The sequence below is a fragment of the Phyllopteryx taeniolatus genome, chromosome 6, assembly GCF_024500385.1.
Source record: "Phyllopteryx taeniolatus isolate TA_2022b chromosome 6, UOR_Ptae_1.2, whole genome shotgun sequence".
Lineage (NCBI taxonomy): Eukaryota > Metazoa > Chordata > Actinopteri > Syngnathiformes > Syngnathidae > Phyllopteryx > Phyllopteryx taeniolatus.
The window spans coordinates 10,680,141-10,928,927 of record NC_084507.1 but is presented as its reverse complement, the minus strand read 5'-3'; the positions used below and the strand labels follow the sequence as shown (position 1 = coordinate 10,928,927).

Here is a 248,787-nt window from a genome sequence, read left to right as displayed (position 1 = left end):
TTTATAAAGGCGGTGAGTCAGTAGGATATGATTAAGAAGGGCCTGACGCATCACGCAGCTGCTTTTTATCTGGAATAAGCAGTTTTTTAAACAAACGATTGTGGTGTTACTTTGGCAACAACCATGACCACCTCTTTAAAATAACATTTAATGTGCTTTATTGATTTATTTTTTTCATGCTCATTCTTTGGAAATGTTGCTGTTGAGAATTTCCGTTATATTGAGCAATGCATATAAATGCATACTTATTGCAGTGTAAAGCAATTTACTCAACTCAAGGCAAATGCTTGTGCGTGTGTACATGTTTGTCAGGGGTGGTAAAAGTACTCTCTCTGTACTTAATTAGAAATACAGATACTTTAAAGAACATAAAAGAAATACTGGTTCAACTTCTTTATTTAGCACATCTGCCTCATAGTTCTCATAGTTCAAATCCGGCCTCGCCTGTGTAGAGTTTACATGTTCACCCAGTGCCCGCGTTGGTTTTCTCCGGGTACTCTGGTTTCCTCCCACATCCCAAAAAACATGCATGGTAGGTTAATTGAAGACTCAAAATTGTCCGTAGGTATGAATATGAGTGGGAATGGTTGTTTGTTTATATGTGCACTGCGATTGGCTGGCGACCAGTTCAGGGTGTACCTCTCTCGCCCGAAGTTAACCGGGAAAGGCTCCAGCACGTCCGTGACCCTAGTGAGGATTAGCGGTACGGAAAATGAAAGAATGAATGAACTTCTTTATTTAAATTAATGTATAGATAGAAATGTACTCAGATAAAGGTCGGAGTAGAAAAGAGGGAGTACAATTTAAAAATACAGCAGTCTAAAAAAATCTACAGCAACAAAAGTATTTATACTTTGTTACCTCCCACCACAAATTTTAATGGTTCCAGGTTTTAGTGATGTAAAAAACAAAATGACACCAATTTAAATCATTTTTTAAAATTCCACTGTTGTGAACTGAAACTAACTGAATTTGTTCCATAACCTTTGCTCCTGTATCCACTGCATTGGACATGTCTGTAACTTTATGGGGGGGGGGGGGGGGGGGGGGGGAATCACATTTTTGGAAAAAAAAGTTGAACATTTTTGTCATGTCTTGAGAAGAATTCAAAACACTTTCATAATTCATGCATCAGAGGGTTCAATAACATTTTAACATTTTAAACTGTCATACATAAGTATAAAAAATAAGTTAGCCACTGTATGATCAAATTAATATCAAGTAAAACTACTCACTCTTTGAAAAGACAACACAGACACATGATGGAGAGGAAACGGGAAGGTGTTTACAGTGTGATACTGTCACCTAGTGGCGTTTTATAGGTATTGATTAATCGAGTGTATTTATGTTCGCATCTGCTTGACCCTAGCATGAAGTGATTTGACAATGCGCGACGTTCTGGTCAACAAATTGTGGAACACTGTTCAGAGCTACTCTCGTTTGTCGCTTTCCAACATTGCAAGTGGGAGGGATCGTGCAGAAGTCACGCTTAGTTTTTCCCCAGTGGAATCCGGGAGGCCACAGTAACCCTGGCCTCACGATAAGAAGGAATTTAAAGGCCTCCAAGAAGATGCCTTGAATGAGGTTATACACAGTAGGTATATTGTACAAAGTCTTCACACCTCTGTTCAAAAGTCAGGATTTTGTGATAAAAATTGACTGAGATAAATCATTCCAAAACTTTTCTCAACATTAAAGTGTTGTTAAGATGTACAACTCAGCTGGAAAAAAAGGAAATCTTTTCACGGGTGTAAGTAAAAATAAACAACTGAAATAATGTGATTGCACAAGTGTGCACACCCTCATAGAATTGGGATGTGGCTGTGTTCTGAATTAACCATTCACATTCATACACCCGCCACCATTTAAAGTGCCTCTGATTAACCCCAAATAAAGTTCAGATGTTCTAGAGGCTTGTACTAACACTGACTGCTATTTTGAACTGTGCATAATACCTTTCACGCGGCACGGTGACCGACTGGTTAGAGCGTCTGCCTTCTGAGGTCTGAGGTTCAATCCCCGGCCCCGCCTGTGTGGAGTTTGCATGTTCTCCCCGTGCCTGTGTAGGTTTTCTCCTGGCACTCCGGTTTCCTCCCACATCCCAAAGACATGCGTGGTAGGTTAACTGACGACTCTAAATTGCCCGTCGGTGTGAATGAAAGTGCGAATGGTTGTTTGTTTGTATGTACCCTGCGATTGGCTGGCAACCAGTTCAGGGTGTACCCCACCTCCTGCCCGATGATAGCTGGGATAGGCTCCAGCACTCCCACGACCCTTGTGAGTATAAGCGGCTCAGAAAATGGATGGATGGATGGATGGATGGATAATACCTTTCACCTTGACTAAGGCCCTAGTTCCAGCTGAAGAAAAACACTGCTTCCACCATAATGCCTCACTGTAGGTATGGTGTTCAAAGGGTGGTGAGCAGTGTTGTGTTTACGCCCAACATATCTTTTGGAACTATGCCCTAAAAGTTTAAACTTCAGCACATTTCCCCCCAGGCGTTTTGGGAGATTTCAAGTGTGTGGGTGTGTGTGTTTAAATGTGGTTGAGCTTGGATGTTTATATTTGTAAGATCTTGCCATCCCACCCGGTAACCCAGACATATGAAGAAGACAGATTCTTGACACATGCACTCAACAGCCAGTTCCTGCAGCTACTTCAATGTTGTTGTCGGTTTCTTGGCAGCCTCCCTGACCAGGTTTCTTCTCGTCTTTTTAACAATTTTGAAGGGATCTCCAATTCTTGCTAATGTCATTTTTTGGCAAATTTTTTCTCCACTTGATAATGACTGAACAATGAGATACCTGTGATGTTGTGGAAGCTCTCTGTTGACCATGGCTTCTGCTGTAAGATGTGACTTCAAAAATGTCAAGAAAATGACTAAAAGAACATGTGAACTTTATGTGGGGTTAATCGGAGACACTTAAAATGGTAAATGGACTGCACTTATATAGCGTTTTATATACACCAGCACTGCCCAAAGCGCTTTACAAAGCCTCACATTCAACCACTCACACACACACCATTATACACCAATGAGCAAATGCTGCCATGCAACAATGGAAGTAGAAATGGTGGAAGGTGTGTGCTGACTGCCATTTAAAATGAACCACATTATCTTGTTTTTATCTCCCCTCTCTAAAATAAAAGAATGTTGTTGTTTTTTTCAATTGAGTGGTACAGGTTGTAGATTCAAGATGTTAATTTCTTCATGCACAGTAAAAACACAACGGTGGCACTGAGGAATAAAATTTGTACTTTGCTAGTCTCCCTCCACTTACAAAAAGAATGTAAAAGATTGTTTTTAATCGAAGAAAACATTTAATGTAAGGGAAGTTAAATACGGTGGCCGACTGGTTAGAGCGTCAGTCTCACAGTTCTGAGGACCTGGGTTCAATCCCCGGCCCCGCCTGTGTGGAGTTTGCATGTTCTCCCCGTGCCTGCGTGGGTTTTCTCCGGACACTCCGGTTTCCTCCCACATCCCAAAAACATGCATTAATTGGAGACTCTAAATTGCCCGTAGGCATGACTATGAGTGCGAATGGTTGTTTGTTTCTATGTGTTGATGACATGGATATAATAAACGTCCTGTGACGTGGAAGAGACTCATCTTGGTAATGATACACACTTATGTTTCGAAAATAAGGATGAGTCACAGTTTAACAGTTCACAACACTTTCTCAAGACAATTCTACTGTCATATGTGGTGAGGTCTTGGCCTGCATCAAGACTGAGGAAGCATGTGGTGTTTGAAGGATACAGTCAAAAAGTGGGTGCCTTGCATTGGGAGAAATGGAAAAACAAAACTATGGTTTTAAATATCACCACAGTAACCTTTACATCTGTCATACTTTTTACTCTATTTCCTTCATTTCTCTCACATGACTACCAAGTCATATCTAGCTATGCTTCAAAATGATATAAATCTTCACTTTAGACAAAGGAACAAGTATTTCCTCTATTTTGACTTGAATATTACATAGTGCTTTGCTGTATTGCTACAGTGCAGTATAGTATTACTATCCATCCATCCATTATCTGAGCCGCTTCTCCTCACTAGGGTCGCGGGCATGCTGGAGCCTATCCCAGCTGTCATCGGGCAGGAGGCAGGGTACACCCTGAACTGGTTGCCAGCCAATCGCAGGGCACATAGAAACAAACAACCATTCGCACTCACAGTCATGCCTACGGGCAATTTAGAGTCTCCAATTAATGCATAGTATTACTATTCATGATTTATATTAGCAACTTGCCATGGAAGAACTGGAGTGTAATTTGGAGTCAAATATTTGCAGAAAATAAATAGCATAGACATTGTTAGATTATATATTAGCAACTACGGTACTTCCCATTTTCATACTGCATTTTGATATCTTTGGCAACCATTTGGCGCAGTTTAGTAACGAGTTAGTTTTCTAATTAGAAAACTCAGATTTTTAGACCAAACTATTTTTAATAAATGTGTTTTATTATCAACTGTTATTTATTATTATTATTATTATTATTATTAATGCAGCCTTATGGGGGGCACAAGCCAGTGCGAACTGTAGGCTGGTCCCAAGCCCGGATAAATGCAGAGGGTTGCGTCAGGAAGGGCATCTGGCTTAAAACTTTGCCAAACAAATAAGAGCGTTCATCCAAAGAATTCCATACCGGATCGGTCGTGGCCCGGGTTAACAACGTCCGCCACCGGCGCCATCAACCTGCAGGGCTGATTTTCAGCTAATTCAGCTATTGCGGGTAGAAGTCGAAGAAGCGGTGGAAAGCGGGTTCTTCGGCAGAAAGAGAAGAGGAAAGCACAGAGCCTAGAACTGAATGTGGGGACTTTGAATGTTGGAACTATGACAGGAAAATCTCAGTAGTTGGTTGACATGATGATTAGGAAGAGGTTGATATATTGTGTGTCCAGGAGACCAGGTGGAAAGGCAGTAAGGTTAGAAGTTTAGGGGCAGGGTTTAAATTATTTTACCATGGTCTAGATGGGAAGAGAAATGGAGTTGGGGTTATTTTAAAAGAAGAGTTGGCTAAGAATGTCTTGGAGGTGAAAAGAGTATCAGATCGAGAGATGAGGCTGAAACTTGTATAATGTATATGTGTAATGTGATTAGTGGCTATGCCCCACAGGTAGGATGTGACCTCGAGGTGAAAGAGAAATTCTGGAAGCAGCTAGACGAAGTAGTTCTGAGCATCCCAGACAGAGAGAGAGTCGTGATTGGTGCAGATTGTAATGGGCATGTTGGTGAAGGAAATAGGGGTGATGAAGAAGTGATGGGTAAGTACGGCATCCAGGAAAGGAACTTGGAGGGACAGATGGTGGTAGACTTTGCAAAAAAGAAAAAAGGATGCAAATGGCTGTAGTGAACACTTTTTTCCAGAAGAGGCAGGAACATAGGGTGACCTACAAGAGCGGCGGTAGAAGCACGCAGGTGGATTACATTTTGTGCAGACGATGTAATCTGAAGGAGGTTACCGACTGTAAGGTTGTGGTAGGGGAGAGTGTGCCTAGACAGCATAGGATGGCGGTGTGTAAGACGACTCTGGTGGTGGGGAGGAAAATTAGGAAGACAAAGGCAGAGCAGAGAACCATGTGGTGGAAGCTGAGACAGGACGAGTGTTGTGTAGATTTTTGGAAAGAGGTGAGACAGGCTCTCGGTGGACAGGAGGAGCTTCCAGAAGACTGGACCACTGCAGTCAAGGTGATCAGAGAGGCAGGCAGGGGAGTACTGGGTGTATCTTCTGGCAGGAAAGGAGAGAACGAGACTTGATGGTGGAAAAATATTATACATCAGCAACAGTGAGTTGCAGGTCGGTTTGGTGTTCAATTATGTTTTGATTATTTAATCAAAGCCTGTCCGCACATCAATTTTTTTTAGACAAAATGATAGATCAGAAACAGCTACAAAATATGTCTTATATTACATTATATGAGACAGTGGCCTAGTTGGATAATACTTGAAAACTCATTACAGGGAGTGACAAGCTAATTAGTTGTTGTCAATGGGAGTAAATAATTGAGTAGGAAGGAATCATGAGCAACATGCAGTGATGTTGCTCGGAGATAACAACTTAGTCAACTTAGTCGGAGTCAGTTTACATACCAGCAGCCATGTAAAATCTGATCACTCTCGATGAGTCATGTTCAAAAACTTCTTCCCTCCCACCGTGACCGTCTCTCTCGCTCTCGCTCTAACCCCCCCCCCCCCAAAAAAATAAAAAACATGCATAAAAGGACTCATCGGTGCTGGACGGGTTCAGATACGGACTCCACTGAGACGTCTGTGGAAGCTCACAGCGGGTCTGAGTGCGCGTGTTGCCCCTACTGAGTGAGCCTCCAGGCCGGCTTGTGCTCTCGCTGCTCCCGCTTGACTTGACCACCCCAGGCAAGACGAACTGGCGACCATGGGCTCGTCTTGGCTTGTGTTTCACGCCGCTGTTGGGTCTCTGTTGGTTCTGTTAGGGTCGGCGAACCATGGTAAGTGAATACGAACTTGCTGCGCTGTCTTTTAACTACTTGTTGTTGTGGAGTGTGTGGTCATATTTTCTTCCTGGATGATGACCAGCCTCCATTTTGGTTAGCCATTGGAGCCTTTCTGTGTACATTCAAGAGTTACAGTATTATACTTGTACACGAACCATATTTTTATTAATTTATTTTATCGTATTTATTTTACGGTAAACAGTTATATTATCATTTCTATCTGTGTAGTTTATTGAGTTTAACATATGGAAAGCAGATTTAGTAAAAACAAAAACAGCAACTAAACACTTACTATACTGCACGATGAGCCAGTGCTTCCCAACCTTTTCTAAGCACATATAATTTACATTAGGAAAAAAAAAATATATATCACATGGCACACCACCAAACAAAAATGTTACAAAAAATGGATGCAAAGGTTCATTGCCCCCTAGTGAATGACCATTTAATTGTTGTGCCTATCACTATACGTCATTGCCATAGATAGATGAACAAAGATACATTCTTATACTTTTTTGAGCGTCAGCCATTCGCAAAATCACCTGTATGCAGATTATTTTTTTGAGATGAGATGTGGGGGGGGTAGCCTATCCTGTGATATTCGCAGAAAAATCGCCTTTTCACCGTTTTTGTGCTCAGACCAAAGCTGTGCTTATTGCTGTACTTATTGCTTCGGTGCCATCTTGTGGCACCTTTAAGGACCAATGTTGAAGTGAGGGGCAGCACTTCATTTAGTTAGGCCATAGCTTTGCCTTAGTCGAATAGAAAAAAAAGTGCGATGCCACCATCTTGTGGCATCTATCTACAATTAGAAACCTTTTTGTGTGGGCATCTATAACTCGCAGATTTTCGCTATTCCCATTGAAATGAATAAAAATTCCATTAATCAGTTCCAGCCCCCTCCAAAAACATCACTCTTTTTTTGTCACAGTTTTAATAATGAAAATTAACATTTGTTTGTATGACACATAAAGTATAGTCACTGATGGTGTAGTGGTACACTTGCCTGACTTTGGTACAGGTAGCGTGGGTTCAGTTCCCACTCAGTGACAGTGTGAATGTGAGTGCGAATGGTTGTCCGTGTCTATATGTGCCCTGTGACTGACTGGCGATCAGTTCAGGGTGTAGTCCGCCTTTCGCCCGAAGTCAGCTGGGATAGGCTCCAGCGTCCTGTGACCCTAATAAATTAATTACAACAACAACAACAAAATTCAGCGCAATTATAATGGCCATCAATTATCAACAAATTTTCACGGGTGTCCACTGTATATTGATATTTTGGGAGTAAATTATTCAAATTTTTAGTTTATAATTTAAATGAAAATAGTATTGGTGGCTGAGTGATTTAAACATCTGCCTAACAGTTTTCCAACATGTTGTTAGGAGATTTTGTTGCGGTCCAATGAAGCCAATGTTGAACATTTTGGATATAATTCCAAAAGGTATTTTTGACACAAACACATGCTTTTGGGGCTGATTTTCTTCAGCTGGAACTGGGGCCTGAGACAAGGTGGAGGGAATTAGGAATAGTTCTAATTAGAACAGTCAGTGCACAAAACCTTCAGGCTTTGTCAGAAAAACCCTACTGGAACAACTTCACTTAATCAGAGGAGAGGTACTTGAAATGGTGTGTGTACTGACTCCCATTTAACACAATGAATGTGATTGGTTCTGTTGGTTAATTCTGCATCTGTAGTTGTAAGAATGTGTGCACACTTCAGCAGTGGCATTATCTCAGTTGTTCTTTTTAACTACCCCAATTTTATTTTATTTTTTTCCCAAATGAGCTGTACAGGTTATAATGTAGGTCACATTCATGGTGGAAAACGTTTTTCAATGCTTTTTCTTATTTTTTTACATCACAAAAAGGTGGTATTTGAAAAGGGGTGTGTATTGTTATCGTTAATGATAAAATATCATCGTCATGAAAAGTCAGCACTCTCTAATAGGATTTTTAAACACCATTTACTTTATAATCAACAATGTTGAAATCTGAATTGTCATACAGTATGTGTTTTGTAGTTAAATATTTCCCTGCCGTCTGGCCTGTTCTCATATTTTAACTACAAAACAAAACATTACCGTTGCATAACTGTCTAACTTTTTGCTCTCTCATGTGCATGCTCTCTTTTTGTCCTTCCAATTTTCCAGATAAGCACAACATGGAGCAGCGCGAAATCACCTTTGACTTTGGCGATGTCATGCATTGTGAGTTGCGTCGGTGTGTTTTTTACATGAGCGTGCGGAATCTTTGCCAGGGACAATTAGGTGACGCCTGGGACTTCTGACGAGCCAACACTTACGGTTAAGAATATTTTGGGACTTTTCAATTGATGAAGACACTTTTATTGCAAAATTAGGTTTTTTTAGACTGCGTGGTGGCACAGTGCTTACCATGTCTGCCCATCTGTATTCTCATTAGCATTCTGCTTTCATGAAGAATGACAAGTCTTTAGGATTAGGATTGTATTTAAACTCAAAAAGCAAAAACATGAAATATGGGTAATTTTCATATACTGTAATTTGATCAATAACAGTAAAGACAGCCCACTGAATTCCCTTTTGAAAATCTATTCTGCTGATATGAGTACTTCAATTATTATTGGCAGTTCTCCACCAAAAGGTCATAATTCTTTCTAAGAAGAAAAATTAGGCTATAGTAATATTTTTAAAACTTTCAATGCCAAAATGTCTTTACCGTTAGGTGTCTGAAATCAAGTTCCATGATTTGCAACATGTTTTCTGAAGATGCTAATTACATTTTTGGATATATGGGATTTTTCTCCTATTGCTTAATAAGCCTTTGCCATGAGAGTTAACACAAATGCAGCTTAGTGTTTTCACAGTTCCTTTTTTTGGTTCTTCTACAAAGTGTCCTTCTTTGTCAATCAAGCTGTTTTGACCATTAATACCACTGGAGAGAGCCTCATTATGTTGTTGCAATACACCAGAGGGATCTGTGAGGTGAAGTACCATGATGAGGCAGCCATTTTGCATTCACACAATAGCAGACAGCAAAATAAAAGGTTTAATAATTTCTGAGATATGAATGAATGTATAAAAATTTGTGACAGTGTTGGAAATATTTCATGTCTTTACCGTTACTATGGGTTTAATGGGTTTAAGGAATACTGTAGTTACGATAATTTTTGCACTTGCATCCGCAAAGTTTGAAGGGCAACATAAGTAAATTGTGCAACTTCCATGATTTTTATTAAGCCTTTTATGTCTCACGATTATGCCCTTTTGTCTTGACCGTTATAAAAAGAAGTGTATATCAATGGGCCCCACCAATTGCTCTGTAAGTAAGGGTTGCCTTTACTATGAAGGCCTAAATTTTTAAATCATCAATAACTTTTTGAAAATTGGACTTTAAGCTTAGGAGACATTTACCCATATAAAACCAAGGTGGCATAAAAAAATTTGCTAAATCAGATTTGTAATTTTTTTTTAACGTCTTTACCGTTGTTGGTCAAATTATATGAAAAAGACCTATATACTCCTAGCTGCAATTTTATCTAGGTATATACCAAAGTTTAATGGGTTCGTTTGTCTTCCAGTGATGCAATCACCGGAATCACAAGTGATGCAGCAAGAGGCAGATTTGTCAGATTTGGTTGATACAAAAGGTACTGTTTTTTATTTTCACTCTTATTGTCGCCTTTATTTGTCTTTGGGTCCAGTACATATCACGCTATCCAATAAAGAGCATGAAACTGCATATTTTTATCCATCCATCCATCCATTTACTGAGTCGCTTATCCTCACAAGGGTCGCGGGAGTGCTGGAGCCTATCCCAGCTATCATTGGGCAGGAGGCGCCCTGACACCCTGAACTGGTTGCCAGCCAATTGCATGGGCACATATAATAAGCAAACAATCATTTGCACTCAGATTCACACCTACGGGCAATTTAGAGTCCTCAATTAACCTACCATGCATGTTTTTGGGATGCCGGAGGAAACCGGAGTGCCCGGAGAAAACCCACGCAGGCACAGGGAGAACATGCAAACTCCACACAGGCGGGGCCGGGGATTTATATTTTTATTTATATATATATATGGATAGATAGATAGATAGGTAGGTAGATATATGTGTGTGTGTGTGTGTGTGTGTGTATATATATATATTTATATATATATATATATATAAAGAAAGGAAATGAAATCACAAAATTGGACAGTTTCTAGTTTATGCATGTGTCACTGATTACATATTATTTCCTTCATAGAGTTTGCCATGCAAGAAAAATTGGACACCCCAAGAGGGAGAGGTAGGGTATTGCTATACCTGTTTATCGATTTAAAAATTTAAATAGATTTTTTAAATTATTAAAAAAAATAATAATAATGCCTTTCTTTTTGCAGGATCCAGACCAGCATCTTTTTCACCGAGAGGACGTATGTGTCTATTTTCTTCTTCACATTTTCAATTACAGTGGAACGTCTAAGGTCCTACAGAATCTGCTTCAGAACACTGGTCACTATCTGATTTCTTTGTTTTTTTTTCTAAATTACCACAGGAAAAAATGGAACGAATCTGTTCCTGGGTAAAACTGTGGCCTTCATAAAAACTTCAACAGTACAAGCAATGTAACATTTTTACATCGCTAACTGTCATTCAAGTGAAAAAAATCACCTGTGATATTAAAATAATAAAACACCCAATATGAACTTCTTTACTAAAAATCCTTAAAAATAATAGTTTATTTATAACATAATAGTTTAATTTGTAAATTGATTTATTGTAAATATTAAAACATATACAGTAAGTAAAATAGACAATTTAAGTAAATTTAACTTAAGACATTTTTCAATTGGTAGCTAATGAAATTAATTATAAATAATAACATTAAAAATGCACTTCAAAGAGAGCAGGGATTGATCACCACACACACATAAAACTTGTATGCTGCAAGACATGGATTTTGTATTTGTCTTGGTTTTTACCCGTCTTTGCATAAACTATATATAAACATACATCCATCCAGTTTCTGTACCGCTCATCCTCACGAGGGTCGCGGGCGTGCTGGCGCCTATCCCAGCTGACTCTGGGCGAGAGGCGGGGTACACCCTGAACTGGTTGCCAGCCAATCGCAGGAAACATACTGTATAAAGAAACAACCATTCACTCCTACGGACAATTTAGAGTCTTCAATTAACCTACCATGCATGTTTTTGGAATGTGGGAGCAAACCGGAGTACTCGAAGAAAACCCACAGAGACATGGTGGGAATATGCAAACTCCACACAGGGAAGACTCAGAACTGTGAGGCAGTCGTACATCGTGTCGCCTATTGAATTCCCTCTTAGAAAAATTCAACATAAGGACAGTCTTCTGGCTAATTTCACAAGTTGAAGGCAGTCCCGCCTGGATGCAGCAGCCAATCATATTGCAGTGGGGTGTGTCCTGCCTAGAACTCCAGTGGGATTCATAATAACGCTTCATGGAGACTCCTCTCTTAGCTCATCAGTACGGCATTAATGTTAGTCGTGCTATGCAGAGGATAAAATATTTAAAAAATTAAGATTAAAAAATATGACTGATTACTCCTATATTGTCTGTCTACATACAATATGTGCTGCATCATTTGTGATCACTCTGTTGTTTAAAGGGTTAAAGCAACATAATATAGATCAGGGATGGGCAACTTAAATGATGGCGAGGGCCACCATTTTTTGTCCGCACGACCAGGGGGCCACATGGGACTGGGATTTTCTTTGGTTGAGTTTTCTCTTACCGTAGCTTTTTGCCATTGTGTCACTACTCTCTCTTCCTGCTGATTTTCATCATGGCGTCACCACTCTTCTCTGATGGAGAAGATCTGGCGCTATTGTAAACGATGTCTGCTTTCCAGTGGTGAATGGTATTATATATATATGTATGTACATATATATACGTACACACACAGCGGCTGAAATATGTATTTAACACATCACCATTTTTCTCATTAAATATATTTGCAATGGTGCTATTGACATGAAAATTTCAACAGATGTTGGGAACAACCCAAGTAATCCATACATACAAAGAAAGTAGAACAATTAAGATCAGGAATTAAATTGCGTGTAATAATGTGAAATGACACAAGGAAAAAATATTGAACACGCCAACTGGCATTTATTTAATACTTTGTAAAAAACAACCTTTGTTTGCAATGACAGCTTCAAGACGCCTCCTTTATGGAGAAACGAGTCGCATGCATTGCTCTGGTGTTATTTTGGCCCATTCGTCCACACGAGCAGTCTTCAAATCTTGAGGGTCCTGTGGAAAACTTACTTTCTGAGCTTATTTGTTCTACTTTCTTTGACTGTATGGATTACTTGGATTGTTCCCAACATCTGGTGATATTTTCAGGAAGATAGCACCTTTGGAATTATATTTAGTGAAAAAAATGGTGACGTGTTAAATACTTATTTCAGCCCCTGTAAATACACAAAGTGTAATTCACTTTGTTTTGTATTTAGTTTGACAGTAAATTTCATTTGGGAGTGGCATTAAATAGCTTGATGCATCTTTTTTGATGAATTGCCCGAAGATAGCTGGGATAGGCTCCAGCATGCCCGCGACGCTAGTGAGAATAAGTGGTACAGAAAATGGATGGATGGACGTTCACTATTTGCCAAACTGCTTTATATTGTAAAGTGTATTGAGTTGCGTTCACTACCACCATACAGCGCTCGTATCGCAAGTCTACGCTCACAACTCAAAGCAAAAAATCAGGAACGATCATTTGTATCTTGAAAAACTCGTAACTCATGTCACTCATATCTCAAGGTACAACTGTATATTACTTTTATTTATTTTTTTAACCTCATCTATGAATGACAGGCCCATTTTTGTTCCCTTCTAAAAATCAAATGAGGCCCTTGAGCACAAAAGTTAGCCTAGCCCCAATCTAAAGTCACAGGTCACCTTATGATTCCTTTCTTCACTTAAAGGTCGTCCAAGTGCTGGATCCCGGTCTGAGATTCCCATGCTGGACTATCCCGTTCAGTTCCCGCTCGGGCAACCCACATCCGACAATCTCCAAGCCGTTTGTCTCCACGGAGACCTTCGCCCTCGCTACCCCGACTCCTACTTCCCCAACTCAGGGTTTGGCCAACTGCGACGGAGGGCGAGCGCCGTCAATAATGCCGAGTCATGGTTTAGCGCATGCTGCGCAGGAAATCAGACGTGGGGGAAGGAGGCGACTCTTTGCTGCGCCATGCAGGCGGTGAGTTTTTAGTCCTGTCTTTTTTTATGATCAACAATTCAAGACAATTCATTGGAATGAAAATACCAGATATCTTATTTCCACAGTTACTTCCGTAGGGTATTTATGAACTCATCTGCAGATTGAGGGCGTTGTAGGCCTTTATTCGTTGTACCTTGATTTACGAGTGACCCGACTTACCTGTTTTCAAGATACAAGCTGTCGCTTGGCTGATTTTTTAAACTAAGTCAAGTCACTCGTAATTTGAAGTACCACTGGACAACATTAACACTTTTTTGGTACACTTGGCTCCCATCATTCTGGTTACCTGTATATTAGGGCAAACCTAAATGATGCCACAGTACTGTAGATCATGCTTTCAGGCTTCTTTTGGCATATTTTAAACCCCAAAAAAGAAAGAGCATTCTTTACATTGTTGGCTTAATGAAACTCGCATGTTTTCAATAAAATTGAACGGCTATGTGCTGATAAGCCTATTCTCCACCACCCAGGCAGACAGGCCTCGGCATGCCCACTATAGTGAGGCAGCCAGGGGGGAAACAATTTTGCTCTCACACACTACTGCTTTTAGTTAAACGCTATTGCAAAATGCGTGGCTGCCTCTATTTGCCCAGCATGTGACCTCAGCTATGCACACATCCTGACTTTCAATTATGTTTTTTACACGACCTCTGCTGCCTAGTGGGAGCTGTCAGTGGAAAATTTCTGCAAGGAGGATTCATCCGTCAAGGATCGACTTTATCACTGCTGCAGAAAGACGGGCAGCCAGAGACTCAACTGCTTCCAAAAGGACTCTCCCAATCCACGCTACGAGCCATCCGAGGCAATACCGGTGGTCCCGCTTCCCGCTACAGTCGAATTCAGCTTTGACAAAAACACTTGTTACAGGTATGGAGGTAGGATAATCAGCATAAGTAATGATTATCATGTTGTCAGTCGGGGCATCAACCTATCATTGTATTGAAAACCTTCCCAAATTCAACATTTTAATGCCACAAAGTTATTGAAGTGCATCATAAGACTTTTTGATGATACAATATACCGTAATTTCTCGTGTATAACGCGAACCCATGTATAATACGCACGCCCAAAGTTGACCTCAGAATTGTGGGAAACCCTTCTCCCTACAGTATGTATAATGCATTTTTACAATGCATGATTTTGCTTCTACCCAAATGATCAAAACATGAAGTATTATCTGTATTTTGTTAGGTTTTTCAAATAATTCTTCTGAAGTTAAGCACTTGAACACATAATAATTTATTGTTATTTACTTGCTCTTATTTTGACTGATTCACAGTCCTACTTTTATTTAGTAAATGAGAAAACACACAGTTGTGCTGATTACCCAGGGAAAATTTTTAAGATGGGTACAATTTTTTAAAGAAAACATGAAGGCCCAGGCGAAACACATTTAATTTTATTTTAATGGGATTCAAATTAAACTCTCAAGCATTTCAGAAAATCATTATCATCAAACAAAACATAACCATAAATAAATTAATTATGGTTGTTGTTCACTCATATTAAAAATATATATATTTCAGAAATTCTGCCAGGATATGTAAACTTATGGGCACAACTGTACATATTATGCAGTCATACATACCCCTGTCATATTGGAATGAAAGTGTAGGCTACACCTTCCTCATAATCTCTTGGTGGCGTTGGCATATTGGAATGGAGTGGAATGATACTGTACAGCTTTTTCATAACTTCTAGATGGCGGCATACATTTATGAAATGGGAAAGTTTTTTTTTTCCATTTTCCCCTATACCTATGTATAATGCACACCATTGACTTTTGACATTTTTTTGGGGGGGGGGATGCACATTAAACACAAGAAATTACGGTAATCAAAACTGGACCTTGTTATCTATTACAAAGGCAGACAGTTTGATACAGCTCTTGAACTGTATGTGGTCAGAGGTGTGCAATCATGAGGCTACTGAGTGTACATGTTATGTTGTGTCCCAGCCAGCTTTAAATAGCTTTCGATATGGGTCATTTTCATATTATTTGATCAATAATGTGTGGATCACACTACAAGACAAATTTGGTCTTTCACGATTGCACTATGTCAGCCTACTGCCATAAAATCTTCTCGGTCAGACAGTGGCAACACTACACAACATGTATTCCGATACCACTGCATCCCGTAGTTTACGTTCACTGGGCTTTATTCAAATTAAACACTGTCGGAGAGGTGGAACCAGAAAACGTGTCACGAGTCAATGCGATGGGATACACTCGCTACCAATGAGGAAAAACAAGGTGGTCGTCACCGGTGCTCAGGAGAGGATGTTCATTCAAGGATTGCTTGAGGTATGTTCACATACTTTTAATACAATACGGCTCGCAAGCAGGCAACAAAACATTATGTAGCCTAGCAAGCTAGTGCTAGCACTAACGGGTGTACGTTACGTTACGTAACGTATGCCGGCGTTCTGTCGAATCATGCGCTAAAGCTTCGGTAAACATTGTTTTGTACACGTGAATAAGTGTCAGAAGTATTGCGTGTCTTTACCGTTACTATGATTGTATAAAGACAAGTGTGTAATGGGTTTATTGAGTTGTTAGGATCATTTTATGCACTTGTATCTGCAGAGTTTGAAGGGCAACACATGTAATATGTGCAACACACAGCATTTTTAGGAAACTGTTTATGTCTTTTACTGTTATGCAAGAAGTGGATTTCTATGGGCCACCACCATTTGCTCTGTCAATAAGGATTGCCTTTACTATGAATGCTTAAAATTTTAAAGCATCAACAGCTTTTTTTAAATAGATTTTAAATGTGACTTTTTCATCATGGGAGACATTTAACCATATAAAACCAAGAAAAATTGCTGAAGTACATTTATTTATTTATTTATTTATTTTTTTTAAACAAGTGTCTTTACACTGTAAAAAATAACCTATAGAATTTACCCAATACATTTACGGTAACAATTTGCCACAACTTTAATTGGGTAAATTTAAAACACATATTTTGGGTAAAGAATGCCTTAATTCAATAGCTATAAAATAATTTTAGAACTTGGATAAGGTTTACCACACATTTGTGATTACATTCCAACCACAGTGGCAGAGTTTTTTTTTCCCCCCAAATTGTCAACAGTCAATAGTGCGCATCATACACAAGTATAGGGGCAAATGGAAAAAAACTTTAACATTTTAGAAATGCATGCCGCCATCTAGTGGTTATGAAAAAGGTGTACACGTTCATTCCAAAATGCCATCGCCACCTAGTGGTTATAAAAAAGGTGTAGCCTCCACTTTCCTTGCAATATGACAAGGGTACGATTGACTGCATATAGGGACATTTGTGCTCATAAGTTTGCATACCCTGGCAGAATTTGTGAAGTATTGTTTTTTTTTTTTTAAATATGACTGAACAACAACCATCATTAATTTTTCTAGGGTTATGTTTTGTTTATTTATAATGCTTTTCTGAAATGCTTGACCGTTTAATTTGAATCCCATTAAAATAAAAATAAATGTGGTTCACTTGGGCCTTCCTGTTTTCATTAAATAATTGTACCCATCTTAAAAATTCTGCCTGGGTAATCAAACATATGAGCACAACTGTGTGTTTTCTAATTTACTAAATAAAAGTAGGGCTGTGAATTTCAAAATAAGAGCAAATAAATTTAAACAAGTATTACGTGTTCAAATAAAGTGCTTAACTTCATAATTGTTCTTTAAAAAAAATACAAACAATATCTCATGTTTTGATCATATGGGTAGAACCAAAATCATGTATTGTAAAAATGCATTATACATAGGTAGAAGGGTTTTCGAGAATTTCAAGGGCAACCTTTGGTGCACATTATACATGAGAAATTACAGTAAGTCTGCCTATTTTGGGAGCGTCAAGTATTTCATAGCGAGTGCAGCATCAAAATACTTAACTGGCTAACCAGTGAGATGGCTACACTCACACAACTTTGTCATTTTCCCTTTACATTTTAAATACTGCTGACAGCATGGCTGAGAAATCACAGTTTTTATTTACATTTTATTACATTTACATTTACCCATCTCCAAAATAGTTTTTTACAGTGTAGAATTATTTATCAAATTTTATGAAAATGACCCATATATAGAAATACATTTTATTAATCCTGGGACGGAAATTGACTGCCTTTATGAGCTCTGAGTAAGTCTGCACATGTACAGTATTTTTAGTGTATCCAGGACACAACAGTAAATGTTTGGGTATGACCTGTACTCAACAGGACATCAGTGACTCAGCTGAATGTCAGCGAAAGCAGACAACAGTCTGGTTCCCAGAAAAGTGAAATCAACTTCCCGCCCGGTCGACCCAGCGCAGATAACGTGGAATCACTGTGTCGCAACCAGAAGCAGCGCCCCCTGTACAGCGTCAAGTGCCTGCCAAGCAGCGGCTACGAGCTCCTGGCTCATCAGGCCAAGATCATTAATCGTATGGAGAAGGGATTCAAACAGTGCTGCAAGAAGAACCAGGATGTGCTTGTGTGTGCTGAGCAAAAGGTAGAGGATCAGACTTTTTTTTTCTACATTTTCTACCGCTTCTCATGTTCAGAGTCAGTGCTCGACTGGAGTTTAGTCAGCAGTCAGTCACAGGCCACATATAGATAAACAATTCACACTCACATTTACACTTATAGACAATTTAGAATCCATTAAAATAACATGGATGTTTTGGGACTGTTAGAAAAAAGTAAAATAAAAGATAACGGTGGTGGTGGGGCTCGAAGGCGAGCGCCTGGTGGCCGGGCCTGCACCCATGGGGTCCGGCCGGGCACAGCCCGAAAGGGTAACGTGGGTCCCCCTTCCCATGGGCTCACCACCTGTGGGAGGGGCCATAGGGGTCGGGTGCAGTGTGAACCGGGCGGTGGCCGAAGGCGGGGACCTTGGCGATCCGATCCCCGGCTACAGAAGCTGGCTCTAGGGACGTGGAATGTCACCTCTCTGGCAGGGAAGGAGCCCGAGTTGGTGTGTGAGGTCGAGAAGTTCCGACTCGATATAGTCGGACTCGCCTCCACACACACCTGGGGCTCTGGTACCAGTCCTCTCGAGAGGGGTTGGACTCTCTTCCACTCTGGAGTTGCCCATGGTGAGAGGTGCCGAGCAGGTGTGGGTATACTTATTGCCCCCCGGCTCGGCGCCTGTACGTTGGGGTTCACCCCGGTGGACGAGAGGGTAGCCTCCCTCCGCCTTCGGGTGGGGGGACGGGTCCTGACTGTTGTTTGTGCCTATGCACCAAACAGCAGTTCAGAGTACCCACCCTTTTTGGAGTCCTTGGAGGGGGTGCTGGAGAGCGCTCCCGCTGGGGACTCCATTGTTCTGTTGGGGGACTTCAATGCTCACGTGGGCAATGACAGTGAGACCTGGAAGGGCGCGATTGGGAGGAACGGCCCCCCCGATCAGAACCCGAGCGGTGTTCTGTTATTGGACTTCTGTGCTCGTCACGGATTGTCCATAACGAACACCATGTTCAAGCATAAGGGTGTCCACACGTGCACTTGGCACCAGGACACCCTAGGTCGCAGTTCGATGATCGACTTTGTGGTCGTGTCATCGGACTTGCGGCCGCATGTCTTGGACACTCGGGTGAAGAGAGGGGCGGAGCTGTCAACTGATCACCACCTGGTGGTGAGTTGGCTCCGATGGTGGGGGAAGATGCCGGTCCGACGTGGCAGGCCCAAACGTATTGTGAGGGTCTGCTGGGAACGTCTGGCAGAATCCCCTGTCAGAAGGAGTTTCAACTCCCACCTCCGACAGAACTTTGCTCATGTTCCGGGGGAGGCGGGGGACATCGAGTCCGAGTGGACCATGTTCCGCGCCTCCATTGCTGAGGCGGCCGACCGGAGCTGTGGCCGTAAGGTGGTCGGTGCCTGTCGTGGCGGCAATCCGCGAACCCGTTGGTGGACACCAACGGTGAGGGATGCCGTCAAGCTGAAGAAGGAGTCCTATCGGGCCTTTTTGGCCTGTGGGACTCCTGAGGCAGCTGATGGGTACCGGCTGGCCAAGCGGAATGCAGCTCTGGTGGTCGCTGAAGCAAAAACCCGGGCATGGGAGGAGTTCGGTGAGGCCATGGAGAAAGACTTCCGGACGGCTTCGAGGAAATTCTGGTCCACCATCCGACGTCTCAGGAGAGGAAAGCAGTGCACCACCAACACTGTGTATAGTGGGGATGGGGCGCTGCTGACCTCGACTCGGGACGTTGTGAGTCGGTGGGGAGAATACTTCGAAGACCTCCTCAATTCCACTGACACGCCTTCCCATGGGGAAGCAGAGTGTGGGTTCTCTGAGGCGGGCTCTCCTATCTCTGGGTTTGAGGTCACAGAGGTAGTTAAAAAGCTCCTCGGTGGCAGGGCCCCGGGGGTGGATGAGATTCGCCCGGAGTTCCTAAAGGCTCTGGATGTTGTGGGGCTGTCCTGGTTGACACGCCTCTGCAACATCGCGTGGACATCGGGGACAGTGCCTCTGGATTGGCAGACTGGGGTGGTGGTTCCCCTTTTTAAGAAGGGGGACCGGAGGGTGTGTTCCAACTACAGGGGGATCACACTGCTCAGCCTCCCTGGTAAGGTCTATTCAGGGGTGCTGGAGAGGAGGGTCCGTCGGGAAGTCGAATCTCAGATTCAGGAGGAGCAGTGTGGTTTTCGTCCTGGCCGTGGAACAGTGGACCAGCTCTACACCCTCGGCAGGGTCCTCGAGGGTGCATGGGAGTTCGCCCAACCAGTCTACATGTGTTTTGTGGACTTGGAGAAGGCGTTCGACCGTGTCCCTCGGGGAGTCCTGTGGAGAGTGCTTCGGGAGTATGGGGTACCGAACCCCCTGATACGGGCTGTTCGGTCCCTGTACGACCGGAGTCAGAGTTTGGTCTGCATATCCGGCAGTAAGTCTAACTCGTTCCCAGTGAGGGTTGGACTCCGCCAAGGCTGCCCTTTGTCGCCGATTCTGTTCATAACTTTTATGGACAGAATTTCTAGGCGCAGCCGAGGCGTAGAGGGGGTCCGGTTTGGTGGCCTCAGTATTGCATCTCTGCTTTTTGCAGATGATGTGGTTCTGTTGGCTTCATCAAGCCGTGACCTCCAACTCTCATTGGAGCAGTTCGCAGCCGAGTGTGAAGCGGCTGGGATGAGAATCAGCACCTCCAAATCTGAGACCATGGTCCTCAGTCGGGAAAGGGTGGCATGCCATCTCCAGGTCGGGGATGAGATCCTGCCCCAAGTGGAGGAATTCAAGTATCTTGGGGTCTTGTTCACGAGTGAGGGAAGAATGGAACGGGAGATCGACAGGCGGATCGGTGCAGCGTCTGCAGTGATGCGGACTTTGTATCGGTCCGTTGTGGTAAAGAAAGAGCTAAGCCGAAAGGCGAAGCTCTCAATTTACCGGTCGATCTTCGTTCCTACCCTCACCTATGGTCATGAGCTGTGGGTCGTGACCGAAAGAACAAGATCCCGGATACAAGCGGCCGAAATGAGTTTCCTCCGCAGGGTGTCCGGGCTCTCCCTTAGAGATAGGGTGAGAAGCTCGGTCATCCGGGAGGATCTCAGAGTAGAGCCGCTACTCCTCCGCATTGAGAGGAGCCAGATGAGGTGGCTGGGGCATCTGATTCGGATGCCTCCCGGACGCCTCCCTGGTGAGGTGTTCCGGGCATGTCCCACCGGGAGGAGACCCCGGGGACGACCCAGGACGCGCTGGAGAGACTACATCCTTCGGCTGGCCTGGGAACGCCTCGGGATCCCCCCGGAAGAGCTGGATGAAGTGGCTGGGGAGAGGGTAGTCTGGGCGTCCCTGCTGAAGCTACTGCCCCCGCGACCCGACCCGGATAAGCGGTAGAGAATGGATGGATGGATGGATAAAAGATAACGTTATTTTTTTAAGATAAGCTGTCTTCTTCCCCCCCTTTTATAGTCCTTGTCTGCTTACGTATTTGTGTGTGTAATGTTTTTTTTTTTAATTGCATTTCATTAATAAGATAAAATGTATTTTATTATCTAATATATTCAGTCTCTTTTACACCCCTAATTATACTCATGGTCTGCTTATGTGTTTCAGTGGCGTGATGCGCTCAGGAGGTTTTGCTCCAGTAAGAAGGGCGGCAAGGTTGACTACGAGTGTTGTTTGGGCAGCACGGCCAGCGATGGGCTCGGCTGTTTCCAAGCCAAGTCTCCTGACCCGCATTACAACATGACGTCCCAGGAAGAACTGTCTCCTAAAATCTGTCAATCTCGCAAGATCATCAAGAAAGTGTAAGTCCATGTGTGCTTGTTTGAATGCTTTCTTGTATAGTCTCTACATGTCATGCACCATAAGTGGATCTCTGACTTCCAAAATACAGTGTGTTTTTTGTTTTTCAATTCAAACATAGTGAAACCTCTAAAATCTAATTTGGATTTTGACCAAAATCTAGTATCAAACTATTAATTAGTTTTTTTTAAGACTTAATATTAATAGTTGTTAACTTATTTTTACACTTATTTGACAATACAGAATGAAAATATAGATGTGTGAGGCATATCTGCAACGAGACACGCTTTTATATTATGCGTTCGGCATTAAAATTAAGACTAAGAGTGGCGTTGTTTTTACTTTTTTAATATTAGCTTTGGTTAACTTTTTTTTTAAATTCCTTGACAGTTAAGAATGTAAAAAACAATAGATGTGTGAGGCACATCTGAGTTACAATTCACTTTGCATTACAAGTTCTTTATTTGTAATTAAAGTTAGGACAGACCTCCGTGGGTTTTCTCCGGGCACTCCGGTTTCCTCCCACATCCCAAAAACATGCATGGTAGGTTAATTGAAGTCTCTAAATTGCCCCTAGGTGTGAAAGTGAGTGAAAATGGTTGTTTGTTTATGTGTGCCCTGCGATTGGCTGGCAACCAGTTCTGGGTGTACCCCGCCTCCTAACCAAAGATAGCTGGGAGAGGCTCCAGCACGTGAGGATCCTTGCCGCTTATCCTTGTGAGGATAAGCGGCTTGGAAAATGGATGAATATAATAGTGGTTAATTTATATTTACACTAGTATGAAAAGTAGGGCTGGGCAGTGAGGCCTGAAAATAAACTGTGATTTTGTAAAAAAAAAAAAAAAAAAAAAAACTCTCTGTACAAATATAGATTTTAAAAAAATGTAAATCTTCCTGACAAATAATCTATAATTAATCGATAAAACTGATGAATCACTGAGCCCGAATGAAAAGTAAGGTTGCATAAAATATTGCCTGTACAGTTAATAAAAATTGAATGACAGTTAGACTATTTTTATTTCATTTATTTTAAAATTGTTTTGAAATCTGAACAAGTAGAAGCGTAACTGGGCTCGGAATAGACTGGTGTGACCTTTGAGGTTCCACTGTAAATTAATGCTGTATACAATCTTAGCAAGTAACAGCATCACTGTGTTTTCACTCCCTTTTAGGTTGCCTGATGGCTTCCACGCCAAGAACATTTTGAACGAATGCTGTGCCATGACACCACAAGACCACACCACTTGCTTTGTGCAAAAGGTGAGTTGTTGGCTGATACATTGAAACCCTGTTTATTGCGGGCAATATGTTGTAGACCCACCCGCAATAGGTGAAAGTACATCATACAAAAAGTTTGTTTAAATAGTTTTACCCCAACACATGGTTTAAACACATTTAATCGACAGTATTATAAACACACCTTTAAAATATTCATTAGTTCCTCTTCTCATCCTCTCCTCGCACAGTTCTCCAAATAAGAGGTAAAGCATGCTTGCTTCAAGCTGTTTATTTGTCACTCTTAGTTTAAATTTACTGTAAAACTGACACATAAAACAAAAGAATTCAACATTGTCTATTTAAAAACCATAATGTTCAACCAAAACATTAGTTCTTAATTATGCTGCATCTCTTCCAGTAGACCTCAATGCTGCACAGCATGTTGTGGCACAACGTGGTAGTGCAATGACGCACAACTCTAAATTTGGACTTGCTGAGTGTATACTGCAAAAACCCATTTAAAAAAATCACTTAAAATCCTCAATATAGCAGGGGAACACTGTATTACTTCATAGATTTAAAAAAAATATTATTAATTTAGGAGCCTCCACATTTTCAAATTGCAATGGTATTTTCACACGTATATTTATATATAGGTTGAGGAAACATCTGTCAGAATGTGTACGTCAAAGAAGACATCCCCTCCAGTCGCCCGCCGCTGTTGCCGCATGGCTCCTCTGGAGCAGCCCAAGTGCGTCACTAACTTTGTCATGGATGCCATCACCAAGGCAACCAAGGTCTCCAACCAGAAGAAAAAGAAAAGATGCCCCCTTTAAAAATCCACCCTGATGGATGACACGCTTCCAGCAGCTGTGACATGAGATCACTGAACACAAGAGTACTCGTCTTGCACAAATGCCACTTTTTAACATGTGGACCAAATTTGTGCCTCATCTACTGCCAGTATTATTTGTATCTTTACATCTAAGATCATGAGAATCATCTCTTTCGTGAGTGCCTTCCTAAAGACATATTTTTAAATTGTTGAATGCTTACTTTATAAATCAGTGTTAACTGTGTGTGTCACTGTACCACTATTTTTTTTAAAGGCTGCTCTTTAAATATTTTGATTATATGCATTTTGTTGTTGTTTTTTAAAGCCGCAAGATATATTTTCTTCTGTTTGGGTGGATTTCTTGTAAAGCTCATATCCAAAACATTTCTAATAAAGTTTTTTTTTTCCTAAATTGACTTTGTCTTCTGCTATCTGATTCTGTTTCACTACAGTTATCAAACAAGATTTGATGTCTTTTTTTTTTTTTTTTTTTTAATTTGAAAGGGGACAATGCAATTTCATAAAACACATGAAGTACACATGGTTAAAAAAGCCAGAATTAGCCAGAAGGCTAGTTTTCATCTGTAGTCCCCTGGCCATGATGTAAAAAAGCAGTAAAATACATCTACAAGACAATATAATACAGGATACATAATCAAACTATACTATTAAGAGAGAATAAAACCACAAATTTTTTGGTCATAACAAAAAAACAGCATAACATACTTGTCTTTTAGTGTTGGCAGCTATAGGTGTTAACTAGCCACATTTTCAGTTTTTTTGTGAAGGCCTTGTATGTTGTAAGCAGTTTAACCTCCTCAGGTACTGAGTTCCACTCACCAGCGCTCCTCACTGACCAGGCTGACTTACTGAAAGTGCTCCTGCGCAGAGGAATGAGACAGTCACCTCTGACAGAGCCTCGAGTGACACGCTCAGAGCTGTTTCTTTGGCTGATGAACTCAGCCAGAGGAGCTGGGGCCAAATCATGCAGTACTTTATAAATCAAATTTAAATCTGCAAATATGTGAAGACTGTCCCAGTTTAAAAGACTGTATTTTTTTTAAATTGCACAGTGATGATAGTGCCTTGGTTTTTTTAGCCATCACTTTAATTACTTGTTTGTACAAAACTTCCAATGTTTGTTTTGCATTCTGACCAGCCTGGGACCAACTGGTTATGCAATAGTTAAAGTGACTAAGAATCATTGAATGCAATTAAATTTTTGCGGCTTCAGTTGACATTTGATTTCGAATTGCACGAAAATTTGCGAGGTTTAATTTGATATTTTTGCTCATTTCAACACAACAACATGTGAAAAGTCATACTAATTAAATAAGTGAAATGAGGCAACAAGTAAAACAGTCTCAGCATCGTCCAAGATGAAACCATTCACAGAAGTAGAAATACAGGTATGATGCAATGCACACTGTTTAAAAAAGGAAAACAAATACAAAATGTGTTGGAAAGGAAGACAAGTGAAAGAAAGAAAGTGTTAATTTTGTCAAAAAGTATGGAATATTCATCTGATGAAAATCTGTTGTTTCGGTCAATCTGAAACCTTACAGTTTTACGTATATTTTTTTCTATTGCTTGTATCCATACATCTTATGTTGTGCAATCAGTTTTGTAACATTTTATGGATTGATCCAAAGGATTTAGTCACTTTTTGAGAAATTCCACAAGTAAAACGTTTCATCTCGAAATAGAATTAACTAAATAATAAAATCCAAGAGTTTTTAAAATTAAAGTGTAGCACAGCAAAAAAAAATGACACGTCAAGAAACATCATAATACGAAATTAATAACAAAATTAAAAAATGAAAACATGCATGGCCAGCACGGTAAGGTAGTGGTTGGCACGTCTATCTCACAGTCTAGGGCAGGGGTGGGCAAACCTTTTGGCTCATGGGCCAAATAGGCTTTTAAAATTTGATAGGCGGGCCAAGCCAGGACCAGATGCTTACATATCGAACATAAACAAAAAAAGGCAATGTAGTGTTAATACTTATTTACTTTTAATACTGGGAACAGTGTTGTTGATCACCTTTTTTTGCCAGTGTATCAAAGTCCGGTGTTAGTTTTGTTGCAGCAATTCTCAGAACAGATCTGAGGTGTTCATCACTCAGCTGGGATCTGTAGGATGCTTTGTTAGTGTTCATCACACTAAAGGTCTGTTCAAACATATACTGTATGTAGAGCCAAACATCACCAGCAGCATCTGTGCCATCTTCCGGATTTTTGGAAATCTGTCTGCGCTTAATGCATAAAACCCATCCAGTTTAAGTTGAGCTTCTCTTTTAAGACAGTATCACGTTGGAGATGAATCAGTTCCAACTGCAGCTCCTGTGACGCTTGTTCAGGGCCTTGTAAGGGGACATGACACCAGCTGAAGTTTGTCAATTTTTTCCAAAATCAGAGAACCGACGGCAGAATTTTCCATGCAGGTTATCTCCTGTATTTTTTCACGTCAAGGGGCCTCTTTCATCGTAGCCACTGTGGGGAAATGAACAAATGACTTGTCTGACATTTGCTTTGAGAATAAAGCTAGCTTTGTTTTGAAGGCTCTAATTGTTTTATACATTTCATGCCAAAACTGGTCTTTCCCTTGTAGCTTCACGTTTAGCTCATTCGTGTGTGTCAATATGTCCACGGCAAAAGCTAAATCAAAAAGTCAATCTGTCACTCGGCTCTGGAAAATGGTCAGCTTTCTCAAGTAGCGCCAAAAATGAGAATCTCCTGTTTGACCTCCTACACTCCATGGCACACTTTCCACAAACACTTTCCTGCGTTGATTGGTTGTTAGCATAATTGGTTGTTAGCATAATTAGCATGCTTGGTAGAAAAGTGACGGTTGATGTTATATACCTTTAAAACCGCAAAAAAAAAAAACGCACTCACTGTCGAATTTTCTTTTCTTTGACCCACTCATGGTTGAAGATGGATGCAGAGCAGTAGCAGAGTATAAAAGGAACAGCCAAAGTCAAGTCAATGTATCACTGTGCCTACTGCGCCACCTAGTAGAACCACTGGCCATTACAGGACAAGGTAAAATGAATGTAGTCATGATTTTGATATGATTTGGGCGATTCTGTACCAATCTTTGGCGGGCCGGGTTGAAATGAATAACGGGCCTGATGTGGCCCATGGGCCGTAGTTTCAAATTTGAGGGGTTCAGGGTCTGACTCTTGTCTCGGGTCCTCCTGTTTGGAGTTTGCATGTTCGCCTTTTGCTTGCTTGCATGGCTTTCCTCCAGGCTTCATTCCACATTCCAAACACATCCATGTTAGGTTCTCGAAGACTAAATCAGGAGTGTCAAACTCAGTTTTGTCGCAGGCCACAACGTAGTTATGTTCAGCATTGTACCTGAACGAGTTCAATGAACCAAAATTCATAAACTAGTTCATATTTTGGACGAGCGTGACCTAAACGTAGTTAATTTCTGCCTGATGAACGTTATTGCGTATGCGCTCATTCTGTTGTCTGTGAACTGTTTTCAAATGAAAGTTAATTTTCATTCAAGAATGCCAGGTTTATTTCAGGGACTTCCAGAACAAAACCCGTCTGAACACACTATATACGAGCCTTCATATGTCGGGAGTTCAACGGGGGTCACCGGGGCCCCGCCTCTGGAGCCAGGCCTGGAGGTGGGGCTCGAAGGCAAGCGCCTGGTGCCAAGGCCTGCACCCTTGTTCAACTATTCAGTTTATTTTGAAAGGGGGATTTGGTAACAAAAATGCTCTAAATACCTCAACATTATTAAAAGTGAAGACAATTTTCAATTTGGGTATTTTAGCACAACCAGTTCAGGGTGTACCCCGCCTCCTGCCAGATGACAGCTGGGATAGGCTCCAGCACGCCCGCGACCCTAGTGAGGAGAAGCGGCTCAGAAAATGGATGGATGGATGGTATTTTAGCAAAAAAACAGGAAGTCGGCGCACACGATTTGCTTTTGCAGGCCACATAAAATGATGTGGCGGGCCGGAACTGGCCCCCGGGCCGTGAGTTTGACGGCAGTTCTCTTAATCGTTCATAGGTTTGAATGTGATTGCGAATGCTTCATTGTTTACATGTCTCACATTCACACCTATGAACATGTTTATTCTTCAATTAACCTAACATGCACGTTTTGGGGATGTGGCAAGGAGCTGGAATACCCGCCGAAAACTTCAGCAAGCGCGGGAGGAACATGAAAACTCTGAATAGGAAGGCCGGAGCCGAGATTCGAACCCACAGCAGTCTAGACTGTAAGGCAGACCTGTCCCATTACACTTAATGGAAAACGTATTCTTCAATGAACCAGACATGACTGGCGACTAGTTTGAAACGAGCTTGGAATCCCGGACCTCAGAGCTGTGACCCGGCCGTGGTAACCACTAGGTCGCCGGTGGTGCCGCACCTGTTGTAAAGTTCTTCCGCAACTTCCGCAATGGTGGCGCTGTGGTGCCGAAGAAGACCGTTAAACCCGCAGTGTGCTGGGCTGGCTGCGATGCGAAGGGAGCACAGTGGAACTAACAAACGAACCATAATGGCGACTGCTGGTGGAACAGCAGATCCGGGATCAACAGCCCCGACAGGTATGTAGCCAGCACTCGTTTTTTACTCCGTTGATCGTAAATCACTCTACAAAGCCACCGGGGTGCCATTTCGTAGAGACGAGGGAGGAACAGTTGGGGATGCGGTGCCTGTGAATTCGGCAAGCCCCGGGAGGCTAGGCTGCTAAGCTAGCACCGAGCCGACCATATAAATGAACCGCCTCTTAGTTCGTTAGCTGTCTTATTGTAGTCAGTAAGTTGGCTATGGCGAAGCTCAGTTGCACCAAAGAAGTCTGTTTATTCACTCTCGTCATATTATGCTAATAGGCTAGAACACTGTGGTCCGGTTGTCGTTTTTGGTTGTCAAACCCGTCATTTCTTTAGTGATGTAACGTCAAGAAAGCTGAATGCAAGGAGTGCATACATTCATTGGACTTGTTTGCTCTCATGTCGTTACTTGAAGTCAAATATGATGTGTTTGTGTTCCAAATAAGCAAATAACGGTAAGCTGCTACGTTGCCATGTCACCCTTCCTACTCCTCATCGTCTTTCTGCTGTTTCATGACAAACTAAAATTAAACATTTGTCTTATTCCACGCGAGCCCTCCATGTCTTTACTTCTACACTTTCAGCCTTCAATTTGTGTTTTCTTAATATTTGAATGTTCACTTCACTGTCGTGCAATTGTATTCAAGCAGGCTTTGGTTGTTTTTCCTGCCTTCTGTGTTTTATTGATTGTTTTTTTTCCCTCCCCCCTTCGCTTATAAAAAAAGCACATGACAATGACATTGTATGACATTATTTAAGAATTTCCCTTTTGGTGTTTTCCCCTTCATGGACAAGCTTTACAGTGGTGCTCATGATTTACACGTTTAATTTGGTCCTTGACCATGATCATAACTCAATTTACCCGTTTCCCAAATCTAGTTTTTCCTTTGAAATTAATTGAAATGCCATTCATTCGTTCCAGACCCCCCCCCCCCCAAAAAAAAACAACAACATTTTTGTTACACGTTTGTAGTAAAGCAAATAGTACTGTTTTATTCGAAAGGTTGTAAAAAGAAGGTAAAGTAATTACTGTAGTATTGTTGTGTTTGGTGCTTTCATTTAAAGCAGTTGCCTAGTGAGTGATGTCAGGAGCTGGAGTTGGGTTGCTGGGTGTTTGTTCAGTGTGAGCATCTGGGTGTGAGTTGTGGCCAACAGCAGGTCATTGCGAAAAGTTTCATTCTGTATTTGTGTATTTGACTGCTTGTCCCGTGCAATAAGCAGCTGACAGTACATTTGCCGACTTTGGCTCTCCTTGCCCACATCCAAGGGCATGCATTACAGTAACTTAATTGCTCCATATATTTATTTTTCACTTCCTCGAGTTGTTGGACCTCGAGCAGCAATGTATCCAAAGCTTGCTCATTCCTCAAATTCTGGCTCACAACACAAAGCAAAAAAAAATAAATAATAAAATAAAATAACAACCAAGCGGTGGCTCTTTACTCAAAAAACTAAGTTGCGGCACTCAGAAGTCAAGGTACCACTGTATTTCTCTTGATACCAAACAAGCTTTTTTTTTTGCTCAGCATTATCTGGCATCAATTTCCAAAGAAGTAAGAGAAATACATGTATTTTCCTAAAATAAGTGCTTCCTCTTAAAAAGAAAAGTCCCTTTTTTCAAAATATGCATGTAAATACGATCCTTAATTAATTAACATTTGAAATGTTTCTCCATTTTACGTCATAAAATTAGCCGTCAAACATGGCTCAGAGGGTCCCTATATTTGTTGTCAGCTCTCAGACTTCTCATGTGGAGTTGTACAGGTGAGGCAAGGGGACATCTCCAAAGTATTTGCATACCTCGGGTCAAGAGTTTACAGCATGTTGATAAATCACTGCTTTAGCAACGTATAAATGAGCAGCATGTCTTTGGCAATGCTCAGCATGATTGATTCCGCGATTGCTCATGTCGTCTGTTTCTTGGCAAGGATTACAGTCACTAGTCACGTTTTTGAAAAATAGTCCCCAGATAGATTGGAAAAGTTGCTAAATATAGCTGCCAAATCGCTAAGTTGGCAACACTGACTACTTTTGTAAGCTAGCTGTTCACAGCCGTTTTGTCAGTGTAAGCAGTGGCAAAAAGTTTTGATCTACTACAAAAAAGTGAATTAATCAATAAAATGGTCTCATCTCTTTCCTTTTACATGTTAAGTAAAAACATTTTTTCTTTTTGTGTTCAATTAGGTGTCACGCTAAGCTGTTTGAGTAGCCCCCCCCCCCCCTTTGTGTTCTATTTATGTTGTATTGAAGCATGTAGTAATATGAGGAATTAATGCCAGTCATTTTTTAAATGGCAACAGTACACACTGGTTGCCAGTGGGAAGTTAAAACGCTTTCTAACGTTTTACATATTTACAAATATTTACATATTTACGTTCCTGGAACCCCTCATACAGGGTGGGAAATCGTTTTCCTTGCAAGGACTTCCAGTGTTTGTATAGCCTCCAGAGGAAACAATCGATTAAAATTTTATCAGAATTTGTGGGTCAAATGTTGTTGGACTTTTTATGAGAGTTCTTCTGAAGCGTCGTTAGTGTTTAAATTGCACGGTGGGCCGGATCATGTTGTCTCACTCATGTTAATCCATTCAGAAATGTGGCACTTATTCATTTTCTCATGCGCACTGGACTATTTCATCTCTGTATAGAGCACAAATAGTCGCAGACTGTAATGATAGCTTTACCAGCATGCTGCCAAATCACATCAGCCCAGTTTCCAAATCAAGACAAGACCATTTATACTTATTCTCTCATAGGCTGCAAATGTGAGGGGAAAGTGCATGGCCTATATTGCCATGTAAAAGCTGCAGGCTCTATGCGTTAAACTGCCAGGGATTGTTTCATATAGTGAGTAACAGATGGTTCATCTATTGTCAACGGTCCTAATTGGGTTAGTCTGCTTTTTTACACCAAGTCTGCAGCACCATGTGTGGCATTAGCTTGTTGTACACACTCCAAACTTTAAAAACAAGTTACAACAAATTTAAATATTGGTTTCCAAGTTGTTGTAATTTCTAAAGAATTTGTAAGGAATAATCCAAAGTGGGGCGGCACGGTAGACGACTGGTTAGAGCGTCTGCCTCACAGTTCTGAGGACCCGGGTTCCATCCCCGGCCCCGCCTGTGTGGAGTTTGCATGTTCTCCCCGTGCCGGCGTGGGTTTTCTCCGGGCACTCCGGTTTCCTCCCACATCCCAAAAACATGCATTAATTGGAGACTCTAAATTGCCCGTAGGTGTGAATGTGAGTGCGCATGTTTGTTTGTTTGTATGTGCCCTGCGATTGGCTGGCAACCAGTTCAGGGTGTACCCCGCCTCCTGCCCGATGACAGCTGGGATAGGCTCCAGCACGCCCGCGACCCTAGTGAGGAGAAGCTGCTCAGAAGATGGATGGATGGATAATCCAAAGTGAATTCATCGGTTCCAGGCTCACTGTCTTTTGAAATCATCAAATCTGTATTACCTGTACAGACAGTGTTATAAATGTCATTTTAACATTCCTACCTGACATACTAGTATAAACACAAGTTGACTACTGTGAAATATAACCAAAATGAAGTAAAACTACTCACCTGACAGACATGGGAATACCGTCACCTAATGGTATTTTCTATATATTGATGGAGTTAACTTGTATGTCTGTTAGTGGGCAGCATATGAACAGTATACAAGTTAGCCTCTTAGCATAATTGCCAAAGTCATTTTTAAGGCTAACGATTTCTGATTCACCCGTTATCACCACACATTCCCTCTTTACCATTACTGGTGCCCGACTGTGGTTGCATTGTTAAAAAAAAAAAAGCAAAGAAATTGTGAAGTAAATCTTGGCTTAGAGCCGATGCCTCGTGCAATTTGCTGATGGTTTGAACTTCTAAGTTTTATTTAACTTTTGAGGCTTTTTCCAGACAATTTTGCTTGAATTTCAAGCTGTACCCAATTTTGAGGTTTACAATTTTGTCCGTTTCACTGCATTCTGCTTTTAATGTCTTTAAAGAATTTATACAAATGAATGGCAAAAATATCAATCACAGTTTCTTTTAGCCCTTGATGTTGTTATCAAATATTTGTTTTGAAGCCATGTCCTGCTTTCCAGATGTTAGGACTCATTTCTGGAGGAGAGCGCTGCAGCGAGGTACTGGCATGGGCTTGTTTCTGGATGTGTGAAAAGAAACTGCACTGCGAGTGATGCTCTTATACTTAATAAAAGGGTTAGCAAAATGATTCTTGTTGTTTACCAGTGGAATAAACCGCAGTGTGGCTATGCCAATAGCAAGCAGATGACTCTGCCTTATTAACAACCTCTGGGTTTGGACTACCCTCTCTGTCTGTGAATGCATCCTGGAGTGTTCCTACAGGTGTACAATGCTCTCAGCATCCTTTTGCATGCATTGACCTGCGGCACTGTTGCGTTGAAGTAGCTGTTGCCACTGGTTACAGGCAAGAGGTGCTCTCAGGGTGGGCGAGAAAGTACTGTAGTATTCAAGGCAACAATTATGTAAGAAAATCACGTTTAAAACTATTTCTCTGAATTCCTAATTCACTTTGCGGTGTCCAGCCAACAAAGACATCTTCATATGTCTGTTTGGTTCAAATAGTACAAAAATAAGTTGGTTGTGGATGAAAATAGCGGTTAGCCTCGTTAGCTTCAGCTTTTCCAATTGCTGCTAGTATGAAAATATTCATACCAGCGGGATTGCTGGCGAAGAACGAGAGTAGCACCGGGCGGTAAAACTCGATCTCCGTCGCCAAAATTTTACGTCCAATAATGTGCGGGCAACAACAAGTGTGTGATACAAGAACTTTATTCATATCACAACACACATCATCACAACACTTGTCAGTTTACGACACTGTGTCATAACACTTGTCGCAGTAATATGCTACCACCGTGTGGAAATATTTTACCTAAAATGAGACTGGTAGCATGCTCACTTGATAAATGTGCAAGTTTATCCTCAGAAACAATAAAAGCAGTGGCTGTTCTAGAGTGGGGCCAGGGTGGCCAGTGCCCCCCTTAAACGGTCCTGTAGTTCAGCTTTCACAGCAGGATGGCAATGCCGATCATCTGGGGGCTGAATCTAAAAAGTGTAGCACAATGTGCGTATTTGCATGTAATTTTGCATTAAACAAACAAACGAAAAAAACTACTATGTACCTAACAGTACAGTGACCAAACCCCCCAAAAAACAGTGTTTCCATACGTGGGACGACGCTTTCCTACAAAAATCCACCAAAATTTGCTTTGGAGCAGAAGCAGACGGCATCATACACTGCAGAATTTTTTTATCCGCAAAACAGTCCTCCCCTGTGGGGGATGTGCACAAGTATTGTGGACCAATTAAAAATGGCTGCGCCCATAAACACATGGGGTAAACATTTGTGGATTTTTTTTTTTTCCTTTCAAGTAAATGAGGCGTGGCAGCAGTTGCAGCTCTCGTCAGAATAAAGTAGCGTGTTGTTCTTTGGTTGTGATTCGAATACAAAAATTCAAGATTCGGCGTCTATTTTTTATGTATTTATTTATTTTTCTTCCCCCCCTCCCCCACTCGCGAGTTGACTCGACCCACAACAGACTCGTTCGCAACTCTCGTTTAACAGAATTTTCAGGAAATTTTCACTTTTCATATGGAAAAGTGACTGTGTTGTTTGTATACCAAAATTCAAGTGTAAAATAATTTTAAAACCCAATAAATCTTACGTTACTGTCTTTTTCTGAAAATGTGTTTGTGAGCAAGCCGTTCTTCACTTCCTCCATTAGGTAACAGTGGGACTAATTTACAGAATAATCACCTCACGAGTTTCTCTGCTAGTGGCTTGGGAGCTAGGCTGGCTGAAGTTTCAGGGCAAAAGAGCCTCTTTTAAGCAGTGGCCGAAGCACTATAACACAAAAGTTAAAACTGTTATAAATTCTGAAAAAGTGCTTATTTTTCCTTTAACCCTGTAGTTTACTATTGGTCAAAATGGTAGCATGGGAAAGGGTGGTGCTCCTCCTCCTGTGTGTTACTAATGATGTCTGCTTGTTTTAGTCAATGTCATTGGATTAATAACAGATTAATGTTTGTATGATCGGTTAGAAAAAAAAAAGGCTTTTCACAGTTCTTGCTGATAGTACAGACTTCCAATGTGCAGTAGAAGCTGTGTTTTGTTAATGAAGGTGGTAATTGCAGAAAGCACCTTAGGGAGATGCTGAATCTGGAGCAACCAGCTCAGGGGAGAAGTAGTTCCAGTTTGCACCGAGCTGCTGGTATCAGAAGCAGTCGTTGGTAAATGTGGACACATTTAGGTCTGGACTCATCATTGACCTCATTTGTCATCAACAGCATCCGGTGCTGGAAATAGCTCATTAACCAGCAGATGCTTAACCGATTTTCCCGAACACAGGACAAAATGAAACTGTGTTGCTCATGTTGTGAATCCAAGTTTGATTTGTCTTTTAGGGACCAGTGGGATCTTCAAAGGAGGCCCTTCAGAGGTAAGGATACACCCTGGACAGAACACCTGTCAATCTGTGTTGACACGTTGAGGCAGAAAACCATTCTTACTGAAAGGCTATTGAGATTCCTAACTAAAACGCCTAAAACACACACACACACACATTTTGTTGGTTCTATATATTGTATTTATATATATATATATGTGTGTGTGTATAATCCATCCATCCATTTTCTGTACTGCTTAATGTGCGTGTGTTTTTTTTAATTTATTTATTTTTACATTTGACAGAAAATTATTGCGCCCTGCTACTAGTACCATACACTCTTTTTACAGCTGTGAAATCTGATCCATGGTGAATGTGTATTGGTCATTGGAAAAAGCAAAAGTATTTCTTGATAGCTAGTATAGGAACACATGAAGAGATTACCGTTGGCATTTTGTTCTCGTTCATGCGTTCACCCAAATGTCTTTTGTAACTCCTCAATCCTCAGATAACCATTAGTCCAGAGCCATTCTCAATCATGTCAAGAATCCAATTGTTTGTCCAATTTACTGTTGTAAATTAACATGTAAATATGTAACTATATGACTTTGCTGTCTGCAGCTAGGTCGATATTGCAAATGAGAATCTGTTTTCAATTGCATTACCAGGATAGTTAAAGGTTAAAATAATAATAAATGAAATACAAATGAACTATTTTATGAAAGTTGACTGAATTTTTTTAGAAACATTTATTGATTTTTGTTATAACAAATCACTTCCCAGTGCATTTTGAATAGTATAGTGACTATACATTTCTGTAATTTGACAAAACTGTGGTTTGATCATCACAAAAAAATCAATTCACTGAGACTCGTAGCTTGCCTTTGTAGAATTTTCATTTGAGTCACGGGCTCTTGTGAAAAAGCGCTGCTATGCTATCAAAAAAGCTTCCAGTGGCTTCAGTTTATTTGGCGCGTTCGTTCGCCGTTAGCTTGTCGTAGTTAGCATGTTTCGTCTGGTAGTGCCTCTTAATATTAAATTCTTTGAAAAGAGCCAGTCTCTTGGCAAATCAGGCAGACACAGTTGTTTCGTATGTCAGTAAAAAAATCCACTCCTCCTGGACTCGGCGGTCCTCGTTGTCAACTTTCCTCTTTTTAGTTTCAATTGCCATTTTAGAAATGGGCTAAAAACATACCACAGGGGTAAAAGTTCACACAGGGGTCACGCGACGAGAGTGCAGCCACAGGTCTACTGCCACCCTCTGGGGAAATATAAAATGGCTGTTTTTTGTATGTGTGTATTGTTTACTGTGGTAAACTGTGCTGGCAGGCCACATATTATTGATTTTATAACATGATGCTTCGGGCCAGAGGAAATTTGGACATGGGCCGGAGTTGGCCCGCGGGCCGGACTTTGGGCATGCCTGGTTTAGTTGTCCACAAAGCTATTATTCTGTAATATGGGCGTGGCATACGGTTCACTCAAGTATAACACTTTTTGCTCAACTCAAATTCATTTATAGAGCAGCCGCAGCCGAAACAAAGTGCTGTACTTGAATAAAATCTAACATTATATAAAAACAATAAATATATCAGTAAAAATGTTAAAATAAAAAGACACTAAAACAAGAGTTCAAGAGCGTCTCATGCTGTGTTGAAAGGCAAAGGATAAAAATGGGTTTTAAGGTGGGTTTTTAGAACAAAAGCTTGTCATTAGTGAAATTTCACCATCCAGCTGTATGTTTTTCCTAACCGTTTGGCCACACATTTTCCTTAAATGTAACTGTAACACAAGGCATTTGTCTCTCTTTTGTCTGAACTCTAGGGGCACTATGTAAAAGGAGTATAGTGGAACCTCACTATTCGCAGGGGATAGGGACAAAGCCAACTGCAAAACTACTCATTGCTGCTCATTATAATTGCATTAGGGGGAAAAAAAAAAATAAAAAATGTTTTACCCCCAAATCTCAGGGGCTTGCGGAAGCGGAAAACAATTCCGCGAATAGGTGAATCCGTGGACGCCAAACTGCGAATATGGGGGGGCGGTCACTGTACGTTGCTACGAGACAAAGAAGAATTACCACCATTGCTCGTGTATAATGCGCTCCCATGTATAATACGCACCTCCAAAGTTGACCTCAAAATTCTGGAAAACCCTTCTACCTATGTAGAATGTATAATGATTTTGCTTCTACCCATATGATCAAAGCATGAAGTATTCTCTGTATTTTGTTAGTTTTTTTCAAATAATTATTCTGAAGTTAAACACTTATTTGAACACGTAATCCTTTTTTTTTTTTTAATGTACTTGCTCTTATTTTGAAATTAACAGCCCTAGTTTTATTTAGTAAATTGGAAAACACACAGTTGTGCTCATATGTTTGATTACCCAGGCAGAATTTGTAAGATGGGTACAATTCTTGAAAGAAAACATGAAGGACCAGGCAAAACACATTTAATTTTAATGGGATTCAAATTAAATGGTCAGCATTTCAGAAAAGGATTATCATTAAACAAAACATAACCATAAAGAAATTAATGATCGTTGTTGTTCAGTCAGTCATATTTATATAAAAAAATAAAAAAAAACTATTTCAGAAATTCTGCCAGGGTATGTAAACTTATGAGCACAGCTGTACATATATGCAGTCATATGTACCCCTGTCATATTGGAATGAAAGTGTAGGCTACACTTTTTTTTATAACCACTAGGTGGCGGTGGTATTTTGGAATGAAAGTGTACAACTTTCTCATAACCACTAGATGACAGCATACATTTATAAAATGTGAACGGTTTTTTTACATTTGTCCCTATACCTATGTATAATGCGCACTATTGACTTCTGTTTTTTTTGGGGGTGGGATGTGCATTATACATGAGAAATTACGGTAAGTTATTCATTTAAAAATAGGGTTGTCATTGGTTGTTTTAATTTGTACTGGTGTCAGACTTAGATTCTCAAATGTTGTTTGGTCACATAGCTGAAAAAGGTAACCACAAATTTTGTTTTGCAATAAATGTTATATTAATACCTCTGTGACATAGCCAATCATTACAGCGCGTTGTCATCCTTGTAAAGGCATCCCATGTATTAATCTATTAGGTTGTATGTGTGGTACACAGTAGACTGACTTCAAGCAAAAGCTTACACACATCCAGCTTGCACCATCGCTCATTTGAAAGCCCTCTTCTCCTCTGTTCAGATGCCTGGCTCATCAGGCACCACTCAAATTATGAAGAAGACCATCGGCCACCGGGGAGTTGAGACCACCACCGGAGAGACCACCTACAAAAAGGTTAGAGCTGGGTTTTTAATGGGGTCAGTGACACCGGTTGACTGACACCAGCAGCAGCATTATTTGTTCCACTTTGCTAACAAGTTTCTTCCTCTCACTTGCGCAGACGACTTCCTCTGCCCTCAAAGGTGCCATTCAGTTGGGCATCACTCACACGGTGGGCAGCTTGAGTCAGAAGGCTGAGAGGGATGTGCTCATGCAGGATTTTGTGGTTGTAGAAAGTATCTTTTTCCCCAGGTTGGTAGCACATAGGAAGTTTTACTGTATATAATATTCTTTTAAGTGGAGTCTCACTTCACCTTTGTTTGTTTCTTTCATTCCAGTGAAGGCAGTAACCTGACGCCAGCTCATCACTACAGCGACTTCCGTTTTAAGACATACGCTCCCATCGCCTTCCGTTACTTCAGAGAACTGTTTGGCATTCGGCCAGATGACTACCTGGTTAGTACTTGAAGCAGTTCACAAAATATTCAGAAAAACAGATGTTGCAGTATCCCTCTCCAAACTCCTTTTAAATTAGTAGTACTAAACATAATTGAGGAGTCTCTTAATATCTTTTGATCCAATCTTAGCGGACTGCTCTTTTTATTCAAGTATTCTCTGTGTAACGAGCCACTGATTGAGCTCTCCAACCCTGGAGCCAGCGGATCCCTCTTCTATGTCTCCAGTGATGACGAGTTCATCATTAAAACTGTTCAGCACAAAGAGGCAGAGTTTCTCCAGAAGCTGCTTCCTGGATACTTCATGGTAACATGAACAAGACCCCACACACACCCCGCCCCCATTAAAATGTTATTCTGGGCTTTAATTCTTACTCATTATTTCACCTAACTTGTTTTTCCGTCTAGAACATAAACCAAAACAAGCGCACACTGCTCCCCAAGTTCTACGGACTCTACTGCGTCCAGGCAGGGGGCAAGAATATTCGCATAGTTGTAATGAACAATCTTCTACCCCGGATCATCCCCATGCACCTCAAATATGACATGAAAGGATCCACTTACAAGAGACGGGCGTCGCCTAAGGAGAGAGAGAAGGCTGTTCCCACGAACAAAGACCTTGACTTCATCCAGGATTTGCCCGATGGCCTGCAGCTGGAAGCAGATAACTACAATGCTCTCAGCAAGACAATACAGAGGGACTGTCTGGTGAGTCAGAGAGGGGTGTCCTTTGGCTTTTATTTATGGATGAAGCATTGAAAATTCTCTGCCTGTGTGGAAGTGCATTCGTATATTTCCTAAAATGTTCAACAGCAGCAAACACCATCAAATATTTCCTCACCTGGTCGCTTGGAGATGTTGCTTACCAAACTGCTTTACCAGCAATTTATTAGGAATGTGGCATTTAAAAAAGCATGGATCTTGATGTTTTTGAGAATTTTCCTCAACAACAAAAAAAATCATACAGTGAACATCCGCCTATTTCCGGTTCGCTGTTTGCAAATTCATATTTGTTTGCACCGTAAATTTCAACTTTACAAATGCTATGTCAGCTCTATGGGCTTTGTATGTATATCAGTAAGACTAAGCGGCAGGTTACGTTTTCCTTTAATAATTTACATATTTTCATGACATTTTATATTGAACTCCTATGTTCTCTAAAGTAGAAGGCTTATCACTCAAGCTCTCAAGAGAGAACTTGTTCTTGGCCAAAATTACTTACTACTCATTCGCTTAAATTGAGGGATGCTACCGTTCAAAGTATGGAAGTGCCTGGAGGCATCTCATACAGTATGTTGTATTAACAACTAATACATTGTAGAAGAGGAATAGAAATGATGAACAGTATAAGTATTAGAATTATATGCTGAATCACCGTGACTTTGCCTGTTGCAGTCTTTCTAGTTTGATGCATGAAAAACGATACACATCAACCCACTCGTGATCACCTCTTTGTAGCTGCCTTGCTGAGAATGTCAAATGCCAAGAGGGTTTGCATTTGCTTTTTTGCTCACAAAATAAAGCATCGGGTCAAAAGTCTTTAAAGGATGTGGTTTCTTGTGCCAGGTACACTTTTAGCTTTGGTATTTAAAATTGTGTGATTTAAAAGTCTGTGACTCTTCTTATACATTTATTGAAGAGCCTGATTTCACAATACAGTAATCCCCTGAAATTCACTGGGTTAGGGACTGAGCCTGGCTGCGAGTAGCTAAAAAATAAGAAATAATCAAGTGAATCATTGCCTATATTAATAGTTGAAACTGTAAATACCACAATATATAATTTCAAACTCATCATACAACATTAACCTTAAAAATAGATCGTTTACAGATTTGATTTTTTAAAAATGCACATGTACACGTGTACATGCACGTGACTCTTTCGCTTACGCTAACAACCCAGGCTAAACTTGGCTCCCTTCCGATGTACAAAGCTTGTCTCTTTGTCATAATGTATCTCTTCAACATAATTCCTTGACACCGATGTACTTTTTTCCTATAAGGTAGACCTTTGGTGCTATTTTCTAGCGTCTTTCAGAAGAGGATAAAAATAATTCAATAGTAGTTTTTGTACAATACTTATGTACAAAAAGTATTGAACTGCAATCAGTAAAAAAAAACAAGTTTGCATTGTACTCGCCTCTCTTTATATTGTTGTGGCAGAACATGCTCATTTGATGAAAAGGGAGGGAAGTGCTGCAGTGGGATTTTGCACACACATAAACACGCACACACAAGCCATCTCATGTTACTGGAAAGTACTCCAGTGTGTCATATAAAGTAGTGTTTATCTTTTTATATAATTCCTGACTTTAAAATGCAGACCATTTCACGTTTGTATGTGTTAAAAAGCTCTTGCAGAGTTTCAAGATCATGGATTACAGTCTGCTGATGGGCATTCACAACATGGACCAGGCCAATCGGGAGCGGGAACGGGCCGGGGGCTATTCTGTGGACAGCGGGGGGTCGGAGGGAGCGGTTACGCCGGATCAACGGCGGCCTCAAGCCCAGAAAAGTCTTTACTGTACAGCCATGGAGTCCATCCAGGGGGAGGCTCGGGGGAAGGGCGCTTTGGATTCTGAAGACCAGTGAGTTTAATTGCTAAACCCTAAAATGTCGTTAATGTTTGGTTGGTAATTTGAAACCTCTGGATCATCCCTCATATTTTGGCTTTGCAGCATGGGAGGCATTCCAGCTCGTAATGGAAAAGGAGAGCGGTTACTCATCTACATCGGCATCATAGACATCCTCCAATCTTACAGGTTTCTGACTCAAGAGAAAATCGCTCATTGTGCTATTTTTATGCTGTTTGTGTAACATTATCTTCATCCTACCTTTTTAGATTTGTGAAAAGGTTGGAGCACTCCTGGAAGGCACTGGTGCATGATGGGGTAAGAACCAGCACAACAGGAATAAAATTAGATGAAGAAATGTTGTCTGCAATGTTTAATCAAAGAACAGGAATAATTCCATTACCAAAAAAAGTTTGAGCGAAATCTATGCCTTAGAGTCACAGTGATCATTTTTCCACACGGACTAATGTTCCTGCAGACACACGCACCACCTCGTGTATGAATTGGTTGCCTCGATGGCGCCAAGCAAAGTGGAAAGAGACTGAGAATGTCCAAAGATTGGGATCATTTCACTCTTAAAAAAAGAAGCGCAATGTGTCTTTTGCAAAGCAGAACTACCTAACGTACCACAACAGCACGTGTAAGATCGCCAACACAAGGTATAAATTGTAGATAATTTTATATAGCTTTCCACTGCAATTTAGAATGTACTGTAATACCCTTAACATATGGGAAGAGATTTGTCACAAAATTATTTACACAAATATATCCATGATTTACATGTTTTTCAGATTCACAAATATATCCGCGATTTACATGTTTTGTTAATATTCAATTCTGCTTGAGAATTGTTGGTGCATTTGTGGATCAGTGGGCACGTGCATTTATTTTTGAGACAAACGTAACACCGCTTTCAAGATATTCATACACACACAAGTTGATAATATTCACATGTGTGGGAAGGCCCGTCCCTTCATCGCTAGGTGGTAGTGTTGTTGTCTCCGTTGATAACTTGACTGCAAGTCATTTTTATTGGACTCCAACAGTCTATGGTCCGAGCCTGCTGAAATCCCCGGTAAACTGACTGTGGCTGAACATGCTGGACACCCGGCAGCTCCGTCATTAGTAAGTAAAATGAAAAGAAAAGATACAAAAATCAGCTTATGATTAGTGTTTAAATAATAACTGTGGCTATCTCTCAATCATATATTTTATAGTCCATGTTCTCAACAGAGACAGCAACACTGCCGCCTAGCGGATCGAAGGACCGGCCTTCCCACACGTGTGAATATGCTAAACTTGGGTGCGTGAGAGAATATCTTGAAAACTGTGTTACGTTGGTCTAAAAAATAAATGTGCGCCCTCTGATCCACAAACGCACTGTCAACAATTCACAAGCAGAATTATCCATCCATTTTCTGAGCCGTTTATCCTCACAAGGGTCGCGGGCGCGCCGGAGCCTATCCCAGCTATCATCGGGCAGGAGGCGGGGTACACCCTGAACTGGTTGCCAGCCAATCGCGGAGCACATACAAACAAACAACCATTCACGCACACATTCACACCTACGGGCAATTTAGAGTTGTCAATTAACCTACCATGCATGTTTTTGGGATGTGGGAGGAAACCGGAGTGCCCGGAGAAAACCCACGCAGGCACAGGGAGAACATGCAAACTCCACACAGGTGGGGCCGGGGTTTGAACCCCGGGCCCCAGAACTGTGAGGCAGACGTTCTAATCAGTCGCCCACCGTGCCCCTACCCACAAGCAGTCAAAGATAAACACAGCTGAAACTTTATTTTATCGGAAACTAAATAAACACGTACTAAGCACAATTAGCAACAGCCGTAACTGACGTCCAGGGACTCAACCCGCAGATTGTCTAAACTGACAACAACCTAACAACAGCAAACTACTCTTTCACTTGCTGGCGCACACGTCACTCACTAGTCCAGGCTCAGGCCTTTTAAAGTCATACACACTCAAAGTCACAGATGATATAGTGTGTAACATGAGGATGGTGACTCCAAGTGGACAACAATGTCCGATTAATCGATGGGATAATCGGTAGAATAATGGATCTAAAAATATTCGATAGCTGCAGCTCTAGTTAGATCCTGCACAGCAGGAATAAAACAGCATGAAGAAATTGTTAATGTTTCTGTTCCATTGTAGGACACCGTTTCAGTTCACAGACCTGGCTTTTACGCAGAGCGCTTCCAGCAGTTCATGTGTAACACCGTGTTCAGGAAAATTCCTCGTAAGTGCACTTCTGTGTTTTGTTTTTAACGTTACTTACAAAGAGGGATATATTGGTGCTTTATTAGCACAGGAAATGCTGGGCTATTCAATAGTACATCCTCTGTCCTCTGTAGTAAAGCCTTCCCCATCTAAGAAGAGCCGTGGTGGAGGTCAAGCGGGGCTTAGGAGGGCTCCCACTCTGGGAGCTCCCACCCCACTCTTACACGCAATGGGGCAGTCAGCTATGGACCCCAGACTTGTTTACCATCCCCATTTTAAAAGCACAGAGTCAGAAACCGACAATGGTAAGAACGGAAGCGACCAGAGACATGGTCAAGTTGGCATTTGCAGCAATTCCGTTCCCTAATTTAGATTTTGCTTTTAGTAGTTCAGCCAGGCAGACCGGATCTGGTTCCCAGGACCCCGCCACTGCATGACATCCCGGCTGACTGCGAGGCCAATCTGTCTACCTCGTCTGTAGGCAGCCTAGAACTTGCTTCCTCTCCTCCCCTAAGGTAAAAACATCACCAAAGTAATTCTTTTTAATCCTCCTAGTCCCGTGATTCCCAACCATTGTGCTAATGTGCAGCGATTGATTGTCAGGTGTGCCGTGGGAAACAAGTCATGTAAATTTGTTCATCTATCTATCTATGCCAGCGCCATATAGTGGCAGCTGAACAACTAAATGCTCTTCCACTAGATGGTAGAAGTTACAAGTAAGGTGTGTGTTCCTGTTGCCGTTCAAGCAACAATTATAAATTGATTTCAGTATATTTTTGTTTCATGGTTATCTGTAACATTTTTGTAATGTAAAATATGTGCCTTGGTTTAAAATTTGGGAAAGACTGTCGTAGTCTACTGTCAATCTGTGGTTTCAATAACATCTGCTCTGACATGTAGGTCTGTCGGGGTGGAGGTGCACAAATCAGCTCACACGGACTACGACCAGGGTGCTTTTCACAGGTAGCGTCACACAAAAAGCAACCTTTAACATGCACTTTTTTTTCTCCACGTGGTTTATTAGGTTTGATTGTTTATTTTCCAGCTTCGAGGTTGAGGGCAGTGCAGATCATTCTGGCCACCTGTCTGGAAGTGAAGATGTAGTTTCGCTATCTGACATCATTCCTGAGACCAACATCAATTTCGTATGTCTGACTACTAGCATCCTAAAACCCAGAGATTATACAGGATGTTCCAAAAAATTTGAATCATTTCGTAGCGTGATGTGAAAGCCAGTTCTCACTCAAATGGTCTTGAATTTGTGACGCTTCGTTAACTCGGTCATAACATCTACATATGTTTCGATATGTGTTAGAATTTCGATTAACGCACTACGATGCACCTCTGCATTTTGTGGTTTGGCATTCACCTATTCTGTTTTGTTTTTTTTTGGGGGGGGGGGGGGGCTATCCTTCTTTATTTGCTATTAAACTCGCTTATTGTTGCTTTTGTGCTCAGGCCAAAGTCATGTCTAATAGAAAAATACTGCTGTGGCAAACTAGTGCCAAGGAACTGTTCATGAGACGAGAGGGGCTTGATAAAGTCAGGCCATAGCCTTTTTAATAGAAAAGAGAGCTTGGCTGCCATTTGTGGTATCGAGGTTAGTACAAAGCTTTTTGGTGGACATCAAGTACTCTTGAATTTTTGCTGTTCACAACAGGGCTCAGTTCCTATCCCCCACGAATAGCGGGGGAATACCATATTCATAGAAGTTAGGGTTATTCGGCTTTCAGGGGAAACCTGTAAAGTTTACAGCAAATTTTAGATTCATCCTAAAATTTCACACCAAAGCCCTATACCCTTAACTTTTTGTTGGAATAGTGTATATTATTTGTTGACATAAATCCTATTTAAATTTGTTTACCTAGGACATGCAGTTATTCAAATATTCATAATTAAAAAATTTGGAACACCCTGTACTGTATATGACTCGTAACCTGAAGCACTTCAGCTACATTTTCTCATGTTGATTTTGATTTTGTTTTATCCTCCCAGTAAGCAAACAGATTAAGTGCCATTGAAAGAGGAGACATGCCTGGAGAATGCGAGGTGGGCAGAGTGATGGATAAATGAAAGCCACCCATCCAAGTTGGAACCCCTTCACGTGTTTCCCCAGCACTCCCATTTTATACAGACAGAAGGGACGCTGGTGGAAGCAGCCTGGTGGAGGTTGTCACGACGAGAAAACGCAGAGATGCGTGCCACATGCTTGTGTGTTCGTGCGTGTTGTCTTTCCCAGCCATCAACACTGTCACACAATGTCCCAAATCACCAGGAATATGGGTTATGACCACAATTATTTCTTTATATGGATGATTTAGAATTTATTTTCCCTTGTCTGAGGATCATGAGTGTAGTGAAAGGGTGATTAGTCACTTTTCGAAGCATTGAGTGGAGTGTGTGTGTGTGTGTGGGCACAGACGGGAGCAGTACACTGAAGCAAGTCGGAGTGGGATCATAGTTGTCACTCCTTTATTTTAGTCTTCCTTCCCCACCTTTCATAGAATGTGTCTTATTAACATGGAAGAATGCGCTGAACGCACAACCCCCCCCCCCCAATATGACCATATGTGCTAAATGTTTGTATCAGAATGGATGAGGATAAGCGGTAAAGAAAATGGATGGATGGTTGAAGAGAAGAGCAGTTGGCAGCCACAAGGTGAAGTATCAAGCCTTCATGCCTTCCCCCACGATCCATTTTTGTCCTCTCGTCCAACGTGATGCTGAACTGACTTTTTCTTTTAACAGTGAAACACAAAATTGCCTTATCACTACAGCGGAAACCATCCCGCTACTATGTACGTGTCTTTGTCGGCAGACAATTTGTCTGTGTTTTGAAAAGTATTTTCATGCCAATAACACAATCCTCTTTTGTACCGTATCTGGGCCACACTGGGAAAAAATGAGATAAAGATGTTAGTCATAATTTTAGTGACTGAATGTCAAAGTCATCCAGGTAAAACTCTAGTTGAATCGAAGCAACCGGACTCTTGGTTCCGAGAAAAGTCCAGTTGCCGCACTGATTTAAAGACTGAATGTCAAATATTCCTTGCGGACCTGAATGCAACACACTGAGACCAGCAGCCACTGTCTTTTCTCTAGAAACCTACTATAGATCATCAGATGGTATTGTTAAATAGTAGTTAAAAACATTTCCTTGACAAAATCCTCTTGAGGCAAATACCAACTTTTTTTTGCAATATGCTTTATTCATGAATCATTTTAGTTGCAAATTTATCATATTTTTTAAATATAATTATAAAATTGCAACTTTATTCTTGATTGCAACTTTTCTCTTCAAAATAGAAAAAGTCGCAATCTTATGAGAAAAAATTACTTAAAATTGAAACTTGTAAAAATACATTAATTCTTGTGACAATGTTTTTCCTCGTAATTGTTTATCATTAAGATTGCAACTTATCAAAATGGAGAAGTCACAGTCTTATAAGGAAAAAAACTAACTGAATAGTTTTGTTTCTTGTAAAATTGTTTATCCCCAAATTCCAACCTAATTCTCAAGAAATTACTGTTTTAAAATAACTTTTTTTCCCCTAATAAAATAAAATCTTTTTTCTTCAGATTCTTTTCTCGTAAAATTCCATTTTTTTCATGTAAGACAACTTTATTCTCACAGTGTTATTTTCATTGGCAGTGTGGCCCTAATACTCCCTTGTACTGTTTGGTTATTAAGTGTTTAAAAGGATCATAATGTCAAGATTTAGTCGAACATTTTGGTAAATTGGATTTTTATTTGAAATTGTTTTCCGAAGAGCTGCCATGTTGCAATGTGTATAAAGTCGGCTGATTTGTGTAGGCCGGCTTTGCAAATTGCCAACACTGGTCAACTGAGAGCTGTATTGTTATTTGGAATGTGTCCTCAAGATGCCAGAAAATCACACACTCTGATTCCTTCTGTGCAGTGTTTCCCAACATTTATTGAGCCAAGAAACATTAAACAAAAATGTCACAAAAAGTATATATACTGAAATAATGATCTTGTATGAGTGGGAACAGTTGGCTACACAGGTTAATTGTACCTTCTGCCATCTAGTGGAAGAATATTTAATTGTGCGGCTTGTCACAAAATGGTAACCCCCCACAATTCTCGCTGTGAATAGTAAAACAAAAACGTATATGCTACCCCCAAAAATGCTTAAAATTGCTTAAAGTCTAAACTTTAAACACACCACAAATGTATGAGCCCAAAGACAATTTAGAATAATTTCAAACTCATGTTTACAGATATGGTTTAAAAAGAAAAATGCCCCGAAAGTGTGAGGATGCTGCTGTGTATGTTGCTGTTTCAAAAGCCGTAACAATGGCAGTTGTCAAACAATATCCAAATCCCCGTCGTTTGTTAGCATGAGCTTTTTACTAGCCACTCAACAGAGCAGTACCATGCAGCAATGACACACTGTAACTTCTGCTAACAATCCAGTCTAGACTTGGCTCCTCAACATACAAAGATCTTAGAACTGTCGCGATGCATCACTTCAACATTCATTCGTTACTTCTTTGACACCAATTACTGCTTTCCTATTGGACGGGGATTTGGTGGCATCCTAGGGCGTTTCACCAAGTGCAAACGAAACGAGTATCGTTTTTCAGCAAATAGATTCCATAGGGGGAAAAAGGCAAATAGGAGAGGATTCACTGTACATCGCTGGCATAGATGGCTAAGGATACATTATTTATGTGAATAAATTATCATTTTGGTCCAATTAAGTGAAATTGGATAGTTCCCCATGGCTCAGTGGTTGGTAATCGCTGCTTTACACCTACGCTCATACAACAAATGAATGATAAATGTCTGTTGATCATTTTCTGCTGGTTACAGAAATGACAACCTGCCTAAATCCACTCCTGGACCAATATTATTATTAACCTGGTGTGTAAATTTTTTTTGTATTGTACTGTGTGTAGTATTCATAAATCAGCTTTTGCTTTTATTTTGTTTTTTGTCGCTTTTTTTTTTTTAACCCCCGTCCTGACTTCTTAGACGGGTGAAATTTCTCATCCAGTCACTATTACCAAGTGACTTGAGCAAGATGTCATCTCATCTACTCTAATATAGCTACATGGTCTCTGCAGCAGAGAGGCGAAAGGGCTGATGAATACGGACTTGGGGGGGGGGGGTTCAGTTCAAAGTGTGTTTTCTAAGCCCGTCAGTGCACCAAAGAGAGGAACGGAACAGATGGTTGACTTTAGGAAAAGTTCAAGATCCACTTGTGTTTATGGTAATAACACTGGTTTGACCTGTGTTGAAGGATCTATTTTGAAACTGGAATTTTTTGTTTTGCTAAATAGTGTCATGTCTGATAAGCTATATCTGACATTTAGCCAGTCACTTGTTTTTCAAGTTTGTTTAGTGACTGGAGATATATAGTGTTTCATCACCACATTCCTGTGACATTCAAATGTAATGTACTGCGTTTGTGGTAGCGTGTAGATCAGTCTTAATAGTTTTGGTCTAGTCGAGGTCTTTGTGGTGTTGAAGCAGAAATGGAAAATGTCCATTTAAATTGCAAGCTTGTGCTTTGTTTCGTTGTATTCTGACGGGTGGTGCAGTGTAATGGCTGGATGCAATCACTCTCTGCATGACACTGCTGCACAAGTGAAATATCTTCCTCTGGTGCTTCAGTATGGCGACACTACATTTTGATCAGCTTGAATGCCGTATGAACCACAATCTGCCACTGCTCACTATACAGAGAAGTATATTTATTTGAAGACTTGGCTGGAAATAAAAGAAATAGCGTGATTGTACTATCCAGAAGGATTTCAAAACTATTGTATATGAAGAGGGAGTATGTGACTTCAACTTTTATATGTCAGATTGTGATACGTTAAATACAATTCTGTTCTCTCCATAACAGATCTGGGCTGTTAATCTCCCATGCTTTTTTTTTTTCTACATGAATGTTTCATATGAGCCAATAATGCTGGTTGTCCGATATGCTTCAATGACTATATTTCTACAAAATGTGTGTACAAAAATATGGTGTATAATGTACATAGAAGTCACTGAAATGCCTTCTCATGCAATATGTGCTGCCTGTTCCTCCCGCCATGTTTCAGTTAGGTGGTGGTGACGTTTTCATGCATTCAAAGGATTAAACAAGTTTTGTAAATCTTTTTTGGTCCCCCTTAAGTGTCAATTTCATGTCAGAGATTTTTTTTTTATACTACCGCCAAAGCCATAAAATTATTGGAGTGACTTTGTCCTGTCTGTTGATGCTGTTTATACAGAATATATACATGGGAAAAGATCATTGCATTGCTTAAAAACAGGTGGCTGCGATCCTTAAAAATAAAACTTAAAACGTAAAATTTTTTACTTGTGCGATGCGTTTTAATAGAATCATTAAGTTTTTCTATATTTAGGTGCAATGTTAATGTTCATACTGTACAAAATGTTACAGTGATTTACAAAAATAAACTAAGCTTATTTAATGTTTGACCAGCTATTGGTGAGCTAAACTGAAGTGAGATGTAGTTAATGCACAATATCTATTTTGAGTCCCAACCCTTGCCTGTTGCCATTCTCCAGATTTGATCAAATACAAAAATTGCACACAATTTTTGAAAAAAAAATAAATTGATTTTCAAATGTAAACAGGTAATCAGCCTTAACAAAAGGTTTTTAAAGTCTTAATTTGGACCTTTGCAAAAGAAAATTCCCTCATACCCAATCTCCATGAGTGAAATACACCAATTGAAATCATTTATTGATCACAAAGTAGAGTAAGAACGATCAGTAGAAACCAGGATCTTTTATGCATTCTGAGTCAATACTGTGAAAAATGCGATCACAATTTGCTTTCATCAGGACACATCAACACATATGACTCATGCAGGAGTGGATCGCCTCCTGTATGCACGCCCTACAAGGCCTGGGCATGCTCCCGATGAGTCCATGCACGGTGTCCTGCATTGGGGGATCTCGTGGGCAGCGGTAAAAGATGTTAACTAAGTTGTTTAGTGTTCATTTTATTGAGCGAGGCCGTATTTTTTAATCATCTGGTTTTCGTTAGAGCAGTGATTCTCAAACTGGGGTTCACAAGCCTTAGCTTTGCGCCAATTAAAAATTCTGATATAATTGTGACATACAGTGGATCTAAAAAGTCTACACACCCCATTCAAATGCCAGGATTTTGGGATATTTAAAAAATTAGACTAAGATAAATCATTTTAAAAATAATAATAATAATCAACCTTTAAGGTGACCTATAACCTGTTCACCTCAATTTAAAAACATTACATATTTAGAAAGGGGAAGTAAAACAACTGAGATGATGTGGTTGCACAAGTGTGCACACTCTCTTATAACTGGGGATGGCTGTGTTCAGAATTAACCAATCACATTCAATGTTAAATGGGTGTCAGCACACAACTGCCACGATTTAAAGTGTCTTCGATTAACGCCAAATAAAACTTTATTATATATATATATTTATATTATATATTTAGTTGAGGTTTGAGAACCACTGCTTTAGCCCTAGGGGGATGCGATTATTGCCTGCTTCTACATGACTTCATCTTCCACCAAAATGTTGCCAGTGATTTCAAAGTCGAGGGCTTTCCAGTTGAACACATTCCCAGGGTTGAAGTTTGAGTCCTCCTCATAGCGTTGGATCTCATTAGGCGAGAGGACGTAGTCCCACATGTGAAGTCGAGAGATCATGCCGATGAAGGACTGAGCGGCGTCAAAGCCTCCCCCATAAGTGTCCTGCTCTTGGCCCAGGATGGTGATGGGCTTGCCACTGATGGGCTGCCCCGAGTGGATAAATCTCTTGATGGTGGGTTTGCCGTCCACCCACACTTGGGCGATGCCGTTTACAGAGTTCCAGGTGGAGCACAGGGTGTGCCAGGAGTTGGGAGGAAAAGACAGAGACAGGAAGTGCGTGCCGCTGTTCCGTGCCTGTATACTGATCACGTCCTCCGTGTTCAACTTGAAGAGCACAAATTCATTGCTGGTGGCTGGCGTGGCCAGAGAGAAGAGAACATAGTTCCTGGTGAGATCTGTGAGGAATCTGACCAGACATGATCAGGGTCAAGGTGAGCGGTGGTGGGAAGCAATTTGGAACAATTCAATATAATAAATGTTGTATTTTTAGAAATATTAAGATCAACATTGACAACAGTCCCACCTCCACTTTAAATTCCTCTGTCACACCTACAGCACAGCTCACCACTGTTCTGCTGCCCTCATACATGTCCTGTATTATTCTAACATGCTTCTCTGCCAATCCAGACTTCCGCATGCAGTACCACAGTTCCTCTCTGGGTACTCAGTCGTAGCCTTTCTCTAGATCTACAAAGACACAATGTAGCTCATTTGACCTTCTCTGTACTTCTCTGTCAACACCCTCAGGGCAAATAATGTGTCTGTGGTATTCTTTCTAGGCATGAAACCATACTGTTGCTCACAAATCCTCACTTTTGTCCTTTGTCTAGCCTCCACTACTCTTTCCCATAACTTCATTGGTTGACTCATCAACTTTATTCCTTTATAGTTCCCACAGCTCTGCACATCACCCTTGTTCTTAAAAATGGGCACCAACACACTTTTCCTCCATTCCTCAGGCATCTTCTCACCCGCTAGAATTCTGTTGAACAAGCTGGTCAAAAACTCCACAGCCAGCTCTTCGAGATGCTTCCACACCTCCACAGGAATGTCATCAGGACCAACTGCCTTTCCATTTTTCACCCTCTGTAATGCCTTTCTAACTTCCCCCTGACTAATCATTGCTAGTTCCTGGTCCGCCACACTTGCCTCTTCTACTCTTCCTTGTATCTCATTTTCCTCATACATCAAGTCGTTAAAGTATTCTTTCCATCTATCCAGAACACTACTGGCACCAGTCAACACATATCAATCGCTATCCTAATCACCCTAACCTGCTGCAGATCCTTCCCATTTCTATCCCTCTGTCTGGCCAACCTATATAGATCTTTTTCTCCTTCTTTAGTGTCCAACCAGACATACATGTCATCATATGTTTCTTGTTTGGCCTTTGCCACCTCTACCTTTTCCCTAAGTCGCATCTCAATGTATTCCTTTTTTTTAAACATGTATTTCTACTTAAGAACAGAATGCAAGTATTTGCCACCTCTGGATGTCAGGAATCAAACTACTGAATGAAAGCAAGCCAAGGGCTGCAGGTGATATCCTGATTACCTGAGACAGACTGTCACTGCACTGAATGATGTTTTAGGGGTCATCAGTTTGACGTGATCTTTGGAAGTCTCCCTTGGGAAGACAAAGACTTTGCCAGAAAGATCTGCACACACATCAAGAAAGATCAAGACATGACAACAGCGGAGTTAGAAAGACAACACACCGCTCAAAGGTGAGTTTCATGCATCCTTTGTTTAAACCAGTGCTTCTCAATTGTTTTCTGTTACGACCCCCCCAGGAAGAAGTAAAGAATTTGCGACCCACACCCACAGCCCCCTCAAGTACACCTCTATATAACATTGTATATAAAGGATAATCTAATCTAATCCTTATAACCATTGAAGTACAAAAGAAAGAGATATAGACTGCCAACTATTGCAGTAGATGTGCAATTACACTTTATTCTAGTACGGCAAATCATGTTCTTCAGGGTCTCCCATGCCTCCCCGGCATCGCAACGCGACCCCCCCACTATTTTAGAAGCACTGGTTTAAACGGAGGTTCTCAACCTGTACTGCTCTAATGAAACCATGGTCTAACACAGGTGACTGTGCCATAGAATCTAAACTAAAATGTCATTTATCTTTTTTGACAGCTATTACAGGCATTTTTTCCACAAAATCCCTACAGATTAAATTGAATACTTGTATATTATACTAAATATCTGTATTTTGTTGTCACTATTTTCTGTGACTTCTGATTTCTAAATCAATTAGTTAAAAATTTATAATTACAATGAAATGCAGAGGCAGTTGTCAATGCATCATAATATGAAGTGATTATACATTTCAATGATTCAGTCTTAGCCCTCTGAGGGAAACAATGTGGCCACATGTCAGAAAAATATACCTTTGTGCTTATAAAATGTATTATGTATTAATTATAACCTCATCTTTTGTTTTTGTGTGAAGATAAGAAATCAGACTTTGGTCCTCTCTCTCTCTCTCTCTCTCTTTCTGATAATGTATTATCACTTGGTTGTGAAAGCAAGATGACTGGTTGGGTGGTGCCAGTTGCATTAGGCAAGTGATAACAGCCTGTTCATGTGTGTATAACCTTACCAAAGGAGAACCAGGCAGATACTAGCCATCAGGTTATATTTTAGCAGCTTCCTTGTATTCAAGTTTGTATTAACTTGCATCTCATTATTGTCAAAGTGCTAAGTCAACTGAAGGGTTAATATTTTCCCTTGACACCCACAATGAAAATGAACCCCTAAATTTGGTGCAAACTCAATACTGCCAATTGCATAAGCCACTGTATGAGCAACAGTCGTTAAACCCCACTTTTTCTCTTCAGTGCTTAACACACTTTTTCCTGCGACGCCCGCAGGCTCCTACCTCTGGTTTCTGCGCAACATGATGCAAGCATCACCATGACAACCAAGAGTTTCTCCATCTAAAGTACAAAGAAAGTCACTATTGCATCACTGTCCTATGCAACTAAAGACACGAAATGTGTTGATGAATATTTCCACATATTGTCGTCACATAGAAAACATACATCCTGAGTAACAGTATTTAAAGTCAGCAAACCTAAGCTCCGTGGTGGAGGTAACATGTCTTACCTTGTCTTGACTGTGTGGCAGCTTCGAGAAGACACATGCACTTCCTTTAATCAGTCCTTAAATGTGACTTGGTTGTTAAAGCAATGAAGGATTTTGTACTCCTGGACTCTTGCGTAAACAAAAGGGGATTGTTTTTTCGGGTTCAATTATGCAACATACTGGCCTCAGCTCATGCACCTGAGTGTCAGGTCTGTCTCAGCACCCCCTAGTGTCAGGTCTGTCTCAGCACCCCCTAGTGTGTGTATGTGTGTTGCATTGGAGTTAACAGCTGTATCCCATCTCCAATTACATCTTTTTCAATTCCCAACCTGACTTGTTTTTGATCTTTTGCCAGCCTGGTGCTTTGTCCACGCTCCCTGCAAGCCTACTCACTCCCAGCACCCTGTCAACCCGGACTCAGCTCTCGAATCCTTTCCCGTGTCGAGTGTGGGGAGTAGCTGGAACCAGTATTGTTTTTGCTTTTGTGTTTTTCGTTCGTCTTTGGAGACATTACACGACTCACTTACACAAGGGGGGACTTGCTAACCATCAAGGAGGCTACTCCGGACTTTCTTTCACAAATCCTCTCACTTTTTTGCCTGAGTTACTCACCGGAGCAGCGACCACGGTCTTTGGCACATGGAGGCGAAGGCGACGCCACAGAGGGAAGCGAGCCGGCATCCAAGTGAAACTTGCGAATCTACGCTCCCTACCCAATAAAATGGACGAGCTTCATCTTCTGATAACGACCGGTAAAGACTTTGGACGTTCCGCCGCCATGTGCTTTACGGAGACTTGGGTTTGTGAGGCTGTACCCGATGACGGCGTCATGCTTCCCGGCTTCCATCTTCACCGGGCAGACCGCGACATGGAATCATCGGGGAAAACAAAAGGCGGCGGGAACTGCTTCTATATCAATGAAAAACTGTGTACGGACGTCACAGAGCTCAGCACACTGCAGCACACATTTAGAGTGGCTGTCTTTGAACTGTAAGCCATTCTACTCGCCTCGTGAGTTCGCATCATTCATTCTCGCTGGTGTCTACATTCCGCCTCAAGCTAACACGAACACCGCACTGCTAATGCTCGCCGAACAAGTAAACAAAATTGAAAAAAAAAACACCCGGACTCACCCCTCATTAATCTCGGGGACTTTAACAAAGCTAAACTCTGCTTAATTCACTTGATACCGACATACAGGCAAGAACTTAAATGCGTGAAGCCTACAGTGAAAAAGTGGACCAATGAAGCAAAGATAGAACTTCAAAGTTGTTTAGACTCCACAGACTGGAGTGTCTTTGAAAATTCAGCTGGCAGCATGGATGAATATACGGACACTGTCACATCCTATATCAGTTTCTGTGAAGATGTATGTGTACCAACAAAGTCCTTTCGCACATTCAATAACAACAAGCCGTGGTTCACTGCCAAACGTAAGCAACTTCGCCAAGCTAAGGAAGGCGCATATCAGGGCGGGGACAGGGCCCTGTATAATCGAGCTAGAAACCAGCTGACTAAAGAAATTAACATTGCAAAGAGAAACTATGCAGCAAAGTCGGAAAAACAGTTTAGCGCTAAAGACTCTAAATCAGTTTGGCATGCATTCCAATCGCTTACCAATTACAAGCGACGATCCCCCCAAGCTGAGAACAATAGCACACTAGCCAACGACTTGAACACCTACTGCAGATTTGAAAAGGACACTTTCACACCCCACACCCACCCAGCCGCACCACCGACCACAATCACACCTCTGACTTCTGCGTTAACCATCCACGAACAGGATGTGAGACGCATCGTCAAACAGCAAAAGATTAACAAAGCGGCAGGCCCAGACCATGTGCCCCCATCCTGCCTCAAAGTCTGCGCGGACCAGCTCGCTCCAGTCTTCACACAGATCTTCAATAGATCTCTGGAACTGTGCAAGTACCATCCTGTTTCAAACGCTCCACCATCATTCCAGTCCCCAAGAAACCTATAATCTTGGGTCTAAATGACTACAGGCCTGTCGCCTTGACATCTGTGGTCATGAAGTCCTTTGAATGTGGAGCCTATCCCAGCGATCTTTGGGCGAGAGGCGGGGTACACCCTGAACTAGTCGCAGGGCACATATAAACAAACTATCATTCGCACTCTCATCCACACCTACGGGCAATTTAGAGTCTTCAATTAACCTACCATGCATGGTTTTGGGATGTGGGAGGAAACTGGAGTACCCGAAAAAACTCCACACAGGCGAGGCCGGATCTAAACCTGGGTCCTCAGAACTGTGAGACAGATATGTTCGTCCACTGTGCCGCCAGAAAGTCATGTTTTAAGTGAATTTAAAAAATTAAACTTTATTCTCGTAAGATTACAACAACTTTATTCTGACAAAATACATATTTGCTCTTGCGATTTTTTTCTTGAAAAGTGACTAATCTCATAATTACAACAAAATTTGAGAACCACTGCTTTAGCCCTATGGGGATGTGATTATTGCCTGCTTCTACATGACTTCATCTTCCACCAAAATGTTGCCAGTGATTTCAAAGTCGAGGGCTCTCCAGTTGAACACGTTTCCAGGGGTGAAGTTTGAGTCCTCCTCATAGCGTTGGATCTCGTTCGGCGAAATGACGTAGTCCCACATGTGAAGTCGAGAGATCATGCCGATGAAGGACTGAGTGGCATCAAAGCCTCCCCCGTAGGTGTCCTGCTCTTGGCCCAGGATGGTGATGGGTTTGCCACTGATGCGCTGCCCCGAGTGGACAAATCTCTTGACGGTCGGTTTGCCATCTACCCACAGTTGGGCGACACCATTCTCAGAGTTCCAGGTAGAGCACATGGTGTGCCAGGAGTTGGGAGGAAAAGACAGAGACAGGAAGTCTGTGCCGCCGTCCCGAGCGTGAAATCTCATGACGTCGTCCGTGTTTATCTTGAAGAGAACCAAGTCATTGCTGATGGCTGGCGTGGCCAGAGAGAAGAGGCCATAGTTCCTGGTGAGATCTGTGAGGAATCTGACCAGACATGATCAGGGTCACGGTGAGCGGTGGTGGGAAGCAATTTGGAACAATTCGATATAAGAAATGTCTATATTAAGAGATGGGCTGATAATGTATTTGTAGATAATCATTCAATGAAAATGGTCAATTAAAATTGTTTTTGTTTAAGTTATGCCTTGTGAATTCTTTCTTTGAAGCAAAACCAGAGGGTGCTAGTTCTTGTATATTCGGGTTTCATTCCAATAATTTAGAAAAAGGAGTGGTTTGATGTCACTACAAAAATGGTTTGTGGCGAATGTGTTATCTTGTATCAGTCTAAAAGCCATCAGATTCAGAAATTCTCCATCTAAATCTGATAAGACAAAACCAGTATTTCTTTCCGTTGTTATTATTAGCTAATTTAACATTTATAACTCATTTCAGAACATTAGCTAAACTGAGTGCCGCCAACGCTAGCTTTCTCTTAAACATGCAATGTGATTTTTTTTTTTTACCTTCTCAGTACAAGCACTATGCAAGTTAATAAAAAAAAAGAAATTATTTTGTGTGTAGAGAAGTTTTTTTCCCCCACCTCTTTGCCAAGTCAGCAAGGCGGGTAAAGATTTGTATCAGTTCTTCTCTCCCAGTCTTTTTTGTCATACAAGTAACTGTATTTTCTATGCAAGTACAGAGTGTGAGCATTTTTGCCACCTCTGGAGGTGAGGAATCAAACTTGTGAATGAAAGCAAGGCAAGCGAAGCTGGTGATATCATGATTACCTGAGACAGACTGTCACTGCACTGAATGATGTTTTGGGGGTCATCAGTTTCACGTGATCTTTGGAAGTCTCCCTCGGGAAGACAAAGACTTTGCCAGAAAGATCTGCACACACATCAAGAAGGATCAAGAGCCGGGTACTCCGGTTTCCTCCCACATCCCCAAAACATGCATTGTAGGTTAATTGAAGACGAAGAAGAATCACCTTTTTATTGTCATGAACATGCATACATGCACACAAAATTTGTTCTCTGCATTTTACCCATCACAGTGAACACATACACGTTAGTGGAACACACTGGAGCAGGGGGCAGCATTTCGTGGTATCAGTGTCTTCCCCACGGACACCACAGCCGTGAGTCCGGGGGATGTTGGCGGATGGTCCAGTCGGGGTCTTGAACTTAGGTCCCCCACGGTGGCAGGCGATGATCTTAACCATTGGCTGAAGACTCTAAATTGCCCGTAGGTGTGACTGTGAGTGCGAATGGTTGTCTGTTTATATGTGCCCTGCGACTGGCTGGCGACCCGTTCAGGGTGTAGCCCACCTCTTGCCCAAAGTCAGCTGGGATAGGCGCCAGCACGCCCGCGACCCTCATGAGGATAAGCGTTATCAGGTTTGGTGGCGCCAGCTGCATTTGGCAGATGACAACTGATTGCTTACTGTATATGACCTCACCTCTAAGAGCCTTCAGGTTATATTTGAACTGCCTCCTTGCATGAAAGTTTGTATTCAATTGTATCTCTCATTATTGTCAAAGCACAAAGTCTACGAAAGGGTTAACATTTTCCCTTGACACCCGCAATGAAAATGTTTGACAGCCCTAAGGTATAATTGGTGCAAACTCAATACTGCCCATTGCACCCACCACTGTATGATGAACAGTGTTTAAACCCCACATTTTCTCTTGAGCGCTGAGCACACTTTGTCCTGTGACGCACGCAGATTCCTACCTCTGGTTTCTGCGCAACATGATGCAATCAACATCAGGGGAACCAAGAGTTTCTCCATCTAAAATACAAAGAAAGTCAGTTTTTCATCACTGTCCTACGTAATTAAAGGCATGAAATGTGGTGATGATTTCCACATATTGTCATCACATAGAAAACATATCGTGAGTTACAGTGTTTAAAGTCAGCAAACATAAGCTCCCCTGTGGAGGTAACATGTCTTACCTTGTCTCGCCTGAGTGGCAGCTTTGAGTAGACACATCAGCCTTTAAATCTCACTTGGTTATTGACACAATGAAGGATTTTGTACTTCTGGACTTGAGTAAACAAAAGGGGTTTTATTCTTTCTTTTTTTTTTTTTTAATTGTGCAACATGATGGCCTCAGTTCACCTGTGACCTTGATGAGGACAAGTGCTGCAGAAAATGAATGATTCACCATTAGCTGCGCACTATAGTCAAAACACTAAATGGGAAAATCCCTTTTTTTTGGTGGGTCTTTTCGTGTTAATTTCATGCAAACAGACAAAAGAGATAGAACGATGTTTGTGAATACTCAACTTGGCGAATTTGTACAATTTCCTATTGGTTTTATGTAGTTAAAACAGACCTTTTTGTCCCCAATTCCAACGACGTTGGGACGTTGTGTTAAACAAAAACCGAATACAATGATTTGCAAATCATGTTCAACCTATATTTAATTGAATACACTACAAAGACAAGACATTTAATGTTCAAACTGATAAACTTTATTGTTTTTAGCAAATAATCATTAACTTGGAATTTTATGGCTGCAACACGTTCCAAAAAAGCTGGGACAGGTGGCAAAAAAGAGTGAGAAAGTTGAGGAATGCTCATCAAACACCTGTTTGGAATATCCCACAGGTGAACAGGCTAATTGGGAACAGGTGGGTGCCATGTTTGGGTATAAAAGGAGCTTCCCTGAATTGCTCAGTAATTCACAAGCAAAGATGGGGCGAGGTTCACCTCTATGTGAACAAGTGCGTGAGAAAATAGTCGAACGGTTTAAGGACAATATTCCTCAATGTACAATTTGGGGATTTCATCATCTATGGTCCATAATATCATCAAAAGGTTCAGAGAATCTGGAGAAATCATTGCATGTAAGCAGCAAGGCCCAAAACCAACATTGAATGCCCATGACCTTCGATCCCTCAGGCATCAAAAACCGACATCAATGTGTAAAGGATATCACCACTTGGGCTCAGGAACATGTCAGAAAACCAATGTCAATCAATACAGTTCGCCCCTACATCCTTAAGTGCAACTTGAAACTCTACTATGCAAAGCAAAAGCCATTTATCAACAACACCCAGAAATGCCGCCGGCTTCTCTGGGCCCGAGCTCATCTAAGATGGACTGATGCAAAGTGGAAAAGTGTTCTGTGGTCCGACGAGTCAGCATTTCAAATTGTGGACATCGTGTCCTCCAGGCCAAAGAGGAAAAGAACCATCCGGACTGTTATGGACGCAAAGTTCAAAAGCCAGCATCTGCGATGGTATGGTGCTGTGTTAGCGCCAGTGGCATGGGTAACTTACACATCTGTGAAGGCCCCATTAATGCTGAAAGGTACATACAGGTTTTGGATAAACACATGCTGCCATCCAAGTAATATCTTTTTCATGGACACCCCTGGGGCCTCATGTACAAAAAGTGCGTACGCACAAAAACGTGGTGTCCGTTCTTTTTCACGGCAAAGTTCAGACGTATCAAGAGTGACATGACTGTGGAAATGTGCGGTGCCTCACGCCTACTGCATGGCTGGCGTACGCACGTCTCTGCAGCTTTTGGTGCTTTGGCGACACTTAGAGGTGATGCCTGTAAACTGTTCTCATAAATCTACACACCAGAGACACATGAATAATTAGCACTGATGAACAATTCATGCCCGGCAACATTTGATTTCAACAATGCAATTGACGCAAGGACTGAGAATTCATTTGTTAACCAGTTTATTTAATGAACCATTGATATTTGTGAGGACACCTATTAATTGATCGAGGCGATCATTTATGCTGCCTATTGCCCTCACAAACTCTTTGTGACTCCAGCACATGCACTGAAAAAAAGTCCTTTGAATTTACTTCATTTGAACATGTGCATCAGTTGCACATGATTAAAATGTGTTTAAATCGATATGATTTTTTTGTCAGTGTGCGTGTCCTCTCCTGTGTATTAAAATAATAAATTGAGTAATCGAAAAGGAGTCAAAGTTTTTGATATCCTCTTTGATATGCTGATGTGCTTCTATTTGAATTCAAAAGATTTATTACATGCATGAACCTTTCTCTCACAGGGCTGAGTGTAGGTTACTGTACGAACACATTTGTTATGAGTTCTAAAAATACATGGTATTAACCTTGTGGGGTGATCATAGTCAGCCACGTCCTCCCATCACCCCTGAGAGAGCAGCGTCACCCATGATCGCAGCGATTCTCTCCTCGAACGGGGTGAGGCCATCTGCCCCGGTTCTTCCGCCTTTTTTTGGCCACACATTGGCGGTGGGCAGCTCTCTTCCACTTCATTGAGCAACTACACATTCAGAAAAAATATTTTTCTTCATTAGCTTGCTCATTTTCCTTTTTTTCTGATCATGCAGAGATCGGCATCTTCGGTGCAGGGTTCATTTAAATATGATTTGCATATTCAAATATGGGCGTGGACAGGGAGGAGTCGGCTACTCCAACAGGTGCGCTCAAACCACGTTCTGCACGTGTTACAACAGTGTGGCTGCGTAGTAAAAGAGTACGGGTCCTAGACTGGCTTGCCTGCAGTCCAGACCTGTCTCCCATTGAAAATGTGTGGCGCATTATGTAGCGTAAAATACGACAACGGAGACCCCAGAATGTTGAACAGCTGGAGCTGTACATCAAGCAAGAATGGGAAAGAATTCCACCTAGAAAGCTTCAGCAATTAGTGTCCTCAGTTCCCAAACGTTTATTGAATGTTGTTCAAAGAAAAGGTGATGTAACACAGTGGTATACATGACCCTGTCCCAGCTTTTTGGGAATGTGTTGCAGCCATAAAATTCTAAGTTAATGATTATTTGCTAAAAACAAAGTATCAGTTCAAACATTAACTATCTTGTCTTTGTAGTGTATTCAATTAAATATAGGTTGAATATGATTTGCAAATCATTGTATTCTGTTTTTATTTATGTTTAACAACAATGCAGCCCTATGGGGGTCACAAGCCAGTGTAAACTGTAGGCCGGTCCCAAGTCCGGATAAATGCAGAGGGTTGTGTCAGGAAGGGCATCTGGCTTAAAACTTTGCCAAACAAATATGAGCGTTCATCCAAAGAATTCCATACCGGATCGGTCGTGGCCCGGGTTAACAACGTCCGCCACCGGCGCCCTGCAGGTTGACGGCGCCAGTTACAAGGAAAAAGGTTAGCTAAGAAGAAGTGGGACAGAGGACCGAGGAGAGGCGAAAGGAATACATTGAGATGCGACATAGGGCAAAGGTAGAGGTGGCAAAGGCCAAACAAGAGGCATATGATGACATGTATGCCAGGTTGGACACTAAAGAAGGAGAAAAGGATATATACAGGTTGGCCAGACAGAGGGATAGAGATGGGAAGGATGTGCAGCAGGTTAGGGTGATTAAGGATAATTTTGTGCTGGCGTGCTACATTCGCTCACATCTTGTGCATCTACTGAGGGCTAAGCCCCCTCTATCCATAACACCTAGTTACTGTCTGAACCTGGTCAAGAGCCAGCCATAGACAGTCAAATCACAATAAACATGATCATATTCAAATGCATGACAATAAAAATAATGTACTTCACCAATAATAGTGCTGCATGAAGATGTGAAATGTAAATCTGCATTATTAACACTGTGATTGTCATTCAATACGATACATTTATGTCATGTTTGGGTTCGTGTTGGTTGTGTGAAAGGAAAAAGGCAGGTGTATTTCTGAATCTGTTAGTGAGCACTTCTCCTTTGCCGAGATAATCCATCCGCCTTACAGGTGTGGCATCAAGATGCTGATTAGACAGCATGATTGCACGTGGTGCCTTAGGCTGCTCACAATAAAAGGCCACTCTTAAATGTGAAGTTTTTCAGTATTGTGCATGTTTTCTCCCATTATACACAGTTTATAAATTTTTGGACAAGTGAGCAATTTCATGTCATAGTCTTAGTTTCTAAAGAGTCATTCAGTGGCTTACTGCACTCCAATGAAGCTAATTAATTGCTTAAATTTTATTTTAACTGGAGATATCCTCTGCTGAGCATGAAGAATGACATTTAAATTTATGACTGTAGAATGACTTGCGGTAAGGAAAATGGATGGAATAAAAATAGATTTTTCATAATGACAAGAACTTATGTCAGTTAAACACTGCAGTAAAAGCAGCAAAAAACAAACCCCAAAAAAAACATTTGGACTGGATGTGAACAAAATGGTCACAAACAAAATGGTTGGTAAAATCAAACGAGACCTGAATGTAAAAAAATATTACAGAATGCTGAGGTCACCTCATTAAGTAGTATCACGGAGGGAACTCCAAACTTATTACGTTTTTGGATTTGAGGATGATGTTTTTGATAAAATCAGAAAAAAAAGACAAACTCAAAGACTGGAGGCTTGAAACTAGCAATTATAAGCTAACTTGAGAGGCTGCAAGTCATATTTAATGTGGCAGTTCTGCCTGTAAACTAATGCTAAACTAAATGGACTAAATTTTATAAAGTGAAAACCTAAAAAGTCTACTCAGTTAATGTCTCATTCACACACACGTGCACTCAGGGAAACAGATGTAATGAAAATATAAGTTACATACTGTACATTGGTAGCTGTAAACACTCATGCAAACAAAGAAAAAGTATTCTGTGTATATATATATATATATATATATATTTTTTTTTATTTATTTCATACTCCAAGTTGTTTAACATTTAAAGGTATAAAAGTGCTTTTTTTATATGATCAGTGCAAAAACTATGTTGTGACTAAGCAAGATTTTATGACTTATGACTTAATGACTTGACTGGCCACAGTAACTCAAGACTTGCTTGAAACTTGGTTAAAATTTGAGGAGACTTGCTGTCCTTACGACTTGCACAGCCCAAAACTTGTCATTTAGCTCAGTGTACCGTTACGTTGAGAACTTCCAAGCAAATAGCCTCAACGTGGCATGCTAATCAGTATATAACCAGTTGTACCTCTTTAGCTTCAGGAGTTCACAGCATGAAGGGGTCTCAACTGTTATAGATCATTTGTTCGTGGCTATACACATACGCAGTCATTTAAATTTGCATAATCCCCGCTTTTGTTGTATTTACATCTGGCACGCTAAAATCTTTCCTGCTTTTAATAGTCAATTAAAAATGCTTTTCTTTTTACCACATATGGAAAATGCACTGGATTCCTAATGTTGGACGTTCTCTTTCCAGATTGTCTCAATTGTAATTCGTTTAATCTTTTGTTGAGTTTTATGACACGTTTTGGCTTTTGTTAGTTTTCTGAAATGTTTCCCAATTTGTTGTTTTGCACTTCCAGGTCACCATATCTTTCAGTTCAAATTGCCTAAAGTATGTTGTTTTAAGCTTTACATCAGCATTAACTTGAATAATAAACTGATAAGGTAGTTGTACAAGTGTGCACACCCTCTTCCTGAATAACTGTTCAGAATTAAGCATTCACATTCAAACTCATGTTAAATGGGAGTCTGTGCACTACTGCCACCATTTAAAGTGCATCTGACTAACCCGAAATAAAGTTCAGGTATTCAAACAGGCTGCTTTTGCTGCAGAACCAATTGCCCTCCAGGGACAAATTAAGTTGAAAGTTAAAGACATGACATTAAAGTCCAAGTTTAATGAGGAAAGAAATTTTGTATTTTCAAAAACCTCACAAGATTGCAACAATCATGACAATACATTTTCATTCTTGTGACCATTTTAATATCAATGCAATTCCCCCCCCCCTCTCAATCACAACATTTTACTTGTCAAAAACAGGCAACTAAATCTTATAGCATTTAGTGTTAGTTATGCTTAATTGGTGTCAGGATTATGAGGAGGTCTTTGGACCCAAACTGCTTTAGAGGATGTCAATAAGACAATTATTGCCTGCTTCTACTTGACCTCATCTTCCACCAAAATGTTGCCAGTGATTTCAAAGTCGAGGGCTCTCCAGTTGAATACGTTTCCAGGGGTGAAGTTTGAGTCCTCCTCATAGCGTTGGATCTCATTACGTGAGAGGACGTAGTCCCACATGTGAAGTCGAGAAATCATGCCGATGAAGGACTGAGCGGCGTCAAAGCCTCCCCCGTAAGTGTCCTGCTCTTGGCCCAGGATGGCGATGGGATTGCCACTAATTGGCTGTCCTGAGTGGATAAATCTCTTTATGGTGGGTTTGCCGTCCACCCACAGCTGGCCGATGCCGTTTACAGAGTTCCAAGTGGAGCACAAGGTGTGCCAGGAGTTGGGAGGAAAAGACAGAGACAGGAAGTCTGTGGCGCCGTTCCGCACGTGAACCCTCATGACGTCCGTCTTTACCTTGAAGATGACAAAGTCATTTTTGAACGCTGGTGTGGCCAGAGAGAAGAGGCCATAGTTCCTGCTGAGATCTGTGAGGAATCTGATCAGACATGCCAGAGGTGAGCACATATACTATCCCCCCCCCCCCAAAGTATCAGAATTAAAGCAAGCCAAGAGCCACTGGTGATACCCTGGTTACCTGAGACAGACAGTCACTGCACTGAACGATGATTTGGGTGTCATCAATCTCACATGATCTTTGGAAGTCTCTCTCGGGAAGACAAATATTTTGCCAGAAAGATCTGCGCACACACACACACACACACACACACACACCAAGGAGGACTCAAACAAGACTTCATTACAGTGGAGTTAGAACGCCAACATCGTTCCAAGTGTGAATATCCATGGTTTATAGCAGAGGTACTCAGATCACAGACTAGCACGGGTCCACACAAAAATGCCTCATTTCAAAAAGTGCATGAGGATTGTGGCGCACAAAAACATGCTAACCCAACTACCGTAATTTCTTGTATAACACGCAACCCCACAGTGGACCTAAAAAAATCTGGAAAACCCTTCTATGTATCCTATATTTTTACAATGCATGATTTTGCTTCTACCCATGAGCAAGATGAAGTATCCATTTATTGTATTTTGTTCTGATAGTCACACTGAAACTGGCATCTAAAAAAGGTGTTTCTGGAATATTTAGAACCGTTCATAGGTCCCTCCATTTTCACAAATCCGAAAGGCTGCCCAAGTCATTCGTCACTGTGGCTATGGTGGTGTTCTGGTGACAGGCAGTGTTATTTTCAGCACCAGCCTTTTCTTGCATCAAAAGTCAGGTTTCCCAAAACCACATTAATACAATTCCAAGTTATCCTGTTATCCTCTAATGAAACGAAAGCATGGTCTAAAACAGGCCCAGGTGCTAGATACAGACAACCACCATTTTTTTTTGTGTGGCCCATATAAAGAGTCTACTTCATGTAGCTTGCCAAAAAGATTTGTTATTTTCTGTCTGGCAGAAAATCTGAACTTCGTACCAAACCCCTTAAATCAGTAGTTCCCAAAGTGTAGTATGAGTACATCTAGTGGTACACAGGATCCCTGCATTGGTACCCAAAAGAATCACCAAATTAAAATGTTCAAACTGTGCACAATCTTTATTTGCATTTTTTCCAGAACAGTTTTCCAAACATTACTACATTTAAATTTAATAAATTTTTATTTTCCTATATTTAAGCGCAGTATTAATGTTCAAACTGAACTGTGCATAATGTTACAGATTCAGACAACTTTACTGATCCCGGTATAGACAATTTGTTTACAGCTTCCAGTATTAAATATACTTTTTAGGACTAAAACCACTGCTTCTTTCTTGAAAACTTGGGCCTTCTCAACAACAATTTTAATGTTGATCATTGGTGGTACTTGGAGAGAGAAGTATTTTTGACATGGTACTTGATGGAAATAGTTTGAGACCCACTGCCTTAAATTAATAGCATTATACTTTTATTTGGTCATCACGTCTGATTTAAAATTGAATGTTAAAAATACACAGTTACAATGAAATGCAAGGGCAATTGTGGATTTGTAATGATTATTTTCAGTTATAATGGCCCACTGATGTAAACCATAGGTGCAACGTGGCCTACAATGAAAAGATGTGACATCCATGCTCTAAAAAGGTACGTTTGTTGCACCATTGTATGTACTAAAACCTTGTTTAAACACCCCCATCTTGACCTCTTGGCACCCCCCCCCCAAAAAAAAAAAAATCACAGGTTCCTACCTCTGGTATGCGCGCAACATGATGAAAGCATCACCATGAAAACCAAGAGTTTCTCCATCTGAAATAGAAAAGTAATTATTGCATCACTGTGCCACTCAATTAAAATGCAGGAAATGTTTTCAACGTCATATTTACTGGATTGAATCTTACAATTTGAGTAAAATGAGTTTCATTCTAAAAATGCAGAGGAACATTTTTGTTTCAGGTCTTCTGCCAAATTACACTATCAATTTTTGGACAAGGTAGCAATTTTACGTAATATTTGTAAATTCCTGAAATTGTGGCTGTTGCACTCAAATGGAACAAATAATTATGCAATTTTGATTCAGTGGATAGAGTCCTACCCACTTTAAAAATAAGTGGTACAGGTACTGAGAAATTCTCAGTACGATCTCAACGAGAATACATTAGAAAATGTTGCATTGTGCTAAGAACATGGCATTTGAAGGTGTTAAATAAAAATGGATATTTTATACTAACGACAAGAACTGATGTCAGTTAAACACTATGCAGTAAACTTATACAAACAAAACTAATTGTAAAAATTACAGACTGTGAACAAAAATGTCCACAAAGAAGTTGAAAGGGTAGTAAAATCAAACAATGCCTGAGCATTGAGGGGGGGGGGGAAGAAAAAGTAAAAATTACTGGTGGAGATTACAAAAAAAACCAACTATAAATAATACTGCCCATAATAAACCAGGAACAAAGTGAAGATAAACACAGATGGCAACTCACCAGCATAGACATAAATGAACATTTAACAACAGTTAGAGTGGTGGAATGAAAAATAGGGGAATAAATACAGACCGATGAGACAATGAGGCACACCTGGAGCGAGCTGATTGGCTGACACAAGGGGAGCTGGGCTAATGAGAACAGGTGGAGACAAAGACATGAGCAGACGGGCAGGTCACAGGAAACAAACCAAAAAGAAGTCACACGCAGGATGTTGAAATGGTCTGGACCATCTGTTGAACCAGTGGTGTCCAAACTTGTTCCTCCGAGGACCACACCCAGAAAAATGGAAGGATGCACCTCCCACTTTGATATTCTTCCATCTTAATTTATTACATACCCTAAAACCAATCCATCAAGCGTTCATATTTGGTTTTATACAGTTTATATTATACTTATTTTCAATAACTTCTACACCACAGCTTTCTGTTATCGCTGATAAATAGATCCACATTCAGAACGAAAATAACAGTAATCGGTATGGAAAGCAGCGGCACGGTGGACGACTGGTTAGAGCGTCAGCCTCACAGTTCTGAGGACCAGGGTTCAATCCCCGGCCCCGCCTGTGTGGAGTTTGCATGTTCTCCCCGTGCCTGCGTGGGTTTTCTCCGGGCACTCCGGTTTCCTCCCACATCCCAAAAACATGCATTAATTGGACACTCCAAAATTGCCCGTAGGTGTGACTGTGACTGTGAGTGCGAGTGGTTGTTTGTTTCTATGTGCCCTGCGATTGGCTGGCAACCAGTTCAGGTGTACCCCGCCGCCTGCCTGATGACAGCTGGGATAGGCTCCAGCACGCCTGCGACCCTAGTGAGGAGAAGCAGCTCAGAAAATGGATGGATGGATGTATGGAAAGCTGGCCATTTTTAAAGCAGCGTTTACTTGAGGAGGCTTAATGCAATATGTTAAAAAAAAGTGGAGCAAACCATTTTTGGTTCTGAAACTCAATTATCTTTATTTACCATTATGGAGAGAAATGTTCGTTCCTGTTTTAGTTTGAGTTAGTTTTAGTTTTCTTAGCATCTTTACATGCCTAGAAAAAGCTCCATATACAACCAATTTATTGTCATTATTAGTAGTCGACATAGTTGTCAGGAGTGTTACACACATGGAGTATGGACGTGTAAATAATAACTTTAAGACCAATTAACTGAAATTGTACGCTAATGTGATCCTATATTAGTATAATGGAACATGATTTAAGGAGGAAAACGCAGGTTTGCCTCAAAAACTTCATTACCCATCATGCACTATGATGACGTAGCAAACAAGAGACTTCAAGATGGTGCTCGAAAGCACTATGGTCTGGTAAGGATGGCAAAACACGTTTACAATTAACGTCCAATGCAAATTTATGCAACCTGGGAAAAACATTTTGACATTTTGTTAAACTCAATTTGCTGTCATTTACATGCTAAATGTGTTTGCTTTGGGTAAATACGGTATTTTCGACTTTTCCTGAGTCACTCCCGACGCTACCGGAGCGCATAGCAAGCAACAAAGATTTTTTTCGTTTTTTGTTTTTGTTTTTATTTTTGTTGTGTCTCACTAACTGCATTTTATACAGTCACGAATAACAAACATGAACGTATTTATTTAAGATACCCGTGGAACATTTTCCGGAGCTATTTGTTGGCCCACGATTGATAAAAATGGCTATAATAATATGTTAGCATTAGCTATGGGGTTTATGATAAGATAGTGTCATTGTAAAAACCGCTTATTTTTTGCGTATCAATCTTCTTTCTATTAACTGTAAACAACACCTTTTTAATACTCAGCCAAGAGATAAATTATATAATTTAATAGTATTGTATGGTACGTATCTATCACATTATATTTAATTCAGCCCTGGTGGAAAATAAATAAATTCCAAATAAAAAAATATAAAATAAAATAAAATACCATCAACCCCCGCCTATAAATATATTCACCTATTCCCCTTTTCCCCCCCTTTGAAACGTATCTTCAACTATTTGCTGAAAAAAAATCACCTCTTATTTGTGTTTTTTGTGAGTGTTCTGTAACACTGAGATGGCGTCAAAGCCCTGGCTAATAGCGGAGTAGTAATTGATGTCAAAGGAGTGCTACAGCTTAACTAAGAAACTAACATATTTGGATGTTTGGGACGGAGCTAAGTGTAGCCTGGGTGGTAAGTGGTAATTACGGAGGGTCTTTGTTGCATGTTCATGTGTACTTCTGGTAAAAAAATCAAAATCAAATAAGGCATTTATTTGTAATGGTAATGTTGTGAGATGAGTTTTACATGCTATTAAAATGTTCTTGTATTGTACTTGGTCTTTACATTACTATTAATATTGTCTATTCTAAACCTTTTTAGGGAGGGATGTTTTTTGCGGCGGCACGGTGAACGACTGGTTAGCGCATCTGTCTCACAGTTCTGAGGACCGGGGTTCAAATCCCAGCCCCGCCTGTGTGGAGTTTGCATGTTCTCCCCGTGCCTGTGTGGGTTTTCTCCGGGTACTCCGGTTTCCTCCCACATCCCCAAAACATGTGTGGTAAGTTGATTGAAGACTCTAAATTGCCCGTAGGTGTGAATGTTAGTGCGAATGGTTATTTGTTTCTGTGTGCCCTGCGATTGGCTGGCGACCAGTTCAGGGTGTACCCCGCCTCTCGCCCAAAGATAGCTGGAATGAGCTCCAGCACGCCCTCGACCCTGGTGAGGATAAGTGGTGCAGAAAATGGATGGATGTTTTTTGCTACCCGTGGCAGGGTTCAGTCACTATCCTTAGGGGTTTGCTGTAATTTGGTAGTTCAGCCTGTGAAGCTGTTACCATGTATCATGCTTGCTTGCATGGGTTTTCTCTGGCTACTTTGGCTTCCTCCTACATTCCAAAATCATGCATATTAGGATCATTGAAGACTATCTATTGTCCAGCGGTGTAAGTTTGAATAGTTTTTTTTTGGACTCTGTTTTATGATTGGCTGGTGACCAGTCCCTGCATCTCTCGCTCAAAGTCAGCTGGGATAGGCTCCAGCTCACCCTCGACCCTAATCAGGACATAGAAAATGGAAGGATAGATAGCCTGTGACATAAAACAAATTAATCAAAATAGTTTTTGTTTAGCTTTGATTCAATGAAAAAAGAAGTACATCGGCTTATATTGTGAATGCTGGCATGTTTCCTGATTTCAGTGGCCCTTTTTTTGTTCACTTGCAGTGTGGACAACAGTGAGTACATGCGCAATGGAGATTTTCTGCCCACCAGGCTGCAGGCTCAGCAGGATGCAGTTAATATCGTTTGTCACTCCAAGACTCGCAGCAACCCCGAAAACAACGTGGGCCTCATCACCATGGCAAAGTGAGCAGCACTTCTCATGGAATTAGTCTGCTTGTTATCCAGAAACGATGACAAATGTTTGTTTGTGTCCTGCACAGCAACTGTGAAGTGCTGACCACACTGACTCCAGACACGGGGAGGATATTATCAAAGCTGCATGCTGTGCAGCCTCGTGGAAACATCAGCTTCTGTACCGGCATCAGGGTAGCGCATGTGAGCACAGCCTGTTCATTCGGCGTTGTGTGTTATTGTTCCATGCAGTTGTTCCCGTCCTTGTATATTTGTTGTCGTATGATTTAACGATGTCACAATGGTTTATTGTGTGGCATTTGGTTGTACAAATGGTTCAGGAAGTGGCAAGAGGTTTTTTTTGGGCTTTCCAAGTGAAAAAGGAATATGTGGACGGGGAATGTCAATCAACAGGTGAAGAAACAGGGTCAGCTATGGGTGCATAGCAAGCATTCCAAATTCTGTGCTGATCACTTCGAACCGGCGTGTTTTGAGAAAGACTTAGCAGAAAGCATTGGATACAGAGGTAGAGGCTGAAACCAGCTGCGGTGCCAACTATTTTTCCTACGGTCATCAGGACCTCAACCAACCAGCAAGAAAACAAAATTTCGCAGCCGCCACGGTGCCGCGGCGCAGACAAGCGGTGAGGATTTCCTTGTATATACCTACGACTCTATTATGGTTATTATGCACTGGGGAATCGGGGAAAAAAGACGCACGGACGCACGCAGTACTTTTCAGTACTTTTGTCTGTACTTTTGCCTATATGACAAGCCAACAGACACGGCAAAGACTTTATGTGCGGCGTGTTATAATGCTACTCGAGCGAGGGTCACACAAAATATCGGAATACTATATAGTATGTAAAAGCTTGTGCCGTGTCACTGAAGCATATATGAATATATAATATGTATAGTCATGCTAAAAAATATTGGCACCCCTGGGGTGCCATTATTTCAAGCCATGACTGTATAAAAAGACATGCTTTTGACATACCGTCACATCAAGCCTGTGGGCACTCTCGTTCTGTTGTACAGCTGCTACTTGGTTGCTCGTCGTCGTCACTGTTCCGGCCTCCTGATCGGCTCAAATGTGTACGGTTTGACGATGCCAGTTCAGTTGGGTGCTCCTGTACGTCGAAATCCTCCTCCTCATATTCCAACATGTTGCTCGCCATTGCATATAGAGTGTAGCGTGCTGTTTGTCTATTCAAACGTCACTTCTGGTAGCCCTTGCAGTGGATAGAGTAACCACACCGCGGTGTCTTGAACTTCGGGTATGTTCAGGGAGGGCTCAATATGCGTCGTAAAAACCTCATTTTTAGCTAAACTATGGTTGAAAACTTTCTGGAAGTTACGTGCATGTATTACTTAACATATGCAAATATGAATTTTAACTGACCTCATAACATCTTTGTAATCTGACCTTTATTATCCTGGAGGATGCATTTGGGATTAGCCTTTGAAGTTGCTAATAGTGAAAAATGAAGTGAAACACAATGATCGTAGTCAATTCTTTTCCAGAATGAGAGTGCTTAAAGAGGAGGATGCCATTCATGTGGCACAGCTTGAAGCAGGCATCAGGTGCAAGTAGAGATGGGCCTGGCTCAAATTGGAGGCCAAAACAAAAAAGCAAAGAAATGAGACAAATTTGTGTTTGTATATATGTGTACGTATTTTTTATTTTATTTTTTTAAATCTGTGGCCCTTGTGTCCTTAATGTTAGTGCTGTTCCTGTCATATCATGCGTGACGCAAACATATTGAAATGGTCAGTTGATGGTCCCCCCCACTTGTTTGTGGTCTTAATGTGTATTTAATTCTTGTGTTTGCAGTTGGCATTGAAGCACAGACAGGGCAAAAACCACAAGATGCGTATCATTGCATTCGTTGGTAGCCCAGTGGAGGACAACGAGAAAGAGGTGAGCTGTCTTCTTCTGCATTTTCTTTTCTTCACTGACTCCACAAACAAAGATGTTAAGGAGTTATACTGAGCAGCTCATATTGTGCAACACAAATTAACAGGATGATGGATGGGTTTTGGTTAGCAACGCACCGAAATGAGAATTTTTTTACCAAAACTGGGGAGCCCAAGGCCGAAAACTGAAAGCCGAAACGTCAAAGGAAATTAACAATCGAACTTAATTTGTAAGAGGTTTTCACTCAAAAATGCAACACAAAGTGCTTTATATTAATTAAAATATACAAATAAATCAAATCAATAAATACCTCAGTAAACATGTGAAATATGAATTAAAATCATCCACGCATTCCTGAGTTCCAGACTTTTTTTAAATTTTTTTATTTTATTTTATTTTTTTGCAGAGAGGCCTGAAATCAGGTCATTGTAATTTCTCGAGCTTATCTACGTTACTAGAAAAGATCTCCGCCTTCCCTTTCCGCTCCTAACCCAGTGCTGTCAACATAACAAACGTGTGCTCTTACAAGTTGGGTCTTCTACATGGAGGCAACCAATCAGAGGGAAGGGGGTGGCGGTCTTAGCCAAATGTGGACATAGCTGATACCAAACTGGGTCAAACAGAAGTAGCTATCAGAGGGGCCTTTTCTGGACATTTGTATGACAAAAAAACCAAGGTGTCCATGTTAGTGAGTCACTCTGTGGAGGTCTAAATAGCCAAAATACAGGACAAATGTGACAAATGGAAATTATTTTTTGACACACTGTTCAGTCCCCACGATCCCTTTTATCCGATATCCGTTCTATCAGGGTCCATTTTATCACTGTATTCTATGTATTGTGTTTTTTTGACTTTTCATAAATTCCTTACTTAAATTAACGTAACAGCAGTATAACTTTAACTTAATATCAGCATACATGGGGGTTTGGATTAAGGGAAAAAAGCGATTTGGGATTTAAATATAAAACGTTTATTTGTTAACAAATGAGCAGAACTTGTCCTTTGGTGACAATGTAGTTGTTTTTCAGAACATGCACTGCTTTACATAAAATACAACTAAATACTTTTGTTGGAACTTTTTCAAAATTATTTTAATGAAGAACTTACAGTATGAGTCCTGTGGCAGTAGGACGTGAAGTGGGAAGCTGAGCTGACGCCGTCTTATTATAATGGTGGACTTGAGCGTTAACAATTGAATATATATCCTTATTTGTTTCACAAAGATCATTTACATAAATTTAAAAGTGTGATTGTGGACAAAGGAGTCAACAGAGTTAAGTTACGCTTGGGGGTGGGGGGGACTCGCCATGCTCGGCAATGCAGCTTTAGTTTGCTTCCTTCCTGTTATAGTCTTTTCACGGCATAATCCTAAACTCAAAAGTTCCTGATGACTGTACGTAGACTTTTCCCAAAATGGAGTGGCGCTTCCGAGCAAAAGTACACACAAATACAAACTAAAACAGCACCGAGTATGCTGTGACGAAATGCCATTACGCTGGCCGGAGCAGCATCACTGATGTGAGGAAGGATCGACCCTGTGTGGAATGTCGACGATGCTCATACCAGAAGATTGAGTCTCAAAATTAAATGTTGATACTTTTGATACGTCGGTCATTTGAGGGACTGTATTTTTAGTATATTATCAGAAAGGAAATTGGTGGTATGGATCATTGACAGACACACAAGAGGAGCACATTGGGGCACAATTTCCACACAGCAAAAGCCAAAATTACATATTTGCGGCAGCCAAAATTTATTTGTGGCGCCCCGCTTCAAATAAATCTATGTGGGAAACCCTGTCTAGGTACCGGTATATGTTTATACAATGTTAAAGAATTTTCCTTATACCAAAGTTTAATGTGCTCTATCAACGTTTGACATTTTTTGGGGGGGGGGGGGAAATGTGCATTATACATGAGAAATTACAGTAGGTACAATTAAAGTCCTCCTCTTAAATAAACACCTTATCTCTAATAAAGGCCAGGTACTTACTTGTTGTAGAGGAATGCCCTCCTCCACTACTCTATGTAAAGAAATACAGCAATCCCGACCTGATCGTGTTCCGTTTTCCATAATGTCCAAGTAAGTAACTATTGTAGTTGATTTCTTTTATTATTATTATTTTTTTTTCCTCCTAGCTGGTCAAAATGGCAAAACGTCTGAAGAAAGAAAAAGTTAATGTGGATATCATCAACTTTGGAGAAGAGGTATTTACAATCACTTTGACACGCACACACAACTGTGTATTGTGCCCCACACGCTCACTATAATTCTGTCTCACAGGAGATGAACACAGAGAAGCTGACGGCCTTTATCAACACGTTGAACGGGAAAGAGGGCAGCGGCTCCCATCTGGTCACAGTGCCTCCCGGCCCCAGTCTGGCTGACGCTCTGCTCTCCTCGCCCATCCTCGCCGGGGAAGGAGGTGCCGTGTTGGGTCTGGGCGCCAGTGACTTTGAGTTTGGAGTGGATCCCAGTGCAGACCCAGAGCTGGCACTGGTAAGAGAGAAGCAGAAAGGGGCCACAGTATTTCACTTGGACTTTTATATGACTTGTGGGGAGATTTTATATCTTTGAATCTATTTTAAGATATTTTACTTTAATGTAAAGTATGACAATTTGAGAGGTCCCATTGACTTGATTTGAATTATTTTCCTCCATCATTGTGGTCTCGCTAGGCTCTGAGGGTTTCGATGGAGGAGCAAAGACAGCGACAAGAGGATGAAGCCCGCAGAGCAGCTGTTGCGTCCGCTGCTGAAGCTGGCATTCCCTCCCCCGTTGACGGTAAAATACAAAACCAAAAAATAAATAGGTTGGGAGGGGGACTCGAGTCAGACTTAAGTCACGAATTTTAGGACTTGTTTGGCTAAAACTTATGAAAGTCTCGACTTGACCTGGTATTCGTGAGACTCAATTTACTCTACATGTCTTAACTAGTTTTGCCTGTTTAGTGTGCCATTTGTTTTATTTTTTGGGGGGAAAAAAGATTTTTTGTCGTCGAGAGGACATCAGCAGAGAGCTCCAAAGATGATTACGTTTGATTCAAGAATTATGTTTTTGATTCAAATTGGGGAAAAAAAGATTGGCACTGTTGGGGGAGGTGGGACCGGAAAACGTGTCACCCCTACCGGATGTACAGTGGGGCAAAAAAGTATTTAGTCAGCCACCAATTGTGCAAGTTCTCCCTCTTAAAAAAATGAGAGAGGCCAGTAATTTTCGTCATAGGTTTACCTCACCTATGAGAGACAAAATGAGTGGGGAAAAAAATCCAGAAAATCACAGTATGGTTTTTAAAGAATGTATTAGCAAATTATGGTGGAAAATAAGTATTTGGTCAATAACAAAAGTTCATCTCAATAATTTGTTATGGACCCCTTTTTTGGCAATGGCAGAGGTCAAACCGTTTCTGTAAGTGTTCAAGGTTTTCACACACTGCTAGTATTTTGGCCCATTCCTCCATGCACAGATCCTCTCGAGCAGTAATGCTTTGGGGCTGTCGCTGGGCAACACAGACTTTCAACTTCTTCCAAAGATTTTCCATGGGGTTGAGATCTGGAGACTGGCTAGGCTTAGGTTCACATACTTTTAATACCGCTCGCAAGCAGGCAACATAACGTTATGTAGCTAGCTAGTTCTCGTTTGTACGAAAACATGCCAGCGTTCTGTCGAATCATGCTCTAAAGCTTTGGTAAACATTGTTTTGTGCGCTTAAATGAATGTTGACAATGGCGAGCAAGGGAGGCAATCCGCTTCTCCCCTAATGTCAGCTGTGACAAACTGATTATTTTTCTTTTCTTTTTTTTCTTTTTGTTGTAGAGTCCGATGATGCCCTGTTGAAGATGTCTGTTCCAAGTACAGACTCGGCCACGCCCGCGTTGCCAGATTTCAGCCGCATGACAGAAGATGAACAAATCGCCTATGCTCTGCAGATGTCCATGCAAGGATCAGGAGCAGGTGAACACTTTCACATCTTCATTAGAGATAATTTTCGCTTGAGTGTCACAAACTCCTCACATACAGTGGAACCTCCAAAGTTTGTAACACTGGTCAACCTTGCATTTTTTGAGATATAACAAAAATTCTCATTGAGGTCAATTATAATTGAAATGAATTGTTCCACAGCCAGCAAGGTGGTGTCATGGTTACCAAATCTAGCTCACAGTTGAGAGGTTTGAATCCTCCCAGGAGTCTGTATATGTCCTCTGGCGATTCTGTCTTGAGGAGTTTTGAAAAAAAATTCCAGGCAAGCAGAGTCACCTATTTCAGTAGATTTTCTCACGTTCGTCTCTTAATACTCGCAAAAATTCAAAGAAAAATGTAAAACACAGCAGACCTGATCCCTTGTGTGAAAATATGCTGTCAAAATGCATTGATAGATTAGTGTCTTACTTTTAAGGTATATTTTATTTTTTCCAAAAATGTGGAGTGCAACTGGAATGTAATGCTTTATATATTTATTTTTGTGAAGTATGAGTGAAAGTGTGACCGCTAACCTAAGTAATAAGATAAAATGCTGTCAATATTATTACATTGTATTTATTTATTGTTCTGAATAGAGTGCATATTACTTCACATGGCTGGGAAGGCCAAAAATTAAGTGTCCTTAGGTCCCTTGAAAGACTCTTTATAAGTTTTTATTATAATTATGATTATTATTACATTAGAGAAACACAACATTTCTCTTCTGCTGTAGAGTTTGGTGCTGAAGACATGGACACCGGTGCTGACATGGACTCTGGAGAGACAAAGGTAAACATTGACATTTTTTGTTTTTTCAAACAATGTTGGCCTGCATTTTGTTTGAACGTGTGTCTTCTATGTGATGTGCGTTCAGGATGAAGAAGACTATGACGTGATGCAGGATCCAGAGTTCCTTCAGAGCGTCCTTGAGAACCTTCCCGGCGTCGACCCCAACAACGAGGCAATTCGGAACGCAATGGGCTCCCTTGCATCACAGAGTGGCCCTAAACCTGACTCCAAGAAGGACGAGGAGAAAAAGAAATGATCAACTCTTAGCTGTAGATCAAGGGGAGGAGTTTAGGATGGAGTCAATTAACAATAACACCCTGATCATGTTGGGCTTTTGTTTGATCTTTTTTATGCCGCTGTCTCTACTTCTCACCTTAATGTTCATTAATCTTTCCCTCTTTTTCTCGATGCCAAAAATTTGTTTACATTTGAATATTTTGAGAATATATCTACTTGATTACAGTCCTGATTAAATTTACACAATCCTAAATGGCACATTGTATGATTTGTGGCGTTTTTTTGTGATTTGTACAAATATTAAATATGGAAGGGGTGAAGATGCCCCTTTAATTTGCTGCTTGGAGATGTCTCAACTGTTTTACACTCAAAGCCAGATCTCATTGGAATAAGAATGAACAATAACATTTAAATGCATTTGGCCATTTCCACCTGGTCTATTTTTTAATCAACTTGTTGAAATGTAAATTATGGCAGGAATTGATTTTCCCAAGTGGGTTACCTCACATAGCGTCAGCTTTTCGACTGACAATTCAAACATTCAAACCACAGTGATTGAGAAGATGGCAAGTCAATCAGAGAAGAGCCCCTTTGAGAATTTGATACTTCCCGCACAAACCTGCAAGAAGAAAATGTATCCAAGCCATTTAGACTGTTTCCTCAATTGATCTGCCTTGGTTTTTTTCTTTCTAGTGGTTCCATTGCATGTTTCAGCTTTTGCCACATGGAAAAACATTTGTCATGGTGTATTGTCATATTTTTGTGGAATGTAACAACACAAGCCAGGGAGCTTGGAGGTGAGTACATGTATTTTTTCCCTGAGGAGGCAAAATATGATACTTGTAAAAGTAGAAGTAATCATTCAACTCCTAAAGTATTTCTTTAATGTGCAGAAGTAATCATTAATGATTTTTATTTATTTATTTTTCCTATCAGAAGTTGTGTACATTACCCGTTTTTATAACGAGGCGCAGCATAAGAAAAAAAACGCACAAAAATATTAATTTGCATAGTGCTTGTGCTAAGAAGGGGGGCTTCTTTATTCTGACAGGATAAGCATAGAGCTGACAACAAGTCCGGTAATGGCAAAACAAAAATACAAAATAAATAAAGCAAAAATACCTGAAAAATCAAATTACATTAATGAAATATAAGTTATTTTCCAAGGCAGTTATTATTTATTAAATAAAAAATTCGTTAAGCAGAAAATATGACTGAACACGACTTGTCACTAACTTGTGCACTTGCGCAAAACGTGTAGTTCCGGAATTACCGTCGCGGAAGCGGAACGTGGTGACGTATTATTTGCGCGTCCGAGAGGAAAGTCAGGATTCAGCTACGCTCACTAGTAGGTAATTCCAGTTAAAAACGTAAATACGTGAATGATCTACTTAACCAGTACCACCTGTAACATACATTAAACACAACACATTGGCACATTAGCAGAGTGTCTCGCTTATAAAGCACTTTTCGACTTTGACGCTAGCATGGCCAGCTAGCCGTGGCATGCTAAAGTTGAGCTGTTAGCCAAAGGAACCACTTGTTGAATCATCACTGGGAAAATTAACTATCTATAGTAAGCTAAGTTGAAAAATGCTGGGGTTTTTTTGTTTTGTTTTTTTATTCTAAACCTGACAAATGTAAGTTTACATTTGCTATTCGACCGCAACCAGGCACAACTAAATATTGTCGCCTTCTTTAGAGTTTACTGGATGCCTACTCACATACTGGTCCGTATTGACATTTGACCGGAAGAATAATATCCTAAATGTCATTTTTTCACGCTGAAATTTGATGGCTTTTCCGAAAGTGACCCAAAATACACTAAAATGAAAATATAAAAAAAAAATCTTTTTATACAAGCGCTTGAAAGTTTCTGTACACTGAGGCTGATGCGGGTCAGATTTGACACGACCTAAATCGATTCACCGGTGTGTGTTAAATCAGGGAAAGTTCTGTTAAATTTTGAGAATGTGAAACTATACGCTGATACGGTGTTAAAGAGGGAGCTTGAATCAGCCCAAAGAATTGTCTGTGATTCCACCACATTTGCAGTTTCTTGCAGAAACATACACCTGTTGGTCTTTGAAGGGTAATGTGGAATATCAAAACAGTGAAAGAGTAAAACAGCATAAGAATGTTCATACATACTAAAAATGAGGAACAGAAGTCATACAGAGGTCAGAGGGTGGCTTGACACAGGTGTGAGATCTGCACCTGCAAAAACAAGTACTTGCAATGTAGCATATAAAGTACACGTTGCCCTTTTCTCTGAAACATTGAATACACATTAATCATTTATTTGTTAATGTCAGGCAGACTTAATACATTTTGAAAAGATTTGAAGTTCAGAATTACATTTAGACAATCATGATGAGGATACATATTCTTGACATATGGTGTATATGGAAAATGAACATGATACAGCAAAGCTCCTTTACAAATGACTTTTGCCTAACTCTTGTTTTGCCTGGACAGATTTGATCAGCACACGGGCAATGGGGGACGTGAAGACCCCAGACTTTGATGATTTGCTGGCAGCGTTTGATATTCCTGACATTGATGCCATCCAGTCGAGTCCAGAAGAGGACGAGGTGTCTGCTAATGAAATAAAAAGTTCATCTTCCTTCCCAGGCTCACCCACCTCACACACTGAGCCTCCTGCTGTCAGTGTTATAGTGATGAACACTGTGCGGCCCTGTGAAGATGATGATGATGATGATGGAGGAGAAAAAGGCAATCCCACAAACACTCTTTTAGACTCACATGTCAAGATGGATGACACCACGTCTGCTGCCCATATTGCCAATGGGTTTAATGGGTCTGGTACTAATGACCAGCAAGGATCCAGTACAGCACCGTGGCAACAGTTGAACGATGACGATGAAGGGAGTCCGATGGAGGTTGGATCGGTCAGGAATGTGATTGAAAATGTGATCTGTTTGAAGCCCCATTCGCAACTGGATTCCACTCAATTATCCATTAATTCCTCTCCGCAGTCTGGCTTCCCTCAGAAGGAGGAACCACACCTTCCTCGTGCGCCATCTTCTCCTTTACCACACAACGGGGGTGTTTGCAAAAAGAATGCCACGCACTTGGATGAGGATGACTCGGAACCAGACTTGGGAAGCCCGCTGGTGATCCATGAAAGTCCAGAATCCGTCATGCCGTCGCCTCCAAAGTTGACACACAGCATAAGACGTCAACCTGAGCTATGCATCTCCCCTGAGGCCACCTTGTGCACTCTTCCACATTCTTCTAGCAGCGCCTCTCTTGAGGCGTTGACTGAGCAGGAGGGGAAGCCCATTTCCCTTTCTGCTCTCCAGCTGCCGGGCCCACAGAACTGTCACTTGGCGCCCGTGCAAGAGGAGAAATACCCAGAGCATGTGATCGATGAGCGGGACTCCCCTGAGAGTCCACCGCCCAGTGAGATGGGGCTTGCGTTTCCCAAGACAAGTCCTGAGTCAGGCAAGGAGAATATGGACAGTGCGCCACGCCAAAATGACACACCGAATGATAGTGGAAAGACTAAAGGAGATGGTCAAACTGTAAACGAGACATCATCTTCTAACACTGTGTCTGCAAAAACACCTCCAACCAACTTGTTGCCCCTCAAGGTTAAAATCAAAGTGCCCGCAGGGAGTTTAACCAAGACAACACTTAAAAGAGGTCCAAGAGCAAATTCTAAAGGTGCGAAATCTTCCCCACAGGCTCACAATACAAGATCAAAGAGGGGGGGCTCCTACCAGTCTCTTGCAGGGCTTCCAGAAATGACACTCAAAGAAAAACGCTCGGTGGGCATCAAACCTAAAGCCTCCCCCACAGTCGTCAGCATCGCCAAAACCACATCTCTTCCTTCCATGACGGCCTCAACGACCAGACCTGGTGGTGTCAACCTGCGCTGCCTAGGTCACAAGACTCTCCAGAGTTCACCTCAGGGCAGCAGCCGACCCGCCTCCATAGTCAACAGCGGCGGGGCCATCATATCCAAAAGCCAGACCAACTTGGTGGCAAGCTTCAACAAGATTCTCACCAATAAGAACCTGCTGCCCAGCTATAAACCTGACCTGAGCTCACCGCCTCCTGCTGAGTGGGGCCTTCCTCTGCCTGCTCAGGTAGGCTTGGTTTCAACAAGGGGTAAATTAAAAAAAAAAAAAATCCTGATAAAAGAAATCTGTTAAAATTTTAAATTTGATCTTTTAAAAATTGAATCAGATTTTTTTACATTAAAAATATCTTATTTTAATTAATTACATTTTAATTAAAATGTATTTTAAAATGGATCTCTTATGGAATTGTTCCATGTGTTCTATACAAGTAAAAATATAAGCGATACACGGGTATTGGAAGGGTGAATGAGGAAAAGGGTAGGTATTTTTAATAGGTACTATTATATGGAACGGGTACCATTTTTAGTGGGTATTATGATCAGGAATGGGTACAGTTATCAAGTTGGAGATATACTGTATTATCACGTGTATTTGAATATTTGTAATGGGTATTAACAAGTGGAGCGGGTTAGGATTTGTAGTATTATTAGAATGGAACGAAGGAAGGTTAGTTAATCTTTATTTTCATTTGAAACGCGATTACCTGGCATTGCCTAGTCCGGGCCATACCACTATATGATGACTCAGCTCACCTTAACTTGATTTATGCAGCACTTCAAGAAACAACCACAGCTGAAACAAAGTGCTGTACACAAATAAAAATAAAACGTAAGATATAAAACAATTAAACATGAAACATTTAAAAACAGTAAAACAAAGAGTCTCTTGTCCAGTTAAATCCAAAGAATGAACATGGGTTTTAGGATGATTTTTAAAAATGGACAGTGAGGGGGTTTGTTTAATGCGCGTAGGGAGATCGATCCAAAGCGTGGAAGCAGCAACAGAATAAGCTCTATCCCCTCTGAGCTTCCGCTTAGACCTCAGTTCTTCCAGAAGCAGCTGGTCAGCTGATCTGAGGCATCAGGTGAGAGTGTAGGGATAGAGCAACTTAGAGAGGTAAGGCAGGGTGACATCATTTAAGAGATTTAAAAACAAATAAAAGAACCTTGAAATGGATTCTAAAATGCCAAGGCAGCCAGTGGAGGGGGGGCAGAATCAGAATGAAATCCCCTCCAAAAGTACTGGAACAGCAACGTCAATTCGTTTGTTTTTGTTGTGGTTTCAGATCAAAAGATGAATATGAGAAAAAAGTTCAGAATTCCAGCTTTTTTTCATGGTATTTACATCTCGATGTGTTAAACAGCTCAGAAGAGAGCACCTTTTGTTTGAAGCCACCCACTTTTCAAGTGAGAATAAATATTAGAACATGTGACTGATGGGTGTTTCTAGTTGCTCAGGTGTTGCCTTTTAGATTGATTGCTTAAACATTAGATAGTGCTTGTTTTTGGCTTTGGGTTTCACCTGTGAAAACTGCATTTGCTGTTGACCAACATGAAGAGCAGAGAGCTGTCTATGGGAGAATAGCAAACCATTTTGAAGCTAAGAGAAGAGGGAAAATTTATCAGAGCTATTGCACAAACATTGGGCAAATACAATACAACAATTTGGAATGTCCTGAAAGAGAAATAAACTACTGGTGTACTGAGCAACAGGCATCGAGCAAGTCGGCCAAGGGTATCAGCAGTAGTTAATGACAGAAACATTGTGAGAGCTGTGAAGAAACACCCCAAGACAACAGCTGGTGACATAAGTTCCAACCTCCACAAGGCAGGGGTGAAGGTATCACAATCCACTGTTTGAAGAAGACTTCTAGAGAAAAAATATACAAGCCATACAACAAGATACAAACCACTCATCAGCAAAAAAAATCGGAAGGCCAGGTTGGATTTTGCAAAGAAGTACAGAGATGAGCCACAAAAATTTTGGAACAAGGTTTTATGGACTGATGAGACAAAGATTAACCTCTAACAAAGTGACAGAAAGGCCAAAGTCTGGAGAAAGAAAGGATCTACTTATGAGCCAAAACACACAAGCTCGTCTGTGAAGCATGGTGGAGGTAATGTCATGGCTTGGGCTTGCATGACTGCTTCTGGAACGGGCTCGCTATTCTTTATTGATGATGTAACTCAAGATGGTAGCAGCAGAATGAATTCTGAAGACTACAAAACCATTTTGTCTGCAATTTACAGAAAAATGCATCCAAACTAATCGGGAGAAGCTTCATCATGCAACAAGACAATGGCGCAAAACCCACTGCCAACCCAACAAAGGACTTCATCAGGAGGAAAAGTGAAAGTTCTTAGACTGTCCAAGTCAATCACTGGACTTTAACCCAATAGAGCATGGATTTTACCTCCTGAAGAGGAGACTGAAGGGAGAAACCCCCAGAAACAAACCAAACCAAGAGCCAGACCAACTTGAAAGAGGCTGCAGTAAAGGCTTGGAAAAGCATTTCAGGTGAAGAATGCAACAGTCTGGTGAAGTCAATGCGTCGCAGGCTTGATGCAGTTATTGCAAGTAAGGGTTATGCCACCAAATATTAAATGTTATTCACTTTGTTAATTTAATTATGTCTGTTCCAATACGTTTGCTCACTTGAACAGTGGGTGGCTTCAAACAAAAGGTGCTCTGTTCTGAGTTGTTTAACATCCATCCATCCATTTTCTGAGCCGCTTCTCCTCACTAGGGTCGCGGGCGTGCTGGAGTCTATCCCAGCTATCATCGGGCAGGAGGTGGGGTACACCCTGAACCGGTTGCCAGCCAATTGCAGGGCACATACAAACAAACAACCATTCGCATTCACATCTACGGACAATTTAGAGTCTCCAATTCATGCATGTTTTTGGGATGTGGGAGGAAACCGGAGTGCCCGGAGAAAATCCACGCAGGCACAGGGAGAACATGCAAACTCCACACAGACGGAGCGGGGATTGAACCCCGCTCCTCAAAACTGTGAGGCTGACGCTCAAACCAGTCGGCCACCGTGGCTGCCGCCAGTTGTTTAACACCAAGATGTAAATACCACGAAATAAAAGCTGGAATTCTGAACTTTTGTCTCATATTAATCTTTTGATCTGAAACGCAAATGTCTTCAGTATACAACAAAAACAAAGGAATTGACCTTGCTGTTACAATACTTTTTGGAGGGGACTGTACGTGCTCCCTTGTACGTGCTCCAGGTGAGCAGCAGCATTTTGAGTACTAATGCAATTATTGTAAATTAGTACTTGAAAATACATTTTAAATAGAAGATTTCTCTTAATATTTGTTAAAGGGAATGGAAAATGTTTGATTGGGCTTGATTTAAATCATGATCAGTTGTAATCATGATTTCAATCAAACAACCCTGGTGACCACGAGGCCACTGGCCAGCTTTAAACCTATAATGTTTAACACTGGATCATGTTTTTACTGGCCGAACATAAACCCCATACAAGAAGTCACATGTCTGTGACCTTTTTGCAGGGTTACCGGTGTTTGGAGTGCGGAGACGCCTTTGCCCTGGAGCAGAGTCTGGCCCGCCACTACGATCGGCGGTCGCTGCGCATCGAGGTGACGTGCAACCACTGCGCCAAGAGGCTTGCCTTCTACAACAAATGCAGCCTGCTATTACATGCCCGGGAGCACAAGGAGCGAGGCCTGATCATGCAGTGCTCGCACCTGGTCATGAAACCAGTGCCGTTGGAGCAGATGATAAGCCAGAATGAACTCAATGGTCAGTGGTGACAATTTCTGTACTGCTGTTGGTTTTCTGAACATGCTTGCTTTTTGATGCTATGCTGGAACCTCTGAATTCAAATGCCCCTAAGACCGAACAATTCAGAAAAATACATATGTAAAGTAATATTTAAAAAACATGGACCTTGGAAACAATGAATTCACTTTATATTATTTCCAATGGGAATAGCTAAAGTTTATGCATGCCGACCAGCGTTTTAGAACAGGTTATGTGTGAAATGAGTGGTTGCTTCCATTACATGAACTGTCATCATCTGTTTTAGGACAATCCACACTCCAAGCCAAAGCGCAGCCACATCAAGCGACCCCTAACAAGAAAACAGACGCAGTGCAGCACATCGGTAATAAATGTCCAGAATGTCAAACTCAGTTCAGCAGCAAAAAGGAGGTGGTCCAGCATTTCCAAGAAATCAAACAGGCTGAAAGCACAGTGAGTCGTACGTGTAAATTTTTTTTCCTCTTGAAATGTACACACAAGCTTTGACTCAGTTATTCTTCTGCTGCTTCTTCTTGCTTCTCTTCCTCCTCCTCGTCCTCTTCCTTTTCTCCAGCCATGCATGGAATGCTCCCCTCCTATGCTGCTGCCCAATGCCTGCAGTGCGGCGGCTCATCAGCGCATCCATCAAGGCAGCCTGCCCTGTGTCTGCCCCGAGTGTGGCGGCACGGCGAAGCAGGCACTCTTTCAAGCACATCTGGATCACGCTTGTTTGCACTTTTCACGACGCATTGGGTACAGGTATGTTATCAGTCGACCTTGGCTGTTCAGTTAGTTGTCTTTGGTGAATACAGTAAAGCTCAATGAAAAATATGAGTAATTAATGTCCTCCCCCCCCCAAAAAAACTAAACATTTATAATTGCATGTGTTCATAGTTTAAACTGCAAATATATCACAAACTATGATCCCAAAACACTAATATCATTACAAAGGCATCTTATAACATTACTCTAAACATAAATGGCTTGCAGATGATCTGATTTTGACGTTTTTTGTAAGTTTTTCACACATTGTTGCTGGTGTTTTGGCCCATTCCTCCATGCAGATCTCCTCTAGAGCAGTGATGTTTTGAGGCTGTCTCTGGGCAACAAAGACTTTCAACTCCCTCCAAAGATTTTCTCTGGTGTTGAGATCTGGGGACAGGCTCGGCCACTCCAGGACCTTGAAATGCTTCTTATGAAGCCATTCCTTCATTGCCCAGGCGGTGTGTTTGGGATCATTAGCATGTTGAAAGACCCAGCCACGTTTCATCTTCAATGCCCTTGCTGATGGAAAGAGGTTTTCACTCAAACTTTCACAATACATGGCCCCATTCATTCTTTCCTTTACATGGATCAGTCATCCTCGTCCTTTTGCAGAAAATCCCCAAAAGCATGATGTTTCCACCCCCATGCTTCACAGTAGATATTGTGTTCTTTGGATGCTACTCAGCATTCTTTCTCCTCCAAACACGACAAGTTGAGTTTTTACCAAAAAGTTCTATTTTGGTTTCATCTGACCATATGACATTCTCCACATCCTCTTCTGGATCATCCAAATGCTCTCTAGCAAACTTCAGACGGGCCTGGACATGTACTGGCTTAAGCAGGGGGAGACGTCTGGCACTGCAGGATTTGAGTCCCTGGCAGTGTACTGTGTTACTGATGGTAGCCTTTGTTACTTTGGTCCCAACTCTCTGCAGGTCATTCACTTGGTCCCCCCATGTGGTTCTGGGATTTTTGCTCACCGTTCTTGTGATCATTTTGACCCCACGGGGTGAGATTTTGCGTGGAGCCCCAGATTGAGGGAGATTATCAGTGGTCTTGTATGTTTTCCATTTTCTAATAATTGCTCCCACAGTTGATTTCTTCACACCAAGCTGCTGACCTATTGCAGATTCAGTCTTCCCAGCCTTGTGCAGGTCTACGATTTTGTTTCTGGTGTCCTTTGACAGCTCTTTGGCCTTGGCCATAGTGGAGTTTGGAGTGTGACTGTTTGAGGTTGTGGACAGGTGTCTTTTATATTGATAACGAGTTCAAACAGGTGACATTAATACAGGTAATGAGTGGAGGACAGAGGAGCCTTTTAAAGAAGAAGTTACAGGTCTGTGAGAGCCAGAAATCTTGCTTGTTTGTAGGTGACCAAATACTTATTTTCCACCATAATTTGCTAATATTTATTTTTTAAATCAATGTGATTTTCTGGATTCCCCCCCCCCCCCTCATTTTGTCTCTCATAAGTGAGGTATACCTATGATGAAAAATACAGGCCTCATATTTTTAAGTAGGAGAACTTGCCCAATTGGTGGCAGACTAAATACTTTTTTTGCCCCACTGTACATGCGGCGCAGCTAAAATAGGCACCTCTTTTTTCCCACAGAAGAGAAAATGGGTTGTGCCACTAGTTGTCTCTATTTTACATAAATGTCAGATCCTTCATCCATCCATTTCTGTATGATTGCGAGGGAGCTTGAGCCTATCATAGATCACTTTGGGTGAGAGTGGGGGTACATCCTGGATTGGTCTCTGGTCATCTATGTGAGGTGCAGTTATAGTTTTTGTCCACTTGGGCTCCCATCCTCACGCTCTGTACTTTAGTATCTGTGACTAAAAGTGTGTGGCTTTAAAAGGCAGGGCCTGGCCTGATGAGTGACATGGGACTCTGAATGAGAGTATAGAGTTGGCGGTTGTGAGGTCAGGGTAGCGGCTGGCTGTAACCTGGCTAACGGGCGGGCACCAGGTAGCCCCCCAAGGACAGCATGAGTAGCCTCCGGCCTGTTCTAAAATAGCTCACTAGTAATGGGACATGGTGATTTTCTAGGAATGTTGTACAAGAGATCATTTGAAAATGTAGACACTGGCTGAGATCTGTAAAAATAAAGTGTAGCATATTGATATTTATCTCTTCTAATTATTGTGAAAATTATCATTAACATGATCACTGTCTTCACATAAATTAATATCGTTAATTAATAGGTAACATAATGATAACATGTTATTAAAATTATTTGAGATTTGTTAATTCAAATTTGTTATTTCAGAAGTGTGTATCAAGCTGGTAGCCCTTCGCATTAATCACAACCCAAGAAGTACCTCTCAGTTTCGAAAAGGTTGGTGACCCCTGCGTTAGCCAGTCTGTGCGGTCAGTCCCTGGGTGTCAATTGTGGCCGTACAGTTAGTGTATGAATGTGTGTGAATGTGCTAATCAGCTGGCAGCCTGGATGAATATACGGACACTGTTACATCCTATATCAGTTTCTGTGAAGATGTGTGTGTACCAACAAAATCATTTCGCACATTCAACAACAACAACACTGTGGTTCACTGCTAAACTTAAGCAGCTTCGCCAAGCTAAGGAGGACGCATATCAGAGCGGGGACATGGCCCTGTATAATCGAGCTAGAAACCAGAATAAAGAAATGAACATTGCGAAGAGGAACTATGCAGCAAAGTTGGAAAAACAGTTTAGCGGAAACGACTCTAAATCAGTCTGGCATGCATTCCAATCGCTGACTAATTACAAGCGACGATCCCCCCTAGCTGAGAACAATAGCACACTAGCCAACGACTTGAATACCTTCTACTGCAGATTTGAAAAGGCCAGTCTTCACTCAGATCTTCAATAGATCTCTGGAACTGTGCGAAGTTCCCTCCTGTTTCAAACGCTCCACCATCATTCCAGTCCCCAAGAAACCTGCAATCTCGGGTCTGAATGACTACAGGCCTGTCGCTTTGACATCTGTGGTCATGAAGTCCTTTGAACGTCTCGTGCTGGACCACCTCAAGAGTATCACAGGTCCCCTGCTGGACCCCCTGCAGTTTGCCTACCAAGCGAACAGGTCTGCGGATGATGCAGTCAACATGGGACTGCACTTCATCTTAGAACACCTCGACAGTGCAGGGACCTACGCGAGGATCCTGTTCGTGGACTTCAGCTCAGCGTTCAACACCATCATGCCTGAACTCCTTTCATCCAAGCTTCTCCAGCTCAGCGTCTCACCTGCCATCTGCCAGTGGATTTACAGCTTTCTGACGGGCAGGACACAGCAGGTCAGGCTGTCAAACTCCTGAAGTTTGCAGATGACACCACTGTCATCGGCCTCATCAAGGATGGTGACGAGTCTGCATATCGACAGGAAGCGGAGCGGCTGGAGCTGTGGTGCGGCCGACACAACCTGGAGCTGAACACGCTCAAGACTGTAGAGATGATCGTGGACTTCAGGAGGCATCCTTCGCCACAGCTACCCCTCACGTTGTCCAGCTGCCTTGTGTCAACCGTCGAGACCTTCAAGTTCCTGGGAATTACAGTCTCTCAGGACCTGAAGTGGGCGACCAACATCAACTCCGTCCTCAAAAAGGCCCAGCAGAGGATGTACTTCCTGTGGCTTCTGAGAAAGCACGGCCTGCCACCGGAGCTGCTGAGACAGTTCTACACAGCGGTCATCAAATCAGTCCTGTGTTCTTCCATCACAGTCTGGTTTGGTGCTGCTACAAAAAAGGACAAACTCCGACTGCAACGGACAATCAAAACTGCTGAAAGGATTGTCGGTACCCCCCTAACCACCATTGAGGACTTGCACGCTGCCAGAACTCAGACAAGGGCGTGCAAAATCCTCTTGGACCCTCCTCACCCCGGTCACCAGCTCTTCCAGCTCCTTCCCTCAGGTTGGCGCTACCGATCAATGCAAACTAGAACTAGTAGACATTCCAACAGCTTCTTCCCTCTTGCGATCAACTTCTTAAACACCTGACCTACAATTCCATTACAACATGCTGGCAATATTTTGACTTGAGTTCGTTGTCACATTTCTGTGGGGCCAGTTATGTATTACTCGTGCACTCACTGTAGTTGTCTCGCCATGCTGCACTATTTGCATATACTGGCCACTCATGCCAGAGTAGCATCTGCTCCATTTGCACACTGATTGAGGAGTATCTGTAACATTTGCACAACCAACATTGTCCCAGATTATCGCACTACTCGTCACTTTAAACCGCATACACTCCTTGAAGTCTCAGCCCCCTTTGCACAATGGTCATTGCACCGGACTATTGCAATATTCGTCTTTCGAACTGCTCTAAGTGCTAGAGGACTCTGCATCTTTTTGCACAATTGTCAAAAAAATAATAATAATGTACCGGCATTACCAGATAACTAGCAACCCTTTACTGCTCAGTGACTGTTTTTTTTTTTTTGTCAATGTCTTTCTGTCTCCAAAGTGTTCTGTAAATTGACTGTCTGTTGTCGTACTAGAGCGCCTCCAACTACCGGATACAAATTCCTTGTGTGTTTTTTGGACATACTTGGCAAATAAAGATGATTCTGATTCTGATTACATGTTTATTTTGTTTCCATTTGGTCAATAAAGTGACAGCTGTGTCTATTCTTGACCACCTGTCTGGCATTACAATACGTTCTACTACAATACGTACTACTGGTGGTAGCCTATATTAAATTAGCTAGCAATGTTTACGTTACCCCGTGTGGGAAATCGTAGACGTGCTCACAGGGCTGGGCGATATGTCTGGACAATTTATCACAATATAAGTATTTCATATGTAGCGGCACGGTGAGTAACTGGTTAGCACGTCTGCCTCACAGTTCTGAGGCCCGGGGTTCAAATCCTGGCCCCGGCTGTGTTGTGTTTGCATGTTCTCCCCGTGCCTGCGTGAGTTTTCTCTGGGCACTCCGGTTTCCTCCCACATCCCCAAAACATGCATAGTAGGTTAATTGAAGACTCTAATTGCACGTAGGTGTGAATGTGAGTGTGAAGGGTTGTTTGTTTATATTTGCCCTGCGATTGGCTGGCGACCAGTTCCCCGCCTCCCGCCCGAAGATAGCTGGGAAAGGCTCCAGCTCGCCTGCGACCCTAGTGAGGATAAACGGTAAAGAAAATGGATGGATGGAAGTATTTCATATCATTCGATATTGATAATAATTGATAGATTCTCCTCCCCCCCTTCTGTTCAGAATAAAGAGCTGAAGAAAAAAGGGTGATTTTAGATCATTTTATTTTAAAATGTAATCCTTAAGCTTTAAAAAGATGTCAACAAAACTGTTATCTCAGATTTTTAAAAAATTAAAACATTTTAAAAAATAATAATAATTGATTTGGTATTTCTAGACCAGTCCGGTTCTGGGGGACACTAGATCAGCCCAGGACTCCACCAAGTTGAGTGTCCCCCTGAACTGGGCTTGTCTTGTATTACCATATGGGTTATATTTAATCATTTTTTAAAATCAGGTAAATTCATCGTTGAATACACAGATTTCAGAGAACTTTTATTTTGAAATACAACACCAGATCTGTATGGCCCTTCTTTTGGTGTAGACCTGGGGCGGTCTTGTGTGCCCCAGAACTGGACTGGTTTTGGAATTGGAATTGGAAAAGAGATTATTTTAAATATATATATATATATATTTTTTTTTCAATCATATATGCAGATTTCAAATAAACTTTATTTTTTAAATGCAACTTTATATTCCAATTCCTGGGACAGGATACTTTATTCCAGAAGTTACTGTTAGGCTTTTATTTTGAACAGCGTGTGGATGGCATGTTACCGTAATGCGTACTATGAACAATCGTTGTGGCGCCTGTCTTGACAATCAGATGTAGATGCCTTTTCTTTTCGCGCTGTCACACTCGTTTTTCTTTTTTGCTATTTCAGTGCATGGTGTTCTTTTTTGTTTTTTAGGACATGATGGCGAAACATTAAATCGCTACTGTGTTACAAAACAGCGAGTGAGGCACATAATGGAGAGGGTGTACAGGAAGGTGTTTTACTGAACGATATATTATATATCTAGCTGTGAAGAGGAGGGAGGAATTGTATTTTATTTTATCTGCCATTATAGTTTGCCCTTGATTGTGATGCAAACTTCTATTGAGTGCTTTTGTTTTTGTCGGTGCAGATGCTCCAGTTGCCTGGTGGTGTTTGGAGGGCTAAACTCGGTGAAGGGTCACATCCAACAGGCCCACTGTGATATTTTCCACAAGTGCCCCACCTGTCCCATGGCATTCAAATCTGCGCCCAGTGTACAAAGTCACATCAGCACGCAGCATCCCGCGTTAACTGAGGGCCAGGCCATGTACGGCGTAGGCCACAGGTTACACGTTCACGTATACAGAGTGCCCTCTAACAACACAACTTTTTAAATTTCTCACAGGTTGATCTACAAATGTGTGATGTGTGATACAGTTTTCACTCACAAGTCCTTGCTTTACGTCCACTTTGAGACACACTTAACCAATCAAAAGGTTCATGTTTATAAATGTCCAGAGTGCACCAAGATGTTTCATCAGAGAAGTGTACTAATGGAACATTTCAAGGTATGCTGATGCTTCTTGTTCTAGTTATTAGTCACTTGTCCAAGCCAGATTCGCTTTTAAACTGTATTTATTTTGTCTTATTCTTCAGAGCCACAATTCATCCAAGCAAGAGTTAGCCTCCACCCCAGCTGCTGCTTCTTTGTGTCCTAAGCCTGTAGTCAAACAAGAGAGTTCAGATGGGGAAGACGGCATGGAGGAAGTTAATGCAGATACGACGATCGCCACCACAGGGTGGAAGTGCGTTCACTGCCACGAATGCTTCACTGACGCTGAAGAGTTTGTCAGCCATATGGCTAAACAACATGGCAAGGTCATGCAGCTAACATGATTTATTTATTTTTTTAGTCTGATCCAGTCACACAGCAGGTATTTTCATTTCGCCGTGTGTGTGTGCTTTTAGGTCTTGAAGAGCTTTCCTTGCAACAAATGTGAGAGCTCCTTCTCCTCCACGTCCAGTCTGAGACGCCATGTCCGCGACAAACACAAAGACATGAGTCGCTTCCGCTGCCAGTGAGTGACGCACTGCTGCTACACTTTATACAAGCTATCGTCTACACCAGGACCTCCCTGGGTGTAAAAAAAATAAATAATAATAATAATAATAATTTGACATTATTTAAATTGAGTATAAATGTAATTAGATGCACCATTTTCAGTATTCGTTTGTCGCTTCCTCTTCCATATATTGTTGTATGGGTTATGATAGCATTTTCTATTGATGTGGCGCATAGGAAAGTAATTTATGTAGTTGATGATATTTTTTCATTGCACTCACATTAGTCAATACATTCAACATTGCTTGTGCTTGAAGGTTCTGTACAGGCAGCAAGAAAACATTCAGCAGCAGAGCGATGTTAGACAAACACATCCAGCTTCGACACAGCACCGAAGCCATGAGCCAGGAGGTAAGCCAGTTCTCTTACCACAACGTTGAGTATGATGATAAAATGTGATTCTTTAATGTTCATATTTGATTTACTTTGTCAGAGAATTATTAATTGAAAAATGTTTCATTGGGGTTATAGTTTGGAGTGGTGTAAAACAGCACGTTTTGCCCTCATGCTGCCAAATAGTACAGCTCAGTGACCGAGTAGTTAGCATATCTGCCCCACAACTCTGAGGTTGTCGGTTTGAATCTCAGCTCTGACCTTCCTGTGTGAAGTTTTCATTTTCTTCCTATGCTTTCGTGGGGTTTCTCCGCCTACTCCAGCTTCCTTCCAAATTCCAAAATTGTGAATTTTTAGGTCTATTGAAGACTAAGTCCATTGATGTGAACATGAGTGTGAATGGTTGTTTGTTTATACTTTATCTGACCTGCGATTGGTTGGTGACCAGTCCAAGGTCTATGCTGCCTCCCGTTCGAAGTCCGCCTGGACATGCTCCAGCACACCTGTGACTAGGGTTGGGCATCGTTTGAATTTGAGCGGCTCCGGTTCCGATTCCGGTTCCTTATTTCGATTCCAGTTCCAAACGATTTTTGATTTCGATTCTCTCAGGTGGCTGGGTAAAAAAAGTTTGCATGGTTTAAATAATGGGTGTCAAAATTATGAACATCCATTTTCTTAGCAGCATAGACTAAAATGAACATTTGACTCTGGGTTCTTTATAACCAGTATCGATATCAAACCTATGAACTAAAAGGCCATGTGTGTGGAACTAACCCAATTTACTTAATATTCGTTAATTAATGTTTCAGCTAAAATTTAAATATAGCATTGTTAAAATAGTTATTAGAGGCTGTTTCATCAGGTCAAATGGTTTATATGTGCATGTTTTAACTTGACTTCCTGTTTTAAGCTTGTAGCCTTTTATTTTGAAGGGTACACACCAGAACTCAGCATTTTGGCATGAAAAGTGACTTCACACGGCACCAGTGATTTAAAAAAATTTTTTTACTTTAATGGATGGAACCAAATGCTATAAAAACCCTGATTCCGATGAGGCACAAGCTTAGTGTTTGTGATACTGTGAGACAACGTTTCTGAGAATTTTGTCCCAATTCATTGTGATGTAAAGTTGCTACAGTGAAGTTTTAGCCCAATGTTAAGCTTTTTTTTTCCTGTCATCGGCGCTTACGTTGGTTTGAAGACAAAAATGAACGCTAAAAACCATCAGTGCAAAAGTGCAACCAAGCGTTTACCTTGTTAGCTGTCTCAATGTTGGCATAGACGTGTGTTATTGTTTCACTCACCCAAGTGACTGACTGAGAGTTGACTACACTGAAGCTCTGCGCGATGTAGGCTCGGAGTGGGATAAAGAATGTCAGATGCTACACATCGTGAAAGCCTCTTTTGCACAATATAATCTTATTCCAAGTGTTTCACTGAGGCAACTGGTCATTAATTTTAACAAAGTCAAGATACACTTTTGTTCGCCGCCCCCGCCATTGGGCACGAGCACCTCTTCGTGAGCGTTCTTCTTCGTTGGTTTTCGCCACTTCAGGGTCAGTGGACTGTAGGCATCGAAACTAGGAACTGAACTTTTTAAATCTGAACGATTCCGGGAGAACCAGAACATTAGTTCCAATCGGTTTTCGATTCTGGGTGCCCTACCCTACATATACCTAATTTCACTGTGAAATAACTTTCTAACTTTTGCTATACCTATGTATCAATGTGTCAATCAAAACTTTGCATTATTATCTGTGCATCTTCTTTGAAGCAGTTGTACCTAATAAGTTGGCCAGTGAGTGTGTTTCCATCGTTTTTGCAGGTAGGCACAGATGAGGCTGACAGCGCGTCGGAACACGACGGCGCTGTGCTGACTCATCGTAGACGCCGAGCGGCCGGCAAGCCGGAGCACGACGAAGAGTCCACTCCCGTGAAAAGGTTACGGTCATCCTCTGCAGTTGCCCCCTACTGTCCCCCCGAGTCCGGTTTCCGCTGCGCCCCCTGCGGCTTCACCACGGAAGATCAGGCAACGTTTCAGACGCACATCAGCCAGCATCGAGTGGCGGCGGAAGGCGGCGGGCAGCAGTGCACTCAGTGCGGCGCCTGCTTCACTTCAACCAACTCGCTGGCACGCCACCGCTTTATCACCCACAAGGTCCGAGATGGTTTCACTGACCAACACCAAGCCCAGAGCGTGGGTGCAGCGTCATCTCCTGTTAACAGCAAGAAGCCAGATGATAATTTTCTCAGATGTCCTGCATCGCCCACCTCTCAAACTCACGGCAAGGAAGACGACGACGCGTTGAACTGTAAAGTGTGCGGCAAACACTTTGACAAGGCCACGGACCTGAACACGCACTTCAGAACTCATGGAATGGCTTTTATCAATGCAAGAAACACGGGAAAACCAACCTAGGATGTGAGTAGACTGTCACAAGGTGCCTTATTATCATCTTGAGGATTTATGGCTCAGCACATCGATGGCCGAATCGCGAAACGTCCTATCTGAAATCTGATCTGATGCAGATAGTCGGTGTTGTCCTCCAAAATTTTCCCAGCAAACCTGATTGGAGGTTTAGGTCAGGTGAATTTTCTGTCACAGCATAGAGCAGGATTTTCTTGCAGACAGACGGAAGGTTTTGCCTTTTGGCCATCGACATGCAGTTTAACCAAATTTTGCACAAATAGTTTTCGTGATCATCGTCATCGTGCAAGATGATTCTCATAAGCCTTAGCCTTCTATTTGTGACACTTTGGATATCAAATACAGTGGTACCTCCAACGTTAAACACAACGCATTCTATGAAGCAGGTCGACTTCGAAGTTGTTTTCATTTTTAAACAAATTTCAACATAAGAAATAATACAGGGGGTCCTGGGTTTTCTATGGCAATGACGTAACCCAAGTTTGTACGTAAGGCACAGCGTAAAGTCATAATTACAGAAAATATTTTTATGAAAAGCACTTCCTGAGTGTAAATACAAAACACTCAAATGAAAAACATTAAGTATGGTGTTAACTGAGAGTGACGATTTATTCTTATGCAAGAATGAAGGTCTGCCGAGACTGTAAACCTCTGACCCCAGTAATTTGTTACGTGGTCAAACTGATAACATCATAAAACCTTATTTAACTCTACTCGCAATGTTTTAATCAACATTTCTACCCGGTAACCACTGTATAATATAAGTGAAATAAAGTACAACTCCCGAGAGTATGGCGTACCGAACCCCCTTATACGGGCTGTTCGTTCCCTGTATGACGAGTGTCAGAGTTTGGTCGGCATTGCCGGCATTAAGTCGGATTCGTTTCCGGTGAGGGTTGGACTCCGCCAAGGCTGCTCTTTGTCACATATTCTGTTCATAACTTTTATGGACAGAATGTCTAGGCCCAGCCGAGGCGTAGAGGGGGTCCGGTTTGGTGGCCACAGTATTGTGTTTCTGTTGGCTTCATCAAGCCGTGATCTCCAGCTCTTAGTGGAGCAGTTTGCAGCCGAGTGTGAAGCGGTTGGGATGAAAATCAGCACCCTCCATATCTGAGACTATTGTCGTGAGTCGGAAAAGGGTGGAGTGCCCTCTCCAAGTCGGGGATGAGATTCTGTTCCAAGTGGAGGAGTATCTTGGGGTCTTGTTCATGAGTAAGGGAAGAATGAAACGTGAGATCGACAGGCGGATCGGTGCAGCGTCTGCAGTGATGCGGACTTTGTATCCGTCCATTGTAGTGAAGAAGGGGCTAAGCCGAAAGGCTATTTACCGGTCGATCTACATTCCTACCCTCACCTATGGTCACGAGCTGTGGGTCGTGACCGAAAGAACATGATCCCAGATACAAGCGGCCGAAATGAGTTTCCTCCTCAGGGTGTCTGGGCTCTCCCTTAGAGAGAGGTGAGAAGCTCAGATATCCGGGAGGGGCTCAGACTAGAGCCGCTGCTCCTCCACATTGAGGAGCCAGATGAGGTGGCTCGGGCATCTGATTAGGATGCCTCCTGGACGGCTCCCTGGTGAGGAGACCCCGGGGACGACCCAGGACACGCGGGAGAGACTATGTCTCCCGGCTGGCCTGGGAACGCCTCGGGGGCCCCACGGAGGAGCTGGATGAAGTGGCTGGGGAGAGAGAAGTCTGGGCTTCCCTGCTAAAGCTGCTGCCCCCGCGACCCGACCTTGGATAAGCGCAAGAAAATAGATGGATGGATAAAGTCGAAACAGTCACCGTTTTACGATGCCTGACAAACACCCAATGAAGAGGGAACAGAAAACAGTTTATATGCAAGCTCCTCTATCAATTTCTTGTTCTCTTGTTAATGGTGGCGGCACAAAAAACATTACTTCGGCTGCTCAGTGTACTGAAGTCGCTCATATTTGTAGATGTCTCATATGTTTTCACACATAATGGAGGTTTAAATTTTAGGTTGAAATCAAAACTTTGGGGTGTTGCACTTTGGGGGTTCCTGTGCAATGCTACCTTCTGTTTGACAGCATGAAACAAAAATGCAGTTTAGTCCTTAATGCAGGGAATTATTGTACAGTGAACCCCCCACTAGCGGCCACCTTCGAAGTCTACGCATTGTTGTGTTCCCTCTGGTGCTGTGAATGGAGTAATTTGACTGATAGCGAGTTGCGTGTATGAGCGGTGGGAGCAAGGGGTTCCCTGTCTGTGGACTCATCTTTGCACTTCTAACGAGACCGGAATATTTATAACATGGTGGATAATTAACTGATCCTGGTTATACAGAGAAAACAAACATGATTTGGTCTACTAGTCTTTCAGTTTCAAGCCTTTATCATCTAGAACTAAACCTCCAACATGGCCGACAAAAGCCCACACATCACATGATCCGTATTTTGACTGGATAACGGAGGATAGGCGATAAAGCGAATGTCGAAACTGCGACTATGTGGGGCATCGTTATACACGAGGGAATGTGTAGCTGCTATGCGTTACACACACACACACACACCAATCCCCTCAAGAAATCTCAGAAAAACACGGTGTATTCAGTTTCAAACAAATTGTACCGTGATTCATGACAAAGATAATAATTATTGGAATAATTCATACCTGAATGTCGAATTGTATGTTACAGTTGAGCACAGTTGCTTAAGAGTACCCTTTTTCATATAAAAGGCTTCATGTTTTACTTAATGAGCGAGAAAATACCTAAATGTTGTTCTCTGCCAGTGCCAGATAGTGCAGGTAGATTTATTTAAAGCGGATCCTCCAAAGTTCATCAGTTTGTTTGTCACCATCCTGAAACATTTTAATTTTAATTAAAATTTGAACATTCTTAATGTTCATACACGTTAAAATTAAGTGAATCAACTGTAGAAAACTAAACTCTAATTGCTCACTCATTTATTGTGTGTGTGTGCGGTGTGAATTAGGAATTGACATTAAAACATTTTTCATTGTCACAGTGTAAAAATACATTAAAAACGTTGACATGTGGCGTATGTGTGACTGTGTTCCTGGGAAGTGAGTCTCTTTACATGAGCTTGGACCACCTTAAGGAAAAACTGACTTTGCAATGTACTGTACATGCCATTCTGTCTTTATTATTTGTCAAACTCATTGTGTTGTACTGAGCAGCCAGGACAATGACGCATCACAGAAAAGCCAAAGAAAAAGATACAAATTGTACTTTGGAGGTTCCACTGTTGTTAGAAAGTAGCCTGCCGAACTCCTCTGTTTATCTTCAATGGAAAGTAAAACTGAAACAAACATCTGAAAAAATGGATCCTCTCAGCAAGTTCACTAGGTCAGTGTTTGCCAACCTTTATTGAGCCAAAGCGCACATTCTACGTTTTTAGAAAAATCTCACAGCACACCAAACAAGTGTCACAAAAAGTATATACAGTGGGTACGGAAAGTATTCAGACCCCCTTAAATTTGTCACTCTGTTATATTGCAGCCATTTGCTAAAATCATTTAAGTTCATTTTTTTCCACATTAGTGTACACAAAGCACCCCATATTGACAGGAAAAAAACAGAATTGTTGACATTTTTGCAGATTTATTGAAAAGGAAAAACTGAAATATCACACAGCCATAAGTATTCAGACCCTTTGCTCACTATTTAGTAGAAGCACCCTTTTGAGCGAATACAACCATGAGTCTTTTTGGGAATGATGCAACAAGTTTTTCACACCTGGATTTGGGGATCATCTGCCATTCCTCCTTTCTGATCCTCTCCAGTTCTGCCAGGTTGGATGGTGAACGTTGGTGGGCAGCCATTTTCAGGTCTTTCCAGAGATGCTCAATTGGGTTTAAGTCAGGGCTCTGGCTGGGCCATTCGAAAACAGTCACGGAGTTGTTCTGAAGCCACTCCTTTGGTATTTTAGCTGTGTGCTTAGGGTCATTGTCTTTTTTGGAGGTGAACCTTCGGCCCAGTCTGAGATTCTGAGCACTCTGGAGAAGGTTTTTATCCAGGATATCCCTGTACTTGGTCGCATTCATCTTTTCTTCAAATGCAAGCAGTCTCCCTGTCCCTGCAGCTGAAAAACACACCCACTGCATGGTCCTGCTGCCGCCATGCTTCACTGTTGGGACTGTATTGGATACGTGATGAGCAGTGCCTGGTTTTCTCCACACATGCCACTTAGAATTAAGATCAACAATTTCTATCTTGGTCTCATCAGACCAGAGAATCTTATTTCTCACCATCTTGGAGTCCTTCAGGTGTGTTTTGTTTAGCAAACTCCATGCGAGCTTTCATGTGTCTTGCACTGAGGAGAGGCTTCCGTCTGGCCACTCTGCCATAAAGCCCCGACTGGTGGAGTGCTGCAGTGATGGTTGACTTTCTAGCACTTTCTTGCATCTCCCGACTGCATCTCTGGAGCTCAGTCATGGTGATCTTTGGGTTCTTCTTTACCTCTCTCACAAAGGCTCTTGTCCCCCGATTGCTCAGTTTTGCCAGACAGCCAGCTCTAGGAAAGGTTCTGATCGTCCCAAACGTCTTCCATTTCAGGATTATGGAGGCCACTGTGCTCTTAGGAACCTTAAGTGCAGCAGAATTTTTTTTGTAACCTTGGCCAGATCTGTGCCTTGCCACAATTCTGTCTTTGACCTCATGATTCTCATTTGCTCTGACAAGCACTGTGAGCTGTAAGGTTTTATATAGACAGGGGTGTGGTTTTCCTAATCAAGTCCAATCAGTATAATCAAACACAGCTGGACTCCAATGACGGTGTAGAACCATCTCAAGGATGATCAGAAGAAATGGCCTGCACCCGAGTTAAATATGAGTGTCAGAGCAAAGGGTCTTAATACTTATGGCTTTGTGATATTTCAGTTTTTCTTTTTTAATAAATCAGCATACATTTCAACAATTAAAATTGTTTTCTGTCGATAAGGGGTGCTATGTTTACATTAATGAGGGAAAAAAAAAACCATAAATGATTTTAACAAATGGCTGCAATAGAACAAAGATTGAAAAATTTAAGGGGGTCTGAAAACTTTCTGTACCCACTGTATACTCTGAACATACACTGAAATATTGATCTCGTCTCAATTCATTCACAAATGCAATTTTTTGCCTGTCATTATACATTGCTAGCATCGATAGATGAACGAAGTTACATTATTTGTAGTAAATGAGTAATAATTTGCAGACCAATTAAGTGAAATTGGATAGTTTCCCATGACATACATAGGAGTCACTGCACCTTTGTGTCAGTTTAACATTCAGTTGATTCCAAACTGCTTTGAACAGTCAGTTATCACTTTTAGTGTTCAGTGCATCTCAAAACCTTCCCAAGTGATAATGTGACTTGTATTGTGAATTATGTTTAAAATGTTTGCTAATGAGTGTTGGTTTAAAATAGCTGTGTGTTTGTATCTTTCAAACTGCAAGTGATTGTAATCAGTTGCCAGGTGGCCTTCAGTAAAACTTATTTTTATATGTTTGTGTCCAAAAGGTTCTTTAAGGCGCTATGTTATTGTAATTGTTAGTGTAGCTTCTGATTATATTCTCAGGTGAGCATGCAATACTTTAGCAATGTTTTAATCAACATGCTCAAATGTTTGTGGAGCTATAGAAATAAAAATGTGGTACATTGTTACGTGATTAATTTGTCATTTTTATTTCTGTCCTTCAAAGTTACACTACAGATCAAAAAGTTTGGGGTCACCCAGACAATATTATTTTCCATGAAAACACACTGTTGTCGATTTACACTACCGTTCTAAATTTGGGGGGTTACTTACGAGTGTCCTTATTTTGGAAAGAAAAGCAGTTTTGTTTCTGTAATCACATTTTAAAACAAACATAACATTGAGTTAAAATATAAAATGTGAAAAATGTATTCTGTGTGTGTGTGTGTGTGTGTGTATAATTTTAAAAAGTGCTTTTCTTTGAAAATAGGGACATTTCTAAGTGAGCTCCTGAATCAGAGGGACATAAAGAGTTTATGTGAATGACCACCACACAGGTAAGGCACGTTAGTTTCATTCGTGAATTTAATTGTTTTTGTTGTGAAAGAGCGAATTAGCTGCAGAGCACTGAACTGACTCAGCTAATGATGTAAAAGCACTATTTAGAGAGCCACAAGTGTTGAACAATTTTGTGTTCAACCAACATTTTCTAGAAAAACATGCCTCATGTTTTGCTTTGTCTTTGTCTTTCTACAAACATAGTGTACATGCAATTTCAGCTATTCCTATTAAATACTATAGTCCATACTATGTCCTCTTTCAAGGTTCCGTAGACCTCCATAGAATTGACTCTCTAACATGGACTTAGTATAAATGTGTCAATTTTCATTTCAAAAAGCATGCTTGGATTATTTTAATTCATATTTCACAGTTTACTGAGGCACCATAGATGGTAAAATGGAGTGCACTTATATATAGCTACGGCGGCCTGGGAGTGCAAAACAATAAAACAAATTGTGAAACACTTAAACATTTCAGAAAACACAAAAACAAAAGCAGAAACACTTTTACAAAAAGACGAAACAAATTACAATTGTGGAAACCTGGAAAGGGAGGGGCCCATTTCACAGACGTTCTTAGAAATCCCGCGGCCTTTCTCGACAAGACCCGCCCCGCTTCAACATGATTGGCTCCTGCATTGCGGGTAGGGTACACAGATGGAACGTGATGTCCATCCCAAATAGCGATTGGATATACGGACGCACTGAACACTGAGCCTGAACAGGCGTTTAATGCTGTGTATACCATATATTGTACTTGATCACATTTCTTAAAACATAAAAAGATAGATTAAGAGTTAAGGAAGAAGCAGGTTGCTAAAGAGAGAGGATGCTGGCGACAATGAAAGGAAAAGTGTGGATATTAGCAAGGAAGCTGCCGGATCCATTCATTTTGAACGTACCGAGTCAGGGATCTACACACTCGTCCACGTGTTCAACAAACCGATGCTCATCTCTGAAGCACTCTTCAAACTTGTGGAACAACTTCCTCTCCAGGCCGGGTCTCATCCTGATCGCCCTCACCGCAGATTACAAGTCGGCCGAGCGGAACGTGTCACAAATCTAAATGTGAGGAAAAACGATGCACGTTAAAGACATTATTTTGCCCTTGACTTTCGACTGGTGTTAACTCCCTCACCTTGTCTTGGTTGAAAGAATCCACACTGTCATTTGCCCTGTGTGGTGGTCCATCATCTCCAGGTTCATCCATTTCGAATCAGCAGTGAAACACCTCATAGACACCGTAAGACACTGTCCCAGCTTTTTTGGAACGTGTTGCAGCCATAAAATTCTAAGTTAATGATTATTTGCTAAAAACAATAAAGTTGATCAGTTTGAACATTAAATATCTTGTCTTTGTCGTGTATTCAATTAAATATATGTTGAACATGATTTGCAAATCATTGTATTCTGTTTTTATTTCTGTTTAACACAATGTCCCAACTCATAGAGACAATATAACATACCAAATACTTGAAAAAGTTGGTTTGGCAAAATATGGCACCTTTTAAAAACAAAAAAAACAAAAGTTAATACAAACTAATATAAAGCCAAATAATTTCTCCTAGCCATTAACTTTACAGGCAATGTCTTGATTGACGTCTTAACATTCTTAAATGTTAAACAAGGATAGTGAAACATTTACGACAAAAATAAATGAAACAAAAATAAAATACTCACATTTTGAAGGCACCTGACAGACAAATAACAGCGAGGGAAAGCTTTGTTACTCATTTGTGTTCCAGTTTCAGATGGTCAGAAAAGATGAAAAATAGAGATAAAAATCAAATGACATTGAGCCGGACTCCTATGAGATTTGCTGACATCGCAAGTAATAATGGTCTAAACTCCAGAGAAAGAACCAAACTAATCTTTATGGTAGCTTAAAACAACAATAAAAGAGGAACAAAGATCAACAGGTTGGACAGCCTTTATTATTTTTTCCCACCTGTTATTTTTGAAATAACCTACACTAGATCCTGAACAAGAATGACATATTCAATGGCATACAATGTAAGATTATAAAGCAGAATCGTCTCATACAAACATGGAAGCAACGCTCCAGTGACACTGTGTTTGAAATACAATACAGGGAAGACATTATGTTTTGGTGTACAATAATAGCGTTTGTGCTTCATGGAGTGCGACAGTCCGTTACAACAAAAGATGCTTCCTAAATGAGTAAACAACTGTGACAAACATCCTCTTCCTGTCAGCCTTTTAGGAGTCCATATTGATGGTCTCCATTTTGGCGTTAATAACGGCGTGAAGGTCGGGGTTGGTGAAATGATCTGAAAGACACCATTCAACAGATTTATTAGGAATAGATCGGGACATTCTTTCTATCAGAGGCTATTGCAGTCCTCTGAGAGTCACTACATATATCCTGCATAAAAATAATAATAATAATAATGTGATTACAATTGAATATATTATATATTATGAGCATTTGTTTGTGTAACTCACCAGCAGCAAATGCGCGAATGTGAGTGGGCCTTTTAAGAAGCACGTCTCTACAAGACAAACAAACACAAGCTGGCTATTGGCAGATAGATAGCATTGGTTCACTCCAATCATCCAATCATATCGTCACTGTCGGCCAGAAACATTGTATGTGCAAATATGGTCAAGTCCGTAGTTTTTCCCACAACTTGATACGAATGGTTATAATCCATGTCACTCGGTTTGATATTTTTTACAAATTTGAAATCTAAAGTGTTGAAAATAGCTCGAGAGCAAATCTATTCATCTCTCTCGGAACTGCAGTTGTCCGAGAAATAATAAAGGATGGATTTAAAGCGATGCTTACTGTATTTAATAGGCGCAAATCGAAAGAAAGTGATGGAACCTGAGAAAATCTTCAACCATGACCTCCACTTCGGGATGCGCCATCAGATACTTCTCGTTGTCGATCCTCGTCTGGATCTGCCACCAAAGAAGGCGTTTCATGAAGGCGTATTCGCCTCTCGTTCGTTTCCCTCGAGTCTTACTTTGAACTGGCGCAGTTTCTCCCGCTGTTCGGCGTTCAGGACGGCGACGTCCAGTTTGCCCAAAGCGCTTTGTGTTGACATCGGTGCTGTGCGAACACGCTCCAAAACAGCGGCGACCGTCTGCTCCTGACGCGCACAACAGTTGCTATAGAAACGCTCGCTTGCCGTTACGCCTTGTATCCCGCAGAGGGCGCCAACAACACCGAAGAGATCTCCGTAGGCGTCACATAGCCGCATGTGGCTATGACGACGCCGATCTCCAATGAGAGGAAAATGACAGTGACGATAATGATGCCGAGTAGCACGTCGGCTTCATCCGGGTTTCTCCGGATCTTCTGGCTCCCTTCCAAATCCCCCAAAACATGCAAGTTGTGTGAACGGTTGCGTGTCAAACGTGTGTCCGAAGTCGCTACGGGTAATATACATACATCGTTTTTCATTTTCTGCAAATAAATGCTCAAAATTACAATATATGCATTTGGGATTTAGGTTGTCAGTGGTTTGTACAAGAAAACAAAAATGTTCATTTACCTCAAACATATACTGTACATACAAATACCAAAATCAGAGAAACTGTTCATTTTGCAGTGGTCTTATTTTTGCTGTATATTTTGGTCACCTAATTTAGCAACTGCAAAAATCTGTACCAAACACTACTGTATTGTTAAATCAAAAGCTCACCGTTTGTACTATAAGTGTTTGTACAAATTAATAACAACCAAATCAAAATTCCATAATAAAAATAAAGCTTTATCCTTGCATTTTCACTTTGCATGAATTCCATCAATCAGTGATATTTTACAGACTATTGCAAAAATATTTGACAAACGTGTAAATGTGTGGTACTGCATGAGATACAGTATTTACAGAGCACATAGTACAAAGTCTATCCACTGTACAATCCAGCAGTACATACATGTATTAAAAACAGAGTAGCTTAAAGGCTGTGTAACTGCAGCAAGTAAGAAGTCTAAAAGGACAATTGGCCAAAATTGTTCATTTTTCTCGCTCTGTGCTTCTTTTGTGTGCTGTATACAAACCTGAAAAAGAAGCACGGACTGAGAGAAGTGAACGATATTGCAGCAGAATAGTTGTGGGGCAACATTGTGACATAAGCAGTTGGCCAATTGGAACTGATTCACGGGCATCAGTCTCATTTCTTTATTGTCACACCTCATATACAAGCTTTTCCTGGCATTTTTATAAACATTCTGAATACATTTGATGTTCTCATTCTCTCTGCATGAGGAAATAGTTCGTATTGTTGAAGCGAATGGCTTCACTTTGCTCCGTCTCCATGATTTTCCTCTGCGTCCTCTTCCACGGTGGGTTCTTCCTTGGGACATGGGGGGTTAAAGGTCACCAGGGCTCGACCTTCTGGTCCAATTGTGGCGGGCGGTTTGTAGTGCCGCCGAAAACGCAGACTGTGCAATTTGGTCAGGAATTTTTCTTTGTGTCTAAAATGGAACAAGTGGGTAAAATTACAAAGCTGGACAGCCACTCATTTGTCCAGTGAAGTACGGTGAATATGGCGGTTCATCTTTCACGTCCCTGCTATATCGCAGATTTTAAGCAATCGTCTTTTATAAGCTTTTACACGATACAGACAAGTCCGAATTTAGAGTTGAGCCTCTTCACTGTAGTGCCACGTTGTGCCGCTACAGGCCAGGCAACACTGAAGTCTACTGGAAGAGATGCAGCGTAATTAAGAGCAAGAAGAAGAGGCAGAGAAGGTCCCCTATTAAGCTGCAGTAATAGTCATCGTTCCCACAGAGCAGAGACAATATGTGCCCAGGTTGTGTACTTTGTTTGTATATGTTGTTGCTGCTGTGTGTGTAAAAGTAGGAGTCGGTTGGAGATATATCATTATTGTAACATCTATGCTGATTTCAGTCCGCACATCTTTGCCATTTTGCATCATATTGCAACATTAAGCTGTTGGACCTTTGTTTGACGAAATATCTATGGTTTGCTTGAACATTTTGGTGTTGAAATATACAATATTTGATTCTCTTTTGCGTCATGTTCTGTTTATGTGTTGCTAGTCTGCACGTGTTAAAATTGCAGTTTTTTGAAGGTTTATATAATTAATGTGACATTTATGCAATTTCCATTACTCATCGCTGACATTTTGCATTGTATCTTAGCATTAGCAAAAGCTGATTTTTGTTAGACAAAATTATTTTCTTATTATTTTAGTGTTTAAAAAATGGACAATAATTAATTCTTTGTGTATGTGTCAGTTTTGCAGCAACCTCAACTAGGTTATAAGCAAATAAAGCTTGAAGCAAGCACGCTAGACCTCTTATTTGGAGCACTGTACTAACTTGAGTCTTTTCGTTTCCTTCAAGTGATGTTGTACAATAGTCTTCCATTTCTTGACTTCGAGAGAGTGGGAACAGGTTCTAAGGAATACTTTCAAATATATATTAATGAGTTTAAATCATAAGGGAGGGGTAAAACTATATAAAAAATGTTTTTTTTTAATATGGTCTTTCTATATCGCAGATTTTCACTTATCCCAGGTGGGTCTGGAATGTATCCCTGCACGGCAATTAGAGTTTTACCTGAACACGTAGACGGCCTAAATAACAGCGAGGATGGCGAATGAACATGAGATCCACAGGATGTGATGTGACACCATCGCCACGGGGCTGATGCTCGATTCGGGAAGTGCTGCAAAGACACAAGAGCCATGACCACCAAAGTACATTTCAGGGCATGTTCTACGCAAAAGGTGTGTTGAGCCATGTTTCCTGAGCGCCCCTTTTGCTATGGCAACATGACTTCCTGTTCTCACCAGAAGGAACTTTTTAACATCAACATTCTCTTTTGTTTGTCTCACACTAAGTGACTTGAACAATGGTTGCAGGCAGACGCTCACCTTCAGATGGAACGTCCGTGCCGGATCCTTCATACTCGGGAAACTGCAAGATGAAATAAAGTCACACACACACACACACACACGCACACACACACACGCACACGCGCACACACACACACACACACACACACACACACAAACACACACAAGATTTAAGCCAATCTGTGAATCAATTTCAGTCTCATGAAAAATACGAAATGGAAAAACAGGTGAGAGGACTTAATAGTTATGTGACTTGGATGTTTGTTATCAAGCATTGCTAAAAGATACGCTGTATTGCCAAAAGTATTCGCTCACCTGCCCTGACTCACATATGATTTTAAGTTATATCCCATTCTAAATCGATATGGTTTCATATGATGTTGGTCTACCCTTTGCAGCTGTAACAGCTTCAAATCTTGTGGGAAGGCTTTGAACAAGGTTTAGGAGTGAGTTTATGGGAATGTTTGCCCATTCTTACAGGAGCATATTTGTGAGGTCATACACTGATGTTGGACGAGAAGGCCTGGCCCACTGTCTACTCGAAATCAACCCAAAGGTGTTCTATTGGGTTGAGGACAGGACTCTATGCAGGCCAGTCAATTTTACCCTTGCCAAATTCTCTCATCTATGTTTTATGGACCTTGCTTTGTGCACTGGTGCACAGACATGTTGGAACAGGAAGGAGTAATCCCCAAACTGTTTGACAGTCCAAAATCTCTTGGTATACTTGTTAGATAAATTGTAGAAGTTATCATTTATTTGCTTAGCTTGCATTAGTATTATGGACGATTTTAGATGTCTCGCCTTCGAAAAGATGACTCAGCATCATCCGATGGAAGGGCGCCTGGACCAAGGACGTGATCGGATGTGGTCGGGTCGGGACAAGTGTTGGTCCAATATTTTGTGTTGTGTCTGAAAAACCCTCTTTTTATCAAATATTATGTGTCGTGTCTTATTGTTTAGAATACTATGTCTGGGAAAAACCCTCTTATTATCAAATATTTTGTGTTGTGTCTTATTGCTTAGAACATTATGATTTGTAAATCCCTCCTATTTCAAATAAATACAGGAGTGAGGGGGGGGGGGGGATTGTTTAGAGCGTGTTGAGAGGCTGTGATCTGAACAATCTCCCATACGCCCTCCTCATGAGAAAAAGAAACCAGTGTCTTCATTCCTTTTGTGTCTATTTTTTATAATGTTGGGTAAGATAAATCCAACATTAAATTGGTCCTTCGAGCCGGATGTCAACACACCCGAGGATTCCAGTTGTGGAGCCGACTTCCAGTTAAGAGACCGTGGCCACGGCAAGTAAGACCCTTTACGGGACTGTTCTTCGTTCTCCTCAACTGGGATCTGAAGGTTGACGACAATCCACAGGATTGAAGACGAGTGGTGAGTTAAATTTTTTAAAATTTTTTAGGAAAAAAGGATTAAAGAGTGAGTGAATTGCGCGACGAAGAAGTCTGCGGCAGAATAAACCTTGTGTAATACTAGTCACTGGCAAGTGGTCAAGATGGACGTCGGAGTCCGATAAATTCCGTGAGGACGGCGGGGTCCTGTACGTACTTAAATTCCGTATTTCTGTGTTTCCGTGTTTTCGTGTGTTTATAAAAACGTTATTAATATCGTGTGTATGTGTAAAAGTATGAATGTATAAGACTGGATTGTAAGTGACAACTGGGTTTGGAAGCAAAGGCAAGAATTCTCCGCCCCAATTGGGGTAGAAGCTTAAGAATTGCCAGAACTCAGACATTTATTGTCACCCTGTCATTTTTGAATAAAGTCAGTATTTAGGTCACTCTAGGTGCAAATGAACTGACTTCCAAATTCACAAAAATGGGAATAAATAACAGTAAACCGGATCAAAAAATAGACCTAACGTGTAAAGATTGGAAATATGTTCAACTACAAAACCATTCCAAAATAGAACATTTAAACACGTGGATAACCAAATACGGTTTCGCTGGCCAGCTAAATTCGCAAAAAAATAGTTCAACTTCAAAACGAAATAAAGTGTCGACACAAAAATTATATATCACAAATACAAAAAGATGGATTTGACGACTTACTCTTCTGGTTAAACATGGCGTCTAAAAGAGAAAAAGGAAGGGAAAATAAGAAACACTTAACAAATGAACAAAAAGAGCAGGAAGGTAGACATAAAAATATGTTGTTTCAAAGACAGGAAAATGACGAGACAGGACCAATAATAAGAATTAGCGAGAAAAAGATAATTGAAGAAAGTTGTAAAAAAAATAAGGAAACAAAAGCATCAGCACCCTTGTACCCGGTTTTGCCACCTCATGAAAATCCTCCAACTCAAGAGGCACAAACACAACGAATTTTACGATCGGGAGGGGTACAAATGAATTGGTCTAAAACTATGGGAGAAACATTTTCTCCCACTCTCAAAATAACAAATATAACCTCAGACGAGGGAGACATGGATTTATTTCCGATGATTGAAGTGGCAAATCCAAAAAGAAACTATTTTGGTCTATAGGACCTGGACTAATGAGGATGTGAAAAAGGCCGTAGCCGGCATCACACCTTATCAACAACAGTTAAAAAAATGCTTTACATGCGAATTCGAAAGAACACATTAACAGATGGATAGATAAACATTGGATAAACCTAGCAACTGGCCTTCTGGAGGAATATGTTAATCATGCCCTCCACGCAGAAAGAGTGTTAGACAAAAAACAAAAAGAGAAGATAGATGTCTTCCTCGACGAAGAAGCAGAAATATACTATCAAGGCAGAGAGAGAGATAATTTTAGAGGACGCGGCAGAGACCGTGGGAGAGTAAGATATGGTAGAAATCGAAATTATTATGATAATACCATCTGTTGGTGCTGTGGAAACAAAGGCCACATTGCACGTGACTGCCCTAAAAAAGAAAAAAATAAAAAATAAAAGAGAATACGGACAAACTACCGCATGACTAAGCCAGCCTGCTTCCCAACTCAACAAATCCTCTTGTGTAAACATCACAGAGAATGAGGAGGTGGATTTCAATTTACAGGACAAACTATGCAGAAATTGTTGCACCATTGTCAAAATTAATGTATGAAGACAACCTTAAAATGATATCACCTGTTTAATGGAGTACAGAGGCAGAAAAGGCCTTCTGTGACATTAAACAACATTTGGTGTTGACTACTGCGCTAGGCCTTCCAAATTTAATGATAAAACATTCATTCAAATGGTAGATTGTAGAAGCTATTGCATGACCTCCGTACTTACACAACAATACGGTGATAAGCTAAGACCAATAGCTTATTTTTCAACTAAATTGGACAATGTAACGTGTGCATTACCACATTGTGTCAGAGCAGTTGTGGCAGCCTTGACGGCAATACAGAGCAGTTCCACAATTGTGTTATTTCATCCATTTACCCTTAAGATCCCACATACAGTGTCTGCTCTCCTATTGCAAACCAATATGGCGTTTTTATCACCGGCAAGACATTTATCTTGCATTGCCATCTTGCTGTCACAACCACATTTGACTATTGAGCGATGCACAACCTTAAATCCAGCCACACTAATACCCTTACTTGATGAAGGCACGCAGCATGATTGTCAGGAATTGGCTGAACAAGCTGCTGAATTAGTAGCATTAACCGAGGCATGCAAACTAATGATAAATAAAGATGGTACAATCTATACTGATAGCCAATATGAGTATTCCTCAACAAGACCGTAATTATTGTGAAAAACAAAGTGCAAAACTACAAAATGAAATTTACATTAGCACAGAGAAAAAAAAGAGAAAAAAAAACCTACTCAAAATGGGCTGCTATATTGAGCCATGCTGTGTCACATGTCTCAACCGGAGGGATGGTGGCACAGATAGATTGACACTTTACAGCCCTAAAAAAAAAAAAAAAAAAAATAGCAGAAAGAAACACGTGGGTTCATTTAACAGACTGTAAAAAAGTCATTTCAGCTGAGTACTCAAATAGGGAAGGTGAGCAAAAGTCTGATAACGGAGCGGGAGCAGATGTGTAGATTCTGAAAACGCTTGCTGGTCAGTGAAGAAAAAAGACACCAACCCGTTTAGTGAGAACTCAGCAGAAAGGCACACCCACGTTGGTTATGAGATTCGATAAGTTGTTACGTAGCAACTTTGGCTACTATGATGTTGGTTTTGTTTTTGTGGTACATGGGACGTCCCACCCTCAATGATACAACCAATTTTGTTTGATAGAAAATCACCTACCAACTGGACCAATATGACAAACCCAATAATAAAAAATTTTGAATCATTAACTCGTGTCAAAAGGAGTATAGCTGATGATCAAAATTGTGGGCATGGCCTCCAAACGCGGCAAAAAGGTTTAATATTTTGTGCCCCCCAAAATCAAGCTGCTTTAATCCTAATTCCATATGCGGCTCTCACCAATGATGCTCAAGAGAATGGGCAGAATTGGGGATTTAGATATGACTGGTATGCAACTATAGGCTTTGAATGGGAACACCTTATTGGTGAAACAGGTTATGATTGGTCCAGTTGGTCAAAAAGAACAGCAAAAGAACATAGAAAGAAATTTAACTTAAGCAAAACGGTCCATAGTTTAATATTGAAATACGAATCAAATCACCCAATGTGTTTGATAGTGAGCTTGTGGGCCTATTCTGGTGGAAAAGATCCCCACTTCCAAGTAGTATTGTGTTATAGGAACCGTGTTAAACCAAAAATGCCATTAAAAACTTCAAATAAAGGTGGACAAATTTTAATGGTTAACAACATAACTACTGATAATTGGTTCCTTGTTGTCACAGGAGTTTCAGGACAAAATAATAATTGGTTACTATTGGTGGAACAAGCAGCAAATGTAACGAGAAAAGATTGTGTAATTTGCATGGGTCCCAGGCCTTTGTTGCGCATAGTTCCGGCACAATTATCACAAGATTGTATTATTCCATTCATGAACGCTACTGTACCAACTAAGAGGTGTAAATCATGGGATCCTATATATCCCGTAACAGAAGCAGATAAACACAAACCGATGTTTTCTACTTTAGTAGCACCAAATAATTTCACTTGTATAAACATGATTAGTAAAGGGAAAAAATTAGGACCACTGAACGACACACAGTGTAAAGTAATCTTAAAAGTCGGACCAAATTTTGTGCCAGTGTCACGGAGCGACATCTGGTGGTGGTGCGGAGATGATAGACTGTTTGATAGATTACCTAAAGATATATCTAGATTATGCGCTATTATCACTTTGATATTGCATGTGTCAGTATACCCTATGCCTGTTCAAGATTTAATGGAAAGGGCACCAATGTTTTTGTCCAATCTAGAACATATACAAAAAAGAGATTTGTCCTGGCAGGGGCAAAATAATCCAACATACATCGACGCCATAGGTGTTCCTCGTGGGGTTCCTAATCAATACAAATTGGCTGACCAAGTTGCAGGAGGATTTGAGTCTTTCATATGCTGGTGATGTACGATTAATAAAAATGTTGATGGGATAAACTACATCCACTTCAATGTACAGAGATTAGGAAATTGGACTCAGAATGGGTTGGAAGCTGTGCACGAGCAGCTCAAGGACGTTCCAAAGACCGCATAGCTGTCGACATGCTCCTCGCAAGAGAGGGAGGTGTTTGCGGTATGTTTGGAGAACAAACAATACTGCTTCAGATGGCAGCTTGACCAGAGCCATCGATGGTCTACGGACCCTCAATCAACACTCCTTGTGGGACAGCTCGGATGGACGTTTTTGGTAAATATAAAACCCCCATTTCACCAATATTGATATCAATTGCTGTTTTTGCAGCCATTCTGACATTATGTGGATGTTGTTGTATCCCATGCATTTGGGCATTAATCAGTAAATTAATCACCACAACCATAACCCCCATGGAGAAATCGTATGGAGCTGATGTATCCATCACTGTATGATGATAATGATGATTATGATGATAATGATGATTTTGCTTTAACTAATTTGTTTCCTGATACAGATGATTACGATGTTTAAACTACAACATTCATATATGACAAGTTTACTCTGAGTGTAAATGTATTTGTTTCATAAAAATGATTCTACAGTTAAAAATCGAAATGAAGTGACTGTAAGATGATATGAGAATTTGTGCAAATACATGATAAACAGGAGGGAAATGTTAGATAAATTGTAGAAGTTATCATTTATTTGCTTAGCTTGCATTAGTATTATGGACGATTTTAGATGTCTCGCCTTCAAAAAGAAGACTCAGCATCATCCGATGGAAGGGCGCCTGGATCAAGGACGTGATCGGATGTGGTCGGGTCGGGACAAGTGTTGGTCCAATATTTTGTGTTGTGTCTTATTGCTTAGAATACTATGTCTGGGAAAAACCCTCTTATTATCAAATATTATGTGTCGTGTCTTATTGTTTAGAATACTATGTCTGGGAAAAACCCTCTTATTATCTGTGATCTGAACAATCTCCCATACGCCCTCCTCATGAGAAAAAGAAACCAGTGTCTTCATTCCTTTTGTGTCTATTTTTTATAATGTTGGGTAAGATAAATCCAACAATACTGAAGCATTCAGCGTTCCTTTCACTGGTGCTCAGGGGCTAATATTTTGGACATTTCCAACTTTGTTTGGACTGACTGACTGTGCACCCTTGCACAAATCAAGGTTCATAAAGACATGGATGACAGAGTCTGGTGTGGATGAACTTGACTAGCCTGCACAGAGTTCTGACCTCAACCCGATAGAAAACTTTTGGATGAATTAGAGCGGAGACTGTGAGACAGGCCTTTTCCTCCAACATCAGTGTGAAACCTCACAAATGCGCTTCAGGAAAAATAGTCATAAATTCCCATAAACACACTCCTACACCTTGCAGAAAGCCATTCCAGAAGAGTTTAAGATGGTATAATTGCAGAGGGTGGACCGATGTCATACTGAACCATATGGATTAAGAATGGGATGTCACTTATATTCATGAGTCAAGGCAGGTGAGCGAACACTTTTGGCAATATAGTGTACGTTAGCTTGTTGGCCGCGGCAATTAGTCTCGACCACAACCACGATCCATTTACTAACGTCATTACCAAACTTAATTTGTATATGTAAACACAAATGTTCAATATTTTTGGGGAGTGTTTTTTTTTGTTTTTGTTTGTTTTTTTGTCTTATTTTTTAAGCCGAGCTAATGTTTGTATTTTATATATATAGGTTGGATATTATCCATTTTTACCTTAACCAAGTTTTATAGTGCGGCCACAGAACTTCAGTGGACTGTTAAGAATCATTCTAATAATGTACGCAATGTACATGAAACTTTTTAAAATATAGTTTTCTGTTGTCATAAATAAAAAAAAAGATATCCATTTAATAAAAACAAAGGCTTCAAATGTACTCGGATAAGTAAATTGTGCTCAATCAACACTACAAGATTATTTACCGTTATAGTCATGAGATCTTCATTCAGCAAAGCCATTGGCTCTTGTGTCCTTGAGTCTGAAATGAAACATGATGATTGTGAAATAATACACATGTATATGTAATAATATTTTATCAAGCAGGTACACCGCAACACATCTTGTTGATTGTGATTGATGCGGTTTTTTTTTTCTCTCTCCAATGTCCATGTCATGAACAGCATGTTCAGTATTGGTGCATCTGAAAAAAAAATTATATTGTGGGAAACCTGGGTGGGTGGATGGAAGATAGGAATTGGAATTGGAATGTGTTAAATGAATCTGTTTAATATACTGGTTGCAGTTTTTGAACTAAACTGCTAAAATACTGTAAATGAACTTTTAGCTCCCGTATTCTAACTTATTGAGAAGTTTCTCATCCCACACAACCACAAAAATAAAAACACCGTTAACAGTGTCAATCAAAACTAATCTTTGTGAAGGCACGATATGATCTTGTATTGGCATCAAGAGTTGTTAAGATTTCATGAGTTTTGAACATAAAACCTTGACGAGGAACAAAGAGCGGAAGAGGAACAAAGACAGAGTAAAAGTAGGTGTGCTTAGCAGTGTTTCTAACATTGCTTTCCTTGAAATGCTCTTCGGAAAACTCAAACATACAGGAAGGAAATAAAAATGCCGCTGATTGATGAGGTTGCCATGACAACGTTTGTTCCCAGAGTGGGTCAAGAAGTGCTGGATTCCTACAAGTTGCCATCAGAATCGCACGTCCGACAGTACATGATGAGGGTGTTTTTCCATCGAGTAAGTAGTTCCCAATATAATGAACTATGTCTGCTTTTGTGTGCATGTTTGTTCATTTTTAATAATTACCAGTCCAGCTGCTGCCATACACCGGCGCACTCCAGTTGCTCCAGAGACCATCATACTCATCCTGAGTTCTGACCTGGATCATGTACTCGACACCCGGCATCGCATCGGTGATAGTGAAGAAACGACGGCCCTTGATCAACATCAGCTAATGTAACACGCACACACATGCACACACCCACGCACACAGTCAGTAAGTGTGTTTTAATACTTGCAGCATGTCATTTAGTGAACCCCAGCATTTTTGCAAATTCATGTATTTCTATCTTTCTTTCTTTTTAAGCTATCTGCCATTTTTCACTTAAAACCCCACCTTAAGCCATAAATATGCCACAAACTATGATCCCAAAACAATATCATTTCAAACTCATCTTACAATATTATCCATCAAAATAAATATCTTACAGATAATTCGATTTAGAAAAGAATGCACCGTAAGTGTGTGTTTACGTGCGGTACATGCGGTGAACTCGCCGTAACTTCCACGAACAACCCAGGCTAAACTTAGCTCTAGCATGACACATAAAGCTTGTCTCTCAGTCGCGATGGAACAATTCAACACGCTTCTTTGACACTAACCACTGTACTACTTTCCGATTGAGACAGGGCTTTATGTGGCATTTTGTTCGAGAAGGAGCATAAAAAAATGTGAATAGATGAGTTTCCAAGTGAATAACTGGGGATTTTTCCCAAGGAAAAATAGGTGAATTTGTGAATATTCAACCGAAAATATGCTGCACTTAGTTGAGTTAACACTGAAGATTTAATAAACCTTTATCGGGTAAAAGTATTTACACAATAACTTGCCTATGAATAAATGCTCGTAAGTGCCCAATAACACATTTAGTGATCCTGCATTTATTTGTAGTTTTAGTTGATAGTTCAAAGCGATAACTGTAAAGTGCATCACTCACTAAAACTTGCTAAATGGTCAGCCAACACATTCTAAAGCATTCATAACACAATTTGATCACACATTTGCAACCAAGTCAAAGAAACCTGACTCAAGATACCCTTTTGTCAACTGGTAATACCAATGGAGTTTGTTATTGTTACATCCACCAAGTTTAAAGGCTAAAGGATTGATTTGTTGACTGGTTAGTTAACTTCTCCACATTTTGAGTCACTATTAGATTTTACTGCCACCCAAAAATGGTAATGCTACAGAGGGTCAATTGTCAAACCGTCCTTCCAACTGGGAACTGCGAACCCACTTCTGACACAAATTTTCGCATAACTCTGAGGAGTAACATCGACACTGATTTGAACCCGGGGAAAAAACAAAACCGGTACATTGCATCCCTTACAACAGGATACGCCATGGATGGGCTCATGGTTAATCTGTCCCACTTCTGACACCAATTATTCGGAAGTGTTGTCAACCAAGATTTGCAGCCAGGTCTATTGTGTTGAAAAACCTGTAGACTGTCCATTCAAAAAGGGCAGGCCACAGATGTGCCCCCGGTTAGTCATCCCACTTCTGACACCAATTTCTCCAACTGAGGAGCACCCTCAACCCAGATTTGATCCCCAATCTATGGAAGTAAAAACCTGTGCACTGTGTCCCTTGCAACAGGCAACGCCATAAATAGGCTCAAAATTAATACTCCCACTTTTGACACTAATCCCACTTCTGACACCATTTTTTTGGGAAGACCAAGGAGCATCCTCTACCCAATTTTTGAGCCTGGTTCTACTGGGTTGAAGAACCTGTGCACTGTGTCCCTTCCAAAAGGGCAGGCCACAGATGATCTTGTGGTTAATCATCCCTCTTCTGACACTAATTACTTGGAAGTAAAGTCTGAGGAGTGCCCCCAGCCTGGATTTGGTTGAGTGGGTTGCAATGCTTTTATAGTATTTTCATCCTTGAATGATGCAGTGACGTTCACAGTTGTTTTTCTGAACAGTTTGGCCTTGGCTGAGCTCTGCGCTCTCCCGCATGCCGTTGAAATTGTCATTGTGATTGCTGTGTACCTGCATACTTGAAGACGACGAGCCAACGGCCTGGTATTTCAGTTCATAGATAAGCTCATAATAATTGTCTTGGGACTTCCAGGAAGCGGGGAAAGCCCAGTTCACCGTCATCCTGGTCTCGTGTCCCATTTCCTGTCGGACTGACACCGCTGAGGGAGGGTCCGGCTTCACTAGTGGAGAGGACGATTTACTATGAAACCCTAAAAGTCAAGCAGTGAGATGGTAAGAACTGTGTGGACTTACAAATGTTAAGAGGGAAAAAGGGCAAGATGGTGCTAGTGGCATTGCCCGCCATGTTCGTGACGCACAAGTAGGCCATGTGACGTGTCCTGAGCTCGTCCTCGTTGTGCTCCAGAACACACCAGCAGCGGGACCACTGGGAGGAGAAGGAGCACTGAACACGATGGAATCTGTCGCTGCGCCTGAACCGCAAGAGGCGATGGGAGAGGATCATTCACATGGGAGGAAATCAACACTGGAACATTGTGGTTTTAAATAACTTGTGTGTATTGTTTGCAGTGCAGTGTTGACACAACAGGGTTCATAGCGATACATTTGTGTGAGTTGAACTCAACATATTAACACGGACACGAATATTATGAGAGTCTTTGATAGCCATGCAGTCATTGTGCATAAGCAGTAGAGCAGTGCTTGCTGACCTTTATTGAGCCAAGGCACATATTTAACATGACAAAAATCTCAAAATTGCCATGAAAAGCATAAATGAGCTCACGAAAGTGAACAGTGGTGCCTTGAGATAAGAACCCAAAACACTATCTCAAATCCTTGCTCCCAATTGAAACAAACTGAAATACCATTAATATGTTGCAGCCTCACCCACCGAAAACCCCCCCAAATTTTTAATGTGTTTTTTAATAAGAAAAATAGCACTCATTGTACATTATAAAAACATACAGCAATGACAGAATTAAGAAGAATGTAAAGAATTAAAGATTTTTGGGTTCAATTGAATGGACATTGTGCTGCTCCTTCTGTCGTGTGTGCCTTGGCCACCCGGGGCCAGTATAATACAGACATACGAATATACGTTGAGCCGGTCAAAAATCCTCAGTGGGCTGCAGTAATATTAGTCGTTCTTTGCAGAGGATAGAGAATGTCTGCTTGTGAGTATTGTTATATTATCAGTCTACATGTGTTGGTTTAAGTTCACATATGCGTTGCTTAAAGTGTTATAACGCTGCGATGCTGATGCGTCAATGGAATTTTGCATTGTTTCCCAGCAGTAAGCCCAGTGGACTTATCTAAAGTGGTTGTTTTTTGTTATGTTTAGTTTGACAATAAACTTCAACTGGTAGTGGCAATAAACAGCTTGACTTTTTCTGTATCTCCCGAAGTGCTGCTTGTTGTGAAGTGAATTGAGTTGATGTCTCAGCCCTTGCATCCCAAACCTTTGCTTGCAGGTCAAAGCAAAAAATTGGCTGAACGACGTCTCGTATCTCGAAAAGTCTCGTATGTCAAGACCCCAGTGGACACCCGTCACCCATCCGCTTCTCCTCACTAGGGTCGCGGGCGTGCTGGAGCCTATCCCAGCTGTCATCGGGCAGGAGGCGGGGTACACCCTGAACTGGTTGCCAGCCAATCGCAGGGCACATACAAACAAACAACCATTCGCACTCACAGTCACAGTCACAGTCATGCCTACGGGCAATTTAGAGTCTCCAATTAATGCATGTTTTTGGGATGTGGGAGGAAACCGGAGTGCCTGGAGAAAACCCACGCAGGCACGGGGAAAACATGCAAACTCCACACAGGCGGGGACGGGGATTGAACCCCGCACCTCAGAACTGTGAGGCTGACGCTCTAACCAGTCGGCCACCGTGCCGCCTGACACCCGTCACATTTCTGTAAATGACACTTTTCTACAATGTAACATACTGTTAGCCAGTGCACAGCATATATACAGTAAGAGTGTTAACATTGAGGAGTGTCAAAAGATTTGTGGGGCAACCTGTGAAGCTGTGGTGAACTTCATTCCCAAGAAGGTTAAGGCAGTGCTGGAATATAATTGCAGCCACACAAACTATTGGTTTACTTTTGTTAGCAGCCGTTTCAACATTAATAACTGTGTGTTGAGTTATTTTAAGGGGACAGTAAATTTTCAGTTATATAAGTTGACTACTTTACATTGTTGCAAAGTGTCATTTCTTCAGTGTTGTCCCATGAAAAGATATGTACAAAAAATTAAGGCATTTATTCACTTTTGTGAGCTACTGTATACAGGATACTGAAATAATGATGATCTGATCACACTTTCCTCACAAATCTACTTACCCATTGTGAAATCTGGGTCACTTTAGTTGACTACAGAGCTGAAATACTCACAGGACACCATGATTTATTCTGTATTGTGAATGGCAACTCATGGCTTCACAGGTTAATTGTACCTTAACTGCCACCTCGTGGAAGAACATTTTATGTTTTTGCCTGTCATTATACGTTGATGGCATAGATAGATGAACAAAGACACATTATTTGGAGTAAATACATGCAGATTTTCGGACCATCAATTTTTCAACACCGCTTATCCTCGTTAGGGTCGCGGGACGCTGGAGCCTATCCCAGCTGACTTCGGGCGAAAGGCGGACTACACCCTGAAATGGTCGCCAGTCAGTCGCGGGGCACATATAGACACGGACAACCATTCGCACTCACATTCACATTCACACCGTCACTGAGTGGGAACTGAACCCACGCTGCCCGCACCAAAGTCAGGCGAGTGTACCACTACACCATCAGTGACCATTTACGGATCATTGAAGTGAAATTGGATCATTTGCCGTGGCACACCTGGTTATCTCGTGTGCTGTGGTTGGGAATCACTACAGTGGAGACACACCTTTTATTACATTGATAAGACTAATATTGTCCTGATAAAAGTGTTTAGCTGTAACAGGAGCATCTGCAATACACATCGAGCAAGCTACTGCTCTTACCTTTTATTGATAAAGAGGTAACAGCTCGGGCGTAATGTCAACGGCTTCTGAGGTGTCCAATCACAGCGGATCTTACTGCTGGGTGACCTTTTGGAGCAGGACAGGCTGGGAACTTCTGGAGGATCTACAGCACATGAACCGTCACTGTAAATGCATTTATATGAATATTTGTGGTTGTTCTTAATGAAGCCCTCACTTTCTTAGAAACACTCATCTTACTATTTGTAAAAAGTATTTAAGAATCTATTTTCTTTTGAGGATACAGATTATGTGTAAATTTCTTCAAATCACACCATTAGGCCATATTTAAAAATTAAGAAGACCAGTGTGGCAGCATGACAGTACAGTCGATCAATCTAGAAACATATCGTGTAGATTCAAATTTAAAGTTGCAGGAAGGAACAACTTATCTTCTGACACCAAGATTCCCCCCATCGTGATGAAGTGTACTTTTCAGCCAAATTGTTATATTTACATATTTGAATCGACAAAAGCCAGCAGTTTATTAATAATAAAAAACAATTCAGCTGAACTTCAAAGCTTAATGACTGAAATAGTAATATAACATACAGCGACTTGCTGGTCACGTCATCAATTCTCAATCATCACTGCCACACAAGCGGTGGTGATTTCTGGTATGTGCGACGTGCAGCTGCACAAGGTGGCATTTGTGGGAGGCTGGCAACGCCCCCGCCAACCCCCAAAGAAAAAAAGGTAAAAAAATAAAATAAAAATTATAATAAGGTAAATGAATGGGTTTGCAACCAGTTCAGGGTGTACCCCGCCACCTGCCCGATGACAGCTGGGATAGGCTCCAGCACGCCCGCGACCCGAGTGAGGAGAAGCGGCTCAGAAAATGGATGGATGGATGGATGAATGGGTTTGCTATTTTCATCCTAAAATGTAGATTAGGGTTTAGCACAGGGCGTCATTCAAGCTCGGACCGCCATTGCACATGGGCCATTCAATAAATCGTTTTATACCCACAAGAATCCCTTGAATGATAACAAGGACAGTAAAATAATTTTACTGGATTCACACGTCAATTCACAATTGAATCACTGCTGCTATTCGATAATGTTAAATATTAATAATACTGCATGCACATGATTCAATGAAAGAAGAGCAATGCTCAGGTGGTGCACTGCCACCCGTGTCGCTATTGTACAGTTGCTGCACCACTGAATGTATTGTTTTACGATAAAATTGCCACAACAGTTGAGTTAATCTCAAACATTAAATGAACGGGGTACTCATACTGTACAGTTTATCCCCGAAATACGATTATTCTATTCCAGCCCCCCAAAAAACCACTAGCATTTTTTTTTATATGGTGTTGTTTTTAGTAAAAATTGCAGTTTCTGTAGTTTTTTTTTTTTTACAGGAGCAGGTGATTGGCCAACTGCCCAAACACAGACGTGGTATTCCTAAGTGGTCTCCCATCCAAGTACTAACTAGAACTAACCCTGCTTAGCTTCCAAGATCAGACGAGATCTGGCAGCATGTGGGGATTCTGCCAAATCCAGAAGTTGGTTGCACATACATTATAACCTATAGCCTGGTGGAAGACCATACAGCTAATTTAACTTGAATTAAAACCTCTTTTAAATTCAAATAATTTGATTAATCGGTTTCCGTGATGATGTGACTCACCGGCCACAATGACCTTCAAAGAGAACGTCTCTCGGTCTCTGTGCTGACAGGTGTAGTTCCCAGAATCCTTCAGTCGCACTGAGGTCACAGAGAGCTGTGTCCTCCTCCTCCCCGTCGTGAAGCCGTCCCAGTCCCAACGTCCTCGCCCCACTGTCTTCCCGTTCCACTTCCACTTGGTCTTCCCTTTTACGTCCCTCCTCCCCTCGCTGCCATCCACGTCTTCCCCCTTCAAAGGTGTACTGGTCGGCTGAACCTCTTGATGCCTAGGAAACGATGATGATGACAATGATGTTGATGATGATGATGATAATGATGCATGTCCAGCACTCTCGACTCCTTCCTCCTGACTCTTGTCCGTCAATGAGTTCCTATCAGTTTTTATGAAAGCTCCATTGCTGGTCTGTGTCTCACTGGAAGAGTCTTCATCATTGGACGGGTGTTTAGCCACTTTGACTTTTGCTCCATCCACCCTCACATCGCCATCACAGGACAGAACTAAACTGCTGCCTGGGGACAGTACCAACATGCCGGGGGGAGCCTCTGGAGAGAGACCAAAAGCAAAGTAACAGTACGGTTCACTGTTGATGTTGAACTGTATTTGAAGAATAGCGTTTTCATTCATAATTAGTGAAGCAACAAATACTTATGTAGGCCACGTTCCAGAAGAAACGACAGCTCCATCTCTGGCTCTGTTATGTTTGCTCGGCGAGTTAAGCAGAATTATTTGGGCTAAACAGTAACTGCTTACGCCAATAAAAAAATGGTAAATGCCAGTCACACCCACTAAGCTGTTTAAATCACAAAAAAAGTACATCAGTTGTTAGAAATAAGGTTAGGGTTATTGGAATTAGGGTTAGATTCGAGTTAGGGTTAAGATTCGGGTAGGGTTGGAGTTAGATCTTTGAGTGGGGTTGTGTTTAAGTGGGTGGGAGCATTACTTTTAGGGTAGGGTTAGGCTAGTGGGATATAGTTCGTGTTAGGGTATGGTTAAGGGGTTAAAGTTTGGTGTTATTGTTAAGATTAGGGTTCAGGTTGGTTTACGGTAGAGGAAAAGTGGTTCTAAAAAGTCTACACACCTCCGTTCAAATGCCAGTTTTTAGTGATAGAAAAAATAAGACCAAGAAAAATCATTTCAAACCTTTTCCCCCCATTGATGTGACCTATAACCTGTACAACTCAATTCAGGACAAAACATCTTTAATGGGAAAAATAAATACAATAAAATGCACACCCTCAGACGAATACTATGTTGCATCACATTTGTCTTACATTAAAGCATTCAGTCTTTTGGGGAAGGTGTCTTTTAGTGTGGCACATTGTGATTTGGCAATATTTGTCCACTCTTCTTTGCAGAAATTCCCGAAATTTGTCAGATAACGAGGGCTACTCCTGTGCACAGCTTTCTTCAGTTCATGCCACAGATGTTTGAAGGAACTGTTCACTTTGACGAAGGCCCCAGTGCCAGCTGAAGAAAAACGACCCCGAATCATGATGCTGCCACCACCATGCTTCACTGTAGGTGTGGTGTTCTTTTGCTGATGAGCAGTGTTGTGTTTGTGCAAAACCTTCTTGCAAGTCCTTCAGTGTTGCTCTCAGCCTCTTGGCAGCCTCCCGTTACCAGTTTGTTTCTTATCTGTTCATCCATTTTGGACAGACATCCAGTTCTTGGTAATGTTGTGCCATATTTTCTCCACTTGAAGATGACTGTCTTCACTGTGTTCCATGGTTTACTGTTTTTAAAGCCCCGGAAATTCTATTGTACCTTTTTCCTGAATGATGCCGTGGAAGCTCTCTGCGGACCATGGCTCGTGCTGTAAGATGTGACTTCAAAAATGTCAGGGAAAGCCGACACGAACATCTGAACTTCATTTGGGTTAATGAGAGGCAATATAAATGGTGGCGCTGACTGCCATTTAACATGAGTTTGAATGTGATTGGTTAATTCTGAAGACAGCCATATCCTCAGTAATAAGGTGTGCACACTTTTTTACTTTCCCTCTCTAAAAAGATTATTTTTTTCTATTGAGTAGTACAGGTTATAGATCTCATTTTTTAAAATAAGAAAAACCTGGCATCTGAACAGGGGTGTGTAGACCTTTTATTTCCAATGTAGGATTTACTGTTCGGGATTGGGGTAGGGTGAATTCCAGTTCAGGGTAGGGTTGAGGTTGGCTGAATGTTAGGGTTAGGGTACAGGTAGGGTTAGGAATAGGTTGAGGAAGGGTTAGGGTGTGTCGGGGCTAGGAATAAGTTTAGGGTTAGTCTGTGGATAAAGATATGTTAGTCATATAATGCAGAATCACTATTACATAAGTCTGTTCAGCAATCGTACATATTTTTTTTGTCTCTAAACCAGGATGTCCAAAAATTTTTACTTCCTCATTTTAATTATTCTCAATTTCCTTTTCTTTGCACAATATTCCTAAAGTGCTCTGTCTCTTATTTGGATAACCACACTAACCTCGGCTGGTTCTGAGTTCACTGTTGAAAGTTTGGAGAGCGAGAGATAGATGATTAAAGTCAACTGGCTGAGCTTGACACCAAATGAACTTTAGCCTTTTTTGAACAGTAAACACACTTTCCCACACGAGAAAGCACAACATCTGGAGAGGCTAAAAGTTAAAGGGAAACCAGCACAAATGGAAATCTTAAAGAATTATGATTCTAATGCCCTACCACTTGTCATTTACAGCGCAATAAAGCCAAATAAAACACATTTGAACAATTTATAGTAGCGGTAATTAGTCGGCATGGGATATTACAACAGTTGTCCTTGAAGACAGTAAACAAGGGGAAATGTTTGTCAGGAGAGAAACATAAAATCTTCCAAATGTCATCCAAAAACAACTGTTATTTTAATGATAAGTAGGAATTTCCTTTTTGTAGGTTCACCAACCTCTCTACCAGAAGTTTTGTGTATCTTCACTTTTGTGTGAACTGTGCTCACATTAACATTTCCTTCTGTTTTATGTATTTAAATGTCAAATCCTTTTAATCACAAGACTAAAATAAGTTGCTTGCTTTATAAGAGAGGATAAAACACATTGGCAGTAACTTTACCTTTTTTCAGACAAGTGCCCTGGAAAATGCTGGATACTGGCATGGCGCACAGGACCCACAGCAGAGATAGAAAACGGCACATGTTTTTTCACCTAAAATCCCCCCCGAGAGGAATCACAAAGGTGTCGCATCGCCTCCAGACGCAGTCCTGCTTGTGGATCCTTGTAGTTGTCTTTACACTGACAGTCCAGTCTGCATCATGAGCGTGCAAACTTCATCTGAGACACGTTATTGTGAAACTCATCCGTCCCCCAACCTTCCTTTTCCACCCATGCATGCAGGCACACACACACGCGTGTACACACAAGCATGCACACACGCATACGCACACACACACACACACACACACACACAGACACACTTAGGCTGAGGATATCCTCCTCAGATCCACAGGAAAATCCTCAAGTGGACCAGAATATTTATCAACATTATAGAAATAACAATATCCTATACTATATCAATATTAGCTATGATTTAATCAGGGTAGTCATTTGTCTTGTAATTATGTTGTGAGTAAAGTCATTTATACAGTAATACAATTAGTTTCATGTCATCGCTTTTTTTGCATGTATTTCCAAAATGTGTAAATTTTTCCCAAATGAAACGCACGTATCTTCAAATTTTGTGAGTTATCGTAAATATAAAGCATGTATTACCACATTTTGTGAGATTTTCCGAAATGAAAAGTATGTACTCTATCTGCAATTTGTTTTTGATCCTCAATGAAAGGTTTTTACCATGAATAAAAAGCACATATCTCCAAATTTAAATTATTATATTATTACTATAATTATTTTATAATTATGATGATTAATCCCCAATTAAAAGCTTGTATCTCTAGACTTTGTGAGTCTTCCCCAAATAAAACGCATGCGTCTCCAAATTTTTATCCCCAATATAAAGCAAAGTATCGCTATATTTCCGGCGATTTCGACACTCCTAATTGTCTCTCCAAATTTTGTGTTTTTAATTCCCAGTGAAAAGCATTTGAATACATTTTCTGAGTTTTTACTGTGCGCAAAAAGCAAATACGTATCTCCAAATGTTATGAAGGTTTATCCTCAGTGAAATGCATGCATCGCCATATTTTGTGAGATTTTCCTAAATAAAAAGCATGTATCTCCAAATGTTTTGGTTTTAATCCCACGTGAAAAAGCATCTATTTTACAAGCTGTAAATCCTTCCTTCACCACTGTCCCCTTTGTGGAAGAATTGAGTGGCCCTCTTTGCTGCATGTTGTTTCTCACACTAGTACATTTTTTATATACAGTACAAAGGCGTTTTTGGCCTTCTTCCCTACTATTTATGAGGCTTCATCATTCGAAGCCAGAGTTCTTATCATTTACGTTGCCCACATTTGCATTTGCTTAATCTTTCAAAAGTTCGCACAGAATTAGGCCAGCACTCATTTGTTCTTTGTCAAACTTTGCTTACATGAAACCATGTCCCCACTTGGGGCCACTTCCTGGAGATAAGCGCTGTTTAATAAATCTCTTTCCAAAACCTTCTGTCTTGTTCAAGACCATATATGTCACATCCTGCTTAATCAGTCACGTATAAATCGTTAGACCAGTCATATGGACACACAGCAATTGAGGCATGATAATGCCTCAATACATTTCACTGATAATGAATGACTGAATCACATTTCAGAGTGTATGTAGAGGCACTAGTGGACACACAAAAATAAGCTCCCATATCCATTAGTCTGTTTGAGTTTCTACTTGGCTTTCCATTGCAAGCCAGGGGGTCATGGAATTTACAACACGCTGCCTTAAGCACATCAATATGATGCAGTCAACTAAAAGAGAGTGATTAGCAGATCAGTGACATGAGGGTAACGTGTGATGTTCTCATTGAGAACTAATAAGCTGTATTTTTTTGGTTGGCAAATCAATTGTATGCACTCTTGACATATGCTGCTGCTTTCTTTTATGTTACAGCATTGGTGGGCCGTCTACTGGCCTAAACCCTGTCAGAAGCACTGACCTACTTTTACAGCCCTAAATTCTTATATTTGGTCCATAAAATTGTATTCATTTATTCCCAACAGTCTATTCTGTTCATTTTATAGGATTTCTTTTGGCTGTATATGTAAGTGGATGTTGGATTGTTTCCATCCTATCAGATTTCAGCCTCTTGCGTTTTTGTATAGTATTGAAGGTTTCTATAATTGTGACATGTTAGAGGTTGTATTAAGAGGTGGATAAGGTCGGGTACAAAATCTACAGCCTGCCACTGCTTTACGGTATCATAAACAATTAGAGGATGACTGAAGACACCACGCATTTCTATTTTCTGTTTGTTTGAGTCCTCTTTTGTCAGTTTTTTTTACACTCCGTTAGTGTGGTTTTCTTGGCAAGACGGTGAGCCTGCGCTGTTGGCTACTTCCTCCGAAGCTCCCATTGAAGTGATTGTCATTAGAATTATCTGTGAGTCTCGGACTGTTTCCTCCTCGATGGGTGCCTCCTGTGAACACCCCAGAACAGAAGACGAGTGCGAGAGCGCAGGGGTGCACTCTCCTGACGTACTGGGAGGAGTGTGAGCGTGCTTCTTCCTGCGCAGGGTGTCGATCCAGCTGGAGCTGTGCCTGGACGCGAAGCTGGCCAGAGCCAGAGACGACAGACGCATGTTCTTGCCAGAGGTGATCAGCTCCCCAAATCCCTCCTGGTGGGCGAAGGCATAGCCGGACCTCCGGGAACCGCCTCTTGCGCCCAGGCGGCCCTCGGAGCAGCTGCCCGCACTGCGCCAGGTGGATGCCACGCTACCACCAGCTGACCTAAGCTTCTTTTGACGCACCAGTTGAGTGTAGCGGACCTGGAGAGAGGAAACCAAAGCCAGAATTTGTTGGTACGAGTCACAATTTTATACCTGTCTAATAAGATAGGCAATTATCACTCAAATTATCTCAAATTTTAACAAGAAGTGTAAAAACTAACTTAGCGTAACGTGTAGCTGTCCATCAGCTCAATGAACAGGTGACATCGTTTTAGACAGGTGCTTTCCTTGACATTCAGTACTTATTTTTCCTTGCTTTGTGTCATGAAGCTCCTTTCGCCAAAGTCTCAGAGAGAACTACTTTCGGGCATAATTATATAGGATGTGACATCGTCTTAAAACAGGTTTGCTACAAAAGCTTCATTTACATCATATTTTACTTTTACTTTTTTCAGGGTGAAGCATGACATTCACTAGCAATAAAAAGACATTTTCTGTGTTAGTATATCTTTATACTAACACAGTATATACTGTGCTTAAACAGTCAAACAAGAGCGCAAGTGCACTAAATCAATGACTTCTGCGGGGCTCTGTCTTTACTGCAGTGTGCAGAGTTGTGCACACTGAATTAAAAATTGTTTTTGCACCATGTCCAAATCTGCTATCCAGTTAGTTTATCTTTATTGAATATCCTCAAAATTGCATTTTGCACAATCTTATTTGACTGCATTTCTAACGCACAATGCGTTTTCATTTCTAGTGTAATTCTTAACCCTGAAAAAAGAGAAAAAGTTGAACTGACAAAGTTGAACGTTATAATTACTTATTATTTATTATTATTTGTTTTTACAGTTTTTATACATTTCATTAAAATCATTTCAGTGAGAATTAGACGACCAAAATGATGTAATTTTCTTCTCTGGAAAATTGATCTAATTTTGACTTTGACAACACTAGAAATATTTCATCAACTTTGTATGCACTTTGACACTCGTCTTTATTCCCATCCCCTTTTTCCCTTCAGTTTTCCCATCTCAAGGAAGTTCCTGTTGCTGACCTTTCAATGGTTTTCTTAAAGTCAAAGAAGAATTTTTCCCATGCTATGTACCAATCGGGGATTTGAAAAATGTGACGTCTTTTCATTATCTAATATCATAGGCAATTCTTGCTAAAATTATCTCAAATTATCACAAGATGTGTAAAGAGTAAGTTTAAAGGTGACATTTTTTTCCTACAAATTAAAACAATTCCAATGTGTCAAAATTATATTTCTGTGACATGCTTTCACCAAAATGACTATGAAGTACACAACACTTTACACAGCATATTTCTTGTTGTGCCAAAATTAGCCTGTTTCGACGGGGCGGCGAAGTCTCATGCACTTGAGCCTGCTTTGCATAACAACTGGTGAGAAACAAAAAACTGATCCAAAAAAAGAGGAAGTTCTTCGCATCAAGCTGATGATGAAGACACTAAAAAGACCTCAACGCAATAGGCTACGTTAAAATCCTATTCCGTCATTAGAGTGCACTGAGTGTATCAATATTTGCTGCCTTTTTACAATGCGTGAGGTCAATCACAATATTCATTCACCCATTAAAACAAATGTACGAGCTCTGAAATGTTCTGCAGTTAATCATTGGTCAGGAGCAATTCAGAAATAAATGCATGAAGACACATTACTGAGATGAGTGCTCTTGTTTTTCTTACCGTGTCAGAGAGCTGAGGTTTGAGGTCCAACTTGAGGAAGCGGAATGCCAAAACTGGAACTATACAGATTGCCGTTGCCAGTGCAATAGTCAACCACACAACTGGTTGTAATAGTGTGCTCTGAGCACTTGCTGCACTCAAAACATACAAACAAGCAATTTTTAGGCCTCAAACGGTAATAATGTATTGGAGAAAACACACTTTGCATTTCGGAGTTCCCCATGGCTCTTTCCTAAGTCCTCTTTTAAAAAAAAATAGAAGCCTAAACAGCTGGCTTTTATAATGACACATTTTTTGGTTATGTTTTGATTCTAGGATGTTCATGGGGGAAACAGCGCCATGGACTGACCTACAAAATGGAAGTGGTTGGGGAAGCTCCTGAAGAGTGTCTGACTGTGTACAACAAACATGATGGTGAAGTAGCAGCCCAACGAGCCCCAAACAAACACGTGGTTAAAGATGGTCCAGAAGCTTGTGTCCAGTGAGATCTACACAATCCAAAACATAGAAAAACGATAAGCACACTGATGATTAGATATACCCAAGAGGCAGCTGCATGGAAAGTTCACGCCATTCTAGTCTGGCTTACCTGTACACTCACTACAATGACCAAAGCAGTTGCCGTAGTGACAGCAAAGGTCTGGTAGTCGGCAAGAGGCTCTCCGCTGCTCTGCGAGGCGTTGGCCAGGACAGCATAGGGGACAAAAAACAGCACCACTGATGTGTATATGCCCTGGGCAATGCAGATGAAGAACTCTCTCTTGTTGAAGAGCAGGTTGAGTTGGCCAGGCTCATACAGTTTTGGATTCTCCAGACTCCTTTGATCAGGCACATCCTAAAATGCAAGGTGGCAACAAAAGCTAGTAAGGTACTGTATTGAATCCTCTTTTGTGCTATAGCATCCTAATTCACTATTGGCGGAAGCTTGTGGCATTTTGTAGCTGGGACTCCAGTGGGAACTTATCCGACTGAATCTACCCATTAAATACCACCCCTGTCATGTTACAATTATAGAAATCATCAATACTATACAAAAACACAATATAACGGTATGCAACTGTGTCATCAACTTCATCTAAAGCAGTTCAGAATCAATATTTATCTAATAACAATGAGTATGATAATGAGATAATAAGAAAACACAAACATTTATATAAAATACATCATACTCAAAAGAGATGGTGGTTCTTAAACATATTAATGTGTCCAGATCACTGCAGACATAATTTGCTTCTCGAACTTGGCTGTAACAAGTTTGGCTCTGAACAACCAATCAGAGGACAGACAAATCCTGACATTATTGTGGGCTAGTGAGCTGTCCCTGGTAGGCAAATCTAAACACTAATTGGTTAAAGAAACTGTCCCATTGCTAATATAGTTTGTTAAATCGGCCAGCGCTACTGATTCTAAAGGCCCTGGACAGATCGAATTGACATGGGAGCACATAGAGGCACAAATCTGATTGGACAAAAAATTTAACTGAAAAGCAGTGCAGTCGAGAGAAAAACTACAAAAAGAAGAGAATAGACAATTGGGAATACATTAATACGATCTCATTGAACAAATATTAGAATTTAGGTTGTAAATGTAGGGCAGTGCTTCTGATAGTTTGGGCCAGCAGAGAAGGCCTTGCTTACACGTGTAGAAGCTCAATCTTCTTTTCCGTTTGGCTTATCCCTTTAGGGGTCGCCACAGCGTGTCATCCTTTTCCATGAGAGCCTATCTCCTGCATCCTCCTCTCGAACACCAACTGCCAACATGTCTTCCCTCACGACATCCATCAACCTTCTCTTTGGTCTTCCTCTCGCTCTCTTGCCTGGCAGCTCCATCCTCCTCATCCTGCTACCAATATACTCACTATTTCTCCTCTGGACGTGTCCAAAACATCAAAGTCTGCTCTCTCTAACTTTGTCTCCAAAACATCGAACCTTGGCCGTCCCTCTGATGAGCTCATTTCTAATTTTATCCAACCCGGTCACTCCGAGAGCGAACCTCAACATCTTCATTTCCGCCACCTCCAGCTCTGCTTCCTGTTGTCTCTTCAGTGTCACTGTCTCTAATCCGTACATCATGGCTGGCCTCACCACTGTTTTCTAAACTTTGCCCTTCATCCGACCAGAGACTCTTCTGTCACCTAGCACACCTGACACCTTCCTCCACCTGTTCCAACCTGCTTCGACCCATTTCTTCACTTCCTGACCACACTCACCATTGCTCTGGACGGTTGACCCCAAGTATTTAAAGTCCTCCACCCTTGCTATTTCTTCTCCCTGTAGCCTCACTCTTCCCCCACCACCCCTCTCATTCATGCACATATATATCTTACTTTGGCTAATCTTCATTCCTCTGCTTTCCAGTGCATGCCTGCACCTTTCTCACTGTTCCTCCACCTGCTCCCTGCTTTCACTGCAGATCACAATGTCATCTGCAAACATCATGGTCCATGGGGATTCCAGTCTAACCTCATCTGTCAGCCTATCCATCACCACTGCAAACAGGAAGGGGCTCAGGGCTGATCCCTGATGCAGTCCCACCTCCACCTTATATTCGTCTGTCACACCTACAGCACACCTCACCACTGTTCTGCTGCCCTCATACATGTCCTGTATTATTCTAACATATTTCTCTGCCACTCCAGACTTCCACATGCAGTACCACAGTTCCTCTCTGGATACTCTGTCATAGGCTTTCTCTAGATCTACAAAGACACAATGTAGCTCCTTCAGACCTTCTCTGTAGTTTTCCATAAACATCCTCAAGGCAAATAATGTATCTGTGGTACTCTTTCTATGCATGAAACCATACTGTTGCTCGCAAATACTCACTTCTGTCCTGAGTCTAGCGTCCACTACTCTTTCCCATAACTTTATTGTGTGGCTCATCAACTTTATTCCTCTATAGTTCCCACAGCTCTGCACATCACCCTTGTTCTTAAAAATGGGCACCAGCACAGTTTTCCTCTATTCCTCAGCCATCTTGTCACGTGCTAGAATTCTATTGAACAATCTGGTCAAAAACTCCACAGCCACCTCTCCTAGATGCTTCCATACCTCCACAGGAATGTCCTCAGGACTGACTGCCTTTCCATTTTTCATCCTCTTTAATGCCTTTCTCACTTCCCCATTACTAATCATTGCCACTTCCTGGTCCACCACACTTGCCTCTTCTACTCTCCCTTCTCTCTCATTTTCCTCATTCATCAACTCCTCAAAGTATTCTTTCCATCTATCTAGCACACTACTGGCACCAGTCAACATATTCCCAGCTTTATCCTTAACCACCCTAACCTGCTGCACATCCTTCACATCTCTATCCCTCTGTCTGGCCAACCCGTATAGATCCTTTTCTCCTTCTTTAGTGTCCAACCTGGCATACATGTCATGATATGCCTCTATATGTTTGGCCTTTGCCACCTCTACCTTTGCCCTATGTCGCATCTCAATGTATTCCTTTTGCCTCTCCTCGGTCCTCTCAGTGTCCCACTTCTTCTTAGCTAACCTTTCTCCGGTGGCAGACATTGTTAACCCGTGCCATGACCGATCCGGTATGGAATTCTTTGGATGAACGCTCATATTTGTTTGGCAAAGTTTTAAGCCGGATGCCCTTCCTGACGCAACCCTCTGCATTTATCCGGGCTTGGGACCAGCCTACAGTTTGCACTGGCTTGTGCCCCACATAGGGCTGCGTTGTGTAGAAGCTCAATACCTAATGTTAATAATACCTGGTCAAATATGCCCATTGCAAGCACAGGCAGAGACGTGTAAACAATGTTGTAGAGTGTGATGAAGAACTGATCATACACCGTCTACAAGAAAGAGAGAGAGATACATGATGGTCATTTTGCTTCCATGATTCAAGACTTGTCCGCACCATAATCTTTCCTCCCTGACCTGGGCAGAGAAGCCACAGAAGAAGCCGAACCAGAAGTGCACCATAGTGAAGGCAAAGTTCTTGTAGAAGAAGTAACACAGGAAGCGGCACATGCGTAGGTAGGACCATCGGCCGTGCACCAGCAGGAGCCGCTGCAGGAAGCGGAACTGGGAGAAGGAGTAGTCACTGGCCAACACAGCCTGGATACCCTCCTGGCCCGAGATACCGACACCAATATGAGCACCTGCAGGAGGAGACTTTGGATTAGTATACTTTTCATGCTGTGTATGTGGATCTTCTGTTTAATGGTTAACGGTTAATGTTTACATTCCAACATGAAAATAAGCGTCATTTCTTAAGGTAGGGAACTCAATATCCAGGCAGTCCTGTTAAGAAGACCCAAACCATGACCCTCAACTGTACCCATTTTAAAAACAACTACACTATACCTACCACTACCTGAACCCATATCATAATCCTAACACCCTGCCCTAACCAACTGCTCTATTCATAACTCTATGCAACATTTCCTGAACACATACCCTGGCCTAACCCTCAAATCCAACCCTACTTTAACCCAAACACTAACCCGACCCGACATCCTACATCTATTCCTTACCCCTAAACTAACTTACAAGGTGTGTCAGAAAAGTTCCATGACTGGTGTCACAAAAGATTTAAAACCAAACTACAAACCACAAGTTTTCTCTTTCACTGTGGACCACGCGATCCGACAATTCCTAGCAGAGCAGAACATCGCTGTGTTGGAGGAACCTCCCTACTCACCCAACTAACCTAACCCTGCATGTGATTTTTTTCCCCTTCTTTCCCAAGCACAAAGGGGTCATCAAGGGGACCCGTTTTGAATATAGGGGCAACATCAAGATGGCTTGAGACAACGGAGTTGCGGAGGATACTGGAAAATCCTGTCAGGAGTGCATGAAGGCGTGGCAGAGAAGGCATAGGAAAGTGCAATAGACTCCAAGATGAAAAGTTTTAGTTTGGATTTGGAATATATGTTTTGTGATTGTAGTCCTGAAACGTTTATGACACACCTTACATGTACGTGTTTACAAAAAACACAGGGTGATGCAACACTTACAAAACACAGTCTGTTGCAGGAACACATAGAAAAACAGTACATTGGGTTACCTGGTTATCTCAACATAGCTTAAGCATGGATTATTTGCTTGTCAGAGGGGCTTTAAGGTGGTTAAAGAAACGAGTTCCCAAAGCGATGATGACATAGTATGCACTGAAACATGCATTGCCACACAGCCTGCCTTTCTTTTCGTAACATTGAGGTCGAAAAACACCTCTAAGCATGTGGTTGCCGAAAGATGGACAGATGCAGCTCAACTTCTCTTTTCCTCCTTACTCGCTGCTACTGTTGCCATTCTTCCTCCAACTTACTCTTGATCATGCTCACGTCATTCGCTCCATCCCCGATGGCCAGGGTTACGGCCCGCTTGTGTTTCTTCACCAGCTCCACCACCTGAGCCTTTTGCAGCGGCGTAACTCGGCAGCAAATCATCGCTTTGCATGCGCACGCCGTTGTGACAAACTCCTTTTCCATGTCTGCTTCCAGTGCGTGGGCCTTTTGGACAACAGAAGAGAACGCTGACTTGTTTGATTGAGACTCTGTAGACCAGTGGCTCTCAAACTGTAAATCGGTATGTTGTAGCATGTATATGGAGTTTGGCGAGACAAATAAAACAAAGATAATACAGTGGTGCCTTGACTTATGAGTTCTATGCATTCTGTAGTCATGCTCCTTAACTCAAAACATGTGTCTCTTTCCCCATAGAAATGTATGAAAATGCCATTAATTCATTCCAGCCCCCACCCTCCCAAATGTTTTTCACGAGAAAAATAGCACTCTACAGTATTCCACTTTATAACAGCATACAGTAATAACATACTTAAATAGAATGTAAAGGATTAAACACTTTCTGCATCATGATAACTCAATGGGCTTAATGTTGCTCGATCTGGCGCTCTTGCCTGGGCCATCAGGGGACAGAATAATACATACAGACATGCTACACGTAGGTTTGATGATGAAACAGAAGACCATCGCAAATGAGCTGCAATAATATTTATTTCACACAGGATTAAGAATATATGCCTGTGAGTATTATTATATGATCTGTCTTCATGTGTTGCGCTCACTTACTATCACCGCCCCTGGCATAAAAGTGATGTATTGTCATATAAATCTGACATCCCATCATTTAAAAAAAAAAAATTTAAGAACAAAAGGTGTATTATTACAGGAATAAAGTCTTATTTTTTCAAGAACAAATGGCGTTTTTTCTTTCACTTTATTGTTAAAATGTGACTTTCTTCCCATATTGAAATTTGACCTGAATTACTATTTACTACTACGACTTCATCTTGGAAAAAGTCAACGTTATTCTTGTAAGATTGTGACATTTTATCCCGACAAAATGTCTTCCTGTAATACAAGAGCGACATTTTTGATTGTTTTGTATTGAATTGCAAGAGCGTGTGCAACAGCACCTAATGTTTTTGTTTAAATTCCTACCAAGCTGTGGCCGTTGATGACGAGGGCAAAGTCCCCAGAGATGTTGTCCATAAGGTTGGAAGAAAAAGGGAATGGTGGCAGTTTTCCTCCTCTTCTGAATATCTTCAAGCAAGCTGCTGCACATCCCTCGACCACCTCTTTTTTTTCACTGTCCTTTGTTTGTGAATGCGCAATCATCCGTTCCCTTGCTCTCCTGTAGAGGAAGAAACCTCTGTCTGTCGGTGCCACAAAAAGTCTCAAATCTAATTTCATCTGATGAACTCCATCCGTCCATCCATCAAGTCTGACCTGAGTTCCTGCTTCACTCTCTGGACACTGCATCCGCTGATGATGAAAACCTCGGTCATATCATCTGTCAGCATCTTACACGAGTAGCCAATATTGACAGCCGTCTCTGTGCGAGATAAAACTGAGGAACTTGAGCAGATCCTGGAACTGCCTTGTCAGAAATCATCATTTGTGTCTCACCTTGCTTGTCTCCTGTAAGTACCCACGTCTTGATGTTGGCCAGGGAGAGGAGAGCGATGGTCTCTGGGACACCTTCTTGCAGCTTGTCCTCTATTGCTGTGGCACCCAGCAACTAGACAGAGTGAATGGTAACTGGGCCTCAAAAGATTGACTAACATCAAAGTAATAAAAAAAACAAAAAAAGAAGTTAAATCAGGAAAACTGCACATTTTGCTTTCAATTCAAAAGGCTTCGTCAGTTTTCGGAGTGGAGTGCTACTAACTGTACGTCTCTGAATTTTAGGTGTGGTCGTCAAAGTCCATTCAGCTATCCATCCATCCATCCACTCACTACCCCGAAACTGAAGTCTATGCCCAATTGCGGAAGGCAGACTGGCCCCTGGACTGGTCGTCAGTCAGTTGCAGTTCACACACACCATTCACACTCATTGCCACACCTATGGTCTGAATCGGAATAGATCCATAACTGGCTGCATAGAAGTCAGCTGTGTGAACCACACTACCAGAAACAAAGACGAAACTGTGTCTGGTTGCTGGAGAGACGCCAGTTGACTTGATGAGCAATGCTGAAGCCCCCTTGAGCAAGGCAGTGAACTCACCCTTGGGCAAAAAGCGGACGACACCCTAGACTGGACACCGAAGAACTTTTCAGTGGGGAACTGAGTAAGAAGTGATCCCATGCTGCATGAAATTCGGCTAAGTGAACCACTACACTATCAATGATACTTGCTAATGAAGGTGATCAGTATCTTTCTTGCTCAAGCAAACTGGGAATAAAAGTCAAAACAATCCAGTTGAGGGAAAATCACCCTAAAGTAGTACTAAAACTTCAAATTTAAAATCAGACAGGGACAAAATGTGTAATCCAGTGTACACGCATACTGACCATCATGTCTTGTTCGATCTGCTCATAGGCAGCCGACAGCAGGTCTTCTTCTTTCTCAGCATGGCGGTGGCTTTCAGACCACGTCTCCCATTGCTCCTCTGACAGGTCCCTGTAGGCCAGAGCCAGTGTCCGCAGTCCATCTGCGGCGTACTCCTGGAACCCCAAAAAATGAGCAAAATCTGAACACATTGGCATGTAAAATTGTCTTCTAATGATATGTTTGCATGAGCTGGTCTTGCCACATGACAGTAGATGGCAGAACAGGTCCACGCAGGATCCCACCCACAAAGAGGGAGTTGACTGAACCTGTGGTTGGTGACTCACATTGAGGTGGTCTGAGGTGATATTGATCAGGTCCTGCTTACAGGGGCAGAGCCTCTCCAACAACACAGTGTCAGCACCTTTGCAGTACAGACGGATCCCGCCCTCGGGGTTACGGACTGACAAACAAACAACAGGACAAAAACACAGAGGATCGTCAAGCTTCAAGAATAATTCCACATAAAGTCGGTCTGACGACTCACAACCATTTTTACTGTACAGTATATTTTACTACATAAATGTGCAAATGAATGCTGTTTTTCCATTTACTTTCTACATACTAAGTTGATGCCATTTAGAATGTTAATACTGTGACAAGCTTGTGCTGATACATTGACATTTGCAACAGCAACATGGGAATTTCCCCATTCTTGGTGTCAAGGATTATCTGATCCCGTCTGATTGTTTCACCTCATCTCATTTTACTTTACCTGATCTCATTTCATTTTATGTTGGCATATGTCAATTTACCCATCTTTATCTAATCTTATTTTACTCTCATCTCATCTCATCTCACTTTACCTCACTTTGTCTCATCTAACATCACCCTATTTTATCTTACTTCAATTTACCTCTCCACATCTCATCTTCATCTCGTTATTTTATAATACATCACCCTCTGTCATTTTCCTTTCCTCTACCTCCTCTTACTTCATCTTATCTGATCTGATTCCATCTCAATCAACCTAATCTTATCTCATTTAATTTAATCTTTTATAATTTTATTTCATCTCACTTCACCTTATCCCATCTCACCTCAACTTTCATCTCATTTTATTTCATTTTATCTTATCTCGCCCTGCCAGCCAAGGCAGCCAGTGCAGGGCGGATTATTTTATCTCCACTCACTTCACCTTATCTTGTCGTAAATCATCCATCCATCCATTTTCTGAGCCACTTCTCCTCACTAGGGTCGCGGGCGTGTTGGATCCTCACAGTCACACCTACGGGCAATTTAGAGTGTCCAATTAATGCATGTTTTTGGGATGTGGGAGGAAACGGGAGTGCCCGGAGAAAACCCACGCAGGCACGGGGAGAACATGCAAACTCTACACAGGCGGGGCCGGGGATTGAACCCCGGTCCTCAGAACTGTGAGGCTGACGCTCTAACCAGTTGGCCACCGTGCCGCCTGTCGTAAATCAGTTTTTGTTTTAAATCTCATCTTGCATTACCTTACTGAACCTAATCTCACGTTGCCTTATAACTTCGCATCATCATCATAATCTCATTTCACCTGACCTGAATGTATTTTACGTTATCTTATCTTATGTTACATTACATGTTAACACATTTTTCCTTTCTCTTTTTCACTCATTTCAAAACCTCATCACATCTCAGTTCATCCCATCTTATTTCACTCTATCTGATCTCCTCTCATCTTATTTCACCTTGTCTCATGTCATTTTACCACATCACATTATTACACCTTACTTTACCTTATCCTATCTCACTTCAGTTACTGTAACCGCATTTAATATTGCCTTATATCATCTAACCTCACTTTATCACAATTTATCTTATTTGATTTCATTTCACTTGATGTCATTTTATTTTACCTTCTCTCATCCCACTTTAACGCATCCGATCTGATTCACCTTACTTTATCTTATCTGGTCTTATGTCACCTTAGCTAATCTTCACCTTATCTTATACAGTATCATCTCATTTTACATCACCGTATCTCATCTTACCTCCCCTTATGTCATTTTACTTTACCTTATCTCACTTAACCTAATCTTTTCACATTCAATCGTATCCAATTTCACTCCACTTTATCCCATCTTGCCTCCCTTTGTGCCATTTCATCTTATTTTACTTTATCTCACCTCCTCTCACTTATTCTTAACTCATCTCTTTTATCATATCTCATCTTACATCATTATCTCATCTCACATAATATTATTTCAGATGATCAAATTTAATCTAATCTTATTTCACATCATCGCCCCACATTTTACTCACAGTAACCTCACCTCATATCGCCTTAGATTATCTAACCTTGTTATCTCATCTCATGTTAATTCACATTATCTAATCTCATCTAATCCTATTTGACATTATTTAGAATATTTCTCAATTTCTAAAACACAAAACCCCATTGTTTCATCCAAATGCTTAGCGTCCTGAACCCACTTATTGAATTGGTCACCCTTTTGGTAGAACCTTTAAGCGCTTATCACCGTGTTAGACACAATTTGTGAACATATCTTCACCCACTAAAACACATTATGCACTTGTGTTGCACAATGGTAACCGTAAGTAGCAAAGGTGGCAAAGCTCTAAACTGAACTCATGGTACAAATGATAGCATGACACATAACAAGCATGTATTGTAAAACGCACATACAACTACTACTACATGACTAAAAGGGAACAACAAACAACTGCGTTAACAATACACATGTAATTTCTAACACTACTCTCCAAACTAGTGCTAGGCATTCTTGGAAGTGTCACTTCCACTCTTGCTGTAGCATTGGGGAAGTGGATACTGGGCATCCCAGCATGCCTAGCGGCATTTGTAAATTGTTGTAGCTGATTTAGCATTAATGGTAGTTGTTGTGTTCCATCCATCCATCCATCTATCCATCCATCCATCCGTCCGGGTAGCACACCAATGACAGACATCCTCTTGCGTGTGTTGTTAAAGTCCAGGATGGCAAGTAGCGTGTAGGTGACAGGCCGCCCCATCTCGGTGGTGGTGATGGTTCCCGGCGTTCGAGAGCGAAACACGAATCCAAAATTTCGTGCAGCTGTCACCAAAGCCCTCTCATCTGGAGACTGAGCTTTGTACACAAGCTCTCCTAGACGCACACATACAAAGGGTAGAATATCATGGATGGGATCACATACATATGACAGCTACATGGCCTTTCCTCCTCTTCCTCACCCTCATTCTTCTCCTCACTCATGACGGTGTGGCAGAGAGAGAGCAGGCGGAAAAACTCTTCAGCGTGGGGATCTCCCACTTTGACCGACTCCAGTAGTGTGTCGTCATAGAAACAGAAGTCTGGGTCTGCCAGGGGATTGAAAGGAGTGAAGTCCAGCCTCTGGAAGAGAAACATTATCCCTGTGTCAGGTGCCTTTTTAGGGCACTGTAGATTTTGTTATTTTTTTCTTTGTGTGTGGGGGGGAGGGGGAATACAGACCTTTGGCTGTGCCCCCAGTGGATCTGCTACCTCCCCTAAAAGTGACCCAAATGTAGTTAAACACAGAGATATAATGTGTATTATATTACGGTATACATTATATTTGTTGATTTGAAGTCAAGGAATATTTGGCGTATATTGTAAAAAGTATGTGTGCGTGCGAACGTGGAACATGTGTGTGAGTGAGTGAGTGAGTGGGTGGGTGAGTGCGTGTGCATGCATGTATGGACTCACCGTAACTGTGTCCATTGATGGAGCACTTGTTGAAACTCATGATGTTCTGAGTGAGGGTTCCAGTCTTGTCACTGAAGATGTACTCAACCTGAATAAAACAATTTCTGGTTAAAAACAGCGAAAATCTTGCCGATTTAGCAGGTCAAACACCAATGCGATTAAAGGAAATGTCTCATTTTGTCTCCTATAGGTGAAGTATCCCGATGATGAAAATTATATTTAATTAATCTTTTTAAGTGGGAGACCTTGCACAACTGGTGGCTGACTAAATACTTTTTTGCCCCTCTGGTAGCAAGGTCAGTTTAATCTGATCTACTACAATTCCTCTTCTAGATGGTAAGATAATGCCTATATATCCTCAATCTCTTTTACTGAGGTATCCATTTTATAAATTTAGGGACCTTGCGATATTACAGGGAAAAAGGAGGAAAGGAATATAGCTCTTATTTGAAAAAAAAAAAAGAATTATTTTTATTTTTTTTTTTTTAAATCAGACCCACCTACGATTGGAGCATGGATCCAATCTATGGGACAATTTATGGCAGTCTCTTAAATTCTCAAAATTAAATTGGATAAATATGATAACATATGGAAACCGTTCATCCAATTTTGGACGTCTTTTAAAAATATGTAAACCTACTTATATTTAAATACGTGTTAACTGTTTTTTATACAAGGTATCTAAAATAAATTTGGCTATTTGTATATTGTAAAAACTGTATGTCTATAGATCTGAATATGTACTGAATGTATAAGTATTTATAATGTTTATATTTTTTTGGGGTCAAACTTTAATCTGTTGGGAAATAGGAGTGTTTTGTTTTGAGCTGGGATGGGCGGCATTGGCGTTTCACTGTAATAATATAAAGCGAATGTGCAAGAAAAAACAATCGATATATTGTTCAAAAAGTAAATGTTAAACATTGAGTCCCCCTACACTGTTGTCTCTAATTTGCTGTAGAGGCCCACCTGGCCCAGCTCCTCACTGAGCGTGGTGGTCCGGGCCTCGGCTGCTGTGTTGCACTGTGAGCAGAACATTCGCTGGTCCCAGTTGATGAAGTAGCTGTGGCCCAGTCTGATCACCTCCACACTGTTGCACACACATAAACATATCAAATGGTGACCTCTTTGGTGGAAAAGTCGGATTCCTCCCTTGTAGTTTTACATTACTATTACTTTAGTCTCATAACATTGCCACTCTATTCTCATGAAACTGTAACTTATGTTGGTAATTTGTGCAAAGGTTTGGTGATTTTTCATGTCTTGTAATATTACAAAAATGTACAAAAAGGCTAAGGGCTGGTGCTAAAAAGCTCACTCGACCGCTGCGACATCATTAAAACATCAGCGCTCGGAGTTGTGTGCATGTATTCCCCACATTACACACACACACACACACACATACTATATGGGAAAGTTAACTGTTTATAAACCATAAGCACAGCGGTGCACATTATCATTATTCAGGCAGTAGTTGACTTCAGCGAACGCATGTTCGGCGTCATTTGATTGACAGGTGAAGGTCTGGCATCACAGTCCAGCAGCTTGACGGCAGTCCTTATTTTGTATTTGAGTCAATATTTAACCAGGTAAAGGTTTATTGGGAGATAAAATCACTCTTTCAAAAGCCACGAGGCCATAGAAATTATACAGGCAGCAGAAATTACCCAGTACATAACACGACAACATTCATACAACAAATAAAAACAAAAATTCAAAAATAATAGTGATATTAAAATGTATGGCATCTGATTTAAAAACAGTCACAAGGCCCAAATGCTTTCGAGTGGATACATGGTGTTTTTCTTTTTTTTTTAATTCATTCAAATTTGGCAGGCTTTAAGAAATTTTTTGGCTCTCTTTAGTGGGTTAATAACTCTATACTTACAGTATGTGCCAAATGTTTAATATTTGTTTAAGTACAGTTTTTGCAAAGAGAGCCTGAGTCTGATTTATTTATATTGTTTATTTTTATTCTATCCATCCATCCATTTTCTGTACCGCTTTATCCTCACAAGGGTCGCGGGCGTGCTGGAGCCAATCCCAGCCACCCCCGGGCGAGAGGCGGGGCACACCCCAAACTGGTCACCAGCCAATCGCAGGGCACATATAAACAAACAAGCATTCATGCACACATTCACACCTATAGGCAATTTAGAGTCTTCAATTAACCTACCGCGCATGTTTTGGGGATGTGGGAGGAAACCGGAGAGCCCGGAGAAAACCCACACAGGGACGGGGAGAACATGCAAACTCTACACAGGCGAGGCCGGGATTCGAACCCCCGGTCCTCAGAACTGCGAGGCAGATGTGCCAACAAGTCGTCACCGTGCCGCCATTTGTCTTCTATTTATTGATATTGTTTAAAGTTATTCACATGGCAATGCCAATGTTCAATGTTTTTTACAATTGAAAGTTAATTATTCTCAAAAAGGATACCACGGTGGGCGACTGGTTAGCACGTGTGCCTCACAGTTCTGAGGACCCGAGTTCAAATCCGGCCTCACCTGTGCGGAGTTTGCATGTTCTCCTCGTCGCTGCGTGGGCTTTCTCCGGGTTCTTCGGTTTCCTCCCACATCCCAAAAACATCCATGGTAGGTTAACCGAAGACTTTAAATTGCCCGTAGGTGTGAACGTGAGTGCAAATGGTTGTTTGTTTATATGTGCCCTGCGACTGGTTGACGACCAATTCAGGGCATCCTGGGACTCAACTAGTCTCAAGTGTAAAACGATCTATGCAATATTGCAACTACGTTTTCCCCGACTTCTATTCTCATAAAACTATGACTTAATTATACTAACTTGTACTTTTTTGATGATACTAAGACATTATTTAGTAAAACTTTGAATTTATTTTTGCAAAATGATGATGTAGTTCTTGCAATTTATAACTATGACTTCATTCTCGTGAAATTACAACTCACAAAACGAAGGCTTTTTACAGTATCTCGTAAAATTACAAATTTATCTGCTAGTAAGAGAACTTTATTGTCAACGATTGTGAGTTAGTTCTCGTAATATTGTGATTTTATTTCCATAAAATTGCAACTTTATCGTATAATACCGTGACTTGATTTCTTTTATTATGACGAGGCTCACAAAATGCCAACTTTTCCTTTGTAGTATTTCAACTTTATTCTCACAAAAACAACTTCTTTTGAAATCTTGCCTTTTTCTTGTAACACTATGACTTTACTCCTGTTAAATTACAGCTTTATTCTCGTAAAAATTCAACAACTTAATTATTGCAAAATTGCAAACTTTTTCTTGTAATATTAATATGAACGTTATTCATGTAAAATTACACCTTTATTCTCGCAAAATAAGAACTTTTTCATGCAATATTACACTTTTATTCTCAGAAAAGTAACTCCATTCTCTTGTACTATTTTCTTGTAGTACTACAACTTGTAAAATTCTAATTTTATTCTTACAAAATTGGGACTTATTTCTTGTAGTAGTATTACTTTTTTTCTTCTGATATTACAACATAATAACTTGGCTCTCACAAAATCAAGATAAAATTAAAGTATGACAATGTTAATTTCTTTCCCTTTATCTTACATGTAGGCCTGTCCTCACCTGACATACAGCGAGATGGGCACCACTGTATTAAGGATGATCACATAGGACCAAAAGGCAAGGAGGGCAGAGAAGAGGAAGCCGTCCACCGGAGGATCCCAAGGTAGGTAACTCTGAAACAGCGATCCCACCTCTCGCTCCCACGCGGCGTTGCCCACAGCCAAAATGACACCCATACACACCAGGAAACCAAAGATCTGACATGGAGAAAGACAAGTGCCTTGAGGTATGACACTAAATCCGCTGATATCGTGGGCGGACATGAAAATGAGAAGGTGTCCTACCCAGAGGACCAACGTGTTCATCAGATGGTCGATGCTGGTGCGCTTGAACTTGGTGCGACCGCTGTTCTGCATTAGCTTGGTGTCTGGGCCTAGAAAAAACACATGATATCATACAAGCCTGTTCTTGCTCGAAACTAGTAGAGCTTTGTACAAAAAGTAGCTCTGTAATTAGTGGAATATGTTTTTTTTTAATCAGGAGCTAATATATTGACCACTGTACTATTTACTTAGGGAACCTGCTTGTCAGTTACTTAGTTCGATAAGATGGTTAGTTATTAGGTTAGCTAGTTAGCTTGTCGTTTAGTATGATTGTGTGAAAACTACCTACCTGATTTTATTTATTTTACATTTAACCTAATGAAATAAAAGTTGGGATTAGAACTAAACACATTGCTCTGCCCACACCACCAAAAGCTAAAGAAACACATTTTAAAACGTCAAATAAAGTTGAGAGAATAAAGGTTTTAATGAACGAAGTTGGAGAAATAATTGAAATTAAGCTATTTTTCAACTATTTCGGATTGTCATAAATCATCAATATTCCAACTTTGTTCATTAAAACTTGTGCAACTTGGTCACTTGGTCTGTCGGCATTACTCTTTTTAGGGTGCTTTTTTGTTTTACTCAAGGTATACACTGGTCATTCTCAATGCTGAAGATCTCCCAAAAGCTGTTTACATGTTCATTGGACGTCACTATGTACTCACCAAAAATCCTTGAAACAAGCATTTAATTTGATTCAACATTGAGTTGGAGCCTGATGAGCTAAAACCTAGATTGCAAACTCAGAAAAACAAAACAAAACAAAAAAACAGCTTGCAATTTAAATATGAATGTAATCTGGATATTATAGTGTAATCATCCTTTTCACAGGACTCATAAACTAAAAAAAAAAAAAAAATCATCATAAAAAGATTTTTCAAGAGAAAAAGGGTCCCTTCAAAAGAAATACGTGTATGTGTACACCTGTTTATAAGAATGGCAAAAAGCTGTTTTTTGTGTTGAATGTTTGGAATTCAGCTGTTATATTGTGTTGAGCTATTCACATGGCACTAGTTGAAGTTGTTTTTTTGAAAACAGCTGAAAGCTGGACATTTTTACAAACCACATTTGTAACATGGGTTTAATTATTTTGATTACAAGTAAATGTTTTTCATTTCATGTTTACACCTTCTGCCTTGCTCAGAGGTATCCCAGATGACCTGACGCATACTTTCACTTTGTCTTGCCAGATTTAAAAGGAGTTCTATCCTGACAGGTGGATCCCACAGGATAGAACTCCAGTTAAGAATTGGCGTCACACTTTCTGGGAAACCTCTAATTTTCTTTCTTTCTTATTCGTACAGTGTACTTGCAAATTCAAAGAAGAAAAACAATTGCAAACTCTTGGTCATTTGAACTCGTGCTTTAAGTGGATGTTATGTAAGAAGTCAGCCTAATGAAGAAAGATGTTTAATTAGATCCACTAAATAGTTTATTCAGTATCTACCCATTGCGTCCAGTTAAGGTTTAATGTCAACACAACTAAAGGTCTTGAGTTATTCCATGTACAAAACGTAAGTCAGTTAAGGCAACAAGTTTCATGCGGTTGTCGGGCTAAGAGTGAGATTCCGTGTCCCACAAAATATAGATACATCACAAGTGCATCACATACGCAGAGATGCATTTCTACCTGCAAAAATGACCAAGCCGTAGCAGGCCTCAGTGTTGCGGAGGACACAGCCTCGGAGGAGCATGTTCTGGTTGCTCAAAGGGTGTTTCTTGTGCCTCCAGTACAGAGTCCCGCTGAAACGATCCAGCTTGTTGTTGGGGGGCTCGCAGACCACCTCACCTTCACACATAGAGATGAATACAATAATTGTTGAGAGAGGAGCACAAACAAACTCACCATTAAACTGAGCCAAGTTGTCGGGGTCCCCGAGGTCCGTCGTCACCGAAACAGACTGGCGCACCTTCATGTTGGTTTCTCTGTAGGACATTGAACAGGTCACAAAGTCATTTACGGGCAATTGAGGAACAAGGCGCAGCGCGGTCACTGACCCGTCCAGCTCGGCTGTCTCGATGTAACAGAGACCGTGAGGTTCACTGCTGGACAACAGCAGCAAGTCAGCCTGGATATACAAGGAGGCAGAGAACAGCACAGAAACACAACAATACATCAAACAAGGACCACTTCATGAGGTACATTTACACAGTTAGGAGATCCAATACAAAAGCTGCACCAAGAATTCTACCGGTACAAAAAAATCATACTGTTCAGTTTTGATTTGACACTGTCATCGAAGTATCTATTTAAAAACATAGTTTATTATTATGGCCGCAGATTGCAGTGGTGTACGAATGCAATGCATCAGTAGTGAGAATGGTTTCTAATATTTTGGCCCTTTCATGCTGCAAAAAAGTAGCCAAAGTTTGGATCAGATGAGATTGTGCAATTACTTACTGCCACAAACTGATTGTTCTCCAATTTGATGATGTCACCCACTCGGACGTTCATCCACTTTTCATTTTGAAGCCTGAAAGGGCAAAATAGGAAGATACAAAATGGTGGATTCCAAGTCTTAGCAATATCCCTTTTGGATATATGAATCTAAATATATGTCTACACACCCCTGTTCAAATGCCAAGGTTTTGTGAAACGAAAAAATGGGACCAAGATCAATCATTTCAAACCTGTTTTTTTTTCCCCCCCAATTATTGTGCTTAAAACCTGTACAACTCAATGGATAAAAAATACATCTTTTCAAGTGGGGGCATTAAATTGAACAACTGAGATAATGAAATGTGTCTGCTGTGTTCACTATTAGGTTATGCATGTAAAAATGTATTCATGACCCCAAAAGGGTCTTGAACTTACGAGCCACGCATGAGCACCTGAGACTGACGGTTGTTCACTTGGTTGTCACTCTTGTGGCGAAACTGCAGGAGACGAACAAATACACTTTTCACATTTAACAACGATAGTCTTTCTAAATTGATTTCACTCTGACATAACGCAAGACCGAGTCCCGTGTCTGCTCACAAAGTCGTCCGTGGCGTCCTTCACGGCGGTGATGCTCAGCACCAGCGCTAAAGGCACGATGGTGGTGAACCAGGACAGGGAGGAGATCTGAGGGATCAACTAGATCATCGAGAGAATATAACCTCCGTGTTAGACTGAATGTGGCAATACAGGCCGTCAAACTACGTACTGAGCATTTCAGTAGCGTGTGTGAGTGTTTCATTTGTGTGTGTGTGTGTGAGAGAGAGAGAGAGAGTATTTCAGTAGTGTGAGAGCGTTAGAAAAAAACCCCGGCAGTTTCTGCAATCAGCAGCAGGCAGATTACGTTTAGTGTAAGTGTGGCAGCCTTCTTGGTCGCCGCTCACCTGCAGTATGAGCAGGAAAAGGAAGTAGGTGTTGGCCACTTCCTGAAACTGCTCGAACAGATTGATGGGCAGAAAGGTGAGGACGTTGTACTTGGATGTGGTGATGCAGTTACTCTTGTTGTGTTTGAAGCAGCACAAGGAAAGGACACACATATCAAATACTGCGTCCCCCAGCAAAATGTCATATTGCAGAGGAAGAGAAAGAGCGAGAGAACTTACCGCATACTGGAAATTTTCGTTGGAGTCTCTGTCATTGGCCCTGACCCTTCGCTCCTCCTCTGCGGGAACACAAGGGACGCATTATGTGATGCAAACACAAAAACATCATGAAATACATTAAAAAAAACAACAACCTCAAACTCATCTACTTATTCACTTCCATGTGTCCATTTTCTATAGCTCATGTCTTTATTGGGGCCATGGGTGAGCTGGACATTATACCAGTTGTGGACACCCTGGACTGGTCACCAGTCAATCGCAGGGCACAAACAGACAAACTATTCACATTCAAACCTATGGACAATTTAGAGTATTCAATAAACCTAACATACTGTATATGTTTTGGAGCTGTGGGAGGAAGCTAGTACCTGCAAAACAACAGCAACAACAAGCAAGCACGGGGAAAACATGCACACTACACAGAGGAAGCCCACAGCCAAGAATTGAACCCTGAACATGAGAACTGTGAGCAAGACATGCTAACCACAAGTTCACTATTTTTGATGCTACTTGTTCTGTTCAGGGTGGCGGCACGATTTGGAGCCCATCCCAGCTGCATGAAAGTCAGCTATGTGAGCCCCTACAGTACTAACGAACGGGTGTGCACTCTGGGGCAACTGAGACGCTAATGTGACAAATGATATCAAGATTTCACTCAGGACAAAGAACCAGTACAAATGTCCAGCTTCTTATCAAGGAAAATTAGTAGGGTTTCATACAAAAAGTGAAGTGATACTCATGTTGCTGAGATACTACTAAACTCTTGTTGCTTATGGCCGCTCCCTTAAATATTGATGAGAGTGCTTTTTAACTGAAATGACTCCGCAGAGCGCTGCAAAGATGTAAGCAGAGTACCTGTGTTGCACTGAGGATAGGATAGAACTTTCAGCAAAGATTTGACTGATGACGACATGAGAAGCAACGAGGAGGTCACAGGAAGAGATGGCCCCGACTAAAGGGATTAACACGTCATTATCACATGTGCACACATTAATAAACGTGCTGCAGTTTCCGGTCTGCATTTGCCCCACACTTGCAGGCACTGGTAGTTTCAAGTAAACCAGTACAGGCCTCCTGCTATCTGGTGTCAGAACCTCTGTCCTCCGCTGTTCTTCCTCAGAATGCTGAACAGTCACCTAAATGCATCGAGCAAACTGCCCATTAAGGGTTTAATACTGTACGTCGAACAGCAGCAAAGGCATTAGGAGCCCCGACGCTGACTGAGATGTGAGAAGAAACGCTTACAAATCCATAAAGCTCCATTACGGACAAACCTGCAAGGCTCACTCTGAGACAGAAGAGTATCGATTCAAGATGAAACACCTAATATCGATAATGTCATGAAGAATGACAAATTTGGAGTCTAATTTCTGTCGAGGGGCATTTCTATTTTTATTTTTTTATAGGAAAATTAATTTAGTGGTGCACTAAGCTACAAAACAATGCCAAAGTAGGAGGCGAACGATGCAGGAAAAGCAAGCCAGAAAGGCAAACGCTAAGGAAACAACTCAAAAACCAGCACCATAAGCTCATTTATCACTTGTGTTACATTTTCAGTTGATTTCATTAGTGCGGACTAACTTTTTGGTTCCCTCAAAATTGTAGAATTCTATTATTCTCTGCAGACTGGTGCATTTTGGACAGTTTTACTTAGGGGTGTACTCACGTTTGTTACTTATAGCAGCTGTACAAAGCAAAATTCCTCTGTGTTGTCCCATGATGAGTAAACACAGTGAATCCCTGTGTATTTGTCATTCATAAATTCACCTATTCACAAATAGTTTGAGGGGAACCTAGCAGCTGTTATTTACGGTGGCCTGGAAGTGCAAAACAATATAACAAACTGTGAAACCCTTTTACATTTCAGAAAACAAATGAACAAAAACTGAAGCACTTTTACATTTCAGAAAACACATCAACAAAAACCGAAACACTTTTACAACAGATGAAACTGGAAGGACACGCCCTGCTCCAATATTACTGGCTTCAGGACACCCGTCGTTGAACTAAGATTGGTTGTTGTATTTCTGTTGAACACGCTCTACTGCAAACAGACGGTAAAAGTTTAGTAAAAAACGTATTAATTGTGGCGGCATTTATAAATGACAACCCTAAAACCTGTCGAATACTGTGCAATGTGGTCGAACCTGACTGAATCGAACCATCGCATAAAAATAAGAGTTGCCGACGCACCCCCGCACATCGAGCGATTTTATTTATGGACGCCCTGAACAGCGAGCCTGTAGAGGCGTTTTGATGCTGTATATACAATATATTGTACTTCATCACATTTCTTAAACCATAAAAAGATACATTAAGGGTTAAGGAAGAAGCAGGTTGTTAAAGAGAGGATGCTGGCGAGAATTAAAGGCAAAGTGTGGATATTTGCAAGGAAGCTGCCGGCTCCATTCATTTTGAACGTACATTCTGGTCACAAACTTCGCTTTTTCATGCACAGGCACATTAAACATTATGAATATAGGTTCGTATTGATTTAAAACAACATTTGATGCTTTGAATACTATTTACAGTATATGGCTTGAGCCGAAGCAACGCGGCGGCACGGCTCGCCAAGCCACAAATGTATTTTCAACGTAGGGCAAAGCTTCTGTGCATTTTGACTGAACGTAAACTGGGACGTGAAGATGGCGTGCAACGGAGATTATAATTTTTAATCGCGTCAAAATTAGTGGCTGACCGATCGGCCGCTCGAGGAAACAGTTGCCAAACCGCACACTGCGCCATAGTTCAGTCGGGTTCGGCGGCGGTGCTCGGTGTGCGCCAGCCTTAACCACCATAATGCTAACCTTAACTCATTCTAAACTGCCTTAACCCCAACCCTAGTCCTAAATATAACCATAACAAACGTCTTTGTTTTTTAAAATTATATTTGGGATGGACATCTCGTTACATCTGTGTAGACTACCCTTCCCGCGATGCAGGAGCCAATCATGTTCAAGTGGGGTGGGTCTTGCTGAGAAAGGGCATGGGATTTCAAAAAATGTCTGTGAAATGGGACGTTTCCCTTTCCGGGTTGTCCATCCATTTCTACTGCTTATCCAAGGTCGGGTCGCGGGGGCAGTAGCTTTAGAAGGGACGCCCAGACTTCCCTCTCCCCAGCCACTTCATCCAGCTCTTCTGGGGGGGATACCGAGGCGTTCCCAGGCCAGCCGAAGGATGCAGTCGCTCCAGCATGTCCTGGGTCGTCGCCGGGGTCTCCTCCCGGTGAGACGTGCCCGGAACACCTCACCAGGGAGGTGTCCGGGATGCATCCGAATCAGATGCCCCAGCCACCTCATCTGGCTCCTCTCGATGTGGAGGAGCAGCGGCTCTACTCTGAGATCCTCCCGGATGACCGAGCTTCTCACCCTATCTCTAAGGGAGAGCCCGGACACCCTGCGGAGGAAACTCGTTTCGGCCGCTTGTATCCGGGATCTTGATATTTCGGTCACGACCCACAGCTCGTGAAAACGAGAGCTACGCCTTTTGGCTTAGCTCCTTCTTCACCACAACGGATGAACTCCTCCTCCTGAATCTGAGATTCGACTTCCCGACGGGCCCTCCTCTCCAGCACCCCTAAATAGACCTTACCAGGGAGGCTGGGGAGTGTGATCCCCTGTAGTTGGAACACATCTTCCGGTCCCCCTTCTTAAGGGGAACCACCACCCCAGTCTGCCAATCCAGAGGCACTGTCCCCCATGTCCAGGCGATTTTGCCGAGGCGTGTTAACCAGGACAGCCCTACTACATCCAGAGCCTTGAGGAACTCTGGGCGAATCTCATCTACCCCCGGGGCCTTGCCACTGAGGAGCTTTTTAACCACCTCGGTGACCTCAACCCCAGAGATAGGAGAGCCCGCCTCAGGCAACCCAGACTCTGCTCCCTCATGGGAAAGCGTGTCGGTGGTGATCAGTTGACAGCTCCGCCCCTCTCTTCACCCATGTGTCCAAGACATGCGGCCGCAAGTCCGATGACACGACCACAAAGTCGATCATCGAACTACGACCTAGGGTGTCCTGGTGCCAAGTGCACATGTGGACACCCTTATGCTTGAAAATGGTGTTCGTTATGGACAATCCGTGATGAGCACTGCAATAACAGAACACCGCTCGGGTTCTGATCGCGGGGGCCGTTCCTCCCAATCACGCCCTTCCATGTCTCACTATCATTGCCCACGTGAGCATTGAAGACCCCCAGCAGAACATGGAGTCCCCACCGGGAGCGCTCGCCAGCACCCCCTCCAAGGACTCCAAAAAGGGTGGGGACTCTGAACTGCTGTTTGGTGCATAGGCACAAACAACAGTCAGGACCCGTCCCCCCACCCGAAGGCAGAGGGAGGCTACCCACTCATCCACTGGGGTGAACCCCAACGTACAGGTGCCGAGCCGGGGAGCAATAAGTATACCCACTCCTGCTCGGCGCCTCTCACCGTAGGCAACTCCAGAGTGGAAGAGAGTCCAACCCCTCTCGAGAGGACTGGTACCAGAGCCCAAGCTGTGCGTGGAGGCGAGTCCGACTATATCTAGTCGGGACTTCTCGACCTGACACACCAGCTCGGGCTCCTTCCCTGCCAGAGAGGTGACATTCCACGTCCCTAGAGCCAGCTTCTGTAGCCGGGGATCGGATTGCCAAGGTCCCCGCCTTCAGCCACCGCCCAGCTCGCACTGCGCCCGACCCCTATGGCCCCTCCCACAGGTGGTGAGCCTATGGGAAGGGGGACACACGTTACCCTTTCGGGCTGTGCCCTGCCGCGCGCCATGGGAGCAGGCCCGGCCACCAAGCGCTCGCCTTCGAGCACCACCTCCAGGCCTGGCTCCAGAGGGGGGCCCTGGTGACACGCGTCTGGGCAAGGGAAACCTGAGTCCATTTTTTGTCGTCATCATAAGGTGTCTTTGAGCCGTGCTTTGTCTGGTCCCTCACCTAGGACCTGTTTGCCATGGGTGACCCTGCCAGGGGCATAAAGCCCCAGACAACTTAGCTCCTAGGATAATTGGGACACACACTTTCCGGGTTGTCTCAATTGTAATTTGTTTCATCCTTTGTAAAAGTATTTCTGCTTTTGTTCATGTGTTTTCTGAAATCCAAGCGTTTCTACTTTTGTTCATTTGTTTTCTGAAATGTAAAGGTATTTCACAACTTTGCACTTCAGGCCACTGTAGTGATTTGCTGAAAAATTCACCCATTTTTGTCAGGAAAGTATCTTGAAGTGAGTTGAGGAGTTTCATTTAGAGATAACTAATGCTTTGCCGCCATCTTGTAGCATCTATAGACGATTAGAAATAATTTTGCATTTTGGACATTTTCACTGAGGGGTTTACTCACTTTTGTTGTCAGTGGTTAAGAAATCCACGTCTGTGTGTTGACACGCACATGCACTGACTTCCATCACTGGCTTCATTTGTTGCACACTAGCTTTTTGGTCCCCATTCTGTAAGTGTGCTACAAAAATGCATGTTCTACACACACACATAAGGCTGTAAAGCGATGCAGATGACACAGTGACAAAGTTGATGGTCCCGAGGTCAAAGGAAGGTGCACACCGGTGTGATGTGATCAAGCTGACGAATGAGGATGATGATGATGATGAGGCAGCGATGTCACAGCCAAGCGAGCCTGGCGCCCTCAAATTGATCAGCGTCTCAGTCAGCAGTGGCAAGTGGAAAATGGCAAGGACACGGACATTAGCACATGCAGCTGTACGCATCATATAGAAAGTGGGCCAAATGCATCATCATCAATTTACTTCCTGACTGTAGCCTGTTCTTGAAGTGGCACTACAATATAGTATATGCTTCCTCATCCACGACATTACAACACTGTCAGCTTTAGTCATTGTGTCATTGCATATGCAAGGACGTTACCAAGGTAACCGAAGGGCCCTTGGCTTAGGGGATCAAGTTGCACGATGGCTCATCGAGGTGGGCTTAAGTTTGTGAGGGTGCACCATCGGGAGCCCATGTGGCATGTGGTGATGGGGGCGGAGTGTGCTGTCCTCTACTTCACCTGAACGCAGCGTGCGTCTTCAGTATCAATTGATGTGTATACATTTTGTTCCACATATTGCGGCTGAATATTCTTGCTGCTGGTCACGTTCCTGTTCATGTATAGTAACAAATACACTGCGGATAGCATTGCTTCATTTTCAGCTGCTGATATAGAGACTATTCATTGATACATGTAGTTCTTTTCTACATACAATGGTGCTGACTATTCATGCTGTTGCTCACATTCACTTCCCTGTTCTGTATATTGTATTGATTCATGTGGAGCTGTTAATACAGTCCTGGTAGTTACCATTGCTGGTGTTTATTTCATTCTCAACTGCTTGTTATTTATTCATAGATGTATACATTTTTGGGTAAATACAGTGCTGCTGACTATTCTTGGTGCAGCTCTAATTCACTTCTCTATCTACAGTATTCATTCATGTACAATTACCATTTGCGTCTGCATATACAGCATGATTATTATTGTGTACAGTTTTTATATACAATGCTGCTGACTATTCTTGCAGCTGTTCACTCACTTTGGCATATAGTCTTGCATTTTTGTTATTCATGTAAGATTTGCTCTTGACATGCACTATGGAAGATGGCTGCATGGATGGACTATATATGTCACCTGGAGGAGGTTTCTCCGCAAACATCTCCGCACTGCTGTCTCCTTGCTTCTGCTATGGCCCATGGAAATATCTACAGACAAAAACACAGGAGAGAAAAATACTGGTCACCGATTAACAGTAAGTAAAAATCTGTCAATGCGTGGTCGTGATACTGTAGGTGAGCAACGATTAGTGAAGAACAACCATTGATTTAACACGTGAAGCTTAAAGTAAAAACTGCCATGATTGGAGGACAACAATCATCAATCTATTTTCGATAGAACTTGTCCTCAGTAGGGTCAAAGGTGAGCTGGAGCCTCTCCCGGATGACTTTGGGCGAGAAGCGGCGTACATCATATAGAAAAACAACAATTGGCACTCACATTCATACCGATGGACAAGTTAGAGCAGGTGTGTCCAAAGTTTCCAGCTGGCTCATAATCTAATAAGGAATTCAAACATGGCCGACATCAGGTTACGAAAAGTAAAAATGTTGAACGAAAACACATTATTATTATTATTTTTTAAATATAGAAGGAAATGTACAAAACGTTGAATGTTTCAAGATCTCACACATATTTTTAAAATAGTTTTGGAAAAATGTAAAAAAAAAAAAAAAGTTTCATGATAATTTGTTATACTTATTTAATTGCAGAAAATCAAATATGACATGATATCACATGCTGATAATTTAAAAAACATGACAAGATGGCTTTTTTTACTTTAAAAACTGAAAACAACAAATAGAAAAGACACAGGGGAGGCCCTGCAGGAATGTTTTGATGTCCCTGAATGGTTTTATGTTTTTACGATCATATTTTTATATTTCAATAAAAACAAATATTTCATGTATAATTATTATTATTATTACTATTATTAGTATTCTTATTTTATTTTTGATTATTATGTTTGTATTATTATTATTCGTGTTGTTTTGTGTTTGATTTTATCCATGTAAAGCAGTTTGTTTCAGTTGTGGTTCTTTTTTAAATAGCTCTATAAATAAAGTTGAGTTACAAGATACAGTGCATTACGCTTTTTTTTTCTTTCTTTGTTACCGATAACACAAAACTCAGAAGTGGACTTTCTTAGAGTTCCTGTACATATAACTGCTTAGCATATGTTAACCACCGGTATATTGGATCGTTTTTTAATCGTGTTTCACAAAAAGAAGATGATGTGGCTCTCCACTTCCTTCCATTTTCCTGTATGTTTCCCTCAGTGGAAAAAGTTGGTCTATCCTGACTTCGAGTCGTAACTGTACTTAACATGCATGTTTCTGGAAAGTGGGAGGAAGGACTAAACCCACGCAAGCACAAGGAGAGCACGCAAACTCCTCACAGAAAGGCTGGAGCCTAGATTCGAACCCAGAACCTCAGAACTGTGAGGCATACATGCTAACCACTAGGAGTCTGCATTACCCAGGAGGACAGCGCATAGAAGACGTTCCAGGTCTCGTCGGCACGAATTTAGAATGCATGCCAGCTGTGAGGTACTAACACAATACGAGCCTTTAATCAATACTGCTGAGAGAGACTTGATTTCTGCACACCACCGATCGGCTTTCAGCTCCAGTTTCTTCTCTTCCACAGTCAGTGTCGCTCGTCTCATCTTGTCTTTCATTGTGTTGTCTATTCACTTTCTAACATTAAAAACTTGCTCCTTTAGTAGTAATACAAGAGAGGAAAGAACTAAGAAGTCAGCATCTGTGCGAGCAAGCGGGCGTTGTCTGACGCAGACATCATCCAGTTAAAAGTCAGATACGTATCAGGTTTAGAAATGAAAAGAAACGAAAGATTGAAGATTGAATGACTGTGTCCAAGGAATTTACTTGGAACAGGGAATGTGAAAATGACTGGTCGTTGAGCCAAATATTGCTTCATCATGTCAAGATAAAGACGCTTATTATCTGATCACAAATAAAACGCAGAGAAAAATCTTTTCACTGGAAATGAATACATCCATCCATCCATTATCTGAGCCGCTTCTCCTCACTAGGGTCGCGGGCGTGCTGGAGCCTATCCCAGCTGTCATCGGGCAGGAGGCGGGGTACACCCTGAACTGGTTGCCAGCCAATCACAGGGAACATTGAAACAAACAACCATTCGCACTCACAGTCATGCCTACGGGCAATTTAGAGTCTCCAATTAATGCATGTTTTTGGGATGTGGGAGGAAACCGGAGTGCCCGGAGAAAACCCACGCAGGCACGGGGAGAACATGCAAACTCCACACAGGCGGGGACGGGGATTGAACCCCGCACCTCAGAACTGTGAGGCTGACGCTCTAACCAGTCGGCCACCGTGCCGCCAAAATGAATACAGTTAAACCTAAAATGTTTCATATTGTTGATAATTCTTTTTAGTGACAAATGCATATATTTAGCAGTAAATCAGACAGGAAAGTTGCAAGAGACTATTACAAATGTACAGTTTTGCTCATACTGTAGGTTAACATGCAGTACCTTAGCAGAATTTGTGAAATATTGCCCTTTTTTTTTTTTTTAAATATTGGTGACTGAATAAGGATCATCTCATTATTTTCTTTGTTGTTTTGTTTAATGATTGTGCTATTCTCACATGCCTTATAGTTTAATTGGAATCCCATCAAAAAATAAAGAATTGTTTTGTCTGATCAATCATGCTTTCTTTTCTTTCTTTTTTTAAAAGGTAAAGGTACCATTTTTTTCCCATTTTGACAAATTCTTAACCCTTTTCAATAAATACTCTACATTGGGTTGGGCAGATTTTTCTTTTCATTTACAAGATTAAAATGTGCCTTGTGAATGTATGACATCTCCTCTAGTATAAAAATAACAACTATGAGGTTAAAGCCTAATTCATTTAGTGTGCATCTCTTGTGGAGTAATTTCATTTACACAAAGACTTCACTTCAGTACCTTCCTGCTCAGACATGTCTGCTACACTAATGACCTTGCTGTTCTACACACACACACACAAGTCCTTATCCTTGCATTTACATTTACGTGGGAAATGCTCAAAGGGCTTTCACTTTTATAGTACTTTTCTACTTTCGAAGCTTTTAACACTGTCCACATTCACCTACTGATGACAACAAAAGAAGCAACTGGGGGTTCAATATCTTGGTCACATGGGGCTCAGGATCGACCCGACAACTGTCGGGTTGGGAGTCGACCATTTTACCACCTGAGCCACACCAAATTTGTTTTTGTTAAAAAAAAGAAAAATGCAAATAAAAGCATAAAAACATTAAATAATGCATAGGCCTAATGTAGAATAAGAGAAATACATTTGAAAGACAAAATTTACAAAAATGATGTAATGAAATTGAAGAAAAATACAAAAACAACATCCAATACAATAAAAAATAAAAGTGAAAATATGAAATATAATTACACATTAAATAACATTGCATAAATAATTTAAATTGAAAAATACAAAAAGCTAAATTGAATTAAAATGCAGAATTAAAATAAATTAGCAAAAAATACAAAATACACTAAATAAAAAACATGATAAATACAAAATAGAAAATGGTATGAACAATTAAATATTAAATAACATCCATCCATCCATCCATCTATCTTCTTTTACCGCTTATCCTCACTAGGATCACGGGCTGCCGGAGCCTATCCCAGCTATCTTCGGGCGGGAGGCGGGGTATACCCTGAACCGGTCGCCAGCCAATCGCAGGGCACATAGAAACAACCAACCATTCGCAAACAACCAACCATTCGCACTCACATTCACACCTACGGGCAATTTAGAGTCTTCAATCAACCTATCACGCATGTTTTTGGGATGTGAGAGGAAACTGGAGTGCCCGGAGAAAACCCACGCAGGCACGGGGAGACTATGCAAATTCCACACAGGCAGGGCCGGGATTTGAACCCCCGTCCCCAGAACTGTGAGGCAGATGTGCTATTAAATAACATTATATAAAATGTAGCATGTTTTTTTTTTTTTACATATTAAGTCTTTGCGGTTGAGGAAGGTTGTGGTGTGGTGGGTGGTTATAAACTCATGAATTGAAGGTATTTGCTGTTTTATCACACACATCATCACATTAATGAAGTTGGAGAGTAGCAAATCAATGCTGGTCTTGCCTGAGTCCGGCCAATCCGAGACCGAGACAAGACCAAGACTTTCAAAATGTTGTCTCGAAACTGGTCTGGAGACCGGGATTTGAGTGTTACAACACTATTGGTTGTACAATACTTTGGTGTTATCCATTGATCTTCCATCCATCCATCCATTTTCTGAGCCGCTTCTCCTCACTAGGGTCGCGGGCGTGCTGGAGCCTATCCCAGCTGTCATCGGGCAGGAGGCGGGGTACACCCTGAACTGGTTGCCAGCCAATCGCAGGGCACATAGAAACTAACAACCATTCACACTCTCAGCCATGCCTACGGGCAATTTAGAGTCTCCAATTAATGCATGTTGTTTTGGGATGTGGGAGGAAACCGGAGTGCCCGGAGAAAACCCACGCAGGCACGGGGAGAACATGCAAACTCCACACAGGCAGGTACGGGGATTGAACCCCGCACCTCAGAACTGTGAGGCTGACGCTCTAACCAGTCGGCCACCGTGCCGCCCCTTTTTAAATAAACAAAGTACTGTAAATGTTATAAAAACATGCCTAAAGTACATTTAAACAGGGTATTTCTGTTTTGTGCCTTTTCCCTTAACGGGGAGGGGTCGGGAAAGTAACCCACACGATGGAGGGGATGTGATAATAAACCAAAAAATGCTTTCTTTGTGTTGCAGAAAAATACAGACAAAAGAAATGCAGTTATAGAAAGATAGTTATAGAAAAAAAATATCCTACATAAAAATCCTGAAGAATAAAAATTTAAAACATAGGAAAATAAAATACAAAATATTTAAAATAAAATAAAAAAATAAAAATACAAATAAAAGAAAAAGATAACATAGAAAACACAACATGAAATAATCCAGCCATCCACATCTCTCACCCATTCCAAAGCATCCAGCCGCATTACAAACAGTATGTTTGATGAAATTACATAAACGCAACACATAGTTTCTATACTGCCATAAACACTGGGAAACAAGGATTTGTCTTAATTCCTGAAATGCAGTATACAATGTCCTCTGACAACAGCAGCAACCATTGTCACACTTGAACTAAACATGAGCTGCGTCGTAATAATCATAAACATTTCATGTTTACATTTACTTAGAACAGGGAATGTGAAAATAACTTTTGGCAATGAGCCAAATGCTGCTTCACTACATCAAGACAAAGACATAGATATCTGATCACAAGTAAAACTCTTAAATGTAGAGATAAATGTTATGCATAGGAAATGGATATAGATAAGCCTAAAAGGTAAAATTCATACAGTATACTTCAAAAATTTTGAATTGGTGAATTTCTAAGTGTCCAACTGGTGTCATAACTCACAACACTCTTATCACAATTCATTTTTCCTCACTGAAATGATTGGAAATGCCAATAATCTGTTCCAAACTCCCTCCCAAAGAAATTAACAATTCTGCTTTTTTAATAAGAACAATAATACTCCATATGTTTAATTTGACAATCAACTTTTAACTGCGAATGGCAATAAACAGCTTGAAGCCTCTTTTTTGAAGAATTGCTCACGATGTGCCAAACTGCTGCTCTTTGTGAAGTGCGTTGAGTTCACCGCCACCATTCAGTGCTCGTCGTATTCTTGAATTTTTGCTCGCACTTCAAAGCCAAAAAAATCTGATAAACGACATCTCGTAGCTTGAAAAGCGTTTTAAGTCGGGTCACTTGTATTTGAATGCATCACTGTATTCACATCAACATGTCACTTTCTTGTGTCATTTCCAACCAGACTATGCCTTTTATATTAAAATAAAAATCTACAAGTTGATCTACATATTGATGATAATCAGACATTTTTGGACCCCATATTGTGAGCATTCCCACAAAGTAGTAATATTGTACGTACACGCACACACGCACACAGTGATCCCCAGTCCTACATAAGTGTAAACAATCATACATGAAGGCTGAAAGGGAAAACCTCATCCACTGAAAGCTCAGGCAGCCGGAATCAAATGTACCTCCTCAAAGTTGGTGTTAGTGAAATGAGTCCAGTGGAGGCATCCTCGCTGCTCCTCACGCTGTCTGAGGTCACCATGAGGTTGTGAGTTGTTGTGAGGAGATGCTGGATGATGACGACGATGAGGAAGATGATGATGATGGAGCAGGGGAGGGGGAGGAAAGCTTGCATTCTTTTCCATATTCCTGCTTCCTTGCTTGAGAAACTCATCCATGATGTTGCGCTGCTTCCCCTAATTTATTAAAACACTTTGTTTCTTCATCCACGTTTATTTATGAATTTAAAAAAATGTCATTTGAGTTAAAAAATGCACTTTGCACTTGAAATCGGTCTTATTTAGTGACACCATCTACTGTTCTATAAGCATAATGAGTTTTAAGAAGAGGTGTGAACTGTTGCTTTTTTGTTATTTTGCCTTAATTGTAATTGTTGGGTGTTTAGTAGTCAATATGAACTTGTCCCCAGGGTCTCCATTGTGACATTGGTGTTTTTAAAATGTATAAAAAAATACTGAGAAATTATCAATTTTGTCGTCATTTTATTGGATCAATTTCATTGCAAGAAATATGTATTAATACGAATTTTTAAATATGTTATCAAATAACATTCATTGAATGAAATAGATTATTAGTACATTCTGTATAAAATTTAAATTTAACACTATAAATGTATTATTATTATATCTCACAAAGATATATTCCATATACATACTGTGCATAGAAAGTAAACAATTTAATACAAAAATGTAATTAATGTTATTAAAGGAAGTTCATTTAATGCAATATTTATTAGATTTTTTGGGTTTAATAACGGCATTTTTTAAATTCAAACACCATGGAAAGATAAAATATTAAAATAGATTTAGAGTTCAAATAAATGTAATTTCATAAAAACATACATTTTAAAATAATAATACATTTGATTAAATATGAATATTGTTAGGCAATTCTAATTCAATCAAAGTATGCTTTTTAATTTTGTTTAACATTTTCTTTAATTTTAAATATAAAAAAAATATTAAAAACAAAATTGAATTAATTATTTTGTCCGACTGTTTTTTGTTTTGTTTTTTAAACTGGGATTTTATATGTATATCATGGTGTCACACTGGTGGCTTGGGGTCCAAATCCAGCCCGCCACATTATTTGTTGTGGCCCACAAAGCCAAATCATGTGCATTGACTTTGTGTGTCTTGCTAAAATATCAAAATTGAAAATTGTCTATGCGTTTAAAAATATTGCAAGCATTTTTTTTTTGTTACCAATCAGCATTAAACAGCATTATTACCTCATTGATGCATGATGTAAAAAAAACAACAAGTCTTCTTACTAACTTGAAGACAGAAAAAATGTCTGCTTGTTAGCGTCTTCCGTAAACGTCTTCAAATGACAACTTCTTTAACTCAATGCCATTCAGCTGCATGTTTGAGGGCTGCTTGACTGTGTCGCTGGCAATGGAGGGCGTGTCCACATCTTTGGGTGTATCCGAGTCGGGGAGGTGCCAGTGGATGAAGATTAAATAGAGGAAAGAACCTGAAACACCCCCAAGAAGGGGGGCCACCAGAGGCACCCAGAACCAGTAGTTGTAACACCTGCACAGTCAACATTATGATTACTCGTATGACGAGATATAGTAAGATAAGACATTGCATTCATTATCATTCAATATATGTGATAAGAACATACTGGATACTACTACTTCATTACATCTGCATTTGCAAAGGTAATCACGTAAACTTTCGATTGACATGGTCAGAGAGGTACAGAGAACCGCTGCCTATTTGCAGTTCACTATTTACAAATCCCCCGAGTCGCTTTTTTCCTCTGTGGAGCCTAGCTTCAGTTATTTGCCAAAAAAAACCTCTCTTAATCGCGTTTTTTGTTTTGTTTTGCTTTGCTTTCTCTTTTGCACACTAAGAAACAACCATTCTTTGAGGCCATAAGATGGTGCCTACCTAAGATCTCGGTAATAGAAAAGTAGCATAGTAATTGGTGTCAGGGAAGTACTGTGGTGCCTTCACCCAACAAGCAGTCGTTTGGTTGATTTTTATGCTCTGACATGCAAGCAAAAATTTTAGATACGAGCGCTGATGGTAGCACTGAACTTCACGCTCTTAAGAACAAGCGGCAGTTTGGCAGCTGGTGAACAATTGTTAAATTAAGAGGCTTCAAGCTACTCATTTCTACTCTCAGTTGGAGTTTACTGTCCAACTAAGTAAAACAGAAATGATCATTTGTTCTGTATTTAATACAACAACGTAGCTTTTCCTTAGGAAAGTCGGCTTAGTTTAATGCTAACAAACGATGAAAAAGCTCATAGATGTGCTAACAAATAGCATCAGTGTTTTAACCCTTTAAGCAACGGATATCTGAACACAAATGGTGAAGCAATACATGGAGACAGACAATATAACAATACTCAAGAGGCATACATTCTTTATCCTCTGCGCAGAATGACGAATATTTTTGCAGCTTACTGGGGAGTTGTGACCGTCTCCGTGTCTATCCTTATACTGTCCCATGTGGCCAAGGCGCACACACGAGAAGCAGCAGCACAATGTCCACTGAATTAAAGCAGAAAATGTGGCCAAAAACTGCTTAATTCTGCGTCATTATTCTTTTTCGTCAACCTCTCACATAAGTAGTTTCCGGTTTTCATACTTCTTGTCTTCGTTTCTAAACTTGTATAGTTTAGATTTTGTGCCCTTGTGTATGACTCTTGTCGTGTCAGCCAAACTTGTGTAATTTAGATCTTGTTCCTTTGTATCTTTTTCTTGGCTTTCTGAACTTGTGCAGTTTAAATTCTGTTTCTTTCCTTGAACCTTTTGTGTTTGTCTTTTCTAGAGTGTTTAGTTCAGATACGGGTGAGTTTTTTAGTTACCATTCTTTTCTGCGCTTGTTATATTTCCTTTCTGGTAGTATTTTATTGTTTAGTATTTTTGTATTGCTGTGTCTCGCTCCTGTCTCTACTCTGTCTATCCACCTTAGTTATTTAGTTTCTGCTGCTTATCGTTTTCCGAGACAACATTTTGCTAAGGGGAATAAAAAAACGGCAATAAACATCGTCAGGTATGTATGTATCAAAATAACAATAAAATAAAACAAAACACGGCATCATCAGCCCCGGACGAAATGAGGCCATGTTTGAGAGCCGTGTTGTGTTTGTTCCAAAAGAGCCGACCATTTATTTGTGCAATCAGTGAAGAGATTGGTCAGGCATGGTCAATTAGACTCACTGGCCACAAGAGTTGCCTCAAAACTTTCTGCCTCCAATGATAATAATGCTGACTTATGTCAGAAGGGTCGTGAGACTGTACGAGTGCAGATGACAAACAAGTCAACACAATCAGATGAGTGTTTGGATGGAACTTGCTGATTAAAGTCATCATGTGATAACCTTTCACTTCTTCTTCAACTATTTTGTGAGGAGGCAAAAGAAGAGCGGAAAATTCCATGTTTTTTCCAAATCACGTTTGAACAATCGAGTTGCACTGAGCAGACCTTGAGCCACGAACATGCAGCAACCACAATCATAAACATATAATATTGTTCACTCTGACAGTGACCATTATCTTTCTCAATCGCATTTCATCGCATAGAGGACTTACGTGAACACTTCTGAGCCCCAGCCTGCAGTCAGAGTAAAAAGTCGAGGTCCCAGATCACGGGCGGGATTTATGGCCGCTCCACAGTTGCCCGACATGGACATGGAGATGCCCAGCACGATCGCGGCCACGATGGCGGGAATCAGCCCGCTGGGAGCCGGGGTATTCCTCTTCTCATCCAAACATAGGATGCACAACATGAGCATGCCGGTGCCCACTACCTGCACATGTGGTCATTGATTCAAATCAGTAATATCAGTAGCTATTATACTATAATGTATTTACAGTATAAACGTATTGCTATATACTGACCTGATCCAGGAAGCTCCTTCCCAAGGTGACATACTTAGAGGGATATGTGGCAAATATGGACGCCGTCTCATTTGGTCCATACACAGTCAATACTCTGCCACTAAAATCCATTATAGCATCTGAGAAAAGGAAAAGGAAAAAGAAAAGGATATGAACCTAACGTCAAGGGAAAATAAACGTGATTATATAAATACTGAAAAGGTTCCAAATCAAAAAATTAAAGCACGACAAAGGAAAAACTGTTTTTTTTTTTCTTCCAAGCTCCTCTACAAGTATGAAGAGTAAGCTCTAAAGTTAACATGCATTTGTGGTGGGAAGCTAGTGTGTGGCCTAGTCCCTTAATATTGTAATAGTATACAGCAATCTCCAAAGTCTCCAGCTAAAGTATTCATTCCTTTAAAAAATATATTCTTAAGTGTTCTACTTTTAATGAAATATTTTAATAAAGGTAATATTAAATGATTTTGAATTGATACATTTATAATTAATTTAATAAGTGTATAAATACTATAAGTAGCAAACACCAATAATTACTAAAGTATTTATTGCATAATCCTAATTTGATTCGAAATATTATTCCTTTGTTTATTACATGTTTTCATATTTATATTTGTTCAAAATATTTAGTGTTTTAATAATTTAATTAAATGTGGATAGTATTTTCTTTGTGTTTATTACATATTTAAATCTAATAAAACATATACATATATTTTAATGCAATACAAATATTATTGATTTAATGTTTTATTTAATATTTTAGTATTTTTTTATTATTATTTTTGCAAATTGATTTAACAATTTGATATGTAAACTTTGATGAGTCATTATTGTTTTAATAATTGAATGTATGTTTATTTTAATTAAATACTATAGTTATTTAATAAAAATATTACATATTTGTATTTGATTTTTAAAACATCCGTTTTCATAAATGTAAGTGTTTATTTTTATTAAACAGTTACATTTAATTAACCGTATTCAATAATTGAAACTTGATTACAAAAATCCTTATTATTGTAATAATCCATCCATCTATTTTCACCCTTGTCTTCGTGAGGGTCAAAGGTGAGCTGACTTTGGGAGAGAGGTAGGCTCCACCCTGGACTGGTCGCAATCCAATCGCAGGTTTAAATAACCGGATAAAGTATTTTGAAACTTTTTATTTTATTACCCTGACGAGCAGGTGTTGACACTTTGCTCTTTGCTGTTGTTTAACCCTGGGCTACTAAAGCTTTATCTTATCATACAATTACTACATTTTGTTACTTTGAGGTTGCGTTGGAGTAGAGATCTTGTGACTACAATTGTCTTGAATAATTTTCTATTGGAATAGGTTTTTACTCATACTTTGTTATGCATGTTTTTTACCCTAGCACATATCTATCTTAATTCAAACCCATGCATTAAAGCACAAGTACAGCAATCCCTCGTTTATAGCAGGGGTTAGGATCCAGACAACCCCCGCAATAGGTGAAATCCGCGAATTACCGACCGCATTTTTGGGGGGGAGGGAGTTGGACTTTTTGCCCAATGAACCAAACTCTCAGTTGGATGCCCGAGCCCACACCCCTTTCCACGTCACTGCTCCTAGAGTAACAAAAGAGCCAGAAGACAGACCATAGTACACCGTGTAGACAAGCCCCGATGCCACATATGCTCCCAGAACCTGGGAGAGCCAATAGGGCAGCATCCTCTTCCATGGCACCTGGCCCAACACACAGAAACTGAGCGTTACGGCCGGGTTCAGATGGGCCCCTGCAGAAGCACCGTGTTGGATATGCAGCAGTGAAAGCGGGAGAAAGAGAGGGCGATGTCACATTAGTGTTTTAATGCCACTGTTGGACCTTACACTCATCTGGGTGGTGCTTGCATTGTATACAGTAGTTTAAACATGAGTGCGCAGAAAGGTTTAATGTGTGTACAGTACCTGTGATGCCTTTGGTGAGGTACATGGCCGACATCACGCCCACTGAGAAGGACATGTTGACCGACAAAAACTGGCCTTTGGTCTCCCTGCTGGTCTTCACTTGCGCTGCCGCCGAGCAGCCAAAAAGCTTCGCGGCACATGAAAGTAGAAAAAATAAATGACATGTTATCCGTCCCCAGATAACACACAAATATGTCCCCAAGCAGCTTTTAGAGGTCCTTGAAGGTCATGTCATATCAATGTCACAGAGATATGGTCCTATATTTTGTTAAAAATTCACTACGACAATTTGTATTCTATTGCTCAAGTCTGAATCCATGATTCCTTTCAGTGGAGGAATAAAAAGAAAAAATTTGCTCATTCAGCTTTCACACAGTGACTCCATTGCAAAATGGCCTAATATTGGCATACAGTCCACAATGACGATCAAAACAATACACAAAAGGAGAAACTAAATAGTCCCAAGACAAAAAACTATTTACCATAATGTGGATTGCAAGTGCTACAAAAATGAAGAGAAATGACTGAATTCCCCCCAAAAGACATTTCCCGACCATGTACATCAAATTTTGTGAGTTTAATCCTTTTATATAATACAAATATATTATCTAAAATATGTTTTATATCTATGTAGAAATATCGTTGCTATCGGGTGGAATCTTCATATTTCCAAAGCCACTACTTTTCAGGAAATAAAAAATAAAACAATAAAAATAAACATATTGCTTGAGTTACCAAAATATGCATCATGAAAGTTGGTATTATACATTATATTGCTATCACACACAGTTGCACACTGATATCAACACAACACCTACCAATGATCATGTACAATTACTAATTTAATTCGTAAAAAAATTGCTAATGTATGACACTGTCATTGATGAGAATATTACGGACACATTGCCGCTGCCAGCCGTGCTGACCAATGTCTGTGCTTGCGCCCGAGCCCACGACGAGGGAAAAGGCTTGTCTGAAGCTATCAATTTTGAACAAAACAGGCCTACTCAAATGTATCGAACCTAACGATTTTCATTCGTTTTTGTCGAAAAACATCCAGACGTTTAGTCTTGAGGCAACATAATGCTGTGATGCTCCCACCGTATCAAGGAAGAGGTGGAGTTATAGTGTCCAAGAAAGTTAACAGATTTGCTCTCAAATTATTTTCTGTATTTCGGATTGGCTAACAATTTGTAAAAATAACAGACCACGTGGGGTCTGGCCATTAGTATTGATTCGTGAAAAAATTTGAAATTGACCATATTCGGTCGGACACATGAGATTGCTGCCCAACAGTAACGATATGTATATTTTTATTTAGCGATTAACCTTTTATTTTAACCTTCCTGTTGTGATATCTTGAATGCAAAACAAATAATTTTTAAAATTTAGACACGATCATGGTGAGTATAATTAAATAACTTGAGAAAAATGAGCAAATAAAAAATACAAATGTTGCAATGTGCAACAATCTCCAAATTTTCCCACTTTCATTTTTTTCCCCCATTACATTAATATAATGGAGTTTTTCTCATTTGAAAAGAATTGTGTACATTGGTCAGCAACAATAAAGTAAAATGTTAAAATGTAAAGGTTCTAATATTTACTCAGTCACCCACTGACAGTAGATGTTGAAATATCATGTATCACTATCATTATTATTATCATCATCATTCATTTATTCATTAATTCATCTTCCATTCCGCTTATCCTCACTAGGGTCGTGGACGTGCTGGAGCCCATTCCAGCTATCTTCTGGCGAGAGGCGGGGTACACCCTGAACTGGTCCCCAGCCAATCGCAGCATTAGGAATCATTTATAGGAAAGTCGAAGTAGGATCATAGACATGGAAGCAATATTGTGGTAACGATGCCATGGCATTGCCACAAAGGTCTTACTAATCATCCACTCAGACTGCCCTTATGTCAAAACTTCCATCATTACGGCATGGTATTAGCAGAGAATACTATACTATATCACATGATAATGTGATGTCAAGTGTCAAGGGTAAAACAACTTTGTGAGTACCACGCCAGTTGATAGCTGATGTGAAATCCCATTCCAAGACCAGGTCCATGTAAACTCACCAACAAGATAAAGGTCCCCAAGAACTCGGCCATGCACTCTCTCAGCAGAGCATTCCTTACTCGGAAGACGCGGCGCTTCAACATGACGTCAGGGAGCTTCCAAGTCAGCAGGCCCCACTTCCAAAAGCAGCATCTCCTTCTCCAACTGGCCTCTTCCTCCCTTTTTCTGTCCAGCTCCTCCAACACTAGCAATCATTTACCAGCTCGGCACAGCACATACATTCACACCATTGGCTGCTGACAACATCAAACATGCAGAAAAGTCATAGAAAGGAGTTTTTTCTTCTACACAGACGACTACCACCTTTATAGCCATTATGATGTTTGTGATGACTTGTTTTTAAAAGGGTTAATTATATAACTATATCTATCTAGTTACATAACTCCAGAGTGGAAGACAGTCCAACCCCTCTCAAGAGGACTGGTACCAGAGCCCAAGCTGTTTGTGGAGGCGAGTCCGACTATATCTAGTCGGAACTTCTCGACCTCACACACCAGCTCCGGCTCCTTCCCTGCCAGAGAGGTGACATTCCACGTCCCTAGAGCCAGCTTCTGTAGCCGGGGATCGGATCGCCCAGGTCCCCGTCTTCGGCCACCCCCCAGCTCGCACTTCACCCGACCCCTATGGCCCCTCCCACAGATGGTGCGCCCATGGGAAGGGGGACCCACGTTACCCTTTCGGGATGTGTCCGACCGGGCCCCATGGGTGCAGGCCCGGCCACCAGGCGCTCGCCTTCGAGCCCCACCTCCAGGCCTGGCTCCAGAGGGGGGCCCCGCTGACCCGCGTCCGGGCAAGGGAAACCTGAGTCCATTGTTTGTCGTCATCATAAGGGGTCTTTGAGCTGTGCTTTGTCTGGTCCCTCACCTAGGACCTGTTTGTCATGGGTGACCCTGCCAGGGGCATAAAGCCCCAGACAACTTAGCTCCTAGGATATATTGGGACACACAAACCCCTCCATCACGATAAGGTGACGGCTTTGAGGAGGGGTAACTTTAATACATTTCCATTAAATTTTTAAGGACTGTTGTTAAATACTTATTTGGTTATAACTATTTAATTTTAATAATATATGTTTTGGAGACAAAGTTAGAGAGAGCAAACTTCGATGGTTTGGACACATCCAGAGGAGAAATAGTGAGTATATTGGTAGAAGGATGATGAGTTTGGAGCTGCCAGGCAAGAGAGCGAGAGGAAGACTAAAGAGAAGGTTGATGGATGTCATGAGGGAAGACATGATGGCAGTTGGTGTTCGAGAGGAGGATGCAGGAGATAGGCTTACATGGAAAAGGAGATAGGCTTACATGGAAAAGGATGACGCGCTGTGGCGACCCCTAAAGGGACAAGCTGAAAGGAAAATAAGATATATATATATATATGTGTGTGTGTGTGTGTGTGTGTGTATTAAGGAATAAAAGCTCTGTCTCATTTTTGATGATATTTGGGTTTTGGAATCACTGATGTATACCTTATATAAATTAATGACTAGTATTGTTCTTAATTACCACTTCTACTACGACTACTACTAATAATAATAATAATATAATAACACACCCTTCTGGATTCCCATATGATGCATATCCCTGAATGTTTTCATTACGATGAGTAAGTTCACATTTGGCCCAAGCCAAAGCTTTCCAAAGGAAATCGGTTGAGTGTTTTTTTGTGTGGAATCGCGCAAACAAACAAAACATAATCGAGTTGGTAGTGAAATGGATTATTTGACCAGTTCCATTGAACTCTGAGCTTAAGGTTGGGACCACAACAATACACTAATAGTTTAAATCAATTTAATCAGGCCATGATGAATGAATTTATTTGTTTTTTTGTCATCACCATGGGTGCGGATGTCACTATATGGTGCACTGCACTCTGGACTCCAAATGAATTGTGCAAGCCTCTGTAATCACTGTGTGCAACGTGTTGTTGCTGATACATTTGAACAAGCTGCAGCAAAAAGAAATGCCCCTGATAAGATACAAAGCATACCAAGAATTTCCTTGTTTGTTTGTTTTTTTTAAACTTATTGCTTATTTACATTTTATTTTATTTTTTGGAGGATTGTCGATTAATTGATTGTCTTATCACATCTTCTCGTGTGTGCAATTCTTGTTTGGTAAGAATCGCTTCAAACGATTTGGTTATTTTAATATTTTTGGTGCCAATTTTATCCTTTGGTTTTGTTATGTAATTGTCTAATTAACGATATTGTATTATTTAGTTACGTTTCATACTTGTTTTATCATGACACTACAACACTGTATCATATTATAATACATCCGTCTACCGCCATCTGCAGGAAAAACAAATAAAAGGCATCCAATTGCGTTAGGCTTTATTAAAAAGCAACATAAACTCTAAATGCTGTTAGCATCTGTTCACAGTATATTACATAATCGTTCACATACAGGTGCCATGTGGCCTTGAGGTAGAAGTGGGTGCTTCTTCTGATAAAGCTTTGTTATAAAATATGGGGATAATTGTGGAATAAATGGGGTTACAAACGGCATTATTTCAGAGCAGTCCAGTTTTAGATTTGCTTCCGTAATCCTTATGGCGCCGAGGTTTTGCGGGGCCGACGTATTACCACATCGACTGGTCCAGAGGGAAGCCTTCGGATCAATGTCCAGGCCTCCAGACGTCTCATCCCCACCATGCTCATGCCTTCAATCTCCATCACTTCATCACCAGGACTAATCTTGTCCACTGGTCCCCCTGTGGAAATGAAAGCCCGGAGGAATAAGTCAATTAAATAAACAACTTGAAGTACATTTGAGGCTTCAGTCCGTGTACCTTGGAAGATCTTCTGTATGGTGAGTGGTTTGACCCCCAGTCCGACACCTCCCTCCAGGCTGAAGCCCAGATCTCTGCTTTTCTTCTCCAGAAGCACACGCATACACTGACCTGACATCATCAAATAACTGAATAAACAAGACTGATCTCGCTTAAAATTACAACATGTATGTTGGACATAAAAAGTCTACAGACCCGTTTCAATGACAGGTGCTTGTGGAGAAAAAAAGAGAGACCAATGTCAATTATTTCAAACCCTTTTCCACCATTAATGTATCCTATAACCTGTACAACTCATTTGAAAAAGAAAAAGAAAAAAAAAAAATCTTTTCGAGGGGGTAAGTAAAAAATAAACAACCGAGATAATGTGCTTGCTTGAGTGTTCTCATCCTCTTATAAATGGGGAGGTGACTGCATTCAGAATGAACCAATCACATTCTCATGCTAAGTGGGAGTCAGCACTCACCTGCCAACATTGAAAGTGCCTCTGATTTACCCCAACTTGAGCTGTTCTAGTAGACTTTTCCTGTCATTTGTTTTGCTTTCTGGCAGAAGCCTGAAGGTTTTGAGCTAACACTAACTGCCATTTACAACTGTTCATAATTCCCTCCACTTTGATTAAAGCCCCAGTTCCAGCTGAAGAAAAACAACCCCGAATCATGATGCTACCACCAACGGTGCTTCACTGTAGGTATGGTATTCTTTTGGTGATGAGCAGTGCTGTGTTTACACATACTTTTGGATGTATGGCCAAAAATATAAATAATAATTAAAAAAAGTTCAACCTTGGTTTTATTTGACCATAACACATTTTCTCATATGCATTTGTGAAATTTCAAGTGTGTTTTTGCAAAATGAAGCTGGGCTCGGATGTTTGGAAGATAAGATAAGGCTTCCTTCCGTCTTGCCATCCTACCCCATGGTCCAGACCTACTGTATGAAGAAAATTAGAGATTGTTGTCTCATGTACTAAACAGCCAGTACTTGCCAGAACTTCCTGCAGCTACTTTCATGATGTTGCCTGCCTCTTGCCAGCCTCCTTCAACCAGTTTTCTTCTCGTATTTTCAACAATTCTGAAGGGATGTCCAGTTCTTGGTAATGTCACTGTTGCGCCATACTTTCTCTACTTGATGACCATCTTCTCTGTATTCCGTGGTATAATAATAATTATTTGGGGGCACTTTAAATGGTGGCAGGTGTGCGGTGGCTTCCATTTGATGAGTTATAATGTGATTTGTTAATTCTGAACACAGACACATCCCCATTTATAATAGGGTGTGCACTCTTATGCAACCATATTATCACAGTTTATTTTCACTTCCCCTTTAAAAAATAATTCTTTTTTTCAGTTGAGTTGTACAGATTATAAGTCATATTAATGGTGGAAAATATTTAGAAATTATTTATCGTGGTCTAATTTGTTATATATATATATATATATATATATATATATATATATATATATCACAAAAACCTAGCATTTGAACAAGGGTGTGAAGACTTTTTCTATCCACTGTAAATGAGTATAACCAGTCTCTGAAGTCTGAGTCGGCATTGGTTCCTCAGTCTGGCCCTCGCTCCTCTTCGAGATGCTGCTAACATCACCCCTCCTCAGAACCACTACTCCCATCTCTCGAGTCTTGGCCCTTCTCAGGACCCTCAGAGCCTCCCAGTGTGTGTGGCCCCCCAGTGCAGTGCCATTGATGGACAGGACCTGGTCGCCTTCTCTGATGGAGCCTTCTTGCGCTGCCATACCGGTGGGGAACACTTTATGGACCTGTGACGAATACACGAGGTAATAAATCGAGACAATTATCAGAGACAAGTTGAAATGTTTTTTAAGAAAGTGTAAAAAGGTATTTTACTCACAATGATTGGTTTGTTCTGGTCAACGCCTCCTGCTATACTGAAGCCCAGGCCAACAGCCACCTCTTTGTGGAGGACAACCACCTGCACATCATCCTGCATTAATAGAAGTTATATGAACAATCTTGATTGCATTAAGAATAAAGGTTTGATAAGCAATCTTGGTTTCAAGTATGCTTCCAATTCAGGGCTCTGTCAATTCAGCGCTGTGGAGTGGTAGTGTGAGTTGGGGGGCAGTCTGAGAGTATTTGTACAGAAGTTGAAATGCTTACACTGACCTACGCTAACGCTAAAACACTTCTAGGCCATAAATATAAAAAAACTGTAAATACAGCCATAACTGCCTGTGCCTTCTTGTGTCATGTGGCCACATATTGTATTCTTAAACCACTGAAAACTAGTTCATAGCTCACCATTCAGAACCTTGAAACTGTGCATCCAATAAGACTTTTTGTGTTTTAACAACGTTATTATTAAATTCCGAAACCCATCACTCATTAATCCTTTTAATTTTAAATCAGCATTAATTTATTTGTGCGTTGCTTCCAAAGTATCGTTGCAGAGAAAGGAAGTAGGGGCTGCAGAGCATGTAAAAGATTCTTCTTTTGAACTCTAAATTTCCTTTAGATAGTCATATTGCACACTGTTATTCCATAAAAATTGGCAGTAGTGAATAAAAAAAATCCGCAGCATTCATCCACCAGCGCCTTTCAAACAGAATTCAACGAATTGGACATTCACACAGCTGAGGTGGCTTCCCACAATCTGATACACTGATGTGTTTTGATGACCACGCCAGTGTCTGGTGTGACATATAGAATACTTACTCACAAATTCCTAACCCCTAACTGTAATTCCTGTGAGTCTGTGAAAAAGGCCAACTTTAAAGAGCAGTGTTAAAATAATTATGGATCAGCCCAGTTACTGACAGGTGATCGGTCAAAGGTGTACCGTCTGTCAAGTGAGTTGGGAAAGGCTCCAGAGCTCCATGACACTGAAATGTTACAATTCTGAGTATGTATACCTGCAGATTGCTGTCCCCCAGACTTCTGACATCCTCCAGCAGCTTGTCGAGCTCCTCGCTGGGCAGCACAGACACATATGACAGCGCTGACACTTCAGAGCTAAGTGAAGCTGACCTCCTACCCGTCGCTGGGCTCTCGTCGGTGTCATTCTCTGACTCTGAGTCAGCTCCACTGAAGTGACACAATTCTGCCAGGCTGCAGGGAAGAAGGTAGTCGAGTAAAAAATATGATGACAACTGATCAGATTCTTATTTTCACTGTACATACCTGAGAGAGAAGCTCCTGCGGTCTGACTGGCTCATGTTACTGGTGATGGTCACTGAGGACTCTCCAGAATCTGAATCGTAGTATGAATCGTCATCCTTCTGTGTACTGTCATCATCATCCTGGAATGCATCATCCTGTCTCCAGGCTTTCCAGCCAGCGACCCAAGCATTCAAGTCCAACACGTTTTTCTTCCCTTTTGAGTCACTGTAAGTGATATCTGGAAAGAGCTTGCTGTGGGAACAGACGGCGAGGGGTCGCACAGGAGTTGGAAGATGTCCTTCGGGTGTTTTGACTGTTTGGCTGTTTTCAGTCAGTGTAAGTGGAAAGGTACTGTTTGGCAGTGCGACCAGAGAGCTAAGGGGTGAGTGGTTTGGAGTGTTTGTTGGAGTCTTTTCATCATCAGTAACTGCTAAAATAATCACAGGAGGTTTTGCTTTCTGTATATCAGATAGCTTATCATACGGGCGTGGCTCAGGGTCACTTGAGCTGAACAACATGGCGGACTCTGTATTGTTGCTTCTCCAGTCCTTATTACTTGAGACTTGACAAGAGTCTGGTTCATCTATGTACAAGTTTCTATGATGTAGAGGAATCTCTTTGAGGGGTGATTCTACTGTATGTGTGTTTTTGTAAAGACGATCCATATTTGTCCCTTCCTTATTTGTCAAATCACCCCTAAACCTTTGTCCAATCTCATCCACTGACAAAGACCTATGTGTTGGACTTTTTAGTTGATCTACTTTCTCCCCAGCTTTCTTTCCTGTGTCCCCTAATTCTCTCAGCCCCACACACTTGTCACCTAGAACACCACTTGCTTTTTCCAACTCACTCTTCAAGCCATCATGGGCGGTGTTGAGTCGCGTGGGCACAGAAAAGGCCCGTCGAGGCAACATGTTCTGGCTCCGTCCAAAACCCTGTGATCCCTGTGTCAGAGCCTCAAACTGATTGATCTTGTTTCTCACACTGACTGATGGGGAATGTGTCTCTGGGTGTGTCCTCCATCCTGCAGAGTTAACTTTGATGTTCAGATTTGTCTCAAACACATCTTCATAAACCTTTAATTCAATTTCTCCTGTCACCTTTCCCTTATCGAGCTTAATTATTTCCCTCAGTGTCCCATTTATCCTGTTAGTCTCAGATAGTCCAAAGAAAGAGGTCTTCTCTGATAAAGTGCTTGACTGGGCAGCCCTGGCCAATCTAATCTGACCAGCTCTTGTGTTCCTGCTCCTTGCTCGGTCCAGAGACATTGTCTCAATGGATCCCATACCTGCATTAACTCCACCTTGGTCGGAATACCTCCCATAGATCCGTTCTTCCCATTGTCCCTCTGGCAATCTCGCCCTTGTCCTTGGACAGGGTGAAGTATTAGAGCCTGCAGTCTTGGTGTCTTGACATGTCCCAGTGAAGGATCCATTTCTGTCCACTGCACTTTGACTGCTTCCTTCACCAGCTGAGCCACACCTGGGGAAGGTATCTCCTGTTTCCCCAAAATGGTTCACTGTAACTTCACCCCTTCCATCAAACCACTCTCTTTCAAGGGAAGAGAAATCCCTAGATTTGCTGAAGTCCTCAGTTTTGGACGGCCCATACAGCTTCTCTATACGTTCCAATATACCCTGGCCTCTTTTTGTCCCAAAAGAAGCAGTCTCTCTGGAGTCATTGATCGGTTCCGGGGCTGACTTTAACCTTAAAGGGCAGGAGTTACCCCTATAGATCGTTTCCAAAGTTTGGTCCAAAGAACTTTTTGGCCTGCTGCTGCCTAGAGAATCCCCTGCAGAGTTGTAGGTCCTAAATGAAGACACTGACCTGCCTCTCAGGTCTTCAGTATCCCTAACCCTCTCGTTGACTTCTTCACATAACAATACACCTACGTTGGATCGCCGTGCGTCCCGGTCAGGACTGCTTGGCCCTGACCTCCAGTCAACACTCCTGCTTCTACTAGGCAAATTACGCCTCCATTCTGTCCCAGTCCAACTCTCAAATGCAGGGCTATAGTTATGACTTCTGTTGATGCCAAAGCCTGTGGTTTTCTTGTCTATTTTGTCATTGTGAGTCAGACTGGAATAGATTGTGCTGCCTGATATTTCATTATTTTCATTCCAACCTTTGACACTTGCTGTCCATGCTTGATATTCAGACATGGATCCTGACCTGAGATCTTGGCCATCGATCGATCTGGCCCGCTTGCTTGAGCCGTTTAATCCAGTTTGTTTGCCTCGTTCTATAACTTCCTCAGCTTTGGACGCCACCTCCCCGGACGAAGCTCGGTCCTTCCTAACACCTGGCCTGCAAGTGAGGCTAGTAGAGGGAGAGTTGGCAGATCTGACAGCTAAGCATGCCAAAGTCCTCTGATTGGTATACTCAGTCACTGGAGCGCGCAGCAAGGACACATCCATTGTCGGAGCATAAACAAAGTTAATGACCACCTGTCAAAAGTCAAATCCCTAAAAAGAGAATCGATGACTGTACTGGATTTCTTTATACAATTCCAAGGGACTGCACAGCAGTTACGCAATTTTAGTTCATTTTAGTCCACCAAGATTATATTCCTGTAATCTGCTGAGCATTAAAACTTTTCCATTTCATACATGCTAATAATGGTTGGCTGTCTGATAGTAGTCATTTTTATGTCGTTCTGTCCATGGAAATCTTTAGTTTCCCAGCAGGGCTTCAATGATGAGCTCCATATGCCTGCCAAGCATAAAAAAAAAAGAATAAATCTCCATCCTCAGAGAGGATTGAACTGGAATGTTGTGATATGTGGCTATGTGGCAGCTGTGGCTTCTCACACTGGTCAAACTTAAATTACAGAGCAGTTAAGAATAAGGAACAGAACTCTGCACAGAATGGCCAGTGGGTGGAGTGAGAGGAAAGGACAAGGAACGATTACAAAGCTTGATTAAATCTAGGCACGAGATTATCTTTGAAATCAAGGGGGTAAAAACACACACATCTTCAATGAGTCCATTCATGTAGGGACGTACGATGTGCTTGCTCATATAATAACAGCTGTTTACACTAGCAACACACTAATACTGTCTCAGCTAAACCTGTACACAAAAACTGGAAAAACTCACTCCGCTGCAATCCAATGAGGGACAACAATGTCGAAATGTGACACAGTCTGTCTGTGTGCAGCAAGTATCATTCTTATACAGCTAGAGGTAGTCAACAGCTCACTGAAACCTTGACACCAAGAAGAAATAAACATAAATATATATATATATGTATATATATATATATATTTACATACAGCCCACCATGAGCAAGATAGAGCGGGACAAGGAAACCAGTAGCACCAGCTTTGATTGTACCTTACTGAGAAAAGCTCTTGGACTAACTGTTCTGGTAAAATTAGATAGGTGTATTGAAAAGACTGCTATTATAAGTGGCATATACAGTAGACATACGTCTCCCTGGTGGAGCTGTCTAATGCAGGTGAGTGTCAGCTTACAGAAACACCTGTTTTGCTTGATCCCGAGCCTCCCATCTGGGTAACCTGGGCAACGTGGCTCGCTCTAATTCAAACACACAGCGACTGCCATAGAAATAAGAGAAATACCTCAAATGTACACTTAAATCGGGACAAAATATACAAACGTAGTCATTCAAATGTGCTTTTCCATCCAGTAATTCACAAATGTGCCTTACCTTAGTCACAAGGCAACTACTGTAAGGCTGACAAGGCAATGACATCAGCTCCTCACCCATCTTTCTCTCACTCAGTCTCTGTTAGCATTGCACGATGGGATGTGTTACAGTGACGCAAACCAGCCACACTGGTCTATCTTCTTCTCCTCTCTCTCTCTCTCTCTTTCTCTCTCTCTCTCTCTCTCCCTTCCGTTGTTGTTTTGTCACTCTTTTTCAACATTCCGGGGTTAAGCTTAATGTGGAGCTCTTTAAACAGTCCAATGAATAGACACAGACACTCACACACAAGACCCACACACATTTAAGCCATCTCTGAGTATACATGGTGTAACATCATGGGAAACATGCTGGACCTCCATTGATTGTGCCAATCTGCCCTCGGATTAAGATTTACTCAACTTCACCACACCTCAGGCTATGATGTGTCCAATTGTGCAGGCCGAACAGGTATCCAAATACATAATGACAGAGCTCCTTAAATTGGGCACAGACAACATTATGGCCTCAAGTAGACACCAGAAATACCAACAGGAATGAATGCGTGTAAAAGTGAACCTCTCGGTTGACATGTGCAACGAAGCACGATTCAGATCAGGCCTGTATTTTTATATTTAAGCACTCTGTAATGTTAGCTTGAAGGAGAAATTATCAGATGCAGGTGGTGCAGGAAAGAGCTTTGTTTGAGGGTTACACCCTTTGGCACGGGCCTTTTTTAACCTTTGCGTACCCATAAATGGCATATCGGGTGATAGTAGCAATTATATATATATATATATAATATAGTAGTAGAACAGGAATTTCCTTCATAGATTACAGATAATTACTCGATTAATTCTACGTTTTAAATATAAAGACAATAATCTCTCTAAAGTCCTGTTTCAATCCCATTGTCGTACTGAGAAGTTGCCAAAGAAAGGTATGTATGCATGGATGTAGCTGAAATGCCCAGAACTGACACCATGTTGTTGCTGTTCAAAGTAATTTTAATGTATTTTATATTATGATTTTCTAACATTGTCTTCTAACACTAACAAGCATACAAAGTGTAATGCACTTTCATTTTGACCACATTTTTTTTAAATGTCTAAACTGGACAGTTAAGCAGCGTTCCAGGAAACCTGGAAGTTGGACATTTTTGACCTCCAACTAGGAAAAGTGCAACGGAAGTTTCTACTTGTTAAGTTGGGCAAAGTCAAAATGCAATGATTTCAACAGGATAAAGAAATAAGATGTCTACAATGGCAGTACAATGCCAACCAAAAAGTATTTATCTCCATTTACTAGTTATATGAAAGATGAGCACAAAGTGGTGTTGTTAGGTTGCTATAGTCATTCTGTCTTAGTCATAGTCATTTGACCAAATCTGCGCAAAAAGCCTGAGGCTGCCAAACATAAATATGAGCTTTGTTGTCAGTGTACGACGTGTATATAGATGCTGTCAGCTATGTTTTTTGTTTTTTTTAACTGGAATTTTTTTAGGTCGGAACTGGATTTACTACTACTACTTCCCATCAATTTGAAATGCAGCATTATCCATTCATCCATCCATTTTCTACCACTGATCCGAGGTCAAGTCGCAGGGGGAGTAGCTTTATCAGGGACGCCCAGACTTCTCTCTCCTCAGCCACTTCATCCAGCTCTTCCGTAGGGATCCCGAGGCATTCCGAGGCTAGCGGAGAGACTACGTCTCTCCGGCGTGTTCTGGGTTGTCCCCGGGGTCTTCTTCCAGTGGGACGTGCCCGGAACACTTCGCCGGGGAGACGTTTGGGAGGCATCCGAATCAGATGCCCAACCACCTCATCTCGCTCCTCTCAATGTGGAGGATCAGCGGCTCTACTCTGCGCTCCTCCCGGATGACCAAGCTTCTCACCTTATCTCTAAGGGAGAGCCCGGACACCCTGCGGAGGAAACTCATTTCAGCCGCTTGTGGATCTTGTTCTTTCGGTCACGACCCACAGCTCGTGACCATAGGTGAGGGTTGATCATCGAACTGCGACCTAGGGTGTCCTGGTGCCAAGTGCACATGTGGATACCCCTATGCTTGAACATGGTGTTCGTTATGGACAATCCGTGATGAGAACAGAAGTCCAATAACAGAACACTGCTCGGGTTCTGATCGGGGGGGCCGTTCCTGCCAATCACGTCCTTCCAGGTTTTACTGTCATTGCCCACGTGAGCATTGAAGTCCGCCAGCAGAACGATGGAGTCCCCAGCGGGAGCGTTCTCCAGCACCCCCTCTAAGGACTCCAAAACGGGTGGGTACTCTGAACTGCTGTTTGGTGCATAGGCACAAACAACAGTCGGGACCCATCCCCTCACCCAAAGGTGGAGGGAGACTCCCTTCTCGTCCACCGGGGTGAACCCTAACGTACAGGCGATGAGTCGGGGGGCAATAAGTATACCCATACATGCTCAGTGCCTCTCACCGTGGGCAACTCCAGAGTGGAAGAGAGTCAACCCCTCTCTAGAGGACTGGTACCAGAGCCCAAACCGTGTGTGGAGGCGAGCCCGACTATATCTAGTCGGAACTTCTCGACCCCACACACCAGCTCTGGCTCCTTCTCTACCAGAGAGGTGACATTCCACGTCCCTAGATCAAATCGCCAAGGTCCCTGCCTTCGGCCACCGCCCAGCTCGCACTGCACCTGATCCCTATGGCCCCTTCCACAGGTAGTGAGCCCATGGGAAGGGGGACCCACGTTACCCTTTGGGCTGTGTCCGGCCGGGCCCCATGGGTGCAGGCCTGGCCACCAGGCGCTCGCCTTCGAGCCCCACCTCCAGGCCTGGCCCCAGAGGGCGGCCCCAGTGACCCGCGTCCGGGCAAGGGAAACCTCAATCCATTAACATCTTTCATCATAGGGGTCTTTTTGCTGTGCTTTGTCTGGTCCCTCACATAGGACCGGTTTGCCATGGGTGACCCTACCAGGGCTGTGAAGCCCCAGACAACTTAGCTCCTAGGATCATTGGGACACACAAAGCCCTCCACCACGATAAGGTGACGGCATCCAGGAGGGGATGCAGCATTAGTTATATTTAAACACTCACATTACTGAAAGGCCTTCAAGTAGCTGTCTATCGCTCTTCTGTTGAGTGTCATGCTCATATGGCTCATTTAAACCAAGTTTAAGTGGAATTTTATTGTCAAAGATCAGTGTTACAGAACGAAAGAAAGACATTACCATGAAAGTATATTCCTAAGATAAATAGTGCCTGTCAGAAATGCAGGCTAGTTTGCTGGTGGTTTTTCGACTGTATTGTTGTCATTAGTTTCTGCTAAGTATTAAAGTGGCCATGAAGGATTTTGGATAAAAGATTTTTACAAAGTGTTTTTTGGAAGGGTAAGAGTTGAACTTATTTTGAGTTAGTGAGTTTCCTTTTACGACAGCGATGTAATCCAAATTTGTACGCAAGTCGGAACGCGCCGCAGTCTGTCACTAACCTACACTAACACAGTACTAAAGTCATAATTACAGTAAATGTTTGGATAAAAACATTTTCAGGCAATAAATATTAAACAATCAAATGTAAATATGGTGAGGCCTGAGAGTGCTTTCTTGTGCCGCGTGACCACGTATTCTCACACTGTTGTACAAACTTGTTCATTGCGTGCTGTTCGCAACCTCAAAACCTCATATGATGGCACTGTCGTAAAGTTCCAGTAAATATATCAGCAATCACGGGTAACAAGTCAGCAGTCAGTCGTGGTCAAGATTGCGTAATATTGACAATCGCTGGCCTTGTGTTTTGTTTACGAAAAGATCCACCCTAAATTTGGTGTAATAGTCTGTGATAAAGATAGTCATCATAATATTGATTACAGGTTCTTGGTTTAATATCTGAAACCACAATATTCCTCTGCAAACATGGAAAATGTGAACACAAAACACAACTGTTCCTAATGTATTCTCCTTCCTTGTTCCTCTTCTGTGGGGTTTATTGGTGGTTGGTAAACCATCTTAATGGTGCATTAGCATCACCAACTGATATTGTCCTTCCAGTGCAAGGAAACCAGTGTGAATTGATGGTGGCCGGATGTGCTGAAAAATCGTCACGCGATGGCTCGTATCTCTAAATAATTTGTTGTTGTTTTGCAAGGCACTGCTGTATTAATGTTTAGTTGTTAAAATGTCTTTATTCTTTTAAGATAAAGATGCATCTTGGTACATTGAAAATGAATAACAAAATTTGTAAAATAACGATTATTCTATCAGTGGATAATTTCTGAATGCCGGAATCTGATGGGTTATAGGCTGGCATAAGACACAATGCATTTGCCACGAATCATTCTTGGGGTGAACAACATCAAACAATTATTTTAAATAAAGCCACGGATGAGTAGTATCTTTTGACTCTGAATCTGTTGCATTGTTGTCGAATCAACATCTCAACCACAGTTGACTTTAACTCCTCGTCTTTTTTTTTTTACTATATCGTCAGCTTGAAAACGATGAGCATATTTCGACAAAGTAAGAAGCAGAAAACAGATTTTTCAAATGTAGGTTGGAAAACGATATACATTCTCAAGTACAAATGCCTGAAAAATCTACAAAAAGTGCAGTCAATTAAGTTGGATCCTACTTTGTTACTTCTCACCACTAAATAAATTTAAATGCATATGATTATTAATCCTTAAATATTCTTAGCTGCTAAAATGGATCATCTGACCCAATTAGGTCATTTTGAAAGTAAATGTGAAGAGAAAGGAGAGCAGCACAACTTACAGTTTTGTTTGGCTGGTTGTCATAGTGCTGCCTTTGTGTGTGCACCTGCCACTTGACATACTGGTTAACGCATCAACTTTATACTATATTGAGGCTGAAGCGTGTCAAAAGTCAGTCAACAGTGATCACATAGCAGGCCATGTCACAAGACCCTGGACTCAATCAATCAATCAACGGTCAGAGGCCTTCAGGGTCTCACACGCAGATAAGTCTGTCAAGTTTGACTCCAACACAGACACCCACCTTTGTTCCTGACACAAGAATGGCACCCAGTGTCTCTGCGGGACAAATGCAAATGTTGCCCACACTCATTGGAGCTTCAGTCATTCTGTGGCCTCCCATGGACGAACACACAACGGAAGAAAAGCACCATTGTCGTGGGAGAAAATAGCTGACAGTGAAAGGCTAGGTTAAACACAATTAAAAATACAATGGGGTGACATGAATGTGAATAATAGCGCTTTACTGCTTTAAATTGTGGTTCTTCATGACGCTTTCGTGCAATTTTCCAAGTTACTTTTTCCACCAGCGGGAAAAGAAGCGCCGCCATATACGTCACCCACCGTCACGTGACCAAACCCGGAAGTCAACAAGCCGGACTTGACTGTGTCGGCGACATGTTAACTTTTCAAAACACCAACATTCTTCCCAGCCCTTAACTTTTTTTAAAAGCGCATTTTAGCGCGTCGTTGTACTGCGCGGTAGCTTAGCGCTTCGTGCTTTGAAAAACGGCTCGTTGGCAGTCGCGTATGCACCTTACAGTTACAACTGTGCTCCCGTTTGTTTGTTTGTTTGTTTGTGTGTTGTTTGTTTCGTCGTTTCGGGTGAAAGTGTACAATGGGAAGGGATTCTCCTCTGTCGAGCGTCAATGTCGTGCTCGTCATGGCCTTTGGGAGTCTGGTAAGTCAGGCTCATTTTCAAACTTGATTTATTCAGTCTGCACGCCGAGCGAATTTCACTTTTCCTATGATGCACCACACAATCAATTCTATTGTTTTCTACATTTCCAGGACAAACAATACAAAACTCTTATTGTTGTAACTGTAAATGCTGCATTCATCGGACTACAGCCACGATTGGGCCTGATTCTATTGCTATGATATGCTTTTGTGTACTGGCTGTGCCATGACTTTCCAAACATAAGAAAGGTTTAAAGAAATTCATATAATATGCTCACATGACTACCGTGGTTTTGAAATCACATTTCAATGTGTGTCCTCCACTGCTGAAGAACACATTTTAACACCGCCGGAGTTATGCTTGTCATATGTTTCTTGAGATTATTTATGTTTTGTTTCTTTTCCTGATACACCGTGGCCTTCAAGTGCCCAAAGAGGGCGGGGGGGGGGTTGAATTAATTATTGTTAATTTCTTACCAACAATGTTCATGGGACAATGTAACCCACTAAATGTTTCATTGAATATTTCCACAATGCAAATTTAGTTTAAATTTCTGGATTTTTTTGTTATTTTTTTTCTAAATGAAAAAATAAAAAAACATGTTAGTAAATTAAGTTTACGTAGGGGTTGGGCCAAAGTTATAGAAAACAAAGTATGGACAGTAGTGATGTGCACAGGTTCCATATTGTTACTAAACTTGTCATAACGTCACAATGCAATACAATGCTACACAATTGATTACAGTATTTCCAAAAATTTTCCCCACAGAAAACCTGACAATATATATTATATTTTTTATGTTTGTCTGAGATTATCATCAGTCAGTTAATGAAATATAAAACAAATATGCTCCGATCATTAAAACTTTTTTTTTTTCATTTTTGTATTTTTACAAAGGCTGCCAGAAAGGGGCAGGCATTGATGAGCAAAAGTCATGATGCAATTTTTTCCCCCCAATGATTATTTGATTATTATGGGGTTTACAGGCGTCGTCTTTTTGGGTTTTTCAGGAAACGATGCACCCTCACGGCTTGTCCCGGATGAGCGGAACAGCCTACAGCCACACAACCAACCGTTTTGCCAAAAATCTGCAAAAATCATAAAAGTTATGAACAGAATCGGTGACAAAGGGCAGCCTTGGCGGAGTCCGACTTACTGCCGGGGCCGTTCCTCCCAATCACGCCCTTCCAGGTCTCACTGTCATTGCCCACGTGAGCATTGAAGTCCCCCAGCAGAACGATGGAGTCCCCAGTGGCAATGATGCTCAAATTCAGACGTTTAATTGGGATATATGCGACGGAATACAATGAATTAAGATTGTGATTGGCTTGCGGCCACTCCAGAGTGTACCCCGCCTTTCGCCCAAAGTCAGCTTTGAAAGCCTCCAGCTCACCCTCATGAGAACACACAATATAGACAACGGAAGGATGGATGAATAATTTAGCCTTCCATGGATGGATTCAAATGTCTGTTTTTTTTTCTTTCAGGTCTTTGTCTTGCTGTTCATCTTCGTGAAAAGACAAATTATGCGACTAGCCATGAAATCTCGACGGGGACCCCACGTTCCCATTGGTCACAATGCTCCTAAGGTAACATGACCTTTAAAAGTAGTACTACGTGCCGGCTTGGAACCGCTGCTGTATTGTGTATTATGTTTCTGTTGAAGGAGCTTAGGCAAGAAATCGATGCCAAACTGTGCCTAGTCCAGAAAATCCACTTTGAGCCACGTCTGATGACTTCAGAGGATGAGCGGCTAAAATCTGGTTAGTTCATTACACGGATGGATTTAAACCGAACGGTTCAAGTGGCGGGCGGCACGGTAACCGACTGGTTAGCACATCTGCCTCACAGTTCTGAGGACCCAGGTTCAAATCGGACCTCGCCTGTGTGGAGTTTGCATGTTCTGCCTGTGGCTGCGTGGGTTTTCTCCGGGTACTCCGGTTTCCTCCCACATCCCCAAAACATGCATGGTAGGTTAATTGAAGACTCTAAATTGCCTGTAGGTGTGAATGTGAGTGTGAATGGTTGTCTGTTTATATGTCCTACGATTGTCTGGCGACCAGTTCAGGGTGTACCCCGCCTCTCGCACAAAGATAGCTGGGATAGGCTCCAGCACGCCTGCAACCTTAGTGAGGATAAGCGGTACAGAAAATGGATGGATGGTTCAAGTGGCACAACTTCCAATTTCTCATGTGACACAGTTTGGATACGCGTTTGGCAGCATAAATAGAAGAAAGAACACATGAAATCAGATGTCCTCAGGTCGGAATCAGGCATCTTCCAAATGTGAATACAAATAAACCAAAAATATCTGATGTAAATCGAGACTGCAGACAACGCATAGACCACAGGTGTCAAACTCAAGGCCTGGGAGCCACATTCGGCCCACCACATCATTTTATGTGGCCTGGGAAAGCAAATCATTTTCGTCAACTTCCTTGATTCTTTCGAAGATCTGTACCATAATTTCACATCGTCATATGTAATAAATAATGTTGAGATATTGCAAGCAGTGTTTTTGTTACCAAACCCCATTTTATAGTATCTCCAAGAATAGTTCAACAAACTATTATCCTTGACTTCTGATTTCAAAACTAGTTATCCATCAGTTTTGTTGTGTATATTCGGGGTGTAACGATTCATTTTGGCAGCAGTTCAATTCATATCACGATTCGTCGTTGCCAATTTGATTCAAGGACGACATTGGTTCATCTGGGACGGTACGATCCGAAACAATTCAGTGTTTGGAAATCCATTCAGTAACTTTTTAGCCCAAAATTCAACCAGTGTGACAGTGAAATCAATACCTGGATACTAGACGGTGCAGGTGAGACGTCCTAAATTCCTTTTGTTTCTTGTAAAGGTATCAGGTAAAATTAAGTATGGTAAACATAACCAACCATTATGGCAAATAATAACAATATCAAATGCATTCAGACTTTATTTGAATCAAGTGCAACTAACATCGCTTCAGGTTGGATTAAAAATAGGTTTTCCTGCTACTTCGGATATTGTTATTCACCATAGAAATAATACAAATCTTATTGTAATTGAACACAAGCACGTAATGCTCAACTATTCTAATTATATTTATTACTACCCACTCACTAGTCACAATGTGTGACGTTGTGGTTACGTAGCTCTGAGAAAATCGTGATGTCCAAGTTACCATCTGTCATGAGTGAAACACTCTACAGCAGTGGTTCTCAAAGTGTGGTACGTGGGCTCACCGTAGTGGCATGCAAGAATCTCTCAATTAAAGGTTCAAACTGTGCATCATGTTACAGTGTCTTAAACATTTTAAGAACTTTTTTAAAATACAGTTGTATGTAACGTTTTTATAAATGTTTTAAAGATATTTCTTTAGGTACAATGTTTATTGAACTTTTCTGTGCAATAGATTTTAATTGAGTCATCTAAGTTGTTTTTTATTTTCACATATTTAAGTACAGTGGTAATGTTCAAACTGCATAATTTTACAGTGGCTTACAATAATAAATGATATACTGTAGATTCGTTCGGAAGGCTAACTAGCCAAGGACGGATCGATCCAATTGTATTGTGGGACTATAAATCGATACATTGATATCATGAGTGAATCGTTACACCCCTAGTGTATATGTAATACTATGATGAGGCGATGAAACATCTACGTAGTTTCACAGTCTTAACGGTCCTCTGAGGAGAAACCGTACCGACAATGTTGCCCGTGACAAAAGTGAGTTGCACACCCCTGGCATAGACAATTAAATATGGTCTGTATATACATTAGAGGTAATAATTGTCAACTGTGACCAGTGGAGTATTGTGGAGGTTACCTCCATTTAAATCAACGGAGGTAAGAGGAAGGCCAGGCTAACTAAGTGCTGTGTAACCTTTAATATGTGTATTTATGCACGGTGTCATTGTTTACTTACGTGTTGTCTTTGCCTGACGTTGATTCTCGGGGAATTATCGAAATAGTGTACATCGGACGTCTGCACATGTGAATTGTTTCATTGTCTTCCGTGAATGTAAACACAGCCATGTTGGGAATGTCTCACTTGAAATATACATGAAAGTAGACAGTAAAATGATCGGATACAGGCATTAAATTGTGTGCGTGTGTTGTAGGTGGCTGTGACTACCAGTACAGGATGAGAGCGCTGGACGCCATCCGAGACACAGGTCAGCTTGATGATTGTATCGTTACACGAAATACACTAGTTCTATGCATATATTAGGGGAAGATGTTTATTACGGGGAAACCTTTTTTGTACAAATGCATTTTAAGTTAAGGATGGGCATTTGACCCCATTTCCTTCATCGACCAAGGAGACATTTTGAAATATTATTTTTAACCTGGGGGGAATCTCACTGAATGTTCTGAACTTCTGTTTCTGTGACTGGGAGGATGTCACTCAGCTTCCCATGGCTGAATGTTGTTATGTTCACTTCTTTAGACAGCAAACTAGTGCACTCTGTTTTGCCTCAATTGCTTCAAGATGAAATTATATCAACAATTTCACAAAATAAGTCATTCATCAACTGATTGTTGCAGTATCCCCCTTTTTAAAATAATAATATATTGACATTAGCGGTATATTTATTAAAATATATAATATTTTATAATTTTGTACATTCCTAATTTTTTTTTAGTAAGAAACAACCCAAAAAAGGTTTGTGGTTCAAAATGTTTGCTTGTGATGCTGCACCGTTAAACGTCAGCTTGACAGTCAGTTTGTGTTGTGGAAATGCTGCCCACCGCAACGGTAATGTCAGTCATAAGCCCCCTTTCACACTGACTGGTTCGCTGTCTGTGTGTGTAAGGGGGGGTTGAAGTCGAGCTGGGAACTTGCTGTTGTGTGAACTTTAGCACCCGAGACTCCCTGCTCACACGCCTTTGCGTTGCACCTGTCGTGCTTATTTCACGCATCTAATTATTTGCATGCGACAAGCCGCAACGGCTGTGTGAACAAAGGCCCTTCTTCAGCCGGTCCTAATAAAAGGGACAGATGAGCAAGTAAGTGCCAGGCATCTATTTGGGTTTGGATTAATTGTGGGATGACACCTATGAGAGCGCACACCGCTATTCAAAGTTGTTTTCATGGATGAGCAAACTTTATTGTGTGCAGATTTCCCTTTTTGTGAACTGGGCGGATCCTGCAGCGCCGTGACGGGAAAACGATTCCGAAGTTGGCTTCTGCAGCTAAAGAATTCCCACTGCCTCTTCCGGGACGGCCAGAAGGGTCTGATTGACACGGTGCTGGACGGCTACAACAAAGCACGCCACGGGGACAAGGTCAGCCTTTTTGTCTCTCTCCTAAAGTGTCTGAAGGGGGCCGACAGGTAATACATTTGAACATCTCAATCTACTTTTAAAAAAACCTTTTTTGTACTCATGCCAGCTTGTTGTTCATTTATTCAACATGCTATTATTGGTTTTAATACACCCCATTAACAATGTCTTCAGGCTTTTGGTGAAGCAGAACTGTGTAAATACCAGGAGGCTCTAACTGAACTGGCCTCTGTGTGAGTAAACACTGCCGCTAATCCCAGCGTGGAATTTTAATTATGAGCCCAGAGTGATCTCTTTCTCCCTCTTGTGGTTTCAGCGTCAAGAGCCAGAGCAGAAGCAGTAGTAATAGCAGCACGGCGAGCCAGCACCACCAGACCGCCGCTAAAGACTTGACCGCCACCGTCGAGCCCGTTGGCGCCTCCCCATCGTCGCGGGCCCACCTCACGTCGGCGGCGCAGCAACGCATCAAGCGGACCAGGAATCTGCTGGAGCTCAAGAACTTTAAAGACAAGTACAACACACTGGACAGTACATTGTGAGATGAGAGGAGGGAGGGGAAGGGAAGGTTTTATTGGTTACATCATTCAGTGTATCCATCTATCCATTTTGTATAGTAAAGGTTCTCAAGCTTTTTGGGTCTAGCGACCCCTTACAGGGTGGAGTCCTAAGGCCAATTAAACGTACAATTGAAACCAGATGTTTACATACACCATGTAAAAAAAAAAGACGCGTATACTTTTTTTTCCCCTCACTGTCTGAAATGAAATCAGACTAAACTTTCCCGGTTTTAGGTCGATTAGGATGAGCAAAATTCTATTTGCTAAATGTCAGAATAATGGGAGATTTCTTTAGACAGTTTTTCCTTACTTTCTTCGAAGTCAGACGTTTACATACAGTAAGATTTAAACCCTTTGGGAAAACCTTAATGATGATGATGATGATGATGATGTAATGTCTTCGGAAGATGGATTGTGTGTCCCTGAGATGAACATGCTTTGTTCCCAAATGTACATATTGACCCAAGAACAAAAGAAAAAGACCTTGTGAAGATGCTGGCTGAAGCTGGTAAAAGTGTCTCATTATCCACAGTGAAGCAACCAATGGACTGCCAGGAAGAAGCCATTACTCCAAAAGAAACAATAAAAGATAGATTACAGTTTGCAAATGCACACAGGGACAAAATTCCTTCATTTTTGGAGACATGTCCTGTGGTCTGACCAAACTGTTTGGCCATAATGAGCATTGTTACATTTGGAGGAAAAAGAGAGACGCTTTGAAATATGGAGGTGGCAGCATCGTGTTGTGGGGTTGTTTTGCTTCAGGAAGGACTGGTGCACTTCACTAAATAGATGGTGTCATTAGAAAGAACATTATGTGGAAATACTGAAGCAACAGCTCAAGAAATGAGCTAGGAAGTTCAAGCTTGGATGCAATCAAACTGCCAAGCTGGTTAAAAAGTGGCTTAAGGATAACAAAGTCAATGTTTTGGAGTGGCCATCGCAAAGCTCTGAAAATGCATGTGCGAGCAAGACGGCCTACAACATGGGTCAGTTACACCAGTTCTGTCAGGAGGAATGGGCCAAAATTCCTGCCAACTATTGTGAGAAGCTTGGAGAAGGATATCCAAAACGTTTGAGCCAAGTCATAGTTGAAAGGAAATGGTACAAAATACTAATGAAATCTACAGTATGTAAACTTCTGACTTTGAAGAAAGTAATGGAAAAAACTCTTCTCTCATTTTTCTGGCATTTAGCAAAACCAAATAATCTTAGCAATCCTAACTGAGTCTAATTTCAGTGAGGATCAAAAAAGTGTTTTCACATAGTGTATGTAAACGTGTGAGTGCAGCAGTAAATTGCCTAAAAAGCTGCCGATTTTTCAAGAAAAAAGTCATGTTATGATAACAAATTAATATTTTTTAGAGACAAAAAGTTGTAATGTGAGAATAAAATATTATTATTATAATATTCTTTCAAAAAAAGTTGTAATCTTTACAAGAACAAAGACATATTTCATTGGGATATAAAGTAATAATCTTACAAGAATAAAGTAGTTTTTCCCGATATGAAGTCGTAATATTATGTTATTAAACTCAAGATTTAGCAAGGGAAGAAAGTCATTATAACAAGGCCTTTTTATAATATCGCGTCTTCTATTCTGGAGAAGACTCTGTTATTCTCTCTAAAAAAAAACGACGATATTTTCTTCTATAAAATTAGAACTTTATTCCTGTACTAAGTCACCTTTTGTTTTATAAAAAAAGAAAACTGACTTTATTTATGAGGGGGTGTAAGATTGATGTGATGATAAATCACAATCATATCAGCGCTTTGAATTGGCCCAAAGCTAAGGTGGGGGGAGTAATTGGTTTAGTTTGTTTTATTTGACGCGCATATTTAGATATGCACTTTTTAAAAATGATACGACATACTAATTTATTGGAAAATATTTTGCAGATCCCCAAGCTATGGCTCACTGAACCCTAGGGGTCCCCGGACCCCAGTTTGAGAACCACTGTTCTAAAGGACTTGTCCGCATTATTGTCGCGGGTGAGCCGGAGCCTAACCCATCTGACTTTGAGCAAGACGCGGGGTTCACCCTGGACTGGTTGTCGCATGGCACATATATACTGTAGAAAAAAAAATTTTGCATCTTCAATGAACCTAACGTGCATGTTTTTGCAATGTGGGAAGAGGCCGGAGTACCCGGAAGGAACCCAGACAAGCTAACCAATACTCCGCCGTGCTGCCCGCACCCAGCGCAGTCACATTTATGCATGGTGCTCACTGTCCTTTTAACATATCATATTATTATGAAAGAGTATTAGGCCCACCCTGAAAAAAAGAATACACTATGAGATTAAAGTTGTACTCTCATGAGAATAGTCTTTATTGTTGAGGTCGTTGTAATTTAGTATAAAAGTATAAAGTTGTCTATTTTCTAGATAGAAATGTGTAATTTTACAAGGATAACGTCGTATATAGTGTGAATTGTCAAGGAAAAAAAACTTTATTTTGCAATAGAAAGTTGTACGTATATTTTTTTATGAAAGCAATAAAGTCATTTTTACGAGGGCAAGTGAAGGAATGATATAAAAGGAGCAGTTTGTTGCCTGGCTAAGGATCTGGCTAAAGTAATACTTAATTCTAGGTTGAAAAATAATGAAACACTCATTTGGGCTTTTTTGGTGTTTGCAGCTTTTTTCTCTCTCTCTCTCTCTTATTATGACTTTAATCTTGAAATTACACAACTTTTTTTCTGGAAAATATATGACTATCTTGAAAGTACACAACAACAAAATATACACCTTTATTCTCGCAAGTTTAAATCTTTAATGTTGTAGAGTTTTTTTTTCTTTTCGGTGTGCCTCTAATACTCTTCCCTATACAGTATTTTACCTCACACTTGCAGCTTTTGCCTTCTTATTGCAGGGATCAGGTCTGCATTATGTATTAATGGCATTGACTTGACCAAAATAAGAGCCATGACGCTACACGGGCCAGATAGGACAATCAGTATTTATTGCACAAAAGCCTCTGTAAAGTTTCATGATAGCATGGTAGCTACAAGTGTTACTTTACATTTAGTGAAACGCTCGTATTTATGTTTACTTTTCTGCATTTTTAAGCCTTAAATGATGATTTACAGAAGCCATACATTGAGTTTGATGATATGCTCATTACATGAATTCTTTCAGTGCAATTATATTTGATTCCAGTGCATTAATTAATTCTGAATGTAACATGATTTTCAGACAACTGTGACTGGGTTTCATCCCAAAAATCTACTGTAATATCTAAATGATAAAAAAATAATAATTTGCTTAATAAAACTGTGACTTCAATGTGTTAGCACAGTAGAATTTTTTTCATCGCTACTTGCTTGTAGTGTGTAGAAAGTCCAGCAGAGGGCGCGCTCTTCCTGATAAAACATTTCAAATGAGACAAGGTGTGCCAGGAAGGTTTCAGGACTAATGTCACAAAAAATATATTTCAAGTACAAACTACAACTTTCCCCTTTGAAGTAATCCCCCTTGGAGTCCAAAACACTTTCCCAGACATGTCATGTTATGTCGTGTACTCCTTGTAATATTCAAGGTGACCCTTGAAGACCTCCTTGAGCTTGGAAAAGAGGAAAGAATATCACACTGAGCCGAGTCAGGTGAGAAAGGGAGGTTGCTGGAGCCAGCATGGCGACCTTCTCGGCCAGGAACTGTCAGATGCTCAGAGCAGGCGCGTTGTCACAGTGAAGCAGCTCCAAGTTGTCCTTCTGTCGCAACTCTCGTCTCTTCTCGCGCACTGAATGAAGCAAACGCCACAGGATCTCTTTGTAGACGTGCAGGTTGATCGTTTGGCCCACACTGGAGGGCAACACTTGTAGTTTAGCTTTGAAATACATCTTTTATGATGCCATTCCTGGTACAGTTTGTGTAATGTGAAATGTGCTTTTTAATGTGTTGCAAAATATTGTTTATCCTTGTTATTTTGACTGAAGCAAGCCACAAACATTCAGACACCTGGGAACTAGTTTAAAGAACATACAGCAAGACTTGTAATTAGTCAAAACGGTTTAATAATATAAATAAATATAAAGTAGAAAGCTTTGAGAAAATTTAAACTTGAAAGGACATTCAAGAGAACACATTTACATCATGACAACAAACTGAAATGATGAAAAGGGGAAACAAATGACTTTTATGAAGCAGCTTCAATTCCTGCAGTTTCATTAAGTGCTTACTTCAAACTATGCGGTTATTTTACATATGCAAAACTTAAATAGCCTCTATAGTCAAGTTTCATGCTACACACTCAAAAGTGATTGGTGACATGGAAGATGCAGATAAGATTGATGCTACATTACTGTTTGTAAACAGTCTTACCATCTACATTAAAGCCTGTTGCCCTTTGCGTACATTAAACATTTAAAAGTACTGTACGGGATAAAGAGTGCAGCGCATCCTTCAAGAGCGCAAATCATAGTAAAAGCTCAGCTCGGATATTCCGGTGTGAACACGAGGTGGTCTATCAGAGTTTCAGTCCACATACAAAAAAACGCTTTGGTGCTTCTCCCGAGACTCAAGACTTGATCTCGATGACCTTGATGAATGGGAGCGGCTTGTTGGAGGAGGTGGACAGCTTGAACGGTTTACTGCCAAGGCAAGAGCGAGACAAAAGTAGATTTCATTTATACACTTCATTAGGTACAATTAGTCCATACAGCAAGAAGAACGAAAAAATCCATATTTACAAAGATGATAAAGCTCAGTTTTGAGGAAGTATTCGTCTAACAATTTGTCTATTATTGAAGTTGCAATTTGCAGTGGTGTCGAACCAACATTCAGGAAAAAAGATTTACTGCACCCCTACATACTTCCAGTTTGGCACTCGCGGATTTACCTATTTGTGGATTTTTTTTTAAAACTTATTGGTGATATTCCGTGGTCTTTTGTTGTTGTTGGGTTTTTTTTGGGGGGGGGGGTGAAAAAACATATGGTCTATGTTAAGTTTGTGTTTGAAAACAATTCTGCTGAACCACAATTCAAGAGCAATGTCTGATTGATCTCATTGGTAATTTTAACTTGATTTTTCTTAATTTAATTCAATAATTTTTTATTGTTAGTTTTGTCAGATTCAAGTTATTTCTGTGACCACTGTGGGTTTTTCTTGAAATTAACAGACTGGTACCAACATTTTTGCCCATGTGTGCACATTATCCAGAGTCCCATTAATTTAGCTGTTTTTCCCCCTAAGATTGCTCAATTAAAATGTATCTATCGTTGTTTGAATTTTTTTTCGCGTTAAATAATTGGTTATTTGATTTATTGTAGATAATGACATAAATATTAGTAAAATTAACAAATGTATACAGTATATAGTGCTGTTTTATTATTAATATTAACACTTGGTAAAAAAAACTAAAAAAACGTGACAGTTAATGTCAAAATGTTGCATGAGATTTATTCTTTTTTTTTTTTTTTTTCCCTTAAATGTGAGCAAATTGGAAGTTAAAATGAAATTTTCCACTGTATTTGATCACATTTAGCGCCTTTGGGCTTTTCCAAGACATGTTTGATCTGACAAAATGAAAGTTACCTGTATACAATTTGTGGGTTACGCTCCGATGAAAGGTAAGAATTGCTCTTCTGTCCTCCCATGAAGTAATCCATTTTGTCGTGCATCTCTCGGTTCTGCACACAGACGAGGTCACGCGTCACATAACGGAAGCTAAAACGAGCTTCCTCAAAAGAGACAATAGCTCCATTTTGTCTTTCACATATCACCTCCCTTGGCAGAAAGGTGGATTTGGTTTTATCCCCTCACATTTATCACCTCATCACTTTGACTCCAAAGCAATAAAGTGAGGTGGGTTTTTTTTTGGGCCGAAGAAGATAGGCATCCTCACCTCGGCTTCCAGGAAAGCCACTTTCTCCTCCAGCTCTTTGATGATGCGATCCCGCTCTTGGATCACCATGCGAGAGTTCTGAAGCTGAAGGCGAGCACACAATTGGATCAAACACTGACGCAAATATGAAGACGTGTTCTTTCCCCGAATGTTGCAACATGCGCCTCGTCCCACCTGTTCAATCATGTGTCTGACTTTCCTCTGCTGGCTTTTAAGCATGTCATCCAGATGGTGAATCTTCTCTTTGAGAATGGCAACTTCTTTTTCCAACTGCTCTGCCCTGAACAAACACACACCAAAAAATAACGGTGAGTCAGAGGTCCCGTCACTTCACTGCAGTCGGACCAAATTGAGGACGGTAACATTGGTCAATCAAACATCGCCGTATAACCAAATCAAATATGATGGGGAGGCGTGGAAGAGGATCTCACCCAGCTTGGCTGTGAAATTTGGATTTGGAAACCACTGTAATGACTAACAGATCCCTGTAGATGGCGGTGTTGCATCACTTTGGATTTGAGATCAGCACAGCTTTTGAGTTAAAAGATAAAGATTGGGGAGTGAATCTCGGCTTGTCATCGATTACGTCGTTGAACGTCGGACATGTTATGGCACCTCGTACTCGAACAGAGTGTGTCTATGTATGGTATGAACAGAGTACGTGTCGCCGTTGGTGGTAGAAAGTATGAGAAAAGATGACGCAGTTCATGGAGTAAATGGTGAACGGCATGTAAAAAAGCCACTAACCCCCCCCCCCCCCAAGATGGGTCTCTTCTTTTACCCTGATAAATTAGCCCAGGACCAACCCCAGAATTAGTTCCCAACATCCAAACACACAGTGGTCCTCTAAAAGTCCCCTGTTCCTGTGTTCTAATGTTTCAGAGATGCCATGAAATTATTCGTGCAGGTGTTGGGGGCCGCGAAAATTCCTAACCTCTGCTCTCCCTCGGGGCCCTCCTCTCTGATGTGGCGTAGCTCACGCAGTTCCTCCTCCCGTTCGCGAATGCTCTCCTTCAAGGTGGCGCTCTCCTTCTCCATGCCCCCCAGTAACCTCTGGAGCTCGTCGATGCGCTGGTCCTTCTTCTCGACGTCTTCCTTCGTGCTTTTCAGCTTGTCCTCCTGGTCGCTCAGACGCTCCCTCAGCATGTCGCCTTCAGCCTGGAGGGAGATTGGGTGGTTTATAGCGTCGCAAAAATCATACCACCTAAAAATGTTTAGAATTGCCTATATCAATACAGTTTAAAACCGTAAATACACCACGATCTATGGGTTGATATTATTTCAAATTCATCTTACACCATTTCCCTTGAAAATAAATGTCATACTGATTTTTTTAATTTTGAGAAAAATGCACTGGAAGTGCACACCTTCATGCAGCTAAGACTCCATAACTTCCACGAACCACCCACACTAAACTTACTTCCTCCCTGAGATACAAAGCTTGTCTCTTGTCGAGATGTATCACTTCAAGATACTTCTTTGACACCAATTGCTGTACTATTTTCCTATTTAGACAGGGCTTTGGTGGTATATTGTGGCATCTTTGGGTGTTTCAGATAGAGCCCCCAAAAATGCAAATAAGGGAGTTTTTCTAACTTATAGCTGAGCTGCCAAATATAAAAACACAAATAGGTTGACTAGTGAACCATGTGGGGTATTGCTGCATTTTATACATAACGCAAACATTTGAAACCCACGTTTACCACGTTTTGTTTCTTTGCAAAATGACATTCTCCACAGTGGCCTGACATGCGTTTGACAGCATTTTTGTTGTCAGTTGTCCTTTGTGAACGAGGATCTTTTTGACGACGTGTGGACGTGAAACCTTTCATCGATTCATTTTCCCAGATTTTTCGAGCTCAGTGAATCTCAACCACTGATTCGACTCCTATCTCAAGGCAGCACTGTATGTGTCTTTGCTCATCAAAGGTTGGGAAACCCTGCACTGGATAGTTATTGATGTAAAGTTAGCAAGTCACCTGCAGCCTCTCTCTCTCCTCCTGGTGCTTCTTCTCAGCGTCTTGCAGCTGCGCATACAGACGCTTGCTGACTTCTCTCAGCTTGGCCCTCTCCGCCTCGTCGTCCGCCTCCTGACAGACAGACCACAACAATGACAACATGAATACTTGTTCAATGATGTCATGTGAAATCCTGTCCTCTCAGTGGAGTGGGTTCGGCACAGGCGAAACCAGGACTGTTGTTATCGTTGTGCGTCATTGAATTGCCACCTATTTCGCTCCTATTTTTGCAACCGTGGGGTTTGACTCACCAGAACGTTAATGGGATAATGGTGCAAACACAGCTTAAATGATGAAGACAGAAACCATCCGATTAGGACAAAGCATGTATGGAATGCAGGGACAATAGGGAGAGCCTGAAAACAAAGTCAAGGAGGCACACTGTGTGCTAGCAGCTTATCCCCTGAGGTGCTCCGTGTATATTTACTCTCATTTTAATCCTAGCTCATATTTAATTACAGTCACGTCTCTGTTTGGCTCACTGTTACACTCTACACCTCATTTCCTCACTTGCCTCAGGGTTTAAATGTCTGGAGATACTTTTACCAACATTGTCTGGAACGAAACAAAACAAACTCACCTGACCATCACTTTTGGTTCCGCCTTTTTGGCGAGAAGAGGTCATTTTCTTGAATGGAGATGAGACCTTCCACCCGTTAGTGTGAATCTGGACACAGAGAGGTCGAGAGGCGAGGTGAAGCACAGCACGGGATGTGATGCAACAATTGAGCAGGCGCCAATCATTTCGATACACTTTTTTAACATTCCAATTTCTATTCAAAAGTTATACCTCAGGCTGGAGGCATTGAAGAGAGCAGCGTAGTTTAGCGTGGAGCTACATAGGAAGCTAATTATCGTATCCTCAAAAAGACGCAGCAATGACAAATCTGCTCGCCCATTGAGCAACCAGCGGTGTGTTATGTCACCCATATGGTACCAACTTCGGACGCTTGGAACTCTGGTTGACCGGGTACTAGAAATAGTATCAGAAACTAGCTGTTTTTGCAAATGGAAGCGTGTCAATGTGGGAATCACTGGGTAACTCACGATACGACATCGAGACACTTTGCCAACGATACCGATAGATACAGCGATTGCGTGAAACCTTGCAGTGCTCCGCGTTAAATGTAAGATACATATTGAATAGAAATTTTTTAAAAAAACAGCGCCATCTGGCGAGCCGGAGTTGCCCACCTTATTTTTCGACGCCATCTGCTCCCTCAGTGTTTTCAGGCAGTAGCGCACCTGTGTGAAATGCAAACACATTGTGTGAAGCCTTGTGTCCATCTGTTTTGGTGTGTAAACAAGAGAGCGGCATGACATAACATTCAAAATAGGAAACACAAATGCTGCCAGCGGTGTGACCGAGAGAGAATGTTGAAGACTGAAGATAAGCTCGCATTGGGGAGCGATCACACAGCGTTAAGGAGGCTGACCTCTTGTATCTGGGAAACCTCATCTGACAGCATCTTCAGACTCTGGTTCTGTTTATGAGACTCTTCTCTGCGGGCCTCCAGATACACCTAGAAAGTTAGTTTACTTGTTAGTAAGATCATACAATAACCACACAATTGGTTTCCATGAAAATGGGGTGGTGGGTGTGTCAAGCAAGTAAATTGGTGCAAATCCAAATAAAAATGTGGACACAGGATGTATTTTTTCCCTTTAGACATTTGTACTATATAACATCAAAAGCTTTCACACTGTAGCTGACCATTTTGGTTCTTTCAATGCTTGGTTTATTCGTTCTGTCATTGGCTCGTTGATTGGCGGTTGGTAGGTTCATTAATTTATGTGTTCATTCGTTTTCTAGTTGGTTCGTTCATTAGTTCTTTCATTTGTTCACTCATTCGTGCGTTTGTTCAAACATTCATTGTTTTTTTTTCATTGGTTGGTTGTTGTTGTTGTTGTTTTTTAAATTTAAAACATGTAACGGTGAATAAAAAGCTTTGTTTTAAACTGAATAACTGATCTTCGGCAATAATGTCACACCCACCTTGATGACCTCTACTTGCTCTTCTGTAGATTTGATTGGTTCTGGCGGCAAAAGCGTCCTCTCGTTGGGGGGCTGCACCAGTGCAAACGCACGTCCGACAGGCTGGAGATAAAGACAGAGCATTTAGAACATTGCATGAGCATGATGGGTGTGTTTCCAAATATTCCCAGATGTGAACGAATGAAACATGGATGAGGTCAACTGGGAGGGGCTGCGACATGTTTGGGATCGATATTGCCAAACAACACTTGGCGCAAAGTCACTAAACTATTAAACTGGAATCTGAGTTGAGGCTTGAGCAAGGCACATTTCTTCACACTCCCATTGGAAAGAAACAGCACAAGGTAGGGAGGGACACGCGCACGCTGGAAGAGGCGGGAAGAGGTTATGTAACAACCTGGTGCAACTTTTGTTCTCTTCTTGGTAGAATGACGAATTTCTCAAGAAGTCCTGGGCACTAAACATATGCGAACCTCCTTTGATGGGAAGCAGACGTGTCTCGTTACACACACACACACACACACACTGTGTGTAACGTGTGTGTAACGTGTCTCGTTACACACACACACACACACACACACACTCGACCAATACGGAAACTTGTAAGTTATCATTCCTAATACGTTACAGGAACCAGACATTTGTCATTTAGGATCTTACTAACTACACTGCGAGTTAAACCAAGACGATCCTACATAATTCTATATGATCTGGTAAAGTTTGACATGTGCAGTATCTTAATACTGTTATGTTTAATGGGATTTTCCACGTTACATTTAAATTGCTTCCAAATGTGCAATATTAATAAATGAAAAAACATTAAAATGCAAAAAAAGTATACAAATATTTACATTAAATTATTTAAAAGTGAATGTTAAAATACACCACAAATAATTAAAATAAGTACAATCATGTTTAAAAAAAAAAAGCAAAAAAACATGCAAAAACAAAAAGTCAAATGATAAAAATACAAAAAGATAAAATGATTGAAAAGTTTTAAAAAACTTATAATGTACAAAATAAATAATTTAAATAAATAAAAAAGGAAAAGCATGCAAACACAAAAAAACATTTTAAAAAAAAACAGCAAACAAAAAAAAAAAATAAAAAATAAACAACAATGAATTCATCAATGTATGGAACATGACCAAAATCTAAAGAGATCATCCTTGGAAAAAGATTTATTTATCATCAAGAAACTAGGTTGTAGCGATCAAAAACTACATACAAAGTGACACAGAAGCAAACATACAGTATGAAAACATACTGTATCCTTCTTGGTGTAAGAGTTCACGCATGCTTAAAAATTGAATTTCCAAATCATACCATGGCATCTAGACAACACTAATCTTCAGCGCAGTTAGGAGAGGCCCAAAAGTCTTACCTTATCTCTTTGCTGCTGCTCTGAACTGCGAGTCGCTTGGTTCTGGTCGTGCAGTGTGAGTCGCAGTCGCCTGCACCGCTCCTGGAAAAAGCAACAACGATAATGAGGAGAACCCACAAAGAGACCGTTATGTGATGGAGAGTCCGATTGGCCACTATTTCCCAAAAAGAACGGGAAAAAGTGAGTCACTAAATGTAGAAGTCAAGGGAGGGAGCAGGTTAGCGATGGGGTGGGGGTGGGGGCTTCAAACGTCAGAAGGGGAAGTAAAGTTATTTAAGGCTACACAGAGGCTTTAAATTGATTTCTGAGAATGTGGACAGAAAGATTTCATGTCAGGCATGGCAGATGGTTTCCATGGCAACAAAGCCGCACTGTAGCCATGACTAACAAAACAAAAGTGGCTTTACGACATATCGCACACACATGCGAGACAATACAAAGTTTACTTTTCTTTCAGTTCTCTGATGGGAAGCAGGAAAAGCCTCGGCTGGGAAGTGAAAGGGCGGGTGTGTGTTTGTGTGGGTGTGTTTGTGTGTGTGCGTGTGTGTGCGCGTCCCAGTGCAGGGAACCCTCCTAATTGATGCCCCTTGTGTGTGTGTGTGCGCGCGCGCTCCAGCTGCGAGGGAGGAGGTCAGCGCCATTATATAAGACATTCCAAAACAACAAGTCTTCTTCTGGTGTCTTGACCTCATGCCAAATAGGAGACACGTACAACATGCAAAACGAAATAAATGCCTGCACTGTTGTGACTGTAAACACGCACACGCAATATCAGTTACATAAGTGCATTTATATCAAATCAATGGGTGATGTATTCAAAATTGAATGTAACGGGGCATGTTGAGGTGTGGTATTTGATGTGTGTTAAGGGTGATGATCGCAGTGAATGTGGGTGTAACTTCATCTGTCTGATCCCACCATTGCTCTCATTCGCTATTTGGTGTTTGTGTCTGTCTCGCTTCGATCGCATTCTACCGTACTGAACGTTAAGCACGCACACCGTCAAGCGCATCGTTCGGCCGGTTGACGGAACAGTCTTAATTGCGGGTGTTTAAATTTCCACCTTAAAGGAGCTCAAGTCAACTTAAGTTACGGAGAAATTAATGCCTTTAAAGCAACATTGCGCATGTAAAAATCGAACTCTAAATGAACAGGTTCACAATTATGTGGCTGTACTACATTCATTATATCGCTGAGAGACTCAGCTCACCAACTGTACTTTTGTGGTATTTGGCAGTGTTTCTCAAAGCGTTTACAGACAAAGAACAATCATTTCCCAAAACAATAGACCTACCCAACTAGTACAACAGTATTCAGTGGGCCAACAGAATGGTCAGCAAATACAGAGCAAGAACAAAACAGGAGCAGATGAAATGAAAAAGGGTGTGTGGAGGGCCTCCTACAGTTTGAAAAACAGAAGTCTGAAAAGTCTCTCTTTTGTTTGATACAGCCTGCTCACGTTACATCTGAGCGCTCTGATGGGCCATTTGGTGGGGGTCTCAATTAAGGGGGATAGAGAGAAACACTGGGACCATTGTTGGGAAGATATTACACAAGTAAAGAGCCAAGCTATTTACGCACACACATAAATGCCAGCAGCTGTAACACGACACTGCCGCCATTGGACAAAAGGAGATCTGCACAGAAAAAAAAATTAGAATAAAAAATACACAAGGTGAGCCAGTGTAAACACTGACTCCATAACAGGGCAGAAATGTGAGCCTGGGTTGGCGCACACACCAACAAAGGGCACAAAAGATGGTGAGCTCCATGCAGGCTGGCTGGCTGGCTGGAGGCTTTCAAAGGCTACGGAGACACTTTGTGCTCTACGTTGGCATCAGGAGGAGGCCAAGGCTGAATTATGTGAGCACAAGGAGCGAAATCCCGAAAAGCACCTGCCGCATTCCACAAATGACAGTGCTTCTTCTTGTGTGCATGCATGCGTGTGTAGGTGTGTGTGTGTGTGTACTAAATCACTCACTCTGCCCTCCCCTTGTCTCCTCTTTCTACCTGCAGCACAGAGGGAGGCAATCTGAGCCGCGAGGCTCACATGCTTACACTTTTATGACCACTGAGGAACATTTTTTTTCCATGATAGCGCATGCAATTGTGCCTCCCCCATGTTAAATAGGTTAGGTCCACACTCTTGCTCTTGAAGAAAATGGTGGAAGGAAATTGGGTTAACATTGACAGGATTTAAGTGTTGTTATGGAACAAAGTGCAAGAGTGCCTACTCAGTGACTGCTGATAAGTACATATTACTGGCTTCATGCCCAACTGCATATATGCACTGTATAGAATTGTTTATCCGTGTACAGTCGTCACAAAAACCGCTGACTATCCTTGCTCCTTTTTCTTCACGTGTGCATATATTGTATGGTATTCTGTGTATATGGAATTTATGAGGTAAAGTGGAGCTGAAACGATTAATCAAAAAACTCGAACAATTCAATTGCAAAAAAAAATAACAAATAAAAAAGCCAGAGCAAAATCTCTGCCTCAACGCTTCCTCGTGATCAGTTTTCCACACAGGCTAATGCTACAGCTGACTCACGCACCACTTTTGTGTAAAAATAAGTTGGTGCGATGGCGGCAAACAAAGCAGAATTATTTCACACTTACAAAAGAAGGTTAAAAAAAAGTGCAACGTGTCGTACCTCATTAGCATATCTACAACCGCCAACATCAATAATAATCAAAACACGTAGTAAGCACTTTCATCCAGGAGCTCCTATGGCCAGGCACTCAACATGCAGACTAGCTAAGGGTTAGCTAGTTAAGAGCCAGGAGCTAACCTGAGCTCGAAGTAGCCAACTCTAACTCTACACTCTCATTCGCTGACGCCCACATCACTCACCAGGCCAGGATACGTCTTTTAAAGCCGCAAACACTAAGTCACAGATATTACAGCATGGAACATAGATGGCACCCCCAAGTGGACAAAATAATACCAGCACCTTACGTGCCCATTTTCTTGTTTAATAATGCAAGATCTTTTTTTTTCTGGTTACTCAATTAATCGATGTGATAATCACTAGAACAAAGGATTCTAAAAATATTTGATAGGTGCAGTCCTAATGTACAGATGTCAAAACAAGGTGGTCTGTCATCCACATTTGCATATACACTAAAGTATTTTTTATAGGGTTTACAATTTCCACGTACAATACTGCTGACTTTTCCTGCTACTGTTGATACTCACGTTCCCGCTTCACACTTAAGTGTAATATAATGAACAAGGACTGTGCTATAGTCATCCATTTTCTGTACCGCTTCCCCTCACTAGGGCCGTGGGCGTGCTGGAGCCTATCCCAGCTGACTCCGGGCGAGAGGCGGGCTAGACCCTGAACTGGTCGCCAGCCAGTGACAAAGGTCTGCTCTATTCTACTCTGTGTATACTGCGCAGTATCTATTCATGTATACAGTTTGTCATCCACATCTGCATGTACTGTATGGTATTTCTCATTCATTTACAGTAGTCCCATACATTGCTAGTCTCAAAGTACAAAGTTTTTCTTTTTTATTCATTGATATTTTTCTTGTGTGCTGCTGGTTCCCACTTAAAAAAAATGGAATTCCCCCATTGCAGAACACTAATAAAGCCTTATTCAATTATATTGCCTTTTAATTGAGTTCTTTCAACATTTTTAAAGAGAGTGGCACACCTGTACAGGTTCCGAACACTTCCTAACACTTACTGTCTCCAAATTGGACTTAATCAAATGTGAAGGTTATAGCGTTAGCATGCCTGATGTCGTTACAGACAATTTCAGTAGGCATCAAAAGATAACTTTCCACGTGTGCTTTACCTTTTTACATTTAAAAAGAACAAGTTTTTAATCAGTGATGACAAATAGCAAAAATACGATAATAGAATGGGAAATGGAACTTATTACGACATAGGAAAGTGACACACACACACACACACACACACACACACACGACTGACCTACACTAGCTGCTCAGTGCAATATAGCTGAATGTAAATGCATACAGTCAACTCAGTTTAGTCTTTTTATGTGTGATGTAAACAAAAAAGAAAAAAAAGGAACACACAGGAACACACAGTAATGTCCCTCTGCACGTTCGACAGCGCATCATCATAGTTAACGGCGAGTACATTATTTGGTGGACTTATGTGACTGTCAAGAAAGTTCAAATTGGAAGTCAATCAACATCTCACAACAGATTGTGGCTGGCTTGTCATTATTTGTGATGCAAATTGACGGTAAATTATTAAACTATCAGGAGTGATAAGGCTCATTGAGGTGACGTGCACAGACGCTCGCGCTCATCTCCCAGCTTGCCCTCAATGTGTCTGAGCGTGTGTGCGCGCCGTCTAAGCTTGTTCAAAGGACGCCACATGCACAGGTGCCGCTGTCACCGCTTGCCAATGTGAAGGCCTCACAGGCTGTTTGCGCTAATTCTTAACTCACAAGTCGCAGGGCATCCAGGGGAGAATTAAAAGTTAAATGAGTAAAACCTGAAAAATGAGACCATGCATGACGTAATTTAAATGTAAGAGTAAAAAAAAAAAAAAAAAAAAAGTTTGATCCAGATCTGATCTGGATTAAAACTCCAACATTAAAAGTCCCATTTCATAATTTCAGATGTTTATTATACCTGTCAAATGGTATTTGGTTTGTTGTGTTTGGAGGACATCTGAATCAGGATTAAAAGAGATTGGAGATACGAGCATCTGAACATGTAGTGTGGGAGTTTCCATGATCAATTTGTAATGACTGCAATCTGGATTGGATCAAAATTGAATTTGGTGTCACATTTACAGCTTTGTGGTGTCACATCCATAGAGCAAACTTAGTTGAAAAATACATTTGCAGCAAAAATGTTAAAATGTATAACATTCCTATTATTTCCTGTGTGAATTACCATCAAAAATTTAAAGGAGCATCCTTGGAATACTTCTGAAACATAACATTATTCTATTTAAAAAGAAAAGAAAAGAACATACATATAAAATACATATTCCGTTTATTAATTTAATCAACAAATACAATAACGCATGCAAACAATACAGATAAATTGGTGAATTACTACAATTTATTAAATTATTTCTATCACATTTATATGATTTGAAACTTTGCGACTTTTATTTTGTATTTTTTATTTTTTTTTATTTTGGGGGTATTACTTTTAGACAATTTAAATAGGTCGTTTTATTTGAAGTATTAAAAAATTACAAATACTTAAAAATATACGTATATATATATATATATTTTTTTTTTTAAAACCTGTTGATTCTTCAATCATAAACTAGAAATGAATAAAGACACATCCAGATAAATAATCAATGAAGTAGTACACAGAAATAGGTGCAGAAATACGACTTTTCTATGACTTTAAGTGACAATTCTAACGTATCTCACCTTGTCATATTGTTGTTTTCGGATGTCCTCCACCGTGCACAGACTTCTGGTCCCGCCGTTCATCATCATGTCTCTCATGTGATAATAATAATAATAATAATAAATAGATAATCAACAATAATAATAATAAAGAGTCCAGGTAGACGCGAGTCCCGGTTGCGGCTGCTGTCTGTCCCGGTAGTGTAATGCAGGTCCGAAAACTTCACACCGGTTGCCTCTGATTGTTTTTCTTTTTTTTCCAACGCAATCTCTATACGTCACAGCAGGGACACGCCCACTCAAGCCCCGATGACCAAATAAGGAGATTAGGAGGAGGAATGGACAGAGACAGGACGAGAACAGAAACTGGTCCATTGTGGCTTCAACCAAAAGGAACACATTTGGACATTTTGTATTTATTTTTATTATTTTTGAAATATACATATTTGTATTGAAATAGGATACGCAAGTTTGGTTGATTTGATTAGTTATATATTCAAACAGATTAGACATACAAACAGATTAGATCATCATGTTCACTTTATGAACATTTATCTCTCTTTCAATATGATTTTATTTGTATTTATGATTATTATTATTGCTATTCTATTTTTTTTTTTGTGGTTTGAGTATTTTCTTTTTTCTAAAGTCTTAAATAGTGGTGTTTCATTACATTTTTGTCATTATAGTTAGATGAAAGATAAAGACTCGTGAGAATACATTTATCCATCCATCCATCCATCCATTTTCTGAGCTGCTTCTCCTCACTAGGGTCACAGGCGTGCTGGAGCCTATCCCAGCTATCATCGGGCAGGAGGCGGGGTACACCCTGAACTGGTCGCCAGCCAATCGCAGGGCACATACAAACAAACATCCATTCACACTCACATTCACACCTACGGACAATTTAGAGTCTTCATTTAATCTACCATGCATGTTTTTGGGATGTGGGAGGAAACCGGAGTGCCCGGAGAAAACCCACGGAGGCAATTCATTCAAAATACATTCTATAATCAAATTTTTGATAATAATTTTTCATAGTTATATTTCATTTGTATTAATCATTATATAGTTTTATAGGCAGATGAACATTAACTGTGAAGGAAATGGTCGCAGGAAATAGGGTTAACACTAACCGGATTAAAGTGTAACTTAAAATAATGATAATAATAATAATAAAGGGTAAATTCAATCACTGCTGATATTGATATGAGTTACTAGACACAATTTCTTTACGTTATTTGATTTTTTAGATACTAGTCATTGTTTGGCTGATTTTTCTGCTTTGACTTGAGAGCAAAAACCTCAGATATGAGGGCTGTATGGTGACAATGACCTCAACTCAATTCACGCCAAGCAGCAGTTTAGCAGATATGTGAACAATTCTTCAATAAAAGAGGCTTCAAGCTGTTTACGGCCACTCAGTTAATGTTTACTGTCAAACATAAAAGAAAGAAATTATGTGTGTATTTAAAACCACATAGCTTTGCCTCAGGAAAGTACGTTTAGCTTAATGCTAACAAACAATGTAAAATGCCATAGAAGGGCAAACAAATATTGCCAGTGTTGTGGCGTTATAACCAGATACTCAACGGATATTTGAACATAAAATGGTGGAGCAACACATGTACACAGATAATATAGCAATATTTCCATGCATATATTCTTCATCCTCTCCAAAAAATGACTAATATTACTGTGGCTCTGTAAGCATATTTCTATTATAATATCCCCAGGTGGCAAAGAGGCACACACCAAAAGGAGCAGCACAATGTCCGTAAAATGTAGGCAATGTGAGAAAAACTGTTTAATTTCTTTACATTCATAACATATTTACATATTCGTAGCATATTTATACATACCCTGCTAGAAACAAGCACTTTTTTAAGGACACTACTTTTCACACAGTGCCATTACCCAAAGTGACTCGGCAAAAAATCATGGTGTTATAGTGGACTGAATGCTCTCCTGTCAAATGTACATTATGAATATTACCAAAACTAAGTTTTTTCATCTTCGCAATATCGCTACGATACGGCCCATCCTATCTGCTAGTGATGCTGAGATCATAATCCATACATTTGTTATGTCTCGACTCTACTATTGTAATGTGCTGCTTTCTGGTCTTCCCTTGTCTAGTATGAAAAGCCTGCCGTTAGTACAAAACGCTGCAGCAAGACACTTGAGACAAGCATGAGAAAATTTGATCACATTACTCCGACAAAATCATGAAAAACACGTTTTTGGGAGGGGAGGCTGGAACGGATTAATGGCATTTTCATTCATTTCAAATGGAGAAACTGACTTGAGGAGAGTGTTTTAAGGTACAAGCGTGGTCACATAACGAATTTAACTCTTATCTCAAGTCAACATTGTATTTTCATTTTGTACGACTTCCAAATCTTTATATAGATAATGTTTTCTTTAATTTGTATTGTCTGATCTTGACGAAAAATACATTTGACACAGTTTAAAAATTACTAGATCAGAACAGATTTATTATCTTTGTCCAGTCTCTTGTTTTGGATGTCATGAAACTGAGTGGGTGTACCAAATGAAGTTTCCCATGGTAAGATAATGTTGAAAACAGACCACACAGTGTTCAAAGTTGGCACTTGCATTCAGCACATCCTGTTTGTGTTTGTTAATAAGTCACAGAGCACCTGGCCCATGTTGTTGTCCTATGCTACCCAATGACCACGCAACATGGCCCATAAGCATACAGTACAGGGCAAAATAGAGTTTCTTTCGACGGTCGGCAAGTTTTTGTTCTCCGGCTGTTTAGTTTGGATAACTTCAATTGAAAAATAAATACAGTCTAATCTAGTTAAATTTCAAACCGCAGGAGAATAAACAGGACATAACTGCATAAGCAGTCTGGAAAACTAGAACAGTCTTTTAATAAAAATGTGAATCCAGGCTTTTTATCTGTTTGTATTGCAGGCAAGTCTGTAGTTAGGAACAAGGCAACATTAGAAAACAGAAGCAGCTTTGTTCTGTTGCTGTTTATCTGATTCCAAGTGATCCAGATGGGCGCAGACTTTCAATGAGATAAAGATCTTAATGACATTAGCGGTCGACAAAGAGGGAATGACGCTAAATGAAACAAACAACAACAGCTTCACAGAGAAACCTCAGTAAACACGCAGAAAATGATGCAAACGGGACTAATATATTTTCAGACATGACATTATCTAACTTGGGAGTTTTTCACGTGAAAGGAATGCAGCTGAGAACAGACTGAGATAATTAGCCCAATGAATGACATCAGAAAGCAGATGGTTGCAAGCAGCACATAGTTACTAGAAATGTCTGTTTGGTTCCATGCATTCACACCAGAATGACTCACAAGAATACCTCCTGACCAGTCTCAAAACAAAACAACAACATATGACAAAGAAACACCCAGAGAGCTGATGTCTTTAAGATGGTCAAGTGTGAGAAAATGAGTAATTCACTGATCATGATGTCACTTTCCATTCTGAAAACCTGTTTCTTCTACTGGGGAATAAAAGGATGTGTCAGCAAAGTGTATAAAGGTACTCCCCCCCACCCCCCACCCCCCTCCCCCTGTTCGACTGTTAGGTCAAGCAGAATGGAAGATCTGTATCCCTTTTATGCAGGAACAGTTTTACTGTGTCACAGTGGAGTTTTTAAGCTTCAAATTCATGGTGGGCCAAAATTAAAAATTGGGACAACGTCACGGGCCAAACTCAATATTTAATGAAAAATCACTGCGATGTGCAGGTTTCCTTTTTCCGCGGAAATGTAGCGTTAAAGTTTATCATATGACAATAAACTTACATTTTGCTGAAACACTGAATCTGGAATAAACAAACTAATATTATAAACACGGGAAATCAAATTTGCGATAAAAGACAGTGGTATTTGTTTGTTTTGTATTTAAATAGATAACATTAATTCTTTTGTCTCTCTATCTACAACTACCTTTCTTTTTCATGTAAATCTTTTTTTTTTTTTTTTTTTTTTTTTTTTAATTCTTGCAAAATATAAAATGGAAAAGGTAACCTACTGCCTGGGAATTCAAAAAGTTAAACTTGACCAAATTCTAGTAAAATGGATAGATCATGTTACCCAGACAAGTATGGACTTTGATAACTGCACCTGAAACTAAACCAACTTCATTTCTTTGTTTGAAGAGGTAAGCTGCCTTTATTCATTTGTTTCGTATTCAAAAAAAGAGGGTAAAATGGATGTTCTGAAACGATGCTAAAAGTGATTGTATTTTTGTACAGAACACTTCACTAATGAACAGATAATGGAAAAAAAAATGTTTCTGAATCATAAAGCTTCGAATCCCAGCTCTGGCCTTCTAGTCTACTAGTATGCTTTTTGTCTTCATTATTAAGACCGTTAAGTGCACTAGTAAGAACTGTGTTTTGCTAGAAATGTTTTCCTCACCACTAGTGCCATTTTCTCCCGATATTATTAAATGTGTTGTTGTTTCACTTGTGCATTTACATCTGCACTGCACCTTGAAAGTGGTACCTCTCCTAATCTCATTGTAAACTGTACAAAGACAAATAAAGGCATTCTATTTGCATATTAGTCCACAAATAACCTTACAAGTAAACTACTCCGCTCCACCAGTAACACGACTAGTCCCAACTAGTATGTAAAGTTGTATTATGTACGGTAAAAATATTTTTTAACTATGACTACAAAAAGGCACATTATGCTTTTTTTCCCTTGACTGTCTGACATTAAATCAGACTAAACTTCTGTTTGAGGTCAATTAGGACTACCAAAATTATTTTTCCTAATTTGCTAAATGCCAAAATAGTGAGAATGATTTCTTTTTTTTTTTTTAGACAAATATATAATAAACAATACAATCATGGTGAAAAAATATTGGCACCCCAGGGGTGCCAATGTTTTAGCACAACTATGAATTCATGCACTAGGCCTCCTGGACCTTACTAGCAGAACCAAAATGCCCACTATTAGTTTTGCATCATTAGTAGCAAGTACTTGTCCACCTTGTATATCAAAGTTGTCCTACTAGCATGCATAAATGTCATACAATAGTATTTAGTAGGCTTTTCCTGCCATTTTGTTGTTACTATACATCTGTGCAGTGTGATGTCATGGTCCACAGAGAGCTCCCACAGCATCAGAAGGATCTCACTGTTGAAATGTATCAGTCAGGAGGAGGGTACAGAAGAATTTCCAAGGCATTAAATATACCATGGAACACAGCAAAGACAGGCATCATCAAATGGATAAAATATGGCACAACAATAACATTCCCAACAACTGGACATCCCCCTAAAATTGATGAAAAGACAAGAAGAAAACTGGACAGGGAGGCTACCAAGAGGCCAACAGAAACATTGATGGAGCAACAAGAATTTCAGTTTTTAAAAATTATTTTTTTTTTTTTTAGAGTTTTTAATTTTTAGTTTTTTTATTAACCTTTTTCCCCCAATAAGAATAGAAAAGTAGGTGAACCTATCAGGAGAGTCAACTTAACACACTAAAACTACACACTAACACTAAAAATACTGTGAACTGTCATGAGCAGCCAAGCCTAAAACCACACATCTGAAGGCACAAACAAAGTGTCACGAGATACGCCACACTTCAAAAACACAGCAGGGTGCCATACTGAGTGTTTGGCATATTATTTTACATTGTCTGGGAAATCAGGGATGCGATGGAAACTCCATCCCCGCCCTCAGAAAAAAAATTCCACTTCTAATTAATAGTACACCTGCATAACAGGTCGCTCGGAGGTTTGGTTCCACTGGATGGGTGGTGGAGTATCAGCGACAGTTGGGAGTGAAAGTGTGACATCGTGAATGCTTTTGAATGCCAAGTGTTGTTTTTTTGGGGGTGGATTTTAGTAGTTAAGCTTTATGCCAAGTACACACAGGGAACCGTGGAACACAGGCTCCCTGCAGGATCTTTTTTATTGCATTTTAAATGAATACAGTAGACATAAAAAAATCTGCACACCGCTGTTCAAATGGCAGGTTTTTTTTTTTTATATATATACAAAAAATTAGACCAAAATAAATAATTTTAAAACTTCTGCCACCATTCATTTTATTTATTTTAAAGGATTGTTAGAGGCCATTTAAAATGATCTTTGTTAATTTGTTATATTTTAATTTGCATTACTTTTGTAAATTTATATACTTACATGTACCAGTATGTTTATTTTTATTCATGTATTGATTTCATAATTTACAAAGATAAATTAGACACTGTGAGTGGATTTTTTGTAATTTTTTTTTAGATAAGTCACACAAAAGCTCTCTGAGTGGTTTTAGGTTTTTATTTTACCAGGACAAGCCAAGTCACAACCAAAACAAATATGTTTTATAATTTTAGTAATAGTTTCTAAAATTATTTATTCTTTTAGTATTAATTTATTGCTTTTATATAATATTAGAGATTACAGATACAATTGTATTTATAATTTCTTTTTTTAAAAATCAACTATGATTCTTAGTTTTATTTCATTAAAAAATATAGATTTTCTAGATGCACGTTTTAATTATATTGATTTCTGTAATTTTAGTTTTTAATAGGTGGTTTATTAATTTTTTCATTGGCATTAATTTTGTATCTTTACATAGATTAGATTAGACATTGTGGGTGGAATTTTGTAGTTACAAGTCACACAATAGCTCCACAGGAGGTTCAAAGTCAACACACAGGACGTAGAAGAGTAAAACCGGCTCCCTGCAGGATGCTGCCTTTCATGTCTGTTTAAAACATGGGAAAAATCAAAGGTTGGAATAGTTTACGCCTGAAATCAACGATTTAATCGCGTTCTTCTAGTTAGTGTCAAAGAAACAGGATCAATGATTGTGTTAATATTAATCGCAAGGTGTTTCCCAGCAGTTCTCTCATTTAGTCAGCTAGGTGGAAACCTTTGAAATCGTTATCACAGAAACAAATAAAAAGCAACACTACTAACAACAAAGCAGAGCTGGACAAGAATCATGTGGATGAACACGTCGCCGTTAAAAGGGGACAGCAGACTTAGGGAATTGTTTTTTCGTTTAATTTTTTTTTGGAGGGGGGTGTCGTTTCCAGAATGTGTGAACCAATCATAATAAACGGAAACAATGGAGACACCAGATCAGAACAACAGTAAAGTACAGTAGAGTGGAACTGCCAAAGTCGAAGGCTCGAAAATGTATAACAATGCAACAAAAATTATCTGGAAGAATTTTTAAAAATTAGGGTACCAGTGTTGGCAAAGACGAGCATATTTTCCCACGTGTTTTGTTAGTGTCCACTGATACCATGGGTGAACTTTTTGACCATAATTTCAAAAGTAATGTTTGGTGCAAACACAAAACTGCTCACCACCAAAAGAACGCCGTACCTACAGCAAAGCATGGTGGTGGCAGCATCATGCTTTTGGGCTGTTTTACTTCAGTTGGAACTTTGGCCTGAAACTAGGCAGAGGGAATAATGAACAGGTCAAAATATCTGTCAATGTTAGCACACACTCTTCAGGCTTCTGCTAGAAAATAAATGTTAGGAACAACCCACTAGAACAGCTGAACTTTATTTGAGGTTAATCAGAGGTGATTTGAATGGTTGCAGGTGTGTGCTGACTCCCATGAGTTTGAATGGGATGGATTATTTTTTGTCACATCCCCAGTTATGAGGGTGTGCACACATGTACAACCACATCATCTCAGGTATTTTTACTTCCCCTCTCAAAGTTTTCTTTATTTTTCTCATGAGTTATTCAAGTAAGATTAGTATGGAAAAAGTTTTATAATGATTTAATGTTTTTATATCACAAAAACCTGGCATTTAAACAGGGGTGTGTAGACTTTAAAATTCACTCAAGGCCTGGCTAGTCATAGATGTATAAGGAGGATTAAAATTAATAAAGCGTTAAAGTGTTTACTTAATACTAAAATATAATTTATTAATTTACCAATTTAAGGGGGGGAAAATCGCTAAATTAAATTGTTTATTTAATAATAAAATGTAATTTATCATGTTTTAATTTACCAATTCAAGGGGGGGTAAATGCCTAAATTAATACAACAAATACTGCATAACCCTTGTTTATGTAAATGCTCAGTGGGGGCCATATGTGGCCTATGGATCATAATTTGCTGACCTCTGGTCTAGCGTCACAAATAATTAATCAATGTCACAATCAATTAATTTTACCAAACAGACCTTTATGTAAATGGCATAAAACTGAAAGCGTGCTGGCAAATGACAAGCATGAAAATAACGAGAAGCTCTGCAAACTCCCATCGCTCCATTACATGCTGCATCAGTCAGGCCTTTTCAAAGGATTATGTTGTTGCAAACATTTGATGTACAGTTGCATGTTACTATATATAATGGTAACAGTTTGGTAATAAGTGGTATCGCTATTAAAGCTGAAATCCACAACTGTATTTTGTTAAAATCGCCAAAGCTAATACTAGAGAAGTCAAAATTCTGATCCTGCTGTATTCTTCAATAGTTTATTTTTGTCATGTGTGTGTGTGTTCCGGGTTTTGTCTTCCCCCCCTGTTTCACACACACCTGCTCCTGTGAGCATCTTCACCACCTGTGCCTCGTTCACCCTAATTACCTATTGTATTTAACCTCGTGTCTCATTCCCTCTCGTTGCCAGTTCGTTGTACCTTGTCGTCGCGTTCCAGCATTCCTTGTTTCCACGTCATAGACTCACAGTAAGGCTTGACCCTGTTCCGATTATCGACCGTGCCTCTTTGCCTCATGTTTTTGGATACTGTTGCCTTTCTTGGATTGCCTGCCTGTGTACCGACCTATGCCCGTCTATTAAACCTCTCTTTTTGGAAACTGTCCATTTGTTTTGGAGTTGTGCATTTTTGGGTCCTATCCGCTGTTCCGTTCATGACAATTTTTTTATATTTAATGAATGCCCGATGGCCCTGTTGTTGGCGCAGCGGAAACGACGTAGAAGGAAATGACAGCACGGAAAGGAGGTATAGCAATGGGCAGAGCTTAAATATTTTGCGTTTCTGTAGCATAAAATAGTCATACAATAATTACCGTCTAAATGAAAACAAAAATTGTTTGCTTAATAAACGCACAAATGTACACGCATATCCCGCTTGTGTACATTTTGGCCGCAGGCTTTGCTTTTTTTATCCCCAGGTACATGATAGTTATAGTTAATTATTGTTGTAAAACACAATAACGTTTACTTTCTAATGTATATTATTTGAATATTTTAGGGGGAACCCGGAAATGTGTTAACAGGTACTGTAACACCGCAGTGGTTCGAGAACGTATTTGTACACAGGATATTAAACTATTGACAGTTTCTCTCGCCCGTTTTATTTCCCTCGTGGGTTTCAACAGCTATATTATATACTGTACTACGTTGGTATATATTCACCCGCGAGGGGTTGGGAAGAGGGGGGGACGGGGACAGTTGGACTCGGCACAGCCTACGTCATATCGAAGCGACGAGCCGCTTTGTTCTAATGTTTAATTCCAGCAGGAAAAAAAAAATCGGATTTACAGCGTTAACTGTTATATGTAATTGGCAACAATTGGTCAAAGGCGGTCAACAAAAGGACTGGCAGTTTGGTCTAAAGACATAGAGGGGGCGCTGCAGCAGCTTTTTGATGCCACTGTTTTTCTGCTTTTAAAGAAGTATATTTTTTTTAAATGAAAAACTATTTATTTTTACCACTGTCACTGAACTGACTGTGTTACACTTTGTGGGATCTACTGCACACTTTTTTTTTTTTCTTTGAGACAAATGGATCACTAACTGATGAAAATAAGCTCTAAACCATAACACCATTGTCATTACACACCTGTTGAGAATGTTGAGGCCTAACAGTCGATTTTGAAGTCGAGGTTTATGACTGAGCTGTGTGGAAGCAGACATCAGCATGTGGAACATGTGACTCAAAGGTTTACAAGCTGGAAAAAATGTTTGTGACACAAGCAAAAAGACACACTCAGCAACAAGCAGCTGTGTCACATCACAGTTTAGTGAGGCCTCAGACCTCAATAACAAACAAGCCCTGTAATAACATCGTTATCAACACCTGACCCAGTACAATATGTCGCTCCACAGAGACTGCAGGGAGCCGGTTTTACTCTTCTACGTCCCATGTGTGTTGACTTTGAACCTCCTGTAGAGCTATACACTGGAAAACTGTTAATCATAATTGGACTTTGAAAAAAGTTTAATCAAAATCAGGTGGATCTGCCTGAGCAGCTTCACATATGCCAAACTGCTCAGCTTGGTACCAATAAAGATGATGCAATAGTAAAATAATAATAATAAAAAAATAATACCAAAAAAATCACGGGTAATTGACATCCCCTGACATGTTTATAATTGCCTATGGTTTAAACGGTAAATATAGCACAAACCATGATACTAAAAGTTTAATATTTCAAACTCATCATACATTAACCATGAAAATACACTTGGATAAAAAAAAAAAATGCACTGGAAGTGCACATCTACATGCATATGTGGCGAAGAATCTCCTTAACTTCCACTAAAAACACTGGCTAAACTTAGCTCCTCCACAACTAATAAAGATGCAAGTCTCTCTGTCAAGATATATTTCCATAACATACTATGACGCCAATTGCTGCACTGGTAGAATCTTAGGCCATTTCAGAAAGAGCACAAAAACCGTAACTAGGTTTTTTTTTTTTTTTTAGCGAATAGCTTAGGATAGGGTCCACAGAATAAAAACAAAGAGGTCCCGGCTGGTCCACCAATTTTATAAACAACACCAGAGGTGATGATGTGCGGTTGCCATGGCAATGACTGTATATTACTGGCATTGTGCATTATAATTTTTGTTTTAATTCTTCAATATTAGTGGGATAATTTGGATTTGGTGCATTTTTCAGGTTGTGAATACAAGTTTTGTTCTTTCTTTCAATTTGTATATTTTCTATTCCAGACTGTTTTAGGAGTCATTTTTTAGGCTAGTTCCAGAAATTCCGAATCTTCCTAGCTAATGCTTTCAACATTTTTCACAGTGAATGATTTGTGCGTGGCCAGTGAGCACTTCTTAAAAAGTTTCCACGTCCCTTGTGGAGGAACGTGTTCTGCAAGTAGATGTGTCACTCCTTCAAATTATCGCAAATATGCAAAAAAAAAAAGTCAATACAATCACCACTCTTAAATTATGAAAACAAATGCTAAGACATTTTTAGTGAATGAAGACTTTTTTACTAAAGGAAATATAAAAGATTAAAAATGGGAAATATTTGCCCAATGAGCAATTCTAGTATTGTGATACATTGACAACCCAAATACAGTACATGATTATTAATATCCCGCTTTACTTGATTCATAGACATAAAAAAATAAACAATACAGTGCAGTAAATGTCCTTCAGTGCTGATTTGTTCAAACTAAATACAAAATTAAGAAACTAGAAATGTTAAATAAAAACATACAAAAATCATCATGATTATTATCTGTTTTGTAAGGCATCATGTATTCTGAAACTTTAAGTAAAAGTAAAGCATAAATAAAGTGGCAGCATGGGCCCTTATTTTGCATTAAAATGAAGAAAACTACATAGAAATAGTGGAGCAGCAATAGAGTTCACTGTTCATTTTTCAGTCTACTTCTGTACCAAATATTGCTCACGTATGCTGTGAAGGAAACCACCTTAAACAGGAAGTTTGGCTTCCTTTAATTCACTCCCATGAGGTGAATGGACAACCCACTAACCTTTATAACACTCCCTCCTGCTCTGTAGTGCATCTGCAGTACCATTATTGCCTCAGCTGACCGGTCTGAAAGGTGTGTGTGCTATGCTACTTTCAACAGGAGCTGGTCTGGAGGTTGCCCTCGGTAAGGAGGGACGTGATGGTGGACGAGTCGTAAACGCTGTCATCATCGTCCGAGCTGAAAGCGGACGAATCCAAAGCGGGACGCATGGTGGCCTTGGTTTTCCTTCTGCAACACGCAAGAATCAAAGTTAGTTCTATTTTGACGATTTGTAGAACAGCCTAGTGTGTGAATTTTTTATGCACAACCCACCCCCATTTCCAATGACGTTGGGACTCAAGTACTGAGTAAATAGCACAAACAATGAAAAAATAAAAAATAAAAACATTTTCAATTTAATGCAGTGTTTTCCCAAGTTATAAGTGAGCTGAAATAGCCACGTTTGGGCAGACAGTGCCAGACAAATATTACAATACATGAAAGCTGTTGTTTTTGTTTGTCTAAAATGTAAACAAGAGTAGCGTGCCGTTGCCTTCGTGGCAACGACGACTTTCCCAAAATTGTGGCCATTCAGGCATGACGGGTTGGCTTATCTAGTGTGAATACCTACGCTCCAGAATCCCAATAGAAGACGTTGTGTGAGGTCATGTGACTTTCTTGTGTTGTTTGAATGGTGAATTAGACAAATGATTTCACTAGCGCTTAAATTAGATTAGGGCAAACAGTGGCCAATGCGGAAGTCTAAGTCATAGTCTCGCGCACGAAATAGTTGATAAATAAGCAATGATTGATAAAAGTAGCGAGTGACATTTAAATCATTGTAACGGAGTAAAAGTACCGTTACTTCTTAGCAGGAGAAGCGTCTGAAGTGTTTTTTTCTGGTTTGTTTGTGTGTGTGCCCTGCGATTGGCTGGCAACCAGTTCAGGGTGTACCCCGCCTCCTACCCGAAGATAGCTGGGATAGGCTCTAGCACTCCCGCGACCCTAGTGAGGAGAAGCGGCTCAGAAAATGGATGGATGTTTAATAAACGTGCTTAAGGGAATTTAAATGAGGTGTTGGAGTTTTTATTATTTAAAATTTTGACACCAATATTTTTCTTCTTACCAAATATCAGTTAAAAAAATATATTGGTCTAGCAATAATAAAAAAAAAATTAAAAAAAAAAATGTATATATATATATATATATATATATATATACACATGTCCACATCCCCCATGGGTGTGACGCCCCTGATATCATGTCAGAGATAAAAGGTAAGCGGAGCTCCATTGAGTTTCGTTGGATGCGCAGAGTAGACTCTGATAAGCGACACAGACTTGATTGCATTGTGAAGTGTGAACGAAGTGACTGTGTAGGGGGGAATTGTGTTTGGGGACGTATCCCTTTGCCTAACTGTGCCCTGCAACTGGGTAGCAACCAGTCCAAGGTGTACCCTGCCTCTTGACCGAAGTCACTAGGGATAGGCTCCAGCTCACCAGTGACCCTAAGCAGTACGGAAAATGGATGGATGTTCTTTAGTAGTTTTGGTTCTTGGGTTTCCACTTTCTACTCTCATGAGGGAATTGGCAGGGCTCCCTCTGGTGGCCATACCACGTAAAACATGGAGCATGAGTACGTCAGGCCTGGAATGGCCCCTCAGGGTTTCTGAGTACTGTAATTATTTTGGCACGTGCTGACATGTGAAATGTGAAATGCATCACACACACTGAAAATGTCTTGCAGGTGTGTGAGGAGTGTGTGCTACACTAAAGGCGTCGGAATGCCTGGGTGATGACATCATTCACGTGTGGTTTTACTTCTCCTGACGCAAAGAGGTGCTGTGTTTTGTACTGTTCAACACACCCCGTAATTAATTGTCTGTTGAAGTTAGTGAAAAAGGAAGTAGTATTTAAAAATGGTATGGTTTACTTGAGTTCCGTTTCCAAAGCGTTGACTCGTGACTGCAAGGCGTCTTTAAGCTCTATCTGCTCTTCCATGTCTCTCTGAGCCTTCCTCCTCAGCGTGTCGATCCTCTCTAACTCAGTTTCGCCCTCGTCCACCTGCCTCTTCAGAGCCTTCACTTTTAGAGAAAGCTGCAAGGCAACACAAGGGGGAACGGGGGGGGGGGACAGCTGATGAGCGCGTCCCCGCTGTCTCGGTAGTAAACATGTTGAGAATGTGCTAACCTGGTCCTTCTGTTCAGTGTGTGTTTCTCTCTCCTCGTCCAGCATCATGTTCAACTCCTTAAGCTTCCTCTCAAGGCGGCGCTGGGACGCCAAAAGAGAATTCTTCTCCCTTTAGAAGTGGATAGATAAACACAGATGATCATACACTATATAGACTAAAGCAGGGGTGGGTAATTCATTTTCCAAAGGGACCACATGAGAAATTGAACAGTTTTCAAGGGCCAGGTCAACAGGCGAACCCCAACTGTGTTCCATATTAATTTTATGTTTATATTAAGCATTGCAATTGTCCTGTTTTAATAAGCTGCTACCCGTAAAGATCTGGTTCATACGAAGAAAAAATTAGGAAACAATTTTTGGGCAAAATTATAAGCAGTCGCGAAAATTGCATATATACACAAAATTAAATAACTATTGAATCAACATTCACAAAAATCACATCTAAAATGTGCACAATTTTTCCTACATTTTGAAAATGTGCTAACCAAAGTCAAATAAGCTGTTCGAAGTGAGGACTCCTAAATCTTAATATAGATAGCTAGCCATTGTGGAGTTTGCTGGTTCTCCGTGTGCTTGTGTGGATTTTCTCTGGGTACTTTCATTTAAAAAACATGTACGTTATTGTGATGTTTTAGAAGGTTCAGTTGCTTCTACAGTTAAATACATGTTTAAGGAGGATTAATTCAATTTGCATGATTTCCCAAAGGAACCTTTTTCATTGTTGAACTATTTTTGATCACCACAAATAAAAAAAACAAAAGGAACTGTCACAAGAAAAAAAACTACAGTACCTGTCCTCAGTCCGGAGACGTTCCTCAAGCTCCTGGATTTTGCTCTCCAGCTGAGTGGCCCCAGCTGAGGAGCGAGACTGGCCCTCCATGTCGGCGACACGACCCCTCAACTCCTTGAGCTGTAGCGACACAGCCACACATAAATAAGTCTAATAACATAAAATGCAAAGAATGAATGATTTTTAAAATGCACGCACATGTCTCTCCATGGCATTCTTGTCCAACTCGAGGTCCTGTTTGGATGATCGCTCCTGCATAAGCTCCGAGCGCAGCTGGTCAATCTGGTCTCTGCTTCTGGACACGCGCTCCGTCAGCATCTCCCCGCTGCTTCTCTCCTCCTCCAGCTCCAGCTCCAGGTGCTTCAACTTTTCCTGAAAGAGAGGAGGTCACATCTCTACAATGTCCATTCTTTAAATATGGACTGCAACCAGCAAGCGACAAAGGAGTTTTCAGTCTCTGTGCTGTGTTCTGTCAGGTCCAATTTTCAACACATTATTAAACATCCAGGGAGAAATAAAACATTGCTCCAAAGGGCTTACAAAACTTTGGGGCGTAAACATGCCTCAAAAATTGAGGTTGAACTGTCAGCAGGTGTGGAGTCAACCTGTAAACTTGATGTTTGACCTATTTTGCACCATTAAGTGCTGAGTTTTAGTTTTGATATCCTTACAATAAGTGTTCTCTGTTAAGGGACTGTATAAACCATTCAGAAATATTAGCATTTTCCCCCCCACTTGTTTTTTTATATGATATATACGGTATATGTATATACAATAGAAAATAGATGGAATATGTAAGCAAAAACCCTAGTGATTTTTAATTATGCCCAACACACGTTTGCTGAGGTATGTATCAAAAGTCAAGAGATACTCCTTGTACCGGTCACAATCAATCATTCCTTTTTAGGCATCCTTGTTCCATGTCACAGCAAGAACCCTCCTGATTCTAAGTACAAATCGTCACATGATACACGAGGTAGTTGGGGTCAAATGTGTTCTTGTATTCCAGCTAAGTGACACTGAAAATGTTAGCTTTCGGCTCCCCTATGGCGTATTCCACTAGCACTGTTTACTTCCTCTTTATTATTCCACTTGCATGCTTCATTCCCCTCACATCCCAAACACACAGACAAACAGATGCACATATTTTACCTCCAGGATACGAATCTCCCTGGTCTTCTCGTTGAGGCTGTTCTTGCCCGCCTCACTCTCTGCCTCGAGGTGGCGCAGTCTGTTGGTTAGCATCTCTTTATCTAGCTGGTGGTTGTCCCTCTCCTCGCATGTGAGCAAGAGCTCCTTCTTCTGTCGTGACAGCTACTCGGAGTCGCAGTCATATTAGGCACGGTCACGCCAAACTGTGTTCATCACGCTTTGACTCTCTGTGTTTGGCACCCACCTCCTCCTCCAGTCGCCTCAGATTTGTCTGACTTCTGTCCAGTTCGGTTTGAGCGTCGCTACCGTGACGTTGCACCTCCTGCATTTCCTTGCGTGCGCACTCTCTCTGCTCCTCCAGTTGAACCTTGAGAGTCTGCACCTCACCTCTTGAGGACATGGTAAGAGACTCAAACTGACAGCGAGACAAGAGGGAAGAGGGAGGACAAAAAGGGACAAAAAGAGGGGGATTATTTTCGTGCAGTGCGTTTACTAGTGAGCACTCTGTAGAAGTGGGAATCTCAGTGTAACATGCTACGATCACGTATTTTACCAATAACAACAGTATCACAATACGGTGATGATTGATATACTTGAAGATGAAACACATTACATCAAAATAGCCATGCAACTGAAGAAATGAACGCTTTGCACGTTTAAGTAAACCAAAGTTTTTGGGAAAGCTTCCATTCATCCATTTTCTATAGTGCTTGTCCTCATTAGAATTGCAGCTGAGCTGCAGCCTATCCCAGCCAACTTTGGGCGAGAGGCGCACACTGTATGGACAAATAACCATTCACACCTATGACAATTTAGAGTCTTCAATTAACATAAAATGCAAGTTTGGAATGTGGGAGGAGGCCGTCGGACCCAGAGAAAATCTTTACTAATCACTATGCCATGTGGTAAAACGTTTAATTAATAAAATAATAAAAATATTTGGTGGAGCTTTCTATTTGTTGTTTTGGTATGTTGAGTTTGGAAGAGGAGAATTTAATATGTTTAATCTTCAACCAAATACATTTATTTTGTTGAAAATGTAATTTAATTCCTGTTTTGATTTTTAGAGCGGTTGGATGATAAATTACACTATCATGAAATCATTAAACATGTTTTTTTAGGGGTTTTGGAGAGTCGGACAACAGTAACATTGATTTTTGAAGTTGGGGGAATCAATGCTGTATCATGACATATAACAATATTGATATTTTGATCTCCAACTCTCACTGGAGCAGTTCGCAGCGGAGTGTGAAGCGGCTGGGATGAGAATCAGGTCATCAATCGGAAACGGGTGGCGTGCCCTCTCCAGGTCGGGGATGATATACTGCCCCAAATGGAGGAGTTCAAGTATCTTGGGGTCTTGTTCACGAGTGAGGGAAGAATGGAACAGGAGATCGACAGAGGGATTGGTGCAGCATCTGCAGTGATGTGGACGTTGTATCGGTCCGTTGTGGTAAAGAAGGAGCTAAGCCAAAGGGAGAAGCTCCCAATTTACCGGTCGATCTATGTTCCTACACTCACCTATGGTCACGAGCTGTGGGTCGTGACCGAAAGAACAAGATCCCGGATACAAGCGGCCGAAATGAGTTTCCTCCGCAGGGTGTCCGGGCTCTCCCTTAGAGATGGGGTGAGAAGCTCAGTCATCCGGGAGGATCTCAGGGTAGAGCCGCTGCTCCACCACATCGAGGAGCCAGATGAGGTGGCTGGGGCATCTGATTCGGATGCCTCCCGGACGCCTCCCCGGTGAGGTGTTCCGGGCACTTGCCACTGGGAGGAGACACCGGACACGACCCAGGACACGCTGGAGAGACGATGTCTCCCAGCTGGCCTTGGAACGCCTCGGGATCCCCCCGGAAGAGCTGATTGAAGTGGCTGGGGAGAGGGAAGTCTGGGCGTCTACTGCCCTCACGACCCGACCTCAGTTAAGCGGTGGAAAATGGATGGATGGATGGATGCCCCACCCACTGAACCCCCTCCTTCTTTCCTACCTCCTTGTTGATTTTCTCCAGAGCTCTCTCCTGCTGTTGTCTGAGCTCCTCCTTCTGGTTGAGGGTCTGTTTGACCACCTCCTTTTCTTTCTCAGCATCCTCCACACGCTGACTGAGTTCCCGGTGCTCCTGTGTCATGCGTGAAGCTTTTCGCTTTGTCTCATCCAGCTCAGATCTCAGGCCCCTCAGCTCGGTGTGGAGGGCAAGCTCGGCCTCTGAGTTCTCCGCATTGCTGGTCAGCAGTTGAGCCTGAAGACATCACAGTCCAGTTTAGCACTGTCATTCTAACGGATTTTATGCTTTGAGAAGGACAAAATCTTACCTCTAACCGAGACAATTTATCTTTCAGACGAATGTTGGACTCAGTCTGTTCCTTCTGGGCATCTTCTAAAGACTTCAGGTCCACCTGAGATCTACTCAAATGGGATTTACTGGCCTCCAGCTCCTCCTCAGCTGATTGCAATTTGTCTTTGAGCTGGCTGGCTTCAATTTGTGCTTCCCTGAGCTTCTGCTCCAGTTCAGAGACGGTGGCTGGGTCTGGGAGCTATGGGACAGAACAACAGCTGATCTTGTACTGTATGTGTGTATATACAAGCATGCAGCCAGTCATTTAGGTTTAATTTTAGCAACTAACCTTTTTGTTTTTCTCCTGGGCCTTGGCAAAGTCATCTCTGGCCCTCTGCAACTGGTTCTTTAGTCGATCAATCTCGTATTTTAGTTCTGCCTCTTGCTCCTGATGAGCTTTTTTCACCGAGATGGTCTCCATCACCTTTTTGTCAAATTCCGTCCTCTGCTTCTCCACCTCTGATTTTGCCTTCTGCAGATCAGCACTGAGTCGCTCAAGCTCCTATACAAAATCATGACCAACACCATGTTTAAACTGCTCTGTTTAGATCATTTCTGTAATCCTCAGCATTTGTGAGCGCACTCGTGCACCTGCTTTAAAGTCTGTTCGTGGTTGGGGTCCGGCATCTTCTGTTTCATTGCGTTCATTTTTTCCTGGAGCTCTTTCAGCTCCTCCTCATTCTCCTCTTTCTCTAGTCGGGTTTGCAGGAGTCTTAAATTTGAGCACATATTTTTATGTATGACAATGTGTCTGATTAGCAGTTGTGGATTAAATTTGATAATGGTAAAACATTGAGGTAATGAACAAAATCAGTCACATATTTTGCTAATATAGTCAGTCATACTTTGTTGCGTGTTTTCGTTTGCACATTAATGACAAAAGTCATGTTATTGTTTTAATTCTGCATTTAAAGAAAAAAAAACACCCTTCAAGCAACAAGTTTTCCTTTGTAGGGTGAAAGGTGCAGCTGGCTACTAATGTGGACGGAGTGGGTGCCAACAATGACGAAATGAAATGCCAGTATTTTGAGGGTAATAGCCTGTAATCAACATAAAAATAAAAAAAAAGCACTATGAATTATTAGTTAGTTTTTGGACCGGTGAACTTAGTCCAAAATGCTGAATTATGAACTATTAACTGAACTACATTTTTGGAACAATGTACTAAACTTTGAACTAGTTCACGTAGGAAATGAACTTTACCAACACTGATCGTGTATTATTGGTTTAAAAAAAAATGCAATGTCTTTTATTTCCAATATCGTGCAGCCCTACATATACAATTAACATTCCCCGTTTCCACTGAACGGATGTTTACAGAAAGTCTGTATCCAATTTTGAAGCTAAACACATTACAATGCAAGACCATCCACAGAACATGTCGATAACATTTAAAGTAAACACTGAAAATTTTAAAAGGCAACAGTTAAAATGCTCGTCTTGGACAAGTTTTTTTTCCTTCCCAAACAATTACAGTGAACTACAATATAAACAAATGTATGTGTATTTAAAGTTTCATTGCTGTAGATAATGTAATGGTTTACTTCTCTCCTGTTTACAATTAGTGCTTTGTCTTTGTTTCTCTCTCCCTTCTAGAAACTTTGTTCTGTTCGACTAAGCAAGTCTGATTCCCAATAAACCTCAATTATGATACCACAGCAGAAGCTTAAAAACTCCACTGTGACACAGTAAAAGTGTTCCGGCATGAAAGGGATAGAGATTTTCCATTCTGCTTGACCAAACAGCTAAACAGGACAAAAAAAAAAAGAAAAAACAATTTAAAAAAATGCAACACTTTCTTTTTACTTTTTTTTTTTCCTTAAGTGAAAATCTATGTTAGTGAACATTTCTCCTTTGCCAAGGAAATACATCCACCTCAGTGCAATACAGCAAAACTGCACATTTTAGAGTGACTTTTTTTATTGTGGGCAGGCTATGCCACACCTGTGCTGTAATCATGCCACCTAATCATCTTCATATGACACATCTGTAAGGTGGATCGATTACCTCGGCAAACGAGAAGTGCTGACTGGCACACAATTGGATTCATGAACAAAATTTTAGCTAAATAGGCCTTTTGTGTATACAGAAAAAAGTTTTAGATCTTTGAGTTCAGCTCATGAAAAATGAGAGCAAAAACAAGTTTTTTCTTTGTTTAGGATAGGAGCACCCATAATTTTTACACAAATTATGGATTTAATTTTGGAAGGGGCCTTGATTCTACAGCTACAGATTTCCACAGCAACACACAAACTGTACAACTAGTGACTCTCACACTGTTTCATAGTTGCTGGGTGGCTCTCTGACAAAGAGGTGCAGAAACATTGAGCAGGTAGAAAGAAAGAAGAGCGTGATACATAAATTAGAATGCAATGACTGAATGATAAATGAAAGTGACAATCCTTTCTTGGGAATGCAGAAGACATTGAAAGCAAGCAAAACCTCTGTAAAGTCTCTGAACTTACTCTTGCTTTGTAGAGCGAAATTCATCCCTGGTGTTGTGAAACTGCTCCATCCAGTGGCTGCTCTCATCCCTGCAGTCCTCCAACTGCTGCTGGAGAGTGCGAACTGATGAATTCACGCGCAAGCGCTCAGCCTCGATCCCCACGTGAGACTGAGAGACAGGAGAAAATTGCATGACAGTCCTAACAATTCAGGTACAGATGAGAAAACCTGAGTGTGAGTTAAAAGTCCAACGCGCTGTTGTACGGCTGGGTGATAAAATCCATTTTTGGGACTTTTTTTTTTTTCCACATAAATTCTATTTCTGATTTCAATTGATTTTTTTCACCTTCGTTGACAGAAAAAAAAATGACAACCTAATTTACTTTATTTCTCCTTATACCAGTTTCCCATGCGGCATGCATCAACTTCCACCGAAATAATAGAAAATGTTTTTTTTGTTTACAGATAATTAAAAATCAAGCATTTCCTCTCTCCCCTCTCAAGACATCTCTTTTGCAATGCAAGCATGATCCTTAATGAATTCGCCTTTTAAATGTTTAACAAATTAAGATCATAAAATGAGTGGGCAAACTGCATGGCTCAGATGGTCTATATATCACTTGTTGAAGCTCTTTCAAGGTCTTTTGTAATGTAAAGTTGTTCAGGTGAGGCAAGGCGCGCTGGCCCCACTCCAGGGGCCTCATCCTGGTCTCCAGGGGGCAGACTGGGGGCCATGCTGCTGCACCCTGGGCTTGTGTCCTCCACTTTCCTTTCCCTGGGGCACTTTGCCATAGTCATCACCCCTCTCTTACTTGGGCTGTGTGGGGTCCCCAGATGACTTTGGGGCCTCTGGTAGGGTGTCGGCGCTTCCTGTCTTGGACAGGCCCACCTCCTGTGCCCTATTCTGGCCGCTGGGTTGGGGGTTTATGGTGGTGGGGTGAAGCCCCCCTTTTCTCTGTGGTCTTCAAGCCAGTCGAGGCCCGCAGCGTCCTCGCCTTCCTCTCCCCATTGCTCGCGGGAGGTGCTTGACATGGGCTCACTTTTGATGGGCTGTGACCTTTTGGGGTGGCAGCTGGCTCCTGTGTTGTTGGTGGTTGGGGGCGCCATGCTCTCTGGGGGTGGTGGCAGCGGTGGGGCGCGTTGGTCCGGTACCCTTGCCCCTCCTTTTGGGACTAGTTGGGGTGCTTCGGTCAGGCTGGGTGACCGGCCTGGGTCCTGGGGAGTGGGTGACATCCCCCTGGCTGGGTCCCCCAGGTGATGGACTTGCTGACTTGGCCCCCACTTGAGGGTGGGGGGCGCCTTCCTCGATGTGCTGGGACAGCAACTACATGCATGTGATATGGCGCTCATTCACTAATAAGTTCCATTGACACGCAAAAGGCTTGAATTGCTTTTGCTGCGACAACTAACAACAACACAGGTTGTATTAAGATATCAACTCTCAGTTTCTTACAGGTGTTTAGACACTATAAAAAGCATCCGACTGCACCACTCATCAGTAGCACTGCCTTGCTCAATTCCCACATCCTGTCCTGTCCTTTTTTGTCCTCTTAGCTTGTTCTACTGGTTATTTGTTGCATGTCTACACCGGTTGTCCTCCCTGTCCACAAATAAGAACACAATCTGACTTTGTAATGTTACTTGTCGTCAAGTATCTAGACCAGGGGTCGGCAACCCATGTGTGGCTCTTTCATCCTACTGTTGTGGCTCCCTGTGACTTTGGAAAATAAATGAGTATTTTATTAAAATACATTTTATTTTACTTTGTTCGTTTTTAAAAATAATTCTAAATTTGAAGATTATGCTAAACGAGTAACATTAAAATAAAATGTTTTAATATTTTTATCGCCCAAAATGTGAGTCACATCCACCGATGTGCGACACTCTAATATCTTGTATACCTGGCATACCTCAAGTCTAGCTGCCCAGATTAATCCAGCACACCAACATCGCGATTTATTTAGCTTTTTGACACTTGCCTGGAAGGCAAATGATGGATAAATCCAAGAAAAGAAAAATTTCTGAAGATAACAGAACATTTAATGCTACGTGGACAGATTCTTTTGCAGATTCTCACTGCTGATGAAACTGGTTTACCAGTCTACTTAATATGCGGTGAAAAATTGGCAAACAACAAAAAGTCAAATGTTGCAAGACATTTCAAGAACAAACACTCTGCCTTTGCTAAGAAATATCCAGAGGGAGCAGAGCGAAAAAAGGCCGTTTCGGAGCTGTTACGTAAGGCTGATGTGAGCAGAAGTCACTTCAAGATGGGGATTAAGACTGCAAATTCAACTACATTTTGGTTTGCATTGTTGGTTCAGTGCCGGTGGATAATATTTGGATAAGTTTGGATTTTTGTCTCCTACATACGAGGAGGACAGTTGACTGCACAATCCAGTACTACATGCAATAAAATTATCAAACACAGAAGCAGATGGCATCTGCAGCATCGCATTTTTCGTTTAGTGCAGGTTGGGTAAATTTGGATTTTTATTTGTTAAATATGAGGACTCAAACAGACACTGAGTATTTTATTTGAAATTAAGCATCAACCAAGTGTAAAATCCTTTTTGTTACATGCAGAAATAAAATTCTGTGTTCTCTGGAGCATTTCGTTGATTTCATAAATGCAACAGTTTTTTTGTACAAAGCATACAGGTTTTATATATATATATATATATATGTGTATATATATATATATATATATATATATATATATATATATGTATGTATATATATATATATATATATATATATATGTCAAAATAGGTTGTGGCTCCGACTGCTTTCTTTTCATTGGGAGGCTGATCAAGACTAACTATTGTTCTGCTGTGGTTCGCACCCCTACAACCCTTTTCTGTACAGCTGTATTTTCAATAAACATCCGGATGATTAAAAAATAAGTAGAGGAACTATTTCAAACTCCCCTGTTGCACGGCAAAACTTTTCCAGTACAAAAGGCATACAGATCCACCATTCTACATGGCCATGCAGCTAAACGGCGACATAGGAAAAATATTTGCAGCTTGGAAGGATATACCATAACATGTCAATAAATCACTGCTTTTGCAACATATAAACGGGCACCAAGCTTTTGGTAATGTTCAGCGCGATTCAAGTTGCGATTGACTTGTACTGGGCTCCTTTCGTGTCATAAAGAAAACAATGGGTAAATGAGTCCGCTGTGTTTCTTAGTGGGAATTAAACTCGCTAGTTTTTGAAAAATCAGCACAAGTAGATTTGGAAAATTATCTTTTTTTTGGGAGGGTAACAATGACTGTGCTGTTGTAAGCTAGCTCCTCTCTGTTCACATCCATGTTGTTTGTGGAAGCAATGCCCATCAGTGGGGATGTACTTTGAAATACAGAAGCCGCAAAAAATAAATAAATTTAAAAAATCCTAAAAAATAAATTAATAATTAACCCAGCCCTAATATCTTGATGACTTCATTTAGTTCCTGTGTGTCTGTGCGTGCGTACGTACGTGCATGCGCGTACACGTGTGTACCTGAGACACTTGCTCCATGCTGCTCCTCAGTTTCTCCATGTCGACGCTATACTGTTCTCGAAGGGCCTCAATCTCCTTGTCATGCGTGGCCACCTCATCCTTCAGCGCTCCCTTCAGCGCTGTCAGTTCCCTCTCCCGCTGCCGCAGCGTCTCCTCCAGCTTCTGCTTCAGGTGACAGACCTCCATCAGCTCGGCCTCCAGAGTCGCCACATCCTGCAGACACCCCGAGAAATGTTACATCTGAAAATCTCCCGCCAGGGTAAGCTGCAACTTGATGCAAGTTTTGTTGTACCTTCCTGTTGCCATTTTCTCTTCTCAGTTCATCTTGGAGCTCGGCCAAGTGGTCCTCCATCTCTCTGGCACGAGCCTCGGCATTCTCTCTTTCTATACGCAGCTGAGTCAGTCTGCAAGGGAACACGTTTTTTTATATGATGACCGATTCATTACATTCAAACCAGGATTGGTGACTTTATGCAGTGTTTATTTACAAATAATGACTACTAATAAAATATAAAAACATTGTATCATAATACTGCAAATAATGAAAGGTTAAGATTTTTTATGGCCTTTTTTTTTTTAATGAACATCCACAGCAGGTGTAGAGTAGCAGGTGTCCATCTGGCATTTATTGGGTGCAAGTGCATTTTTAGATGTTCCTACCCAAAAATTATGAATATTAGAGGTTATAGGATGCTGATATGCAGAATATCTAATCAATTAATTAAATTACCCCTCCTGGAAGCCGTCACCTTATCGTGGTGGAGGGGTTTGTGTGTCCCAATGATCCTAGGAGCTAAGTTGTCTGGGGCTCCACACCCCTGGTAGGGTCACCCATGGCAAACAGGTCCTAGGTGAGGGACCAGACAAAGCACGGCTAAAAGACTCCTATGATGAAAAACATAAGTGGATCGAGGTTTCCCTTGCCCGGACGCAGGTCACCGGGCCCCCCCTCTGGAGCCAGGCCATGAGGTGGGGCGCGAAGGCGAGTGCCTGGTGGCCGGGCCTGCACCCATGGGGCCTGGCCGGGCACAGCCCGAAAGTGTAACGTGAGTCCCCCTTCCCATGCGCTCACCACCTGTGGGAGGGTCCGATAGGGGTCGGGTGCACTGCAAGCTGGGCGGTGGCCGAAGACGGGGACCTTGGCGAGCCCATCCCCGGCTACAGAAGCTGGCTCTAGGGACGTGGAATGTCACCTCTCTGGCAGGGAAGGAGCCGGAGCTGGTGTGTGAGGTCGAGAAGTTCAGACGAGATATAGTCGGACTGGCCTCCACACACTGCTTGGGCTCTGGTACCAGTCCTCTTGAGAGGGGTTGGACTCTCTTCAACTCTGGAGTTGCCCACGGTGAGAGGCGCCGAGCAGGTGTGGGTGTGCAGTGATTTGCAAGCAAACCCTTATTTCATCACAATAAAGTCTGTTTTCACTAGATTCTATATTCTACAGTATTTTAACCACAGACCCATAAAAATAAGGTAAATATCACCTTCTTCTGGGGCTGGAACAAACTAAATGCTTTCCATTCCTTTTAATAGGAAATATTCCCTTGATTCGTTAGTCGTTCAGTTTGCAAACAGGGTCACGGAACATTAAATTTGTAACTTGTGGTTCCACTGTATTCCATACAGTATTACTGTCTCATTAACTTAAGGGTAGATCACGTTATCTCAAATTCCCTCTCCGCTGCATAAAGTAGAGCAGCACTTTTTATTTTAACTCCACAATACACAGTATCTTTACAGAGCCCATGTCTGAGGTGGTGTCAAGATGTCTATCGCAACACAATGTGGTATAAGTCATTGTAAAGTAGCACCCACAGGCTATGGTACCCTCCCTCACCACCTCTTTGCATGAATGTGTGTGTGTGTGTGTGTGTGAATATTATGTCCCTCACTCAGACTGGGTATCATTGAGTTCTTTCTTCTTCCGAGCCAGCGTTTCCTCCAATTGCAGATTTGCATCCAAGCAGGAGTCCAGCGCAACTTTCAAAGTTTTTTCGGAGCGGGTAAGGGAGCCCTGTACACAAGCGCAGATGATAAAATTAATGAGAGCACTGGACCATTGGACCAAGATGGTTTCGAAGTGTAAACAATGAACCTGTAGGAAATGCTAAAGATGTTGGCAATTGCCCAAAGATCAATATGCAACGGGGATTAAGTTCTTATGGGCTATTCGAGATTAAGAACTCCCCAACTTCCTTAAAACAATATGTAATGAGCCATTACTGAAGTTATATTCTTTGTGTGTGTGTACCTCTGACTAGCAGAGGATTTAAAGGATTAATCAGAGGATTAATTTGAAGCACACTCTACAGTATCCCAAGCCCTCCTGATTGTTAAAAAGGCATAAACAGTTGAGGTGGAACCCCACTCACGTCGTCATTGCTTTAAGACCTGGTGTTTTGTTTTCAAGATCTGCATGAGTGCCTTGGAGTGTGTGCACTCCACCTACCCTTCGGTCCTCTTGCAAGGCACTCTGCAGCTCCGCCACCTTCCTCTCAAGATCCCTCTTTTCTCTCAACAAGTCCAAGGGCGCTTCTTTGTGCTGGTGAAGATGAATGTGTGAGGACGCGTTAACTCTTTAAGCAGTGTTAATTTATAAAAAAAAAAAAAAAAAAAAAGCAAGCAAGCATAAAAGACTAGTCCAACATATCTTAAGAACAGACCTGAAGGTTCTGAAGCCTCTGATAGATCATCTGGACTTTGTGCTTGATGGCAACATCACTTTCATTGGTCCTGAGGACGAAAGAGAGAAAGAAAATGAGCAACAGAAAGAAAGAGAGAAAGAAACAAGACACTTTATATTTAGGAAAATACCTTATTAATAAAAGCCAATTAACAAAAAGACTGCTAAAAAATTACCAAGACAACCAAATTCAGCCAATAATAGCACTGAACTTCATTTCATATAGTTGGGATGCACAGGATTAACAAAATAAAAAAATGACAGAGAGCTAGCGAGAGAGAGATAAAAAAGAAAAGGAAAAAAAGATAGACAGACACACAAATGGACATAGAAAGAAAAGAAAGAACGAAAGAAAAGATATGAGAAAAAACTCAAGGAAGATAGGATGCATGATGGAAGGCATGAACGATGGAAGAAAGGATGGAGGGAGGGAAGAACTGAGGAAGGGATGGCAAGAGGGGAGATTTGACAGATGGATAGGTGGCTGGATTGAAGGAAAAAGGATGGCCAGATGGATAGCTGAAAGAAAAAAATGGAAAGATGGAAGGTTTACAAGATGAATGGAAGGAAGAGTGGATAGAACAACAGACTTACGTATGGCAACAATGTTCCATCACTTTGAAGGATGGATGATGGAAGAAGGGAAGGTTTGAATGATGGGTGGATGGAAGGATTGAAAGATGAAAGGGTGGAGGGATGGAAGTATGAAGTTTGGAGGATGGTTGATGAAGGATGGATTGAAGGAAAGATGGATGGCTAGGTGGAGAGAAGGATGGGATGGAGAAGTAAGGAAGGAAGAAAGGTAGAAAGGAAGGAAGGCAGGACAGATATACGGTACTTTTGTTACAGCGCAAGATCACTTTGGTGCATGAATATGATCATTTATACGAGATGATGAAGGTGCATACCCTTCTCTGAGGATGCTGTATATGGTCTGCATGATCTGCTCCTCCTCTCTGCTCATCTCTGCACTCTGGTCCAGCAAAAGGTCTGGGGTAACCTTAAGACATAGAGGAGAAAACTACTCATGAAATGAGGAGTTAGGCACTGACTGAGAAGTCCAGTCCCCCAAGAAGTCTCACTTGAGGCTCTGTCTCCATGGTAACATATCTGCCCATTGAAGGCTGCCGATGAGTTGAGTGTGCAGTAGTGTTGGGGGAAGCTTTCTGGCCGCATCCCGGGCTGCTGTGTGTTGAAGATGAGGGTGAGGTGTAACGGTTGTCGGTGGTGTGAGGGTGCACACCCTGAGCATCCTGGGAAGGTGATATGCCTCGCTGTTGACGTCCAAGCCTTCTGTCGTCAAACCTGTTTACAGGGTGGTTGACAGCATGCGCCTGCTGATCCAGGCTAGAGAAGTGCCGCCTCTCACTCAGTGAACCCACTGAACCGTTCAATTTTGCCTTATATGAGCCATCCCCCATATTGTGAACCGGTTCTCTTTCCCCTCGTACACCCAGCCCGCTGTCCAGGTTGCCATAGCTGCCGGATTTTCCATCCCCTGGAGGTCTAGATAGCTGAAACTCCTCATTGCCAGCTTCTCCCTCCCCATCTCTGTCCAGAAGTGATCCATGGGATTGGGCCCGACGTAGCACGCCTCCATGCCCCCCTCCATCATCTGCCCTCTGCATTGCTGGCTTGCCCTTCTCCCTCCTGCGGGGGAGGCTACTGTAGCCAGAATTATACTGAGTCCTGAGCTGAACTCCATAAGAGTCCCCCTTCTTGCCGTCTTTAAGGACAACGTACGGCTGACCCGCGATGCCCTGCACACGGACCGCCACACCATACTTAGAGGAGGTCTGCGACTTGGGCTTGGCTTGAGACCCAGACTGCCCTCCTCGGAAGTCATGAAGGTCATTGATGAAGCGGATCTGAACACCGTGGTCCACTGGCGTCCTCCGACCGGAGGATGATGTGTTCATGCTGTTAACACTGGAGAGAGAGCAGGAAATACTGTAAGATGTGAAGTCTTCACTGAAGATTAATAGGATTACTAGAAAGTTTAATTGCTTAATTGATTTTCTTATTCACATACAATGGGAGAAAATGTCTAAATAAAAGGATCATGCACTCGAAAGCAAATTGTTACATTGAATGATTACACAGAACAATGGAACCACTATGTCAAACAGCCTCGAAGTTGTACAGTTCAGAATTTAGCTCATATTTTTGGGAGAAAATGGGCTTATGAAGTCACACATACATTCATAGTTCAAACTGTTGTTGTGCATGATTAGAGCTCATTTTAGCAAGCATCAGAGCATTAACTCATCTTTTTCAGATGTTAAGAGCATGAGAAGAAAAAAAAAAAAAAAAAGAACACCAGAAGTTACAGACTTGCTAATACTATTACTATCATGATCGATTCAGGGTTTCCCCACATATACCGTAATTTCTCGTGTATAATGCGCATTTTCCCCCACAAATTTTTAAAAAAACATCAATAGTGGTCATCATACATAGGTATAGGAGAAAATGAAAACGACTTTCCCATGTTATAAATGTATGCCGCCATCTAGAGGTTATGAAAAAGCTGTACACTTTCATTCCAATACGCCACCGCCCCTTGGAGGTTATGAAAAAGATGTACACTTTCGTTCTAGTATGCCACCTAGGTTATGAAAAAGGTGGTCTGCACTTTCATTCCAATATGACAGGGGTACATATGACTGCATATATGTACAATTGTGCATATAAGTTAACATACCCAGGCAGAATTTGTGAAATATTGTTTTTTGTTTAAATATGACTGATGACTGAACAACAACCACCATTAATTTCTTTATGGTTATGTTTTGATTAATGATAATGCTTTTCTGAAACACTTGACCGTTTAAATTTGATTTCCATTAAAATTAAATTAAATGTGTTTCGCCTGGTCCTTCATGTTTTCCTTTAAGAATTGTACACATCTTACAAATTCTGCCTGGGTAATCAAACATATGAGTAGAACTGTGTGTTTTCTTATTTACTAAATAAAAGTTGGGCTGTGAACTTCAAAATAAGAGAAAGTAAATTAAAAAAAAAAAGATTACGTGTTCAAATAAAGTGCTTAACTTCAGAATAATTCTATGAAAAAAAATAAAATACAGATAATACTTCATCTTTTGATCATATGGGTAGAAGCAAAATCATGCATTGTAAAAATGCACTATACATTGGTAGAAGGGTTTTCCAGAATTTTGGGGTCAACTTTGGGGAGTGCGTATTATACATGGGTGCGCATTATACACGAGAAATTACAGTACTACGTGACGTCAGCCGTCCAGCGCGTTAAAACAGCTCACAGTCCGGACTACAGACGAAGTTGAAAGTTCACACTTTTCATTGTAAATATTAATTAGGCAAGTATTGTAAGTCCGGCGGCACGGTGGACAACTGGTTAGAGCGTCTGCCTCACAGTTCTGAGGTCCGGGGTTCAATCCCCGGTCCCGCGTGTGTGGAGTTTGCATGTTCTCCCCATGCCTGCGTGGGTTTTCTCCGGGCACTCCGGTTTCCTCCCACATCCCAAAAACATGCATGGTAGGTTAATTGACAACTCTAAAATTGCACTCCGGTTTCCTCCCACATCCCAAAAACATGCATGGTAGGTTAATTGACAACTCTAAAATTGCCCGTAGGTATGAATGTGAGTGCGAATGGTTGTTTGTTTGTATTTGCCCTGCGATTGGCTGGGAACCAGTTCAGGGTGTACCCCGCCTCCTGTCCGATGATAGCTGGGATAGGCTCCAGCACGCCCGCAACCCGAGTGAGGAGAAGCGGCTCAGAAAATGGATGGATGGATTGTCCTTCAATGAATCAGTCCTTACCCTTCATGACCACGCACATTGATATGAATAATTAATTAACACGCCAGTTAAACTGTATTAATGTGTAAATAAAAAGTTAACAACAACCAAATACACTTTTACTAAGGAAAATAAAAACAGTGTGGCGAAAGTGAAATTGTGCATTTCTTTGCACTTTTATGGCACTGCACCGTCACTGTGCATTGTGTTAAAAATAAATAAAATAAAGCGGTCTCGGTTAAATGCTTCTGCACAGCTGGACTGCCCTTTGTTCGAATCACCAGCTACAATGTAGTACTTTGTGAGAGATGATGATGCAAAAGTAGCTATTGTTGGTGAGAAGAATTAACTGTAATCTAATTACTTTCCTGATGAAAGTAATGTTACTTTGTTCCTTACTCAAAATTGCATTTTTTTTTTTTTGCGCGACTTTGTAATGAGTTATCGACATCGCTGGTTACGAGCGCGGTCATGGAACAAAGTAAACTCTTATCTCAAGGCATCACTATAATTGTTAGAGTTACGGTAAAGTGTTTTGTTTTTATATTTTAACATGAACAGTGGCTACCTTCTTTTTACACACGAATGTTACAAATGTTAGATACCACTGGCAACACGACTTGAGGTATGTCTTCATCAGTTGTCATAAAATATAGGATATTTTATTGTTTGGCTATAAATTTATTAGACTTTTTAGAATCTTAGTAAAGTTTTTGTGATGGACAGTTGGTATGGGATGAAATATGTGCCAGCAGGAACTGAATTTGAATCATTTTTATTTGAATTTAAATTTCAACACTTGAATATTTGCATTACAAAACTGAATTTGAAAAACAATTTCAATGTTTTTAATTGTAAACGTTGCATTTAAAAACAGAATCTGAATAGCATAATTTGAAAAAGTTATTATGGAACTGAAGTCCAATAAACTTGAAAGTTAATGTAAGAATTTTTTTAATCAGCAAAAAAATAAATAAATTCTAATTATATATTCTTACATTCCGTTTGATCATTTCAGATTCAGTTTGACAAATTCAATTACAAATTACCTATAATAGATATCAAGAGACTGTAAGGAATAGCAATCGATTGGCGATGCACAGATCTCATAAATTTCATAATCTGAACCAAATAGAAGGTGTTGGACATTAGACTGTAATATGAAAGCAAGCGATTTATTGTTGCTGAAAAGTAAACAAAAACACACTTTCTACCGTCTCGTTTTGCATTCAGATTTTGAGTTGAGAAGCTTTGGTAACAAATCCCTCAAATGTGCAAATCAAATAAATAATACCTTGTCTGCCAATAACTGTGAAACGTCCCAAACTTGGCCCGACAAACAGCAGCTAAAAGATACAAGGATCATACACAGTAACACTCACTTGTGTGGACTTTGTCCTCGGTGCGCCTCATAAGTGATTAACCTGAAAGCACACACCCATGTATCACTTTCGCCTGAGCAGAGCAACCAGGCCACATACTTTAGCTATCTATGCCTGCAGACTTCCTTTGCAGAAAATAACCAAAGGAAACTTTCGCCCATGTTGCTTATTTAACCACTTTTCAGTTCCCTTGAATCTCCTCACACTTTGCATGAATGTACTTAGTGACATGTGAGTGTAGCTTAGCAGGTTCACAACGTCGTCATGCACACATGCCTAGTCTTACATTGACTGATCGTGCATGTTTCGTAAACGTTGCGCGTTCTCCTACCTGTGTTACAATATATGGCTAAATGCTATCAAAGCACTCCCTTATGACCTCTTTGGTTACTATCTTCCACTCCTTCTTTCAAGGCAAATAAAAGTTAGATTTATAAGTTTATCAGTGCCTGTAGAAGAAGTTGTTTTCTGTGTTCAATACTCCTCCCCTCACAGACTGACGTCACACCAAAAAGTAACCATCACATTGTTGTTTTGCACACGTACACCTGTCCGCTACAGAATGCTTACACAAAAACACCTTTCCACATTTGGAATGTGAATGATGGAGGCCAAAACACTAATAGCGCTTTCACATGTAGGGTGTGAATCATTTTATCCCAGGTTTGTGATTTTTCCCACACGGACAAACGAGATAAAAGCGAACCAAAATGCATCACAACTAGGGATGGGCATTTGACAATCTCCTCGATCTACTACGGTTAAAATAAACCATTTAATCAATGCATGTTTTTCCCGTGCTTGCGTTTTCTGCAGGTACTTCAGCTTCCGCCCACATTCTAAAAACATGCGTTAGGTTGATTGAGTACTAAATTGTTCATCGGTGTGAATGTCAGTGTGAATAGTTGTTTGTCTGTGTGTGTCCTGCTACTTGCTGGCAACCAGTCCAGCTTGTACCCTGCCGCTTGCTCAAAGACAGCTGGGATAGACTCCAGCTCACCTGCGACCCTAATGAGGAAAAGCACCAGTGTCTGAAATTAACTTGTTGACTCACCGCCCAAGGTGGCCGGTAGATTGGGGGGGGAGAAAAATTTTTTTTTCCACCAGCCAAGCATATTTTTCAACCACACCAGGACAGCCTCAGTGGAATCATACCCCCTAACTGGATCGCTCCTCTTCCCTAACTGAAGTAAGGAAACAAACTCTGATTGGTCCATTTCACGATGTATGCTAGATGTCGTGTCCTTCGATGCCAAGTTCAGACCCACATCTAGCAAGAGTTAGATTGCGGGAGTTTTGTGCACAATGAACACGCATTCGCTTCGTCTGCCGCCGCCTCTGACCTCTTCTGCAGGTTGTGTTAAACAAATAAAAACAGAATACAATGATTTGCAAATCATGTTCAACCTATATTTAAATGAATACACTACAAAGACAAGATATTTAATGTTCAAACTGATCAACTTAGTTTTTAGCAAATAATCATTAATTTTATGGCTGTAACACATTCCAAAAAAGCTGGGACGGGTGGCAAAAAAATGAGGAATGCTCATCAAACACCCGTTTGGAACATCCCACAGGTGAACAGGCTAATTGGGAACAGGTGGGTGCCATGATTGGGTATTAAAGGAGCTTCCCTGAATTGCTCAGTCATTCACAAGGAAAGATGGGGTGAGGTTCACCTCTTTGTGAACAAGTGCGTGAGAAAATAGTCGAACAGTTTAAGGATAATGTTACTCAACGTACAATTTCAAGGAATTTAGGGATTTCATCATCTTTGGTCCATATCATCATCAAAAGGTTCAGAGAATCTGGAGAAATCATTGCATTTGAGCGGCAAGGCCGAAAACCAACATTGAATGCCCGTGACCTTCGATCCCTCAGGCGGCACTGCATCAAAAACTGACATCAATGTGTAAAGGATATCACCACGTGGGCTCAGGAACACTTCAGAAAACCAATGTCAGTAAATACAGTTCGGCGTTACAACCGTAAGTGCAACTTGAAACTCTACGATGCAAAGCAAAAGCCATTTTTCAACAACACCCAGAAACGCCGCCTGCTTCTCTGGGCCCGAGCTCATCGTAGATTGACTGATGAAAAGTGGAAAAGTGTTCTGTGGTCCGACGAGTCCACATTTCAAATAGTTTTTGGAAATTGTGGACGTCATGTCCACCGGGCCAAAGAGGAAAAGAACCATCCGGACTGCTATGGACGCAAAGTTCAAAAGCCAGCATCTGTGATGGTATGGGGCGGTGTTAGTGCCAATGGCATGGGTAACTTACACATCTGTGAAGGCACCATTAATGCTGAAAGGTACATACAGGTTTTGGAGAAACATATGCTGCCATCCAAGCAACGTCTTTTTCATGGACACCCCTGGTTATTTCAGCAAGACAATGCCAAACCACATTCTGCACGTGTTACAACAGCGTGGCTTCGTAGTAAAAGAGTGCGGGTACTAGACTGGCCTGTCTGCTGTCCAGACCTGTCTCCCATTGAAAATGTGTGGCGCATTATGAAGCGTAAAATACGACAGCGGAGACCCCGGACTGCTGAACAGCTGAAGCTGTACATCAAGCAAGAATGGGAACGAATTCCACCTACAAAGCTTCAACAATTAGTGTCCTCAGTTCCCAAACGATTATTGAATGTTGTTAAAAGAAAAAGTGGTGTAACACAGTGGTAAACATGACTCTGTCCCAGCTTTTTTGGAACGTGTTGCAGCCATAAAATTCTAAGTTAATGATTATTTGCTAAAAACAATAACGTTTATCAGTTTTAACATTAAATATCTTTGTAGTGTATTCAATTAAATATAGGTTGAACATGATTTGCAAATCATTGTATTCTGTTTTTATTTATGTTTAACACAACGTCCCAAATTCATCGGAATTGGGGTTGTAAATACCACAAAAAAAATGACTGAGAGCTGCAGTGAAATTACAGCCTTAGAGAAAGCAGTACAACTAAACATATCTGTGGTGTACAATTATAAAGTAAAAACTGCTCGTGCTAACACTGCATAACCTTAGAGAAAGAAAAAATTGGAGAAAATGCACGAAAGACCTTTGAGAATATGTAAGTGGTTGTGGTGTGACTTTGTATCATCACATTTAGTGCACAGTTAGTCGATTTCTTTTCCGCCCTGTGGGAGCTGCAGAGGAAGCTGCGTCGCATCGCGTTTGTGCAGCAGAGCGTAAATTCTGCAGCCGGTCTGTCTTTGCAGCAAGGTCGAACAAAGGCTGACCAACTGACTAAAGATACATCAGAAGACAGACTGTGAGCTGCTGATCAGGGGCCATGATGGTCCTTTTATGTTAGAGTAAGTGTTAAAAGCTTAAATGCAGTGATGACACTTCATATCTGCTCAAGTGCTCATCATCCAATCTACTGTATGTCATTGAGGAGAAGCAGCAAGTGCGAGCGGGGACCCATCCTATTGTCCAGCTGATGTGGGGCAGAAAACAAGGGCAGTAATTCTGAGAATGTCAAAACAAGAGATCCCTCACCTCCCCTCCTGTGTTCATTCCCCCTTCTTACGTGGACTCTCTCATTACAACACAGGGTCTTTCCACATTTTCAGTTTTCTTTCCTAAAGCTCATCTACAGATTGTTTTATAACAATTTTTATGGTACATATAAACAATCACGCTCCAACAATGAGGTCAACTCAAATGAAATGAATGAGTTTTCAGAATTGAAAAACTGAACTGAGATGCCCACATTGACATGTCAAGTACTGTTTCATAAACACAAAATTCTGACATGATCTAAATAAAACTGTTTCCAGGATTCTGCACACAAAATTATCTCTGCGGTGGACAAACATCCTTGTATCCATTGTATCTAATGCCCTTCTTTTCCATGTTTAAAGAACATTGGTTACAACTTCTTACTTAGTTCTACAGTGAACCCCTGCAATTCACAGGGAGGCAGCCGGACCACGAATAGCGTAAACCCGTGGATAAATGATATCCATTATAATTGCCATTATAATTGCATTGAAAATATTTTTATTTTTTTTAAACCCAAAAAAATATTGAACATCTTTCAATAAGGGGTTGGGAAGTTTAACACCAGAGACTCACTGCCCACACTACTTTGCGTAGAAAGCAACTGTTGCTGCACCAGACGCTGCCACTCATAATCTAAATATGTGATGCCGCAACGGCTGGGTAAACATGCACTACGGACAATGCAATGCTCTGCTTCTATGAGTACTGTCTGTAATACCTGGATCAGACTACAAGACAAAATTTGGTCTTTTTTACGATTGCACTATGTCAGACTACTGCCATCAAATCTTGCCGTATCTCAGTCAGACAGTGGCAACACTACACGACATGTATTCCCATACCAGCTTAGCCGGTCTTTTACGATCACTGGGCTTTATCTTATTAAATCAAACACTGTCGGGGAAGGGTGACCAAAAACATGCCACCTTTCAACGCAACCGGATACAATCGTTACCATGGCGGCGACAACAAGTCATTATCAAACAATGGATTGCTGCAGCAATGTTGGGGGGGGGGGGGGGGGGAAAAACCAAAACAAAACAAAAAAATAAAAAAGAGGAAAAACAATAATAATCTGCGTCACCGGGTGCTCGGGAGGTGACGTTTTGGGCTATCCATTCAAGGATTGCTTGAGGTATGTTCATGTACATTTAATACGATACGGCTCACAAGCAGGTAATAAAACATTATGTGGGCTAGCAAGCTAGCACTAGCATTAACGTTTGTATGTAAACATGATGGCGTTCTGTCCAATCACGCTCTAAAGGTTCGGTAAACATTGGTTTGTGCTCGTGAATAAATGTTGACAACGGCAAGCACGGGAGGCGATGCGTGCTATTGGTCAACATCAAGCCGCGCTGTCGCAGAGTTGTCATTGATATGTCACACTACATGCAAGATATCCAAAAATATATATATATCAAAGATGCTAGACTTTTTATTTTGGCATCGTAGGGCCAAATCATTGGTCATGGATTATGTCAAACTAAGAGAAGTTTTGCTGTTCCCGACAAAATATGTCAGGCTCGATCTAGGAAATGGCCCGCGATAGCTAATGGTGCCAATATCAGGGCTAAAATCCTGCAGTCTGATCTAGACATAAGGCACTGGCGCGTAAATGCCGCCACCTCTAGCATTCCGCCACCAAATGGAGCGCTGCAGCAAAGTGGAGACTGAGGAGTTTAACTCAGCAGCGTCCAGACACATAAAGCTAACATTAGCATGCAGGTTTATTTTTGTCATTTCTAGCCCATTTGTGTATCCACAAAACTGATGATGATGACCAATGAGCAAAAACCTGTTGTTTCCATCCCCCATAGGCTACCAACTCAGCCCACTTTGAGCTTGTACCAAAATAGTACAGGGGGTCCTTGGTTAAGAAGGAGTTCCAGTTTTACGACAGCGGCAACATAACCCGTATTAGTACGGGATTCAGAATGTGCCATAGTCTATTCACTAGCCTACACTAAAGCAGTTTTAAAGTAATAAATATAGTAATTAAATACTTCTAGGCCAATAATATAAAACAAAATGAAAAACGGTTTCCCTCAGAGGGCCGTTATGACTGTTCAACCATGAAATAAATGTTTCATTGCCTCATTATAGTTTTACATACACACAACAAATTGAGGGATAAGTAGTTTTGAAATTAGAAGTGAAGGATAATGGCTTGTTCAACTATTACTATCAAAAGGAGTTTGGTAACCAAAATAAGCTTGCAACATATTGTGTATTTATGTATTATTTATTAGATATGACAATTTGAAATTTTGGTAAATATTTTAGCAAGAATCACATAAGCTGACGCAAATGATTTGCTTTTGCGGGCGATATATCATGATGTGGTGGGTCGGATGTGGCCCCGGGCCTTGTGTTTGACACATGTGCATTAGGGTAGGTATCATATGGTGAAAAAGGGAGATTACGTCACAAAATGTCTGGTGTATATTCTTCTTATGTTGAAGCTGTTACCTCTTTTGGAATAAGTGTTGCCAAAAATACAAAGAAAAAGCCAAACACCTTTGGTCTTAAGCTTGTGATGCTCACTGAACTGGGGTCCTGTGAGGTACACAGACATTCCACACTGTGCTGACATTGTTCGAGATGGCAGTGCATCTTTAGAGGTAGGTGTTGTGCAAAAATGCTACTAAAGGCAAGATAAAGAAAAAGAAAAAAAAGTTGATCCTATGATGCTTACTGAACCAGCCACTCTCCAACTGAATTCTCACACATTCTTCCGCGTATAAGATGGGGGAAAATATGATTGTGTTATTAAAAAAAGGTGTGGAGCAAAGCAAAACCACAGCATTGTTTTGTGGCAAATGTCACGATGAGTCACCTGCTATGAGGGCGGAAAGAAGGTTGGAAGGACACACTTTCACAAATATAGTGATCAGATTGATACAACAGTGATTAGAATGGATCAACATTTTCATGTTAACTGGTGACTAAAAAGCACTTGTATGCCAGTAACAGCCACTCGCTGAAACAAACCCGTCTCTCTCCATTTTGTTGTCCACAACAAACAGCCATTTATTCATCTTTTTAAAAGCCAAACACATTCATTGGCACAAACAAAGAGAAGCTTCAGTGTAACCAAAATGACACCATTTTAGGAGCACATAAACACACACAAACTCCTTTTGCTCACATTCCACACGTGTCTCTCATATTTATGAGACATTTATGAGCCTATCTGCCTACTTGACCACATCAACACCTGCTGATAAACGTTGGGACTCATATCACCATGTCCAGAAATATTAAATACAATCATGCCACAATTTTTTCCCCCCACACTTCAAATAGTCAATCGTAGTGGAGGTCAGAGGTGCAGTGATTTAATTTAGAGTACAATATTGATTATGAGGGAAACAACTATAAAATGTCTATCCCAGAGGTGTAAATAGGTAAGTTGTTTATGGGTAAGTGTTAATTTTTCTCCCTCAAATGCCCGAAAGACCACAGGTGAGCTGCTAGCTAGTTCCTCCCTCCTTCCAGATGTTAGTTTTCTTTATAAGAAAAATATATATATTTTGACACAATTAAAATAAGCTACACGCAAAATATATATTACACACGTGAACTGACGTGACAGAGGAATTTAACCAGAAACGAGTTTGAACGCGTACTCCCTGTTCTAACAATTTAAATGGCGTTACGGACACCACACGAAAATGACTTAATGTTGACTTTGAAATGACTCTAATGGTTGTAAATGATTAAAGTGAACGAGTTGGAGAAAAGAATAAGGAGTCGAAGTGTCTCGTCTTGACAGCTCAGTCTGCTTTAGCTGTCTTGACAATGAGTTCCCACAAAAAAAAAAAAGTTACCTCGTACTCTTGCCTGGCTTCCCTCCTCGTCCGCGTCACTTGTGTTCCTTTCCTCGGTGAATGTTGGGTGTCTTTTCACGCACTTGCATCTGAAAACACGCACGAAAGAATGGGAAATTGACGCTGAAAGAAGTTCATTGTGTGCGTGTGCGTCGGCTGCAACCTGTTACCTTCGTCTGGGATGGAAAGACCCGCCCAGCCTCTTCGGAAGGAGGGATTTGATTGGCCGAACGGCGCAAGACGTAGGCGGGACCCTTGATGTGGACTGAGTCTCCTATTGGTTAAATCTTAAAGTCGATCATTAACAGTATTATAATGCAGCACTCTTGAATTTGATATTAACAGGAAAACGCTGAGTAATTTACTGCAAGAGCAATGAAACGTAAAATGACGACGACAATCACAGTTTTCACGACAAGTGCATGCAGATGAATAAAGACTGACTAAACTCGGTGTTAGTTTCACTTTTTTAACCAGGAGATGGCGCAATTATTTACTTCATCCACAAATTAGCACTCAGACGTTCTCATTCAGTCGACTGCAAGTGAGTTTCCATTCCAGTTTATCCATCCATACATCCATCCATTTTCTGTACTGCTTATCCTCACTGGGGTCGCGGGCGTGCTGGAGCCTATCCAAGCTATCTTCGGTTTAATGCGAATTTAAATTTTTTTATTATTTACCATTTTAATTTGCTCAAGAAACAATCTAATATAATAGATCTATTCTGCAAAGAATAAAATAATTTAAATACAATAAATAACACGAAGAATAAAGATTATTTAAATATTAGAAGTGTCCAAGGACACAGCAGATCCATTGATCTATTGTCAGGGGCAATAATAAAATAAGAGGAATCACTGTTATTTATTTTAAAAGTACAAATATTTATTTGAACCCAGGTCCTCAGAACTGTGAGCCAGGTGTGCTAACCAGTCGGCCAGCGTGCCGTCCCAGATCATACACAATACATTAAATTAACAGGATGAATCAGTATTATTTTATAAAGGTATCAATGAAAATCCCGATTGTAATATATATATATATATATATATATATATACACACACACACACACACACATAGTCCCCTCCAAAAGTATCGGAACGGCAAGGTCAATTCCTTTGTTTTTGTTGTATACTGAAGATATTTGGGTTTCAGATCAAAAGATGAATATGAGACAAAAGTTCTGAATTCCAGCATTCATTTCATGGTATTTACAACTCAGTTAAACAATGTGTTAAATAACTCAGGACAGAGCAGCTTTTGTTTGAAGCCACCCACCTTTCAAGTGAGCAAAGGTATTGGAATAGACATGATTAAATGAACTTAAAGTGAATAATATAAATATTTTATATATATATTTAGATTAATATTATTAATATTTATATATTTCTAGTAACATATATAAATAATATTTGGTGGGATAAGCCTTACTTGCAATAACTGCATCAAGCCTGCGACCCATTGATTTCACCAGACTGTTGCATTCTTCATTTGAAATGTTTTTGCAGGCCTTTACTGCAGCCTCTTCCAGTTCTTGTTTGTTTCTGGGGGTTTGTCCCTTCAGTCTCCTCTTCTGGAGGTA

At 41.0% G+C, this 248,787-nt stretch overlaps 15 protein-coding genes across 30 annotated transcripts; 5 read left to right on the top strand and 10 right to left on the bottom strand.

The window, feature by feature from the left end:
- Window positions 1–6,215: 6,215 nt before the first annotated feature.
- LOC133479313 (extracellular matrix protein 1-like) lies at window positions 6,216–24,410 on the top strand. The gene is made up of 11 exons (XM_061776095.1): window positions 6,216–6,475; window positions 8,633–8,689; window positions 10,042–10,110; window positions 10,712–10,753; window positions 10,848–10,880; window positions 13,422–13,696; window positions 14,379–14,584; window positions 17,939–18,212; window positions 21,750–21,943; window positions 23,114–23,201; window positions 23,816–24,410. Exons 1-11 carry the CDS (start codon window positions 6,403–6,405, stop codon window positions 23,993–23,995), a joined length of 1,491 nt encoding a protein of 496 aa, XP_061632079.1. The 5' UTR covers window positions 6,216–6,402; the 3' UTR covers window positions 23,996–24,410.
- A 3,910-nt stretch (window positions 24,411–28,320) lies between these two features.
- LOC133479402 (phosphatidylinositol 4-phosphate 5-kinase type-1 alpha-like) lies at window positions 28,321–49,673 on the top strand. Of its 2 annotated transcripts, none has more exons than XM_061776381.1 (16): window positions 28,321–28,568; window positions 35,008–35,042; window positions 38,192–38,284; window positions 38,391–38,521; window positions 38,608–38,725; window positions 38,879–39,031; window positions 39,133–39,432; window positions 41,076–41,311; window positions 41,402–41,485; window positions 41,566–41,614; window positions 43,472–43,556; window positions 43,672–43,842; window positions 43,926–44,052; window positions 44,438–44,500; window positions 44,583–44,682; window positions 45,533–49,673. In XM_061776381.1, exons 1-16 carry the CDS (start codon window positions 28,421–28,423, stop codon window positions 45,533–45,535), a joined length of 1,896 nt encoding a protein of 631 aa, XP_061632365.1. In that variant the 5' UTR covers window positions 28,321–28,420; the 3' UTR covers window positions 45,536–49,673. The 2 variants fall into 2 exon arrangements, with proteins under 2 accessions (XP_061632365.1, XP_061632364.1); XM_061776380.1 differs by having other exon boundaries at window positions 28,324–28,568; window positions 43,923–44,052.
- A 558-nt stretch (window positions 49,674–50,231) lies between these two features.
- Window positions 50,232–54,823, bottom strand: LOC133479403 (serum amyloid P-component-like). Its single transcript, XM_061776382.1, has 4 exons — window positions 54,286–54,823; window positions 54,059–54,116; window positions 52,719–52,821; window positions 50,232–51,570 (listed from the first exon to the last, which is right to left on the bottom strand). The coding sequence occupies exons 2-4, from the start codon at window positions 54,114–54,116 to the stop codon at window positions 51,063–51,065; spliced, it is 669 nt and encodes a 222-aa protein (XP_061632366.1). The 5' UTR covers window positions 54,286–54,823; the 3' UTR covers window positions 50,232–51,062.
- A 1,789-nt stretch (window positions 54,824–56,612) lies between these two features.
- On the bottom strand, window positions 56,613–59,233 carry LOC133479404 (serum amyloid P-component-like). The gene is made up of 4 exons (XM_061776383.1): window positions 59,175–59,233; window positions 58,953–59,010; window positions 58,004–58,106; window positions 56,613–57,260 (listed from the first exon to the last, which is right to left on the bottom strand). The coding sequence occupies exons 2-4, from the start codon at window positions 59,008–59,010 to the stop codon at window positions 56,753–56,755; spliced, it is 669 nt and encodes a 222-aa protein (XP_061632367.1). The 5' UTR covers window positions 59,175–59,233; the 3' UTR covers window positions 56,613–56,752.
- Window positions 59,234–64,777: 5,544 nt separating this feature from the next.
- LOC133480168 (C-reactive protein-like) lies at window positions 64,778–68,087 on the bottom strand. The gene is made up of 4 exons (XM_061777869.1): window positions 67,999–68,087; window positions 67,261–67,318; window positions 65,662–65,764; window positions 64,778–65,562 (listed from the first exon to the last, which is right to left on the bottom strand). The coding sequence occupies exons 1-4, from the start codon at window positions 68,008–68,010 to the stop codon at window positions 65,058–65,060; spliced, it is 678 nt and encodes a 225-aa protein (XP_061633853.1). The 5' UTR covers window positions 68,011–68,087; the 3' UTR covers window positions 64,778–65,057.
- Window positions 68,088–69,173: 1,086 nt separating this feature from the next.
- LOC133479832 (26S proteasome non-ATPase regulatory subunit 4-like) lies at window positions 69,174–78,548 on the top strand. 2 transcript variants are annotated; one of them, XM_061777284.1, is made up of 10 exons: window positions 69,174–69,306; window positions 71,180–71,320; window positions 71,398–71,512; window positions 73,142–73,228; window positions 75,364–75,432; window positions 75,509–75,724; window positions 75,904–76,009; window positions 77,042–77,179; window positions 77,919–77,974; window positions 78,060–78,548. In XM_061777284.1, exons 1-10 carry the CDS (start codon window positions 69,281–69,283, stop codon window positions 78,228–78,230), a joined length of 1,125 nt encoding a protein of 374 aa, XP_061633268.1. In that variant the 5' UTR covers window positions 69,174–69,280; the 3' UTR covers window positions 78,231–78,548. The 2 variants fall into 2 exon arrangements, with proteins under 2 accessions (XP_061633268.1, XP_061633269.1); XM_061777285.1 differs by lacking the exons at window positions 71,180–71,320; window positions 71,398–71,512 and having other exon boundaries at window positions 69,229–69,306.
- Window positions 78,549–79,485: 937 nt separating this feature from the next.
- On the top strand, window positions 79,486–102,159 carry znf687a (zinc finger protein 687a). 2 transcript variants are annotated; one of them, XM_061776743.1, is made up of 11 exons: window positions 79,486–79,559; window positions 80,690–82,326; window positions 85,627–85,876; window positions 86,163–86,329; window positions 86,451–86,635; window positions 92,790–92,966; window positions 93,045–93,207; window positions 93,296–93,517; window positions 93,608–93,717; window positions 94,019–94,112; window positions 95,920–102,159. In XM_061776743.1, the coding sequence occupies exons 2-11, from the start codon at window positions 80,710–80,712 to the stop codon at window positions 96,511–96,513; spliced, it is 3,579 nt and encodes a 1,192-aa protein (XP_061632727.1). In that variant the 5' UTR covers window positions 79,486–79,559; window positions 80,690–80,709; the 3' UTR covers window positions 96,514–102,159. The 2 variants fall into 2 exon arrangements, with proteins under 2 accessions (XP_061632727.1, XP_061632728.1); XM_061776744.1 differs by having other exon boundaries at window positions 79,486–79,563.
- A 2,281-nt stretch (window positions 102,160–104,440) lies between these two features.
- LOC133479997 (RIIa domain-containing protein 1) lies at window positions 104,441–106,113 on the bottom strand. 2 transcript variants are annotated; one of them, XM_061777610.1, is made up of 4 exons: window positions 105,517–106,113; window positions 105,375–105,451; window positions 104,993–105,039; window positions 104,441–104,817 (listed from the first exon to the last, which is right to left on the bottom strand). In XM_061777610.1, exons 1-4 carry the CDS (start codon window positions 105,751–105,753, stop codon window positions 104,747–104,749), a joined length of 432 nt encoding a protein of 143 aa, XP_061633594.1. In that variant the 5' UTR covers window positions 105,754–106,113; the 3' UTR covers window positions 104,441–104,746. The 2 variants fall into 2 exon arrangements, with proteins under 2 accessions (XP_061633594.1, XP_061633595.1); XM_061777611.1 differs by lacking the exon at window positions 104,993–105,039.
- A 132-nt stretch (window positions 106,114–106,245) lies between these two features.
- Window positions 106,246–126,544, bottom strand: il6r (interleukin 6 receptor). Its single transcript, XM_061777602.1, has 10 exons — window positions 126,293–126,544; window positions 123,233–123,772; window positions 121,580–121,703; window positions 118,869–119,047; window positions 118,626–118,795; window positions 116,655–116,799; window positions 115,805–115,860; window positions 108,401–108,443; window positions 108,084–108,192; window positions 106,246–106,973 (listed from the first exon to the last, which is right to left on the bottom strand). The coding sequence occupies exons 1-9, from the start codon at window positions 126,372–126,374 to the stop codon at window positions 108,101–108,103; spliced, it is 1,431 nt and encodes a 476-aa protein (XP_061633586.1). The 5' UTR covers window positions 126,375–126,544; the 3' UTR covers window positions 106,246–106,973; window positions 108,084–108,100.
- A 1,214-nt stretch (window positions 126,545–127,758) lies between these two features.
- Window positions 127,759–155,365, bottom strand: atp8b2 (ATPase phospholipid transporting 8B2). 2 transcript variants are annotated; one of them, XM_061777592.1, is made up of 29 exons: window positions 155,187–155,365; window positions 154,969–155,102; window positions 149,648–149,706; window positions 149,429–149,542; window positions 149,085–149,183; window positions 148,920–148,981; window positions 148,506–148,578; window positions 148,103–148,173; window positions 147,951–148,030; window positions 147,735–147,893; window positions 146,063–146,151; window positions 145,779–145,975; window positions 143,166–143,286; window positions 142,197–142,284; window positions 141,963–141,997; window positions 141,704–141,863; window positions 141,429–141,617; window positions 138,816–138,931; window positions 138,492–138,644; window positions 137,607–137,718; window positions 137,427–137,547; window positions 137,139–137,331; window positions 136,004–136,187; window positions 134,611–134,834; window positions 134,442–134,525; window positions 131,310–131,555; window positions 131,070–131,208; window positions 130,721–130,851; window positions 127,759–129,109 (listed from the first exon to the last, which is right to left on the bottom strand). In XM_061777592.1, the coding sequence occupies exons 1-29, from the start codon at window positions 155,351–155,353 to the stop codon at window positions 128,624–128,626; spliced, it is 4,086 nt and encodes a 1,361-aa protein (XP_061633576.1). In that variant the 5' UTR covers window positions 155,354–155,365; the 3' UTR covers window positions 127,759–128,623. The 2 variants fall into 2 exon arrangements, with proteins under 2 accessions (XP_061633576.1, XP_061633577.1); XM_061777593.1 differs by having other exon boundaries at window positions 137,427–137,532.
- Window positions 155,366–155,385: 20 nt separating this feature from the next.
- Window positions 155,386–170,818, bottom strand: aqp10a (aquaporin 10a). Of its 3 annotated transcripts, XR_009789135.1 has the most exons (7): window positions 170,235–170,786; window positions 168,148–168,274; window positions 167,838–167,975; window positions 166,221–166,339; window positions 165,912–166,129; window positions 163,592–163,895; window positions 158,653–162,536 (listed from the first exon to the last, which is right to left on the bottom strand). XR_009789135.1 is itself a non-coding variant. In XM_061777605.1 (6 exons), the coding sequence occupies exons 1-6, from the start codon at window positions 170,316–170,318 to the stop codon at window positions 156,320–156,322; spliced, it is 705 nt and encodes a 234-aa protein (XP_061633589.1). In that variant the 5' UTR covers window positions 170,319–170,818; the 3' UTR covers window positions 155,386–156,319. The 3 variants fall into 3 exon arrangements, 2 of the variants coding, with proteins under 2 accessions (XP_061633589.1, XP_061633588.1); XM_061777605.1 differs by lacking the exons at window positions 158,653–162,536; window positions 163,592–163,895 and adding an exon at window positions 155,386–156,338 and having other exon boundaries at window positions 170,235–170,818; XM_061777604.1 differs by lacking the exon at window positions 158,653–162,536 and having other exon boundaries at window positions 163,110–163,895; window positions 170,235–170,785.
- A 1,732-nt stretch (window positions 170,819–172,550) lies between these two features.
- si:dkey-92i15.4 (uncharacterized) lies at window positions 172,551–185,111 on the bottom strand. 7 transcript variants are annotated; one of them, XM_061777596.1, is made up of 8 exons: window positions 185,023–185,111; window positions 184,800–184,947; window positions 176,185–178,875; window positions 175,917–176,112; window positions 174,896–174,988; window positions 174,557–174,803; window positions 173,026–173,136; window positions 172,551–172,947 (listed from the first exon to the last, which is right to left on the bottom strand). In XM_061777596.1, exons 3-8 carry the CDS (start codon window positions 178,578–178,580, stop codon window positions 172,784–172,786), a joined length of 3,207 nt encoding a protein of 1,068 aa, XP_061633580.1. In that variant the 5' UTR covers window positions 178,581–178,875; window positions 184,800–184,947; window positions 185,023–185,111; the 3' UTR covers window positions 172,551–172,783. The 7 variants fall into 7 exon arrangements, with proteins under 7 accessions (XP_061633580.1, XP_061633584.1, XP_061633578.1 ...); XM_061777600.1 differs by lacking the exons at window positions 184,800–184,947; window positions 185,023–185,111 and adding exons at window positions 179,639–179,722; window positions 179,836–179,981 and having other exon boundaries at window positions 174,896–174,976; XM_061777594.1 differs by lacking the exons at window positions 184,800–184,947; window positions 185,023–185,111 and adding exons at window positions 179,639–179,722; window positions 179,836–179,980.
- A 26-nt stretch (window positions 185,112–185,137) lies between these two features.
- LOC133479996 (protein C1orf43 homolog) lies at window positions 185,138–194,578 on the top strand. 3 transcript variants are annotated; one of them, XM_061777607.1, is made up of 8 exons: window positions 185,138–185,456; window positions 186,944–187,045; window positions 187,123–187,219; window positions 189,570–189,623; window positions 190,571–190,737; window positions 190,909–190,967; window positions 191,051–191,245; window positions 193,191–194,578. In XM_061777607.1, the coding sequence occupies exons 1-8, from the start codon at window positions 185,394–185,396 to the stop codon at window positions 193,240–193,242; spliced, it is 789 nt and encodes a 262-aa protein (XP_061633591.1). In that variant the 5' UTR covers window positions 185,138–185,393; the 3' UTR covers window positions 193,243–194,578. The 3 variants fall into 3 exon arrangements, with proteins under 3 accessions (XP_061633591.1, XP_061633590.1, XP_061633592.1); XM_061777606.1 differs by having other exon boundaries at window positions 185,139–185,456; window positions 191,051–191,269; XM_061777608.1 differs by having other exon boundaries at window positions 185,140–185,456; window positions 191,051–194,578.
- Window positions 194,579–195,289: 711 nt separating this feature from the next.
- On the bottom strand, window positions 195,290–208,122 carry tuft1a (tuftelin 1a). Its single transcript, XM_061777603.1, has 12 exons — window positions 207,922–208,122; window positions 202,535–202,615; window positions 201,151–201,252; window positions 200,591–200,677; window positions 200,349–200,399; window positions 199,735–199,821; window positions 199,116–199,226; window positions 198,071–198,294; window positions 197,311–197,416; window positions 197,137–197,220; window positions 196,827–196,921; window positions 195,290–195,882 (listed from the first exon to the last, which is right to left on the bottom strand). The coding sequence occupies exons 1-12, from the start codon at window positions 207,997–207,999 to the stop codon at window positions 195,810–195,812; spliced, it is 1,179 nt and encodes a 392-aa protein (XP_061633587.1). The 5' UTR covers window positions 208,000–208,122; the 3' UTR covers window positions 195,290–195,809.
- Window positions 208,123–218,274: 10,152 nt separating this feature from the next.
- Window positions 218,275–239,848, bottom strand: LOC133479089 (cingulin). The gene is given in 21 exon segments (XM_061775582.1): window positions 218,275–219,832; window positions 221,516–221,679; window positions 221,773–221,881; window positions 222,564–222,682; window positions 222,761–222,934; window positions 223,715–223,876; window positions 223,959–224,129; window positions 225,703–225,951; window positions 226,025–226,246; window positions 226,337–226,549; window positions 226,639–226,759; window positions 228,513–228,661; window positions 232,003–232,215; window positions 232,295–232,406; window positions 233,892–234,013; window positions 234,449–234,541; window positions 234,663–234,732; window positions 235,591–235,682; window positions 235,765–236,611; window positions 239,762–239,787; window positions 239,789–239,848. Coding segments are annotated over 21 exon segments (3,609 nt in total). The 5' UTR covers window positions 239,834–239,848; the 3' UTR covers window positions 218,275–219,696.
- Between the last annotated feature and the right edge of the window lie 8,939 nt (window positions 239,849–248,787).

Coding starts and splice junctions, on each gene's coding strand:
- LOC133479402 (XM_061776380.1), top strand. CDS start 28,421: ATGGTGGCGCTGTGGTGCCGAAGAAGACCGTTAAACCCGCAGTGTGCT. Junction 41,486..41,565: donor GACATCCTCCAATCTTACAG/GTTTCTGACTCA, acceptor CTACCTTTTTAG/ATTTGTGAAAAGGTTGGAGC. Junction 41,615..43,471: donor AGGCACTGGTGCATGATGGG/GTAAGAACCAGC, acceptor GTTCCATTGTAG/GACACCGTTTCAGTTCACAG.
- atp8b2 (XM_061777592.1), bottom strand. CDS start 155,353: ATGATGCGTACAGCTGCATGTGCTAATGTCCGTGTCCTTGCCATTTTC. Junction 145,976..146,062: donor TGAACACGTTGGTCCTCTGG/GTAGGACACCTT, acceptor TCTCCATGTCAG/ATCTTTGGTTTCCTGGTGTG. Junction 138,645..138,815: donor TCACCTCAGACCACCTCAAT/GTGAGTCACCAA, acceptor TTGGGGTTCCAG/GAGTACGCCGCAGATGGACT.
- si:dkey-92i15.4 (XM_061777596.1), bottom strand. CDS start 178,580: ATGGATGTGTCCTTGCTGCGCGCTCCAGTGACTGAGTATACCAATCAG. Junction 174,989..175,916: donor TGGGGGACAGCAATCTGCAG/GTATACATACTC, acceptor CTATTAATGCAG/GATGATGTGCAGGTGGTTGT. Junction 172,948..173,025: donor CATACAGAAGATCTTCCAAG/GTACACGGACTG, acceptor TCATTTCCACAG/GGGGACCAGTGGACAAGATT.
- tuft1a (XM_061777603.1), bottom strand. CDS start 207,999: ATGAGAGACATGATGATGAACGGCGGGACCAGAAGTCTGTGCACGGTG. Junction 202,616..207,921: donor GAAAACAACAATATGACAAG/GTGAGATACGTT, acceptor TGCTTTTTCCAG/GAGCGGTGCAGGCGACTGCG. Junction 201,253..202,534: donor AGCAGCAGCAAAGAGATAAG/GTAAGACTTTTG, acceptor CTTTATCTCCAG/CCTGTCGGACGTGCGTTTGC.
- LOC133479997 (XM_061777610.1), bottom strand. CDS start 105,753: ATGCGGCTATGTGACGCCTACGGAGATCTCTTCGGTGTTGTTGGCGCC. Junction 105,452..105,516: donor AGAAACTGCGCCAGTTCAAA/GTAAGACTCGAG, acceptor CTTTGGTGGCAG/ATCCAGACGAGGATCGACAA. Junction 104,818..104,992: donor CATTCGCGCATTTGCTGCTG/GTGAGTTACACA, acceptor GGTGTCTTTCAG/ATCATTTCACCAACCCCGAC.
- aqp10a (XM_061777604.1), bottom strand. CDS start 170,318: ATGTTGAAGCGCCGCGTCTTCCGAGTAAGGAATGCTCTGCTGAGAGAG. Junction 166,130..166,220: donor GAAGGAGCTTCCTGGATCAG/GTCAGTATATAG, acceptor CCACATGTGCAG/GTAGTGGGCACCGGCATGCT. Junction 163,896..165,911: donor TGGGGCTCAGAAGTGTTCAC/GTAAGTCCTCTA, acceptor TTGACTGTGCAG/GTGTTACAACTACTGGTTCT.
- il6r (XM_061777602.1), bottom strand. CDS start 126,374: ATGTGCCGTTTTCTATCTCTGCTGTGGGTCCTGTGCGCCATGCCAGTA. Junction 119,048..121,579: donor TACCTCTTTATCAATAAAAG/GTAAGAGCAGTA, acceptor CTTGCGGTTCAG/GCGCAGCGACAGATTCCATC. Junction 116,800..118,625: donor CGTCGTCTTCAAGTATGCAG/GTACACAGCAAT, acceptor GTGTTACATTAG/CTGATGTTGATCAAGGGCCG.
- LOC133479404 (XM_061776383.1), bottom strand. CDS start 59,010: ATGGAGAAACTCTTGGTTCCCCTGATGTTGATTGCATCATGTTGCGCA. Junction 58,107..58,952: donor ATGTTGCGCAGAAACCAGAG/GTAGGAATCTGC, acceptor ATGTGTGTGCAG/ATCTTTCTGGCAAAGTCTTT. Junction 57,261..58,003: donor GCAGTGACAGTCTGTCTCAG/GTAATCATGATA, acceptor ATGTCTGGTCAG/ATTCCTCACAGATCTCACCA.
- LOC133479996 (XM_061777606.1), top strand. CDS start 185,394: ATGGGAAGGGATTCTCCTCTGTCGAGCGTCAATGTCGTGCTCGTCATG. Junction 185,457..186,943: donor TCATGGCCTTTGGGAGTCTG/GTAAGTCAGGCT, acceptor TTTTTCTTTCAG/GTCTTTGTCTTGCTGTTCAT. Junction 191,270..193,190: donor AACACACTGGACAGTACATT/GTGAGATGAGAG, acceptor AATATTTTGCAG/ATCCCCAAGCTATGGCTCAC.
- znf687a (XM_061776743.1), top strand. CDS start 80,710: ATGGGGGACGTGAAGACCCCAGACTTTGATGATTTGCTGGCAGCGTTT. Junction 93,718..94,018: donor ATGAGTCGCTTCCGCTGCCA/GTGAGTGACGCA, acceptor TTGTGCTTGAAG/GTTCTGTACAGGCAGCAAGA. Junction 94,113..95,919: donor CCGAAGCCATGAGCCAGGAG/GTAAGCCAGTTC, acceptor TCGTTTTTGCAG/GTAGGCACAGATGAGGCTGA.
- LOC133479403 (XM_061776382.1), bottom strand. CDS start 54,116: ATGGAGAAACTCTTGGTTGTCATGGTGATGCTTGCATCATGTTGCGCA. Junction 52,822..54,058: donor ATGTTGCGCAGAAACCAGAG/GTAGGAGCCTGC, acceptor ATGTGTGTGCAG/ATCTTTCTGGCAAAGTCTTT. Junction 51,571..52,718: donor GCAGTGACAGTCTGTCTCAG/GTAATCAGGATA, acceptor ATGTCTGGTCAG/ATTCCTCACAGATCTCACCA.
- LOC133479313 (XM_061776095.1), top strand. CDS start 6,403: ATGGGCTCGTCTTGGCTTGTGTTTCACGCCGCTGTTGGGTCTCTGTTG. Junction 6,476..8,632: donor GTTAGGGTCGGCGAACCATG/GTAAGTGAATAC, acceptor CCAATTTTCCAG/ATAAGCACAACATGGAGCAG. Junction 10,881..13,421: donor ATCTTTTTCACCGAGAGGAC/GTATGTGTCTAT, acceptor CTTCACTTAAAG/GTCGTCCAAGTGCTGGATCC.
- LOC133479832 (XM_061777284.1), top strand. CDS start 69,281: ATGGTGCTCGAAAGCACTATGGTCTG. Junction 75,433..75,508: donor TCATCAACTTTGGAGAAGAG/GTATTTACAATC, acceptor TCTGTCTCACAG/GAGATGAACACAGAGAAGCT. Junction 77,975..78,059: donor TGGACTCTGGAGAGACAAAG/GTAAACATTGAC, acceptor ATGTGCGTTCAG/GATGAAGAAGACTATGACGT.
- LOC133480168 (XM_061777869.1), bottom strand. Junction 65,765..67,260: donor ATGTTGCGCGCATACCAGAG/GTAGGAACCTGT, acceptor GTGTGTGCGCAG/ATCTTTCTGGCAAAATATTT. Junction 65,563..65,661: donor GCAGTGACTGTCTGTCTCAG/GTAACCAGGGTA, acceptor ATGTCTGATCAG/ATTCCTCACAGATCTCAGCA.